Source organism: Melanerpes formicivorus, unplaced genomic scaffold (assembly GCF_026170545.1).
Source record: "Melanerpes formicivorus ecotype bairdi unplaced genomic scaffold, bMelFor1.0.p_v2 SCAF_24, whole genome shotgun sequence".
NCBI lineage: Eukaryota > Metazoa > Chordata > Aves > Piciformes > Picidae > Melanerpes > Melanerpes formicivorus.
The window spans coordinates 11,976,498-12,209,290 of record NW_027142376.1 but is presented as its reverse complement, the minus strand read 5'-3'; the positions used below and the strand labels follow the sequence as shown (position 1 = coordinate 12,209,290).

Sequence of the window (232,793 nt, the reverse complement as noted above, 5' to 3'; positions counted from 1 at the left end):
TGCCTGGGAGAAGAGACCAACCTCTGCCTGTTAACAACCCCCCTTCAGGTAGTTGTAGAGAGCAATAAGGTCACCCCTGAGTCTCCTCCTCTCCAGGCTAAGCAGCCCCAGCTCCCTCAGTCTCTCCTCACAGGGCTGTGTTCCAAACCCCTCACCAACTTCGCTGCCCTTCTCTGGACACGCTCCAGCAAGTCAACCTCCTTCCTAAACTGAGGGGCCCAGAACTGGACACAGTACTCGAGGTGTGGCCTAACCAGTGCAGTGTACAGGGGCAGAATGACCTCCCTGCTCCTGCTGGGCACACTGTTCTTAATGCAGGCCAGGATGCCATTGGCCCTCCTGGCCACCTGGGCACACTGCAGGCTCATGTTCAGCCTACCATCAACCAGCACCCCCAGGTCCCTCTCTGCCTGACCGCTCTCCAGCCACTCTGACCCCAGCCTGTAGCACTGCATGGGGTTGTTGTGGCCAATGTGCAGAACCTGGCACTTAGATGTGTTCAATCTCATGCCGGTGGACTCTGCCCATCTGTCCAGCCTGTCCAGGTCACTCTGCAGAGCCTCTCTACCCTCTAGCAGATCAACTCCTGTCCCCAGCTTGGTGTCATCAGCAAATTTACTGATGATAGACTCAATGCCCTCATCCAGATCATCAATAAAGATGTTAAAGACCTTATTCCTGAACATCTCAGTATCTAATTAACAGGTTCTTCCATTTAAAATGGTTTGGTCCTCAAATCCTGAGGTGTCAACATTTTTGAGATTACTGATCAGGCTCTAGAACCACCTTCTAAGCAACAGTCTGGCCAACTGGAAGTGCTAAATTAAAGCAGACTCACAAGCTCAGGGAGTGGAGCTGACTGAAATTTCCTGAAGCCTTTTTTTGTTGATTTGAAATACAGCTTCCTTTCCCCCCTTCCCAAATCCTAGAATTTTCAAATGTCAAAGTTACACAGGCTTTGTTTTGTTTTGTTTTGTTTTAGGTAAGCAAGACAAATAAATAAAAAAGGAAAGGTGATTGAAATTTTAGTTAGGTGATTAGCAGATTTTAGTCAACAACAAAAATTTCCTGTTTTTAAACTACCTAGGACTGATCTAAGAAAGCTAAGGGAACCTGTTTTGAAGAAGGCAGGAAAGGAATTGTTCTTTCCTCAGAACCCAGGTCATGCATAAACAACACAGATTTCTGTTGGATGTCTCAGGCAAATACTCTCACCCTTGACATCCCACTCTGCTAATCTGAGGATGAGGTATTTTTAGTCCGCATTAAATCAAGAAATGTTTGGAATATTTCCTCATGGCTTTTCAGAGTCAGCACAGTATTTAAGTCAATCATAACATGTATTTTTCTTTGGTCGCTAATGACTGTATGGAAAAGCTGATTTATACTAACCCAAACCAGAAAGACTTGATTTCTGCTTTGGTAGTGACATGTGCTATAGGCACATCACTCAAGGCAAATGCCTATGTATGAACTGGTATTTCGCAAAGTGAAGATGGTTTTCGTGATTGAGATACCTGGATCTTGTCATGTTGCTGCAACAGAGAGAGCATAGATGAGATGCCTGCATTTTCAAAATGGCTGTTGTTCTGCAAGTCTGTAGAGGATCTGTGTTTGTGCTTGGAGTTGCTGAACATGAGATTTGCTCGGTTGTGCAGCTCGGTCACCCCAAAATGAATGAACATAAAATCAAACTACATTCTGAGTACTGACAGTGTATAGGATTTAACCATCAGATATCTGAGTTAGTACCCTAATGCTGGAAAATGCAGAATCTATCTATGTTCTGCTCCTTTTCTCACATTTATTTCTTTATATGAAATTTACTTTAATTCTAAGGACAAAGGCCTGACTGTAGACACACAGACATTTTACCTACCAAAAAGCTGGTTTAGACCAGAGAATTAACTCCATGCTGTGAAGAGTAATATAATGACTTTAATTATTTAGTTAATTCTTTCAGTTTCAAAACTCATTAGTATGACATTAGGTAGACTGATTGGTGCTAGGGACTGTGCTAAGAAAAGAAATCACAAGGTACATAAGTCATGTATTTTCTGTGCATTAGCCTTTCACCATCTGTTTTATCTGCTCTGGGAATCTGAAATCCTAGCCCTGAAACACAACCACATCTTAGATACTGTGCTGAAGAAAAATTGCCTATTTCCTTCAGAGATGATTTGTACTTAGAACATTGTGTCTACGTGTTGTACTCATATGCTTAACTTCAGGGCAGAGAGCACATCTGCTCAAATTAAGAGAGAGTTTGCAGAGCAATGTCTAGGTACAAATCTTCTCTGAATCGGAGTGGTCATTTTCATACTCTGGGGTTGGGGATTCCAAATCTGTACTGCATCTGCAGGACCATGTCCTTATTGTATTTCACAGGCTACTCCTCATCTATCTTTACAGTAAGCCTGTGAGGACAGCTCCCAGCACAGCTGGTGGCCATGCCTTCTTGCAAATCAAGAGTCACCCAAATACTCAAGAGTGTCCACTGTCATGTTATGTAAGGAAGACGCTTATCCTGCCCCTGAACATTGCCCAGCTAGGCTGTCTCTGAGGCACACTCATAAATACTTTCATTGGGGTCACCAGTCTTCCATAGACCTTTAAATGTTACTATGGTTAGAGCTACATTAGTGATTACACTACTTGAAAATGTAAACATTTCCACTGAAGACACTGAATAATTTATTAAGTAAAGCAGTAGACTCTCCATCATTTTAAATCTATCATTCAAAGCTAGGAATTTATTGAAGATATACTCTTTACCAAGCTTACACTGACAAATTTTGTGGTCTGTATCATACAGAACATGGCAAGATGTGACCTGGGTTATTCAAGAAAGCACAAAATTTATTTCCAATTCATTTAATAAAGCTACAATCTTGTCAACACTCTAGTCATCCACCTGTACAATAGACATGCAGTATCACATCACCTCTTTGTTCTGAAATGCTAGCAGAATAAAGGATCTCACAAATCTTGCTGTCTGTGATGTGCCTGTCCAATAGCTGGGTAATAAAAATGCTGCACTGGGAGAGAATAAGTTTTATATAGGTGGGCTGCAATGCTTAAAGGTGGAAAATTCTCATTCAGATGAGGAAAAAGGTCACACACCCTCCCCCACTCCAAACAAAACCAAACCAAAACAAAACCAAATACTGGCCCATGTGATGACAGCAGGACCTGCTGAGAAAGGCAGCAGCTGGCTGGGCAAAGGTACCAGAGCATACATGTTCTGCAGAGGGGAGCAGAAGAGCACAAGAGAAGTGGGAGCCTGTCAGGAGACTTGGCAGAGCACAGCAGTGGAAAGAGAAGGCACAGATAAGAAGCCAGATGTTCTACTGCTCTTTGTACTGGTTTGCACAGTCATTGTGTTAGCATGAGGTAAAGATGTTTGACATCTATCCATCAACAGAAGAAGAGCAAATGTGAACAGAAGAATGCAATAGCCAACCTGATGGTCTGAAATCTCCAAGTGGTGTGGTATCCAATCATCAATTTATCTTTGCAAGTAGACCAGTGCCAAAAGACCTCTTATGAACACAAAGACCGAAACAACCCCTTTATTTGTATTAAAAAACAATCTTAGCCCTGAAACAAAACAGAAACAAAGAAACAAATCTCCCTAGCACAAAACACAGTGAAGTCCAACTCAAACTAGGCACCAGTGTTGGAGAATATACAACACTGCTCATACCTGTAAGCAATTAATGGATGCTTTCATAGTTTCATTCAGGGTTGGAAGGGACCACAAGGATCATCTAGTTCCAACCCCCCTGCCATGGGCAGGGACACCCCACACTAGATTAGGCTGGCCAGAGCCTCATCCAGCCTGCTCTTAAACACCCCCAGGGACGGGGCCTCAACCACCTCCCTGGACAACACATTCCAGGGTTTCACCACTCTCATGGTGAAGAACCTTCTCCTCACATCTAGCCTGAATCTCCCCACCTTCAGCTTCATTCCATTCCCCCTAGTCCTATCACTACCTGAGATCCTGAGAAGTCCTTCCCCAGCCTTCCTGTAGGCCCCCTTCAGATACTGGAAGGCCACAATTAGGTCACCTGGGAGCCTTCTCTTCTGCAGACTGAACAGCCCCAACTCCTTCAGTCTGTCCTCATAGTGTTATAGATGCACCATACCAGCATGCAAAGCTGCTATCTGCCAAGTCTTGTGTCAGTGCATGAAAAAATAGCTGCACTGATGGAAGACACTTTAGTGCATTCTCCTAGGTTCCTGAAAACAACTATTGCAAGAGAAACAGGAGGCTGGAGAAACAGGAGATAAATAGGAGAATGATTTTTCTACTGTGGCTGCAGTTACTTAGGGGCAGGGAGTCTGTTATCTGTTGCCTGTCGAGCAAAACCTGCTGGGATTTTTAAATTAACCAGAAGGCCAAATTTTTTAAAATACCTCAATTCACTTAGTCTGCTTTGAAAACAGGAGGGTTTGGGCTGTGGAGGATGTCTGATGGGCTGGATTTGGGAGAGACTGGGATTTCCTCAGAACAAAAGCTTATCTCATTTATGGTATGTCTTGAGAAAGCTTCTCCTGTCAAGTCATTTATCACCCTACTAACTAGCTACTGAGCAGGGATAATGCTGCTTTGCTGGTGAAGGAAAAGAGAATTTCAGAATAAAGGAAAGTTTTCATTTGGGGATTTTAGGAGGCTGGGAGAAGAGATGATAGAGTTAGGCTATCTAAATTCTTTGAACCATGAGAAAAAAACATACAAAGAAGGATTTTACTAAATGCTCATAGTGCAGCTATAATACAGCCTTTCTACTGAGGGTAATGCCACTACTTAGGTATTTAAATGATGTGAATTAGTACAGCCCTATGGTTTGCAGTATTAGATTTGGATAAGTAGAGGATGCTCTGCAATGGATGTGCCTCTAATTACTAATATTGAGGTGAATGAAGGCCATCGTATGTTTGTGAACGTCTGGCTTAATACTAACTATGGCACAATTGTGACATGAGATTTGTTGTAACAAAGATGCCCCAATAAGCCCCACAATTAAAAAGTTTCATTTCCTATGAACATTGCGATTCAAGGAAGTTCAGACTCCACCAGAAGGACTTGTTGCAGTGATGGTATTTGTAAGGTCAATTTACTCCGTGTAGGGTTTTTGTTTGACTAAGAGGGTATCCCCAGTTAGCACATTTTCTTGGCATTTACAAGAATGCAACATCTTTGGGTACTCACATTTTGTCACCTTCAACTGGAATTGACCAATAGGTTAAAAGACTATGACAGAAGGTAAGTACAGGTAGGGTGACAGCTTAACCTTATCTCCTCAGCGCATCTGGAGAATGGAATGGAATGGAATGGAATGGAATGGAATAGAATAGAATAGACCAGACCAGGTTGGAAGAGACCTTTAAGATCATCAAGTCCAACCCATCATCCAACACCATCTAATCAACTAAACCATGGCACCAAGCACCCCATCCAGTCTCCTCCTAAACACCTCCAGCGATGATGACTCCACCACCTCCCCAGGCAGCCCATTCCAATGGGCAATCACTCTCTCTATGAAGAATTTCTTCCTAACATCCAGTCTAAACTTCCTCTGGCACAGCTTGAGACTGTGTCCTCTTGTTCTGGTGCTGGTTGCCTGGGAGAGGAAAATAAGCAACCTTGCAAGTCAAGGTTTGGATCAGGATGAATGACTGCCATAAACCACTGGTAAATAACCACTGTCCCTGCACTTTTATATGTATATTTAAATACACACACACACACATGCACAAACAAACCTATACAAAGAATGCCTCTAAGACCCAGACAATTATTCAAAAACCAGTAGTCAGTAAATGTATCAAATATATGATCTTACAAGAGCAATGTGCTTCTACACCAGTCCAATAATTTCTTACTTGCCTTCCTCACAATGATTCAACCAGAAGCTCATGAAACAAGCTGTATCAGTGTGTGCCAATGAAATTTCTCACATCAAGCTGCTGTGCTTCCTTTTTAAGTGATGTTATGATTAGTGTTTCAGGGAAGTATTAATCAGGGAGGTCACATTTTCATGATTCATTGTTCAAGCAGGCAATGCAAGGAAAAATATCAAAGTTAGGATGTATTTGAAGCAGGTGCAACTTTGATGAAATCTGAGATTATTTCTTGCATGCAAGCATCTCTCATGCTAGAAGTACACTTTTATGGACTTTCTGAATTCACTAGCAAAGGATTTCTTGATATAATCCACAAGTAAGACAAATACAAGTTGGAGGATTACTTACATTAATCAGTGCTAAAATGCAGGATTTAATAAATTATCTTGATAAATAGCAAGGAACAACAGGGGTGTATTTTAAAGGAGTATCTCAAGGTATCTCTCTAAATGGAAGGTAAATCAAGAGGTGAAATTGTCCAGCCTGCAAAATTACTCCTGTCTGCAGAGCAACTGTGTGTAAGGCAACCAGCAGGAAGAAAAAAACCCACATAGATAAAAAAGGAGGGGGAAAAAAATATGCTGGTAAAGGCTCCTGTACTGCAAAGACAAATATCTAGTCCTGTCGTCTTACAAGAGCACAGCATGAGAGCTGCCTCTGTAGGAAAGGGGAAGTCTGTCTCATCTGAATGAGTGTGATACAGTTCAAGTTCACTTCCAAATCAGGAGAAGTGAAAAAGAAGCAGACTTGAAGGACTGTATCCCACATATCCTCGCTCTTTATGTATCCCTGCCCTGAAAAAGAAAACTTTATTTCACAGTATTTCATTAATGTGATTGAAAACAACTTTTACCAAGCATCAGCTTCAAGAGAAGTGGCAGCAAGAGGCACAGTGCGTCTCCATTATCACCAGACAGAAAAGCTGCCTTTACACTGTGTGTGTGGGGTAGTGAATGAATCCCCTGACATAAACAAACTGTGCTACAAGAAGCCAACTATGCATTTTAAGTAGCCAAGAGTATTGGACTAAAGCAGATGCAGCAAGCTGTGTTTGCTCAAAGGCAGGACAGAAAATAAAACATGTGCCAATCCAAATCATCAGCAACCCCCAGACCTCTAAATCCATATTAAAATGCATATGAAGATCAGCCAGTTCTTCAGATCTGCCTACTGGATTTCAGTATATTTTACTAATCATCTCGAGCCAGATAATGCTTTTTGAAAGCAGAACAATCTTTCCAAAACTCCAGCTACACAAAGAGTTGTTACTAGGCAGCCTAAGAAAACTGCACTGAATAAATTGTATGTTAACACGAAGAGTTCAGAACTTGAAAGAAGACTTGAAAATCAAGTATTTCCCTGGTCAAATGTTGTCTATGCACGTACATGCATCTTCCTTTTCAAAACCTGGATTTAAGACACAAAAGCAGACAGAAAGCAGCCACAGGGAATGAAGTTGGATTCCTCAGGACATACTCAGCAGTCAGCCATCCCAGGAACATCCTCGTAACAGCCCAGCTGAAATGCATTCATGCAGTCTGCCTTGAATAGTTTAGTTTTACCCCCATAGCTTCTGTGACAATAAACCACATTATCATTTTTAGTGCTGCATTTAAGAGGGACTCATCTGAGGCCTGACTACCTGGTGCAGACTTCCCAGTCATTTTAACAATGTTTAGTCCAACTCAGTAATTAAAAGAAGGTACCTGGAGCTGTGCCTTTCCATTCTATTTCCTAAAAAATAACTGTCCATTCAGACTGGACCTAATGACTGTCGCAAGGGTATAAGAGCAGAGATGTTTGAACCTCCCAGTACCTGCTGTTCACTCCTTGGATGCTCGCCTGGCTCAGCCCACATGCAGACATGACAGATTTTGTCTAAATGCGATCATTCGCAAAAGTGTTTCTAGTGTCCTCATCACCATCATGTTCGATAAGTCACAAATGATGTAACCAAACCCCCTACTCTTCACTTTATGATTGGTTATAGCACCAGTGAGAACACCAGTGATGCTGGCTTTGTGCAGTAAGAAGCTTGTACACACACACACCACAAGTTCTCAGGTGGACAGAAACAAGATTTCCAGCCCTGTAAGGACCTGTTTTAGATGTATACAGATGCATCAGGAGTCATGAGCATCCTTGAAGTGCTCTTGCTCAGTTTCTATGATTTAACCTCAACTTCTGGTAACATGAGACCACAGTTGGGGGTGGCATTATAATTATTTGGTTTTATGAGCACACACAACCCCTCAATAGCAGGGTTTTGCTGTTAAAGGCACCTTGCTATTACAAGGGCTCCCGCTTTGAACATGAAGGAAGAAAATTCCCCTCAGAATTTCAGGAAGAACATTTTGAGAAGCTTTACTTTGAGGGCCTAGATCTGACTACTTAGTCCAACATCATCCTGCTTGGTTTATCTCTGAGAAATATCACAACATAGCAACACTTCTCATTATTTCTCATTTGCTAAATGAGGGTAGATTTACATTACATGTCAGGAAGAAGGTCTTCACCATGCGGGTGGTGAGACACTGGAAGAGGTTGCCCAGGGAGGTGGTGGAAGCCTCATCTCTGGATGTTTTTAAGGCCAGGCTGGATGCAGCTCTGGGCAACCTGATCTAGTGGAGGGTGTCCCTGCCCATGGCAGGGGGGTTGGAACTAGATGATCCTCGGGGTCCCTTCCAACCCTGACAATTCTGTGATTCAGTGAAATGCAGTGGGTGCAAGAAAAAATCTGAGGCTTTACCTCAAGGAGGTTGCAGCTATTACTCTGACCACTCCTTGCCAGCCTTTCTCATGACTATTAGTGCATTTTTATGAACTCTCACAATCCCACAGCAAAGTGAGCTTTTGACAGGAAGAACCCTTCTTAAAGTTCACTACAAAACAGCAGGTATAGGTGCAGCTATATTAACACAAGAGGGAAGCTGGAATGGATACGAAGAAAAACGATAGGGTGGAAGGCGCTAAATGACTTGCATCCAGCTAAGAAAACAAAACATGCAGTGTAGCAACCACATCACTTGAGTGCAATATGGGTTATACTGAGCAGACTTTGGCAGTTGTACCCCACCTAAACAATCATGACTGCTCGTGCCATAGCTTTATTATTCACCTATTCCTTCAGCATGAGTTACAAGAAGCAGATACATTTAGCAGCAGTAATTCATGCTATTTCCAGTAACTTACTGATAGAACCAACACATGGTTCCCAATGCTCCCTTGCATTACCCTTCACAACATCTCTCCAAAGTAGATACTGTAGGTAATTAGTAAATACAACAAATAGGTAAATTCAATCTAGACATGGGGAACTCTGACAGAGATACCATTCTGCTGGTTGCCACCCTGCTGTTCTCCTCTTAAAATTCAATTCAGCAATTGCTTTCAATCAGAGCAGAACTAGACTGATAGATTGACAGTATCTGAAAGTCTCTCTCCAAAGCATATTGACAGGAATCTGGCATCAAGTTAGAGCAGACTGATAAGAGAACTAGGGTTCATTCAATCTGAATGCCAAGCACCTCTCCTTTGCACATGCTGGGATTGAAGAGAGATACTTTTCTCATCCATTATTCAAAGTAGAAGCATTACTTTTTAGTGCTCAGATTTCTATCAGCTCATGGGAAATCACAGGAGAAAACTCCAGGAGAGAGGCAGAAGAGCAAGAGTTTTACACTTTCTGTGAAGTGCTACGTGTTCCAGGACATTTTATTTCAGCATTAACCAGCCTCTGTGATAGCTATGTACTTAAATCATATGACTGCAGCCTTAAACTGAAGGCCAGGGTGGGTGTGTTATGAAGAAGGATCAGGACAGGCTATTGGAAAACTCGACTTCTTGTCTGCCATGTGTCCTGTACTGCAGGGCCAGCCTGGGTGTTATTTACAGTCAGATGATCAAAGGCATCCAACCTGTGAGCGCTGATTTAGCGAGAAAGCACCACCCCTTCAGAAGATGACTGCCATATGAGAGAAACATAGCCATTTAATTCTCTTGTGATGGTTTTTACTTTCCTATTGACTCAGCAGAATTAAAGGCCCTTTGGATGTTATGTTTCAGATACCTAGCTGACTTCATGCATCCTTAAATAAAATTTTGAGCTAAAAGTACAACGAGGAATGACCAAATGGCTGAAACTCTGGCTTAAAATTAGGAGTAAAATGCACAGAGTCACAAGTTTGCTGGGCAGCCACCTTCACCTGTCTTAGTATCTCTATTTGTAAATGAGGAATTAGGAAATTGCTTTTATTTTATGAAATGCTTTAAGACTTTCTGATAGACAGTGCATTATTTTATTTACCAATAAAATGGTACTTCTTTTACAGTATGGTGCTCTGCAACCAAGTAGTTGACCTTCTTTTCCCTGGGTAAGACTTCTGACACCCCTCACATCTTTAGCTGGTGTAAAAACTGACAAAACCAATTACAGGGTGCTCTCATAATTTCCCAGGCTCTTGCAACTGCAACGAGAAAGCTCCTTCTCTTACTCCTAGTGGATCGACAGCATATGCATCTAGTGCTGACCTCTAACCATCTCTAAACAGAAGGAACACTGTGTAAGACAGTGCAGTCATACAGGCACTGAGGAACTTGAGCAATAAAAAGGCAGGCGGCTGCGGAGAAGGGGCTCGTGGTCACTTACCCACTGGCGCCCTCCTGTGGCTCACTCAGCAACGCAAGGCACCGGCAGCAAGAAAACGTTTCCGAGGCCAAAGACAGCGTAGTAGTTTTACTAATGGACAGAAACGAAGATGCTGGCATCTGGATGTCAGACAGCTCTTTATAAAATACAGGATCTTGCATTCAACCTCATCTTTGCTATCATTACACGCCATGTCCATAAAAAGCCACGTTCCATCAAGTGAATAAAATATTAATTGCAAGCCACGTAAAATGAGACAACAGAAACCAGATTCCCAAGACAAAAATCTTTACTTGTAATAACTTCTCAAATAAGTATACATTCACAATCTTTAAACAGAATCAGTACACATGTCTAGGGCAAGTCAAGTATGTATCATTAGCAGATAATGCCTTCTTTAGCAATTAATGTTCACAAATCACGAATTACTTCCAAATTTAAGACCCCTCACACAGGGCTTAAATGTCTTCAGAAGACTGTCCCAGTACCTGGCAAAATGGAGTGTTTGTAGAACAGAATTCTAATCATTCAGATCAAGTATATCACATCAGAGTCTTTTAACAAGCAGTAAATATTAGTGGGGGAAAAGTATTTATTGCCAAGCTAAGTGTTTTCAAGCACTGAAAAGCAAACACAAATGGTGAAGTAGCTAGAGAAATTGAAATTAGTTAATGAAACCTTGCATTTGTCTCAAAAGACAAGATTTTCACTACACACTGAAGGAAAGAATTGAAAATAAAAATTGGATTTGCCTTAGAATAGGCTTCTGTACAAAACAAGATTTTTGGGGTTTCAGTGGTGGGAGTAGTATTGCAATAATAAAGAAATCATCTTAAAATATATATTAATTTACCACATTTAACTCATATAGCCCTTTATCTTACAAAATGCTACTGTTCTACATACTGCATGTAAAAAACTTTTTCCTATATGTATAGACATGTACATGTAAAGGCAGAGCAAATCAGCTTGGTATGAAAGAAAACACCACAAAGCATAAGCAGACAGACTAAGAGTTAGGCAGTAATGAGGAGTGTATGCTCCATGTGTGCGTTAGTGTAACAGTGCTTCCAATCCTGACTCCAAGCACAGTGCTTACTCCAAGTCAGCTCCACCAGTGATTTCCTTAACTGCAGCACCTGATGTTACTTAAGTTCTAAGTCATTGGTTCTATTTAGCACTAGCTCAGAAATAAGGCAAAGTAACTTTTCTTATCAGTGAAAACCTAGTAACATTCATAAGAGCTTCTCAAAATCAATTAAAAACATTATAGGAGCACAAGAATGTTACCCCTGAGCTGAAGCATTTTCCTGTCTATACAAAGCTGACCCAGTACCCCCTTGTTTCAGAGTAATCCAGGCTACTTAAGTAAGTATGACATCATTCTCAGGCATTGCCTTTTCTCAGCAAGCTTTGAATAACAACTTAAAGCTCCGAGATGCATTTGTGCTCATAATTTCTGGTCTAAAAACATGACTGAGAACAGTAAATAACAGTTCTGACACTGCTCAGAGTTTTGGAGTGGGTATTCAGAGTGGATGGGCTTTTGTACTGAACTCTGTCTAAATCTCAGTGCTAACCCCTGCCTCCCAGCTGGAAGACTGAGTCCACTCTTCATGTAATTAGTATATATTTTACCAAAAAAAAAGTTTAATATACAAGACAAGCAAATCAGATTTCATTTATCTACCTTCTCTTGCATCAACTTTCTTAATAAAAAAATATCAAAATCAAGCCAACCTCACCTTCAAACTCCACAAAATCACAGATTCTCCAATAATAAATAACATTAATCTCTCTCATGAAGCAAAGGTGCCTGAAGAAAAAATAGTTAAGATACCTAGGGAATAAAATGGACAGGTGCCTTTGAGAAACTTTTGGGAGATTGTAAAGGTCTTTGTCCAGCACCCATTAAAGTTTTGTCCAGTGAAAGATTAACTTCAGAATTCACCTTTTCACTGGGGAGGCTGGTTCAGGACTCCAGTCCAGTTGACAAGTCAGTCACTAGCAGGCACTGAAATGAATGCAGTTGGGATACTGGCACATCACTCTCTGGACAACACAAGCATGGTCTACCAGGGAATTCCCCAAATATTCCTTCAAGTGCTGTGTGGAGTGCAACACTTTGTAGCTAGAAACACAGCATGACAATTTAGAGCAATGGATATCCAAGAGTATCCTTCCCCACCTACCACACAATACCAGTGAAGAACAACCACAGGTGTAACACTAAATTGAGCCACAGGTTCTAGCGTTCAGAATCCCCTGGTCAACACCTCCTACTTGTTTTGGGGAATGGGATTCCAGAAGAGCCTAAAACCTGAGAATGGCAAGGGAGAAACAGAAAAATATAAAAATGCAAGGATTAAAAAACAGAGGGGGAAGTAATGATCCCCCTCTAGTATATTCCCTTCAAAACAGTGTAATTAAAAAGTTTAAATTCACTTAGAAATCGCTTTCACAAGAGTCTGGTAGTTTTAAAAACTTTCAAAAAATCAAAGTATTCTTCACCAGAGTTAATGAAAATATCCCTATAGTCCCCTGAATAACTGCCACCACTTACTTTGCATTAATATGGCTTAAATTAATAGAATCATAGGCAGGCAAAATGTTGAAGTTTAACTGTATATAGAGAATAAAACCAAGTTCTAATAGAAAGGCTCCTAATATTTCAAAGTTACAGACTTCATTCAGACTTCATCAAAACCAGTGGGACACCCACTGTGTCCAATGTATCTTTGACTAGGCCTTCATAAGAGACAACAAAACATTGTGGTTTATGCTGTAGGAACATACACAAAGTACACTTGTGTATATACACAAGATATGTAGTGCAATTTCTGCATTGTGATTTAAATGAGTTGTATTTGAGCCAGTAAAATGACAATCACCAAGCCAACACTGCATGCTGAATCAAACAAGGCTGTGTAACAAAAAAAAAGACCCAGTCAGAAACATTCACGTTGTTATTGTTGCCTAGTGAGTAGCTTTGAAGAAAGCTTAATGATACATCCACTTGAACCCACACAGAAGTATGAGAGGCAGAAAGCTGCATTACTATGATGGCCTGACTGGCTTTATACGTGCTCTGGATGACTTTGAAGGCAGGATATCATCTCTGTGACAGGCTTCCCTTCATAGCAGATTTGATACACAGCAGTAAATAGAGGAAACCTGAGGAAACAGGGTGGGGAAAAGCAAACGCAGTGTAAGTTTATTTTGTAGCATTTTTTAAACAAAAAAAATAAAATGAGGAGAGCAGGGGGAGGGAAAAGACAGCCTGAAACCCCAGTTTCTTCTAGGATTTGTCATGTGCTAAAGTTGGGCTGAAAAGCACTGGGTAAATAGAGAACCTACATCCATCTCTAAAATGAGTCATTCTCAGAAGCTTAGCTAGCTCTAATGGAGCCTATTGAGGCTCATTACACACCACAAACCATTAAGTAATCTAAAAAACTTATAAACAAAAACATTTGCATCTTTCCTTAACATTCTTATGGCAGTATTCATCTATGGTTAAAAAGGAAGGCTGGCACAGCAGTTCTGCATTGTGTCCCTGCAATAATTTGATAATGTAATTGCAGAACATGACACAAAGAGACCCAAGAAGAAATGAAGGTCAAGTTTTCACTGAGTCCAAAACTAAACATGGATTTTTAAACCTTAATTTAGAAAGAGCTAGAGTTTAATTGGCCACATTTCCAACAACCCCCATACTCAGTCTTCTCTGACAATCTGAAGGCTTGTTACAGCCATGGCACTTTCCAGAAGTTTGTATTTGCTTCCTGTCCATTATGAATAGTGACAACCAGAGAAGTCTCATTTTCATAGAGCCTGGTGTATTTAAGGATTAATTATTTGTTCACTAAATGCCATTTCAGTGTGGCCTTTTATAGTTATAAATTTTGACCAAACACACTATGTTATGTTGACTGAAATAAAGGGCACTGGAGAGACTTAATTTCTGAGTGATTGACAATGCATCTATCTGGACTAGGACTTTCTCCTCAGAAGAGTGGTCACTCTAAAACTTTATCTGTAATAAGCAAATGTAGCACTGACAGAACCTTCAGCTATTACTGAACATCATATATACTTGCCCATATACTCTGTTATCATGTTTTTTGCTAAAGCAGCTCTAAATAAACCAGAGATGACTAGAGAAGTCATGAGCCATTCAGGACTACCATCATAGTACAGTGACTACTGCATTCTGAGGGGCAAATAAAGCAGTGTACTTGGCTGAGTGCAATAATTTGCATTATAGTGGGGAAAAAAATGGGGGAATGAGTTGTATATCTTTCATTAAAAACACAACCCAAAGACTTTTATAATGCACCCTATTTGTTATAAGATAGGCTAGGGGAAAAAAAAATAACTAAAAAAAATCCCCTGAACACAGCATCCTGTTTCAGGAATCATAAGCAAAAGACTGAATCCAGTATTTTACTTTGTTGGGTTGTTTGTTTTGGTTTGTTTGGTTTGTTGTGGGTTTTTCATTTGTTTGGTTTTGTGGTTTGGTTTGGTTTTTTGCCTTCAGTTAGCTCAATTACTGTACACTGCACAGAGAGCCTTAGTTGCCTTACACCCAGAAATAATGTTTAAAAAAAAAAAGTAATTTAATGCAGTCAATCCATTAAAACTAGACCTGAAAAAGTGCTTTGGAAAAGAAAAAAAGTAGCAAAGCGTGGACTGACTGGCAGTCATTTGTTTTCTGATTTTGTCTCCTCTATGAAAGGAACAGATAAGAGACATCTTTAAATCTTATATGGAGACAACAGTGTGTGTAGCTTTAGAAATCACACATGTTCTGACTGGAATACAAATTCACAGGCCAGGACAACATGCTTAATTTCATACCACAGATAAACCCTGACCTACACAAGCAGATGGCAGGTTTTATCCTAGACCAAACTTGCAGTGGTATTAGGAAAGAGAACTGCAGTATCTAAGCTAGAATCCATGGCAGCCACTCTATTCAGATGATCACCTATATGGATCCTTAATAACAAAGCTCTTCTCCAGGGAGATATGCAATTGATTTACTACTATGAAATAAGTTGTAGAGCCTTTCCAAAAGTCTCTTTAGGAAGCTCAGCTTCCATTTTCATGTATTGTTATTCTTTCCACATGTTACCAACACACTCACTGTGCTATCCTGACATAGCAGAAGGCAGTAATACATTCTGCAAAAAGAAAAGCCTTCACAAATTCAACATCACACTATTAGCTCTATGTATAGCAATATTATTCTGAGCTCTATATACAGCAATATTATTCTGAGGTTCTATCCAAATCTCTCTGCAATTTGAACTGAGGATTAAGGTACTCCTATTGCAGTGATTTTCTTTTCACTATTAGCTTTATGAAGCTATGAACAACAAATAAACATAAGGAACTATGGATATAAAAAAAGGGATATATGGAACTTGCTTTATTTGTTCTTACTTTTCCAGCATTCCTTTCTGCTTGAGGATGCGATACACCTCTGCAGAAGTTTGTGGTCCTTGCAGTTTCTGACCATTCAACATTTCTTGCTCCAATTCTTCAATAGACTAAACAATGGAAGGGAAAAAAAAAAAAAAGATAAAAGGAAAGCTATGATAAAGTTTTCATAATCCTGACACCACCATCTGGATAGAAAAAAATCCAGTGTTACTAAGGGTTTTTCCCTTCTCAGAGGTGACACTGAGTCTCCCATATTCTTCTCTGGAAATAGTCTCCTTCTTAAGTCTGCATTTTAGAATAGAATAGAATAGAATAAACCAGGTTGGAAGAGACCTTCAAGATCATCACGTCCAACCTATCACCCAACACCACCTAATCAACTAACCCATGTAACCAAGCACCCTGTCAAGTCTCCTCCTGAACACCTCCAGTGACGGTGACTCCACCACCTCCCCAGGCAGTCCATTCCAATGGGCAATCACTCTCTCTGTGTAAAACTTCCTCCTGACCTCCAGCCTGAACTTCCCCTGGCGCAGCCTGAGACTGTGTCCTCTTGTTCTGGTGCTGGCTGCCTGGGAGAAGAGACCAACCTCTGCCTGTTTACAACCTCCCTTCAGGTAGTTGTAGAGAGCAATAAGGTCACCCCTGAGTCTCCTCCTCTCCAGGCTAAGCAGCCCCAGCTCCCTCAGTCTCTCCTCATAGGGCTTGTGTTCCAAGCCCCTCACTAACTTCGTTGCCCTTCTCTGGACTCGTTCCAGCAAGTCAACCTCCTTCCTAAACTGAGGGGCCCAGAACTGGACACAGTACTCGAGGTGTGGCATAACCAGTGCAGTGTACAGGGGCACAATGACCTCCCTGCTCCTGCTGGCCACACTGTTCCAGCAGCTTATCTCTCCAGTTTTGCTTTGGTTCTCTTTTTGTTAGTCACCCCTTCTTTGTAACACCTTTACACTCATTTTAGCCTTGAAACACACTCAGAAATTAGTGGATACTCATGCAGTACTTCTGCTGTCTCTTGGATAACTCCTATCACTCCAACAAACCAGGACCGATAGTATTTGTAACAATAGATTTCACCCAGTGAGTAAGGTACCTTTCCGGTTTTAACAAATGCTTCTGCTACACGTCGATTTCGGCCACCATAGCAGGTTGTGATGAGATCAGCCACTCCACAGCTCTCCAGGAAAGTGGCAGTAGACACCTGTCCTTTGCAAAAAATTCTGGCAAAGGCAATCATCTCCATTAGGCCAAGGCGAATAACAGCAGCTTTGGTATTATCGCCGCAGTGAAGGCCATCACAGAACCCAGCTCCTACTGCTACTATGTTCTAACGAGAAGAAAAAAACAGTATGGGAAACGAGTCAATTACTGCTTAAAGAATCCTAGGAAATGCCAAATGACAGAGTGTAGATGTTCTCAATAACTGCCAACATTTCACTAGTCTAAGACTAGGTTGGTCTTTTCAGGTTTTTGTTGTAGGATTTTGAGGTTTATGGGCTAACAAGACAAGTCTTACAGTGCTAACTAATTCCAAGGATAAAAATATAATTAAAGCTCTGGATCAAGTTGTCCCAGAGGCCTTGCAGCTGTAATTATTGGCTATCTCCAAGAACAAACAGGTTACACTACACCCAAACAGGGTATTTTCTAGATTGAGTTGTTCCTTCCCTGAGGCAGGGGTGAAGTTACACTGACAGCCCACAGCCCTTTTATTTGTATTCTCTTTATGCATAAAGTAATGCTGAATCTAAGAAATACTTATCATCTTCCATGCTGACATGCTAAAAGTTCCAATTCAGCCAAGCTCATAGTATTCAGCCTTTTTAAGTAGAGTTCATATAACAGTAATAGTCAATCAAGTATTCCAAGATGGTTCATAACACAGGAAGACCTTTCCTAAACAAAAAAAATGTTGTCTGGTTTTTGGGTCGTCATCCCCCCCTCTCCCCCCCCATCTCTGGGGGCAGTCTTCTGCAAAGAATGTGCTGTTTCTTCCTGACAATCAACTATACAGTCCCTTCTTTGCTTTATGAACATAGAGATTAGAATAAACTTTATTAGAATAAACCAAAATAGGTTGGAAGAGACCTTCAAGATCATCGTGTCCAACCCATCAACCAATCCAACCCACCCAAACAGCTAACCCATGGCACCAAGCACCCCATCAAGTCTCCTCCTAAACACCTCCAATGATGGTGACTCCACCACCTCCCCAGGCAGCCCATTCCAATGGGCAATCACTCTCTCTGTATAGAACTTCTTCCTAACATCCAACCTGAACTTCCCCTGGCACAGCCTGAGACTGTGTCCTCTTGTTCTGGTACTGGGTGCCTTGGGAGAAGAGACCATCATCCGCCTGTCTACAACCTCCCTTCAGGTAGTTGTAGAGAGCAATAAGGTCACCCCTGAGTCTCCTCTTCTCCAGGCTGAGCAACCCCAGCTCCCTCAGTCTTTCCTCATAGGGCTGTGTTCCAAACCCCTCACCAACTTTGTTGCTCTTCTCTGGACTCGTTCCAGCAAGTCAACCTCCTTCCTAAACTGAGGGGCCCAGAACTGGACACAGTACTTGAGGTGTGGCCTAACCAGTGCAGTGTACAGGGGCAGAATGACCTCCCTGCTCCTGCTGGCCACACTGTTCCTGATGCAGGCCAGGAGGCCATTGGCCCTCTTGGCTGCCTGGGCACACTACAGGCTCATGTTCAGCCTACCATCGACCAGTACCCCCAGGTCCCTCTCTGCCTGGCTGCTCTCCAGCCACTCTGACCCCAGCCTGTAGCACTGCATGGGGTTGTTGTGGCCAATGTGCAGAACCCGGCAAATTAGTTGACAGACATTTGAGTGATGTGGCTATAAAAGCTATTTTCTGGTCTAGGAATTAGAAGCACAGTTCATTTGCCCCTACCAAAAAAACCCCACCAATATCATACTCTACCCAAACCCAAAACACTTCCAAAAAAGATGACATTCTGACAGACTGGTAAAGCAAACAAGGATGCAATAGATGTAGTAACATCTTTCTGCAATGACCTCAACAGAAACCACAAGAAAACAAATATTATGGCACCTAATGTAGCACTGATGCAGGGGTTAAAAATCAACCAACCCACCCACCCAACTTTAACTGTTGCTGAAGAAACAGCAGCAAGCAGAAGTTGCTAATGAGAGCAACACATTGATTAGCAGCCACTCTTGTTTTGGTTTTTGGACTGTAAGAATCAATGACTGCAGGCAGCTGCAATGCTGTGTGGCAAATCACATTTAGTGACTCTGAATCAAATGAGGTCAGAGGACGAATCATTGCTTTCTGAGTAGTTAGTTGAGGACTAAGGAGGACCTTAAAATTTGCTGAGAGATATCTCAACATCAGACCTGAAGCAGCAAAAGATGATCAGCTTTTAAGTTGATACTTGAGATCATCTTGCCTTAAATCCTGGCTGTGGTAATTGAATCAAGGTATGTTTTCAACAGATGCCTCTCCCAGAGCAACCTCTAGTTCATTTGGTGGCAAAGCAAGAGGAAATCACACAGGTATTTAAGAATTTATCAGATGAGAGAACCCATTTAAATGGGATTTACACATACATGAGGAGAAAATGAGGGAGTTGGGGTTGCTTAGCCTGGAGGAAGCTCAGAGGAGACCTTATTGCTACCTACAGCTACCTGAAGGGAGGTTGTAGACAGTCTCAAGCTGTGCCAGGTTTAGGCTGGATGTTAGGGAGAAGTCCTTCACAGAAAGAGTGATTTGCCCTTGGAAAGGGCTGCCCAGGGAGGTGGTGGAGTCACCATCACTGGAAGTGTTTAGGAAGAGACTGGATGAGGCACTTGGTGCCATGGTTTAGTTGATTAGATGGTTCTGGATGATAATTTGGACTCGATGATCTCGAAGGTCTTTTCCAACCTGGTTAATTCTATTTTCTATGGAATTTTCCAGGAAGTATGCAAGTGTTTAGTGCTCAGCTGAAAAACAAAATTTTTTTTTCAGCTACCTCTGGGCTTTTTCCATATAGTTCTTGAACACTTCAATACTTCTTTTCTACTTTGAAACAGGCTATCTACTTCTACCTTTTGTAACGTTCTTCCTTGGGAGCAACAGAAATATTGTTCTAAGCCAGTCATTCCAAGACTAGGTACTTCTGAGGAGATCACAGAATGTTAGGGGTTGGAAGGGACCTCAAAAGATCATCAAGTCCAACCCCAAAATGTGGTAGGGAAGAGGGCAAATATTGAGTCTAACACTGAAACACCAAGCTCCTTGTTTACATGATATCCCTATTGTATTTTCTTACACATGGTTTGCGAGCAACAAGGAAACAGGACAACTGAGTATGCTCTGAAACACAAACCCATGCCTAGGGGACTGTTACATCCTGGTCTACACAAACCTCAGGCCACAACTAGGAACTTACAAGATCTAACATCTGGTTTCATTTAAATCCTTGAAAAATCCATGATGATTCTCTCATATACTATATAATATAGAGAAGAGGATTATACCACACTGAAAGTTACACCTCAGAGAAAAACAAACACTTCTTTTAAAAACAAAATTACCAGAATAAAAAATAATCTCACAAAATTTGAGCCTGAGGCATCTTTCAGTTCAAAACAAGACCAAAACAGGCAGCTTGGTATTTGAAATGTCTTGGTGCAGGCACTAAGCTAAGTCTGTCTCAGGAAGATCCAAAACCAAAACACAAACTGACATACAAAAGCCTAAAAATGTTAGCACTACAGTGATTCTCTGAGAAGCAGACTGCATGGGGTCAACAGATGACCAAGAAAGCATGGCTAACAAGTCTGCAGACTTGGCTGACACTCAGTCAGTGCTCAGAAATATCCAACATACTCTGTTTACAGTTAAGTTTGTGGAGTATTCATGAAGACAGCTTCAGGGACCATTTCGGAGGCAACCGTTGCCTCTCCATAATCAAATGGATCATTACAGAACTAACCAGAAATATTAAAGGTGGTATCACAACTCAGCAGAGCCTGCCCTCCCTCGTGCTTCACATGAACTTGGACAAGCTCCTTGCTTCATGTCATGGCTGAGATAGGTCAAATTAAGACTCAATAAATGAAAGAGTATCAACAGAACCATCAGAGTGGTTAAGCATAAACTGCTTAAGTGGTCCTGGCAAACTGGAATGTAAATAATGGATTTAGTTTCCACTTAATCTCAGGAAAGAGATTACCACAATCACTTCCACAGTACCTTGACTGCCTATCCTGCAGTGACTGCCACAAACATACTTTGCCAGACCACCTTTGTAAGTTAGAATACTGGGTTTCATAACCTGGTAAACCATAAATCATCATTATGCCTCTTACTACTTTGCTTACGACTAAGATAGAACCATAAGATTTCAGGTTGCTTCAGGCTCATCTTGAAAGGCAATACAGCTGCTGCTTGTTCTTCTTCTGTCACATTTGTCTTGTTCCCTGGCTGCTGCCACTTGAGGGTTTTTAACTCTCCAGATCCTTGAATATATACATCAGGCAGCTAGAGCTGCCCTTTTGCCATAACCAGAGATTCTATTCTCACTTCCCTCACACTCACTCTCTGCACTGGATATGTGATTCCAGTATGGTTTACACTCAAGAATACAGCTATCAACTTCCTAGGAAGGACCCTTCATCATCTGGCAAATGGCAGCTGGAACTTGTAGGGTGGTCGTGGGTCAGTCTGCCTGAAAAGCCAACTGGACACCTTAAAACTCAACTAGCCAAATGTAAAGTTTGTTGATTTCTGACCTCAAATCTTAGAAAAGGTCACCAAATAAATGTGAAATGTGCTTCAGTTCTCAAAAGAAAAAAATCCTGATAGAGAAGAACATCCCAAGCACTTTTTTCCTACAGTCAAGAAGTTACATGTAGACAGCTGCTCTTCCTCAGCATCAGATTTTGTGGACTGCCATTACCTATTCAGGCAGTCCAGAAGCTGACACAAGGCTGCAGTTTCACTGCATAGATTTCATAGATGTGCTTAGCCCATTGTTACAAAAAAAACCCCATTATATGAAGCAGGTATCTATATATATACATATATAAATGTATATAAACAGCAATTAAACACATATTCTTTCATGATCACCCAGCTGAAATACTTATTATTACAATCTGAATTCATATATGCTTCAAAAAACAAATTTCAAATTATCATAAGGGAAAGCTGTGCTCAGAGCACTCTCTGTTACCCCTCTGTACTTTTCACCACACTTTAGGCAACCATCCGTATTGAAAATCTTCTCTGCTTAATACAGGCTTGCAGAAATAAAGAGCAAGGTAAGTGCAGACTTTTAACAAGACCTAGTCCTATTATTGCAGCAATAGCTAGGAAATCTCTTGCCTAAGATAGCATTTATAGAAAAATGCAGGAGCTGAGAGAATGCATTATTTCTCATAGTGTACAGCTTCTGACCCTTTAAAACAAGAGTTGCTTTTACCACTTCTGCATCCAAAAAGACAGTCTGGACTGGCATGTGTGCCTGTCCTCCAAACTGTAGTTTGCAGTTACACTGCTGATATTTGGAACTGGCACTGCTACAGAAAGTGAGCAGAACCTGTATTTTTATACCTGTCTCTTCATACAAGACACGTGACACTGCCATCTTCTGAAATAGGAATTTCTTCCTTCCTCCTCCTTGAATAGATTCATAGAATATCAGCTTAGAAGGAACCTAAAGGATCATCTAGACCAACCTTTCAGGGTAAGAACATAGTTTAAATGAGATGCCTCAGCACCCTGTCAAGCTGGGCCTTCAAACTGTGTAAAGTAGGAGAATATATCACCTCCCTTGGGAGTTTATATAATGCTATTTTTTCATGAAGAAACTTTCCAAGTTTAAAACAATAACTGTCAGCTGACAGAAGCTACAGATTTTTCTCTAAAAACAATTCTCACATAAGAAGATCCTTATTTTTCACATTTTTATTACAAACACTATCAGATTTATCAGAAACCAGCAAAGTGCCTATTGTTACCCTTAGCAAACTATAAGGGCATACACCTTCTACAGACAAAAAGCTCAGGTTTACATTTCACTATTTGCAGATGAACTTTGCATTTTCTTTGCACAGACAATAAAAACATACCCATCTGTTTAATTAATTGTTTCTTCATTTTCTTTCACAAGCATATATGTTCCCAGTGCATTAATAAAATTTTGCAAAGTTCAAGTTAAATACAACTCAGGAAATTACTTACATGATGTCAATATAAAATCTAGGATTAAATTAAAAGGGGTTTTAAATGGAAAAAAACCCCACCAACTTCTAAAATATTAATTTCATAGTATCATTCAGGGTTGGAAGGGACCACAAGGATCATCTAGTTCCAACCCCCCTGCCATGGGCAGGGACACCCCACACTAGAACAGCCTGGCCAGAGCCTCATCCAGCCTGGGCTTAAACACCTCCAGGGACGGGGCCTCAACCACCTCCCTGGACAACCCATTCCAGGGTTTCACCACTCTCATGGTGAAGAACCTCCTCCTCACATCTAGCCTGAATCTCCCCACCTCCAGCTTCATTCCATTCCCCCTAGTCCTATCACTACCTGAGATCCTGAGAAGTCCTTCCCCAGCCTTCCTGTAGGCCCCCTTCAGATACTGGAAGGCCACAATTAGGTCACCTCGGAGAAATTTAGTAACATTTTCTTTGAAATTAAGGAAGATTTGTATGTTAAAAAAAATTACCTATACTACCACAACAGATCTATGCCACTTTTATCAGTTCATGATTTGTAATGAGGCAAAAAATCCATAGGTAGTTTTAAACAAATTAATCTATCCTTAATTTGCTTTTTGTTTAGAGATTATAGCATGTATTTCTTTGGAAGCCTCAACTCAGTTAACAAAATGCACTGCAATCAAAACCCAATGACCAGAGTCTTTTAGAAAAGCAACTAGAGAGTTCTGTTTGCAGGATGCATAATGAATTATGAAGCAGGAAAAATGAACAAAACAAGGCTACAAAGAAAATACACAAGTTTCACCTCAGTATCTTTCCAGGTCACTGCACTTCCAAAGAGATGCTGATATCTTGTCTGACTTGGACCTTTACAGTGGAGTTTGAGTGTCTGCTGACTAGCTGCTCAATTTGATGAGCATACTCATCTCTAGTGCCCTTTCACAAGATTAGTCTGGAATAAAAATGACCTGGGACATAACTCCTCTATCTAGCAAGAATTTATAGTAGCTAATCTACTTCCACCTGAGCAGCAATGAGAACTCAGCTTAAAGACATCATTCACTGCTTTGGTAGCTTTGCATGATGCAGTTTACACAATTTTAACAGAGAAAACAAAGAAATACAGAATAATTACTGCCAAATGATCTACTAAACCACTACATCTATCAGAAATACTTCCATAATAGACATCAAATAACATGAACTACAGTGCTATTGGCCAGGGTGCCAAACAGCTAATACCATCCCTCCACAAATGTTCTGTCAATTAACCTGAAAAGAATGTTTAAGCTACCCTTTGCTTCCTGTTAGCATCAATCTTGCTACCAAAATCTTCCAGATGAGCAACTGTCCAAAATGATATTTTTCCTATTCAGGTAATTTCTGTGTGTAGCAATCCACATGAATTTTATTCAGTGTATGTCCACAAAATACAAAAGGTAAGAATGCTCACATTGTGTAAGTCAATGAAGAGGGGAATAGTTTTGTCAACAGACACAAAGGATTAATGCCAACTTCCTTCCCCCTTTCTTCTTATGGATGCACTGTTGCAAAAAAGAAAAAAGGAACTAAAATGGATGTTAGTGAGATGAAATCAATACTTATTTCATGACTGTGTGTAGAAAAAGATGTGAAAAGACGTAGAAAGAGAACTTGGGAGATGGTGAGACAAAGGTCTAAAAGGCAACTCTCAGAACATGCTGCTCTCCCAGTTTCCCATCCCATCTTCACAGAAATGTTATCTAGCAGTTTTATATATTATATAAAGCACAATAAACTTAACTCTTTCAATGAAATTACCCTCTTTTTTTCTACTAGTATCATTCCAACTGTGTACCTACTACAGCCTCTTAATCTTACCTTCAAAGCACCACAGAGCTCGACAGTATCTGCATCATCTACTACAGTTATCCTGAAGTTTGGAGTTTGCAGGAGCTCTTTGAAGAGAAGGCCATTTTCCAAGATTTTGCTGCCTGTTCAGAGAGAAAGGAAGATTAAAAAATGAATAATTTATTTGTGTGTTATTTAGCCTTTTCTGTGCAAGCCAAAATACTTAAATGCAGAGATAATGTTCTACCTTCATCCTAAGGAGACTCCTGTTTTAAGTGACTAAGGACGTGTCCTCTGTGTTGCACTTAAAAGCTCTGCACTTCTTCATAATTCATTGCCTGCTCAGCAACAAATTCTAAACAATTCCAATACTTATCTGTACTCTCTTTTTTCATCATTCTCTTTAAAAGGAAGTTAGCAATAAAACAAAGGTCAATTAAAAATATACTAGGCACAATTCTACCAGTATTCCTGTATTCCAGAAAAATACTGACAACAGAACATCAAGGATGTTTATTAATTGGGCATGCTATCACTGACAAATGCTTCTAAACACTAAGAGGTAAATCAATTGTTCAAAAATAAGTTCAATACAAAAGTTATTAATGAGAGGTTACAAAGCAAAAAGGCACAAAACTGTAAAAACTAACACTGAAAAAATAATATGAACTGTGCTACTATGTATGACTACCTATATGTGTATACACATGCACATATGTCTGTCTGGACACTACAAAATCCAAGACTAAGCACACATCTTTGTGCTGCAGAGGTGTGCAAACCTCAACACAGAATTAAAGGCATGTCTAGCTTTTGGGGCAATTAATTATTTTGAGAAATTAACATAAGAGTTCAATACCATAAAAAAAAACAACCACCAAAAGGTGTGTAAAGGTATCATCTGTGACCAGAGAAAGGAGCTGGAGTACAGAATGATTTATCCATATCAGTCCATGCAGACACAAGAAAAATCTCAAGCACAGCAATAAATAAAAGTATTTCTCATGTGGATGGTGACGAAAAGCATGCTTAGTATTTCACATAATTATAATATGTGAGCCTTTTGGTGTGTCACTGTGAGGACAGGAGCATGTTTTAAACATTCTTATTACTTGGAACAGTACCTATTGTGGTTTCACAGAATTTTTCTGCTGCCACCTCATTGGCAATGTTAGCTCCCATCAGCACACTGATGTCTATTCCCATCTTCTCTCGAATAATGTCAGAGATCAGTTTGAGTCCCTCTGGGCCTTCATCTATTCCCTGCAGCCAACATTAAATGGAATTACTAAAAAGTCATTAATTAGACACAGTAGGGATAAAAGTACACCACAATTAGTCTTACCCATGGTTGAGAATGCAACAAGGTCTATTCAGATAGACACTAAAGATGACAGACTTGCTTCCACTATTGTTGTGGCCTCTTTGAGCTGTCTTTCCACAGAAGGTAGTACCTTAAGAATTAAGACTAGCTCTAGATGATGGTATCAGCTTTTATTCCATGCTCTACCAAAGTACAGGCTTTTTGTTTTGTTGAGGTTTTTCTGTTTGTTTGGGATTTAGATTTTTTTTTAGGATACATATCCACTCTTCCTCTTTATTTAAACATATTCATTAATCAATATTTCATTATAGCACCAGTAATCACTACCCAGAGCAGTAATCCCACAGGACCATAGGACCAGACAGACTTCAGATATCATAGTATCATAGTATCAGTCAGGGTTGGAAGGGACCAGAAGGATCATCTAGTTCCAACCCCCCTGCCATGGGCAGGGACACCCCACACTAGATCAGGCTGGACAGAGCCTCATCCAGCCTGCTCTTAAACATCCCCAGGGACCGGGCCTTGACCACCTCCCTGGACAACCCATTCCAGGGTTTCACCACTCTCATGGTGAAGAACCTCCTCCTCACATCCAGCCTGAATCTCCCCACCTCCAGCTTCATTCCATTCCCCCTAGTCCTATCACTACCTGAGATCCTGAGAAGTCCCTCCCCAGCCCTCCTGTAGGCCCCCTTCAGATACTGGAAGGCCACAATTAGGTCACCTCGGAGCCTTCTCTTCTCCAGACTGAACAGCCCCAACTCCTTCAGTCTGTTCTCATAGGAGAGGTGCTCCAGCCCTCTGATCACCCTTGTGGCCCTTCTCTGGACACCTTCCAGCACATCCATATCCCTCCTGTAATAGGGGCTCCAGAACTGGATGCAGTACTCCAGGTGGGGTCTCACCAGAGCTGAGTAGAGGGGGAGAATCACCTCCCTCGACCTGCTGGCCACACTTCTCCTGATGCAGCCCAGGATCTGATTGTCTTTGCAGGCTGCAAGTGCACATTGAGAGCTCATGTTGAGCTTTTTGTCCACCAGCACCCCCAATGAAAGTAAACAAGGGAACATGTGCTGAGAAAATAGCCTATTCTCAAATACGTTCAAAGCAACACAAAGCAGAATCTTCCAGACCTTGTGAGAATAGCTGATTCTTTGGAGCTAAATACACAGAGGGAGTTAAAAAAAAAAGGCAGCTCATGCACATTTTAAAATTCTGCCACCAGAACTACAAACACTCCAGTGGAATGTTTCCTGCACCTCTGCCCCATCCTGTTTCCTATGCTCGAACTATCTTTTTGGGCCATGCTGAACACTCTCCTGTTCCAACATATTTAACATGAACAAGAGAACTATCCTCCCAGCCACGTGAAATTCTCTCAGCAGTTCTTAAAACTATCAACTCAGCATGTGGGATGTGTGTTAACAATCAAAGCTTTATGCCTGTATTCTATGCTTCGTCTAACGATACATTTGGGAACAACAACTAAAAGATTGGAAAGCTCGGTACAAAACATATTCACTACTCCTTTCTTTCTAAAAAGTCTTCTGAACAGCCTCATTGTCCTTTTCCTGCAAGCTCTAGTCTAAAATAAAACACAGCAAAACAATCCATTACTGACCAAGAGAAATTCCAATCTTGCATCTAGAAAGGTTTAATGGAACAATCAAGTGAATAATACAAAGAGTCTTTTCATACCAAAACACTACGCCATGACACATTCTCAGTTATTAATGCATAGCATTTATCATACCTTTATGAGAGTTATACCAAGCGCTTTCTTAGGGACTCGTCCTGTGATTTGATCGCAGACTTTATGAATGAACTGATGAGGAATGACAAAAACCAGCAAGTCTGCATCTTGTACAGCTTCATTAAGGTTTGGGACAGCAACCTGTGCAGTTATAGGAGAGAAGGGCGACATAACTTCTTAAAATTAACACTAATTAAACTATCCACAAGTGTAAGTGATAAGTAAATGCACATTTTGGTTCTATACTGAATGCTACAAACTGTTGTGCTTCATCATTGAAAATACACAGTAACATAAACTTATTAGAAAAGCAAAATAATTTAAACTTTCAAACAAGTTCTTTTATGCTTTGAAAGAGGCATCTTCACAGCCACTAGCATAGTTAGTGCCACAAAGATTCAAAATGCTCCATGACATTCAAACAAGAAGCTTGAGTAAGAAAATACAGAATGAGAATCTGCCTTTTCTGACAAAAATCATCTCAATTTTTGATAAATTATTACATGCAGAAATGTAGTTTCTTTACTTAATGACTTACTCATTTTCTTTGACAGACCTCTTACACTTACCAGTTCACATTCTCTTTCTCTGTACTCACAGATTTTGTTTACCCTTTAAGAAGGTGACCTACCAGACTCCACCTTTCCTAACACTTAAACACCATCTTAAAGTAAGACTCAGGTTTAAAATGTGGCAATGAGCTTGACCTATTTATTGATAGAGAAAAAGCATGAGTGAGCAGGTAGTAGGAGGCATGAACAGCACACTTGCTGAAGGCCAGGGAAATGGGATTTCAGCATTATTGTTGAAAACTGCAAAGTATGGCAAATCATATTTTCCCTGCCCAAAATCTCTACTGAACTGTCAGCTGCCACAGCCTTTTCCTATAATGTTTTGTGGGCAAGAGTCACCACCTGCCCATCCATTAGCATGTTACACTAACACAGAACAGATGGGGAGTCCTACTGTTCTGCCCTAGCAGCGCTACAACTAACATACTAATCTGATTGCACACAGTTGAAAGACAACTGAGACACATACTACCTGCGAACGGCTTCCAGTTTGCTTGGGAAATAATCTAGTTCTTATCCTCTAATACTTACTAAGTGTTTCAGAGTACTTCAAATCCCTTCAATTCTCACCAATCATCTCCCTTCCAATGTTGAGGTGTTTGGCTTCTTTTAACTGGTGTGGTCAGATCTGTTACTCTTGCCCTCATTTTCACATTTGCTTCTCTATACAAAGTAACATGAAGACAAAACTGAGATTGGGGAGTGCGGGGAGGGGGAGAAGGAGAGTACAATGCTTTGGATTTACCTGTCTGCATAACTCCATAAGTTTACCTGTTCAAATTTCTGATCTCATCTGTAAAACAGCATACAGTCTGAAATATCATAAACCCTAAAGGTGTTAACAAAACAAATGTCTACTCCATTCATGGCATGAGCAATATTCTCTCTGCTCCATAACTAGAATTTAGCTTCTAAGCCTTACCACGTTCTCTGGAAGCTTGTATCCAGGGAGATACTTTACGTTTTCATGTTCATTGTTTATGATATCTGTCAGTTTTCTCCCGTTAATATTCTCCTCAAAGACCCACATCTTCACTGTAGAAGCAAATTTTTGCAATTGTTTTACGTTATTGCCTATTATTTTGGCAACTGCAGAACCCCTGCAGGAAATAAAAAAAAAAAATAGTCTAAGAAAAATTATGACTTTACTCTAGAAGAAAGAGACTGTCTTTAAAATACACAAATTCACAGGTTATTGACTAATTACTCTGGAGCATTTTTCATCTAGTAAAACAAGTGGAAAAATACAGCAGTCATTCACATCTGTTGCTTTCTCTCAAATACATCTAAAGTAGGTTGGGCTGAAGCCTTTACCAAAAACCTGCTTACTTGTGTTGCCTGCTCATTGGCTCTCCAGTCAGAGTTTGGGTTAATGTATTTCCACAGATCAAATGGGTTATATCTTCAAAGCAGTGGTAAAAGTGACAAGCTCCATTTTTAAAAAAGGATCTTTTTCACCTCTTAGAAACAGGAAGCTTTCTTTGATGACTGACCCATCAATTGCTGCACAATCCAGATGTGTGTTTAAAGCCAAGAAGCATTCATATCTAGCAAAAATTACAAGCTTTATGGTTATGATGCCAACCTCATAGAATTTAACTGTTGCAATGGCATCCTCTGAATTTGCAGACTGACAATTCCATTACTGTTAGGCTCGTTTTCTCCACAAGAACAGACAGTGAAACCTGTAGGACAGTGGCCAGTTTTACTACTCAAATCTCAAAGCAACAATAAAATCAGTCAGAACTACTGAAACTGGGAGAACCTTCCACTCTTGAATGCTGTATGAGACAAGAAGATGCACATTTGTAAAACCTGTTAACCTAACTTCCTTTCCTGGGACAAAAGGGCACAATTACTGATAAAATCCACTAAGCAGACAAGATTTTAGAAAGATGCTATAAAAATACAGAGTCATCAGTCTGAGGCTCATGTGTCTCTGTATGTAGAAACTGCACATTTTAATAGAATGGAAGAACACCTCAGCTTTTTGAATACTCACACACTCCCCTATATTGATTATGGGCGTTGCTTGTGTCAAAGCTGACAACTAAATCAAGTATATTCACTCTGCTCCAAGAGCTTTTACTTTGGCACAACTCAATGTTCTGTATCACAGATGTGTGCTATCACAAGCCTCAGGTCAATTTCTAAGTAGTGGAAAAAGAAATTACAGTATCCTATGTAGACTTCTTTCAGTTAAACCATAAAACTGTCTGACTTAAAAGACTGGAATTTATTTCACTGATAGCACTTCACACATTACAAATTCCTCTGGGTTCAGGAGGCAATACAGGAGCCGCAATTGTCAGCCATCTCTCATCAAGCTCATATTCCAGATCTGTAGGCACAGGATGGTTTTCACCACAATGGCAGACAATTCACCAGCTCAATACCCAAATTTCAGAACCACACAATCAGTATGAATCACATTCAACATAACACAGGTATGTGCTCCTTGGAATGTGCTCTTAGTTCCTTGAGCACATTTACTACTGCAGATTTATATACAAAGTCTGGAATCTGGCAAATTAGTGTCTTCTGGTTTGAACTTCACTACACATTCTTGTGTGCTTAGTGTTGATAAAGACAGACATAATTGATTCAGAAAACTGACTGGGACTTTCAAAGAGTTTGCCAGCATGAAGTCTGGCAATGTGTACTACCTGAGTGAGACACTAATTCCATTACTATGTAACACTGAAATAACTTACTTGTCTGGGGTTTTTAGCCTTTGAATGTAGTATTTTAAAAGTGAAGATTTGCCTAGTCTCAGTTCCTGAATTCAGGAAGATTCTGCTGACAGGCTTCTCTGGTTCCTCATTTCCTGTTATGCTGCAATGACTGTTGCACCAAGGTCAAATAACTGAGTCTAAGACTGCTCTGTGCAAGATAAAATACCAGCTCCCCACACCTCTTAATCAAACAGGCAAACTTCTATTCTCTTTTGTATCCTAATACTCCTCAGTGTGTACACTGAAATAATATGCTGGTATATCTGGCTCTTCTTGTATACTCCTGACACACTTCAAGGCAAAGAAAAGGGAATTTTTGCCAATTTATTCCTAGCAATAACAGTTCTAGTGTGAGCTAATTTGCAAGACTTGGTGTCTTCAGCAGCAGTTCAACTGTTCACACACTTACAGTTTAGAAACATCAGTCACACATTCCACTAATCTAGGCTTCAAAAATATATAACCCAAACAATACAATGCACATAAGCATTTCAATTTCTTTCTATTTACCTGCTTTTGAGCATTAAATGCTTCCAACTTTAGGATCACAGGCCCCAGTTCAAAAAGCCACTTACATATATAGGTACACAATTCTAATTAAGTCCTATTTAGTTCAATGGTTACGTCTATCATTGAATTACAGTGCTCTTTGCAGTCAGGATTTGGTGTCTGTCATCCCTTGGCCTCTGAGGAAGAAATTACCTACCTCTCCAAGAATTACTGTTTTCAGAAAGTTTGTGGAGCAGAGGGGAAGGTCATGGGAGAGCTATTATAATTTAAAACATTTGATTACTTTGGTTTCTGCTTTACTGCTAGAAAAAGGGAAAAAACCAAACACCACATTGCTATCATACATGAAATAAATTATCAGGTATTTGAATACTTTTATCTCCCAAAGATGACACATAATGCTAGTAATAGCATAATGTCTTTCTCTCAGCACCACAAGTATAGACCTATTGCCACCCAAATACCCACCCTGTTAGGAAGGAACTTATCACTAGACTGACCCAATGAGGTGAAAACAAAACATAGTTATTGCTAGTAGATAACATCTACCAATCTTTTTGCTTCTGCAACTGTGTTTCACAGTGAATCAGATATAAAATCTTCCTGTAAAACATTTTGATAGATTTCAGGTATGGAAGAATGGCAACAATACTCCTAAAAGATTGATGTCTAACTGGAATTTTCTTCTGACATATGCTGCAATGCACAGTATCTCCATGATCACTTACAAGCCAGTGCAAGGAAAAGAAGAGATATTGCACTGAAACTGCCATTCCCTCCACAAGCCATCCCAGTGACAAATATAACTCGGCAGTTCTTGGTATTTTTCATTATGCAAAGCAGCACCGATAGCAAATTGCTCAGAGGGAGCTGTGGGTGAGCAACAAGTCTAAGATCATCTTGACAAAAGCCTGTCAAGTTTGGTTTAAAAAATGGCAGTACCTTGCTCTACACCAAACTCCTGTGAATTTACATTTAGTCTTAAAAAAGATAATGTTATCACAAATAATGCAGGCATAGCATTAGTGATAAACTGTGAACACAGACTTACAGAACACTGCACTTAACTCACTGTAAATAGGGATCCAGGGTACAAACAGTGATCAGGAATGCCAGAGAAATTGAAGCAGCAAGGCAAAGGATCTAATAAAATGATCCTTCTCATAGAGAATTGATTAGTAAATCTATGGGTTTCTGTAGACACAACAGTAAATGTAAGTCTAGTGACAGATGCAGCAATAAAACCTTGTTTCAAGCCTTCAGTGTGCCTCAGCATAATCAATGTGAAAAAGAGAAGGTATTTCAAATGACCTAGTGTCTCCTCAGCTCTTTTTTAAACTACCTTGGGAAACAGCTAACATAGGAAACCCCGGACGGCACTTTTGGGGAGCAGTGCACTTGTTAACAGGAGCCCTGCAGGCAACTCCCAGCAGACAATGACCTGCTGTAAAAAAAGAAAGTTCAGTATCTTTATGCCCACGTCACCTGACAGCAGAAAAACCACACAACGGATGCCGGCTTAAAACAACCTCTCCCCAGAACAGATGGGTGCCTGCAAGCCCGCCAGAACGGGGTGCTCGATTCTGCCACCTCTCCCTCAGGTTACTTGGGGACAGCACCTTTACCCCCGAGGGAGACTCCGGGCTGACGAACCCCACTCCTACGGCACAAGCGCGCCGAGAAACCCGCCACAGTAGCACCAAGAGCAGCGGGGCGGTTGCCTCCAGGACGCGGCTGCCCTCACCACCGCCACCATAGAGAGGAGCGCCGCCACGGCGCGAAACCCTCCGGCTGCGGGCCGGGGGCACGACAGCGCTGCGCGGGAAGCGACAGCAAGGCCCGGCCCGGCACGACGGGAGGGAAGGGAAGGCCGGGGCCGCCGCTAGGGTCCTCTCAGGAGCTGCCGTCTCACTCACCAGTTTCCCGAGCCCACAATGCAGACCTTGAGGGGCCCCGCGGAGAGCGCCATGGCAGCGCCACCAGCGCCACACTACTGGCCGCAGCGCTGAGCTCGGTGAGACGACTGCTACACGCTCCCCCACCCCCGCCGTCACCGTCAGGGACTCGCCCTTGTCTCCCTCCGCCCCTACGGCTTGTCGGGAAGTGTAGTTCGGTTCGCGCCCTCTCGCGTGCCGGCTCGCGGAGGGGGTCAACGGCTGCTGCCACGGCGGGCTGGGCCGAGGGTAAGGGCTCCCAGCACTGGCACTCCTGCAGGCGCTGTGCCAGATCCGTATTGCCACCGTTTTCTACTCAGCTAATACCATACATGTAAGTCACACATGTCAGAAAGACATTCTTTCAGTGCCCAAACTGCATTGAATAGCTTTGGAGAAAGGCTGTGAAGCCTCCCGATGTGGAGGAATCAACACGTAATCAGGTTGGGCCTGGGGAGAAATAATGAGAGAAAGAAAAGTGTTCTCAGATACTCATTTCCCCTCAGCCTTCAGCCAAAATCATGTGATTCCCTCATGCTTTTCTAGGGGAAAAAAAATGCAGAGGAGGTGTTGGTTTGTTGGTAAGATGGTTATAAGTTACCTGTGATAAACTCTTTTTGTCAAAGGTGTATTTCTGCTGACACCTTTAGCTCTCAAATACAATGCTCTTATCTGTACAAAGATGGTGCCCCCTCCTCTTTATTTGTATAAACTATTTATCAGGATAATACCCTTTTGGCTTTGTGGCACTGTGAGCTGTGGCAGACTTTGCTTGTGCTTTTTTTCAGGTGGCTTGCTAGGAGTCTGATAGTGTAAGCTGTAAGCTGCTCCTGTAGTGCGAGGCTACATGAAAGGAAAATTTGGCCCAGCTTGGTTGCCTTTTGGGTCATTGAAACAAGCAGTGTTCCTCTTTCTGTTTCAAGTGGAGTTTTCATTTACTCTCTTGCAGATTTGCTATCTAAAGCAGAAGAGGGGATGACACACACCACAACAAAAACATGCTTAAATCAGATCTGCTTGTGCTAGTATCTTCCATTTCCACTGGTGGCATTTCATAATGTCTAGAAAATCCTCATCTTCTCACTGTTTGAGTCCTGTGAGGGATTCTTTTGCTTGTGATTGACTTAGAGAATGACACACAAGAGACTCAGTAAGTTTCTTGTATTATGCTTCTATTCTGGCGCGCCTGACACAGGTAGAATCATTTCAAAAGACCTGTGTGTGTTCAGAGAGTTTTGGGCAAACTTTTATACAAAAAGTTATCTGTCTATAATGACAGAGGTCCAGATGCTTCCTATCTATACAAAGCTTATCTATCTAAAAACAGCAGAAGTATACATATCATGCAGGTGTCCTTTATCTTATACAAAAGATCATCTTGTCCAAGACTAACAGAATTGAATCACTGAAACATACTGCTATTCCTTATCTATCCAAAGGTTGTCTGCCAACCCCTCTCCCCCTCCCTGCATTCCAGCATTTCAGCTAACAAGCAGAAAATTCTTATCAATTCTGTTATTCTGTTAATGAGACTTTTCTGTTCATCATGATTGCCTTAAGCATCCACAGATACTGAAGATACTACCTGCCCATCCTAGCAGGCTGGCCCAACCTCAGCTGGAGATGTTAGTATTTTTCTCAAGACTGGAAGAAGAAATTACTGTTTGCATGTTACTGGCTTGAGTTGAGAGTTTGATGGCTTACCTTAAACTGCTGAGATGTGTTAGGAAGAAAGACAATCTGAAAAGTAAACTCAGAGAAAATAGCAGCCTCTTTCATAAAAGAACACATCCTCACAGTGTAGCCATGATAGTTCAGGTATAATCAAAGAACTGAAGTCACAAATACTCAGGTGCATATTCCGTCCTCCTGAACTGTATTCATACAGCAGTGAGGTGAAGGGAAGTGATGGACAGCCATGGGTTCTAATAGGTCAAGCCAAACAACTGTTTGCCTGAATTTTAAGTGTCGTTCTGGGCATTGTATGGAAGCAGCTGAAGCAGGAGCATAAGTTCCCTTATGCCAGTTTTGCTATGGCAGTAGTATGATCTCCTCTGGCAGGTGAAGCAGGCATCTGGATTTATTAAACCACCACTAAAGTTTGACAGATCTGATCTGTCAACACCCCAGTAAATATCAGCACTACTTGGTGTCTGTCTGAAAGCAGATCGTGTGGTACCCATAATTCCATTAAAGAAAAGAAAAGATTAAAAAAGGAAGACTGATAAAGTAAAAAATATATTTTGGATGGGTGAGATCACTGTTCTTGTTTTCCAGTTTTCCTCTTTATGTAAGTGATTTGTTGGTCCAATGTAATTTCTTTCTTCAGTGCTTCATTTGACTTTATACATGCTGGTGAAAATGACAGTATGGTTTAAAGATCCATTAAGAAGAACAAAACCAATTCATATAAGGGTAGAATAAATTCTCGATTTGCACATCTTCTAGGCTGCTTATATGCAGAGTCATTGAACATAGAGCTTAATCTATGAATCTGTTTTAACTATTCTAGATATTGCTAGCATGCCTGTTCCTCTTCTTCTAGGAAGTTTTCTATTTGTCTGGCATCCAAGCATTTATCAAAACCTGACAACCTCATTTCAAAACAATAACTTGTCAGTACTAATCTACAATTGTAAAGAGTCCTAGAGGCCTGTACAAAGCAGAAACATCTGGCAACTGGAAAATACCAGAGAGCTACAATAGTATGAAATATTTAGCTTTAATTGCAAATTCAGAATAGAATAGAATAGAATAGAATAGAATAGAATAGAATAGAATAGAATAGAATAGAATAGAATAGAATAGAATTAACCAGGTTGGAAAAGACCTCAGAGATCATGAAGTCCAACCTATCACCCAGCACCATCTGATCAACTAAACCATGGCACCAAGTGCCTCATCCAGTCCCCTCTTAAACACCTCCAGTGATGGTGACTCCACCACCTCCCTGGGCAGCACATTCCTGTAAACAATTCCAATTACCTATTTGGGAAACTTCCATTTAATGTGCTGATTTTTCTCATTGACTAGATTATCAAAAAAAGTGTTTTCTTAGGGTACATATTAAAGTCTTAAATATCTGCTTCCTTTCACTTTATTTTATTTTTAGTGTTCTGTACAAAAGACAGGAATCTGATTTATATATAATTAGGTAATCATTGCACTGGAACATATCGAGGCCTTGAAGTGCATCTAAATTCTGTTGATTTTGTAGGAATTTCTCTTAACATACATTCTGGTGTGTGTGTGACTGGCAAAACTGACTTCACTGGTATAAGCTCTTTAGCTTAACTGTGGATATGGATTGAGTAGCACAGCTCAGCCTCTAGGTGGATGACCTTAAGGGGAAAAAGACTTAAGAGATAATAATTAATATTTTTATAACACACATCAGTTTCTACAGGATCTTAAACACAGACATAAAGATGAGGTCCTGCTTAAATTAAACAAATACAGATGTAACTGAATAATAGAATTAAGAAAGTGCTTTTCATGTCCCACAGTCTTTGATTCTTTTGAAGGTGTGCAGAATGGGAAGGAGTTAGGTTTGGGTTTTAGTTGTTGATTGTTTTTATTGCCAGTGACTGCTGGATATCTTTAAAGTCAAAAAAGAAATGCACACAGAGGCCATGATATGCCAAGAGGCACAAATGTTTTACCTTCCCTCCCACTTAGATTTCAACTCCCACTCCACTTCCTATTTCCCTTCATCCTTTCTTCACAGAACTTGCTTTCCCATTTCTTACAGGTGCTTATTTTGCTATGACTCCATTGAAATGTTTCTCGTTTATGCTCATTCTCACCTCAGACTTCCTAGTCTTGCTCTACTTTGTCTGACTATTTTGTGATTTCAAGGATAAATAGTTGCCAGTGAAATGAACTGTCTTACCTATCAAGAGAAACTGAACTGAAAACGATGTAAACATTGTGAAACTGAACTGAAAACTATGTAAACATTGTGAAACAATAAAAAATAAAGTCACTGTGAAATAGTAAATTTAAAGTACTAAATCAGAAAGTAACTTATTTCTTTTTAAGCAAAATGCGAGCTCTTGGACATTTGATGTAGCAAAAGGAGTAAGAGAGATGACAAGGTTGTTCCATTTTCAAATGCTAGTAAGTTTGGGGGTTTTAGATAATAAGTTTTTACAAAACATTTTAACTAAGGTGCTGTCACCCTCAGTGAGCCCACAGGCTCTAGCTGCCTTGACCATTGTGTACTCATCTTCTTCTGTAAGCCTTCTCTGGAACCATTTTCCTATCTCCCAGCCTTTGGTTGCCTCTGTTCACAAGTAACTACAAGCAACTAGGGTGTGGCACTACTGTTTAGTCTTCAATTAGACCACTCTGTAAATTGTGAAGTCATGAGAAAAAGCTGGGAGAAACCTGAGATGAGACCCTTAGGACCTTCTTTGCCTCAGTTTGTAGCAGTAGGACCATATGTTTGCTGGGTATCCAGCCCTCAGTGGTGGAAGATAAGGATGGGGAGCAGAATGAAGTCCCCATGATCCAAGAGGAGATGATTAGTGACCTGCTTCACCACTTAGACATACATGAGTCTATAGGGCCAGATGGTATCTAATGAAAGGTAGTGAGAGAGCTGATGGGAGTGCTCGCTTTCCATCACTTATCAGTGTTTCTGGATAACTGAGGAGGTCCCAGTTGACTGGAGACTGGCAAATGTGATACTCATCAACAAGAAGGGCTGGAATGAGGATCCAGGGAACTACAGACCTGTCAGTTTGAGCTCGGTGCCAGGGGAGGTCATGGAGCAGATCATCTTGAGTGACATTACGCAGCACATGCAGGGCAACCTGGTGATCAGGCCCAATCAGCATGGGTTAATGAGGGGCAGGTTCTGCTTGACAAACCTGATCTTCTATGACAAGGTGACCCAATTGGTGTATGAGGGAAAGGCTGTGAATGTTGTCCGCCTTGGCTTTAGTAAAGCCTTTGACGCTGTTCCCACAGCATTCTCCTACAGAAACTGGCTGCTGATTGCTTTTGTGGGTCAACCCTTTGCTGGGCAAAAAAATGGCTGGATGGCTGGGCCCAAAGAGTGGTGGTGAATGTAGTTAAATCCAGAAACAATGGGGAAACAAAAGCTCTGTGTGGAGCTGGGAGCTGTGAAAAGGGGAGGTTCACCTTTGGGTGGGTATGAGAGACTGGGACATAAGCACACAAGAGGCACTGAAGTTTCAGGTCTTCGTCTTTGCCTTGTTCAAGGCTCGTGGATTCTTCATGGTGGCCTTCCCTGTGAGATTGTACAGCTGTACTGAACAAGAACTTCAGTAAAAGCAGAGGGGAAGCCATGGAAAGGGGGCTGGTGGAGGTTTAGGCTGGATGTTAGGAAGAAGTTCTTCCCAGAAAGAGAGATTGGCCATTGGGTTGTGCTGCCCAGGGAGGTGGTGGAGTCACCATCACTGGAGGTGTTTAGGAAGAGACTGGATGGGGTGCTTGGTGCCAGGGTTTAGTTGATCAGATGGTGTTGGGTGATAGGTTGGACTTGATGATCTCAAAGGTATTTTCCAACCTGGCTCATTCCATTCCATTCCATTCCAGTTGGTATAGCTCCTTTTAAATTAACTACAGATGCTTAGAGGGTGATGGTCTTATATGGGTAGGGAGCTTGTCTAGCTAGGAAGTGTGGTTTTTCATATGATAATAATCAGCTTAAGGCAGCTAAAGGATACATTTAGTTTTATTATCAATATATCCATGATCACTCTTGCATTCTATTACAGTTTCTACCCAAACCTTATAAGAACAATGCCCACAGTTCATGCCAGCAAGTTCACTTAAAGACTAGTTACAGCCTTCTGTTCTCAGGGATGCTGCATCCTCATTGCCATAGTTTCAAAATAGAACCTTCATGGTTTCCTGCCTTTGTAATTCTGTGGGTACCTGACTTTGATAATTTGACCTTTTTCTCGACAACAGATCTTCAGGACAGTTGAAGCCTAGTCATCTCTGTGATGAAGGTTGGACAGCTTTCCCGCTGCCTCTGGCCACCTTTAGTAAGATGCAATCTGAATTCTCACCAGCAGTGGGCTGTGTTTTTGCCTGTTATTACATCCGTGCTGTTCCACTGCTGCACATCCAAAAATAAAGCTGTGCAATCCTAATGTGTGCAAAGCCTTCCTGGCATCGAATGTGACAATCTCAGTAACCTTTCAGTTTGTGCAGTTTTACAGTACCAGCAGCATACAAACCCTGTTATCAACATAACTGAGCCAGCATGAAATGTCCTCCCTGGAATGATCTGCTGCAGCTAGTTTGTAACTCAAGGGTGCAGGGCTTTATTTACCTTATCTGCTAAGGATACAAACTCCCATGAGGGTGTTCCAGCTTTCTGGTTTGTTATTCTGTGGAAGAGTCAGTGCATATTAACCTCCTGAGTATTGACACCTAGGCCAAATTTAGCATCCATAATAACGGTCGCCCATTTCAATGTTTGTGTTTACTTGAAAACTATACACTTGCCATAAACTGTGAAATGCCAGGGGATTCTGAAACAACTTTCAAAGACGGCAGAGTCTGAGTATGTAAACCAAAGCTTTTCAGTGTGCTTAATATCACTTTTTTCAAAGAAAAATGCATTGGTGCCCAACAGTGTCCTGACATGAGAGTACAGGATAGCTTTTTCCATTAACTTTTAGTGCCTGTTAACACTGGTTTTGGCAGATACAACAAAAAGAAGTAAAAGAACAACAGACTCTTGAATACAACTTCATAAGAAGAATACAATATTAATCAGCCAAGAATGATGTTCACTGGAGATTAATTTAGTGTGCTGTGAGGAAGCTCCTTTAGCACTAGTGGGAGTTGCCCTTTCCCTACAATAAATTCTGTCATGTGCAGCTTAAGTTCAAGCATATGGGGATTTTACAGGTTTACAGACTTTATCTGCAAACTGACTAAACAAAAGACCAAGCTGGAGACAAAGGAGACATTAGACTGAAGGTTTCTAAACAAGATATGGCCCAAACCAAAGTTTATAGCCAATTCATGTGTCCATTTTTATTGCAATTCTTAAAACTGGTAATTAAAAAAATAAATAAATTAATCTCCCACTTTTGACCAGAGTCTGTACCTTTTATATTTAAGAAATACTGGGATGTTCTCCATAGCAAAGCTAAAAATCTGTAGTTTGTGGATAGCTTAATTGGTTTCAACAGCTAGTTTAGGTCCCTTCTCAACAGAGGCGTTTACAAAAGAGCTCTGAGTTCCAAATTCCTGAGTGATGCCTCAGCTGGTTACTTGGATGTGGGAGAAACAACAGCAAAATAAGCAGTAATAATACAAAAATTCCCTGATGATCTATGGTGATGCTTACAATTTCATCTCAATTTCATTCAGATAATGAAGCCTCTTCTCATTTGTATGTTTTTTTCTCAACTGCTATAAAACATGCTGCATCTTTTAGAAGAAATATTATCAATTCTTTTGGAGATTCAGATCTTCATATTCACTGCTAGTAGAGATGACGCAATGTCTTTCTTTGTCTGTGCACCCATACAGCTCTCTTGCATGCCTGTAATAACAGTGAACTTAGTAACGTAGCTTATGGCTTAGCTTTCAAGATTGAAAGAGTATTTGAAAGTTCAAAATTTTTTAGTGTCTCGGCCTTGAAGGCATTAAAGTGTGCATGATACATGCATGCTTTGACCATCCAGAATTCATCATCAGTAATGCAATTAGAAATCTTCTGAAGTCTGTGAGTTGTCCAATTAGCAATAAAACAGAAAACTGACTTTCCAGTCATTAATTACCTCATTAAGTGGACACTTTCTTGTGCCTTTAAACCGTGGAGATTTTATTGGAACATTGGATTAAATATGATTTAGTCTTTTCTCAAAGGGAAAAGTGAAATACCTAAGCTTCTCAGGATGGGCTATTAGAGATGCATCTGGAGGATTTTGAGAGCGAACTCAGCAAAGAAAAATCTTTGACATCAGCCATGTTCCCTGGGTGTTCTTTCCCTTTGAGAAAATGGCACACGTTCCCTTTTTAAATATTTACAGAATTATTTGGAATCCATGCCAAAGCTGAATAGTTTTTTCCATGATATTTAAATGCTTTTGCTCTTTTGGTTCTTCTGCTTGCTCCCTAAATAAGGTGTTCAGATTTTCATGGTATATTTAACCAGGGGGAACCTCCCTGGAGACATGAAATGTGAAGTGCTTGAACTTCTCCAGCTCTTTTCTATACTTTGTGAGGACTTCTGTTTTCTGTGGGAAGATGTCTTCTAACAATCTGAATTATTTTCCTCTCTCTTTGTTTCTGAATGTGGCCTCCTTAGTAAGACCAAGGACATTAGTTACTTTTAATCCAGAAGTTGGGGCTTTTTTTCTTTGACAATGTTATAATTTATAGAAATATAGCCTAATTAATATATGCTGTCAGTGGGAAAAGCTGACCACTGAGATCTAGGTCCCATTGCTTCTCTTCTATTATTAGTGGTGGTTTAGTAGAAACTGCAATTGTGGCAATACCTTAGTTTTAAGATGGACACTGCTGCACAAAGCAATAAATTTCCTGTTTGCTTTCTAGCTGACAGTCCATTCATCAGCTGATACAACTCCTATGAGAAATTAGTTAGAATTAATGAGGCCCTCATCATCTCATTTTTGTTGTGCACTCTGCTACTTCACCCTTGCAAAATGACGTAATGTGTAAGATTTTTACTTCTCTTTCTACATGTTTTGTGACACGTTTTCCTAGATTGTGTTGGCTACCACACTCATGTTAGTTTGCTTGACTTTGATTTTGAGCCTCCTATGCATATTTCTTATTACCTTGTAAATGTGAGCTTCATACTTGAGTTGTCCTTTTACTGGCATTTTGAATTGTCACTTCTGTCTGCTGAATTAGAATGCCTTGTTCTGAAATTTGTATATCTTGAGCTAACTGTAAGGTGTCCAGATACAATTCTAAACCTGCCAGTCTTTTAAGTATTTTCTGAAGTTTGTAGTTGTGTCCTAGATGTTAATATGCTTTTCCTTCATGAGAAAAAAATAATAGATTCTTCAGTTTTCCTTGGACATAGATACTTCTAATGTAATCTTACACATGAAATGAAACCACATGTTTTGCATTTTATTCTATGACATAACTACTGTATTTCTTACATCTATATGCTGCAGTTTCACTGACTCCTTTGACCTATAGTAAAAGAAGATGCCTAAATGTACCATGTATTTCATAGCCAGCCACCACAATAGGGAGACTTTCTCAATGTCAGTTTTTCTTGTAATGATACCTATTGATTTTGTTTACACCATATAACAGTGAACTTCCATTGGCTGCTGTATTTCTAAAGAGTTAGAGCTTTGAGCCTTTAGAATATGCATTTTATTTCTGATGTTACGCAACATTAAGTAGAGCCTGGTAGATATGATGCATAACAGAGATCAACTCATTAAGTGTTTTGATTCCAGTTGGTCTTGAACTGCTTAATTTTCTCTTTTATATAGGAAACATTTCTCAGAGGTGCAGCTCTTCACAAAGGGTGCCACTACCAGTACAGAGAATGTAGGGAGAGTTCAGAAGCCAGTGAAAGAGGAAGGTACATCTTCCTAGTTAGTCTTTCCATGTGTGCATTCCTGGATAGATAAGAGCAGCATTAATCAGAAAAAAAACCAAACACATTATTCTTTAAGGAATAAAAATCAATGGCATTGTGTTATGGATTGTAAATGAAAAATGTACTGCCTTAGTTCTGTATTATAATTAGATGTTCATCTCTTTTCTTGTAAACCGCTCCTGTACTGTACTATACTGTTTATTTGCACCAAGTTGGAGCAAACTGCACTCGGCCAAAGAAAATGAAATTGTTAACCTTAGCTCTCTTGACTTACACTAAAGTGGATAATTTTCCTGAGAAAGAGGCTGATGCAAGAGCATTTTTCTACCTTTCACTCATTTTAGTTTTTTCCTTTTAGCAAGTCTCAAGCCTGAGGACCTGTACTGCATTTAAACAACATAGAATTTCCACTTTTGAGACCTCTGCTAATTTTGCAATAGGGAAATGTTAGGAAGAAACAAAGTGGAAAGAAATTGCTTTGTGTATTTCTTCCCGTAATTATTAATTAATAAGGCCATTAGTGCCTCTGAATACAAAAACACAGTTCCTGTAATTTGTGAAAATAGGGTTTAAGGAGTGTGTCAGAAGTGTTTCACATAAAATTTGTGTAGGTAGGAGAGGTATTTTCCTTCAAGACTACTAAAGAAATATAATCTTAGAATCTTAGAATATTGGGACATCAGGGCATCATTTTATTTTCATGCAGTCAATTTTTTTTCCTTAAATCCTTCTCTTGACTTGTGCAATGTCTTGGGTTTCCCTTTGTAATATTTTCCTAGGATTCAAATTACCCTGGAACACTTGATTGTCTCAGTAGTTGATGACCTCTGTTTTATTTCTGATGTACTGCATCACCAAATAACATCAATTTTCCTTCTGAAGGTCTACAAGACTGAGAAAATGTTGTGGTTATGTCAGGAGACTTATTTTCTATATCTCCTTTGGTTTTAAACTTCCTGGCAGTTAACTGCTAGGATTTTGACATGTGTGGTTGATGTGCAGCCTTTGAAGACTGCATCTAACCTAGTCTTTTTTGGCAAACTCCCCATTACACTCTTAGACTGACACTAGAGCAGCTCCACCTCCACTGGGAATTCTAAAGTAGACCAGCTACTTGTATTGCTATCAAAGTGTTGTCTAAACTTGGTTAGAACAGATCTCTCTGGCAAAAATAAGGCAATAGCAACTGCCAAAGACCTTGCTGGTGCTCTGACTGTGGTGTCATTGTTAGCAAAGAAAAATTATGAAACTCTTTCAAACTGACAGCTTCTTGTCTTTGCTTCTGCCTATATGCCCCATTTTTCTGTCAGAACATGAAGGAATCTGGGATTATAGTAAATTAGTATATGGGCTGTGTTTTCCCATAAGAAGACCCAATTCCAGTGTATGAAGTGCATGCTTTGTACAAGTTTACAGCTTTTAGATGATTTTGTTTAAGCAGTCTTTAAAAAAAAAAACCACCACACAAGGGGTGTATAATCCTTTGTAGGCCCTTCCTGTTCCATTTGATATTTATACTAAAACCTCAGATCTCTTGTATTTGATTTTCATGAATTGTTTTGAAAATTATATGGAGAACTTACAGAATTTTAAAATTATTTTGATATCATATTAAGTGAAGTCTAATTTGGATAGGGGAAAGTTGTTATTTAAATCCTTCAAAGCTTTGTTATATTGTTTGTCATGACAGCTTCAAAGATTTGTGAGATTTTTTTCTGTAGAGATTCAGTGCCTGTCTTGTCAGTTAGAGGTTGACCTCTCCTCATCAGGATTTCAAGGTCCCCTAGAAGTGGTTCCTATTTTTCCTCAGTGGGATAGTAAGATTAGATGTTTTGTCTTCACGTCACACAAACAGAATGTCAGAAAAATGAAAAATTTCCCTGGTCTCCTGTGTGTCTTATCCAGGAAGAAAATTGTCTGTGCATGCAGACCCCTGGATTCTTCCTCCTATTGTCATTTCAGGTTTATAGCATCTGTAATCTCTTTTATCAACTTCCATAACTTTAATGCTATCTCCTTTTGTGAAAGCATAGCCCTGTTTTTAGGCTGTAATGTAGTATCACAATTGTAGGGGGAAGTTTATGATTGATTGAAGCTGACAGAGCTCAGTTTCAAATGTCTGGATTTGTGAATCTGCATCTAAGAGTGCCTGTTCCAGGCATCCCCTATGGAAAAGACCAAGGTCAGGAAAAGTGAAGTTGAAAAATGGCAGCTTCCTGAACTTGCAGTCTGTTTATTATAAACCCCCTAAAATTTATTTCTTTGAAATTGTGGCAACTTTTCTCATATTAAGCACTGTAGCATCTGAAGCACATTCAGTTTTGTGGAATAGGCTCTCAAAAGTCAAAGATCAAAGCTGAGTTTTAGAAAACAGGGAAACAGAATCATAACTCAGCTTTTTGCATGTTTGAGGTTATGTCCACTGGATACTCCTGTCGAGGCTGAGCATGATATGAGAAAGCAAGCACTACAAGCAAATTTACTACAGAAAAGGGAGAAAAAAAGATTTCTTTTTTCTGTCCAGCATCCAGAAGAGGATTAGATAAATGACCTTGTCAGCCTTTTATAAACGTCAGTTTCTACTGTTCTTCAGAATCAGTGAAGATAACAATCCATTCTGTGCTGTGGGGTCATGCAGAACATAATGTTGCCTATCTGTTATATCAGTGTTAAACCTGCAGACCACAAAAGAATTAGCTCAGCAATTAGGCAATATGTGCCACACTCCTTTCATGCTATTTAAAAAGCCACAACAAACTGATTTTATTTATTGTAACATGTAAGAAAGTTTTGGTTCATGCGTTTTTCACAAGCTGTTATAATTCATCTGTTATCAGCAAAATTAAAACGCCTCAGCAGTGAACCTTGGCAAACAAAGTATCATCGCTAACGTGGTATAACTGCATACATCACACATTCCAGAGTTATTCAGTGTGTAATGCCCATGAAAATAAACCCCCACATAGTAAAAAAAGGTCAAGTTTGACTGCCTTTTACATACTTACTGACTGGTTTTATTGGAGAGAGTAAAAATGTAGAACTGAATGGCAAAATACATTTCAGTCATTTACTGAATTTACTAGAGATTTATTTTGATAGCAAAAAGCACTTCAAATATAGGTATCCTGATTGGCTCTAGGGTTCTTGCATTTTGTATTAATGTTACTCATAAAGCCTAACTTCGAAAACATTGTCATGAAAAAGGGAGTGAACATTATCCTTGTTTTAATACAACAGTTGGCAGTTTCAGAAAGTGTTTCAAACACGCCTTTTGTCATGTCTATATATCTCAGTTACACGTATTGAAGTATCTACTGGTGTTTCTAATGTGCAAATGTAGATCTGTAGGTATAAAAGGAGTCAGTCATGTTGCATTAGGAACTTGGATTTGGTACATATCTTTTTTTGGTAGATGACACTGCTTGCAGAGTGGAGTTAGTAATCCAAAGTACTTTCTGTGCAAGTAGTTAGGAAGTTTTAACTGGTTTTTTCCTCCTTTTGTCAGTGCCAGGGAAACTTAAATGTTTGTGTTTTGGTGTAAATTTCTAGTGCACGGTACTTGCCTATTTTTTATTTTAAATTGTCATCTTATTGTGTGGTGAATTCCAACAGAACCTAAATAGTAGTTTTAAAGATGATGTGAGTAGAATACAGCTCTGCTGTGCATGAATACAGGCATAGAGATTAGGTCCTATTTGAATGAGACTGGTTTTTAAGCTATAAGATACTGTATACTATTATCAAACAACTATACAATTTGCTGTTGGTGGAGTATGAATTCAGAGCCCAAGTGGCCTAAACTAGCATTATATTATCAATAAATACACCCTCTGCAGTGTGAATGCTCTATGGAAATACTTTTAGGATATAAACATGGTTTGGCAAATTAGGATAAGCTTACAAGTGCACAGATATTTCATTTAGAAAGTATAAGGACACTAAACTGTATGGTTTTGCAGTGATATTCAGCTTCATGCCTTATGAATAATAAAAGGGGATGAAAGAGAGCTTGAACACTGGTCTGAGATACAGTACAAGAGAGTGACACTGAGTAAACTCAGCCTGATCTTGAATTTGACCCTTAGTGGGCAGAGACATGCTTAGCATACGTTGCAGGTTTACAGGCACCAAGGAGGGAGGGTAAGCTGCATACTGATTCAGCAAAACTAATGCTAAAGTTGTCAGATTGCAAAGTTAATGGTAGCTTCTCTATGTTCATGAAATTCTTAGCTAAGAAGTGTTCCGCTCATGGATGACATGCTGATTAAGTCTAAGTGAAACCATTATGTAAGGCAGAACATAGCATCAACGTTTTTTTACTGTGTTCTGAAAAAGGCCATGCTAGAGGAGCTCAACTGCAGGAATCTATGGAACTGGATCTGAGGAAGGACCAGAAGACATCCTGCTGATGTGCACTGTTCCACGTGCTGCATTCACTCTGTGTTAGTTGCTGTAGAATTGGGGAGGCACTAGTGAGAGCAGGCTTGGTGCAGATGTGACTTTAAACCTTGTTTAAAGGTTCTTCAAAAACAATTGCTTTTTTTAATCTTTGTAGACATTTGGCATGCAAAACCATTTTGTAACAAAGATTTTTGGAAGTACAGATCACATGAAAAAGTATTTTTCTGGTACTTGGTTTAAACCACCTGGCCCTTTGTTTCATGAGAAACAGTGACGAATCATACCTATTAGCCACAATACCATTTCTTATGCTGGTTGTCTCTTTTCTAAGTGAAAACCCTACTCAGTTATTTCTCTCCTTACAGAAGAACTGGGGGTTATATATTTTCTTGGTTTACTCTGTCCTTTTTGAAGGAATATTACAAATGCAGAGTATACAGATACTGGTTGTACTATAGATTTATATAGCAGTGTGCTGTTATTTCTGTTTTCCAAATGAGCTCCTTACAGCTGTTTGCTTGATTACCCTTGAACACTAGATGGGGTTTTCAGAGGCTTATTTAAAATTACTCCAGGATCTCATTTTTTGAGAGGCTGTAGCTAATTTATAGATCATAATCACAGTAAAAGCTGTTTTCCTCCTATGTGCTTGACTTTGTTTTTTTAGCAGCATGAAATTTCTGCTGCAATTTTATCAGTGATTTAGTCACTACTGGTAGATCCTTCTGTTTTTTTGCACTTTATTCTAGTTTTAACTGGCTGGATGATGGGATTCTGATTTAAGAAGATACTGATTAATACAGACCACAGAATCACAGATCCCAACTCTGCTTAGTGGATTCCTTCTATTTGAAAGTGACCATTTATTCAGTGTTTTGTTTCCCCTCTATTAACTAGTTTATACCCTGTAAGAGGACTTGCTATGTTATCACAGGAATCCCTCTAGTAGCAGTGAAGAATGTTTGGGGATATTGATAAATTCTCCTGGGGACATGATATATTTACTTTCATTCCAGAAACACCCTGAAACCATTGTTACTGGAGCTTTATTGTACAGAAAGGTATGGAGAAGCTTCTGTATACCTGTGTATGGTGGCTTCTTTTTCTGACACAGTTCTCTTCCAATAAATTATGTGCAAGGCAAAACAACACCCCACATTCATTACCTATAATGTAGAACATATGTAGGTAGTGTGTTGCAGTGGTTGATATTATGACACTGTTACTACCTTAAAGCTTTTTGTTCTGCTGTTCTGGGCTGTCATTATAACTGAAAAATAAAGAGGTCTCATCCTTATCTCCAGCGAGCAGAATCTCAAGCTTCCTCAAGGAGCATACCTAGCTCATTCCAATGTCTTCTGTGGTCATCAGAAGAATGAGCCTAAGTGTGAGGATTTTCAGATCATAGTCATGGAGTTTCTTTCCACAGTAAACAATGATTGGGAAATTGTGCATGAACTTATTAAGTAATAGCTCTCACCTGGAAAAGCAGTTGCTCTAAATTATTTTGTTTTAAAGAATAACTGAGATCATAATCTTTGTACTGCAAGAGATATGCACTAAATGTTTCAGCAAGCAAACACTACATTAAAATTCAATTTTCCAGACTGCATCGCCTCAGTATTTAACTACAACATGAGACATTTAACCACCCAAAATTCAGGATCAGGTTGCCCAACACTTCAGCTACCCAACCACAACACATATGGCAGAATTTTCCAGAGTGAAAACTGGGAGAATCTAAGTTAGGAGCCCTTCTTTTCTATTCTGATTTATATGGGAAATATAGGCCTCTAACTGTGTGTGGAATTCAGATGGTTTGAGTATCTTATGAGGTGCAGAATACAGGAGGCACATGACACTCTCTGCACTCAAAAAGATCTCTAGTACAGGACTGTAAACTTTTCACAGGGTTAGAGCACAGGAGCTAAGTCCAGTTAAGTTTTTGTCATAGACTCTCTGGGCTCCTCTGTATTTCAGGTCTCCAGCTATAAAATGATAACAAGAATAACTACATCTCTGGTACGCTGTGAAAATACATATTGTAACAACAGTGAGGCACTTGACTATTGCAGCAAAAATGGCCATGGAAGTGATCTTCAGAGTGCATAGCCATGTGGATTTATTCTGAGCTGACTGCACAAGGATGTGCTTAGTTTTTTACAGTGATCCTCTTTTTTCAGATATGATACAACCCACAATAATATTTCTTGCAGTCTGGATGAATTATATGACTGATAGGGTATGTGTGGCAGTTACCTCCTTGGTGTCACGCTCTGGGGTAATGGGCAGTGATGTGTATCGATGTGTACCAAGAAAGTCAGTGCTATGCTTTGTGCTCTGGTGGGCACAGCTTTTGCAAGTGCCAGTCATATGCTTTATGACCTGGAATCCTCCTCTCTGGTGGTGTTTCATGTGTATACCCTCCGGAGAGCCACAGCTTCCTTTGCTCCTCACATGTGTGTGTCTTGTGGTGTGCATGTGAGGCCTGTCAGGGATGCAGGCAGCGTTTGCTGGGCCTAGCTGGGCTCTCCCCTCCCTGCCACATGCACGGGGCCCTGACACTGTGCACACAGGGCCCCCTCTCCCAGTGCCATCAGCCTGTGGCTGTGGGTCAGCACGCTTGCTCCACACCCTGTGTGCTGAGTACTTTCCCTCGGGGTCATCTCTGTGCCACGCAGTGTTATTGCTGGGGGTGCGTAAGCACTCCCGTGTGCCGCCGGGCTGCAGCGGGCAGGCTGGGGGTGTTAAACCGTGTCTCCACGCCTGTGCGCGCAGCTCCCGCGGCCCGTAGCTGCCGACCGGCCCCCGCCGCCGGGCAGCACCCTGTCCCTGGTTCGGGAGGCCAGGCACTCTCGGAGACGCGGGGCACCAACCACCGCCCAACTGCCCTCAGCAACTCGCCAGGAGGCGGTGTGGCGGTTCCCTCGCCCGGCGCGGCCCGGCCCCTTCTCCCTCGGGCACCGCCCCTCTCCTCGCCGCTTCTGAGTCAGGGCTTTGCCGGGCACGGGCGGCAGCCGCGGCCGAAGCGGGCTCGCAGCTTACGCCGCGGGGCCCCATGGAGAAAGCGGCAGCGGTCAGCGAGGGCGGCGGCAGCAACAGCAGTAGCCGCAGTAGTAGCCGCCCTACCTCGGCGGGCTCTTCTCCCTCGTCATCCTCCGCGAGCCGCGGGCTGCCGAGCCGGGCGGCGGCCACAGGGAGACTGGATGGAGGTGGAGGGGCCGGCGGCGGCAGCAGCAGCCCCAGCTCCGCGGCGGCCAGCCCAGGGGGCGCGCAGGCGCCCGGTAGCTGCGGTGGCAGGCGGCGGGAGCCAGTGCTGGAAGGGACGCTCAGCAAATACACCAACCTCCTGCAGGGCTGGCAGAGCAGGTAAACGGCCGGGCTGGCCCCAGTGGGCGCCTCTCCTCGCCCCTAGCCGCTCCAAGATGGTGTCCGGGCAGCTGGCGCCGCACCCCGCCTCGACCCCTCCCTGGCCACTGTGGGCAGGTAGGCCAGGCTGTATCGTCGGTCTTGCCCGAGGCCAGGTTCCGTTCCCCTGCGCGGCCGCTTTGCTTCATTTTGTTTTACTTGTTTGTTTTCCCGATCGGAGGAGCCGTTGGGTGTGAGGACAGGGAAGGGAGGAAGGCGGTACTGGGCCGCTCGCGCGCAGGGCAGCGCAGAGGGAGCTGTGGCCACAGCGCTGCCGCCCCAGGTGCGGACGGGGGCATGGAATGCCTAATGCTTCACTTACTGCTCTCCCGGTAGCGTTCCGTCTTTAAGCTCCTTTTCTATCACATCAGTCTCCTGTGAAGTCTCGGATAACTAAAGAATGAAAACTGGAGAGAGGCTCCCAGACTAAATGGGAAAAATGCCATGCTTGTGTTTATTATTTTTGCTGCGAGGTAGGACACTGGGGACAGTTAGCTGTGTGTTCAGGAAGATCCCTTCTGTTGCTATGCCCTTCCAGTCTGACAAGTCCTTATTTATATGTTAATGCAGTGACAGGCCCTGGTCCTGCAATTTGTTGGGTGTGGACAGGCTGATGTGCATCTGTGGAAGACCTGAGGTTTTGAATCTGTGTGTTGAAGCAAATTTTTTTACATAGTTGAGGCCACACTGTGGAATTAATAATGCTATATTTGTATCTGTTGAAATCAAGAGAGGATATTTCTTATTAGTGATGTATTTTTTGTTGCTAAACTTTGCCATTGTAGTGGGGATAGATGATGAATATCAAAACTAACTTTTTAAGTAAAGCATTACAATGATGGTTTTGAAGAGAAGCAAATGCTATAGAAGGAACATTTACAGGACTAGTTACAAACCTTTATGAAGCAATATAACCCCCCCCAAACCTACCAAAACCTGGTGTTGCTTATATTAAGTGATACCAAGCAGTAAGAACATGAGAGGGGTTAGAACTTTGGTGTTCTGACAGTTTTAAAGCATTTATAGGCAACAGAGTTAAACCAGCGATGCTACGATGCTGACTGATGCTGGGCATCGGTAGTAAGAGTACTGTAGCAGTACTTCCTGAAAGGTTTCAGGAGCTAGTTTAATTCCATACACTGGAGGGCATGCATAGGTGTGCCAACAGTAAGTGATAATGGTTATGTCTGGTACTGATGTCAGAAGGATTGAGTTAAAAATTTTTAGGCTGGATAAGCATATAATGAACTGAAACCTGGATAACAAGCGTGGATGGCCTTTAAGACTAAAAGATGGAAAGTCCTGGAAGGTTAAAATAGTCAGAAATAAGAGCAGTATTTAAAGGCAGTAAACTTGTGTCAAACTTTGCAGATAGTGTCTCTTTCTGGCCTTTTTACATAAACCAGAGACAGATTTGGACTAAGAGGAAAACTTCGAGGTGTCCTCTATATAACTTGTGATTTTAATATTAAAAACCCTCACATGTAAGAGAAGAATTTAAATGTGGGACCACCTTAGTATAATGAATTAGGTAATCGATGTAGCTTACATACAAATATATATGTAACTAATCACATACAATTTCTTTGCTATTTGTACTGTATATTAAAAGCTGCTGCTTGAGCTAATGGGGGGCTGGATTTGCAATTTATGGCCTGGCACCCATTTCTGTAGAACCAAAATAAAGCAAATATCTTGATTCTGTGTGTCAAGTTGGCTTTGCAGACCAGGTAAAGGACCCTTTGCTATGACTAGATGCATATTCATCGAAATAAAACTAGATTGGTTCAGTGTAGACATAGAGAAGACCCTTTATGGTGGTTTTAGGCTATGCTTGGTTACTGCAGTTCTGTGGTAGGTTCACATTAGTCTTGCATCTGTTGATTTATGCTGTCCTCCTGTATTTTTGTTTAAAAACCAGATAAACACATGTTGATACCTAAAATGCATGATTTAAGAGTTTGAAGTCAATCTGCTCCCCTTTTTGTCCCCCTGACACCTCAGCTTTTTACTGTGATTTTTATGTTGTCTGATGAAATTGCCAAATAGAGGTCGTTGCTTATAAATCTTTGAGTCTAGAACTGCCTGTTTCATTTGGGAACTGATTAAATCTTTGATAAGGGTGACAGCTTGTAACAGCATATATAATTTGTGAGAGGGTAAATGTCACTTTAATAATTCTACTGTAGCACTTGGAAATTAAAGTCTGTTCTTTTTTAGCAGTCTTTTCCAATGCTACCTTACCATGCTTTGTCAATTGCCAGTTTGAGATTTTGTAAATCTGGCTGTTTGGGCAAGTGGTTTATGAAGACAGAGATTTTAGGCTAAGTAAATTTTTTAGTTTGTTCTTTGGTCTGTTCCATCAGTGTGTGTATCTCTTGTTTGGGATGGGGAATCTGATAAAAGGTCTAAGCAGAAGAGCTGAAACTTGAGGTATGTGAAAATGATCTTACTGTGTAATGACCAATAAATGAGTAGTGATCCTTGATTTCCAGTGTGGTTATCTGGCCTTCAGCATTCGATTATTGAGTGTGTTCTCTGCAGATTGGATCAGTATGTAAGAGTTGGAAAGTGACTTTCTAGCTGGCATCTGCAAATCAGTCAAGATTGTTTGTGTTACTGTTTGGTCATACAAATTAGTTTTGCATTTTCTTAATCTGAAAAAAGGCACAAGGTTGTTTAACTGCATGATGAGTACAACCAGATGGTGTGAATATAAATAAAATGGAAAACCAAAGCAAAACCTGACAGAGTTCAGTGATCATGGATTTGGAATGTGCTTCTTTAAAGCTCCATATCTATTTGGCCAAGTAATTTAAGTGTATTAATGTTAGTTTATACCTTGTAGTATTGAACTTGAAAGGCATTCCTAGATTATCTAAACCTCCACAAGTCTAAAGAAAGAGCTGTAATTTGAATTACAGTAACTTTTAAATTGTCCTTTAAGAGGTATACGCAAGAGAATCCGTTGACTCACACAAAATAAGACTATGAATACTGAAGCATAACACTGCATTTATAAATATTAACTGATTAATTAAAGGCCTCAAATATAGTCAATCTGTAGGGCTGCATTACTTCCTATTTTAAGAATTTCTGAGGGTTTGTTGTTTATTACTTAAAGAAATCTTTGTTTTGCTCCAGCAGGTAAGGAGCAACCTGATCTGGAAATGAGTGAGGTTCTTCTTCACCTTTATAACAAACAGATGGAAACATTTCTTTTTGTTCCATTGTTTGGATGCAGTTTGTTGTGTGGTAAATATGTCAGGGGGATCTGGACATCCAGAGTATCTTGACTGAAGTTTGCACCTTTCTCTGGGTTTACACAGGTGGGAATGCAGAAAGCAGAACTTAACATAAAACACAGGTGTGCTGACATAGGAATGCTTCTGTCTGGTCTGAGACATCTGGACATCTGATGGTCTTTACTATGATATTACAAATAATCATGTTCTCAGAATGGAAGTACTGTTACAAAGCATTTCTACCGGGATTGCTTTGTTCTATGTGTATGGTAGGGTAGTAGCTCGTATTTCAAGTGGGAGTCGTGTGAGAGGTGGTAGCTTGTATTTCAAATGGGAGTTGAGGAGCTGAGAGACCTGGGGCTTTTTAGTCTGGAGAAGAGAAGACTGGAAGGGGATTTAATGAATGTTTATAAATATCTGAGGGCTGGGTATCAAGAGGGAGGGGACAGGCTCTTCTCAGTTGCATCCTGTGGTAGGACAAGGGACAATGAATAGAAACTACAGCACAGGAGGTTCCACCTCAATATGAGGAGGAGCTTCTTCACTGTGAGGGTCACAGAGCACTGGAACAGGCTCCTCAGAGAGGTTGTGGAGTCTCCTTCTCTGGAGACTTTCAAAACCCAGCTGGATGCATTCCTGTGTGACCTGTGCTAGATTCTGTGGGCCTGCTCTGGCAGGGGTTGGACTCTATGATCTCCATAGGTCCCTTCCAACCCCTAACATCCTGTGAGGGTTTGGTGGATAAGTATGCGTCTCTAGAATCCTCTCATGTCCTGCAAAACCTCCTTATAGGGTTTTGTCCTACAAGTGTGTGTAAGCCCCTGGATCATCTGCATTTGGGCCTGGGCTTAAAATTGGATTTGTAACAACAAACGGAGTCCCTGCTGGTGGGTGTTGTTGCTTTCTGACCTGATCTGATATGTGTAGGTTATTGTGTAGCCCAGGAGTTACCTAGTGCAGTACTCTGACCTTGTTTCCTCAGTCAAGAAACACATTGTGTTAGTTAGTCTGCATGAATTGTGCCTGATGTACTTTGCGTGCTTGGGCACCACCAGACTTGTTTTGGGGGTTAGCTACACTCCTTGTCAACAAAAGAATGTATTTTTGGAGTAATTTAGGGATTTTTTTTTTTTTGGTGTGCACATGCAATGCCTTTACTGGGCTTCACAGGGCTGTGGTCTCTTTACTTGTGTAGTTGTGGAGAACAGTTGCAATCTTACTGCTGCCATCTCAGGAAGACCTTTCCTTTTCTCCAGTGCCCCAAACAACAGCTAGACTGTTCTTTAACTAAAGGACCAGCAGACCTTAGTGGTACTTGGGGGCCTGACTACCTGGCTCCCAGAGCTTATTCAGCTCTGACTCTAGCTGTTCCAGGAGGGTTGTTTTTTCAGTATGTTGATAAAATACATCAACGCTGGTTTGTGCTAGAGCACCTACAAATCTGTGTAATGGGTTTTACTTTTTGAAAGTTTATATTTATTTTGGAGAAAGAGATTATGACCTCTTAGGAGGAGAATTGATGAAAATACTTCAAACAGTAATAATCTCCTCTCCCTCCTTCTGAAACAGCTAGTCCATTTTTTTGCAGAATTTTGGGATTAATGCATCTGATTGCCATGCTGCTTTGGGGTAGTTAACACCTCTAGTATTTGCTGGTTCTTCAGTGGTCACAGTCCAATTCCATCAAGGAAATGTGGCCCTTTTTTTCAGTGTAAAAAAAATTGGTAGATGGTTACTGAACAAAATACATAACTATTTATACAGGTATACCAATAGAGCTGCTGGGAGGGAAATGTTTCTTAGAGAAATACACTGGTTTTTAATGTAGAATGAGCTATACCATCAGGATTCTAATAGTAGACAAGTATCTGAGAAGGAGAAAATAGCCATGTGCTTGTTTAATGTTTGTGAATTTTGCTGAAATGGGATTTTTGGTGTTCTTACTAAAACTGGATTAACACCAACCCTTCCATCTTTTTGTCTTAGTGTGCTTCTGGCATAGCTATATAGGGCTTTGTGTAGTGGCATAAAACTTTCCAGAATGTATTTGCTGAGTTTGGAAAGAAGGAGACAGTTCTAAAGAGCTGGAGGTGGAATTTTATCTCTTTCTTTTGTTGTTGGAAATCTGCTTACATAGCTTGTATTATAGAAATTAATATGTATGTCATTAGTTCAAATAAACTTGGAATTTAAAACGTCAGAGTCAGGTATTAGTAAATTCTCTTTTGGATTGAGGCACTAATCATTTTTTCTGAATCCTGAAATCTCTGTAGCAAAAACAATCACATTAAAATGTAAGCTTTCTTTTTTACCTCCTCTCCTTTCTTCAGAGAGTGGTGGTGAATGGTGCCACATCCAGCTGGCAGCCAGTCAGTAGTGGTGTGCCCCAGGGATCAGTGCTGGGCCCTGTGCTCTTTAACATCTTTATTGATGATCTGGATGAGGGCATTGAGTCCATCATCAGTAAATTTGCGGACGACACCAAGCTGGGGGCAGGAGTTGATCTGCTAGAGGGTAGAGAGGCTCTGCAGAGGGACCTCAACAGGCTGGACAGATGGGCAGAGTCCAAGGGCATGAGATTGAACACATCCGAGTGCCGGGTTCTGCACATTGGCCACAGCAACCCCATGCAGAGCTACAGGCTGGGGTCAGAGTGGCTGGAGAGCAGCCAGGCAGAGAGGGACCTGGGGGTGCTGGTCGATGGTAGGCTGAACATGAGCCTGCAGTGTGCCCAGGCAGCCAGGATGGCCAGTGGCATCCTGGCCTGCATCAGGAACAGTGTGGCCAGCAGGAGCAGGGAGGTCATTCTGCCCCTGTACACTGCACTGGTTAGGCCACACCTCAAGTCCTGTGTCCAGTTCTGGGCCTCTCAGTTTAGGAAGGATGTTGACTTGCTGGAACGAGTCCAGAGAAGAGCAACAAAGTTGGTGAGGGGTTTGGAAAACAAGCCCTATGAGGAGAGGCTGAGGGAGCTGGGGTTGCTTAGCCTGGAGAAGAGGAGACTCAGAGGTGACCTTATTGCTCTCTACAACTACCTGAAGGGAGATTGTAGACAGGCAGAGGTTGGTCTCTTCTTCCAGGCAACCAGTACCAGAACAAGAGGACACAGTCTCAGGCTGTGTTTAGGCTGGAGGTCAGGAGGAAGTTTTACACAGAGAGAGTGATTGCCCATTGGAATGGGCTGCCTGGGGAGGTGGTGGAGTCGCCGTTATTGGAGGTGTTCAGGAGGAGACTTGACAGGGTGCTTGGTTGTATGGTTTAGTTGATTAGGTGGTGTTGGACGATAGGTTGGACACGATGATCTTGAAGATCTCTTCGAACCTGGTCTGGTCTATTCTATTCTACTTTTTACTGGTGAAACTTTTCCTCTCTAAGTATCATTAATGCTCACTTAAGGGTTTTTTAAATTTGTTTGTTTGTTTTAGTAATTTCTTTAAATTTATATCCCTAGTTTCTTTGTAGGAAAAATAGAATGTTCAGTTAAGGTGAACTTGGTCTTTGCGTAGTGGTTGATTAAACCTAACAGGTTTAATCGTGAACTGGTAGATTTGGTTTGAAAAACTTTTACTGTTGCCTCTGAACCAGCCCTGTACAGAGGTTGGAGAAGGATTCAAGCAGTGAAATTAGAGAAAGAAGTTCATATTTCTCTGTCCTTCAGCGATGCTTACAAGAAACATTTGGTAGAAGACAACTTTGAACCTCAGGGTGAAATTGGAAAAGGTGGTCTTGTGGTTAAGGAGTTGGTTTGCACTGCAGAGATGTGGGTTCTGTCTGGAGAATTGCCATGGATATTTCTCTTGTCCTCAGGCAGGTGACCTGAGTTCTTTGCTCTCAACTGCTTGTGTCATATGGTGTCAGGGCTGCTTATGCCTGTGCATAGGATAGATTCATATAATGCGTAATCATCTAATGCATAAGATGCTTGATGGTAATGTAGGAAAAATGTGCTTAAAACAAATGAGACTTGGGCATTTTTGCTCAGGCAGTATATTAGGGATATTCAAGTGCACTTCAGAGTTGAGCTGCAGTCTTGCACCAGAGGGAATCACAGTATCACAGTATCACAGTATCACTTAGGTTGGAAAGGACCCCGAGGATCATCGAGTCCAACCTGACACCGCAGACCCCATGACTAGACCATGGCACCAAGTGCCACGTCCAATCTCCCCTTGAACGCCTCCAGGGTCGATGACTCAACCACCTCCCTGGGCAACCCATTCCAATGCCGAATGACTCGCTCGGTGAAGAACTTCCTCCTCACCTCGAGTCTGAACCTCCCCTGGCGCAGCTTGAGACTGTGTCCCCTTGTTCTGGTGCTGGTTGCCTGGGAGAAGAGGCCAACTCCCTCCTGGCTACAACCACCCTTCAGGTAGTTGTAGAGGGCAATAAGGTCACCCCTGAGCCTCCTCTTCTCCAGGCTAAACAATCCCAGCTCCCTCAGCCTCTCCTCATAGGGCTTGTGTTCAAGGCCTCTCACCAGCCTTGTTGCCCTTCTCTGGACACGCTCAAGTGTCTCAATGTCCTTCTTAAACTGAAGTGACAGGCAAAATAGTGTGGTCTTCCCTTCACCCAGATGTCACACTTAGCTTTCAGACACTGAAAAGAAAGTGGCAGCTGGCACCAGCACTGAAGCATTTACTTGCCCTTATCTGAGTTTTGTTATTACTGGCTCACTTTTCTGCTCGTTTTTTGAATGGTGATTTCTGTGCTTAGCCATGCAGTGATAAATGTGGTTAGAGGGAGCACACATGCACTTGCTGGCTCATTTAAGAAAACCCACCAGTTTATGAATATGGATTTTGTTCATGTAGGAGAAGTGTTGTTAAACTGAGTAATGTGCCTGGAGTCTTTTTATGCGGCTACAAGAAAAGTATTCAGAAGATTTCCCTAGTTATTTCAAATTTAGAAACAATTGTTTAGTAAGAGGAATGCATTTGAGCTTTTGCTTCTCCTAATATTCTTACGTTGTTTTTTTATGATATATTTAACAGCCTGAGCCTTCTAAGTGAAAAGGAAGCCAAAATTGTTGTAAATACTGGGTTTTAATGTAAATCTTCTTTTGTTAAATGTGTATGAACGATGAAACCAAGTGTTGATCAGGTTCTATTAAAAATGCTGAGGTTGTTTCTTTGGTCTCAATACACTCTCACAACTTTATTTTCAAGTGTCTTGGCATTGTGCTTTAGATCTTAGAGGCTTTTGAGGATATCAGATAATCAGAGTGCTATGAGGACAGACTGAAAGAGTTGGGGCTGTTCAGTCTGCAGAAGAGAAGGCTCCCAGGTGACCTAATTGTGGCCTTCCAGTATCTGAATGGGGCCTCCAAGAAGGCTGGGGAGCGACTTCTCAGGATCTCAGGTAGTGATAGGACTAGGGGGAATGGAATGAAGCTGGAGGTGGGGAGATTCAGGCTGGATGTGAGGAGGAGGTTCTTCACCATGAGAGTGGTGAAACCCTGGAATGGGTTGTCCAGGGAGGTGGTCAAGGCCCGGTCCCTGGGGATGTTTAAGACCAGGCTGGATGAGGCTCTGGCCAGGCTGCTCTAGTGTGGGGTGTCCCTGCCCATGGCAGGGGGGTTGGAACTAGATGATCCTTGTGGTCCCTTCCAACCCTGAGTGATACTATGATACTATATTTCTTTTTGGAACCTAATCCAGGGAGCCGAAAGTTTGCTTAGTATTTAACTCATAAAAAGGCTTGGTAAATGCTCTCTAAATGCTACTGCACTTCTCTTTCCAAGACAGTATTAATTAGTATGTAATTTAATTTGCCTATTTATCTGAGAATTTTTCTTGCAGTCACAGAAGATTCTTCATAGCTATGGGAACAATTTGCCTAGCTTTAATCACAACTTAAAAAATTGCCTGTTGTACTTAATACACATTGGCCTTTGATTTTTGTACTGAATCTCATTATGCTGATTGTGTGTGAGATGGAAGATAACTTTTTATCAAATTTAATTTCTATGTGCAGGTTGGGCAGGTTTTTGGGCAGGTTAGGTTGTCTTTTGTCTGTATTTGGTGTATCTAAACCTATGGAGTTTCCTTGCTGCAAATTAGATCTCCCAGTAATTTTAACAATTTATGTTAGTTTTGATTATTATTTGATGTTTTTCTTCACATGGGAGCTCGAGAAATGGGCACACCTTCAGCTGTGGTTGCACTGGGCATCAGCTCCAGGGTAATGTATCCCATTTACTCCAACTCATTATTCTCTGCTTAAAAATGTCAAGGACCATTAGTGTTTTAGTTCTCCATTAGTAACTAGGTTATTAATTTTGCCTCATAAGTTTTGACTTGGTCTAATCACACGTGGCACTGAGACCTCATGTTCCCTGGTGCTGCCTTGGTTCTCCAGACTGGTATCCTCATACCCATGCTCTTATTATTTACTGCTTGCTTAGCTTAAGCTGTCAGTGATGCAGCACTTTGGTGCTTGTCATGCTATTTTCTCCTGATGCCTGCTGTACTTCTTGATCCAGTAACGTAGGCATAATACTATGAAGATGACTGCTGGAAGTGTCAAAATGAAGAATATAAGCTAACTGTCATTTTTTGGATGGGAAGGTGATGAAAAGGAGTGCTGTGGGAGCTGTCTATGTGCAATACACTCCATGGTTTGCACGGTGTATGCATGCCTGGTTTTTGAGAGGGTGAAAATGGCACTTAATTATTTGTTTACAGAAGACAATAATTTTTATATATAGCTGAGGAAACTGATTATTAGTTGGAAGAATTATTTGGGCAGAGTAATCTGTAGATTTTCCTTGCTTTGAATTTTTCTGAGTCAGTGCTTTTTTTGGGGTAAATCTTTTATCTTGTCATTGTGACTTTTTTTGTCACTGCATTGATGATTTTATTCAACAGCATTTGAATGCATGTTGTTTGCTGATCATAGCTTATTTTCATGTCACCACCATTCTTTAGGGAATGTTCATTTCCCATTGAGGTCATTGTTAAAGGCTCCAAAGCCAAGAGCTGACTGCCAAATAATCCTATTAGAAATACATGTACTCACATTCTCATTTAGTTGCATTTTGAGCCTGGCTCCATCTTTTAACTGCTTTTCAATGCATTCAATGTATCTTGTTCATTTTTTTAATCAGAACTCAGTGCTGCCTGCATTTCTTCAGTTTCTTCACTTGTAGTGTTATAAAGCAAACTTACATCAGAAACCTTACAGATTTTCTGGAGGAAATGAATTTTGAGTAAGCATATAGTGATTTATGGTAATTATTTTGTTTTAAATACATTTTGTTTGTTTTAGAATGTACTGTTATCAGCTGTTACATTATTTTCTTGAGCATTGGATTGCCTGAGAGACCTAGGAAATTAACTAGGCTGTTGCATTTGTACTTTAAAAAATATTTTCATAGTGTAATTTCCTTCAGTTAGGGAACCTTCCCATTGGTTTTGGTGGAAAGGAGTTGGCTGCACCAAGTATTGATTAATCTTAGCAATTTGAATCTTTCACTGTGTGCTTGGTGAAATCTAACTATTTTGTTAGTAGTATCTTTCTGATAAAATTTTCAGTTTAGAATATGGAGTACAATTCTTCAAAGTAAAACCCAAGGCTGCCCTGGTGTGTGTACACACAGTAGCTGTGTGCTTGGTGCTTGTTTCAGAACACTTTTACAGGATAAATGCAGTTGCTGTCATGTCCACTGCACCCCCTAGAATGTTGTACAGAATTTGAAGGTGCTGTAAGAGATTTGACTGAAAAGAACTTAAGCTATAAAGTGGATGATTATAAATTGAAATCCCTCAATTAATCCTTCTCTGTGGTTTTGCATGTTACAAATTCATGTATCGTATTTCTCAGTGACCTAAGAAATGGCTTTTCTTCAGCTACACAGCCTTCTAGAGATCATATGTTGGAGTATTAGGGGTTGTCTTTATTAGGTTCCCAAGAGTTTTTATAAAATAAGTCAATGCTCATTACTTGGTTTGCTTGAGAATTGTGACTTGTCTAGGTCATTCAACAGTATATGTAAAAGTTAGAGGAAATGCATAAATACAAGCTGAGGCTCTGTATTGATAAAGCTTCTGTGTTTACCTTATGTAGAAATTTGTGAACCACACTGCTACTTACAGCTGTCTTAGTTGTTGCGTGTTTTACTGATACAGGATGATGCTTTTATGTAAGGGGGACACACACTGGGAAAATCTACTCACTGGAGTCAGAATATTGTGTCTAACCTCACCAGGAATGGGGTGTGTGTGTTCTCTAGCTTTGGAATATGGAGAAAACCTTCCTGGTAAACTGAACAGTTTAAGGTAGTGCAGACAAGACCAGGCATTCCACCATTAGTCTCCTTGAATTTATAAATACATAAATAGATGGGGGAAGAGGGGCAGGGGCCAACTTCTTGTCCATTGCCACTCTTTGGAGCTGGGAGGGAACTGAAGAGTCATGTATTTTTATTATAAAAGTGCAAGGAAAGGGTAGTTTGGCAGTAGGACAATGGAGGAAAGAAAAGGTGTGGGATGATGGGAGAGGTTTAGGGAAGGAGTTAAAGCTTCTAGAGTGGGACTGATGGAGTGATAGGGCAGGAACAGAGGAGAGAAGGAAGTAGATACTGAAGGCAGCCCAAGGATAGACCTTTACTGCTTTTTAGAAAATGAAAGTCTGAAAATCATATAGTATGAATTTAGAAAAGTCTTGGAAACCCAAGTGAAAGAACTTTGTTCTTATTTATTAATTTTAATGCTGCCATTAAGAGCGGCACACAAGAAGTGGAGAGGAAATTACTGTGCTCTAAATTGAAGAATGTGTAGTGCAGCATGGATCTTTATGGTTTTGCTTTATTTTCTCTGACACCTCCTGTAGCAGAGCTCATTTTAGGTTGGTGTGAATAGCAGCCGGAGGAAGCTGCTGACGGTGTCCACCTGGATATATATTAACGTGCCAAACTTACTTTTGCTCTTTTAAACACGATATTGTTAATGTGGGCATTCATATGGAATGATGAAACTTTTTTCCTGTTAAGATTATAAGTATTACAGGTTATAAGTATTTTTTCTTCATTTTCAATTAAAACAATGAGTATTTGGATTTTGGTAGTACAGCGGGTTTAGAAATAGATGTGTAAAGTGGCAACCTAATGCATAAAGGTCTTTGGAAGTAATTGTATGCAGATCTAAATATACTTGAATCAGGAGGATAATGTCTACTGATAGACTGCATATCTCACAATGTATTGATGAAACCACTCTCTCTGGGACTTTGTAAACTTTCTGTGTTTTTAAGAAACATTGTTGACAGGATGCCTTGTTGTGATGATGGCTGCATATCAACTATCAGGATAAAGAACACACATAGAAACTTCAACCTCAGTGAATGAATGAATTGTTAGTAAAGGCAAGACGGACTCTATTGGACTGCAAACTACTGGCATGTAAAGCTGAAAACTTTCAACTATCCTAAGATGATACAGCATATAAGAAAGGCCTGCTTTCTGCAAAGCTTTGTTTGAACTAGCTGGTGTGGAGAAGAGATGGGAATAAGCCAGAATGCTGATCTTGCAAGCAAGATCCTTACTTTGTGTATCATGTTTTCTTTATTTAGAATAAACCAAACCAGGTTGGAAGAGACCTTCAAGATCATCGTGTCCAACCCATCAACCAATCCAACCCACCCAAACAGCTAACCCATGGCACCAAGCACCCCATCAAGTCTCCTCCTGAACACCTCCAATGACGGCGACTCCACCACCTCCCCGGGCAGCCCATTCCAATGGGCAATCACTCTCTCTGTATAGAACTTCTTCCTAATATCCAACCTGAACCTCCCCTGGCACAGCCTGAGACTGTGTCCTCTTGTTCTGGTACTGGGTGCCTGGGAGAAGAGACCATCATCCACCTGTCTACAACCTCCCTTCAGGTAGTTGTAGAGAGTGATAAGGTCACCCCTGAGTCTCCTCTTCTCCAGGCTGAGCAACCCCAGCTCCCTCAGCCTCTCCTCATAGGGCTTGTTTTCCAAACCCCTCACCAACTTTGTTGCTCTTCTCTGGACTTGTTCCAGCAAGTCAACCTCCTTCCTAAACTTCCATATGATGTGCAAAGAAACTATTGCATGGTCTTGGATCTGTTCATTCTTTCCAACCGGGAACAAAAGTTGGATTGAAAAGAAAACTTAAAAAAACCCCAAAAGCTAGGAAGGACAAACAGAAAGGGCAATGTAAGCTGAGAATTTCAGAAATTCCCTAAGTTAGACCTTAGCTCTGGTTTGCATTTTTTCCCTTCTGTGTAAATGTATGTTTAAAATGTATGCAGATCAGAAAAAAACTACATTACTGTGACATAGCTAAGTTCTTAGCCCCTAGTATATGAAAGTGGAATGAATATTACATGTTAAACAGGTTCTTTCACTGAAATAATGTGTTAAATGAAACTTGCAGTTGACAGAAATGCCAGCATTCATGTGATTCAGTTTTGAGAACCTGGATGATAAATTATCTGCATTTTGAAAGTGAAAAATAACAGCCGCTATATATAGCCCAGTAAAAGCACAGTTCCAATTTAAACCCAGATGTTTTATTCCACCAACTTGCACCAAAAATTACTGTCGAAACAGGTCTGTTCAGAAAGCATTTGTCTGCTAGAAAGTATCTGGTAGTTGCTATGTTCACTTAGAATATATTGTAAAAAATTGTGTCTAGAACAGCTATAGAGAGCTATAGAGAATAAGTAGAGTGTGGAATGAGGGAGGAACGAAGAGTCAGATTAGAGGCGTGCTGTCTTCCAGCACTGTGGTGGAGTAGCCATCCCCGGGGGTGTTCAAATATTCTGTGGATTTGGTGTTTAGGGACGTGGTTTAGTGTTGACCTTTCAGTACTAGGTTGAGGGTTGGACTGGATGATCTTTATGATCTCTTCCAACCAGATATTCTTTGATCCTGTGATTTCTGACATCATGTATATGCCTTTTTCACAGTATCAGGAGGATACAGGAGGAGACTCAGGGGTGACCTTATTGCTCTCTACAACTACCTGAAGGGGGGTTGTAAACAGGCAGAGGTTGGTCTCTTCTCCCAGGCAGCCAGCACCAGAACAAGAGGACACAGTCTCAGGCTGCACCAGGGGAAGTTCAGGCTGGAGGTGAGGAGGTTTTACACAGAGAGAGTGATTGCCCATTGGAATGGACTGCCCGGGGAGGTGGTGGAGTCGCTGTCACTGGAGGTGTTCAGGAGGAGACTTGACAGGGTGCTTGGTTACATGGGTTAGTTGATTAGGTGGTGTTGGGTAATAGGTTGGATGCGGTGATCTTGAAGGTCTCTTCCAACCTATTCTATTCTATTCTATTCTATTCTATTCTATTCTATTCTATTCTATTCTATTCTATTCTATTCTATTCTATTCTATTCTATTCTATTCTATTCTATTCTATTCTATTCTATTCTATTCTATTCTATTCTATTCTATTCTATTCTATTCTATTCTTAGTTTCATTCAGGGTTGGAAGGGACCACAAGGATCATCTAGTTCCAACCCCCCTGCCATGGGCAGGGACACCCCACACTAGATCAGCCTGGACAGAGCCTCATCCAGCCTGCTCTTAAACACCCCCAGGGACGGGGCCTCGACCACCTCCCTGGACAACCCATTCCAGGGTTTCACCACTCTCATGGTGAAGAACCTCCTCCTCACATCTAGCCTGAATCTCCCCACCTCCAGCTTCATTCCATTCCCCCTAGTCCTATCACTACCTATTCTATTCTATTCTATTCTATTCTATTCTATTCTATTCTATTCTATTCTATTCTATTCTATTCTATTCTATTCTATTCTATTCTATTCTATTCTATTCTATTCTATTCTATTCTATTACCAAGGTTGAAAGAGACCTCAAAGATCATCGAGTCCAACCTGTCACCACAGACAACCTTCAAATTTTTGTGTGTTGCTTTTGCAGGTGGTAATCAACTCTTGTTATTATGTGTTTCATCCACAGTAAATTGTATGAATAACGTACATGTGTCCAGAAACAAAAAATTGCTGGGTGAAAGAGCTCAATGGAAGTGTGGCAGTTACCAGAAATAATTAGGAAGCCAAACTGTTGAATACAGCAGCTTTGTATTGACATTATAACTCTGATGACCTAGATTGATGAAGACAAGCACATTTACGATGAAAAGGTGTCTCAAACTGTTGTCTGTTTTGTCAGAAGTGTTATCAAACACACCATAGTCATGAAAGAAAGCTGTCCCTGACCTTGAATCCTTCTTAGTGTTCCTGTAGATTACTCAGTAAACCCAAAATACTTATTAAAACTAAGTTGCAACACAACTGTTGGTTTTGTTTGTTGTTTGGGTTTTAACTCTTAATGCTATATTTTGCAGTGATAGTATTTTCTTAAAATAAAACACCACCATATTTTTAAAAATCTGAGAATACCATAGGTACTTCACAATATTTGGACAAGCTTCAGATGTGAAGCTTACTCTACAGAAGTTAAGAGGAAGAGGTGCTTGGTCTCTATAAACATGTCTTTCATCAGTAAGTCATTGCTAGGTGTAATATATGTTCTTTTGTTTTTTTGGTGGAAAAAATGAAATCTTCAAGTGTCTTTCACTGACTACAAGGTGATTTTTAAATCTAAGCATTAATCTTTCAGTTTACAGGAAGGTTATTCTATCTCGAGGTCTCTTATTCCTTGGTGATTTTAGCTGTGGACTAGAAAATAGCACTGAAGAGTTGATGGCTCCTGGCAGTGATTCCTGCTGAGGACAGGGTATTGCAAAAACAAGGATGGGTTATGAATGTCTGGCAAAGAAGTCAGTGAACTGATACAACCTCTGTGGAACTTTGCTGACTCAAGGCAGCTAATTGAAAATGTATGCAATGATATCCGTTGATGGGATGTGGTTATGCTTTGAACCTCCTTGGATTGCATTATTGTGATACAGTAGAGTCGGTATCTTTCTGTTGATAGGTTGTGAATATTGAATAGTTGTCAAATTGAAATCTTGTTGATCTAAAAATAAATTAGGAGTGGTTTTGGATATACTTGAAACTTCCTACCCTTTTTTAAACATGTAATGATAATATGAACTACTTAACACTTGCCAGTCCTTAGCATAATGTATACTTGGGGAAAAAAAACCCTTAGGTAGTATGGTAATCTCTATGAATATCATTACCTTGTATTGTAGAAGAGATCTCTGATAAAATTCCATGGATTTATTTTAAATTGACTGTGCAGTAATAGTGTACTTCACTTCTATCTTTACCTCACTGTTGCCAGTGCTTCTCTTCTCTTTGATCAAGTTTTTTGGGCATCCTAAGGCATCTCCAATTCCCTATCCTGTTTGGAAAACCAACAGCTATAAATGGTGCAAGCACTATCCAGTGCAGTCTGTGTACATTTTATTTAATACTTAACAGGCCTCATACAGTATGTCCACAATTGTTCCACACCCACTAAGGAATGTAGTTTATTGTGCTAAGTAAATTCTTTATCAGGGAGATAGTGAAACACAAGGGATCTGGAGGTTGCTGATAAAATGTGGGATCCACATTTTTCTTTTCCATTTTCTCACCCCCACCCCCCCCCCCACCCCCCCCCTTCTCTGAGAGGGCACTTGAATATAAATGTGCTTTTGAGGTTTATTTAGGAATATAATATTCTCCTCTCAATTTCCAAATTACATTGGTTAGGGAGAGGTTGGTGGTTCTTCCCAGAAGTGAAAGCTAGGACACTTGATCTGTGAGTGGTTCTGTCTAGCTTTGTCTCTCTGCTCATGGCTGAGAAAACACAACCAGAGACTGGAATATGAGAAACTTTGAATTCCTTGGTTTTCTTGTTATTAAATGATGCTGGGAAATTAATGATTTCACAGGTACTCTTATCCTCCTTTTTTTGAGATAATAATTTAGACTTCTTGTCATGAGGAGTGATGAGAACAGCCAGTATCTTGAAGTAGGGCTCTCAGCTGTGAGTATAAACAAGAATCATCTCCAGATAGTAACTAACTGATAAACTGTCAGTTATGACAGCCATATGTAGCTGCTCTGTCCTTCCCAGGGTGTCAGAGGCTCAAACTGCTAGTTTCGTTGTGCAGCTTTCAGGTAATCCAGTGCTCTTCCAGCCCTTCTGTCCTTGCATGCCCTGTTGTGCTTATGGGGGAGTAGGTGAGTGATACCCATGTTTTGGTACACTCTGGAGTATTTTGTGGTGGTTATTTCTGATGGCTGACATCAAGAGCTCAGTCCTATGTGACCTGGAATTCACTGTGACTGTGAATTTAGACTGGTCTTAGCTGTGGAGCTACACTGATTTCATACAGAACCCCTGGTTCCAACAGCAAAGGATAGGTCGCTGTGGGTGTGGCGTAGCTCACTCCATTCAGTTTGGTGATTTAAACGTTGCTGGCCAAAAGAAACCCTGTAATATGTACCATATTTTTGCTGTGCTGTGGACTAAAGACTAGCAGATTGTTTGAATCTAGGCAGAACCCAGGGCTCCCTGTGGCACAGTGTGCTCCTCTCTTTGTGGGAAAAGGATTGGAAGTGTCTTTACCTTTTGTAGAAGAGTCAGATGATTGTGGAAGCTGATAGCAATCTCAATTGGATGTTTCTTGGGCACGGTGGTTCTGGTGGGAATCCCTGAGTTGTGGGATGAGCTGCAGGAAATAGCTGGGCCTTTCAAGAAGGCTGTAGCAGCTTAAAACTGTTTGCCTCATAATGTAAGTTCTTTCATTTTCTCTATGCTAGTTTTTGAGTTGAAGAATTCAAACCTGGAGGAAAATAGCTGAACATATGTACAGATGTAGTCTTACTCCTTCTTGCACAGAACAAAGAGGTTGGCAGCTGAGCATAAAGTTTTTCTACAGGGTCAGATAAATAGCATTAATTCAGTTGTCCTCCTTCTTATGTTCAAGGATCTCTCTCATTTCCCATTGATTCTTTTATCCTGTGACAGCAAGTGTCGGGATAGTGCTGTAGAAGATGGACTGAAGTGAAGAAAACATTTGAAAGTGAGGAGATAAGATGGAAAATGTTACATGTGCTGAAAATTAGGGATGGAGAAGCAGTGACCTCAGGTTCCAGAGAGGAGGCTAACAATGTGAAGCTTTTTCGCATTTTATTCCCCACAAGCTTAAAACCTGATTTTTCAGAAGTGACATTTGACCAGATGGAGCAGAAGAGGTGTGGAATTGGTGTCTCAGCTGAGGGAACTGGAAAGCTTAAGGGAACTGTCAGTAGTAGTAGAGAAAGCAGCTGGTATAGCAAAAAATATACTGGAGTTTCTCATAGGTAGCTGATTTGAGATGGTGTCAGACATCAGGAACAAGTGTCTGAGAGACTGAACTCATGCAGAGTTTTAACTTTCATTAAATAATTCCCTCAACTAGGTTCAATTACTGTAATGCTGAAAGGAAAATACAAGTATGCAGATGTAACTTTCTTCAGTATAACCTCCTCAATGAAACACACCTCTTCTTGCTTTGATGTCTTGTATGTGAAGATCATCCTTAATCCGAAAGAAACATGAATAAAAGAATAGCTCACGTGTGCCCTTGAAAAACTAAGCCTCTAAGAAGCAAAGCAACAGTACCCTATAAAACTGAGAAGTTATAAAACTGACCTTATCTTTGGTTTTGTGTTTATGATTTTGGTTTAAGATGAATCTATACTCTGAGTAAATGCATGACAAACTTCAGCAGAAGGACTCTATCATTGCAATTTCTTTGAACAGGTACTTTGTGCTGGACTTTGAGACGGGGATTCTACAGTATTTTGTGAATGAACAAAGTAAAAACCAGAAGCCACGAGGAGCCTTGTCTTTAGCTGGAGCTATAATTTCGCCCAGTGATGAAGTGCCACACATGTTGGTGGTCTACTCTGCGAATGGAGAGATGTATAAGTTGAGAGGTACAGTGCTGCTTGAAGTGCCAGCTGAATCATTCTTCCCTGCCATTCCTGGTTCTGCATATTTCATTTCTCTTGTAATTAATTTATCTTTTAATTCCCTGTACTGTCAGAAAGTCATGGTTATACAGCTATGTGGTTACATGCTACTTTATATAACACAGTGAAGAGTAATCTGGAGTTAAATAGATGTGAATGTATAATATATAGACTTTAGGGCTGAAAGATATATCAGGATGCTTTCTCTAAGTTGTTACTGTGGCATTTTGATCATATGGTGTATTTTGTTTGCTTCTGAAGGAAGGCAAAAGCTGCTTTTCTTGTGGTTCACAGAACAGCATTTAATTTCTCATTAAATTACCATCCTGCAGTGCAGTAATATATCTGTTAGTGGGTTGGAGAGGGCAAAAAATGGCAATGCAAGACTGTTCTTGTCTCTCTTCAGTCTTGGAATAATTATATACACCTTTAATATAAAATTTTGCTTTCCCTTACTCCCAAATGCAAGAAGGACAGTGCAGGGTATATAAGAATTACTTTGGAATATTTTGTTTGCCTTTTTTCTTTTGCTTTTTGTTTCTTTCTCTTCCTTTTAAAAAGAGTATTTTGCTTCTAAGGTGTTTTCAGTATGGTTGCTCGATGAGAATACTTTCATATCAAAGTAGTTCATAACAAAGCCCTACAAAAGGTATTTTAAGAAGTGACATGTAGTACAGTGTAACAAAAGTTTAAAATTCTATTAGTTTGATTAAAAAAAAACTGTGGTCAGAATAATTTGTCTAGCAGGACAGAGTATGCAGGACTCCCTTGTGGTGCAGTGTGTTCCTGTTTTATACCTAGAACTGAAACAGAAGAACGACCTGGGGGAGTTTCTGTGAAAATGTTTTCAAGGTTGCAGTTAGAAATCATGAGCACTTGTGGTTTCATTATCATACTTTTACAGTCACTTCTGATCATCAAATCCTTACAGTAATGCTGCTTTGTAATGTAATGAGATCTATGAATTTGATTCAAATCAGTACATTTTTATGCTGAGTCAAAACCCATTGTAGTACATAATAGTTGAGGAAGTAAGAGAAAATATTTACTGAGATTATCCATTGTGTAGGTATTCATAATTAGGACTACTGTAGTAGCTGGTGTGAAATAAAACCAGAAGCAAACATCTTTCCTAAATTATTACACAGGAGTCACTGTGTATATAGACTGTGGACAATCTTTTCAATAATTTTTAAAGATGTGTGTAGGAAAGTGTGGTTTTCCTTCTTGTATCTTTGAGTTGCATGTGAATGACACACTGTTTAAAGAGAGATTTGGTTGAGCTGCATTAAAATAAAAGTACTTAAATGACTGTAGAACTGGTATGTTCTCTGGTAGCTGATTGACAGCTTGAGTGTAGGGGTTTTACTCATTTCAGTGTTACCATATGGCCCTTGTTCTTTACAGAGAGACAAGTAAAACATTTGAGGATTAAAACATGTAAACAAAGTCATCTTGAGGTAATTCTGCTTTTAATAACACTTGGAGAAGATAACTGTGAAGAAGACTCACAAATTTGCCCCTTCCAACTGGCCACAGCATCTTAAGTTGAGGTTCAGATGTATTGTACTTAAGAATTTAGCCATACTTAATTTCACTGGCATAAATAGGGGTTTGTAGTGCATCCTAACCAGTAAATAATCTTTCCCTCTAAGTCACCTTCTCTTATGCAGAAAAGGAGTATGGATTTATGTGTGACTCCCTGCATTTTCTTGTTTCTGTTCTAGCTGCTGATGCAAAAGAGAAACAGTACTGGATAACTCAGCTTCGTTCCTGTGCCAAACACCACAAGGAAGGTAATTCTAAGGTAAATAATTAAGAGGGAGAAGTAACTATTATGTTTTAAGAAGTGTAGGTGAAGGACAGCATGATCTGGATGGTAGATTGGATGCTGTAGTTAGTAGGGTGATGTTCAGAGGTTTATGAATAAAAGCAGCAAGTTGTTACTTGTCACTAACTGGAGCAAGCCTAAGTTAATTGGGCAGTCTTAGTAAATAAACATTGTCCTATTATGAGAAACTAATGAAGTACATGGTTAATTGAGTGGCTGGATGAACTGCTTATTAATAAACACCTGTGTGATGTCCTGATTAGTATTTAAGATTGTTAACTGATAGTTTTATTTCATCTTGCAAGATTTAATGGCTCTTTCTATAGAAGCTTCAGGTAGATGTTAGCAGTCTTTAGCTGTTTACCAAGTCTGAAAGAGGTCACCATATAAAGATTGGTATTATTTATTTCTCCTTGGAAATGATGTCAGAATTTATATCCTCGGAGAGATAAATATCTTGGACAGGTTAAAAACATGTTTTGGCTTTAAAAATAGCAGAATAATGGCTTGACTCACAGTAGAAATAACATGAATATGTTTAAATCAGAACACACTTTGAAAGTTGGACATATTAAATCCAAAAAAACTCCCCTATTATTAATAAATGATAATTGCATTTATTGTATATGTGCTTTTGTTGTTGATACTAAGTCCCTAAAACACCCAAACTACTCCTGCTCTTCTCTTCAGTCTAAGTACTCCTGTTGATATCTTTACAAGACTGAAAAAAGGTTGCTTTCTTCATGGCTAATTGTTTGCCCTGTTAAAAGAATTGCATAAAACTGCATACAAAAAGAATTCCTTCCTGCCCCAGGATTGTGACAGTATCAGTCTGACATTAACCAAGTCATGATCCTGGGTATCTTTGAAAGTTGCACTTCTAGAAGGTAAGTGATATTTGTGTCATAGTATCATTCAGGGTTGGAGGGGACCACAAGGATCATCTAGTTCCAGCCCCCCTGCCATGGGCAGGGACACCCCACACTACATCAGGCTGGCCAGAGCCTCATCCAGCCTGGTCTTAAACACCTCCAGGGACAGGGCCTCGACCACCTGGACAACCCATTCCTCCTCACATCCAGCCTGAATCTCCCCACCTCCAGCTTCATTCCATTCCCCCTAGTCCTATCACTACCTGAGATCCTGAGAAGTCCTTCCCCAGCCTTCCTGTAGGCCCCCTTCAGATACTGGAAGGCCACAATTAGGTCACCTGGGAGCCTTCTCTTCTGCAGACTGAACAGCCCCAACTCCTTCAGTCTGTCCTCATAAGAGAGGTGCTCCAGCCCTCTGATCATCCTTGTGGCCCTTCTCTGGACACGTTCCAGCACCTCCACATCCCTCTTGTAATAGGGGCTCCAGAACTGGACACAGTACTCCAGGTGGGGTCTCGTCTCACCAGGGCTGAGTAGAGGGGGAGGATCACCTCCCTCGACCTGCTAGCCACACTTCTCCTGATACAGCCCAGGAGAAGTGTGGCTAGCAGGTCGAGGTTGGAGGAAACTAGTGTTCATTTAACTGTGTGAAGTAAAATAAACCCAACTTTTTCTTATTTTTGAGTTATGTAGACTCATTAGGAAGCAATTATGGTATAGCTAAAACCCTCTCTAAAGGAGAATAAGTAACTTCACTTTTGGTACTTTTTCATTTCCTATGCATGGTAGTTAAATATGGGTTCTACATAGCTGTGGCCCAGAACTATTCAGAAAGGTGCAGCTCTACTTGATGAGGATATTCTGACAGTTGCTAGTGATTTGCAGCTCAAGGAATTCCTTGCTAAATGGAGATGGTAACTTTTTGTACTGAATTGCCATGAGTGAATTATTCCATAGGTAAAAACTGTTGCACTCAAATCTATGTTTAGAATTTTTCATTCTGCCTCTCCCTTTTGAGCTTCTGCAGTAGTAGTAGCTACATATTCTATTAAGCTCTGAATTAATTGGTAGACCAAGAGAAAAATCTTGGTGTTGCAACAGTGAAAATATTGGGAAAAAAAAGCAAATAAAATATTAGGAATTATCAGGAAAGGAGCAGGGAACAAAATACTTGGACTGCTCTGTCAGATCCTTGTCTTGAATACTTTTATCAGTCCTCTTTCATTTCTGAAACAAATGTTGGAGTGGTTGCAAGTACTTTTCATCAATTATTACTGTGTACAGAATGAGCTCTGTGTAATGAAACTTGACTGCACTCAAGTCTCTCTTTCTGATGATGGGGAAGGAAAGGACTTATCAGGGAAAGTGTAGTGTGCTCTGGAGTCCCTACATAGTAAGTATTTGCTAGCTGTTAATATTGGTATGGAGGAGCCTTAAAGAAAATGAGCTGTAAACAGGTTCAAAATAAAAGGAGATTAATGAAAACTGGAAATTGTTATGGGGTACTTTGGATGCTTAAAGTGTATATCAAGTTGATAAGTGTTTGAAAGGCAAATTGTTAGCAGAAAGTCTTGACTAAGTGATTGGGAGGGTATTAAATACCATGTCAGTCACAGAACATCTACCATGCAACTCTGAGAAACAGGAAGGGTTTAGAGCGAGAAGCAGCTCTCTAAACTTGTTCTTGCACTCTTGCATAGTGACCTGCCACTGCAGTGGCTTTCTTCTGGTTCCTAGGCTTGTGGTGCAACAAAATAAAAGGATTTCCTTGACTGAGAGGTGATGAACCTAAGTATCTGAGGAACTAAATGAAAGATGATTTTCATGCAGCAGGACAATGGTTCTAGAAGTTTTCTTAGACTGACGAGTTACAGAAGCTTGGTGCTGGATGCTGTCATATAGATGCATTTTGGTTGGTACAGTCAGTCATACATTTTAATTAACTTGGATCCAGTTAGTATAAAATGCTGAAGAAAACAAAAATATTTTTCTTAGTTCTGTGTTACAGGTCTGCTTCTGAAATCAGACCAGGTCACTTTTCAGTTGACATCCTGGTCTCCAAACTGGTGACGCATGGGTTTGATGGGTGGACCACTAGATGGATAAGGAACTGGCTTGATGGCCGCACCCAGAGAGTGGCTGTCAATGGCTCCATGTCCCAGTGGAGGCCAGGGACAAGCGGAGTCCCTCAGGGATCAGTCCTGGGACCTGTCTTGTTCAACATCTTTATGGGTGCCATCGACAGTGGAATTGAGTGCACCCTCAGCAAGTTTGCTGATGACACCAAGCTGTGTGGTGCAGCAGACACGCTGGAGGGAAGGGAGGCCATCCAGAGGGACCTTGACAGGCTGGAGAGGTGGGCACAAGCCAACCTCATGAAGTTCAATAAGAGCAAGTGCAGGGTCCTGCATCTGGGTCGAGGCAATCCCAGGCACAAATCCAGGCTGGGCAGTGACTGGCTGGAAAGTAGCCTTGAGGAGAGAGACTTGGGGGTGCTGGTGGACAAATAGCTCAACATGAGCTCTCAATGTGCACTTGCAGCCCGCAAAGCCAATCAGATCCTGGGCTGCATCAGGAGAAGTGTGGCTAGCAGGTCGAGGGAGGTGATCCTCCCCCTCTACTCAGCCCTGGTGAGACCCCACCTGGAGTACTGTGTCCAGTTCTGGAGCCCCTATTACAAGAGGGATGTGGAGGTGCTGGAAGGTGTCCAGAGAAGGGCCACAAGGATGATCAGAGGGCTGGAGCACCTCTCCTGTGAGGACAGACTGAAGGAGCTGAGGCTGTTCAGTCTGCAGAAGAGAAGGCTCCGAGGTGACCTAATTGTCGCCTTCCAGTATCTGAAGGGGGCCTACAGGAAGGCTGGGGAAGGACTTCTCAGGATCTCAGGTAGTGATAGGACTAGGGGGAATGGAATGAAGCTGGAGGTGGGGAGATTCAGGCTGGATGTGAGGAGGAGGTTCTTCCCCATGAGAGTGGTGAAGCACTGGAATGGGTTGTCCAGGGAGGTGGTCGAGGCCCTGTCCCTGGGGATGTTTAAGAGCAGGCTGGATGAGGCTCTGTCCAGCCTGATCTAGTGTGGGGTGCCCCTGCCCATGGCAGGGGGATTGGAACTAGATGATCCTTGTGGTCCCTTCCAACCCTGAATGGAACTATGAAACTATGACATGTTTGTTAGTGAAGCATTCTTAATTTCCACTTTTATAAGCCACAGAGCTAGTAAAGAATTTACATTGTTTGTGTTTTTAAGCATAACAGTACAGAAAATGTTGGGAATTCATGTGCTTCATATGAGAGCACCGATGACTGCTTCTCCAGAAGTGCACTGTACCTGAAGCAATGTGATGCTTACCTTTTCCCAGGAACCTTTTTTTTCTGAAAAGGTTTATCTCTTGTTATTCAACGCATTTCCCCCCCCCAGATTTTCCCAGGCTTTAGCATTGCATGTAGTGCTAGCTTGGATTTTATCTACAAGTGAGTTTTAAAAGCTTCTTTCTGCTTTCCTCCATAAAAGGCAGTGATCAAATCTTTAATGGTTCAATGACTAGACTTTGGAGATCTTGTACTGGTTATAATGGAGTGATGCTTCACAAAGGTTCCAGAAACTAGAAAAAGAAAAGGCATTTCTAGAACTTTTTTTCTTTCCCTGAAAGTTTCTTTCTTCAAAACCACTGCCTAGTAGGAGGTAAGGAAAGCAAGAGCTGCTGCATTTCTTTGTGGCTGCTATTTTACCCACCTGTTTCTTTTGTGGTTGGGTTAAGGACTGGAATTACACAGGAGGGACTACAGTTTGATCGTGTAAGCATTCCTTTTGTATAACCGAGGACCTGCCAAACATCGGTGTTTTCGGATTTTGTTGAAGTAGCTGTACCATTCATAGGGCTGTCATGATGTGATTTGTTGTGCTATGGGCAGCAGGGCTGGATCTCTCTCTTTCCTCTTCTCCTCATGCATTGAGAACTCTAGAAAGTGATAACTGCAAATTGTCTCTCACACTGCTGTGGCAAACAGGCAGGTAGATACTTGTGTTTCAAACTGCAGTAGTTTGAACAGATCCAAGCTCTGTCTCTGCTGGGAACAGCCATATTTCTGCCATCTGGTAAGTTGGAGCCTGAGTGTTTGCTTCCAGATTATTCTACAGCTTAAACTCACCTTGTCCATGGGAAGAATGAGAGGCAGACATTTCTAGCTATTTTTTAGGAGTCATACCCTTGAGAAGGAGATGGAATGGGAAGTGTGAAATGCACGGTGAGTTGGATGTTTTATCTTAAGCAGGTGGAATATACATTACTGGGGGAAAATCATGAGCTAACTAGTGGGAAGTTATTTGAGAATACCAGTGAAGCAACTCTTAGCTACGGGTCATACACATTGGAGAGAGAGCATGTGTTTGAAATCTTGAATAAATATTACTGTAAGGAGATTCATAGGAAAACATGAGCATTTGGAGAGTGTTTTTCAAAGCTCTAGCTGTGTCACTGTTTCTGTGATATACTCACAGGAGAGCATTCCTTATTCCTGCACTGGATGCAGATGAGCAATGATTTCCTTTCTGTTTCAGAGCTACTACCTGTTTCAGAATGCTATTGTATGACTTGCTGTCCTTGCTGTCTTTAAAGCTTCAGCTGGGCACAAGAGTGGTGGAAGAAATGAAGCAGAGCAATGATTTTCTTAGTTAATGGAAAAAAAAAGTTAAAAAATGTCTCTAGTAATGGCTAAATTTTGTACTATCCTAATGAATGGTCTAAAGGTAAGCTACAGAGCTAACAAGTGGATCTAACACAACCTAAGTGTGTCACTTTAATTAAATTTTACATCTTAATCATAAAAAAAGCAGTAAAAGGATAATGTTCTCTGAAAAATAATTCCCATGCTGGAAGATAGTGTTAATGTTCTTGGTATTCCCTTGCATGTCTCATTTTGCTTAATTACAGATTGCTCAGCCTCCACTGAGTGCCAAAGCACGCTGCATTGGAGGAAGACTTCTATCTCTGGATAGGATTCCTGTTTTCTTAGACTATTGCAAGTGAACATTATGGTACAAGTTTTAATTAAAGCATTAGTCAAGTTGAAATTCAGTGATAATGCTTCCAAGAAGAAGTAGGCTTATGCATAATTTTTATGCTAACTTCTAAAAATAATTTTATATCCATAAATTATCACAAGCTTGTTCTTCCATTTCATACCCCTTTTTTCTTGACTGTTTAATGATGATGGCTATAAAAGCCCTATGAAAAACAAACACATGGGGGGTTTATACCAACTCTTAATTCCAATGTGTGGGTTGGTTACTGGGTTGGCATATAGCTCTTGTATTTTTCAGCATATACTGGGAACATGACAAGGAACAGAAAGCTTATATGATGAAGCAGCTTCCGTCTTACATTGTGCTCAGATGGTAACTTTCAGTTTAGGTCTGTGTTAGAATATGGAGCCAGACTCCCACTTGTTCCAGCTTCTAGCTTCATGTTCCACAGGGAGCTGCTAAAAATTGGATGTGTGGATTCATGTTTCAGCTGAACTCAGTTGATGATTCCCTGCAGCTGCAGATAGCATTCCAGTTCCTTTCTTTCTGCTGCCACCCTTTACATGGACTCTGTTGTGTTTCTGGGTCTGTTAGCATCCCACTAAAAAGAGTTTAACTCTTTGACCCAACACAGTGACGATTTGGATGAGCACTCATGTAAGGGAAACTGGACTCTTCTTCCAGCAGCTCCTGGTGGTCTAAAGTCCTGCTCTCTTCTGCCTGGATGGAGGATGGTTGAAATGGGTCTGGGCAAATCCAAACTGTTCTATGGCTCAGTCCGATGCTTTATATGTAAATCTGAGCCAACCTGATGGCTTCATTTGTCTTTGAGGGACTGTCCTGCTTGCTTTCTATTCAAGCTGTGCTCCTGGTGTCTGTTATTACCATCATTGAGCTCAGGGAAAGGCAGAGTGGGGAGCTAAATCTGCAAAAAAATCTGTATGTGTGTTTACATATCTGTTTCTCTTTTGGTTTAACTTCCTGGAGTATCTATCCTAGAGGTCAAATAGGCTTCAGAACCAGCATGAGAGATGGTGCAGGAAAAAGTCCAAACCTGCCCCTTTCAGTGTCAAACTGCAGTAGCAGGTGAAATGTGGAATAGTACCTGTAGAATGCATTAAAGTTGAGGTCAACACTTGTATCAGATTGTTAGGAGGAGGGTGTGTGATTTTTCTCCACAGCTGGAAGAATGGCTGTCATAGGTCTTTGGATTAATCAGATTTCTTTTTTACTTATTAATGAATGGCCACAAAATGCCTTTACATTTCTGAATGGATTATTTACTGGTTGTTGTTAAAATCTGTCTGATTCTAACAGAAACCTAGGTTAGTGACATTTTCAAGTCTTTGTGAGTGGTGTTTGGATTCTTTTATGCATATCAAACCTCTTCTTGATCAAGTTCACTTTTCCCTTCTCTGGTGTCCTCTTGGCCCTGAATCAGCTATAGAATGGTGCTTCTAAATGAAGCATGCTTTGGAAATCTTCACAGTGGTGAAGCTATGACGGGAGCATTGCTTGGTATGTATTTGACACCTCTTTTCCTCCCTTTGGAAGTGGCAGAAAGGTTAAAAAAAAGAAGGGGCAAACGTTTAGGGCTGAGCCTGAGCTTGCTACAATGATTCTTGACAAGGAAAGGTTTTACGATGGAATGATTACCATAGTGTCCTGCTTAAAAGCAGACACATGCATTGCCTTACTGAAGGTGTTGAAGCACTATAATGTTGTCAGGAAAGTTAGTACTGTAGATGGTTCTCTGCACAAATGTGCAAAGCATATCATAAGCTGGTCCATTTGCAGTGCTGAAGTTTAGATATTATGTAGATTCAGTCATTTGAATTTTAATTTTTGTGAGTGATTAGAATGTAAATTAAATGTCTCTCTGTCCATGCTTTTAATCAGTGTTTGTTTACTTTGGAAAAGAAGTAGATGGGAAATAAAATACTGAATGGTGCTGTCTCAAAGTCGTAATTACTTTGATACAGCGTGTGACTTCTCATGGCTCTGGAGCATGCATGGATTGGTTCTGTGTTATACCTAGGCAGAAGAGTACAGGGATGTCAGTATTTATTCTGTAGAAAACATTTGTGGCACAGTGCCTGTGGAAATGATGATTATTAGCCATCAACAGGTATGAGAGTTCACTGCAGAAATTAGTTTATTGCATTTACTTTCCAAAATAAACAAACCCGTTTGATTCTGCTAAATGGTGAAAAGCACTTCAGCCTCTGTGAGCACGAGGGACAGACTTTAGGGGGAATTACTTATGAAAACATTAGTAGAGCAGGAACTTAATTTTTCTACAATTGCATTATTTTAATTGTTAGGATTTTTGATATCCAAATGGAAGCCTTTGTTATACTGCTCTTTTCTCTTGGAGATGGACAGTCTACTGCATTAATAATCTTAACCCAAATCTGTGTTAGCTAAGCATACTTTAGCTATCTTTGAGTCACAAACCCAACATGAACATAAGTTACAAATCTTTAATTAGCTTTATTATTCTTTGTTTCATTTTATTAGCAGGCAAACTATTGGGGCAATGATGAAGTGTAGCCTCAGGAAAGAATATTTTTAATCCTTTTAGAATGCTTTAACATGTGGATTTCCTGACTCATTGTTAACCCCATGCATTGCTAATTGTTGAAGAGTTTGTCTTTCATTAGGCTTTTTGCTATATTTATGTACATATTTGCAATCCAGAAAGCACTAGGACCAAAGAAAATGAGATATAATAGTCAGAGAGTCAGATCAGTCTTACTAGCAGTACTAGGGGGAAGAGTGGGGGATTAGGATTAAAGCTCCATCAGTTACTGTCATTGCTTTGATTTCCTGAGAGAGTGACTTCAATGATGTGCAATTAGAGAGTTTTTGGCTTTGGAAAACATCATGTGGCTTTTAACCTGTTAACAACAATGTAAAATTCTGATTCTTAAACAGCTGTGGATCGGTGCAGAAGAGATTCTTGTCATTCCCAATGTTTGATCTGAGGAAGTTCAGCAAAAGAGGTGTCAAGTATTTGTCTGGGACATAGGTGATGACAATGTGTCTTAAAATTAAAATTGCCTGAGGTGCTTAGTGTGTAGTTTCTGGAGAAGCCTCTTCTGGCAGTGACAGGAAGAAGCTGTCATAAGGAATTAGCTGGCACCCCTGTCTGATCTGAGCAGGTGCAGTGTTCTGCTGTTTTGTGACATTGAGGAGCATGGTTGTAGAAACTGCCTCCTTCAGAGGTTCACCTGGCTTTGTGTGTGACTGCTTTGGCAAGTCTTAAGTTTCATGTTTTTATCACAGAGCTTTGCCTACAGAATTCTTCGTGGGTAGCCAGACATCCTGGTGCTGAGCTTATTATAACCACATTTGCACGTTACAGATGTCCTCTAAAGAATAATACCAGATTATATAGTAGAGGATTTGGGTCATGGGCTGGTGGAATTTTCAGGAACATTGATTGAAACTGTTAGGTTGAAGGGTATAAAGGAAGAGGAAATGAAGGGGTAAGTAAAACTTGCTTGTAGGAGCTGTTTAGACCAGCTCAGATGGACTGTTCTTCCTGATTGTTTTCCTCCTGTTCCACAAGTTTCCAAACTCCATGGCCTAAATCACTGTCTGCCAGTAGTTGCTGGGAGCTGCCACGTGGCTTTGAAAAACTTAATGAAAAGCCATCTTAGCTCCCCACTGCCCTTGCAGAAACCCCTGAACTTGGTAAAACTTCTCACAGAATGTGGTTTTCTTTAAGTGAAACTAGTGGCTAAACTCACTGTCTCACATTACTGCTGCTTATCTGAGTTTGAAGATCACTTTAGCTATAGGGAGGTATTTTTAATATAGTGATCACATGATACTAGAATGTCAGGGATTCTAAAAAGATTTCATACTAAAACCAAAATAACTTTTATTGCACTGGAGAATAAGCTGATCTTATGCTGGAAAAAAAAGAAATGATCTTGTTCTTCCTCTGCACCCTAAATGTAGTTCAGAAGGATTTTGATGCTAGCCAGTTTTAAAAAGAAACATCAGCAAGTACATTCTGTTGTTACATACAAGGATAACCTTTTTCTGTGAAACTTCTCTTTAGAAAGGAAATTCAATTGCACCTAGTTTTCCACATCTTCTTCTTTCTCCCACATACTTTTCCCCCGGCTCTTACTCTAATGGTAGTAATATCTAAGCAGTTCCCTTTCAACTGAAAGATGAATTTAAAAACTTGGAGACCTTCTGTGCCCTTCTGACAAATTCCAACTGCTGGTCTTTTCTTTTTTTGCCTTAAAGTCAAATCTAGTTCTAATGAAATTGTGAACTATCATTGAGGATGGATGGTGATTGAATGTCTGGTTCTACAGATAGTTACTATCATAATCTTATTAGTCACACCAGTAAAGAATATATTGCAAAACCAGAGTCATTCTTGGAAGTGTTTGTAAGTCTAAGCTGAGACCAATGGAATAATGTTTATGAATACAGCAGCTTTCTGAATACAGCTGGGAATGTGATAACCCATTTTTTTTTAACTTTCAAATGCCTCAGAAAGTCTGAAGTCTAGTTTCGGGGCTGGGGGGGAGTGGCAAGAGGGATCACATAACTTATTTCCCTCCTCTTCTTGGCAGTGCTAGGAAATTTGCTTTGACATTTACAGTCAGTGCAGTGGTGACATGATGCTTGATTTTTAGTCTTAGTAGTAGGTGGAACCTGTCCACCGTGGATTTGAAGTCTTTTAATGCAATTATCACAGAATTGTGAAGTTGGACCTGGAAGTGATAAAAAAAGACAATGTGCCCAAGTAATACTTTTGTGCACTTGCCAGCTGACTCAAATAGTATCCCACACTGATGGTAACAGTCTTGGCAGTATTGGATGCTATCATTACTTGTGTGGGGTTTGTAGGAGAGCTTTCTTAAAGAGCCACTGTATGTCACCCTCTGAAGTGGTTTGTGTTTCATGAGGTAAGAGTTACTCTGTTTCAGTTTTAATCCTGCAGATGCAATGAGCAATTCAAAGAGAAGGGAACAGCTCTTTTTATATTGCACTTTCGTATTTGATGTCTCATGGTACTCTGTTACACACCTGGGTTTGACTGAGAATTGATGTCCTAAAAACTCCAGAAAAACTCAGGTTTGAGGGCTGCAGAAAATGAACCAAGGTGGCAGTGCTGACAAACAAGAACAAAGAAAGTTCTTGAACATTCAAACTGATAGTATGGGTAGTATGGCAGATACTGGTGGGAATTTATTTCTGGCCTTCTTTGTATTTAGGATTTATCCCAAGCATATTTCCAAATGTGTTGACTACTTAAGCCATGCTTTATTTTGAATGTTAATGTTTAGTTGGTGTGTGGATTGGCCTTGTCCAAACTGCAGCTCCTCTAATGTTGAAAACAGCACTGCGTTGTTTCAGAAGCTTATCAGGTGAAAGCATTAAGCCTTCTTTTCTTCTTAATTATACACACCAGTTTGATGAATTTATAGGCCAATGGCTTCATTAAAAAAAAACACTTTTTTTGCATTGTTGTCTTTCTGTCTGCAAAATCCTTTCTAATCTTTCCTAAAATGTTATGATTTTAAGAATTTTTTTAGCACGTTAGTGTGCAAGAGTTTGTGGAGATTTGTCCTGAAGGCCCATTTCAGACAATCCACAGAACAAAGGGGATAGCAACAGGATTTCCAGGAAGATCCCTGCAGAGCAATGCAGATGGCTCAGAAGGAATAAATCAGTTCTGAGCACAGTTACATCTCCAGGCTTAGGTTTGTGAGGAAAGCAGAACAGCACAAATCTACAGCCTGAATTGTAAATGATTTACTTGTGTAAAGGTTGCTCATTTCAGCATCCCGTTGCTTGTTCTAGGGCATTTCATCCTCACGAAGTAGAAGCTCATCCCTGCTGCCACCTGGGACAGTTAATTCTGCATCTCCCAGTGCCCAGAAACACATGAATCAAAGTGGGCCAACTGTTGTAACCATCACACACCACAAGTCACCTGCAGCTGCTCGAAGAGCAAAGAGCCAGCGTTCTGGTCAACTCCATGAAGTCCGAGAGGTAAGAGATAAAAATCTATTTTTCTCTAACTTATAAATGCTTCTTTTGCTTGAGAATAAACAATGAAGTCTCACAGTTTAACATTCTCTTGATTTTCCTACTTTGTGTGTGACTGTTGTCACAGTGGTGGTCTTAAATTCTGGTTCAGCTTGAAGTCTGGTGTATACAGGCTGTTTTATGCTGGTGTGAAAATTAATGTGCACATGCTTAAAGCAGGGAGTAGGTTGGCCACAGCTCCCAGACTTTGCAGTGGTGCTGCAGTGCTGGAGAAATGTCTCTTTTAAGCTTCATGCCTTTCAGATTGGAAAGAGAGCCCTGAAGCATTTCATTATAACTAGAAAAGACCCAATGTTAGCAAGCCTGATGAATGAATATAAAAGAAGGCACAGCTCCCCAAACTCAGCAGTTTTTCTACATGGCTGTAGTCTGAACTTTGTTATCAAGTTTTTGCTGCTGGCCTTGTGATAGAAGAATGTCTTGTCTTCACTAAACACAGGAAAAACACACAAGAGAGCATGTTTCTTTCAAAGTGTATATACCAGGATTTAAGAACTGTAACTTGTATGCTAGTTTTAAGTCTGCCTTCCATTTGTCAAATGAAGCTGGGTAGGGCTGGAGGGAATTTGAGAGAGAGACTTAGTGTCTGTGCTGATTGTTGTAATAAACTGTGAAGGGAAAAAGTCAACAGATGCAATAAACTACACATGGGAAGGAAGAAATAAACACTAGCCTGTAGCAAAACAGAGAGTAAGTGGCTAGGTATGATCCCTGCAGAAAAGGCTTGGGCATTGCTGACTCATTTGTTTGCAGTGTATTGCGATGCAAAGGTACACTGCAAAGGTAAAAAAGGACTTTAATCTATAATCATGGAAGATAATTATTTTACTGTGTTTGATGTGAGTGATAACCACCACTGCTGCACTAAATCCTGAGTAGAGCAACAAAAAAAAGATATTGAAGATATGATTGAAGGTTAAAAAGGAAATGCTTGTTTCTCAGGCAGGGAAAATGGTACTAAGATAAACGATACATAAGAATATTCTTTACCTTTATAATGGATTTTGTGTGTGTGCTGCTTCCTGGAGTAGAGCATATTGGAGGAAAAATCAGCCTTTCTGCTCTTTCCCAGTCTCATGTAAAAAGTGGCAGCTTGACTGATCTTGTTTCCATCTTGTGAAAGGATAAGTCTGTTTTTCCAGATTAAGGAAAGAGACACATTTCATTTCAATGGCATACTCTCTGCATTTCATTCTCCCTGCTTTTCCAGAGTCAGTGCAATAGACCTGGGTGTGATCTGCTTGCTTTATTTTCAGGGAATATTCTTGTTCCTTAGGAGTCATCACGTTCACCTAACTAAAGGGCATGGATGTAGGATGGACTGCTAAACTATACTATCCAGTCTTTGTGGCCTAGTAGTGCAGGTGATTTATCAGGCAGAGGCCTGATAACCATGGACTTTGGCTGCCATAGCACTGCTGAACTCTGTGCTGCTGTGACTTTGCTAGACAGATTCAGCTAGTTTCCTAAAATTACACCTGGTTTTGCTTCTAGATGTGCTTTAGTATAAAAGGTAGCCTTGTGGTGTTTCATTTATGGCACTTTGTGGTTGATTCTTGTAACTAGAGTATTTCTGCACTTCAAAATAGTATGGAATTGTGGAATTGTTTTGATTGGAGGAGACCTTTAAGGTCACTGAGTCCAGCCATTAACCCAGCGCTGCTGGGTCACCATGAAACAGGTCTTTAAAATACTACCAGTGGTGTAACTCCCAGTTCCTTGGGCAGCCTGTTCCAGGGCTTTAAAACCCTTTCAGTGAAGAAATTTTGCCTGATGTCCAACCTAAACCTCCCTTGGCACAACTTAAGACTGTTTTCCTGTCCTTCTGCTTGTTCCTTGGGAGAGAAACCAACCTGCAGAATTTCACTGTCTTTAACTACTGCCCTTAATTACTGTGTCTTGTTTCTGATTATTTTAACCTTTGAGGTAATTCTGTCCTAAGGGTCTTGCATTCTTCTTTTCCTGGTTTCAGACCAGTTCATTATATGCTTATTCAGCCTAAAAGTTAAGTCTGTTTTTCTGACATCACCCCCCCACTAAGCATCATAAATTAAAGGTAAAAGGTAATCTTTTTGATCATGTTTAATCAAACGCATCATATCACATACAAAATAGGTTATCTGTTAACTGTTGATGGATGCCGGTCAGAAAATGAGATGTTGCTTATAGGTAACAATGCCACTGCATCTGCACTTTGCATGTTTTACCTATTACACTTCCATTTGTGTGAAAACATGTTGTTACTAATTTTCCATTTTAATTAGCAGGGTGTGGAATACAGAAGCTAATGTTTCCACTCTAAAACAGATAATGAAATTAAAACCAGAGCTGTTGCTTAGAGAGCAACAGTTTCTTCCTGGCTGGTGGTAGTGAGGACATCAGGAGGCCGTTGGGTTACTTGTGTGTCCACTGGAATCAAAAGAAAGGGAATGAGGCTTTAAGTGTTAATTCAGCTGTTGGTATTTACTTGGCATAGAATATGCTTGTGCAAGTTGTACTACGACTAATACTGCTTAAGCATGCTTGGAAACACTTTTTGAATGGAGAGGTATGGTAATAAATTTGTATTACTGGTACATTTAACAGCTTAGTTGCAGCTGAGCTGGCTGATGCTGAAAGGGTTGCTCCCAGCTGTGTTTTAATAGGAGCCATTATAATTTGTTTAGAGGCGCTAAACTTGTAGCAGTTTAAACCAGTGACAAACTTCACATGAGAATTAAAAGGCACAGCTGCAGGTGTTATGGTTACACTTTCTTCTGAAATAATATTTGCCCCAGTTCTAGAAATGTGTGTGTTTCCTACATTATGAAAATACCAGTGCAAGCATGCAGAGGTGTTCTGGCTTTCACTACTGTGATTGGCTGCAGTCCATATCCTTATAGACAAAAGGTGAATTTAGACTTTATAGAACAGATGACATTGTTTGTTCTGTGGAAGTTTCTTTGGAGGCTATTTGACTTGTAGAAGTCTCATCTCCTACATCTGTTTATTCTACCTGGAGTTATTACTGCAAAGATCAATAAAAGCTTGTGTCCTCAGGGGATAAATGGGATCCCTAAATCTCTGGGAGTGTCAGGCTGGTACCTTCCTAAGTAGTAAATGTGCACATACTTCAATAAGTGGCATTAACTGTCTCACTTTGGGGATGAGGAAATGTGAATTATTCTAATACTATAATGTATTCATTATTAAAACACAGAAACAGGGATGAATATGCTTGTGTTCTCTGGACCTTTACCTTGCCTTGGCAGTATGTTCCTAAGACTGCATATAAGTTACACCTTGCTAAAAGTAAACCCTGTTCTGTGCATTTGGTTTTGTATTCATGCAAAGCTTGAGTCATTCCAAATTCCAGGTACCCAGGCAGGGAGGAATTAAGGTTGCTATGGGAATCAGAGAGCAAATGTTCTAAGCAAATTACACTGAGTGTCCATGTGGGTTATGTCTAGAGTGAATATGGCTTGTTATTTCAGATTTTTTTTCCCACCCTCCTGCACATCTGAAAAATATGAATGATGTAAATATGGCTTCTTTTAATTACATTTTTTTTCCAGCCTGTAGTTTACTAATAATTGAGCATGTGCAAAGATAGTAATTTTCAATCATTTAATAAAAGGAAATAAGAGACATGAGATAGCTACATTCAGAGACTGCTGCTGCATCTACTTTCTTAAGCAATTGTAGAGGAGCTAAGGTTAATATTTCCTGAAATTTTAAGTAGAGAGTAGGTTCCCAGAGGAACTTGAGAGGAGTCAGATGTAACAGGAATTTGTTTGCCTTCAGAACTGCCACTTAGTTCTGTACATAGACCAGAATTCAACTGTTCTGTTTTATATCCATGCATAAAACAGCATAGCATTTACCTGTGTTTTTTTGAAAGCTGTAGGGCTGCTTTCTTTCACAAAGCACAAATACTGCAGTTGTTGCAATACAGAGTCCACAGTTTGAAAAGGAAGCTTTAAAGGAAATGTATTTAAGTAATTTTTTTTCTCAGATTAGGGTATTACATCTTCTAGCTGATTTTCAGGGTGGCCTGTGAGTGCACGTTTCTGGGTGGCTGGCTGGTGCAACACTGATCCACATAGCAAACCCTGACTGTGGCAAGGTACACTTGCCTTCTACAGCTCTCTATAAGGATTCCACAATACATAGGCTGTTTTGTTAACCTACACTTAAATGCTAATTTTATTACATTACGTAGGAGATATTTTTGAATGGTCTCAGTGATAATAGATGACAATGTGATATTAGCTGGCTAGCCAAGTTTCAAATGCTAAGTACAGAAAGTACTTCTGTAAATGTCCCCTGATGAAAGTAACCATAGAAATGGCTCATATATCTCAAATGTACCATTCAGTTTACATTAATGTACATGTTTCTCACAGAGCTTATTATAATCTTCAGCTCCTTGTGTATCACCCAAAGTGCTGCATGCTACAGTCACAAATTGAGGAAGCATTTTGATCTTACCAGAAATAGGAATACTAACCACTATAGCTCTCATTGGTTATCTAACAAAGACCTGATCCCTGGCACCTTTCGTTACGTGTTTTTCTGTTATCTCCATCTCTCGTGCTTGGCTTGCAGGTTTTGAATGCTTTAGAAGCTCTCTGTGTGTTGCACAGATGCTTAATATAAGCAGCTGCTTATCTGCTTCTTGATTGCAATTCTGTTTTCTGACAACAGGCTTGTAAAATAACATGGTGTTTAGCAACTTTTCATCCAACAAGTTAAACTGAAATATACCTGTCTGAATAGAATAGACTAGACCAGACCAGGTTGGAAGAGACCTTCAAGATCATTGTGTCCAACCTATCATCCAACACCACCCAATCAACTAAACCATGCAACCAAGCACCCTATCAAGTCTCCTCCTGAACACCTCCAGTGATGGTGACTCCACCACCTCCCCAGGCAGCCCATTCCAATGGGCAACCACTCTCTCTGTGTAAAACTTCCTCCTAACCTCCAGCCTAAACCTCCCCTGGCACAGCCTGAGACTGTGTCCTCTTGTTCTGGTGCTGGCTGCCTGGGAGAAGAGACCAGCCTCTGCCTGTCTACAACCTCCCTTCAGGGAGTTGTAGAGAGCAATAAGGTCACCCCTGAGTCTCCTCTTCTCGAGGCTAAGCAACCCCAGCTCCCTTAGTCTTTCCTCATAGGGCTTGTGTTCCAAGCCCCTCACCAACTTTGTTGCCCTTCTGTGGACACCATCTGATCATAGAAGGAGATCAGGTTGGTCAGGCAGGACCTGTCCTTCCTAAATCCATGTTGGCTGGGCCTGATCCCTTGGCCATCCTGTAAGTGCTGTGTGATTGCACTCAAGATGACCTGTTCCATAATCTTGCCTGGCACTGAGGTCAGGCTGACAGGCCTATAATTCCCTGGCTCATCCAACCGGCCCTTCTTGTGGATGAATTTGACATTGTCTTGAAAAAGGCTTTGTATTATGGGTACTAGATGTGTACCTGTAATTGATTATCATCAGGAGGAGACTTGATGGGGTGCTTGGTGCCATGGGTTAGTTGTTTAGGTGGGTTGGATTGGTTGATGGCTTGGACACGATGATCTTGAAGGTCTCTTCCAACCTGGTCTGGTCTGGTCTATTCTGTTCTGTTCTGTTCTATTACTATGGTTCACGTGTTTGCCTCGGTCTCAGGAAACATAGTGATAAATATCATAGTGGTAAATCTGGGGTGTTGGACAAAATGCATGAGTCTGTGGAAAAGTTGCTGTATAAATGCAATTCAGCCATATGAGGGTAGGTCATGAATTGGCTGCTTACAATTACGGTAGTGTATGTGGAATCATCTCAGTGCTGTGAAATTAATAGCATCTTAAACTAGATGTGGCAGCCAACATGAGGAGAATTCAAAGGCGTGGATTTGGAATGCTTTGTCAAAGATGCACACTTTATTCAAGGCTCAAGAATGGCAACATTAGCCTTGATAGTGACAGTTCATTTTGCTTTCAGAAAGCCTGAGGTGAATTGACTGTGTGATAGGGAAGTAATATCTGCTTGAATTAAAATTGAAGGTTATTCCAATGTATACTGAGAATTGTTTAAATGACAAGTAAAATTTTATTCTACATGTGGATACTACAAGCTAGGTGGCTAATTGGGATGTGTGTGTGAAGGAAAGTATCAGCAGTGTTGGGAAAGGGAGGAAGCAGGGGAAGTGTCTGTCAGAAATTTGGATAGCATTGTATGGGGTATTGGACTGCTTTGAATGGCTGTGTATGTGCTTATGTATTCCCAGGGGAAGTGGAATAATTAGGTGGTTTTTTTTTTAAAGGAAATTAAAAAATCTTCAGGCTTATATTTTCTAGCACCATGTGTCCTGAAAGAAACCTCCTCATGCTAGAAGCTATTGAAATGTAATTTATATTCTGGTGCAACATGGCTTGCTTTTTTTTTTTTCCTTCAAAAGATTGATTTCACTCAAAGTACAAACCTCCAGGATTTATCAATAGCATGCTGGTAAACTAAAAGAATATTCCTGTATTTGTGGATGTTGACTTAATGTCTAGCAGCAACCTTTTAGGTGCCCTTTTGAAGTCACAAATGTGTCTTATTTGCTGATAATCCAATTCTGTGCTATAGCTGTTAACTTCACCAAAATGATCCTTCTGAAATGTGTACGAAAGCCTGCTGCTTGGAAGAGACCATAGAAAAACATCTGCTTTTGAGGAACATTTAATCACTAAAACTAATGACTTTCCTTGCAGATTTTGAGGTAATTTTTAATAATAAAATTGCACAAGAATAATTACTGTAGGATGGGTTTTGTGAGCTGTTCTCAATGCTGCATTCTGTGGTTTGAAGTACAAAACTTTATCCCTGCTTGGCTAGATGGCAGCCAGTGGCTGTCCAAGATACACTTGAACTTGCAAACTCCTTCTTTTTTCTTCTTTAATTTTTGGTTCTGGATCACTGGAAGTAACTCAGGATTGAGGAAACAACCTTGGCAGCCAGTGTTTACTTTTTCTCTTCTGTGTGGTTTTACCTTAAGATCCCAACACACTGCCCACCTTGAATCATCATTGATAGTAAATGGTAAGTCTCAGTATTGACTCTTAGTAGGCTATGATTAATATGGCAGGTGGATTAGCAATTGATAAGGAATTGAGTTCTCAGTGGAGGCAACTTAGCACTCACCAGTTGTGTTATTATACAGATCTTACACTGGTAACAAATGTCATGCATTATCCACACATGCAGAGAGTTTCCACAGGGAACTCTTAACTCAGCAGGCAGAAGGAAAATCTGTCATGTCTCTCTCCTACAGTAGATCCTGATCCCCAGACATCTCCCTCCAGTGGCAAAATGATCAGTGCTCGATCAATACCAATCATTTTGCAGAAAATGTATAGCCCACTCACTCTAATCTATGGGGAACAAGTAGTGCACATTGGCACATTTGTCTTTCACTGGAGTATTTATTGTGGCAGTCAACTCTTACATAAAAGCTTTACCTTCTCACCTTATGACTTGTGGAATAGCACCATGAAACACTCTTAAGATAGCTGACAGTGTCAGAGGAATTTTATTTTCCTCCAGTGTTGTAGTACTTTGGTTTGTTTGTAAATCTCCCCCTTTTAGAGGGAAAAGAACCTGAATTTTATGTTTGTTTGTTTGGAAGGGAGAGGTGTTCTACTCTTCAGATCTTGAGTAGCAAGAAGGAATTGTAAGGATAACAAAATTTGGGAGGATGACAGGAAAAGCTTGGGTTTTTTCCCCACCCGGCTTTTCAAGGGAAGTTGAGTATCTCAGGATATTGATTAAGATTAAAAGCATTCTGTAGTTCAGAAAACCCAAGATTCTGTCTACTAAAACATTCTCTGGTGAGATTTGAGGTTTTTATCCATCTCTGTGGACACAAGGATGTTCTGTAATTTCTCTTTCTCTTCCTGTTTTCTTTTTATCATTCACTGACTTGTTTCTCAGGTGAGGAACAGGGCACACTGAATATAGAAAGCATGCATTTAACCTCAACTCTGGAACTGGGATCATAAAGTGTAACAAGGAGACTGCCTGAGGTAGCAAAGGGCAGCACATGATTTGTTTTGACATGAAGTAGAAGAGCTGTTCTGTTGAGATGTTTGTATGTGTTCTTGAGAGTTTTGACAAAACTGCTAGATCTTTCTATTAGTGAGCCTTTGTGTTGCAAGGCCTATGAACCTCTCTCTCATGTCTTGCTCTTTGACCAGTGTAAGAGTGGAGTTCTGTTGAAACTCACAGTTGTCAGGTTGTTCTTGGGAGTATTTTGCATGCAAAGAAAGTACTGGCATAAAGTCCCAGAGAATGCTGACAGTTACAGATGTCATATGCTCTTTGGTACTTGAAGATAGATCTTTAATACATTATTTCCTGTTTTCTCTACTTCAGATGCTTTTGTAAGGCAGATATTTAAGTCAGCTTCTTTGCTTGCTGAGCTTCTGCCTGTTTCAAAGCATTGAAGGAAAGGAGAGGCTTCCTCCCATATACCTGAGTTGTGAGAGACAATTTCTTGGGAAGGTAGATTGCTTTCCCTCCTCTGGTCCTGGAAAGAATGTTTAAGGCTTCCAGACCAATCAACGGAAAAGACTGTTCTCCCCTTTTCCACTTTTCCTTATATCCAACAGCTTTATGGGATAAAGCAATAGTGTAGAGACCTACAAAATTAACTAGCCAGTTTAAAATGGCATGATGGGAATTGGTAAGTAACAGCTGCCCCCTGAGGTGTAAGTGCTGTTCCTTGGAGAGCTCATAGTCCCTGGAGGTGCTGATGGAGACCAGTGGAACAGCAGTGTCACCGATGTAAGCAGTGGATTGGTAAGAGTAGCTAAGAGCAGGAAACAAGTGAGTCAGATTGTCTCCTCCCTTGTTTTCCTCTCCGCCTTGTTTTCTCCTTATTGTCATAGATGCGGCTTTTAGAATCAGTCCTAATCACATTTACTCTCTGTTGTCTATGTGTTTCCTCACAAGAAACCACCCTGTGGAGTGGTTCCTTAGCAGTGGCAACAGAGAGATGTAGCAACTGGCATTTCAGTTGTTCCCCTAACAGAGATTATCTGGGTTCCTGAATAGGGAAAAGACCCAAAGTGAATGGGAGTGGGAGGGGGGACAGTTTCATTCTCATTTGAGGGCTGAAAATAAAAAGAAATGTGTCCTGGTGACTTGCTGCCATCCTGACTGTAAGAAGTATAGTTTGTTTTGTCACTTCTGGTGTCTGTCTGCAAATTACGTGCCAAGTGAAAATTAACTTGCTACTTTGAAGCTTCAGTGGTAGGATGTATGTGTCTAAGCCTTAATAACTATTATATAACAAGTCACTGCAATTTTACTGTTCATTGTTTGCTTCTTTAAAATGAGGTGCAGCTAGCTGCTACCCTGAGGTGACAATAATGAAGAATTACATGCTTGCTCTTTGCAATGGGAGGGAAACAATTGATGTGGATATTATGTGGTTCCATCTTTCCAAGATGCTTTCAGAATGTCTCGCATGGTGTCCTAGGATCCTTCTTAAAGTGTGTTTCTCTCATTAGCATAGTAATGTTCACAGAGGCTACTGTGAGTCTTCATCCAAATTGAAGAATTCCCTTCTCTTCACAGCTCAAGGTTGGTTGTTTTTTGGTCAAGACCTCAGGTTAAATTGTAAGCAAAGTGTACAGATGGGTTACTGGTGAAACTTAGTGTGTGCTGTCATCTGGCCTTGCACATGTCTCTGTGCTGGGCACTTTTAAAATTAAAGTGCAAAATTCTCTTTGTAAGAGATTTGTCTTAACCTATTGCAGTATTTCTAGCATTAATCTCTTTGTATAGCCCTTTCACATTAGGTATATATTAAGCTATCATTTTGCCTTCCTAGCTTGCATGCTGTTGGTGTAATCCTATTAAGAGATCTATGAATGTGACTTTACTGAAAGAGAATTCTGTAAGTTGTGGTGAATGGAGTTAAATCCAGTTGAAAGCCAGTCACATATGGCGTTCCCCAGGCCTTGGTATTAGGGCCAGTTCTCAGTATTTGGGCCAGTTCTCTTTAATCTCTTTATCAGTGATCTGGATGAGGGGATCAAGTGCACCCTCAGCAAGTTTGCAGATGACATCAAGTTAGGTGTGTGTGTTGATCTACTTGAAGGTGGAAAGTCGTTACAGATGAATCTGAACAGGCTAAATCAGTGGGCCAAGGCCGAGTGCTGGGCCCTGCGGTTGAGTCGCAACAAAGCCATGCAACGTTCCAGGCTAGGGGAGGAGTGACTGGAAAGCTACCTGACAGAAAAGGAGTTTCAAGGAGACCTTACAGCTGAAAGTTGGTTGTAGTGAGATGGAGGTTGGTCTTTTCCCCCTGGTAATAAGTGAAAGAGCAAGAGGAAATGGCCTCAAATTGTGCCAGGTGATGTATACGTTGGGTATTAGGAAAAATCTCTTGTTGTGGGTTTCAGACTGGATGTCTCAACCAGAGAGTACAGTCCTCCAGAGGGACTTGATAGTCCAGGGGCGGACAATGGGAAGTGTAATCTTTTGTTATTCCATCCCATCACGCCTGCATCTCTGCTGCATAAATGGACAGCACAGGCTGTTCTGCCCCTTTTCCCTCTGTCCTGCTCCCAGCACAGACTGCTGTCTCTTGTCTCAGCAGGGGAGTTGAGGCTTTCGGCCTTGAGCGGCCTGGCCAATTCTGACTGCGTCATTTGGGCCTGGGTAGGGAGGTGTGGGGGGTGGGAAGGGAGGCACTGAAGCCTGGTGTTTTGGCCTGTTTGGGGGGGAAGTTTTGGACAATATTGACTTAATGAGGTTTTGGTAAGCCCAGGATAGAAAACTGGGCTGAGGCTGAATATGGATTTGTGTATTTTATGTGGTTTTGTACTGTTGTTGATAGTTACAAATAGTACTTCCATTTAAATTTCCAACATTTTTCTTTTACTCCTTTGTGGAGAGGTAAAAGAGCTTCTGTCTGCTCTAAAGCCACAACATCGCTTCACCAAAAGAGTTGTCAAGCCCTGAAACAGGCTGCCCAAGGAAGTGGTAGAGTCACCATGCCTGGAGTCATGTAAAAGGTGTGGAGATGAGGTGCTTAGAGATATGGTTTCATGGTGGCCTAGCAGTATTGAGTTAGTGGTTGGACTTGATCTTAATGTCTCTTCCAACCAGAATGATTCTATGTAAAATATGAAAGTTACAGCTCTATGTACATTGCTTGCCTGTTGTAAGTTTTACAATATGACAGTTACCATTATTGTTGATGAAATACAGATCAAGTCTGCAAGAGGAGTCCTTGCTCAAGGTCAGAAATGACAACATAGGAACCCGATACTTGGTTTATGATGTCTTAGAAGATTTTTGGGTTTTTTTTGTGTGGACTTTTTTTCTATCACTCATCTGCTTTTGCTTTTAAGGAAAGCAGTGTTTTGTATTAAAAAATCCCTGTGGTTGGCTTAACAATGACAACCAAGGATCTGACTCATATCACTTCTTATTCTAGGATGGTTTGAAAAACTAGTCTTGTGTCCTTTTACGATGTCATCAGGAATGTTTTGGTAGTATTGTCTAAAAAAAGACACTAATACTTCTGGAAAATGTATATATCTGTGTGATAGAGACAGGCACTGTGCTTTCATGTAACACTTGATTTATTTATAAAAAGCCCAGACCAACCAAAAAGCAACCCCCAACATGAAGGAGCAAACTATTTCCCAGCCTTTGAAGGCAGTGAACTTCTCACAAGGGCAACTCAACTTAGTGTTGGTAAGCAACTGATATGTGTTGCATTTCTGTTTAAGCTTTAAATGTCCAAAGCTTTTCACACAGCTATTGATTTTTATAGATGCTCTGGTTTTCATATAGTTGCTGCTGTTTGTTTTCCTGTGTTTTTAATAATTGTTTTAAGCTTGAATGCAGTCAGTGATGGAAAGAATTTAAAAGTCACTGCATTAAATCTTTGAGTGGAGTTGCCTAGAGGTAAGTAGGCAGACGGTGCCTACAGAGAGAAAAGGAGTTATTAGCTGGTGGAGCAGAACGTGTCCTTGCTGAATGATTTCTAGCACATTACAGGGGAGCTGGGTGGTACAGAGTTCTGTGGGTTCTCAACACTGAAAGAATATACATGTCCTTTTTTTGGTTTTTTAGGGTGTTTTGGAGTCTTTCATATACAGGGGCACACCCACTATAAAAGGATCCAATATGTGTGAAGATCAATACGAAAAAAGGGCTATGCCATATGTTAAAATTTAAATGGCTGTTGTGTGTATCAAGTTGTGGGTGGGGAGCTCTGAAGAATTTTACTCAGGTTTTATATTCCAGAAGAATGATTGAGAGATCTGAATTATTTAACTTGTTACACTGAAAATCAGAATTGGTGACACTACTTATTTTCTTGGCCAGGCCCATTTGGCCTGTGTGACAAAGGGAGAATGCCTGCTTACCCTTTGAGGCAGTATGGCTGATGTAATTTCTTCCTTTGCTTTGGGGAGCTTGAAATCACTGTGTCTTGGGAGCTGGCCCAGAGGCAGCAGTGGATCAGGTGGTTTTGCAGATAGCTTAAAGCTATTCTTTGCTTTAGGTTGTTGTGAAGCTTTGTGTTAGGATCAGTGTGTAGGATCAGTGATTCTAGAGGGGAAGATGTTCTGATTATCATAATACCTGCCTGGGCTGGACAAGCAAAGCAGAGTTGAACAAGCAGAGCTGGACAAGCAAAGCAGAGTTATGCCTGTTAGTCTTGGAGTCTGAATAAAAATAATATTTCCATGTTAAAAACAGTTGTATGCTCTCCTGTTTATGTTGGCTATTCAGATTTCTTCCACAGAGTTTCTATTTACCTTAGTTTTAGGATGGGAAGAAAAATCTTTAATATAGAGTTTAGACTTAATAATTGGGAATCTCCCTCTTTGTTCCAGAAACAAATTGAAGCCTTGAATTAGAAAGGCCATTTAGGTTTTGTAAGATTATTTCTGTGCATGAGAAAAATTAGTACATTATTGAATATTAAAAAAACAACACCCAAACATACAGTAGCACTTTCATTTTTAATTATTATTTCTTAAATTAGAATAGAATAGAATTAACTAGGTTGGAAAAGACCTTTGAGATCATCAAGTCCAGCCTATCTAATCAACTAAACCATGGCACTAAGTGCCTCCTCCAGTCTCTTCTTCAACACTTCCAGTGCTGGTGACTCCACCACCTCCCTGGGCAGCCATTCCAATGGCCAGTCACTCTTTCTGTGAAGAATTTCTTCCTAACATCCAGCTTAAACCTTCCCTGGCACAGCTTGAGACTGTGTCCTCTTGACAGCTAATTATAGCTTATATACCGTATGAAAAAATGTTCTTGCTATGTCTGAAATACATTTCTTTTCAATCCTAGGGTATGTCATAAATTTTTCTGACTGTCTTTCTCATACTGTGAGGGTGATGCTGAGAATACTTGCTTTTACTCAACTGTTATTTTGCATCTTGCTCTTAATTGTTTGGTTCCATACATCATGGTTGGTGGTGTGTTCACAATAGGAAGATCCAGGAGTTGCATATCCAGCTGTGAAGGAGTAGCTAGCAGTTCTGGCAAGTAGGGAAAGCAATCACACAGGATTCTAAGATCAGCCAGAAGGAGTAGGAAGCAGGCAGCAGCAGTAGCCTGTGAGTTGGCTGCTTTGGAGCAAGCAATGGAGAGCAGATGACTTACTGAGGAAAACATCAGAGATGATTCCTATTGCATTCAGTCCTCTGTGAGAATGTGACTATGTGGCAGGTTTCTTTGAGATCAGTGTTATTCAAAAACCTATACTGAATCTGCGTGGTAAGATTTTGGTAGCAGTGAGGCAACAAGAGGTGACTTCTGTGAGAAGCTGCTAGAAGCTTCCACTGTGTCCGACAGAGCCAATGCCAGCTGACTCCTAGATGGATGCACTGCTGCCAAGGCCAAGCCCATCAGCAGTGTTGGTAGTGCTTCTGCATGTGTAGTCCTGATAGTTCTTTCAGATTTTCTTTTTAATATCTAGCACAGAGTTACATTTCTGAAGTTTGAGTACATTTGTGGGAATATGTGGTTTCTTTGGCATATTATGAGAAGCTATTTATAGGAGAAGAGGAGGTGTCAAAAGCTGAAACAAGAATGGGAAGAGAGGTGGATTAAGACTTGGTGAGGAGGCAGGGGCAAATAGTCTTTACTGTTGTAAAAAGTAGAGGATTACTACTTGGAGCTGTCTGTATTTGCAAATAAGGAGGATAGAGAGCTGCAGGCTACTAAAATAGACCTGTGTAAGATCAAAGTCATTCCAAATTAAGCAAGTTATTTCACTTCAGAGAGCGAAGTTACAGCTGACTTTCTCAAAATCAAAGCTTTTCAGTCTAGTTTTGAAAGCTGCTGATAAATCTAGCATTCTGCTTCCCCCTCTCCTAAGATTACAAACAGCAAACCCACGAGTAAGATAGAGGATAGTGCTATAGCTGCATGGCCTAGTGTCTGTCCTTTAACAGTTTAATGAGTTTTGTCTAACGTGGTTTGATGGTTTTGTATTTGCATCTCTTTGTTTTATTCTTTTTAGAACAACCACACTTCAGCTCTTTTAAAAGAAAGTAAATATTGGCTAGCATGTAAAAAAAGTTCAGTTATGCCAATAATAAACATTATTTCAGCCTCCTTTTACCTGACTTGTTCTGTGACTCTGGAATAGGAGAGCTTCTTTCTTTTTGTTCTGTTCATTCAACACCTTAAACCGTGGTTTTGATTAGTGTTCAGGCAGTAGATGTTCAGGAAGTTCTACAACTTTGAATCCTGCACAAACGTTTCCATTCCTGATGTCTTTCACTGTGTCAAATCTGTAGAACAGTGGCTGGTATCACAACTATGATGTGAAGCTAAGTAGCACAGAAAGTTTTCAAGAAGCCTTTTGGATTCATCCTATCAGCTATAGATAGGTCAGCTATAGAGCTCTGAGACTCAGAGCAATCCTTTATTGTGAATACAACAAGAATAAATCATTGATCTTATTTAAATTTATCCTAATGTAGGAATAATATAGTTGATAAAAGCCTGTAAAGCTTTGTGCAAGGTGATAACTGTAAGCATTCAGTTAATTTTCCAAATATTTCCTAAACTCTCTGGTCAGTTTACTCTTGTCTTAGCTGCAGAAGAATATAATTGTTATTGAAGAGGAGGGGGAAATTGAAGTGATTGAAATTTCCAAGGTTTTGTTTTGGATTTTGTTTCCTTTAGAAGCAAATGTTTGGAAATGTAAACTGCTTTTCAAAATAAAATGTAAAGGAAGGTAGGAAAACTAGTTGCTTAGGAATGAAAGTAGAAATATTTGTGTTGCTGTGAGCATGAAAATGTCATGTTTTCAACTTCATGCTGTTCCTTAGGATGGGAAAAGGAAGGAAGCAGCTTGGTATACAATTATATTGTGCAGTTGTCCAGGGAAAAGATGATCTTTTTTGCTCATAGTCCTTTCTTCAGTTTGTCTCCCTGAGCTGTCTTCCTGAGGAAACTGAGGTGCTCTTGTTTTTCTGTTAGCTTTGAAACAATGCTCTATCTGTGCTGTGGAGCTCAGTTACATTGAGGCACTTGGTGCCATGGTTTAGTAGTCATGAGGTCTTGGGTGACAGGTTGGACTTGATGATCTCTGAGGTCTCTTCCAACCTTATTGATTCTGTGATTGTGTGAGATTTCTCAGAGCAGAGCACTGCCTGAGGTTCTAGTGGTCCCCTAAAGCTGCATATTGTGGAGGTCTGTGTCATGTTCTGACTGATCTTGGTTTCTGTCAAATGGACTGAAAATTCACTGTGGTTTGTAATGAAGCTTTTAATGACTATTTAAAATGTTGTTATTGTAACCTTCAGCAAGGCATTTAGCTAAATTTCCTTATGAACTTTGCTACAACAGCATTTCACTTAATTCTACTCCAACTTGTTTGCAAGGATGGGTATTTGCATCTTGGAGCTCGGTTTCCTTTCTTGCTTCTCAGTGCACTCAACATACACTTGATTTCAATAAATCTATTTACCACAGAGTAGGGAGGCTACAGGAAGTACACTGTACTTTGAAACAGTAATGAAGTCATTATGTTCATAACATATTTTTACTGTGTAGTAGCAGGGACAAATGGAACTTGAGTCTTTATTGTTTACAAAATCTTCTGAAAGCTTTGGATGCCACAAGTCCAAGCTTACGAGTATTTGCAAAGGTTTTTGGCAAGGTAAGTGTAAGAAAAGAGGCTTGTCATGTGCTTATACAATTTCCTACAGGCTGTGAAATCAGAGTTTTAAACACCTTTTTCTTTTGGCTTTAGGAAGGATTTTGGCAGCTTGACAATTTGCTTAAAGAATGTTCTTCTCAAATAGCATTGGGGTTTTTGTTGCTATGCAAGCACACATTTCATCTTCATCTGGATGGCCCAAATCTGGAAACAGATTAACCTTCTCCCTGGTATTTCAGCTGGTATTTGTGTCTGATAGTGGCATCCTATGATAATGGCTGGTAATTATTACAAGATACCTTATTTTGGTAAAAACTGTTCCTTGAGAAATTACAAATGTCTGTTCTTAAACTGTGCTTAGATATTTTATGTATGAAAATATTAGAGTAACTGTCCCTCAGAGGGACAGCATAGCATCCTTGGATGTTTCAGATCACATACAAAGGAAAGACAATTTAAGCTGAAAGTAAAATGGGGAAGGAAGTAGAATTTTCTTACTTTTCCTTAAGAAGAATTTCAAGAAGTATGAGTCCCATTATTAAACATATTATGAACCTCCTATTTGAAGAAACTATTTTTCTCTAACATAGTCTTGACATTTTTACAGGCCTTTGGTAGTCTCAAGCCCTTCGTTTTTGTAGGTAAGTATATGGTATGTTTGGATCAGAACCTTAACATCCATTTGTGGTAGTTCTTCACATTTAGTCACTATATCAACCCATAAGAATGTAACAGCTACTTAGTGATTATTCCTATGACAGCAGATGCTTTTGGACCTTTACAGATCATGAGCCAAGTTGAGGGACAGCAAAAGAATCTTGTACAAGCCATTGAAGCTCTCCCAAGTTCTGGCCCCCTTTCTGCCTTGGATCAGGACTTGCTGCTTTTAAAAGCTACCTCTGCTGCCACCCTGAGCTGCCTTGGAGAATGCCTGACTCTGTTACAGCAAAGCATGCATCAAGTGGGCCAGCACCATAACAGGACACTGTCATCAGGTGAACACAAACTCTCTTGGGTATTATTTTATGTGCCTTTGGGTATTTCATTATTAGACTGAAGAAGGCAAAATGAACCATTCCTCAGAAAGGCAAGTTGTAGTGAGCGGACTGTGAGCTTCTGTGGCCTTAAGTACATATTTTTCTTTCCCCTTTGCCTAAAAATTGTTGCAAAATCTCTCCTCTGTGGAGAGGAGGAAAAGATACTGATCTAGTCTGCAGAAGAGAAGGCTCCCAGGTGACCTCATTGTGGCCTTCCAGTATCTGAAGGGGGCCTACAGGAAGGCTGGGGAAGGATTTCTCAGGATCTCAGGTAGTGATAGGACTAGGGGGAATGGAATGAAGCTGGAGGTGGGGAGATTCAGGCTAGATGTGAGGAGGAGGTTCTTCACCATGAGAGTGGTGAAACCCTGGAATGGGTTGTCCAGGGAGGTGGTCGAGGCCCTGTCTCTGGAGGTGTTTAAGCCCAGGCTGGATGAGGCTCTGTCCAGCCTGATGTAGTGTAGGGTGTCCCTGCCCATGGCAGGGGGGTTGGAACTAGATGATCCTTGTGGTCCCTTCCAACCCTGAATGAAACTATGAAACTAAGTCTTCTCAGGGAAATAAGTTCTGAAGACAGCAAGATGGGGGGAAAAAAAAAGAAAAGAAAACAAAGAGGCCTAAACAGGTAGATAAGCCTGTATTCCTAAGGAGAGGGGAGGACCTGCTTGCTTTGCTTTGCTTTGCTTTAAAGATTGAAATCACAATACAGATTTGTTTGGTAAAAATACTTGTAAGACTATACAGTGGTACAGTGAAAATAACATTCCTAGTTTTCTGTGTTGAAGGATGCTGCTAAAGCAAATTTATTCCAGTTTGTCATTTTCTTTATATCTGGGAAGAGTTTTCCGTGCTGCTAAAAACCCACTAAAAGCAGTGGCAAATTTTTATCAGCCTAGAGTGTTAACCAGGGTGATTTTGCATTGAGGTCTGCAGGCGTGAACCTTTCAGTCCTCGTGTAACTCAATTTTTTTCAGTCCACCCCATTCTACATCCATCTCTTTAATGTCTGAAGCTGGACCTTCAGCTGTCTGAAGGGGTGCTCAGTTTTTATCCATACACAAAGTGCACTGCTTAGACTAAGAGCAGGAGCAGGATACCAGTGCCATCATACATAAAATGAAGGATACATAATGCAACTGCACACCACCTGGAACCTGCAGCTGCCTGGCTGCTCTGCCTTCCTGAATGACATGTTTCTGCCAGGCAGCTTCTCCTCCCTCCCAGTGTATATATCCTGGGTGTGACATCAGTATGGTATCTAATACCCCATTGACTTCTTCCCTTTGACAGAGGACCAGCAGCAGAGCTCTGAATACAGGATGGCTTCTTAAGTTTTACTCAGGTGCTTCAACGACATTCCCCACCCCAGCCTGTTCTTACAGTAGGTTTGCTAAAGGGCAGCATATGCCCTCAGGGCTGCTGTGACAGCTGGGTCAGAAGTGCTCTGAAGAATTCTGATTATGGGGAGAAGAGAAATATGAGAGGGTCAGCTGAGAAGTAGGTAAATGATGTGAAAAAATGTTCCTGGAAAGAAAATACCCAAAACTTTGATACCTGTGCTATGGTGTGTAATGACTTTCCTGCATCCACTGCCTAATACATTTCATAAAGGAACATAAATTAAAAAATTCTTACTTTCTGTTATCTAGATTTCTTGTAGAAAAGGCAAAGCAATCTTGCACACAGCCAAACAACAGTGCATTTAGTTGAATTCTTTGATATAATCTCATTTCAGAAGAGAATGGTCTGGAACCAAGGTGAAAAGCATCCTTCAAAGAAAAGCCACATTCTAGTTTTTAAAGTGCCTGAAGGTTGTTTTTTATGTCTGTGTGATCTAAGTGAACTGTCAGATGACTTGAATTGTACAAATCCTTGAGTCTGTGTCCAAATAATCTTCTGTTATATCAGAAGATTTGGACTTGATAATGATTTTTCAGAATCCGAAGAGGAGCTGCGAGCGTTAGTAACGTTAGTAGTTGCTGAAGGGGAATCCCATCTTTTTGAATGAAGTAGTAGAAAGGCACAACTATAAAGTACTTAATAGAATTTAATAAGTGTTTTTTTTGTTCCTTCTAAGGGTTCAAACTTGTACAAGAATCCTTTCAGGAATCAAAATTCTGTAGCTCTAGTTCACACCGACATCTTTGGTTTAACTGAGAAACGGAATGCAGTGAATTCTTCACTGTGTACGTGTACTTACTCTTTGGTATGTAATGTAGAGGGGGGGAAGAGGAAAAAAAGAAAGGAAATAAAGGCCTCTGAAATACTAAGTCTCTCCTGCTTAACTGAAAGAAAGAGTCTGTGAAATGATTATTTTGTTTTCCTTTCCCCAGGCCTTGTTATGCAACATGGTTGCCTGAAAGAACCTGGCGTACAAGTCTTGATTACTGGTTTTCCTACCCACTTAATCTTGTCCAGGAGTACTTTGATAGTCTTAAGATTTCTGCTGAGTCAATAGTGTTTCAGAGTCATTAGAGCTGCATAAATTCGTACCTAATAAGACTAATGCCTTTAAGTAATCCTCTAGCAAGCTCTAATTCTGAGTGATGATGTAGTTATTTTTGATTCTGTGTCCTTCAGGAGAGTGTTTCTAATTTCATGCCTGGAAGGTGCAGCCCAAAGATGACCTTCACTCTCACCTGTGGATACTCTCAGATGAAAATGCGTTCAGTTTTGGTTTTTCTTTTTAATTTAAAACCACATTTACTCCTCTAGTGGGAAGTCTCAAATGCCTTTCCCTTGAGATATGGTGGCTATGTGCAAATGATTGCCATGTTTTTTTGTCGCAATACTGTCTCGTTATCTGATGTTCAGTGTCCAAGATGCCGGTGGGCATTGTGGGGCAGGATCCACAGAACATTGTAGAGAGAAAAGTTGGAATTTGGTACCTTATTTCTTTGCTTCTGGCTTGTAGTTCATGAAAGCAGCACAGTCCTGCACATGTGGAATTCAATCAATAGCATAGCTTTGGACATTTTAACTTACCCTTGAGTTTGCTTTCCTTCAGCATCAAAAACTCTCACTATTATGCTATAGAAAGAAAAGTATTGTAGTATCATAGTATCAGTCAGGGTTGGAAGGGACCACAAGGATCATCTAGTTCCAACCCCCCTGCCCTGGGCAGGGACACCCCACACTAGATCAGGCTGGCCAAGTGTGTGTGTGTATGTGTCTAGGTACACATACACACACACACTTTCTTTGCTTTCTCTATACCTTTTCTCAGTTTGTGTCCTTTAAGTCTTTATGGCCAATTACCAAGGAGTGCTGACTTTTGTGCCATAAGCCTTGCAGTTTTGCTCATTCTGAAGCAAGGACTTAAAGTAGCTGAGTTTTTGACTTAGTACTTACAATCTTCACAAGTGCATTTTGTGATTAAACTGTGGCTATTTTAAACAGGCTTAGAGACCTTTATTGATTTAAACAAACAAATCTCCTTTCTTTGATGTAAATATTTTTATTCCTTTGTTGTTCTGTAATGTGAGCAGAGAGAGAGCAGCTTGGCATTCAGTTTAGTGGAATCTTATCCAGAATCTAGGATTGTGCAGGTCTTGACTTCAAATATTTTTGTGATGTCCTTTGCCATGGAATACTTTCTGGATGGTGTGATCTTTCTTTCCTCTTCATTTTGATGTTTTTCATGAGTAGTCAGTCTTAGACCTCAAGCCTACAAGCAGATGTGAAGATTAAACTGAAAGCTTCATTCTTGTCTTGATGGGTAGTCAATACATACTTTAAATCATCAAGGAAGGGCTTTGGGATGCACTTCTGGAAGTGCATCAATAAGAACAACCATTGAAGCAAAAGGCCTTGGGTGACAGGTTGGACTTGATGATCTTTGAGGTCTTTTCCAGCCTTGTTGATTCTGTGATTCTACTGTCTCTATTTCTGCTTTTTTTAGGCAAAATAATGCCAAATAATGTCAAATTTATTTCTAGCTATCAATTAAAGGTAGGTGCATTGATCACTGGCTGAATTCTTTGTAACTTTTTTTTTCTTTCATTGAAAAATATGTTGGAGAAAGATATTATTACCTGAAAGTGCTGATTACATGCACTGTGAGTTGAGGGTGAGGGGCTGCATCTATACAAACTTCTTGGGGAGAAAAATGTAGAAAGATTTTCTTATTGTCTGAGAGTGTTGCCAGCTGACTGCATATAATGTACTTGCTAATCTGCATTAAGTGTGTTGTGGCAAGCCTGAGTTTATTTAGCATGCAGACAGGAAACAAGTGCCTTTTTGAAGTGAAAACAGGGAGAAGAAATTCTGTCTTCATTTCAGGCTTCAAAACTTCTGGTGTTATTCTTGCCACCTGTATAAAGTATAGAGCCTATCGACTACTGTGATTAACATTGTTGCCTCCCAAACTGTGAACAGAACAAACTTCTGTGTTTCCTTTAAAATAGCTTCACCAGCTTGTGTTGTGTTTTAAGTTTGACTTTTCATTTTTTTGATAGACAGGGTGCTGTCTTGTAGAATAGAATAGAATAAACCAGGTTGGAAGAGATGATAGATTGGACACGATGATCTTGAAGGTCCCTTCCAACCTGTTCTGTTCTGTTCTGTTCTGTTCTGTTCTGTTCTGTTCTGTTCTGTTCTGTTCTGTTCTATTCTATTCTATTCTATTCTATTCTATTCTATTCTTCAAGATCATCGCATCCAACCCATCAACCAATCCAACCCACCTAAAAAACTAAACTATGGCACCAAGCACCCCATCAAGTCTCCTCCTGAACACCTCCAGTGATGGTGACTCCACCACCTCCCCAGGCAGCCCATTCCAATGGGCAATCACTCTCTCTGTACAGAACTTCTTCCTAACATCCAGCCTAAACCTCCCCTGGTGCAGCCTGAGACTGTGTCCTCTTGTTCTGGTACTGGCTGCCTGGGAGAAGAGACCAACCTCTGCCTGTCTACAACCTCCCTTCAGGTAGTTGTAGAGAGCAATAAGGTCATCCCTGAGTCTCCTCCAGGCTAAGCAGCCCCAGCTCCCTCAGCCTCTCCTCATAGGGCTTGTGCTCCAAACCCCTCACCAACTTTGTTGCCCTTCTCTGGACTCGTTCCAGCAAGTCAACCTCCTTCCTAAACTGAGGGGCCCAGAACTGGACACAGTACTCGAGGTGTGGCCTAACCAGTGCAGTGCACAGGGGCAGAATGACCTCCCTGCTCCTGCTGGCCACACTGTTCCTGATGCAGGCCAGGATGCCATTGGCCCTCTTGGCTGCCTGGGCACACTGCAGGCTCATGTTCAGCCTACCAGCAGCCTGCCCAGGTAAATCCCTCCTATTAGTCTGCTTTTCATGGTACCATTCATTTACTAAAGACAGCATCTCCCTAATCAGAATTATGTACTATATTTTCAGAATTATGTACTATATTTTTCTGTTTCTCACTTGCCTACTTTTTCAAACTGTAAAATGAATGTTTTTTCCCTAAGTATTAAAAAACAACAAAAACCAAAAACAAGAAACAAAACCCCACCAATGCCAAAAACACACACACACCAAAAATGGCAAACACAAAACAAACCACAAAAAACCCCACCCAGCACCCCAAATCAAACAAAACTCGAAACTGTCCTTTCCGTGGATTGCCTGGAGTTAAACTGAATGTGCAAATGCTGCTTATTTTGGCTCCATTGGCAGCAAATGGATTTAAGATGATTCTGGAGTTGAGGAAAGAGGGATACACTTGAACTTTGTTTTAGCAGATTCTCTGTTTCCCCTGTTTTGGAGAAAGTAAATCGACAGGAAAGACAAAATCTAGGTGCTTTCAATTGGATGATGAATGATAGTTAGGGATTCTCCTACAGCTGCAATGGCAGGAGGAGAAAAACATCAGCAGAGGAGTTATCATTTTTGCTTAACACACATAGCCACCCCACTTCTTAATGCTTTTATGGGCAGGGAATGGTGAGGAAAGGAGACAGAGGAGAGCATACTCTGCTAGTGGTGTAATTTGGGCATGAGTAGTCAGGTCTCCCTTAAATTGAATTATTGCTAGACTTGGCTTCTGTCTAGAATAAAGCCAAGACAATTTGTTGTTCTGTCTAAATGCATAATACATTATTCCTTGTATGTTCTTTCTGTGGAAGATAATTCTGTTTTCTACTCCCTGCACAGCATTAGCAAATGCAACATTGTTTTTCTAATCTGAAAAAGCAGATGTGCAGCTGCCACTTCTACTGCCTGGTTCAGTCTCTTCTGGGATTCAGAGGAGACACCAAACTGTTGCATCCATCCCTGGCATGGGAAGGAATTCAGATCTAATCCTGGTCTCTCCTTGAGGTTTACTGTTGCTTTGTTGAAGGGATATTTGTTAGAGTTACAGTATCTTGTGAGGGATTGATCAATAGATGCTAGCTTCCACTTGTGCCAAGAAGAGCTGTGGGCTTTTTTTGTCTATAAGCAAAGAAAAATAGAAAGGATTTTATTACAGAATTGGGGTAGATGTTAAGCATATTTCATGCATCAATTATCATGTAAAAACATTGTTTGAAAGTCAGAAGCAAGAAAAGTTATCAGCCTTGCTTAACTGAAAGATCTCCTGTAAACCTCTGTCTGGGGACAATTTCCCTTTCTTCTGCTGTGTACACCTGTGAAAGGTGCACATTTCTCCTGAGGGCATTTGTGTTGGATCCAGCCTGTTGTGCCATCTGAATTAGATGTGATTTGGGGAACTGTAGCATTGCTATAGGGAAAGGAGAGTATACTGTGTCTGGATGCTTTATTTTCCTTGGGTAGAAGCATTCTCCTATGCCTTCATAAACTTGTTTGCTCTGTGTTCATCACAGTGGAAATTGCTGTTGAGGGAAAGGAGGAAAGAAGCTCATTTTTGGGATACTTTTTTGTTAGAACGCTCATTTTGTGTGTATGTATGCACTGAACTCGCAGAGGAATCAAGCTTGGGGTTTCAATCCTGCAGCCACAGAATCAACCCCATGCAGGTGGAAGAGGTGTGGATGATTTTGCTAGTCGTGTATTTGGTGCCTCCTTTCTAATTTACCGCAGAAACAGCTGTTTTGTCTTAATTGGTGTAGGGTTTTGCATGGTCTTAAAGCAAATAGTAAAGTAACTGTGTAGCTGTGGATGTTTTTATATCAATTATGGCTACTTTTCTGGAGAATTTATTTAGAATTATGTGTCAAAGCAAGAACTGAATTTACCTTTCTGTCAGCTGGCTGTCTATGGCTGAAAACAGCAGAAATCTTGCTTCAAAATAAAAGTGACAGCAATTTTCTCTTGCTCTCCAGCTCTGAAGATAATCTTGCTTTCTCACATGTTAGTTTTTATATATTTTTTTCTTCTTGAAGGCTTTAAAAGAACTGAAATAGAAAGTTCTCAGTGCCATAAAGTGGCAAAGATGGCAATTCCTGTAGAGTGGATCAGGTGGCAGCTTTGTCTGTGGAGAGTATCAGGCCTGTCACGTGCTGTGGTAAGAGTAATTTCTGCCAGTAGAGAGGAATACATTTTGGATGTACAACTGATAATATGAATGAAATAGGATCCATGTTGTTGTGTCCTTTTGCTTTCTATATTGAGATTGCATTCTGAGCTTAGTTGATTTTGAGATTGTCTGTTGAGTTCTCTCTTCACACTTTGCTTTTGCTTGAAGTGTGTAGACTTCTATATTAGGTATATGGCAGCTCCCTTGGGATAATACAAGGATGGTGACATCTCAGATTAAGATTTGTAGATTGAAGATCATCAAAAGTTCCCTGATGGCACTCTGAAACTAGGCATGGGATTTTTTAGCCAGTTCAGAGAACTGACTTCATTTGGGTTTCTGTGACAGAGGAGGAATATCTTTTACTGCATATGTCTCTTCTGCAAGGTGGCCAAGATCCAGGCAGACAGAATGTAACAATCTTTTTTTCATGTGCAGAGGTGTTGATGTTGAGGAAGCAGATGTGCTTTATTCTTTGGACCTTAACTCTTGGAATCCTATTGGTTTTGGCTAAGTCATAAAGAGCTGCTTTAAAATTGATTAAGCTGACAAGATTTGTTGTTTGTGATACTGTGGTAGTACTGGCCTGGGGACAGTTGGAAACATACATTCACACGGTTTTAACAGTTTTTATTTCCAAAGGAGAGTCTCTGAAGTATGTGGAGAAAGATGAATAGTAAGGACACATAAATGATGGAGAAATAAATGTCTATACTTTAAAGTTTCTCCTGATTCAAGGTATTTATTCAAGTGGGAGCTTTTTCTTGTGCTTATTTACAGACAGGAGCTTTAAAAAACCCCAAACACATTAATTGAAACATGAATACATTCCTAGCCATGTATCCCTACACTGTATGATGATTTAACTCCATCTTTGGAATAGGGACAGATGTTAGCTTCCTGATGCAAAAGATCAGTGTGTAGAGCCAATCCAAGAAAATGAGCCTCTGTTTGATACTTGCACTTTGTGACATGGCTGAAAGGGTTTGACTAGGATGTGTAACATCGGCTGGCATAGTCCTCAAAGTCATTGAAACAGAGTAAGACTTTGCAGTATGTGGCCTGGCAGCAGAGCTACAGAGATGTTCTTCCTTTGGCAGTAGGAAATTTGAATCACTGTGTGAAATACAATTTTTTAGAGAGAGAAAAAAAGCACAAACAGGAGGAAAGCAAGCTGGGTTGTTTTCTGTGTTGGTTACTCATATATTTGAAAGTAATTTTGTACTCAGCTGTTTGCTTCAGCAAAAGGGGGTGCCACAGAACCACACTAAGGAAGTACCCTTGAACTTTTGCCATATCATCATAGCATTTTAGAGGAGAGGAATGTTCTGTAATTACTCTATCTGTACAGTTTCCTAAGAGGTCAGCTATAGGATTCTTGGCCCATTTTTTAATAATTTGTGTTGTTATAACAGCACAGAGCATTATGGTACCAGATCAAACCATTTCCTTTAACTAGGAGGCAATCTCTGCTAACACCTCATGATACAGAGAGGATAAATTGCATGTACTTGAACATACTTTTTGTTGATTTGAGTCATCCTAAGAAGTTGTCAGCAAAAAGAGATCTTCCCTGTGGCACATAAACAAATTACAATAACTGCAGAGCTGCACAATTTTCATATCTGTATCTCTGCATTTTGTAGCAGTGTGTGATTCCTGATTTGAGTGTTGATGTATTTTAGAGCAGTAGGGGAGGAACAGTTGTGCAGTCACCTTAGCTGATTGTTCTTTCTGTTCTAGCACCGTTAAACTCTGGCCCATCCTGGAAATCAGGTGCCCCCAGAAGTAAGGGTGGTTCTAATGTCTAGTTCTGTTTGATTCAAATTGAATGTATATCTTTATAATGGGACCTTTTCCAAATTGTGATCTTGGGACCAGTGAAGCATTTTAGCATTTAATACAGAAAGAGCTTTTAACAGTACAGATAGAAATAAAATACAGCTGCTAAGCTCCAAACTGATTTCAGGCAGAAGAAATGGAAGATTTCCTTGAATAACTTTGTGACAATAGTGGATAGAAAATATTTGCTTAATTGCTGTATAAAAATCTTTATGTAAAAATCTGGTGGTAGGAATAATGTTTTAAAGTCTTCCTCTATTGACTTAAAAAGAAATAAAAAATTATCATAGATAAATCTGCATAGAAGATGCTAGAATGATTTTGTTACTGAAGGAAAACTGTGCATGAAAGCAGAGAAGAGATAGCAGTATATTTGTATTAGCAGAATGATGAGATGAATGGAAGAAACCTGTAATTTGTCTCTTGTAAGCTGACACCCATTTTCTGCTTCAGAAGGTATCCTGGGATGGCCTGGGCCCAAGTCCCACTCCACAGATCAACTGAAAAACAGTGCCCTCAGCTCCCTCTCATCTGCTAGTGCCAACATTACATGGGCAATAGTACCATCTGTAGCCCAGGATGTACAGGCACTGCAACCAAATACAGAGGTAAGCATACTAGGGCTCCATAAGCCATGTTGGTTGTATATGAGACTTGGTATTGGTTAGATGCAAACCATGTACAGTGGTGGATGCTTTTATCGTTGCTTACTGTATTTGTTCTTCCATGTTACTGTCTGCTCTTGAGTGTGTCTGGAGTATAACAGACGGTTCTTTGAGTTGGAAAACTGTATTGTTTTCTGACCCTTTTTCCTGTTAAGTGATTATGGGCAGAACTTGTCCACATCATCCTGCACCACCCTGTTGATTTGTGCTTTTGTGGCATTTACTTGGTAAAGGGCAGTTCTGAAGCATCGACTCTTTGAGGAGACTCACGGCTGCTTGTCAGGCATCTCATGCACTGAAAGCCTCTCATCATGCCAAACTTCTCCAGCTTCTACTGTCTGCTTTGATTACTGCTGCCCACCAGGAAATGGCTTCCTTCTGAGACCCCACAGATTGTAGGGCAGCTGGATCGTATGAGACCTGGAGAACTGCGAAGAAGTTTTTGAGACAGCTGAAGAAACTTTTCCAACTAGTGAATGCTCTTTGGCAGTTGGAATGGCTAAAACTACATTATATCTCCTTTAACAGAATGTGTAATGACTGGGAACATCAATAAAACTGATCTGGTTTTTCCAGTACTTTCACAGTATCTTGAATTGGATGCAGCTTAAAAAATGTGAGGATTTTAGTGTTACATATTACTTTGGTCCTGTTCCAGATCTGTTCTTAGAAAGCAATTTCAAATTCCTAACCACCAGGTGAGGCCAAATGGGATATGGAAACAAGAACATGATGAACAGCAGCTGATTTAACTCATCCCAGGGTATCATTTTGCAGCTGAGCTGAGCCATTTGTAAGTTGTTTTAAACAAGAGGCTTTTAAAAAGTCCAGTCTCCTCCCCTTCACTTTCACTCACTGATGAGAAACAAAAAGTTGTGCCTTTGGACTGAAGTATTATTGCTTTGCTTATGGAATTTATGATTTTTTTAGGTTTTCATATTAATCTTCAGATATAAAGCAGGTGTCCCTGTTAAAAAGGCTCTTGGCTACTGTGGTCAGATCCTTTTCTGGGAGAGGAAGTAAAGGTGTTTTCATAGAGTGCTGCAGGTTCTGCCCAGCTGTCCGAGGTGAGTGAAGTGTTGAATAGGAGTCTGGAGCCTCTTGTTGTTGTGATTAGAGAAAGGAGAGTGGGAGAACAGGCTCTGAAGAAGAGAAAAATCTTTTGATGCTATCTGAGCTGGGTGGTCACCCAGGAAAAGATGTCTTGACACCCTGCAAAGTCCCTCTCCAGACTTGCCAGGTCACTCCTTACTCAGCCTATGTTTGTGCTTGGGATTGCCCTGATTCAGGTATAGGACCTTGCTCTTCGCCTTTTTGAACTTGATGAGGTTGGCTTGGGCCCACCTCTCAATCTTGGCCAAGTCCCTCTGGATGTCATCCCTTCCCTCCAGCATGTCAAGTGCACTACACAGCTTGGTATCACCTGAAAACTTGCTGAGGGTCCACTCAATCCCACTGCCCATATCATTGACAAAGATATAAACAGTGTGGGTCCCAGTACCAACCTGTCCTGGGGGATGCCACTTATCACTGGTCTCCATATGGATACTGAACAGTCAACTACAACTCTCTTGAGTGCAGCCTCCAGCCAAGTCCATACTCCATGTGTGGTTTACCCCTCAAGTCACCAATTTGGTGACCATGATGCCATGTGGGACAGTGTCAAACACTTTGCACAAGTCCAGTTGGATGACATCAGTTGCTCTTCCCTCGTGCACTGATGCTGTAATTTCATCCCAGGACACCAAGTTTGTCAGGTATATGCAACTGCATATCATCACATTCTACTTACTTCATAGTCCAGATTCATTGTTGTTAATATGAGAAAATACATCTAGATGTCAGTCTGACAACTTTTTGACATTGAAGACCCTGGTTTCTTCATTTAACTGGTAACTTCTTTTGGCTGTAGAAGAAAAGAGGAATCCACAAGTATCATTCAAATGATGCTGATTTCTCTTACTGATTTTATTAGAGGAAAAATCCCAAGCTAGGCACTGGATGATGCTAATTTCTGGAGAGGTTAGTAGTCTAATATTAGGGCTCAGCTTTCAAAATAAACCTACCAAAAGCAGTGACCCTTGCTTCTACAGAAACTACAAGAAGATAAATGCTGGTTCCTCTATCAGTGCTATCAAAACCAATTCCCATTTCTTCTTTGACTAGGCCTAGATTTTTGGGTTAAAAGAATCTCTACCTCTACCTCTTAGTCAGGAGCTATACCCCAAAGGAGTGGGAGAGCTTATTTGGCTAACATTCAGCATAATGTAGGAGATGTACCAACAAAACAAATTGTGAATTAACCTGCAGTCTGAAATAGAAAAGCCATTAAATTACTACCCTTGAGGATCAACCAGCTCAGCTGCTTGTATCACAGAATCTTATTTATAAGGCAAATACAATTTTAGGCACGTGGATCAGCTGTGGTTTTAAAAAGAAGACACTTTTTTTTTGTTACCTTGGGTGGGGGGATGAGTGCTGTGGAATCTTTCCCATGTAGCAGGCTGGCAGTGGCAGCAATTTCCTGGCAACATGACCAAGTGGCTGAATGTGTTTAGTGATAGCTGTGTTAATTGTCAGCATATCACATGGACACTGCAGCAGTGCATTGAGCAACATCTCTAACAAATCAATGACTTGTTCTCTACCTCTTTTTTTATGTTTGTGAAGAAGTATGGATCTTGATAATTCTTCTTTGGAATAACAAAGTTTATTTGATGCAATTTTCTTTGACTGCTGCAGCATTCTTGAGGGATGTAGTAGTGAGTTCTGGATTTGGGTGTTGATGCTATAGAAAAATAAATAAAGTAAATCTTTTTGATCTGTTGCACTGTCATGGTTTCTGGCATGCAGAGTTTTTCCCCTGGTGAAACAATCTAGCAGCTAAAAATCCTTCTAAGTAACCCGTTGGTATTTCCTTGCTTTTGTTATTTAGGGTGTTTCTTACTTCTAAATGCAAGGATGTCATTTGAGAGATTGCTGGAAGTAGTTCAGAAAATAGAAGATTTTGTGGCTGATAATATTTTCCTGTGTATTCCTTGCCTACTTTATCGTGTGTATTCTTGATGTTACTGTTTTATGAGATCTTCCAAGGTTGTGATCTAGGACAGCATGAAGTTAAAACTTCATATTTTCACTGAAAGACATGATCTCTGAGGGTGAAATGCTGGCTCAAGAATATAAACCTCCAAGTTTTAGTTGGTATCCTTTTTTTGGGATTGTTTTGGTCTGTCCACCTGAAAGATCAGATGGAAGGCTGAGCTGAATAGAGCTGTTCTCTGTCTGAAAAATACTTTTGTGTATCCACCAGTGAACTACTTTGACTTCTCTGTGTAACCTTTGTTGTAATTTCAAGGTATTATTTAGGGCTTTTCCCTTAAGGTAGAACAGGACAAGTCTGGTATGGAATATGCCAGTGTATGCTCTTCAGAGCTGTGATGTGATCTTAGTCTGAGCCCAGGAAACTGCTTTCTTTTTTGAAGGGTTTGTAATTTTGAAATTCCTTCCCAGAACTGCTGAAAGAGATTAGTTTTAAAACATTGAGTCTTTTAGAAAATTCAGTTGGTGCCCAAGTAGAATAAAGGTGTGAATCGCTTCCCTGTGCAAGCTGCTGTTCCAGTTCAACTAATAGTCATTTTGGGTGTCAGAATTCCCCTTAACTGCAGGCCAAATGCTTCCCCTGCCAGTGAAACACAAACGGGAAGCAGGCTGTTCTTACATGGAACATGAGAGCAAGGGAGTAATTTTCTTTTGATCTAACATTCTAGTTAAGTATTACTGCAAAAATCATGCTGTAGCTGCATCTGTGATTTAGCTCTCTTCATGTGATTTTTATGCCTTAAAATGCCAAGCCAGCTGATTACTTTCCATCCTGTGGCTCTGGTATCTGCAATCTCTCTACTTTCCTGTCCCTTGCTTTCCCTTGCCTGCATAAAAAATTGTACACATGCTCCATATTGAAGTGTCTTTTTAATAGGATTGGGGCTTTAGCTCTGTGGGATTGAGGCTTTATCTCTGATTATCTAACTGCTAAACCAGGTTTTAATTGTGATAGTGATTGCAAGGGCAGTCAAGTCCAAGTTATTAAGGATGTTTAGGTCCCCTAGATAATCTGAACCTTGTTGTTTTCAGTTTAAAATGGGTCTGTGCTGTTTACAGAAGGTACTGAATTGCTTAGTTCTTAATTTTAAAAGATGATGTGGTTTTGTCCGACCTCTTCAGGTGATAGTCACTTTCCAGCTGAAGTTTTCTATCTGTAGATTAGTATATATCCTAATATGATATTTCATCCTTTACAGATGTCACAGGTTAAAGCTGGGCTGGCCACTAAATGAATGACAAATGCTCTGTATTAATCTATTCCCCCTCTCTGAAAGAGGAAGGGAAATTAACACTATTAACCCTCCCACCAAAGGAGAAGGGAAAGGGAGTAACAGAGATTTATGAGTTGAAAAACCTCTGAAACAGCTTTAATGGAACAGTAACAATAAAAAGAAAAGATAGTAATTTTAATAACAAAATAGTGAAATAGGTACAAATACATGCAAAGCTAATGTCACGCCATCCCCCCCCCTAGACTGGACTCGGTGCCAGATGGGAACTGGATCTGGGAACTCCTGAACTGGAATTGAAGGCAGAATGGGTGGCATTTTCCTCACATGCCAATCATAAAAGAAGGGGACTTCACCCTTGTCATCCCTCAGCTTTGTACTAGGGTGACATACATGGAATGGAATACCTTGTGGGTCAGATTTGAGTCATCTGTCCTGACCACTCCTCCTTGTAAATGCTGCCTATATGCTTTTGAACCATTCACTTATGGCACTCCAGTGTGCCACACAAGATTTAGCAGTGACATTGGTTTCTATATGAGCAACTGCAAGCGAGAGCTTTTCTGCTTACCACCCCTTGGTAGTAACTATGAACATCAGGTGCTATCACTTCTGTAGGCAGGGACTGTCTGAGAACATACACTGTTGCCATCAGAAAGTTCAGTCATTTAGAAGAGACTTAGATGAGGAGTAAAATCCATTTTCTAGAACCAGTTCTAGGAACCAGGAGCACAGGGGAAGTAATGGCCTTTGCAGCTATTACAGACTGTGTTAGAAGTGCTAAGAAGAGCACTATCTACCTCAGTTTCTCAAACTAATCTAAAACTAAATGCATGAAGAAAAGGCAACATTGAGTTAGAAATAATATCTCATACCTAGCTTGGTTTTAGAACTATTACTATTTCTAACTCAATGTTGCCTTTTCTTCATGTATGTCTGCATTGCAGCAGACACTTGCTCAGGACTGTGGATTGTTTCCTAGTGTCAGTTGTTCCTTGTGTTTCCTAGTTCCCATTTGTACTTGACATAAATCTGTGTAATTGATGTTGGGAGATCAACTTAGCCATAATCATACAATGCTAGTCACAAGTGTAGTAAGGGAAGGAGTACAGATCAGGGTGGGAAAGGAACATTTGCAGTATTACAGAATCCTTTTTCAGTTCAGTACTGATGTTACAAGATTTCTGAATGTCCTCAGCTTTTTGCCTTCTGCATGATTAAGTACTTCTGGGGTCAAAGAGTGCAGTAAATGGCCTGTAATGACTTGGATAGATGAATTAATCTCTAGGCAAAGATGGTACCAGTTAATCCATTCACTGGCAGACCATCTGAAAATTAAATCTTAGATAATCAATTGAAGGTATGTTTAAGGTTAATCAAGGGAAGATAATATTCAAGGATTAAATGTACAATTATGCTGAAAGTAGAATTAAATTGACCCTAAGCCTTCTGCACCAGCACTGCCAATGACTAAGATAATCCAGCTAATTTTTTTTTCCTTTTTTTGGCTAGCTTTCTGTAATAGTTGGAACAATTATTGTAAATCTCTTTGTTTAGCTGCAACCAAAGCCACTGCATTTCGATGAGTCACTCCTACCTACACAATGCATGCTGCTATTTATATATATATTGGAGAGCAATATTCTGCTTAAAAAAATATTAATGAAACTTCAATACAAAATTGCATCTGATTTGGGTAAACATGAGGCTCAAATTCATGTGACATTCCATATTTACTGGTGCAATTCAGTGAAAACTCTTGGAGTATAAAGAACTCAGGTTCACTTGCAGTGAGAGGGAAAGAGTTAAAATTGATCAGTTGCTTACTCTGTTCATTATAAAACCTGTGCCTGCTGCATGATGAACTCTGAAGCTAATGTTCCAGGGTTGTGCACTGTTGTGCAAACTGATTTGCTTTGTGCTGTCAGTTTTATTTCTTGGTGTGTTTGTTTGTGTGTGTGTGTATATATATATATATATGTTTATTATTTCTTCTTATATTGATCTGTATGGGTTTGGCCTTACTGCCCATGGGAAGGTCATGAGTTCAAGCCTGCAGTGGGCAGTAGTGTCCTCCCTACTCTAGTCATGAGGTCTGTGGTAACAGGTTGGACTCGATGATCTTTGAGGTCTCTTCCAACCTTAGTGATGCTGATTACAGCTAACCCAAATAAACTTACCCATCTCAATCAGACCAACAGGAACTTAGACTTTGTAAGTTGGGCTGCACTCTTTGGTCATGAGTATTTGCTTTATCTTGCTTTATCATCCAAACTGCCTTCTGCTGTTCCATCTGTTCTGCATAGGAAAAAAAAAAATCCCCATTTTTTTCTGCTTGTGGTGATGAATTCCAGTGATTCTTTATTTGAAAATCACTGAATGTGGAAATAGATGGGATGAAAATATTAGTTATAAAACTTTGTCTCAGAGGAAGAGTTGGAAGGAGATGCGAGGCAGGACTTTTCTGTATTGTATCATAGAAAGACCACATAATTGTCTTCATGTTCTGAAATGCACTAAGTGATTCATTAGGCTGAAAAAAAATCTTAGAAGCTTTTCAAGGAGAGAGAGATCCACTGACCTCAAGAAGTTAGCTGTGTAACAGATAATAATCTTTCAGGCTTGATTTGTTTCATGTATACATTGAATTTCCTCCTGGTATGATTTATAATGATTTATTTTTCTTTTGAAAGACTTGAGCTTGCAATTTATTTTAGTTATTTGCTTTGTGTGTGTGTCAGCAATGAGACTGTGGATGGGGCAAGAAATAGCAGAGGGAGTCAGGTAGTTCAATAAGCATGTTGCCTTGAGGAAAGATTACTGATACTGTTTGTACTAATGTGTCTTTACCATTTCTCACTTCTTATAAATATGCTGGTGTGTGATACTGCATACAAGAAGTAGCACTGCAATAAGTGGATTTACATCTAAATTAGTATTGCAGGACCAAAGGATTGTGAAGGTTAAATTTGTAGTCATCCATATTCTTGTGCCCTCTTTGTGTATGTGAATGGTGTGTTACTGACTAATGTGGTAGCATCTTTCTGCCATGGATTTGCTTACCCAGCACGCAAAGTGACATGAAAGAGAAGAGAATTACCAATGGCTGAACAACTTCAGATCTGTCACTTCCTAACTTTTCAGTTACATGGGCTTTGCGAGCAGAATGATGGGATCACAGATTACTCCGGGCTGGAGGGGACCTCCGAAGCTCATCCATCTCAACACTCTACCCAAAGCAGAGCTAATTGTGTCAGTGTGCTCAGGGTCATGTCCAGTCGGGTCTTCAACTGACAGTGAAGGTCCCACAAGCTGTGTTCACAAACTGCTGCAGCTCCTCTGGGGATTTTGTCAGTGGGAGCAAATGTTCAAGTATGATGTCTTTCCTTGTCAGTGTTCTGTACCCTCTGGTGGACACCTAAAACTGTTTGCTGCATCCCTTCCCAAAAAGTGTTTGTCTTTACTTTCTTTGTGGAAGTCTGAGGCAAGTTGCTGATAGTTGTACAGGTTTCTCCCTATGGCTCCAAGCCTGGAGAGGATTCCTTTTTAATGCAGGAACATAGTTTCATAGTTTCATTCAGGGTTGGAAGGGACCACAAGGATCGTCTAGTTCCAACCCCCCTGCCATGGGCAGGGACATCCTGCACTAGATCAGGCTGGCCAGAGCCTCATCCAGCCTGCTCTTAAACACCCCCAGGGACGGGGCCTCAACCACCTCCCTGGACAGCCCATTCCAGGGTCTCACCACTCTCATGATGAAGAACCTCCTCCTCACATCTAGCCTGAATCTCCCCACCTCCAGCTTCATTCCATTCCCCCTAGTCCTATCACTACCTGAGATCCTGAGAAATCCTTCCCCAGCCTTCCTGTAGGCCCCCTTCAGACACTGGAAGGCCACAATTAGGTCACCTCGGATCTCTAGAGAGTATAGCCTTCTGCCTTAATTTCCTCCACCTCAGTCTCTCTCACCAGTCTGCAGCTTAGTGCAGTCTTTTGCCTTTATCTCTGCAAGAGTTGTAATCATGTGACTTTCAGACCCCACACAATCTCTGAAGTCCTGCCTGGCCAGTGACGGGAATCTATTCTGCCACACTATATGGTTTGTATGCTTGTAAATTCTGAGTAACTTATTTTGGGTAGTGGCAGATGCAGCATTTATAGCCAGCTTGCTTCTAAAAATCTGATTATCAAAATAAATATTGAGTGCCTTTCAGGAAGTTGTTCTTCACTGCTATCTTTGTTGTGCTAGGAATGGCTTTTGTTAAAATTGTTTGTGGTGGACACTGTATTTCTTGTGGTTTTAAGTTAGCATGGAATTTACTATTGTAATTTATGCTGGCCTTCAAGGTTTTTTTGCTTCAATTTAGGACAAGTCTGTGGGGCTTTTCTCTTTGTGCATTATTGTAGTCTCATGTTGCTGTTCCTGTCTGAGTCTAGTAATGGCAAAATTTTTTTCCTCCAGTTCTCACTGAATTTATGCAATAGTGCAAAGCCCTGTGTTGTAGGATTTAGGTTAAACAGTGCTGTACTTCAGTCATCTTCATTTCATGAAAGATGCTCACAAGATGTGTGGACTGCTGCAGGTTCTTAATACTTTCCAGTGGAGCCTGTGCTTGGAATTTAGCTGCTTTCCAGACCTGTTTGACTTAGGTTTATGAAAATCACAATTTGCAAGAGAAATTGCCTCATGAAGAAGACATGAACGTGTAGGGGAAAAGTTGTCCCACAAACATGATTTGGTGCATAACAGGATTTCAGTGCTGCAGGTAACTCAGATGAGGATCTCTGAAAGGATGTTAAGACCCTGATTGGTGATTTTTAAAATTAGTTTGTAGTTAATTTTAAGAATTACAAAAATTCTTCAACATACTCACTTTCACACTTAGTTTCTGCTATCTTTTTGTGAAGGCTTACACAGACTGTGCTGTGACATAAACATGAATGCCCCTTGTTTCATGTTAAATGCATTTTCCTCTATTCTTTAAAAAGCAAACCCACCCTCCTTCTTAAATCTCTTTTGCTGTCTGGTCCTCATCACTGCCCTTTTGTCACCTTTACCCCTAAGTATGGGTCACAGGTCAGAGTGGAACATAGCTGCAGTGTAGGAAAAGGAAGCTTTCTGGATTTGTTCTTTAAGGGTGAAAAGACTTCTGTTACCACAAATACTGCTAAAAACATTAACACAAATGCATTAGAAGGGTTTCAGAATAGTAACTATGCAGATACTGTGCTTGCCTCCAGATGCCTGGCAGATTGGTTTTGTTGAGAAAGAAAAAAATTGCAGATCTATTTGTCACATGTGACACTGGTTTTGTGATTGTTTTCTTTACTTGCAGCATCTATATGTCAGCCTGTCTGTATTTACGAAGCATTAGTATAGAGATGCATTTCTACTTTGCTTGCCTCCTTTGCACTGCAAGAAGGATCTCCTGAAGAGAGTTAAGTATTGGTTCAGTAGATGGCTCTGTAATTGCGTGTTGTATCCAATTAGTGTGGTGGCTTGCTCACATTGCCACAGTTTGATCCTTCGCACTTGTCCATAGCATAGCATAGAAGAATTTTTCTGAACATCCAGTGTGTTTAGCATTCTCAATTAAAAAAAAAAAGCCCAGACAGCAAACCACAAAACATGCATGAATTATCCATCTACAGACACAAAAAAAGAGATGTTTTAATTATTGATAGTCTTAGTTGGAAGGCTTTAATTTTCTCTGGAGACCTGAACTACCAAACATAAATAATACATTTGATAACAACATTTATTTCTTCACATTACTGCCTGCTACCAGCTTTTTCCACCAGATATTCTATGTTTTGACCTGTTACTGATGAATGCTGTAACCGTGATTACATAAGAGCTTTGACCTCACTTTCTAACACCCTAAACCCAGATGCAGCAGTTTCTGATCTATCCAGATAGACAAGCCTGGATTATTTTTCTTGCTATACATAGTTTAAAGTAAGGAGAAAATGTGCCTATTACACCATTTTTTTTTTTTCTTCAGTTGCTTCAGTTTCCAGTTGTCTTTTTGATTGGCTCTGTATGTAGATGAGAGCAGTAAAACAAAAAGTGGTGTTTTGCCGTGGTGGTGGTGTGCGTAAGTGATAGTGTGCTCGATTCTGCATTGCAAAATCCTTCTCATTAAATTATCCTGTTAGTTGCTTTGATTCTTTACAAGTTAGCTTAATCTTGGTTTGTCATTGTTTACAAGTTAGCTTAACCTTATCTCGTCATTGTTTACAAGTTAGCTTAATCTTGGTTTGTCATTGTTTACAAGTTAGCTTAATCTTGGCTCGTCATTGTTTACAAGTTAGCTTGATCTTGGTTCATCATTGTTACATCTAAGCTCTAATGGTTGAATGCTAAGAAAAGTGTGGCTGTATTTTGGGGTTTTGGAGGGACAGGTTCCCCTTAAGGTGGTAGACTTTTTGCATGTTAATATGTTGGCAGTTTTTTCCCCCTAGAAATAAAAGCAAAAGCTTTTAAAGTTGGGAGAACTTCTTTTGAGATAATGAGAGTAAACCAGCTGAAGCCACCTATTTTGCTACCTTTCAGAGACCTTTTTCAGGATGAAACCGAGAATGTAAGGAATTTTGCTTTTTAAATTCCCCATTTAAGTTTGGCTTTGTTTCTGAGTTTAAGTCTTTCTTTAAAAAAAAAATCAAAGCTTGAACACTGGGGAGCCTTCAGTCTCTTTGAAAGTCACTGGAACTTTGATATCCAGGTGTCTGCATTATAGTTTGCATGGGATGTTGGTGTGTTTGAGCTTTTATCTTTGATCTGCTCTTTGCAGTGATGAGTCACAGAGCTATCAGGAGCAGAGCATGAATGTGTCTATAGTGGGATAAAGACCAGGGCTCAGGCAATGACCCAAGTTCTCTCTACCACTCTTTCTCTAACCCTCTTTTTCCCTTCCTCTGCTTACACTGTGTAATGATGTGGTGGAAAATGTCAAGAAGGATATTCTCTATTTTGTTTTATTTGAATTGTTCTTGAGCAGAAAAGCTTGTCTAAAGAAATACAGGAACTTGTTGGATATATATATATACAAAAAGTGTTGCTAGCTTAAAGTTGCTAACCTGTAAATGATAACGCATTTGGCAGTTAGAGGAGAAGTGCATGTTGATGGTTTCATTCAGTGGGGTGAGAGTAAGTACATGTGAATTTACATTTAGTTTCCAGATTTAGGCTGAAGTAAACTGATATTTTTCATTTAATTGCTGTTATATTAATTTCCATTTTCTATATTGAAACTGCTCCTTCTTGTGTGGCAGGGTTTTGGTAGTTGGGAAGGGGGGCTACAGGGGTGGCTTCTGTGAGAAGCTACTAGAAGCTTCCCCTGTGTCCCATAGAGCCAATGCCAGTCGGCTTCAAGACAGACCTGCTGCTGGCCAAAACTGAACCAACGTTGGCAGTGCCCTGTGGTAACGTATTTAAGAAGTGGAAAAACCTGCTGTGCAGCAGCAGCTGTGTGAGAGAGGGCTGAGAGAAACAACTCTACCGATACAAAGGTCAGTGAAGAAGGAGGCAGAGGAGGCGCTTCAGGAAACAGCAGGGATTCCTTCCTAACTGGTGGCAAGGGCCATGTGAAGCATGATGTTCCCATGCAGCCCATGGAGTTTAACCATGGACCAGATTTCCATCTGTGGCCTGTGGAGGACCCCACATTGGAGCAGGTGAATGTGCCTGAAAGAGACTGACCCCATGGGAAGCCCATGCTGGCTCCTGGCAGGACCGGTGGATTCACATAGAGACGTGTCCGTGCTGGTATAGGTTTACTGGCTGGACTTGTGACCCTGTGTGCCACACACACTGGAGCAGAACTGCATTCCATGGGAAGGACTTGTGTTGAAGTCTGTGGAGGACTGTCTCCTGTGGGAAGGACCACATACTGGAGCAGGGCAAGAGTGTGACAACTCCTCCTCCTGAGGAGAAAGAAGCGGCAGAGACAGCATTACGAACTGACTGCAAACCCCGTTCCCTGCTCTATTTGGGAAGAAGACACGGAGAAAACCAGGAGTGAAGCTAAGCATGGGAAGAAGGGGGGCAGGGGGAAGGTGTTTTAAGACTGGGTTTTATTTCTCATTATCCCACTCTGATTTGATTGGTAATAAATTTAACTAATTTCCTCATATCGAGTCTGGTTTGCCTCTGACGGTACTAGGTCAGGGATCTCTCCCTGTCCTTATCTGAACCCAGAAACCTCTTGTTATATTTTCTGTACCCTGTCCAGCTGAAGAGGGAGAGTGATAGAGCAGCTTTGGTGGACACCTGGCATCCAGCCAGAGTCAGCCCATCACAAAAACATATGAATATAGTAGTCCAGTACAATTTACCAGAAAAGCTGCGTTTGAGATTCAAATTACTGCTTGCCTGTCATCTGCTTCGACTTGTGCATAGCATTTGACAATGTTTGGCACAGCATTCTTGTCTCTACATTGGAGAGGCATAGATTTGATGGATGGACCACTCAGTGGATAAGGAATTGGATAAGGATGGTCACACTCGAGTGTTTGTGTTCAATGGCTCGATGTCCAAGCAGAGACCAGTGATGAGTGATGTTTCTCATGAGTCAGTATTAGAACTAGCACTATGCATCATCTTTGTTGGTGACTTGGACAGCAAGTGAACCCTCAGCAAGTTTCTTGACAACACCAGAATGTGTGGTGTGGTGGATAGGCTGGAGGGACCCTGACAGGCTTAGAGATGGTCTCATGTAAACCCTGTGAAGTTCAACAAGGCCAAGTCAAGGTCCTGCACATAGATTGGGGCAATCCTAAGCACAAGTACAGCTGGGTGATGAGTGGGTTGGTAGCAGCTCTGCAGAGAAGGACTTAAGAATGGTAGTGGATGAAAAACTGAATATGAGCCAGCAACATGCACTCACAGCCCAGAAAGTCAATTGCATCCTGGGCTGAATCATAAGAAGCATGACCTGCAGATTGAGGGAAGTGTTTTTTCCCCTCTACTCCATTCTCATGAGACCTCACTTGGAGTACTGTGTTCAGCTTTGGGGTTCTCAGCATAAGAAGAACATGGACTGCCTTGAACAGGTCCAGAGGAGGGCCACAAGGGTGATTGTGGGGTTGGAGTACCTCCCCTATGAGGACAGGCTGACAGTTGGGTTGTTTAGCCTGGAGAAGACTCCACTATACCACCAGAAGGTCTCTCTGGGCTTCCAGTACTTAAAAGGGCCCTACAGGAAACGTGGGGACGGAGGCTCTTCACCAGAAAATGTGATATGATGAAGGGTGACTGTTTTAAAACTGAAAGAAAGTAGATTTAGATTAGATACAAGGAAGAAGTTTTTCACTGTGAGGGTGATGAGGCACTGGAACAGGTTGCCCAGAAAAGTTGTGGATGCCCATCCCTGCAAGTATTCAGGGCTAGGTTGGAATGGGGCTTTGAGCAACCCGATCTAGTGGAAAGCGTCCCTGCCCATGGCAGGGGGATTGGAACTAGATGGCATTTATGATGGCTTACAGTCCAAACCATTCTTTGATTCTGTTTTTCTATCAAATGTGTGCCATAGCTGCTAGTGAATGCAGTTAAATGTTTTGAAGGTGTACTCGCTTGAAGAGGACCGAGTGTTGTACACAAGTTAGTTCAGTTTTGTCAGTTCGGGTAAGTCCTGCAAGAAGCTAACAGGTCATTTTGTGTTACTACTTCTGGGGTGTTCTGAGGTATTCTTACTGTATCTGCTTCACAGGGTATTCTAACTTTGGAATTGAGACTGGTGAAAACCTTGTGGGGCCAATTTGTCACATTTACACTGAAGTGCTAAAGCTCTCTGACCTTACAGTGTTATATTTAATCTTACACCCACAGAAAACCTGTTCCCAAGCTCTCGAGTTACATGAGTGCAAGCATAACTGAGCCTTGCAAGCCTCTATCATTAACCAAGAGAAGCCAAAAATCAAGATGAGGCCTTCCACTTCTATGTGCACCAGTAGGACGAATTGTAATTACATCACAGAAGATGCAGCAATCCTCAGCTTGTCTGAAAATGCTAATTCAGTTTAGTGTTGCTCCTGAACAAGACCTGCAAGTAGTTTATTCAGTCTTTTTCTCAATGCAGAAATGTTTCACACAGTGGGTTGGTGTTGTGGGTTTTTTTAGTTTTGTTTTGTTGTTTTAGTATATATTGTAGGTTTTTTGAATGTAGGAAGACCTAAGGACTGCTTCCCTTGGAATGTCATTAAATGATGAGGTTTTATCTGGATGTTTGAAGTTCCTGAGATTCATCCTTCTGCTTCTGACTACAGTCCTTTTCTTACTACATCACCTTTTTATGCCTTAATGAAAATTCTTGGAATATTTTTGGTGTAATAGCATGAAGAATTGCTGCCTTAGTCCTAGATGAGTCCTCATGTCCCTCTGTCAGGATACACACGGGCTCTGCTTATTCCTGTGCTAGGAAAGGGCTGTCACGCAGTATCTTCTGTGCCTCACTTTTTACTGGTGACTTCAGTCTGCAGGAGTCATAGGTCTCACAGATGAAGGGGAAAATGTGGAGGAAGATGTGTTCTGGATGGAGAAGGAACAGGTTAGGCAGCACCTGAGCTGCACATATGTAACTCTTTAAGGCATGATGAGCTACAGCTATGAGCATAGAGGGAATTGGCTGATGTCATTGCAAGGCCATCATCTATTGTCTTTAAAGGGTCATGGTGTTTGGGAAAGGTTCATGAAGAACACAGCAAATGTCACTCCTATCTTCAGGAAGAGCAGGATTGAACATCTAGGGATGTTCTAGTAACATTGGTCAGCCTCTCCTTGATACCTGGAGCAACTAATGCTGGAAAGCACTTCCAAACACACACATGAAGGAGAAGGTGATCAGGAGCAGTCAGCATGCATTTACAAAGGAGAAATAGTAATTTATGAACGTGATAGTCTTCTACAATGATGTGACTGCCTTGATGTGTGTGGATATTGTTTGTTTTGACCTTGGTAAGGTGTTTGACCCAGTCTTCTGTAACAGCTTCACAGAAAAGCAGAGAGAGTATGGGTTGCATAAGTAGGCAGTGAGGTGGATTAAAAATTGTCTGGATGATCAGGCCCACAGGGTTGTGTGAAGTCCATTTGAAGGCCAGTCGCTAGTAGTGTACCCCAGGGGTCAGTATTGGGGCTAGTACTGTTCAACATCTTCAGTAATGACCTGGGTGATGGGGCAGAGTGCAGGTTTGTAGATGGTAAAAACCCTGGGCTGATGGGCCAGAAGCGAATATCTGAAGGTGGGTGTCTGCACCGCTGCAGGCTGGGGGCCAAGTGGCTGGAAAGTAGGTCTGCAGAGAAGACTTTGGGATCTTGGTGGACAACAAGCTGACTGTGAACTGGCAATGCACTCTTGTGGCAAAGAAGGCCAACAGCATCCTGGACTGCATTGGGAATAGTATTGGCCGCAGGTGGAGGGAGGTGAACCTTCCCCTTTGCTCGGTGCTGGAGGTGAAGCCACATCTGGGGTGGTGTGTGCGCTTCTGGGCTGCCCAGCACAAGAGAGACATGAACTTACTGGACTAAGTCTAGCCCAGATAGAACAGGCAGTGTGCCTATTGACAGCAATGTAGATTTTAGTTCTGTGATTCTGTCCCAGGTATGTAAAAGTGTCTTTTTTTTTCTTGAAGATGTTCAAACAAACAACAAAAAAATGAAACAAAACCCACCCCAAAACCCCACAAACAAACCAACCCACCACAAAACAACCCCCAGAGTGTTTCCTTCAGGAACAATTCTTTTCTCTACAGGTTTCATTTGTTAAAAAAAAACCAACCATGTTTTCTGATAGAGCCTGCTGAATACAACATCTGTTTCGTATCCCAGCAGATGACCTCTCCAAATTCATAGATCCCAGTTCTAATGAAGCGATCTGTTTAAAATAGATCCCTGTCAGCATGTGTGTTCACGTCATTGGCCTTTCAGCATTGAAGGGAATCCCTTAATGAGATTTCTGGAAAGGATCTGTTTTGTTTTCCATTCAGATTTTTTTTATTTTTGGTGAAAAATCCTGGTGCAGTGTTGGGAACTCACTTTGATGAAAATGTTTTCAAATCTAAACCCCTTTTTGGTGCTTGTTTGTAACTGGTTCAATATTTGGTGTCCAGGGTTAGCACCCAAGCCTCGCTGTGCTCCTCGTTCCCAGGCTGGCCTGCACGCAGCTCAATAGCTTTTTACATTATCTCTGACCATGCAGGGATGGAGCAAATCACTGCTTTCCAAGCACAGTTTTGCAACTATATTTTATGGGGATGAGAGGAATGTACATTTCTGTCTGATAATTCAGAGAAGCTGCCATTAAAGGATAATCACTCAACATAATCTCTTACATTCTACTGAATGCTTCCGTGTCAGTTACTACTAAACCACATACTGTTTCTGTGGAAAGAGAGTTAAAGACCTGATTGGACTTTAATGACACCAGAGATGTGGTAGATGAGTATTTTGTGTCCACACACCCTTTGTAGTGCTTGCATGGTTGGGTTTTTAAAGCATAAGATGCATTCTTTAAAAGGAAATGTCTTTTCTGTGTTCTTGAAAATCAGTTCAGTAACTACCTAGAATAGAACTGCTGGAGGGCATCCAGAGCAGGGCCATGAAGATAATCAGAAGGCTGGAGTACCTCTCCTATGGGGACAGGCTCAGACTGCTGGGGCTGTTTAGCCTGGTGGTTGGGGGAGACCTTATGGCAGCCTTCTAGTGCCTGAAAGGGGGTCTGCAAGAAAGCCAGGAAGAGACTTTTTTGCAAGGGTTTGTAGTGATATGATGAGAAGGAATGGATTTAAGCTTGAGGAAGGTGGATATTAAGAAGAAATTCTGGAACAGGTTGCCCAAGGGAGATCATGGATGCCCCCTCCCTGGAGGTGTTCAGGGCCAGGTTAGATGAGGCTTTGAGCAGTCTGGTCCAGTGGAAAATGTTCCTCCCCATGGCATGGGGGTTGGAACTACATCTTGTTTGAGGTCTCTTCCAACCTAAACCATTCTATGAATCTGTGAACCTACAGCTAATGAGAAGAAAGGGAAATACAAAAAGGATGTAGCTTACTGAGGCTGACTGCTCTGCTCATTAATTCTTGTGACATAAATTGTAACGTCCTACTTATATTCTTAATTTCTTGGCAAGTGAGAGGAAATGTAGACATCTGATGCCATTCTGTGTTCACTGAAGGTTGCTAGTATGTTGATAACTCTAATAGTAGAGCTGTGGGATTTTTGGTGCTCTAGCACATGCTTTTAAAATAGAAGATAGTTAAGCTAATTAAAACTCTAGTCCTGACTGCAGGATGGTCATTAGACATGCTTGGTCCTAATGTTACAATGTACTTAGCCTTCCTGCTGAGTGAAACATCTTCCCTTTAAAACAATGCAAACACTACTTTCCTGAGCACCTAGCCTATCTCTAGGGCTGCTTGCCCTCTCCATGCAAATTTTGTAGAGTAGCAATGAGAGGCAGTTGCTGTTTTGTTTGTAATTGAAAGGCATGGAAAGCCTAATACTTATATTAGCAGGGAAGAAAGAAGGATTTCTGTCTCTGGCTGAATGTCCAGGATGAAAAGGAGAGTCTGCAAATTTCTCAATGAGTAATTTGTTTATTTTCTTACACCCACAACAACTAAATGTCATGCAGGTGTTAGGCGTTTTCACTTGGCAGTGTTCTCTCTCTCAGACCTGGGCACACTCACGTGCTTCCCCCCCACTGGAGTAGCCTTTGGGAAGCAGCAGCAGCAGCATTTCCCAGTTGGAGCTGCGTGCATTTAAGCTGGCTGATCTCAGGGCCATGTGACTCAGAACGCAAGGAGCAGATTGACATCCGGTGCACACTCTCCAACTCGTGGATAACTGAAAAAAAAACCCAGGGGGATGGGAGTGAGGAGAGGAGGTTCCCTGCCTTTTTTTTCCAGCACTATTAATTCTTGCGGGAGCTTGCTTGCCGCGAGCTCTGTTCATGGCAGTAACAGAAGCAGCAGCGCTTACGCGCTAGCTCAGTGCTCTCAATGAGGTCAAGCTGGATCAAAGGGAAACCTCCTGTGGAAGCATCCCCTGTAAGTTCTGACACTGCTTTTTCCACGCTCCAAATGAATCATAAGCTGTGTAACGGAACCAGGCTTGGGTGCTTTGACCTACTGTTAATTTTGTGCATGGTTGTCGGGTTTTATGTTAATTGAAGTTGTTAGGAATGTGTCAGTTGGATAACAGTGCTGTGCATTTGGGGAGGAAAGAGCTTATCTTTCTATCCTTTTATTTTCTGGGTGAGTGGGGAGGAGAAAGCATGGTTTTGTCCTTTTGAAAAGCTCTAAACTGCTGAGATTACAGCTCACCAGATTCTGTTTTATGTAATCTACATATTCTGCTTTCTAAATAAAGTACTTGTAAAATGTCTTCCAAATGTCCTTGGATTTTACCAAAGAGCTATTTTTTTGGGGGGAATACCTACCTAAACACTTTGCTTAATTTAAAGAGAGAGAAAGAGGGAACTCTATTCAAATCTTGGAAACATCTGTAGCAACTAAATTGCAGAGACACTCTCCTTACAGGAGCTGTTGTTCTTGTGAGGGGGGGTGTCTCTGAGGTGATCATTGAGAAATTGTTCTTTGAAACCTATTTCTGAATATCAGCTGGTTTCAGTGAAACTTCTCAGTAGCAGACTCGCACAGTGGCATGAAAAATGTATCATTTTGTGTAATGAACTAGGTGTTTCTGCAGAAATGCTATTTAGCATGAAGGAATGCTAACTTTTGCAGGTAGCATTGTCTTATTTACAGCATGGAGTCACTGGGCAATAATGAAGTGCTGGGCTGTACACTTTTCAGCTACATAACCCTATGTTTTTAAGGTAGAAAACCCTACCTGCATCGGTATCTGGAAGGCTAGTCGAGTGATTTCAATGGATTGGACAAAATAACTACCACCCATCTGGATTATTGTTATCAATATCTCGTAAATCCTGAGGAGAAACAAAATATCACAGATTGCTAATCCTTCTCTGCTGTAAAGTTCCTTTTGAGGAGGCATGGTGTAATGCCTCTGTTCTTGATCTTCAACCTGTGTATCTGGAAGCTGAACAATACTGGCATGAAGCTGTGCTGTGCAGCAGGGTAGTTTTGCAAATGCCATAAAGACTCATCTCATTGCCGTACCCCCCAAAATCTTTGGGGCTTATTTTGGGTTGTTTGGGGTGTTTTGTTTTGGTTTTTTGTTTCCCCCCAAAGATGTGTACTTCAATCACAGTAGGGTTGTTTTTTATCCCCTCCTTCAGGTAGTAGTCTTGACTTTCTTAGGTATCTAACTTGGGAGAGGGATAGAGGAAAAGAAAACAAAACAATGTGAAATGAGGTCATGTAACAACTAGATATGTATTATGAATAGTTGCTGGGGAGATTTATGAAACAGACTCTTGAAAGTCTCATTTTCAACTCTGTACTTCTGTTTAAAAGATAGAAGACCCATTACTTTAACAGGCTATGATTTTTGTTTGCCATTACTACTATATCAGTGTGAAAAGACAATGTGTGATTTATCATTTGATCCTCATTTTGAAGATAAGACCCAAATACTCTCTGGACCCATCACTGTATTTTTTCATTGTTTTGAATGTGTATCATTTCTTGGCTTTATCAAAGGCTGCCTTTGTTTCCATTGAAACAGCCCCATTTTTAAACATATGGAGTGGAGAAAACCCTTTTGTCCAGATGATGATGTTTCTTTTCATTTCAGCATTCAGCTTCTGAGTTGATCCTAGTCGAAGATGAAGTGACAGATACTGAAGATAATGAAGAGGAGGATTTAGGAGTCATGGATGATCAACGTAGTATAATTCTCCATCTCATCTCTCAGCTCAAACTTGGCATGGACCTTACCAGGGTACAGACACTGTATTTCTTTTAGAATTTTTTCTTCTTCTCATCTTTCTGTGTGTATGTGTGTGTGCATGGGACTCCTGTGAGCATGTTTTGATCCTGCTAACAAGTTTGGCTCTTTTTATGAGAGTGTGGTTAAGGAAAGCTAGGGAGTACTGTCTCTTGCTAGGCAGGCTTTGGAGCTGAGGTTGCTTAGCCTGGAGAGAGGAGGAGACTCAGGGATGACCTTATTGCTCTCTGCAACTACTTTAAGGGAGGTTGTAGACAGGCGGATGATGGTCTCTTCTCCCAGGCAGCCAGCACCAGAACAAGAGGACACAGTCTCAGGCTGCGCCAGGGGATGTTTAGGCTGGATGTTAGGAGGAAGTTCTATACAGAAGGAGTGATTGCCCATTGGAATGGGCTGCCCAGGGAGGTGGTGGAGTCACCATCATTGGAGGTGTTCAGGAGGAGACTTGATGGGGTGCTTGATGCCATGGGTTAGTTGTTTAGGTGGGTTGGATTGGTTGATGGGTTGGACGCGATGATCTTGTAGGTCTCTTCCAACCTATCCTATCCTATCCTATCCTATCCTATCCTATCCTATCCTATTCACATTGGATACTTAAAGGACTGGGGAGGATGGCTTGAGGGGAAAGGAGAGAAAAAGATAAACTCACCTAAAACTCTTCCCTACCTTTTTTCTTCTTCCTTTTTGGTAACTCTCAAGGAAACTGTATGTCATACATGTATCCCATGTGTATGTTAAGTCAGGGTGCACTGAGTGAGGAGCAATGGCAATTGTATAGAAGAAGGAGATATATGTGCTCAAGTTACTGCTTTGTGGATTGGATTCAATTTAATTACTTGGAAGCTTCAAAAATCACACAGTGATCAAGAAATTAGTGTCTTCAATGGATCACTGTCCTTGTCTGTGCTAAGTATCTCACCAGTTTAGCCTTTTGTGCATCCTCCTAGTTTTGGAACCAGTATTGTGGTGAGCTTACCCATGTTGCTATGATCAGAGAAGTTATGATGTCTAAGAAATTTCCTGTGAGTTCTGAGAGTTTTTGGCAATGAAGTGGATGTTCTGGAAGCAGGGAATGACTGCTTTTTAATAACCCTGTGTTCTGGTGTAGCCTTCTCATGGGGCTTAACAAATAATCAAATGGATTTTTGTAAAGATACAGCATAGCATTTCCTTCCACAAAGGTTTTCTGCTTAGATCTAAATAAAACTGCTACAGCTCACCTCTCACAAATAAGAAAAATCTCATTCTCACACACTCTCCACAAATAAGAAAAGGTTTTGAATAACCAGAGACATTCCCTTGTGCCTGAAGTACTTTGCAGAAGATTCTTCTTATGGGCATTTCAGTGTTTTGAGGAGTTGATCTGCTTTCCTTTTGATCCTCCTATTAATCAAAACCTATTTTTACCATCACTGTCTTACAAAGCAAGGCTTTCTCAATATAGTCTTTCCTGCTTCCTTTGGAACAATTGACAATATTTTAAAAGGCTGAGCAATCCCATAATCTGTTGCTAAGTATAACTATTGAATAGCTGCACAGAGATTGTTTTGTTCTAAACAGAACAAAAGTTTCATAACTTCATTTGTGAATAATTTATACCCCTCACTTCTCAGTGTGCCTGGGGTTATGTGCAGTTCATTTTTTGCTTCTGTTTCTCTTAGGTTGCTTAATTTTTCATAGGTCTTTCTCTTTTCTGTTTTGGTTTGCTAAGGCTGTCTGAGTCCATAATACTTAAACTAGACTAAGATTCCTTATCTGTTGTTCCTGTGCCTTCAAAATGCTTGGTCTTGGGTAATGAGCAAGATTTTAGAATAGAATAGAATAGAATAGAATAAACCAGGTTGGAAGAGACCTTCAAGATCATCGCGTCCAACCTATCATCCAACACCACCTAATCAACTAACCCATGTAACCAAGCACCCTGTCAAGTCTCCTCCTGAACACCTCCAGTGACGGCGACTCCACCACCTCCCCGGGCAGTCCATTCCAATGGGCAATCACTCTCTCTGTGTAAAACTTCCTCCTGACCTCCAGCCTGAACTTCCCCTGGCGCAGCCTGAGACTGTGTCCTCTTGTTCTGGTGCTGGCTGCCTGGGAGAAGAGACCAACCTCTGCCTGTCTACAACCCCCCTTCAGGTAGTTGTAGAGAGCAATAAGGTCACCCCTGAGTCTCCTCCTCTCCATGCTGAGCAGCCCCAGCCCCCTCAGTCTCTCCTCACAGGGCTGTGTTCCAAGCCCCTCACTAACTTTGTTGCCCTTCTCTGGACTCGTTCCAGCAAGTCAACCTCCTTCCTAAACTGAGGGGCCCAGAACTGGACACAGGACTCGAGGTGTGGCCTAACCAGTGCAGTGTACAGGGGCAGAATGACCTCCCTGCTCCTGCTGGCCACACTGTTCTTAATGCAGGCCAGGATGCCATTGGCCCTCCTGGCCACCTGGGCACACTGCAGGCTCATGTTCATCCTACCATCAACCAGCACCCCCAGGTCCCTCTCTGCCTGGCTGCTCTCCAGCCACTCTGACCCCAGCCTGTAGCACTGCATGGGGTTGTTGTGGCCAATGTGCAGAACCCGGCACTTGGATGTGTTAAATCTCATGCCTTGATTGCCGTTGTCATCTTTTTGTCACAGCAGAGGTGGCAAAACCCTAGAGACACAGAGTTAATGAAAGCAAGAAAAGTGTAGACACTTCCAACCCTGAATGAAACTATGAAACTTATCAGGAAAGTAGTAAGGCAATTATGTATGATAACCTATTTCTTACACTGTGTTCTTAGAACACAGTTCTTTTGAGGATAGTGATGAATATTATTGGATCTACAGTTGATAAAGTACAAGCATATATAATGCAGTCTGAAAAGAAGAGCAGGCATATGGTGAAGGTAGATTTGTCTCTGGTCTGTGATGCACGAATACCCACATGATGAGTATTAATGAGACGTGCCACATGTGCACATCACTCTTCTGCTCATTTTGTGGATTAAAAAAAATAAACTGAAAGACAGCTGGCTGCTTTTTTTATTAACTTTGCTTACTGACATGAGACCCTTAGGGCTACAAATACGTGATAATAAAGCTTGGTTTATTGGCTGCACCTCGTCTAATGTTTTATTATTCCTCTGAAAGTCAGATTTGAGATAGCCTCGATGATAGCCAGCTTCTGCTGGAAGTGGTTGTGGCACAGTATTATCTGAGGATGTTTTATGTTGCCCTTTTCCTGTGCCTTCTTCCCTAGATTATATAATCAAGTCACCAGGATGAAACCACAGCAGTCTTAATGTTGTACCATAAAACTTGCATCATGTGAAGTGTGGTCTGTACTTTTCTTCCTCCGTTTGTGCTAATGAAGGTCACTCTTTTTAGAGAGGGACGCTTGGACATAATGAGGTGCAGTGCTGTTTGTTCAAATGAGTTCCTCTGCCCTCTCAAGTTTGTGCAGTGAACTCAAGAGTCACTACCACTACTTCTAGAAAAAAAAGTGATGTGTTGAGTTTTTTTTTCTTTCTTCATATATTTTGCTATTAGTTTCCCCTTTGATAACCTGATCTTAGAGTGTACAGTCTATATTAAAATGAGATTTCTATTGAGGGTCAGTAATGCTGAATGGCCTTTTTTTTTTTTTCTATCAATTATGTTAAATAATATTTGGTCAGAATGAGAATGCTGCAAATAAGACAGAAATGTTTAGAGTGCTAAAAATACTCTTAAGAAATAAACTGCCCTCTCACTTTGCCTTCCAAAGTTTTATATTAGAGAAGGGCCACAAGGATGATCAGAGGGCTGGAGCACCTCTCCAGTGAGGACAGACTGAAGGAGTTGGGGCTGTTCAGTCTGCAGAAGAGAAGGCTCCCAGGTGACCTAATTGTGGCCTTCCAGTATCTGAAGGGGGCCTACAGGAAGGCTGGGGAAGGACTTCTCAGGATCTCAGGTAGTGACAGGACTAGGGGGAATGGAATGAAGCTGGAGGTGGGGAGATTCAGGCTGGATGTGAGGAGGAGGTTCTTCACCATGAGAGTGGTGAAACCCTGGAATGTGTTGTACAGGGAGGTGGTTGAGGCCCCGTCCCTGGAGGTGTTTAAGCCCAGGCTGGATGAGGCTCTGGCCAGCCTGATCTAGTGTGGGGTGTCCCTGCCATGGCAGGGGGGTTGGAACTAGATGATCCTTGTGGTCCCTTCCAACCCTGAATGAAACTATGAAACTATATTGCATTCTAAAAACCCAGTCTCCTCAGTCCCTCATTGTCCCACCAACAATGGGACTGTAGGCTCAGTGGTTTAGTACTCAGTGGTTTGCACACATGGTGTGATATTAAGGTCCTGCATATTTTGAGGCCTTGTTAGATTGGTGACAGAGACCCTGCAGAGTCCTTACTTACAGAGTAGAGTCGGAGGAATATTACAGATGTAAGTTCCCTTGATTTAGATCTAAACTCCTAAAAATTATTAGCCTATCAAAAGCTCTGTGTGTGTAACTAGTACACAGACAGAGAGGTGAATGAGCCAGACTTTTGGGGGGTCCCACTGGAACCTCTCTGTTTGCAGGACATTAACAGTTTGTGCAGTTTTTGCTTGTTTCAACTTCTCTGAAATAAGCTGAAAGTGTGTAGGGGCCTACCACATTAGTATGATAGGATCTCATCCTGAGGGGATGTACCTTGTATCTAGGAGGAGATCATAGAGGCAGCAAGGGATTTATATGCCTTGGGAGATGGGAGGGGATGTGACACATACAGTGGCAGTGTAGGGCGGAGGGAGTCAAATGGAGCCTCTTGCGAAGGGTCCTTTGCATGGTCGTGTTCTTGGAAACACACTTGAATTTGGGTTTGGTTAGATCCAGTTGTTTGGCTTGTTAAGGGCTGGAAGGGATGCAGTATGTCTGCGGTGGGTGGCCAAAAGTTTCAGGGACGAAACTGGGAGTTCAGATGTTTGACAGAATGGGTAGGGGCATCCCTTAGACTCTCCACCGCTTATGGGTTGGTGATGTTTATGTTTATATAAAATACTCATCTTCTGGATGGGTGTGCCCCTCCCTTTTTGGAGAGTTAAAATTAGTTGGGTGTGCTGATGTTTGATGCAAATCAATTTTCATGGAAGTCAACAAGTAGAACAATGGATGATTTGTTAACCGAGTGGAGAGGAAAGAGCAGATTTCCGTGTGAGCGGAACAGCCCATCCCTGTTGTGTGAGCTGCTGTTCAGAATCGTAATGACTTCGGAAGCAGCCTGCATGACTGGGAAGGCCGCTGCTTTTTCCTTTGCTCGTTATGTACACTGCAAAGAAAATGAAATTGCTGGGGCAGGAGAGGAAAACACCCTGTCCTGAAACTTGGCAGGGCCAGAATTGCAGCTGTCCTAACTGTTCTCCCCCCCCTTCCCCCGCGGTAGTGTGATCATGGGGAAATCATATCTACCTTTGTCTGCTTTGCATACAGGTAGTGCTTCCAACATTTATTTTGGAGAAAAGATCCCTGCTGGAGATGTATGCAAATTTCATGGCCCATCCAGACCTGTTTTTGTCAATTGCAGCTGGAGCCACTCCTGAGGAAAGAATTATCTGCTTTGTGGAGTATTATCTAACAGCTTTTCACGAAGGCCGCAAGGGAGCGGTTGCCAAGAAGCCCTATAACCCCATAATCGGCGAAACCTTCCATTGCTCGTGGGATGTCCCAAAAGACAAAGTGAAAGCGGTCAGAACTAGCGGTGCCTCCGTGGTTTCTAAGGACCCAACCAAGGAGTCTGGCCAGGACCAGTCCACGTGCTACAAGCTGAGGTTTGTAGCTGAGCAAGTATCCCATCACCCACCGGTATCTTGCTTTTACTGTGAATGCAAAGAGAAGAAGATGTGTGTGAACGCTCACGTATGGACTAAAAGCAAGTTTATGGGCATGTCAATAGGTGTTTCCATGGTAGGTGAAGGTAAGAAATGTGCTTTTATTTGATTTAGGGTTTGTGGGGGTTTGGTTTTTTTTAAAGCTAATATTGTGGGTGGCAACACAGTAGGAATCCAGATATTTTCCTGGAAATTCCAGGTATTTCCTCTGACCTTCCATTTGGATCTTGTGGCTGTTTGCTCTTGTGAAGTTGGGAATAAAATGGTAGAGTCCACGTAGCTTTTTCTGTCCATACAGAACGTGAGAGACACTTTACATATAAATATGTGGTCATGTTTATGTGAGTCTGTTAACATACAACTGTGCTTCAGATATAATGAGGTAATAGTAGCCAATGGCTATTGAGGGCACATTCTATCAGAACATTTTTATTTGTCTCTCACACTTCAAAGCAATCTGTGATTCAGTATGGGATGGTTTTAAAATGAATAAACCTTTATTAGAATAGAATAAACCAAACCAGGTTGGAAGAGACCTTCAAGATCATCGTGTCCAACCCATCAACCAATCCAACCCACCCAAACAGCTAACCCATGGCACCAAGCACCCCATCAAGTCTCCTTCTGAACACCTCCAATGACGGCGACTCCACCACCTCCCCGGGCAACCCATTCCATAGCGCAATCACTCTTTCTGTATAGAACTTCTTCCTAATATCCAACCTGAACCTCCCCTGGCGCAGCCTGAGACTGTGTCCTCTTGTTCTGGTACTGGCTGCCTGGGAGAAGAGACCATCATCCGCCTGTCTACAGCCTCCCTTCAGGTAGTTGTAGAGAGTGATAAGGTCACCCCTGAGTCTCCTCTTGTCCAGGCTGAGCAACCCCAGCTCCCTCAGCCTCTCCTCATAGGGCTTGTGTTCCAAACCCCTCACCAACTTTGTTGCTCTTCTCTGTACTCGTTCCAGCAAGTCAACCTCCTTCCTAAACTGAGGGGCCAGAACTGGACACAGTACTCGAGGTGCAGCCTAACCAGTGCAGTATACAGGGACAGAATGACCTCCCTGCTCCTGCTGGCCACACTGTTCCTGATGCAGGCCAGGATGCCATTGGCCCTCTTGGCTGCCTGGGCACACTGCAGGCTCATGTTCAGCCTGCCATCGACCAGTACCCCCAGGTCCCTCTCTGCCTGGCTGCTCTCCAGCCACTCTGACCCCAGCCTGTAGCACTGCATGGGGTTGTTGTGGCCAATGTGCAGAACCAATGGAACAAAGCAGTAGGAAAACTCAGTTTTACTTAAGTCTAACCTTCCTTCTTTTCTATATTCTGCAAAGAAGCTTGATTTCTGTGGTGCTTACAAAGTTGGTGTATTAGCTCAAGCTTTATAGAGAGTCATGTAGTTGAGGTATGAATCATGGTTTGCTGTATTGTTGCTACAGAGCCTGCTTCATAGTAAGTCATAGCTCAGCATGAATTCAGAAGTGCAGGGGATCATAGCTAATTCTTAATGGATGATCTGAACTGAGAAGCACACCTGCACCAGTGTTGTTACTCACTGCTATTGTGCTGATTTAATGTTTCTAAGCAATTGAGTCAGTCAGTTTTGGCATTTGAAGGTAACTTCCTGTGTAAGTTTTTAGTGTTTTGTCTTAGACTGTAGCTCTTAGGCTGTCTCAGGAGTACTGGCAAAACTTACAGTGAAGGCTTCTTTCTTTCATTGTTCTGTTGAATGATATGAAAGGTAGTGAAAAAGCAGTGGGGGAAATGTACAGTTTGGTTTTGCTTGCTTGTAATAGGAAAGCAATCCTGGTGAAAACATACAGGTATGTTCTACTAGCTAGAACTAAAGCAGCCTCTTTCCTGAGGCAATATATTCCCTTTTTTGGTAGAAGAGCCATGAAACTTCCTTTCTACTGGATTTCATGTTGTGATAGTTAGTCGGTCATGGCACGGCTGTTTCCTTCTTCCTATTATTTGGGTACTTAGCTTTTAACACGCAGTTAAGAAAGGAAGGGAGTGTCAGAAGGGAAATTAGTCTGTCTGCCTGTCCCCTGTGTGTACTTCTACCAGTCTGAGTCACTGGTGTAAGTTGCTGCATTTTCCTGGTACACACTCATTTCTAGTACTCCTTTTTGTCAGCAAAGGGAACTATTTAATGGCAATAAAATTAAGCAGAAAGTCACTTATGATTAAGTAGGAATAGGAACATTTGGTTTTTTCTTGCTGCTGGTGCACACAGATCTCTGGGATATAGAGTGCCTACTGTGGGAATTACTTAAAGACTTCAAAGTCTGATGTGTCCCAGTTTTGAGAGAGAAAGGGTCTAGGAAAGAAGCACTTCCCTACTCCAAGGATTGTTTAGTGTGTTCGTGAGTGTATCTTCTCCCCTATCCCTCCCACCCTACTCCCTTTTTTTGTTGTTTTAATGATCATGGAGATATCCCAGGAGTGGGGGCAGGCTTTGGGGAACATCTTCAATGGTGAACTCTTCTGTTGTAAGGTTTATGATGGGCACGTTGATAGGAAATTTGGGGTTACAGATTTCTAGATACTCATTTTTGGTTCATGTGAGCAGTGCAGAAACATGCAGCTTCACACTGGGAAATGATAGAGAAACCCCAGTGCAGCCCAAGCATTTCTGTTGCATGTCGAGGAGTGGCCCTTGGCAGCAAGATACTGCACCACTGAAGCTCTTCTCTCATCTGAAAACAGCTAGCTCAGACCCAGCAACCTTAGATTAAAATGTTTGCTTCACAGTGAGATCTCTTCACTCAAAACTACATTTTCTTAAACAACAGCAGCAACAAAAACATTAGTCCAGAGAAGTCTTCCTAATGAAATTGGTGTGTATATTTGTCAAGCTCTGCAAACCCAAGAATTTACTGTAGATGGTTATTTCTCATGTGCTGCATTAAGTATAAATTCTGTGTTCGATTGAGGTCAGTGTGAGTACTGCTGAATAGATTCCTGAGCCAAAAAAGGAGCTGCTGGAGTTACAAAGTGGAAAAACCATGTCTGCATTTACATGTCTGGTGATGCAGAGCCTAGCAATTTTTTAGTGTGAAATACAGTTTGGAGAATTTTTTTAAACACCTCCCCCCCTCCAATTATGACCATTCAAGCCCTTTCTTGAGTGTTGCTGGAGTTTACTTACATACTTATGGGGGCCTGTGACCTTTTGTTAGATCAGTAAGGGTTTTAGGGTCTTCATGATGCTATTTGAAAGGCAGTTTCCTTGATGCCTCTAATATACCTGCATCCATTCTGAGACTTCATTTAATTCATTCTTACTATGAGTATAGTATTTTCATTACACCATGTGTTCATTCAGTGCTATTTATTATATCTAGGGAAAAATGTCCTATAGAACATAGAATAAAGCAGGGTGGAAGAGACCTTGAAGATCATTGTGTCCAACCCATCAACCAATCCAACCCACCTAAACAACTAACCCATAGCCCCAAGCACCCCATCAAGTCTCCTCCTGAACACCTCCAATGATGGTGACTCCACCACCTCCCCAGGCAGCCCATTCCAATGGGCAATCACTCTCTCTGTGTAAAACTTCTTCCTAATACCCAACCTGAACCTCCCCTGGTGCAGCCTGAGACTGTGTCCTCTTGTTCTGGTACTGGCTGCCTGGGAGAAGAGACCAACATCTGCCTGTCTACAACCTCCCTTCAGGTAGTTGCAGAGAGCAATAAGGTCACCCCTGAGTCTCCTCCTCTCCAGGCTAAGCAACCCCAGCTCCCTCAGCCTCTCCTCATAGGGCTTGTGCTCCAAACCCCTCACCAACTTTCAAACAGTATTAGTGAGCAATAATTACTGTTTGAATAATTCAGTGGTAAGGAGTGACCATCTTGTTCTAGCTCAGATGTTTCTTTTGTCCCATAAGTTTGTTGTGACCTTAGAGTTGAACTTCACTCACAACTTGTTTAATGTCCTTCAATCAATTCAGTGCAGGTTTATCTGCTACAGCTGACTCTTTACAGAAATAAAAGAGTACAGAATTTTTTAGACCTATATTGTGTAAGGAGTATGCTGGTAATGTTTCTGTGCTGATGTCTTTGGATGTATAGATAGTGTTGCTTTTTATGCTTTGTTGTTAGAAGCAGCAATGGATATGCTGGAATAGGATGTCATGGAAGTATAAAGGCTTCTATAAGAATGGAAAGCATTAGGGGATTTGAGGACAGTGTGGCCCTGTCATACAAAGGGTGCAGCACAGTATCTTAACTGTATGATTTTCAGTGTATGTTACACCTCACAGTAACTATGATGACCTTTTCCTGTTTGTGATTCTTGCTTGTTGATTCAAAGTGTGTATCCATTGCAGAGATGCAGAATGAGTAGGAGAGCACTGCTGAAAGTCCATCTGAGAAGCTATTTTATATGCTAGCCCTTCATTTGTGGTGATGAGGGGTCTAAATCCGGCTTGCTAATGAAGTAGCTCAGCTTTTTCTTCACTGTATAACAAAATTCCCATTCTTCAGAGTAGTCTGTATTGAACTTCCTCATGAGAAAGCTTCCCTGAATAGAGGGGAGAGTATTTTGAGTAAAAGAATTCCTGTCTCATGCACAGCTCATGATTCTTGTTAATTATGTACTAATGAGAGAGTGAGGGAGGAGAAGAGGACATATTGAATAAAATCACATTGAGATTTGAATTAGTAAGGGATGGGAGAGTCAGTGTAAATATTTAATCGTTTTTACATGGTCCAAAGAATCTTCAGTCAGATAATGGCTGTAGGAGAAGGATGCTTGAGTGGATGAGGCTGTGGTGACTACACCTTGGTTCAACCTCCTGGGTTCCAAAGCAGGCAAATCCAACAAAAAAATGTCACCTTTGATTCTCAGGTTCATTTTGCAGAGAGTATGTTGAAGTGGATTGGTCTGTGTTATCAAGGGGCTAGTCATGTCTTGGGTATTCACTTCTGCTATTCCACTTGTATCTAGAAGTACAGGCTTCCAAAAAAAAACCTACATTCTGTGGTCCTGCTCTGGCAGGGGGGTTGGCCTCAACGATCTCCAGAGGTCCCTTCCAACCCCTAACATCCTGTGATCCTGTGTTCAAATTGAAATCAACCTTGAAAAGATTTGATAGGTAGAGAAAAGGTTCAGTGCCCTTTCCAGGGGGAATCGAAACGAAAGCAATGAATGTTTCTTTCTCCTGTGATTTTTGGGTTGGTGGGCTTTGTTTTGTTTGTTTTTGCAGGTTTGGGTTTTTGGTTTTGTTTTGTCGTCTTATTGTTCTTTGGGGTTTTTTTGTTGGTTGGTTGGTTTGTTTTGGGGGGGGAGCAGGTTGTGGTGTTTACAGTATCACAGTATAGCCAAGGTTGGAAGAGACCTCGAGGCTCATCAAGTCCAACCTATCAACACAGACCCATGACTAGACCATGGCACCAAGTGCCACGTCCAATCTCCCCTTGAACTCCTCCAGGGATGGTGACTCCACCACCTCCCCAGGCAGCACATTCCAATGACGAATGACTCTCTCGGGGAAGAACTTTCTCCTCACCTCCAGCCTAAACTTCCCCTGGCACAGCTTGAGACTGTGTCCTCTTGTTCTGGTGCTGGTTGCCTGGGAGAAGAGACCAACCCCTTCCCGGTTACAACCACCTTTCAGGTAGTTGTAGAGGGCAATGAGGTCACCCCTGAGCCTCCTCTTCTCCAGGCTAAACAATCCCAGCTCCCTCAGCCTCTCCTCACAGGGCTTATGCTCAAGGCCTCTCCCCAGCCTTGTTGCCCTTCTCTGGACACGTTCAAGTGTCTTAATGTCCTTCTTAAACTGAGGGGCCCAGAACTGGACACAGGACTCAAGGTGAATTGAGTAAACTCAAGGTTTATTTGGTTTTCTTTGTTTCTTTTTGTTTGGTTGGTTTGTGTGGGCTTTCCTGTGTGCTTATAATTTTTTCTCTGAGACATGATTGACTTTGTAATTTATGAGTCCCAAAGACTGACTGCTCCATGTAACTAAATGTTTCCCTAGTCCAAATTTGTGTATTGTTTTTCAGCCCAGTGGCTTCAGAACAGTTCCATATGGTATGACACTCATTACTTAATTTAGGAAATGGCTCCAGTCTTTGGAAAATGAGCAGTGGAGAGCAGCTTGCTGGAACATTTGTGATGATTCTGGCATCTCCTGTTGTCCCATGCTAATCTGCAGGGCTGGTGGTGCTCTGCACTCACGTGGGGTCCATCCTGTGTGTAACTTGCTCCTGTTTTGTGCCTTGTTACAGCTAATGCAGGCAGAGCGGAGAGCCCGTTAAATTCAGAAACCGCCCTGGGCAGGCTGTGTCCCACATACCATTTGCTGTTCAGATTGATCTCCATACCATCAGTGGGAAGCATTAAGTTTCATATGCCTTTTCTGCACTTATTGATCCAGAGCCTCCTCTGGGTATTTTATCAATACATGTTACTGGAAAATCGATTTGCAAAGCTGTAGCATCAGTGAGGGGCATGTGAGGTTCAAACAGGGAACATTTTATGCTGGGAGCATCACTTCTTTAATGCAGGCTGAGGAGTCCTGGAAAGGAGCATGACTGTGAATACAATGCCTTAGTCAAAAGCAGCAGTAAATGGTGCTGAGGACATTTCAAGGGGGAGTTTCAAAATTCCACACTTGTTTAGAGAAACTTCACCCTTCTCTGTGGGATGTTTTTTCTAATACACTAGGTTACTAAATCTGCTGTTCCTTACCTTGTGCATTCTTCCATGCATAATAGCTGCCTATCAGTACTGCAGACTTCTTTTCTAAAAGGAATTTGTGGTTTCCAAAGTAATTCTTTGTTGTGAGATGAGCAAACACTACTGCAAATGGGAGACTCCCTTGCAGCTTTTCATGTATGTTTACTTACAGCCCTTTTTGAACTGGAAGTGGATGATCCCTTACTGTGGGGGAGCAAGGGAAGAAAAATAGCCTCAATGTTTTCCAGCAGATACTTCTAAAGATCAGTCACAATGTAATGATACTCAGATGTTAAAAGTACACAACACTTTGAAAAACAGCTGTTAGATTTTAGTTTTTCTGCCTTTCATTTCTCCAGTATTTAAACTTGGCAGGGTAGGACATGAATTCAAATTGTGGTAGCAGTTACAGGTGTTGACTCTCGGTGTCCTTTTGGCATCCACTTCCCCAGGAGTCCTAGGAGGTGTTCAAGGAGGTGTTGGACGTGGCACTTGGTGCCATGGTTTAGTAGTCATGAGGTCTTGGGTGACAGTATCTGAAGGGGGCCTACAGGAAGGCTGGGGAAGGACTTCTCAGGATCTCAGGTAGTGATAGGACTAGGGGGAATGGAATGAGGCTGGAGGTGGGGAGATTCAGGCTGGAGGTGAGGAGGAGGTTCTTCCCCATGAGAGTGGTGAAGCCCTGGAATGTGTTGTCCAGGGAGGTGGTTGAGGCCCTGTCCCTGTAGGTGTTTAAGCCCAGGCTGGATGAGGCTCTGTCCAGCCTGATCTAGTGTGGGGTGTCCCTGCCCATGGCAGGGGGGTTGGAACTAGATGATCCTTGTGGTCCCTTCCAACCCTGACTGATACTATGACAGGTTGGACTTGATGACCTTTGAGGTCTCTTCCAACCTTATTGATTCTATGATTCTATGAGAGCACAGATCTCAGTACAGACACGGTGGTGCAGCTACAGTGTTCATGGTGGCTCACTTAAATGAGGTTTTGAATGTGGACTCTGCAAGTGATGGAATGTGAAACTAACACCTGCATTCATAGTAAAAGTAGTATTAAGTTGTGAATATTTCAGATCTTCCCTTTTTTTCTTTCTCAGATTATAGCTATTGAGCTGGAGTCACATTTCAAGTGGCATGATGCCTCATTAAAAATGTATTTATTCATATATTTAAGGAATTTTGAAAGTATGCTATCAGGTGCTAAAAGTACTGCCAAGAGCTGGATTCAGTTTTTAATATTTAACTTGCTGTGATGGCTAAATATTTATATTGAAGGTCATTGCTGTTGACTTTTCAGTGTGCTGGGGAGAGTAGACTGGAGCTTCGAATTAGAATAGAATAGACCAGACCAGGTTGGAAGAGACCTTTGAGATATCAAGTCCAGCCTATCATCCAACACTATCTAATGAACTAAACCATGGCACCAAGCACCCCATCCAGTCTCTTCCTAAATACCTCCAGTGATGGTGACCCCACCACCTCCCTGGGCAGCCCATTCCAATGGGCAATCACTCTTTCTCTGAAGAACTTCTTCCTAACATCCAGCCTAAACCTCCCCTGGTGCTGTTTGAGACTGTGTCTTCTTGTTCTGGTGCTGGCTGCCTGGGAGAAGAGACCATCATCCGCCTGTCTACAACCTCCCTTCAGGTAGTTGTAGAGAGCAATAAGGTCTCCCCTGAGTCTCCTCCTCTCCAGGCTAAGCAACCCCAGCTCCCTCAGTCTCTCCTCATAGGGCTGTATTCCAAGCCCCTCACCAACTTTGTTGCCCTTCTCTGGTCTCGTTCCAGCAAGTCAACCTCCTTCCTAAACTGAGGAGCCCAGAACTGGACACAGTTCTGGGCCCTTCCTACTGTGTCCTTCCTACTAGAGTATAGAGGAAACAAAGCTATTGAGCCCATCACAGAGATAAAAGCACACCTATACTAACCCAGAAAGGGATTGTCTTTATCCTTTCGTGTGGGGCTATGCAGTGGCTGTACACCAGTCAGCCTCACCTCCATCCCTGGAAAGGTGATGAAACAACTTATCCTTTACACTGTCTCTAGGCATACCAAGGATAAGAAGGTTATTGGGAGCAGTCATCATGGTTTTGCCTAGGGAAAGCCATGTTTAACCAACCTGGTAGCCTTTTACAAGGACATAACCAGGTGGATAGATGATGGGAGAGCTGTGGATGTGGTTTATCTTGATTTCAGTAAAGCATTCAGCCTGGAGAAGAGGAGGCTCAGGGGAGACCTTACTGCTTTCTACAACTACCTGAAAGGTGGTTGTGTCCAGGAGGGGGTTGGTCTCTTCTCCCAGGCAACCAGTACCAGAACAAGAGGACACAGTCTTAAGCTGCACCAGGGGAAGTTTAGGCTCCAGGTGAGGAGAAAGTTCTTCACAGAGTGAGTCATTGCCCATTGGAATATGCTGCCCAGGGAGGTGGTGGAGTCGCCATCCTTGGAGGTGTTCAAGAGGGGACTGGACATGGCACTTGGTGCCATGGTTTAGTCATGAGGTCTGTGGTGACAATTTGGACTTGATGATCTTTGAGGTCTCTTCCAGCCTTGGTGATTCTGTGATTTGACACCATGTTCCCACAGCATCCTCGCAGTCAAACTGAGGAAGTGTGGTCTGGATGATCGGGTAGTGAGGTGGATTGTGAACTGGTTGATGGAAAGAAGTCAGAAAGTTGTGGTCAGTAGGACAGAGTCTAGTTGGAGGTCTGTGTCTAGTGAGGTCCTTCAGGGATCAGGACTGGGACCAGTGCTGTTCACCAATGACCTGGATGAGGGCACAGAGTTTGCTGCAAGTTTGCTGATGACACAAACCTTGGAGGAGTGTCTGACACACCTAAAAGCTGTGCTGCCTTCAGCAGGATCTGGACAGGTTGGAGAGCTGGGCAGTGAGAAATTGAGTGAAATACAACAAGGGCAAGTGTAGAGTCTTGCACCTGGGAAAGAACAAATCTGTTTATCAATATAGGCTGGGGAGTGACCTGTTGGAGAGCAGTGTAGGGGAAAGGGACCTGGGAGCCCTGGTGGACGGAAGGATGACCATGAGCCAGCAATGTGCCCTTGTGGCCAAGAAAGCCAATGGCTTGAAGGGGAGTGGTTAGTAGGTTGAGTGAGGTTCTCCTTCCCTTCTGCTCTACTCTGTGTCTGTGCTAGACTGTTAAAATGGGGGAAATGTGACTTCAAGGATAGCATCACAGGCTGTTTCCTGCCACCCACTGCTGCTACATGTTTGTTGCACATGACTGTAGTGAAGAAAGAGAATAAATAGGAATAGGATGAGAAAGAAAAGCTAATAGACTTGGGTCTAAAACCTGTTATGGTTCCCTGTGTGGAAAAGACCCAACTGCAGACTGTCAGGTTTCCTTTCTGTATTTGATCAGTACTCATTAGCTTCCTTTGATCCGTTTTTGAATATCATGATCTAGTTAAAAGACTTCTTTATTAGTTTAATGCTGTTATAGCAGCCATTTAATGATTTTGAGAAGCACAGTCATCTTTTCAAGCAAAAGTTCCTCCTGGCTGTGTGTCCAGGTGAGTTGGGTAGCTCAGCCTTCCTGCAGTGTGTTCAGCTTTATTTTACAGGTATGGAGCCAAGGAAGCTTGAGGCAAAATGGATGTGTGTTCCAGCTGTGTCCTGGATGTTCCCTGCTGGTGAGGGGTCAGCACATGACACAAGGAACCTTATAACTTACCAAGGCAAAATGGTCTAAGGTCCTTTTAAGACACTGTTTTTCTGTGTTTGTGCTTTTGCACTGTCATGGTTTAACCCTATCTGGGAACTAAGCACCACACAGCTGCTAACTCACTTCCTGTGGGATGGGAGAGAAAATCCGAAGGGTGAAAGTGAAAAAACTTGTGGATTAAGATAAGAACAGCTTAATAATTGAAATAATAATAGCAATGGAAAGGAAAATAATGGGAGAAGTAAAACCTAAGAAAAGTGAGTGCTGCAGATGAGGAACAATTGCTCCCCAACTGACCAGTGCCCAGCCTGTTTCTGAGCAGCAGCTCCCCAGCCAGTTTTCACCCCAGTTTATATACTGAGCCTGATGTCATATGGTATCACAGTATCGCTTAGGTTGGAAAGGACCTCGAGGATCATCGAGTCCAACCTATCAACACAGACCCCATGACTAGACCATGGCACCAAGTGCCAAGTCCAATATCCCCTTGAACGCCTCCAGGGTCGATGACTCAACCACCTCCCTGGGCAACCCATTCCAATGACGAATGACTCGCTCGGTGAAGAACTTCCTCCTCACCTCGAGTCTAAACCTCCCCTGGCGCAGCCTGAGACTGTGTCCTCTTGTTCTGGTGCTGCTTGCCTGGGAGAAGAGGCCAACCCCTTCCTGGCTACAACCACCCTTCAGGTAGTTGTAGAGGGCAATGAGGTCACCCCTGAGCCTCCTCTTCTCCAGGCTAAACAATCCCAGCTCCCTCAGCCTCTCCTCACAGGGCTGTGCTCAAGGCCTCTCCCCAGCCTTGTTGCCCTTCTCTGGACACGTTCAAGTGTTTCGATGTCTTTCTTAAACTGAGGGGCCCAGAACTGGACACAGGACTCAAGGTGTGGCCTAACCAGAGCAGAGTACAGGGGCACAATGACCTCCCTGCTCCTGCTGGCCACACTATTCCTAATGCAGGCCAGGATGCCATTGGCCCTCCTGGCCACCTGGGCACACTGCTGGCTCATATTCAGGTGGCTGTCGATCAGCACCCCCAGGTCCCTCTCTGTTTGGGAGCTCTCCAGCCACTCTGACCCCAGCCTGTAGCTCTGCATGGGATTGCCGTAGCCAAAGTGCAGCACTCGGCACTTGGACTTGTTGAATGCCATCCCATTGGACTCTGCCCATCTGTCCAGTCGGTTGAGGTCCCTCTGCAGAGCCTTTCTACCCTCTAACTGACTAACATCTGCCCCCAACTTTGTGTCATCTGCAAACTTGCTGATGACTGACTCTACCCCTTCATCCAGATCATCGATGAATGTGTTGAAGAGGACAGGGCCCAGCACTGATCCCTGGGGGACACCACTGGTGACTGGTATGGAATATCCTGCAGTCCAGTTTGGCTCAGCTGTGTCCCCTCACAAACTGAGAAGTCCTTGGTTTGGTGCAAACACTGCTCAGCAACACCTGAAACATCAGTGTGTTATTAACATTATTCTCGTCCTAAATACAAGACTGCACTGAACCAGCTACCAGGAAGAAAATTAACACTATCCCAGCTGAAACCAGGGTGCACTAGCCTGGAGAAGAGGAGGCTCAGGGGAGACCTTCTTGCTGTCTACAACTACCTGAAGAGAGGTTGCAGCCAGGTGGGGGTTGGTCTCTTCTCCCAGGCAACCAGCACCAGAACAAGAGGACACAGTCTCAAGCTGCAGCAGGGGAGGTTTAGGCTGGATGTTAGGAAGAAGTTCTTCCCAGAAAGAGTGATTGGCCATTGGAATGTGCTGCCCAGGGAGGTGGTGGAGTCACCATCCCTGGAGGTATTTAGGAAGAGACTGGATGAGGCAATTGGTGCCATGGTATAGTTGATTAGATGCTGTTGGATGATAGGTTTGACTCAATGATCTCAAAGGTCTTTTCCAACCTGGTTAATTCTATTCTATTCTAAATATATCCTTTGTGTCAGAGTTGCTGGGGTGGAAGAGCTGGCTGTGTTACTGCTGACAGGCTGAGGTGCAGAGATCCTGAGAACAACTGCATGAAACTGTTCTGGTTTGCAAAAGCTGCTCTCCTGTGGAACATTTCAGAAGGCAGAAGTGACAAATTGCAGAACTTCTGTGCCTGTGTTTAGTTCTAGTCATTGGAGCCAGTATTTAAGGTGATTCTGTTAGAGCTTTGTGCTTTTACATTCCAGTGAATTTTTTGCTTGTCTTCAGTGTTAAGGGTGTAGTTTTATGTTGGTAGTAGTAGTGCTTTGTTCTTTTTTCATGCTTGTTTGTCTTTGGATATTAGATCACTTTGCAAAATTAGTGTTGCTATTCCTTTAACAGATGGACAAGCTAATCAATACCACTGCCACTGTGGTTGTCTTCTGTCTGCCCCAGGGTGAAGGCAAATTGGCTCAAGCTCATTTTATTTCTAAACAGATAACATTACTATGCCAGGATATATTTTTTTTAATTACTAGTTTCTTTTTTGGTCAAATAATTTTAGGTTCTCAGTGCTTTCTGTGATGGGCTACTGGAATGTGCTGGAGCGTGGCCAGAGAGGGGCAACAAAGCTGGGGAGGGGTTTGGAGAACAAGCTCTGTGAAGAGAAGCTGAGGGAGCTGGGGTTGCTTAGCCTGGAGAAGAGGAACCTCAGGGGACACCTTGTTGCTGTCTACAACTACCTGAAGGGAGGTTGTAGCCAGGTGGGGGTTGGTCTCTTCTCCCAGGCACCCAGCACCAGAACAAGAGGACACAGTCTCAAACTGCACCAGGGGAAGTTTAGGCTGGATGATAGGAAGAAGTTCTTCAGAGAAAGAGAGATTGGCCATTGGAATGTGCTGCCCAGGGAGGTGGTGGAGTCACCATCACTGGAGGTGTTTAGGAAGAGACTGGATGGGGCAATTGGGTGCTTGGTTGCATGGTTTAGTTGATTAGATAGTGTTGGATGATAGGTTGGACTCGATCTCAAAGGTCTTTTCCAACCTGGTTAATTCTATCCTATTCTATTCTATATGGGGTGCATCAGGAAATGTGTGTCCAGCAGGTCTAGGGAGGTGGTTCTTCCCTTCTGTTCTGTTCTATTCTGTTCTGTTCTATTCTAAATCCATGTGAAAAATCATTTTCAAAGCTGTAATTTTTGCCTTTGGGTAGTTATTAAATAGAATAGAATACAGAATATAGAATAGACCAGGTTGGAAGAGACCTTCAAGATCATCGTGTCCAACCTATCATCCAACACCACCTAATCAACTAACCCATGTAACCAAGCACCCTGTCAAGTCTCCTCCTGAACACCTCCAGCGATGGTGACTCCACCACCTGCCCAGGCAGTCCATTCCAATGGGCAATCACTCTCTCTGTGTAAAACTTCCTCCTGACCTCCAGCCTAAACCTCCCCTGTGCAGCCTGAGACTGTGAAAAATAGGACACAAGAGAGTGTGAATCTAATTCAAGATATACTGCAGATATTTGGCATGATCTAATTCTGTGTGCAAGGTTTAAGGTACATTTTACCTGGTCTTATCTCCTGTTTGTTGTCATCCTGAAGACCAAACTGCAGCCTTAGTATAGGGATATAGGGTATAGAGCTGGGTCATTAACCCCAGGGGAAGCTGGGATCTCATCAAATGTGTAACATTTTTTGTAGTTAAAAACCTTGAAAAACTGCTGCTGCTGCTGCTGCACAGTGTTGGTTTTAGTTAAAACCTCATCCTGCTGAGGATGGAGAAACCTTTGCAGAATTATAATGAATTGCCAGTAATTTCCTCTGCATGCTAGAGGTGTGGGTGGTAACAGAGCAGTGGCCCTGCTGGTGACTGGTTGACCATGCAAGACTTTTGCAAGAGCTGTGAAATTAAGGAGCAAACCTACTGGAAATGTCTGGATAGTTTTCTTAAGACCTAGAGAGAACTTCTCACTCCCACTGACAAATACATCAGTAAAAAACTACTGGGCAGGATCTGGTTTTTGCTGATTGAATAGAAAAACAAAGAATCCTTTGGCCAAGCCCATAGTTTCTAGGGAGAGAGGTTATGATAGGACAGTCAGTGAGCACTAGTGAATGGTCCCTTGTGACTTTTGCCAGCAAATGTTACTTTTTACTTCCCCCCCCAGAGTTGGCAGTTTGTTGCTTCTCAAGAATACAAAATGAGTAATCCAGTCAGATTTTCATAGAATCAATAAGCTTGGAAAAGACCTCAAAGATCATCAAGTCCAACCTGTCACCCAACACCTCATGACCACTAAACCATGGCTTCAAGTGCCACGTCCAATCCCCTCTTGAGCACCTCCAGGGATGGTGACTCCACCACCTCCCTGGGCAGCACATTCCAATGGCTAACAACTCACTCTGTGACGAACTTTCTCCTCACCTGGAGCCTAAACTTCCCCTGGCACAGCTTGCTAAGCTGTTTGGTACCATGAAGAACCCCTGGGTATGCACTCAAATTATGTGCTTCTAAGAATGTTTCTTGGAAGAAAGCTGTTGCATAGTGCAGACTTTCTGTCCTAGCAGACAGTGATCCCCTTCAAGGCAAGTCACACCTTGTGCTCCCTGTGGAAGCACATTTTTATGGCAGTCAGTGGTCAGTGACTCTCAGGTCTTATCTTAGAACTTTCAGCATTTCACCTTCAACCTTCTTCCTATGTAGGTGTTCTTTACTTGATGGAACATGAGGAAGAGTATGTTTTCACCCTGCCTAGTGCCTATGCTCGCTCCATACTTACTATCCCATGGGTGGAGCTCGGAGGGAAAGTCAACATCAGCTGTGCCAGAACAGGCTATTCTGCTACAGTCACCTTCCACACCAAGCCCTTCTATGGAGGGAAGGTCCACAGGTATGGCAGTTTCCTCATCTCATTCTTGTTTACCTGCTAATAGATTTCAATGGACTGACTTCTGGGCCTTCTGTTGGAGTATTTTACAGACAGATATCTGACTTTCTTTTCCTGTTAGTGTCTGAGCTGGTTTATAGCTTTAGAGCACAGTTCGTTGTAGCTATGCATTTGATATCACTTAGCTGATTTCAATATATTTCTGTCCTTAAACTAAAGTGAATGGATTCTTCCAGGCTTTGTTGCTTGAAAAAATTGCTCAAAGTGCAGGATCAGAAAACTGTCAGTAGAAAAGGCACCCCTCCTGCTACTGCAGCTGCTGCTCCTGTGTCAGTCTGGTAGATGAACTAGTGTTCCAGGTGCAGCTCCTGTATGGAGGAGGGAAGTGTGTCACTGCCTATAGTCCCTGCTGGGGACCCCTCCCCTTTCTGCACTGAAATTCCAGATGCTGAAAATGCTATTTATATGTCTTTGGCTGCCCTTTATTAAGCCAGCAGACAGTAGCATTGTCTCTGAGAATGTTGTGCTTTTGCATGGTTACCTCTGCTTGGGTTCAGTTGGTCTCATTCTTCTGTATGTGTGTCAGCCACTTCAGTGTTGTCTTCAGGCAAATACCAACTGGGCTGTTGGGACAGGGCTCTTCTAAAAGGTGCAGGTTATTAATTGGTGCCCATCACGGGGAGTGAAAATTGGGGAAGTTGGTGCTCTCTGGGTTTGCAGATTACTTGACATGGAAGTGTGTGTGTGTGTGCCTGTTCAGAGACACACACACGTGAAACTGCATTTTGGTTTTCCAGCCCTACATGCTTTGCTCCCTCTCAGACCAGTTCTTGAAATACTGAGGTTAACTTTAATCATTGCTTCTCAGCAGCTGAGAAATAAACTTGCAGAGCTAAAGAGGAAAATAAGGGTACCTGAAGTGTTTGACATAGGTATCTGGCAGCATTATCTTCAGGTGTGAAAATCACTTGTACTGAATATCTCACATGAATATCAGGATTTGTTTTTCAGGCTGATGAGGTGAACAGCCCTGGTTTAGAGCTGAGCCTCAGAGTTTGTGTTGAATTACTGCTGTGCTTTGGGAGGACATCATCCCAAAGCTGTTGCTGTGTTAGGAGAACTTTCTTGGGTTGATTCTTTCTTTGGAGAGAGTGTTGCTACTTTGCTTGAAAAATGGCTTTGTAGATGTAGAAAGTTGCTTGTAGCCTTAGCTGTGGCAGTACTTTCATGTGCTGATGTTTCTATGGCCTTTATTTAATTCCCTCTTGAATTAGGGTTACAGCTGAAGTGAAACACAACCCCACTAACACCATTGTATGCAAGGCACAGGGAGAATGGAACGGGACGTTGGAATTTACTTACAGCAATGGAGAAACCAAAGTGATTGACACAAACAAACTGCCTGTTATCAGGAAAAAGATCAGGCCCATAGCAAAGCAAGGACCCCTGGAATCCAGGTAAGGGCAGGGCTGGGACAGTGCTTTGCTTGTGAACCTTGGATGGGAAGAGAACAGGGAAGCAAGCTGCAGTTATAAATGGTGAGGCTCAAAAATGCCTTGCTTCCTGCAGCACAAATCTAGGCACAAAAGGCTTGAAGCTCGATGATCTTAAAGGGCTTTTCTGACCTTAATGATTCTAAGCTGTGTGTTGGTTCTTTGGAACACAGATTACTGTACAGTGACATGTGCAGCAGTTTTGTGGAGGGAGGAAATGCTTGTGTGGGTTTTAATGAGTGTTTGAGAACTGGTCATGCAGTGTTTCCACCTGCTCTTTGGGTGTAACACGGGGGTCAGATGAGTGAGTTTGCTACAAGTAATGTTGCATCTTGTAATTTACACTAGAATTTGATGTTGTTTGTCACAGAATTATTGAGGCTGGAAAAGACCTCTGAGATCAAGTCCAGCCTATGACCCAGCACCATGACATCAGCTAAACCATGCCACCAAGTGCCACATCCAATCTTTTCTGGCAGTCCATTCCAGTGCCTAATCAGCCTTTCTATGAGGAAGTGCTTCCTAGCATCCAACCTAAACCTCCCCTGGCACAGCTTCACAACATGCCCTCTTGTCCTGTCACAAGTTGCCTGGGAGAAGAGCCTGACCCCCACCTGACTACAACTTCCTTTTAAGTAGTTGTAGAGAGTGATAAGGTCCCCTCTCAATTTCCTCTTCTCCAGACTGAACACCCCCAGCTCCCTCAGCCTCTTCTCATACAACTTTCCCTCTAGCCCCCTCACCACTCTGATTGCTCTTCTCTGGACCTGCTCCAGCACCTCAATATCTTTCTTGAAGTGAGAGGCCCAGAGCTGCACACAGTGCTTGAGGTGAGGCCTCCATACTGCTGAGCACAGGGTCAGAATTACATCCCTAGTCCTGCTGGCCACGCTATTCCTTATACAAGCCAAGATGCCATTGGCCTTCTGTGCCTCCTGGGCACAGTGCTGGCTCATGCTCAGCTGCTGTCACCCAGCACTCCCACTCTGCCAGGCTGCTCTCCAGCTACTCACCCCCCAGTCTGTAGCGCTGTGTGGGGTTGTTGTGGCCAGAGTGCAGGACCCTGCACTTGGCCTTGTTGAACCTCATACCACTGGCCTCAGTCCATTGACCCATCCTGTCCAGCTCCCTCTGCAGCATCCTTCTACCCTGCAGGAGATCCACACTCCCTCCCAACTGTTTCAGAATATGTATTTGCATTAAAAGTGTAAAATGCCTTGCAATGTGAGCTAGAAACACCCCCCCACATCCACATATCCAAACACACGTGGTGCTAAGGCTCTCAGCACCCACCTGGCATGCCTAACTCGTACTGGGTGCATTGGAAAAGCACTTGTTCTGTTACTTGCTGCCAATAACTGTTGATGCTTATCTTCAGAGTAGAATCACTTGAATTTAGGAATGTTTTATTTGAAGGTTTAAAAACAGGAGTTGAGCTTTATTTTACTGTCTGTAAATATGTTGTGTTTATTGTGCAGGGGCATGGCTTGAGCCATTGTGCAGGGTCAGATACAATTCTCCTACTTCATAGACCTGCCTGCTTATCCCTAACTCATTTTTCCCCTGTAGTTTTGGAACAAAGTTTGGAGTAAATAATGAAATCAGTAGCTCTACAGTGTATTTATTTGTTTGTTTGCTTGTTTATGGATACTTGCAAACAGCTCTTCAATGAATCTGCAGGGTATATCCAGTTAATCACATTGTGAACAGAAAATCAGTTAAACCCTCCTGGAAATCTGCAAGCCACAATCAGTTTCTTCCCAGTTTTCAGGCAAAGTTCTTGCTAGGCTAATCCAGTGTCAGGAGCCATTGCAGATGAATGCAGTCAGGCATGTGAAAAACAAGTTTGGTTTAAAAATGATAACTATTGTTGCCTGGGAATACAGAGCACAGACCTGGAAGGGCTCCCTGAAATCAATGCATTGATTCTTCTGTTAGCAGCCTGGTGGGAACCATCAGTGTCCCAGTGCAACGTGCTTTGGGCCAGCATTCCCTTCTAGTTCAAACTGCAAATAAATAGATCTGCTCTGAGAAAAAGTGCTCAGGAAGTCAGGGAGATGAACAAAAACCACTGAGAATGTTACTTGCATGGCAGAATGCTAGGAGGTGAGCAAATCCAAAGGTCTCATCCACAGCCACAATGAGTACCCCAGGAGCGCGGTGGTTCACAGGCTGCGTGTCATGCAAAACCGTCCCGGAGAGCATAGCGTCAGCCTGCCTGGCCCTGTGCTGCTGTGCAGCCAGGCACTCAGCTGTGGCAGAAACGTGCTGCCTGTCACTTGTGCTGCTCCTCCCTCACACAGGCACCTTTGGCAGCACGTCACCAATTCTCTGAAAGAAGGTGACATCGATGCAGCAACAGAGCACAAGCACTGCCTGGAAGAGAGACAGCGAGCAGAGGAGAGGCAGCGTGCCGCACTCACAACGCCCTGGAAACCCAAATATTTTGCCAAAGAGGTACTTGTGCTGTCTTCTTTTAAAGACCCTGGAGCATGTTCTCTGCATGCAGGAGGAGGCTGGGTGTTTTACCCTGGGCTGGTGTGGTTACACACCACTGCTTGTTGAATGTTTGCCAGCCAGGCTTTGCTAGAAGAGCAATGGGGTTTCCCACGTCCATGTTGTAGTCTTGTTCATTTCCTTGAGTTAGAGTCATTTTAACCTTAATTTCTGCTAGTTAGGCACTTAAAGCAATGTGTTTTACCTCAAAATCCACACCTTAATTTGCACATGCTGCCTGCTTGCATTTCCTGCTAAGCTCAGCTGTACTAAAGCAAATACTTTCTAGGGATATTTGTTCAAAGTAAGCAAACACAGAATCACAGAGTGGTTAGGGTTGGAAGGGACCTCTAGAGGTCATCTAGTCCAACTCCCCTGCAGTGATCAGGCACATCCTCCATTAGATCAGGTTGTCCAGAGCCCTGTCCAACCTGACCTTGAATAGCTCCAAGGATGGGGCCTTAACTACCTCCCTGGGCCACCTGTTGCAGTGTTCTACCAGCCTCATGGTAAAAAAACTTCCTCCTGACACCCAACCTAAATCTACTCTTGTCTAATTTAAAACCACTGCCCCTCATCCTGTCATTGCAGGAGTTCATAAACAGTCCCTTTGCCAGTGTTCTTGTAGGCCCCCTTCAGCTACTGGAGGGCTGTTACTAGGGTCTCGCTGTAGTCTCCTCCAGGTTGAATAAACCCAGCTCCTTCAGCCTCATAGGAGAGGTGTTCCAGCCCCCTGATCATTTTCATGGCATGGGCATTGTAAACAAAGTTTTGGGTTTCATCTGCTTGGTATGAAACAGATCTTACCAATTCATCTTTGCCCTTTCTTAGAGGAAAGGAGGGAGGGAAGACTGAAGGAATTACTCTGTGACCATGTTGTACCAGTTGCTAGTATGTGCAGCTATTAAAACCAGCACTTCATCTGTTGCATCTCTTACCCCTTGTATTTTTTTGCCTTCTTGCCTAGATTCTAATTCCTTAAGCACAGAATTGTCAGATGACAGGCACAGATTCTTGTGTTGATTATGTTCGCTTCATGTGGGTGTAGACAGATCCAGCCTGTGTAAGTCTTGTTTGTAAACTCTCCTTAATTTCCTTACAGGGCGATGGTTGGCTATATTTGAATCCTCTCTGGAAGACCCACTGATGGGACAGAGCACTTGCTTCCTATCTTTACCTTAAAGCATTGAAATGATAACAGTGTGTAACTTCAAGATGTCACCGAGTAGGTCGCGTTACCAGGAAACACAAACAAGAGGCTCTCTGCTGTGAATCTCAAAGTAACCACGAGCTGAAGTTTATCCAAGAGCCATTCTGTGTGTATGGATACACAAACAGGCACACACCCCCCCCCCCCAGGTACACACAGTGTGGAGGTGGCTGTGTGTGCGTTATTTACACTACACGTAAACGAGTACCAACACTAACAGCGATTTAAAGACCTTTAAGTGTTAGGGCATAGAGCTCCAGCTGGACTCAGCTGGGGTTCCCCAAGTTGTGTGCTTGCAGGACCAGGCCCTGTGCTAGTATTTAAGGAAATACTTTTTTATTAGTACTGGTTGAAGTTTTTCTATTTTTCACTTTTGCCAAAACCGTTTTGCACTTCCAACGTGACGTCGCTTAGCGGCAGTGCTTGTGTCCCAGCAGTCCGTGAGTAGCTCGCCCTGGCGCTGCGGACGGCACAGGGACAGCGCGCGCGCTCCTCGGGAGGCTGGTGTAAGAGCATGTGTCCTGTCACGAGTGTGGATGTTCTGCCACCTTGTAAGTAGTAGCAATACCTTCTCAAGAACGTTGTTTGCACCGACCTGTTGTGTCCTCACTTTTTTGTTTCTTCATGCTTGCAGCTGCTTAATAGATCTCTGGTCAGCAGTGAACCAGACGCTCTGGTCATTTTTGATCTTGCTGTGTAATGTTGTCTGCTCTTGTGCCAATGCTTTTGGGTTACATGTTCCACTAAATCCCTTCTAGCAGATGTAGCTGTGGTGCTCCAGCTCACTCTTGCCTCAGCTTCCCACCCCCAGGTAAGAGGCATAGCAGGCCATCAGGCTGTGCCTGAGGCACCCCATGCTGCAGCCCTGCCTTCCACAGCGCTGCTGTTGTGCTCAGGCTGAAAGGAGCTGTGTGCTGATGCGGTGAGGTTGGGCAGGGAGTCCTGTTGTGAGGGGCCTGAGCCTTCCCCACCAGCCACGAGGGCACGTTCTGTGCGCTGCTCTGGGGGTGAGAGAGCTCAGCAAGTCAGAGGCCTTAAGTCTCTATTAAGGCTCCAAGCAGACCTGTACTTTGATGTCTTTTGCTTCTGACCCAGTTGATTGCTTCAAGATTAAATTAGCTGGACGAGTAGAGGTGATAGAACTAGCCTGCTAGAAAAGGAACTTTGGGAAATGATTGCAATAAAATGTTAAGAATGAAAAACTTTATTGACCAACCAAACAAAATGGGATATCATCTGGTTTTGTAAAGTTAAAAAAAAGAAAGAAGTAAAGAATCCTGTACCTTCATCAGGTAACCACTGTGACACTAAGGTGGATTCTAAAAGGGTGTTAAGGATTTGCTGCTTTTTAGTTGGTATTTGTTGAAAGGTGTTTCTGAGGACAGTGGCAACAAAAGGCAGATGTAAAATGTGCTGACTTCTGCTCAGTGCTTCTCTCTACAGTGCCCCAGAAGGAAACCACTACGTTTCTAGCAGACAGTAGCGTGGATTGCCTACTTTTCTGTAGTACTGATTCATTTTGTGCCTTTTGTCTGCTTCCTTAACACAACACCTGATGCTTCATCGCTACCACACAGGTCTATTTAGGTCAAAGCACGGCTCGCCTGGCCTTGTGCGTCCTGCATTTTATATTGGCAGATGTTAAAACCTCTGGAGTGACTCAGAAGGCTCAGCAGCAGTGTGTGCAGGAGGACACATGGCCATTGGTCATCTGGCCAGAGTAAATGGTAGATCTTTACATTTGACCTTCACATCACTATTTAATGAAGGTGTGGCTCCTTTTTCCTCCTAAATGCTGTTGTGTCCACTTGTGTGTCCTTTCTTTGCACATGGACTCATGTTAGAAATCATTTAAGTCCTATTTACAAAAAGGCTGCATGAGCTTGGGTTTATAACTGACACTTCTTAAGAGGAAAAAAAAGATCCTCTTTTTAGGAATAGTTGATGTTCTTCCTGCAAGAAACCCAAACTGATGCTGTCACAGTGATCATGGAAGTGCTAGCAAGTATCATCAGGAGAACCTTTTGTCATCGGTAAGGGTGAAGTTTGTAATGGATCCGCTCTCGTTCTAGGGGTCAGTCTGGTAGTAGTGAGAAGTACTCATACAGTTTGTAATGTCATCATGAGCAGCAATTGAGAATGCAGAATGAAACACGTGGAACATCTTCCCAGAACTTTGACTTCCACACACCAAAGAACAAGCCACATACTCACTAAAAGCAGCCATTGAAAACCTCTCTGTCAGGCATGCAGGCCTGCGCCCCTGGAAGAGTAGACCTCTTTCAGCTCTGATGGTGTGACTGTCGAGGCTACGAAGATGCTGTAGCCAGTCTTTTAAGGAGAAATTTGAGTAATTTTATGCTTGTAATTTATTGAAGAGTTTTTCCTGTTTGCATGGTTGGTTGTTTCTGCATGCCAAGAACATTCCAGTTGTGCTCTGATAAACGTTTTGTTCTGATGCCATGAGGAATCCCGACGCCATTACCACTGTTTCTTTTCCAATGTAACCTGGGAGAGGCAAAGATAAAAACAGCCCTTTCTGCAAAGATCCAATCAGCAAGAGATTCCAGAACAAGAGTCACAAGTCTCATTTTCTGTTCCTGATAGCAGTGTGTTCAGTGTATTTTACAGGACTGACAAGCAAACATTCATAAGCCTTACTCTGTAGGTTGTTTCACTGTCTTGAACTTGCAAGTATAGTTTCCTTTTCAAGTAGCCAATGTACACTCTAAATTGCAATGTAAAAACCTCCATGTACTTCAGTTCTGGGTTTTTTGTGTGTGTGCACAGCTGTAGAAAGCCTATGCAACTTTTTTCTTTCTTAAATTAGGAATGTCCAGAAAGAAAGTTTATACCTTTATCATTTAAAAGATGCTCTGGCAGTCTCTGCTGATTTTGCCTTCCTTTCATAATTTGTGAATTTAAAACGACAGTGCTCATGAATAAAAGACTTGTTTCATTTAGTAGTGGGATGGCCTTTCTCTTTCCACTGAAGCACTGATATCTGGTAACGGTCACTGGGATGCCCAGGAGTTGTGTGCAGTACTTGGGGCACCTGTGAGCTGTTTGAATGGTTCTGACAGAAGTGGCTTGACAGCTGAATCCTGGTGTGCTGCGGGCTTTTTCCACCACGTTCATACTGCTGGACACTATCTGGGTAAGTCTGCTTCAACTAGACAGCACTACACAGGGAAAACAGGGCCAGGCAGAATTAGCTTTAGGAAAGGCTGTGGAACATAGGCCTTATTTTGACACACGAAAAGCAAATAGGTTGAAGTGTTCCCCTCTTTCTGAAAATCGTGTTTCATTTAATCTTTGTTATTAACAAGACTCTTGGTTAGATTAGATTGCAGTGTTGGACAGTTGCAGGGGGAGGAAATGTACTTAGAAGCCTCATGGTGCCTGCTCAGCATTTTACAAGTGTTTGATAACGCAGTTCTGGTTTAATTTGAACAGTTACCCAGCGTGTTGGGAACTCATACCGGAACACTTTTGTTTTAATGCAGACCAGAAAGCAACATTGGCTGTAAACAGGATGGGAACCATGGCCCAGCCCTGCTCCATGCCTGTTGCTGCACTGCTTCACGGCTGTGTCTTGGAGCAGTTGACACACTTGATTTAGTCATAGCCAAATAGAAATGATTTTCAGTTTTATTCATAGTGGGGGTGAGTCAAAGTCCTTTTCCAAGAGCAAAGCTATGAAGAGACTTAATTAATGATTTTCTTCCTCCCTGTTATGGAATTACTTTCACAAGTCAAAATATTTCTTCGGGGATTGCCAGCAGTGCTGCCTGCCCTCCCTGCTTTCACCAGTGGTGATTAAGTGATAGAGAATTTATGCAATACTGGCTTCTAGACTCGCAGTTTTAGTTCCTCAGCAGCTGAAGGCCAGACCAGACCTGACTTAGAACATTTTTTAACTTCAGATTTTACTGTTTTGTGGCAGTAATGCTTCACCATGGCTGTAGCTAAGGAAAGAAGCTAGTGTGAAAGGTATGTTTGATAATGAATGATGCAAGATGCTGGTGGTCTTTGCTGGAACAGAAGGGCTGAGAGAGCTGGGGTTGCTTAGCCTGGAGTAGAGGAGGCTCAGGGGAGACCTTACTGCTCTCTGCAACTACCTGGAGATTGCAGCCAGGAGGGGGGGTTGGTCTCTTCTCCCAGGCAACCAGCACCAGAACAAGAGGACAAAGTCTCAAGCTTTGCCAGGAGAAGTTTAGGCTGGATGTTAGGAAGAAGTTCTTCACAGAAAGAGGGATTGGCCATTGGGATGGGCTGCCCAGGGAGGTGGTGGAGTCACCATCCCTGGAGGTGTTTGAAAAAGGATTGGATGGGGATCTTGAAGCCATGGTTTAGTTGTCATGAGGTGTTAGGTATTGAGTAATAGGCTGGACTTGATGATCTCTGAGGTCTTTTCCAACCTGGTTGATTCATTCTGTTTCTTAGGGTGAGGGGGCAGGATGCAGATTCTCTTGGAAGCAGCAAGGTAATACAAGTCCTGCATCACAGAATCACCCCTTCCACCTGTCAGTAAAGCAAGGGCGACAGCTCCAGCCCCTGCGCCTGCCAGAAGAATTCACTGCAGTGTGTGTGGGGAAGATGGCTGCAACTCCCTCAAAACATTGTAGCTACCTTCATTTCCTCACAGCAGAGGCCCTGCAGTTGGCTTAATAGATTTAGGTTGGAAGGAGGGTAAGTAGCTGCTGCGGCTTCACTACAGCAGCTGCGCTGCGGAAATTTGAACGACTAGGGTCTCTCACTAGGATTATGAGCGACACGTTACCAAGTTAATGACAACAAAACTGACACAACACCCTTAACACAAAACTTGAATTAACTTTATTTTCCCCTACAGTCAACAACTGGTCTGCATTGAGCTTTAAAGCAACAAAATAAAATGAAATCTCCCAACGACAGGGGCCCAGAAATCCAGATTCAATTACCTTGGTGAAAATGTTGCAGCTGTAGTATTGGTCTTTATAAACCATCAGAGTCAAAAATGAGTTCAATAAATCAAAAAGAAAAAAAAAAAAGGAAAGGAAAAGAATATTCTACATCCTGGGAAAGAAATCAGCAGTAACATTCTCACAGAACACTGTAAATTTACATTTTCTTCATGAAAGGTACATACTATTCTGCATTGTACATCAAATTACTGATGCAAGGTTTGTGCCTATAAAAAGTTACAACCTGTGGCAGAAAAACAAACTGCAAAACCCTCTCCTTTTTTTTTTAGTTAAAGTTTTCAAGTCTGTAGGAAGTTTTCTTCCAGCTGGAAAGTGACCGTGTTCAGTCTCCATTGACATTTTAGTGCATTTAATCTGACAGGTGTCACCATTCTTTGGGAAAGAAAGGAAAAGGTATAAAAGACAAAGCCAATAGCACTAGAGCAGGAATTTCTTCAACTGATTTAAGCACTCTAAATAAAAATGCAGAGAAACAGATTTCCAGAGGAACTTTCACCCTCAAGAAGAAAGGCAGTGAGGGGGGGAAGAAGAGGTTTGCAAATCCTCTGCCTCCACTAGTCACGTAAAAGGGGTTTGTAGACCTGTCAACCTTGCCCCCCCGCCCCGCCCCCGTCAAACAGGGTATTGTTTTGTTGTAAACATTTACCTCAGAGAGTTAAATTTCTGTTCTGAAGCACAGGTTGCTACCTGGCCCTCAGCTGTAGGTTACTGTATCATTCATCACTGTCCTTTCAGATTTTTCAGGAACATAGAAATTTAGCCCTTGTGTCTAGGGTGTGCAACATTTGCCTTGTCTACCTTGGGAGAGGATGGCGTAAGGCAGTGACACTGCAACCCCATCTTAAACAAAAGCAGCTTATCCAATCTACGCTATGGCCCAATTCATCTGTCCCTCATCTCCTGTGGAAACTGCAGCTTTCCTTCTTAGGCTCCAGATCAAAACCACCCTGCAGGAAGGGTAAGAGGACACAAAGAAAATGTTGAAGAAGATTCATGGGAGTAACTTTCAAAACAAGTTTAATTTCAGGGAGCTCTGCTTCCTCTCAATTGTGGAAAACAAGTCAGTTTTAGGCGTCACCATTCCAGTTTACACACTGCTGCTAGTCAGCTGCAGAGTGTTCTCCAAAAAGAGATTGACAAGTATGCATGTGCCAAGGACCAAATTACAGGGTTCTTTGGTGCAGTCAGTCCAAATTCTCAACAGATTTGAAGGATAATATGTACCAATAGAAAAAACCGCTGCTAGGCTTGGGTAGCAGCTCTGTCTTGCTTCACATTACAAATCTAAAACAGCTGTTCTCAATAAGCCAATATTCTTAATCAGACATTGCCTGAAAAAAATTGTACAATAATCTGGACCAATGATGGTTCTGTACCCTCATGTTGCTGTGAAACATGACTTGAGCTAAAGGCAAAGACTGGTTATCTCAAGGACAACTGCTTCATATTAGCAATCAGAACAGTGTATTTAAACTGTCTTCCTGTTGGGTCTCTTGCCTTTCTTTAAAATTAGTTTATTCTTAATGTAGCCACGCTTCCTTTTGGAGGTCTAAAAAGAAAAACAGAATAAAATGTATTAGTTCAGGATTTGAGTCTTGACCGCGGTTTAACGATGTGCATTTCACTGCCTGACCTTTAGATGGATTTTTTTTGTTTTAGAGAGCTTTAAATGCTAACCCCTCAGCTAGGTATTATCCAGTTGTGGTTTGAAAAGCTGGCGTCATTAGTTTGTGCCCAACGGTGGGTTCTGCGAGGCCTCCCCGCCAGAGCTGCGCCGAGGCAGAAGGCGTAACAAACCAAGGTGCTAAAGCTCCAGTCTGCCCCCAGAGCAGAAGTGGTGGAAAGTGTTAGTTTGGGTTGGAAAAGAGCTGTTGCAGTGTTACATCCTCTTAGAAGTCAGCAGGAAGAGGGAGCAGTAGGAGTATTTTTTGTGTCAAGAGTAAGAGAAAGGCAGAATAATCACGTTTTAGTCTTTAGTCCGCTGCTCCTGGTCTGTGGGCTAGTTAGTGCTTTCTGCTCCTATGTCTCTAGTAGCACATTTTAGGTTATTATTTTAAGGTAGTAATGGGGGAAGCATTAATGTTAGTCTTAGGTATTATGAACTTCAGAGTTGTGTAAAGGCAGTTAGTTAGATAGCAGAGGTAGAACTGCATGTTCAACATGCCTGCCACAACAAATGAGACAGCAGGCAGCTCCCATACCTGCTGCACTTTGCTGTGCTTACCAACAGGCTCTACTATGTCAATTAAACACAACTTATATTTGTAACAACAATGGCAATAGTATTGCTATGAAGTGAGATACAAATGAATACATAGTACCCAGATACAGTATCTCTGAGCTTCAGCAATGTCATTCCTAGCCTGTGAGTCATAGCAGATGGAGATGAATTACCAATAAGGAAGTAACTGCTGAAAACTTGTGGCTACTAAGGAGCCCTCAGAACCCATTAAAGCAATCCTAGTTTAGACATTTGCCCTGTGTTCTGTGCTGCTTCTGTGGTTCTTAATGGGAGGTAAAGCCTGTTTGTCCTGCAAGACTGGTAATGCATCAGGGAAATGACACAGCCAGAGCTTACATAGGGTCAATGCACCTGTCACTAACAAGTCCAGCCTTGCCTGTCACCTAAGAGCAGAAGCTGTGCTACTGTAAGCGTACGACAGGCACAGGAGACCTATTTCCAAGAGCAGCCTAGCTTCACTGGCAACTCCCAAGTAGCTTATTTTATGAACTTCCATCAAATCACAAAAATAAGCATCTTTACCCTCTGTCTTGTTTCCATCACACTGTTTAAGTTCACTGCCTCTACATTTGTATCTGATGAGAGGATTCTGTAATTCCTTTTGCAACATATATTTGAATATATAGGAAAAAAGATGTGGTGAAGGAGAGGGCTGCTAAGGAGCCTTCCCAAATCCCATGGAAACACATCTCTCTTAACAGGCTGAAGCAGCACACCACAGCTAGCACTTAAAACCAGGAAGATGACTTCAAACAGTAAGCAGCCAGACACTAAAGTTCCATCAACAAAAGTTTCATATTTAATTTATTTCATACAAAATTGCCATTTTTAAACTCCTAGGCATCACTACCTTCAAACAAAAAAAGTCAGAAAGCAACTTCCACATTATTTACTTAGTGAGCTGTAGTTACTGAACATGGATTGATGTACTTCAGAGATTATACTTCCAGGTACATGAAAGACTTAAGAGTTCTAACAGCCAGTGACACACTCTATTTCCAGTTAGCATTCTGCCTAAAAATGAAAGTAAAAATCTAGCCTTGTGTCTTCACATGCTTTTAAGTTAAGCAGACAGTAAATTAACAATTATTACCAGCAGACAGGTCTGATATTGGACACTAACATGAAGAGTATCCATAACATTCTGGCTAGTGGAAATACGTAATTCACCAGCTCTGTGGTTCACTGTTAAAAGTCAACTGCCATCTCCTGCCCCCCTTCGGTTACCTCACTGGGAACCCACCTTCTTTGACAAATACTTCTGTTTCGGTACAATGTTGGTTACTCTAGGTTTGTGATCCAATGTCTCTCTGTTGTCTAGTTGTTTCACCTTGTATATTCTAACAAGCCAGTGCTCTGAGGTAAAGGCTTCCTCCAGGTGTTTGAATTTAATGTCCTTGTTGCCTATCTCAGCATTGCGTGTACGATCGAACCCCGGGGGTGTCCGAAAATCCAGCTGCAAAAGTTAACAGTTCCAGATTAGTTCAAGACAAAACCCAGACTGACTCTCACTGCAAACTGTGGTACCTCACAGCACAAGCCCATGCTTTTGGCTGGTCCAGTCAGAGGACAGCACCTCTCTTGCCTTGGTTATTACTACACAGAAAAAAAACCCTCTCGGTTTCTTTTACAATCGAGAGAGAAATTCATTCTTCCTCTTACAGCTACCGCAGGAGAGAGCACAAATGACCCAACAGAAACCCCATGTCTGCATGCAGAGATGACACTATTCAAGTGACAGTCTGGCATGTGGCAGGCTGTGGTGGCTTTTTAGCACAGCTGCTCCCTTGTGTACTTTGTATAGGACAGTAATGTGCATTTCCATGCCAGTGATAGGTCATGCTTATCAGTTCAAACTGATCCCACCATGTTAAAATAAGATCAGTTTTAGCTGAAAAAAGGATTCTTGTGCTAACACATCACAATGAAAGGCCCTTGGTGTGGTGGCAGATCAGGAGAGGAAAGCAGGGAAAATACCAAACACAAAAAAATACCCCAACCCCCAAACTAACTCAAGCCGGGTAGACTTAGCCATACACATACACTGAAAGAGCCCAAAGGCAAGAAACTCCTCTGAGATCTCCACTCTCGCACAACTACCACTCAGGTAGTTTCTGATGGATATGAAACACTCAGTGAACAGTTCCACTTCTGTGTTGCAATTATAAAAAAATCTAAAGCTCCCCACAAGGCAGCAGAAAAGGTTTTTTCTAAAGGGTCTGTACAGCAGACCATGCCTGGATGTGTTGTACTTTGCAAAGCTGACTCATGCCTCTGATGCTGTACGCAACACTCACAGACAGAAAATACATCAAAGCAACATTTGGGTTTTTTCACATTTCAATTAAGATTCAGTAGAAGTTGTAGCACTAACCTGCATCTCTCCAAATCTGTAATAAGACATTTTATACATGAGGCAGTTCAGCAAAGTTGGAGAACCTGCCTTGTCTACCCGGAATTCTCCCTGAGGGGTAAAGTAATCACTTTCCTTGAAAAAGAAAACAAGATACAAAGAGTCAGTATAAACTAAACCACTACTTCAGGTCATTTCTTATTCCCTTCACAAAAAAACCTTCCTGAAGGATATAAACTGACTTTTGCAGTTTAAAAGCTGATTGAAGCTAGTCTTAGAAAACAATGGTGCTCATTATGGGTAAAGAGAGTCTGTAAGCCAGACCTCAGTGGACCAATCTTCCTAAATCCATGTTACACTGGTAGAAGTTCTATCAGTTCCAAAGCCATACTCTGCTAGTAGAGGTCCTGCCACTTCACAGGAAGCAGTTACCAGAAAAACTGATAACAAAATGTAAAAATGAGTTGGGCATTTATCAAAATTGCTCTTCAGAAAGGTAACCAGAACTGTATTGTAACTGCTCGAGGTCTGCAATGTTGCCGTACGCTTCATGCGTGTGCACCGTGTTTAAACAACAAAAGTTCTGCCATTTTCATCTCCAGCACAAGGTCAAACTCTGCACTGGGGCTACACCCTTAAGCCTGTGCTCCATACCTAGAGGATTTCGTTAGGCTTAGGAAAATATTACTAGAAACTTCAGCAATCTCTTGAGCTGTTTGAATAACTTAAACTCCACATAAGTCAATATTAGCACTTTTAACTTGTCTCCTACTATTACAAAGTCTGAACACATCTGTGATGCCAACTGTTTAAACAGTCTGAACGCTCCTGTTTCAGGAGTGTGGTGTGCGCCTCACTGGGCACCAAGAATTACAGAGGATATTCTGTACTTTTAGTATCATGCAGGAGGAGTGAAAAGCTTTTAAGGTTACAGACCTTCCAAAACCATAAACAGTGAAAGGAAGTGGGCTGCAGGCTCTGTTCTTGGACAGCCCATAGGACATTTTTCAGGTACCACTGCAGTAAGCAGCAGAGCAATGAGCACAACCAGAGAAGACACAAGTGTTTTTTTCAAAGAGGAAGAGATGAGCATAGAGAAATGCAGTACTCAGCTGCTTCAGTTTTCCTGTGTATGTTTCCACTTACCCTAATATCTTTGGGATGTTCCCCCTCTGCTATTCTCACCATCCATAAGAACTTATTGATATCGTCCCCAGAGTAGCCAATCACACCACCAAAAATAATCAAGACGTAATCCACATCCAGGCTTCTCATGATCTCATATGCTGCTGACTCATTGGATGACATTGCCTTTCCCACCTGCAGCATGGCAAAAAAAATACCTTAGATATCTGCATGAATAGTGTGGCCAGCAGGAGCAGGGAAGTCATTGTGCCCCTGTACTCAGCACTGGTTAGGCCGCACCTTGAGTACTGTGTCCAGTTCTGGGCCCTTCAGTTTAAGAAGGACATTGAAACACTTGAACGTGTCCAGAGAAGGGCAACAAGGCTGGGGAGAGGCCTTGAGCACAGCCCTGTGAGGAGAGGCTAAGGGAGCTGGGATTGTTTAGCCTGGAGAAGAGGAGGCTCAGGGGAGACCTCATTGCCCTCTACAACTACCTGAAAGGTGGTTGTAGCCAGGTGGGGGTTGGTCTCTTCTCCCAGGCAACCAGCACCAGAACAAGGGGACACAGTCTCAAGCTGCACCAGGGGAGGTTTAGACTCGAGGTGAGGAGAAAGTTCTTCACTGAGCGAGTCATTCGTCATTGGAATGGGCTGCCCAGGGAGGTGGTGGAGTCACCATCCCTGGAGGTGTTCAAGAGGAGATTGGACGTGGCACTTGGTGCCATGGTCTAGTTGACCATGGGGTCTGTGCCATGGGGTCTGTGTTGAGACCTTGAGGATCATCAAGTCCAACCTGTCTTCCAACCTTAGTTATACTGTGATACTATGGCTGCCTGTCAAACAGATCCACAGATCAATACTTGATGGCCCAAAGCTCCCATTTTCATTCTAGATGAAGAAAACCCATTGCGGATTTTTAGAAGTCCAACCCCAACTGAAATACTGTGCTCTGCAAAAAGGAAATGTACAGATGTTTTGTCTACCTGCAAATGTGAGAAGAGAGAATTGCATCAAATCTGCAACACCCATTGCTATTCATAACTGTTCTCTAATTGCCAAGATGCCTGAAAATTTGGGGTTTCACATGGCCAGTTTTCACATGTCATTCAAAAATCCAATCAGCAGAGAAACACTGCTGAACTGAACTGATCCCTCCTTGGCTAGTGCCAGTAAGTATTTGTACCAGGTACACTGCCATAGAACTAATCACAAGGGGAACTGTTAGATTAGATTTTATCTATCCTCCCACAAAGTAAAGAGAAACTGATGTGGAAATGAAGTTTTGGAAACGCTAAGTAAACAGAATGGAAACTGGGAATGCAAAATTGATCCCTTCCAGCCCCCAAGCTCTTTATACTGAAGTTCTAATAAGGGCAAAAATATATGTTCCTTCCACCTCTATGTTTTCTACTCAGTGGACTTTTCCCTCAATATTCTACTATCTCTCAGAGATGTAGAATGTCCCATTGATTGCAGTGTCTTCCAGTATCTGAAGGGGGCCTACAGGAAGGCTGGGAAAGGACTTCTCAGGATCTCAGGTAGTGATAGGACTAGGGGGAATGGAATGAAGCTGGAGGTGGGGAGATTCAGGCTAGATGTGAGGAGGAGGTTCTTCACCATGAGAGTGGTGAGACCCTGGAATGGGTTGTCCAGGGAGGTGGTCGAGGCCCCGTCCCTGGGGGTGTTTAAGAGCAGGCTGGATGAGGCTCTGGGCAGCCTGATCTAGTGTGGGGTGTCCCTGCCCATGGCAGGGGGGTTGGAACTAGATGATCCTTGTGGTCCCTTCCAACCCTGAATGAAACTATGAAACGATAAACATGTTCATGTTTCTACTCCACAGAAAACTGCCACCCCTACCAGTGCTATATGGCTGTTGTTCCAGGTGTTGTTGTCAACCAGGGTTGTCCGGTTAGCCATTCCTGCTATCTGGTAACCATAGTCCCACCACGACATCACTCTGGCGTGCTCATCTGTGTTTTGCCTCAGCCAGTAGTATGCTTCTCTGAAGTCATCTAGGATATTCCTAGTGCTGGAAACAGAGTTCATTTTGTTCACATTGGTACAGACACCAGCAACACATTCACTGCACCATGATAAATACGGGGTCACAAGTAAGGGATTTCTTACGTGTTCAGCTCCCTTTGAGGGAGTCGGTCCCCAGCATCATTAGGTCAAAACCAATGACAGCTGAATGGCCAGAAGCTGGGCTGCTTTTAAAGATGTGGGTTTGGATAGGATCAGTTTTAAGTATTTACATTAAGTATTTCAGAAAAGTCTTCTCTCTTTTTGAAAAGTAGATTATTAGGAGGTTTTTATTCAGGTGACAATGTAATCAGGAGTGATTAAAAGAAGGAAAAGCAAATTGCTAATGCAAAGGCTTTTGCCCTTTAAATATTTTCAGGCCTGTAGACCTTACTTACCCATCATGGTTATAGGAAGCAAGAACAACGCTGGGGCTGGAGTATGCATTGCTAGTTACCCAGGTACAGTGAACAGCAAACATCATCAACAACATCAGCATCAGCATAGTAACAATGTTTTTGATATTGGGACCCAGCCCTTCCTCTGTTTTTTCCTGTTCAGATACATGTTTTCTCACTTTGCCTGCCTAAACAAACACAAATATATCTGTTATGGCAACTTTTATCACCTTTGACAACAGTTTATGCTTCACCACACGTGCCCCATAAACATGCATGGATGCCCATTTGGATATTATAAAGCTAGACCAAGCTGCAGCATAAATTAACCAAGCATGCACAAGAACATTTTGACAATCCAGCAACTTGTAAAAGTAAGATGGTTCCTTGAAAGCCTCTTTCAGAAGGGAAAAAAAACCCAAAAAGGTATATCATGAGGGTCAAAGCATGACTTCCTTGGTTTAGCTCACTATGACACCCTTTATAAGGCAGGGTGGAAATGAGAAAGGCACAGATATGTACTGTGAGGAGCAGGGAGGAAACTCAAGGCTCGTACCCTGTCAGGGTCAGTACAACAAAGCCTAAGAGGTAACAGCATTTTCTCCATGATGCAGAAAGTATGCAAGTTTATGAATAGAATACTTTTTCATGAAATCTATTATTCTTTCATTTCACTGTGTCTTAGAGGTAATACAAGAGGGAAACATTCAGTGACACTGGTCTGCTATAACTTGTTAAGAAGAAGCAACTGTCTGCCATTGCTTCTACAGAAAGCTGGGTGAACACTGCACAGCTGCCTTTAGGTTCAAGGCCCATCAGCAGTCAAGCTAGAAGGAACCACTTCTACGCTGATGCCAACCTTTTCCAGGACATCAGTTATACCTTACAGAACATCATCAATCCTTCTTCTAGATGTAAATGCTAGTGATTCAGACCTCTAAAAGCATCCAAGATAGTAAAAATAATCTGGTTTCTGACTCCGAATTTTTGTTCCCTCACCTTATCATATAGGTTGCCAGGGTTCCTTTTGTCATCCTCATCACTGCTGTCCTCTACTGGTGGATTTTCCCTCTTCATATCATCACCCAAGTAACGCTCAAAGACATTGGAGAAAGCAATTGCAGAGAGCATACAGACCACTGGAGTCAAAGTGAGCATCAGCCGAACCATCACACCAGCAAAGTAGACGGCGCTGATGGCATACAGAGCAACTGCAAAGGAACAAATCTACTGATGACATTCAGAATGACAGCACTCGCTCTGCACATGTACATGCTCTCCACAAAATTACTTCTGGAAGTGGGTGGAGCTTCTGTGTACATACAGACTTGAGTATGCATCTTGCATTGCACTGCTTTTTAAATTTAGAGAGATAGAATTCAATTCATGTTCATCCCTTTCAAGCCTCAAACCCTTTCTGAAGTTCATCTCGACAACTGTGGACAACAACAAAACCTCCACTTTCATATTCATGAATACTGTGCCAGAAGATGCATTATTAGTGAAATTTAGCATCACCCTCCCAAAATACTACTGGGAATAACAGCGATCTGAAATTTGAAGAGCTCAATTAGCCCAAGACCAACCAAGTTACTGAAACTGAAAAAGCAAAAGGAAGTGTTAGATTTGGATGTAAATATCAGATTTTAATTTGTTAGAGATATCTGTGGACAAATTGGGGGCTTGTCTACATTATCATTCCACACAGACAAACAATACACTAGTGCAAGTCCTATTCTGAAGCAAGTTATGCCTCAGAACAAATGAACAGCATTACCTCCACTCTTGCCCCTCAAAACCCCATGATTTTCACAAGAAATATTCAGAACCCTTTTCTTCAAAGAAAAGCAAACAAGCCTGTAGGAATACCTATTGTTCAAGTGACTGTGGTCATTACTTGTGTGCTACAGTTTAACAACACACTTTTGAGAAGTATTTGCCACAGAACTCGTGGAGGGACACTGATTTATCAGATTACATTACATTAATACTTTGTACTTGGTATGAAGTAGCTCAGCTCTTCATTCTCACTCACAAGTCTCTTTGTGCTAACTTAAATGGTTGATGCAGCAGTGGGAGGTCTTGACACGGACTGATTGTAAGCCACAGAGCACAGAACATCCCAGAGTCACTGGATTTAATACAGTAAATTTCCACTGCCCACAATACGCCTTAGGTAATCCTAAGAGGCAGCTATATTAGTCTGGAGCTTCCTGTTGCTGTAAAAGCCCAAGACCCAAGTGATCTTCACTGCTCATTATGGGCTATAGCTTCAAATTATGTATTTACAAGCCTCAGAGTCTTTGAAGTCTACTTTAAAGTCTGCTTTCACAGCACAGCTTCATACAAATATACTATTTGTTGTCACTGACATAGGGAGAGATCCTACATCCTCACTCAGGCTTGTGCCTTACCCAGCACTCGCTCCAAAGCAAGTGACCTGGTTCACTAAAATGGCAGAAAGAAAAGGTATTTTGAGTCATCATCTGTTATGGGATGAGTGCCAGACACCCAGGGAAGAACTGATTGCCTTGCTACCCATGCATGGTAGGGAACTTCCCTCTGCACTGAGCTGTCATCTACTGTGAAGTGCACCCCAACACAGTTTGCAAGGTCAGCATGAGGGAGAGTATCCAGCTCCAGCTGCAGAATGGAACCATACCAACAAATATTTCTGTCTTGCGTCTTAGGACGACACTCCATCACCAACCCCTGCATTTTTAGAAATGGTTTTACACACCACTGCCAGCAGGCAACTTGTAAATAACCACCTTTAAACACATCACTTCCAAAGCTTTTCTCCACCAAGCCATTTTAGAACAGGCTACGAGCAAACACCACCGAAGCAGAACCACGCTGAAGGCAAGACTGTTTTCAAAACAATTCGAAAGTGTTTTCTCTTACCAAAGACTCTTTCATCATTGATGTTTTTGATACAGAACCACAGCCCTGCTGGGAAAGTACACACGAGAATATGCAGATCAAAAAAGAAGGAAACCCATGTTGTAGGCTGATGCTCAGACACAGAGGCAATGATCGGGATGTGAATTTTCGCATACCTTTTTCAAAAAAAATTCAGTTCAAATTATTTTGAACAAGAGAAAAGTTTATTAATACTTTTAAACATTAGGAATTCTGAAAATTCAGTTAAAAGGAAGCATTTCAATGCAAAATGGCAGTGTCCTATTCAAGCACAAGTCTCCTAAGTCTTCTACGTCAAGAAAAGTCCCCAGGTCTCGCTGCACTTAGGAAGTATTTGGTGTGGAGTCATTTAAGACACCAACATAAAGGGTTAGGTCTATGCTAATTAAAAGTATTATGGACTTCTTGTCTCATTAATGATAAAGATGAAGCCAAACACACTAAGGTGGACACACACAGCTATGAAAGCTCCATCATTAAGTTTTGAAGAGGTAATCATCGTCCATGCCAGCAAGTCCCTAGATTTTCAACACTGTGTTTTGAAACCTGTCCTCTACACAGACAAATTCCTTCATTTGCTCAGTACAGAAAGTTAAGAGTATTGAATACCAGAGCAGTTATTGATGCCCTCACATTCTTTCAGATGCTGAAAAAGAATCAGGCCTTGTCTACACTTGGAAATACATGTCAGCTAAACAACATGCCAAGCGCTCAGTGCAGACAAGGACAAAACTGTTCTGTGTTGAAGACAGCTACACACAGGGACCTAACCTGGTGAGGTGTCAAGCAGATGCCCTTTTCTTCACTGAGATCCATTGTGTGTTCTAACATTATGATTTTCTAATGTAGACAAGCCCTCAAAAATTTAATGCTTGTGTACCTACAGATCACTTCACAGCATCTATTTATTCTTCAAATAAAACTGAGGCTTCTTTACTGACATCTGTTCTACTACATTTATTACAGAGTTGCTACAGAATACTGTGTAAGCCTGAAAAAATACTGAATGGCTTTTATCTTTCTTTATCCCTGCTTTTATTCTTAATCTACCCACTGAATTTCACCCACTTCACATTTCACTTTAAAGGTTGACTAAAACAAAAGATTAACTAGTACGAGCTTTCTACCCATGAAGACACACATGAATAAGTCAAAACTGTTCAGAGTAGACATCTGTATACACAAAACAGATGCATGAATGTCATAAACAAGCAACATGCAAGGTCCTGTGTGCAACATCTTTGTTATTTCATGCAGTGCTACACATTGAAAATAGAATTCTAAGTGTCAGGCTTTTTGTTTAAAATGTAATTTTAAACACCTCAAGTGTTAGTACAGCTTTTAGTCTGTTTTTGTGTGTGTTTGTTGGTTTTTTCCCCCCCTTTTCTGAGAAGCACTAAAATTTCATATAGAAAACCAGACCATAACATATGCAGAGACTTCTAAAGAAGCAAGAAATTTAATAGGCAAATTAGTGAAATGGTTGCCAAGATCATGAAACAGTTACTACAAATGCTCTTGTCAGATAATTAAGATTAAAGCCCAGTGTATTCTCCTTCTCTAAAGTACTAAATGGATTTGTGAATGAGGAGAGCAGAAGATTATTAGTTTTCAGTAGAATGCACTTGATATCTAAATACTTGTATCCTTTATCCTTACTTACCCAGTGTCCCACAATGAATAAAATCTGCCACTCCAAGGAGCAATATAACCTGAAACAGAGACAAGAATTAAAAACCAAACCATTTTGCTGCCTAGGTATTTAAATGCAGTAATTTTTCTGTTCTCTCAAATTATAGCACAAAACCAAAGAAACTTCACTGAACTTGTAATATATGTGAACCATGCCTTCTGCAGCAGGCAGGTTATGAAGTCTACCAACCATGAAGTTAGTTTCAGAAAAACACCCTCTTACAGGATCACATTCTACACCTTGTAGAGCAGCAGGACGTGCACACTGCCAAAAGCCCAAGTGGTGCAGTAGTAAATACAAAATACAAAGAAAACTCAATGAATATGATAGATAGTCCTGTCCTTCAGGGTATAGAATAGAATAAACCAGGTTGGAAGAGACCTTCAAGATCATCACGTCCAACCTATCACCCAACACCACCTAATCAACTAACCCATGTAACCAAGCACCCTGTCAAGTCTCCTCCTGAACACCTCCAGTGACGGCGACTCCACCACCTCCCCGGGCAGTCCATTCCAATGGGCAATCACTCTCTCTGTGTAAAACTTCCTCCTCACCTCCAGCCTGAACCTCCCCTGGCGCAGCCTGAGACTGTGTCCTCTTGTTCTGGTGCTGGCTGCCTGGGAGAAGAGACCAACCTCTGCCTGTTTACAACCCCCCTTCAGGTAGTTGTAGAGAGCAATAAGGTCACCCCTGAGTCTCCTCCTCTCCAGGCTAAGCAACCCCAGCTCCCTCAGTCTCTCCTCACAGGGCTGTGTTCCAAGCCCCTCACCAACTTTGTTGCCCTTCTCTGGACTCGTTCCAGCAAGTCAACCTCCTTCCTAAACTGAGGGGCCCAGAACTGGACACAGTACTCGAGGTGTGGCCTAACCAGTGCAGTGTACAGGGGCAGAATGACCTCCCTGCTCCTGCTGGCCACACTGTTCTTAATGCAGGCCAGGATGCCATTGACCCCCTTGGCTGCCTGGGCACACTGCAGGCTCATGTTCATCCTACCATCAACCAGCACCCAAGGTCCCTCTCTGCCTGGCTGCTCTCCAGCCACTCTGACCCCAGCCTGTAGCACTGCCTGGGGTTGTTGTGGCCAATGTGCAGAACCCGGCACTTGGATGTGTTAAATCTCATGCCGTTGGATTCTGCCCATCTGTCCAGCCTGTTGAGGTCTCTCTGCAGAGCCTCTCTACCCTCTAGCAGATCAACTCCTGTTCCCAGCTTGGTTCCTCAATATATGAGAAAGAAAACATGTTACTTGTATTTCATTTTCAAGAATACCTGAGCAGGACACTGGGAACAATCTATAGCCAAAACACTAATACTCAAAACCATTTTCCTATTGTTTCTGCTGGACCTACATGTGGCATGGAATACAAAATCTTTACATATTTTATGTATATTGATCTTCACATATTTATTTTTTTCAAAAGGAAGACTTCAGATATTTAGAATAGAACTAACCAGGTTGGAAAAGACCTTCGAGATCATCAAGTCCAACCTCTCACCCAACACCATCTAATCAACTAAACCATGGCACCAAGTGCCTTATTCTGTCTCTTCTTAAACACTTCCAGTGATGGTGACTCCACCACCTCCCTATTTATATTTTAAGATGAAGATAAACAGTGCCATTACCAGAATAAAAAAACCCAACATTATAAGCTATTAATGATTCTTCTTAAATTTTATTTCCCCTTTCCTTGCCAGTTTCAGTTCCCTTTGCACATAAATACAGACACAAGAAATAAGTCATTGTGCACGACACCAGAAATCTTCTATCTAACACTTAATTACTATAATCTGGTTGAAGGTATTAGTTTAATAGTTAGTTGTTCACATTTAAGTTCTGTGGTTAATGTCCTACAAGAAGACACGGTTTCCCTTCAGTCTTTGAATACAAAGCTTGTTCCCAAACCACTGCATGCAGAAGCAGCAGCTGCCAGCAGATGGGGAACTGTCAGTCATGGTCTTCTCTGCATGTACTCTATACATGAAATTAGATGCCATTCACCTGAAGGTGATGAAAGAGTTGGCCAATATTACAACTAACCACCATCTTCATCAGGATGGTAAGGGAGGTCCTGGTGCCTAGACAACAGCTAATACTACACTCCTATGAAAGGCAAGAAAGAATATGCAGTAAACTACAGACCAGTAACTCGAGTACCCAAAAGGATCATGGAGCACATCCTCCTGAAATACACTACTAAGAAGAATGGGCTGGACAAATAGCCCCTTTGACAGGTTGAAAATTGTCTGTCCTGACAAGCTCAAAGTAGCACTCAGTGGACTGGTGTCCAGCTGGTGGCTAGTAAACGTATCTCTGAGGCCAAAACAGAGAACAACGTTAAATTGAAAAGAGTGGCTGACACGCCTTACGGAAGGCAGGACTTCAATCCAGGACCTCAAACCCCTTCTTCCAGGTGCTGCACCTGGGATACAGGGTCCAGACGTGGACACCCTTCTGGAAGAACATTATTAAGAAAACAGAGGGATCAGAGTGCTGTGGGATGTCAGGAGCCCAGATCACACAGCACGCCATGAGCCAAGGCAATGAGGTTTGTTCCAGCTATTGACTGATAGTGAATTTCAGAAGTTGAAATCAACACTTCCTAAGAACAGCAAGAGCAGGTATTTTGCTGCATATTGAGAGCAGAAGCCAAAATGAGTATTGCTATGCCAGTCTGAACATTTTTCTTAAGTATTAATAAATAACAAACCATGAACCAACAAGTTTCAGGAGACTTTTCCAATAGAGATGCTAAGTATTCTTTTAGAATAATGGCATCATAATTAAGAAAAATTAAGCAACTATCAAACTATCCAAAGTGTTAAACAACTGTACCAAAAAATATTATGCCAGAAACACAGCTAAGAAAAAGAACCAGAAAGAAGTCAGATAAAGAAGTAAAAATAAGTTATACCTTAGGAAAGTGGTTTGCTTTGGGTTTTTTCCCCCAAAATAAAACTGAGACTAAACAGAAGTGTTTGAGGTACAATAATAACAACAACATGCAATCTAAACCAAGCAGAAGTAAATTTTTGCATGGATAAGGTACATTTATCTAGGACAATGTATATTTATCTAAGATTGCTTTTTCTTCATCAAGGAAAAAAGTATGGTATTACATCACCAAGATGTGTATCATGGAATGAAAGATGGCAGTGAGTCACCTGAGGACAGCAAGTAAGCTAAGGCAAGCTTGTTCTTGTGAGATGGAGTAAAACTACCTTGATGACTGAAGGATGAACCACAGAAGTAAAGAGCAACTTACAGATTAATTCCAGTCATACAGCAATCAGATGCAAGTACAGTTACTGGGCAGTAACTGGCTGGAAAGTAGCCCTGAGGAGAGAGACTTGGGGGTGCTGGTGGACAAAAAGCTCAACATGAGCTCTCAATGTGCACTTGCAGCCCGCAAAGCCAATCAGATCCTGGGCTGCATCAGGAGAAGTGTGCCTAGCAGGTCGAGGGAGGTGATCCTCCCCCTCTACTCAGCTCTGGTGAGAACCCACCTGGGGTACTGTGTCCAGTTCTGGAGCCCCTATTACAAGAGGGATGTGGAGGTGCTGGAACGTGTCCAGAGAAGGGCCACAAGGATGATCAGAGGGCTGGAGCACCTCTCCTATGAGGACAGACTGAAGGAGTTGGGGCTGTTCGGTCTGCAGAAGAGAAGGCTCCGAGGTGACCTAATTGTGGCCTTCCAGTATCTGAAGGGGGTCTACAGGAAGGCTGGGGAAGGACTTCTCAGGATCTCAGGTAGTGATAGGACTAGGGGGAATGGAATGAAGCTGGAGGTGGGGAGATTCAGGCTGGATGTGAGGAGGAGGTTCTTCACCATGAGAGTGGTGAAACCCTGGAATGGGTTGTTCAGGGAGGTGGTTGAGGCCCCGTCCCTGGAGGTGTTTAAGAGCAGGCTGGATGAGGCTCTGGCCAGGCTGCTCTAGTGTGGGGTGTCCCTGCCCATGGCAGGGGGGTTGGAACTAGATGATCCTTGTGGTCCCTTCCAACCCTGAATAATACTATGATACTATGATACTTTAGAGAGTAAGCAATCCAACCTTGACCTGTGAGTGCTATTCAGAACAGACCAGCTATACTATTTGCCCAGTATTGCTTTGGCTATAGTTATGTTCTGCATCCAGTCTGACTTCTTACATCATCATGTGGATAAACCTGAAATATGGGAATGAGGCTACAAAGTTTTTTTTCTGCATCCCAGAAAGCACAGTGAATTCCCCCCCACAAAAACATAGACTCCATGGACACTGATTTGCTGTGGTATCACCAACAACTAATTTAGACTAAACCACATATTGATCACCTGGTTTACCTGCTATAAAAAAAAATAATAATAATTAGTAAATTAGTGCATGTTAACTTACCTGTGTATGTTAAATAGATGACACTCAGGAATACAATACCAGCAGCTAATGAGACACCCAAGAAGAACAATGTCTGAAATTCTTGCTTTGTTAATCTGTCCCTTAGATACTGCAAAAATGCATATGCCTGCAACAGTGCAAAGACACCTAAAGAGAGAAGAAGATATTTTTGTTTCAATACTCACAAGCTGGAACATCTGTTAAAGCAACTGCCACAATTTGGCTACATTTGAATTGGGAAAAGAAACGAAGGCACACCCTTACATCTAATAAACAAGTACTAAAGGCCATTAGTGATTTTAAACTAAACAGGGATGAGATTTTCTTGCAATGACAGAAAATACTTTCCAAAACGATCTTTATTACAGCAGGAGCTCCCATACCCATCACCTCTTTGCTCCCCAACTAAATTGGGTTAAGGGTTAAGGGAGAGAATCACCTGATTGCACTGACTATGACAAAACCCACAGGTATTTCAGTGATGGTTGTGGAAAAATTAAGACAGACTTCAGGCAACAAACAAGGCTAATATAGAAATACATGGAAATTAAGCTAATGAACAAACCAAGAGCATTTAATGAAAGAAAACAAACAAAACCCAATCAAGCATTAGGTGATGTGGACAACTGAACTACATAACAGCTAGTGCTGAAACACCAGAATTCACTTCTCAGTAAAAACTGTGTTTACCACTATGGGATATCCCCATTACACAATGCTTGAAGGCATTACATTGCAAAACAGGAGAAATTATCAATGTTTAAAGCAAGTGCTTGTCAGAACATTTAAATGATTGTGTTAGAGTGACATTTTACCTCCACTAGCTCACAGAAAAAAAGATGTGTCAGTCAGAAAGAAAAGCCCCCTACCCACATTAAATTGTGCCTCTTTCTTTAACAATCTGGTTTGGTTGTTAGTATGTGCTCCTGCTAGTACAAGGATACAAAAAAATCAAGAGTCTGAGGTTTTCTTTTGCTCATCAGCCCATTTGGAAGCCTGTTTTGAAAATCTGGTTTCCTTACCTGCAGCTGCCATGTGTTCACTTGTTCTGATTGGCTGAAATCCCACAAAAGGTATCTGCATCGATAATATTAAACCCACAATGTAGAAAGTGCTATATGCTAGGAAAAAAAGGAGAGGAGAGGAAGAGAAAGGTGGGAAGGAAATGAATACATGCATTTCAAAAGACATTAGTTCCATAGTGAAGTCCATCCTCCCCCCAACTTCAATGACACTGAGACAGAACCATATCATTCTAAATATTTCAGCCATTCCAATTACTTTTTTCTCCTTTGACCAGCGTAAACCTGCCTACTGTATCCAACTTTAGATGAAGTAGCAAAGTATTGTTGTTCCTAATTGCACTGTTTATTCCTTGAGAGAAACCATCTACCTAAGATTTTCTAGCTTGGAAGCAGTTTTCTCATCTTGTTTTTGCAGGTCACAGGTTGGGGGACAGCTCTCACATAATAAGTGACAAAGGAAGTTTTCTACGTGAGGTCAAATCAAAGAGGCCAGACCTCAAGGAAGCAAAACATTCAAGAGCTCACTACATGTTAGAAAACACAAAGAGGTATGCTTGTTCTTTTCTAAACATGGGAGCAGAGGCACATCATGAAGTTGAAAAAGCAATGGAACACAAAATTAATATTAATCATTTGTATTAATGTATCTGAATCACCCATGGGGACTCATAACTCCCAAGAATGGAGCATCAAAGAACATAATTAATATGAGGAATTATGATAATGTATGCACTAAGAGTCAGATACTTTATTTTGTCAGGGTTTTGGTCCTCAGGGTTACAGGGTGAAGAAGAAAGGGGAGGGTAAGAGAAAAATACCAGCCCTGAACAACCATGAGCCTGATTACATTTGATGTAACCAGCCAACTTGGAAGGCCACATTAAGCTTTGTTCCTTCAGTGGTAAACAGCAATAATGCACCTTCTAGATTCTTCAACACTCCTACAAATCTTAAACCACTGTCTGTCTTACAGCTTCAATCTTACAAAGATATTCCTGTCCTCACACAGGACTCCTTTGCTATCCTCTGTAAGAACAGGTTTGGGGAACACACCATTTACCAGTTGTGTGGTCACACTGCAGGACTGTTCTCCCACAGTACAGTCACAGAAGTGATTGTGATGCTGCTTCCAGACACTTGCCACTTTATCTGGTGTGTTCTTTCAAGCATCTGTATTGCAGTGCTGAGCCTAACTGCTATCTACTGCCCTCTTACATCACTGAAATATATTTTTGCTGTAGGAAGATCAACTTTTGAAGAATTCACAACATAAATCATTTACTGTACCGTGAAAACGTTACAACACTGCCATCCTGTGGCAGTTCAACGATTCGCCTAAATCACTGTATTTCACATCTGTGAGGCCATTGTAAATCATTTTTAGGCCTAATCCTGCAGCTGTGGTGCTTTCTTGGTCCACTTACTCCCTAGCCCTAAATCCCTTACAACCAGTTCCTTCAAACAGCTATCACATGTCTGCTTGTACTACAAAAAAGCCTGGCAATTTACACAGCAACAAAATTATCTGAGGAACTTAAGACACATCAAGGTGTTAGGTCATCACAAACATTCCACTGCTCCTTTACATGCCACTGTTTGCACAGACCTTTCAAAAAGCAACAGTTTGTTTTGATTCCTGCAAGCTACTCTCATGGCTTTCACTTTGAGAACAAAAACTTTGAGTTACTGTAGATAAACTCATTTTACAAACAATTTTAGTTGCTTTATGCTGCACAAACACAGCACAGCTTAAGCTTTCAAATGTAGGCTGCATGATCACCATTGATGTCAAGTAGGTCAGAAGCTATTCACTTGCCTGCAAGTCATAGGTTATTATCAAATAGGCAGGATTTTATGTTCTGGGAAATTTCACTCATTAAATGATTCTGAATTACACTGTCAAGTGTATCAGATCATGTCCCATTAACCTTTTCTTTGGTGCATGAACATGAAAATCCAGGAAAATGGCCACAATTGAAGAAAACTTGGTGCTGCCAAACAGCTTTCTCTACTTTTACATTATTAAACATTTATCCATTAGAACAGTTGGGTTCATGCTAGTTTAAAATGAAATTAAGCAACTGATCTAGAGATCAAAACCCACCAGCGTTCTTGGTAGTATCTTGGATGCAGATATTCCTATTTACTGTTAGCCAACAACAGTTTACAGAAGTTTTAGCTGCACATAGGTAGTTTTTTGAGAGTAACATCCTGCTGCAGGCATGCTAGCAGTTGTGTACCACAGCAACTCCAAAACCCTCTTCATTCTCCCTATTTGAATGAGCTTTTGTAAACTCTTCACCCTATCTGAATAGTTTGGAAGTGAAGAACAGTTGAATTTCCTCTCAGTAGCTCTCAAACATTCTCACTGCTCTACACACCCCTCCTGTTAAGCAAACCTGGAACTCACACACTAACGCGAGACGTATGGATTTCTCTCTAAGGCTTCCCATGAAAGCTTAAATAAAGCCAACAGTTGTAATGAAATAGCAAAGCAGCCATCACATTTACAACTCTGCTGAAGTACATCTCCCTCACAGCTGAAGGGCAGTAACATCTCAAAAAACTGTTGCTCTTTGTATAGCAAATATCTGCCAAACCCTTTAATCCATAGGAACCTGCAGTACTATCTTCCCCACGTGAGTTCTGTGAATCCAGAACACTTATTCTTTGTTTCTGCTTACTAGATCACTGTAGGATTTTATAAATACTAGATTTAATTTTCTCTTGCCTAAATCATAGACATTTGAGAAGCAAAATATTTAATAAAACAAGAAAACCAGGAAAAGAAGATAAATTACTTTCCCATGAAGTTATGAAGAAGTAGTTAATGAAGAAGTTAAGCAATATTAACACAAGAAATTGAATTGGGTTGGGTTTTTTTTGTCTTCAATTTTTTTTCCCTCCCATTTCTGCGTTACATGAATGACTGTTTAATGACTAAAACTTACCAATGTAGACCCTCCTGCTGTATCTCTGCATCAGCAACAGAACAAACACATGCAGTGGAATAAGGTTGATGATGAAAACATAACCACCCCATGCAGAGACCTATGAGAAATGGAACAGGAAATTAGGTCTGAGAACACCTAGGAACTCTTGAAGTAGCCAGTGCTGCATTTATACAATCCTGATCTTCTAACAAGAAAACATGAACCCCATCTAGACAGGCAGTCAGAACTACAAGTAATACCAGAATCTTTCTCGATATTTATTACCAAAAGAGGGGAAAAAACCCAAACCCCAGATTTAGGCTGGCAGATCTACAAGACTATCCTTCCTATATCTACTGTTCCTCACAAAACTTTTCTGGTGATGCTGGCCAACAAGGAGGTGATGCTGGGGACTTCTCCTCATGGTGAGCAGTGCAGCACAAGGCAGTGGCATGACTGCCAAGTAGGATGTAAAATTTTCTTTGATATACAAATTGAGTACCATACTCTACACTTTTTTATGGAGACAAGGCACAGCATCTCCAGCCAGAGAGAAGAAAGATGGCAAGGTACTCCTCCAGAAGCAGAACTCCTGGAGCAGAGCAGCCAATGCAGGTTGCAGCATAACAAAAGGAAGAAACAAAAGGAAAGGGGTGGATGCATAGGGAAGCAGGACTGAGCACTGTGGAATGGTGTAAAATAATGTAAGTATACTGAGAGGCTGTAGTAACAGCAGCACCCTAGAAGCACTGGCATGATGCACTTAGAATTGAAACACTACAATGCTACCAATACATCACTGATTGGTGGTTCAGATAAAGATTTAATGAGCTATCATTATAATGCAATCTAAATTTCTATTGTATTCAGAAGGGCTAATGTTGACTAGACAATGTGTATTTTAACACATCCTCTTGCCAAATTAGTCTAGACTTCTCCCATACATACCATGCCTACCCTAGGATCTTAATTTTCAGAATGCAGTAGCTAATGTGGGTTTTATTTTAATTGTACTTTAGGTCTTAGACTCATGAAGATATTTTTAAAGCTGTAAAATAAAACTCTAAAAAATCCCAAACGACTATGTTTTATATAACAGATTCTAAAATAAGGGCAAGGCCAAGGATTTCTGTCTTTTGATGCTAATACTATGAAATCCAGCATTTAAAAATTTGGGGTAACTGATTCAGACAGCATGAAACGAGCAGAATAGAAACCCTCTAGGTTTTCTAGGAACTCATCTCCTACTATCATGACCCTATTGTCAAATTGCTAGTATGAAGTATCATAGTTTACACAGGCAAATTTACTTAATGGGAGAAAATATTACATGAAGACAGGTAATGAAATAGAAAAAAAAGAACATGTCTGGTTAGGACACTGTCATATTTAGGGAAAGGTTTGTAAGAAGCAGGTAGCAGACAGTTTGCACAGACCAGAGACCTGCAACTCTAATGACCAAAATAGCAAGTAAAATCTAAACGGTGAAGATTGTACTGAACTGAAGATGAACTTGGGAACTTGTTAAACAAAACTGAAGCATCTGCAGAGTGAGTGGAAACATGCCATTACTCCTAGAAGGATTGTTTCAAATGTAAAGTTTGATTTATTTTACCTCCTTGTCAGAAAAAAAATAAATCCCAAACCACCTGAAGCAGAAGTTGCTAGAATCAAGTAAATGCTAAAAATACAAATGTGAGGAAAACCCCCTTCTGCTTATGGAATGCAACACAATGCTTTGAGTCACATTACCACAGTTAGTTATCAAGAAGGATTTGTCAGTCCATGCAACAATCTTTCAAGGAGCTGTTCCCTAAATTCCTCGGGCAAGGGGGGGAAACTGATTTAATTTTCAACTTACACTGGAAATATAACTAATCCCATCAGAAAACCACAGATGAACACTATATAACCAATAGCACAATTATGCTTTGTCCTAAAAATTGACCTAAGCAAAATGTCTAGAAGGTTATCTTAACAAAACTGTTTCCCAAAGGAAAATATAAAATATAGAAAACCATGGCTAGAGATGAAGTAGGTACACTCTGCAAGCAATAAAATTATATCCCTATGGCTAAGCTATGGGCAAATCTTAACCCTTCATTAGCTAAATTCATATGAACAGAAAGGAAAATAAGTATTAATTTACATGTCATGCTGATGACATGGATTCCTGAAGTTCTGTCACTATACACACTCTAGATCACATCCCTTCCCTCTTGTACAATCTCACAAATTCTAGTCAGACTAAAATGTGAGGAGCTTGTTATTGTGTGAGTTTTTTTCAGCAGTAAAATTACAGTAGCATTGTTATCTGCACACTTATGGAGAGCACTTTTAGAAGATCTTGTCAATAAAATGGCACAGTATACAAGAGACAATGATATGTAACAATTCAAAACTTACTTGCCTGATTTTATACTGTCTGGACCACACCTACAAGACTTCTCCACTATAATGCTATATAAACAGCAATGCTATGTGTAAAGAAGTAGTTTATTTAATAACTTGGCAGATGGGAGAAGTAGGGGATGAAATAAATGTACTCTTAACAGGAGATAGCTGTCCTCTTTGGAGACAAACACAGGGCTATTACATGCCATATTAACTGCAAATATCTGCCAGAAAACCCAGGGGAAACCAGAGGAACACAGAGGAAATCTAGGCAGGATCTAGGTAAGCTCTGAATTAACCTTACTCTTCAATTTAAGGCATGCAAAACAGTTCATAAATTCTTTTTCCTCGCAAGCCTATTTACCTGACTGCTGAAAAGCAGTAGAGACCTCAGTCTTATCCAGCACCAAGCCATTAGCCTCACTGTCCCACCACTGGCTATTTGAGGCTGGTTTGTTTTTTTCACACAGCCACCAAAAAACCCCACGAGAAATAAACAACATAAAGTAGTAAAAGTTTATCAGTTAGGAGGAAAAAAAGGACCTTTGACTGATCTACACAGAAAAATTGTTCAAGTCTAAAGTTTCAGAAGATGAAGGAGGTTAAAAACAATCCCCTCCACTTTGATACTATTTTTCTCTCCTCATTTTTATTGCTGTTTTTCCCTTCTGTTAGCTCTTAGGAACATCTCTGCAATAGCCTTCATTTTCATAGACCAAGAATGAAAAGGGACTTTATGATCATTTAATATGACATTGAATTAATTCAGTAGTTCTAGTGTTAAGCTCTACTTTGTGGGTAAATATACCCAAAGAAAGAGCTTTCAGAGTTACATATGTGTAACTTTGTCCATAAATTTTAAATATAATTAATATTGCCTTTTAGTAATAATGACACAGCCAAAGGAGTATCAAAATTACACCTTAATTCACCTGCACCAAGACAAAAGTCCTGCTCAGAGTACCTACTCACAGGATAAATTTCTAAGTGAAGTCATTATACTGAAGAGTTCTTTCATTTTTTTTTCCACTTGGTTTCTTCAAATACTTTAAACTTCAAAACATTAATTATGTCTTTTTGCTTTAATATTTCCAGTTAGTAATATCAAGCAACAATTTCATATTATGGCTCCAAAGATTAAAATCTTTTTCTGTTCTTTGTCAACATAGGGATTATGTAAGCCCTACTCAAACACTTTAGCTATTATATATATATATATATATACACACAAGGCTTACCATGTAAAAGTAGGATAGACAGCAGCAGATTGTCCAAAAAACTGACCCAGTTTTCACAGACTTCACCTTTAAAAACAACAAAGTATTTAAGAATGACAAATACTGAACAATATTCCAAAATTTAATTCCAAAACAACTGTCAAGAGAATGTCTTTAGCAGGCATCAAGTTATATTTGTACTCTCCTGAATTGACATCCATAAAATCATACCACAAGAACCATTTATTCACCACATGAAACAGCTTATACCCATCTCTCCAGTTAAATCAGAGGCAGGATGTAATGCAGCTCTCTGCTTCATGATGCCATGTAGAAAAGTACTTGCAAGACCTCTGGGCTACTTTCTCTGGGACATTACACCACTCCACAATTTTAGGTGTAAACTATCCATGGCTTACTTTGGCTGGCACCTGCAATTACTAGCCAAGAGATATCCTGTAACTCTGAAAAACTCACTTAGGATTTGCTCTCTGGATGAGAGCATTGAGATACTACTAAAGGTTTAGCTGAATCCGTAACTGGTTCAGGAGTATACTTTTGTCCAAAACTGATGGTAGTGACTGTGTGAAAATAGGGATGAAAAAACAAAAACCCACAACATTAAATAAAGCTAGAAAGTTATCTATAAAATATATTTGATTCACACACAATTGGAGAAGAGGCCATGTAAGCATTACTGCACTATGCAGTTCAGTCAAGTATGAGTTCCGTAACAACAGGTAACTGCTACCGTGTTTCAGAAGCTATAAAGTAACAACATAGGTTGGTTCTTTTATGGTTAGCAAACACAGTACACCTTTATAGATTTGTTTCCTGCAAGTTCAGATTAAGACTTGCATTTCAGTAACAACAGTCAGCCATGAAAAAGTTGAATTCCCTTTCATTATACTCCTACCAACTACATCTCAAGTTTGAGATACGTATCTGCTCGTAAAAAGCAGAGCTCTTGACAAAATTAAGGGAAAATCCTTAATGAACTTGTACACTAAAACAGAAAGCATAATTATTCAAGGAAGGCACCAAAGGCCAGTACCACACCATATCTGCTGAATTTACAATACAGATATGCATATATCCAACATAGAATCAACAGTGCAGATAAACTCCAACTTCCTTAAACTCCTTCACACAGATGCAATTCTACATAGAGATTAAGAAGTGCCAGATGTGCTGCACTAACAAGTAAGATAATTACAAGAATTCAGGTTTGGGGTTTTCTTGCTTGGTTTTTGTTGATTGGGGATGTTTTGGTTGGTTGTTTTGTTTTGTTTTTTTAAAGCATGCAAGCACTGTTAGCATCTTAATCTGGACTGCTCTGGGTATTTAATTTGGACGCGTAAATCAAAGTCCAAACCCTCCATACAGTCAAGAGCTTCTCCAGAAGACAATTCACAGCACCTGAATCTACTGCTTTTCTCCAGCTAAACAAGGAGGCTGAAGTTTGATGTTCACATAATACCAATACCTCCAAACCACAAAACAGAAACAACCCTTCTGTTTGCTTTGAAAGTATAGATTTATTATTACTACTACTACTACTACTACTACTATAGGACACACATACTTCAGTTGAACAGTACTTTCATGCAGCAAAATAAAGAGCATGATCATGGAGTAGTTCAGATGGTATGACTTCGCAGAACTTGCCTTATCAAGAGCCAAGGGCAAGAGGGATAAGACAGAGGGAAAATAAGAATTCAATGGATTCTAAGAAAAATCATTCGTTTGGTTGGAGGAAGAACCAAAAAAACCATCCCACAGCAAGAGACTCAGCAATTACTTACCCATAAATAGTATGTGAACTGCAGTGCAAAAATAGCTATGCCTTCATTGTCAAATGATCCTGCTACTGATCGGGATATGTAACCTGGAACTATGGCGATAAAACAGGCAGCTAAAAGCCCTGCTCCCTGGTTCCACAGTTCTCTGGTGAGCAGGAAAGTAGAAATAGCTGTAAGGCCGCTAAAAACTGGTGCTAAGAACACACATACATCTCTTATATGGACTGTCACATTCAGCATATTTAAAATCCAATGTATAAGGCCTGCTGTCACCATCAGTCCTGGATATACCTAAAGGAGAGGGGGAAAAAAAAATAAAAGCCCACTGTTATTGCAGCAAGTGGTCATGGTAGATATATTTGCATATAATTTCCAATGAAACAGTCATTTCTTAAGTTGATATAAGCAGTGAGCAGGTAAAGCTAATGGGATTATTTTAATACTACTGCCATCACATTTTGACAACTCTGCTGAATACCAGAGGCTCTTCAAATTTCATCTAAATGCTAACAATTACATCTAATCCATTTTGTAAACAAATAAACAGCATGCAGATAGTATCCTATCTTGCCTGACATTCATCATACAATAAGCAGAATTTGTCACTAAGGTGCAGAAGCAGAAGCTAAAGCTTTCAAAAGAATTTTAAGCCAGGTAACAGCTTTTGGAAATGAACAATTCCCAAGCCCCTGAAGGCACAGGATGAAACTACGTATTTCCCAGTCCCATCCATTTTCCCAAAAAATATACCATGAAATGCTTTCACTTCTTGTGCCCCACAACAGAAAGAAAAATTGCATCAATAAGTTGGTTTTGGGGTTGTTTTTTTTTAAGCTGAAAAGCTGATGGACAGTCAGTAGAACATTACATATTTGAAAGACATGGACAGACATCTTCAGATATGAAGGATTAAAATGAAGTCCTATAGAACTGAATAAAGATGTCCTCCAGGAAAGGTAGCATTGACTTATATAAATCTAGCAAATCCATCTCAGAATATGGGAGAACTTTAAAATATTCTTAATAGGAATTCTATCCACCCACATTTATCAACATTAGAAAAATCAATATGCACTAGAAAAGTTAATATGTACTTCGTCTGCTCTAGTTTCCTTCAAAACCTGAGAAGGGTATTCAAAAATAAATTAATAGGCAACAGAATGTTCCCCTGAGTATACAGCCTTGGTTTTCAAGACAAACTATTAAAACATAATATAGCATCTGATCTGCAAAACAATGCATGCAATTGACATTTTTATTCTATTTCCTAAGGCTTTTAACTTGAGATAAGGTAGGTATAAAATCAATCCCTCCCCCCCCACCCATGCTACATAGACAAGTCTCAAGTATCTCTAAGAGTGGGTAACAACTGGTAACCAAATTGCTAGGAAAAAAACTTTGTAAGTGCATTTAAATGGTATGGACTATAATAAAGAAGTTTTAATGCACTTTCAGACACTAAGTAACACCTGGCTGTATTACTTAAGTGTTCCTAAAGCTATTCTACCAACAAACAACATTTATATCCTAATTTGATACTATTGTTTGGCACACCTTTCCTGTCTGGTATCTTGCATTGATACCAGTTTCACCTATTCTCGATGCTTTGTACAGGTGCCCCTCTGATTTAATTTCTAAAGGTCTTTTTTGAGTGAAATCCTAGTATTTTCCATACACACATGAAGTCCACTCCATATACACCATTGTATTAAAACTTGTGCCCTAAGAGAGTTAGCTAACTGTGGTTTGGTTTTTTAAACTAAACCACAACCAAACACATCCTTTGGGTTTTTTAATCTTATGTACCACCACTACAGGAGTAATAACACTCTTACTTATGACTATTACAAGTTCATATGTAAAGAAATAAAACTGAATTTTGTATTTCTTGTTTACAATATGCTGTTGGATAAAGACTAAAGCATGTTGACTTACTGTCTTAGCTCCTGCAACTAAAAATTAAAACCATCTTGCTCTTCCCTCTGTAGTGATTTGACAATTAAAAGCATACTTTATTAAGAGTCTCCTTTTATCAATGTCAAATTTGCATTGAAAGTTCAAAAAACTTACTGCAAAGTCATCTTTAAATTATTAGGACAATACTTACTGTTCCACCTACTATTCTTCCCAATGGATACCATGCTCTTTCATCAAACCAATTTAAAAATTCATAAAACCCATGTGATGCAAGATGGTGTGTTGATCTATAGTTAAACCTAGAAAGACACAGAAGAAAAGAAGGGGAGAGGGCAAAAATAAAAGTCAAGATCCTAAGTTTTAGGCATACTTAAGTCATATGTTTTCCAAGACCCAGAAAGCAAATAAAACTTTTGCTTCTCATTTAGTAGAATTTTAAAGCTAATTACTAAGCTCTCAGGTACTAACCACTATATTTTCCTCACTTCTATAGCCAGTGCATAAACACAGATGAAATGTTACACTTTTGGGGAATCTTTGGTAAACAAACAGTCACTCTGACAAACAATCCTGCAGTTCCTTGCATTCCTTTTTAAACCTGGTATTCAAATATAATCCATGAACCAATTATTTACCACACCCAAAATACCACTGAATAAGAATTAAGATTATGAAAGAATCGATCCAAGACTCCCACTCTGAGGCAGGACTGCTACCCAGTACATCTGCTACTGCTCTATTTCATGTAACATTGAGAGGTGAAGTAATGGAATGCTAATCAACAAAGAGAATCAGTCTATTTCTTCACACTATCAGAACATTCCCTTCGTTCAACTGGTAAGAGTCTACCCAATGTAAAATCTAAAGTTTCATCTTCCAAGTTTATACATTCTCTGCTGCAGAAAGTTCCCTATTGAGCACAAGCCCTCCCATGCATACCTTCATCTCAGTCTACCACATTGTCCATACACTACTTAAAGACCATGGATGGACTGCCTTCAAGGCATGAATTTTCTACTTTTCTGGAACATAATTTTCCCAACTTCAGATAGCAAAATCTTTCAACTATTACAAAGTACATTAATTCTCAAATTATGTACCAGACTGCTGAGAGAAGACCTGCAGTGCACGTTACCCCAAGCTGCACCTCCTTCACGATCATTCAATAGCCAAATGAACAAGGCTGCAGGCATTGAGATGTAAGGTTTTGTAAAGAAAGTTTAGGCTCAGAAAGGGCTGGGTGAACACCACTCTGAAACATGCAACATCCACAAACTCAACCTTCCTAATAGATACTTCCAACTGGAATCCAGATAAGGATGTGAAATTCATTAGTCCAAGAAGTATTAAAGATTATATTTGTTAATTAAGTAGAAGTTCAGATGACTAAATGGAACACTGTAACAGACAAGTTAGATGAGCAAACCACCATGGAAGACTTCCAAAAATGTAATTCAGGACTGGGAAAGGTTATGTTTATTTGGTTTGGTTTGTGTGGTGGGGTTTTTTTGTTTGTTTGTGCTTTGTGTTTGTGTTTTTGTTTTATTGTTGTTGGTTTGGGGTTTTTTTTTGGGTCTATACTATGGAAATATCCATTTATATTGGTAAGATGCAACATTTCTAACACAAATTTTGAATCTGTGTTAAATTCTATTTCCCAGAATACCACAGCATGCTTTATTTTGAACAAATTCATTTCAACAGAACAAAGTTAATGTCATTCAAGATTGTAAGACCCATAAAGTTCCCATTTGTTTAACCAGTACAAGTCTGATACCAAGTACAACCGCATAGAGGTCACAAGCAGATTTCATCTACACCGTGAAAGAACATAAAGAATTGAAATTCAAGTCTGGATGTCATCAAACTTGCATGTTTCCACTGACTGAACTACCACAGAATCAGTCAAATGACCTTAAATACTAAATGAATAAAAGTGTAAAGTGCAGTATTTTCAGGAACACACTCTGACATGTTAAATAAGCAGTTACAGTAACTGTTAAAACTGTGGCTCTCAGAAGTAGTCAGTCATGTTTATATATGAAAATTTCACACAAACATCAGTCATTCTGACCTAGAAATCTTTGCATCAAACAGCAATGTGACATTTGTTTCTAACAAGCCTGCAACTATTCCTGTTTGACTAGATTTCTCAATACTAATTAATTCTCCAGGTCTGACCTGTCAACTGTAATGTGATTTATGAAACACTGTACCTGTAAAATTAGCTTCTTATCTTAGCACAGCAAGGTCTATTGCTAGTTTGTTTAGTGCAAAGTGCCTGCAGTGTGGTAGGAGACAAAGGAGGAGTTCTCTGTTGCACAGGACACATATTATCCAGCCAGCTATGGACTGGACTTAAAATGCATTAAATCCCCAGCCAATGGTGTTATCCTAGAACTTTAAAAAGGAAACAAAAAAGATATTTACTCACATGTATTACTTTGATTTTTATATCATGACTCAAACTCACCAAGGCCACAGAAGTATGACTAATTTTTACTTTAGAGCATTAAAAGATTAGTTAAACAAATGAAATAGGTAAGAAGAATACATATTGACATTCTCTCCGTGTTTTGAACTAGCAAAGCTTTGTAACTGACTTCAGAAGGATGTGAACAATTGTCTTGTGCTTTGGCAGCATGCCAGTAAGTCTTCAAGAAGAGTGAATTGCCACCCGGACTTGAAATGCAATGTTAACAGCATTCTACTTCTACTACCTAAGAGGTAAGAATTTAATCTTCCCTCCTAATATACTTTTGGATAGATTCAGATACACCTATCCCTTCTTTCAAAAACATTTGATTCTTTTGCCAAAAATGAGAGCATGCAAAAACAGCTGAGCATGTCTTTACAGAAGACATTATTAGCAATATTACATTACAGGTACATTAATTTTTCCACTGTGAGAACAAAAAACCAATGAGAACAAAAAAATAATCTGACCACAGAAACCTAAAAAGGTATTTAGAAGCTTAACTACAGCACCTCACTTTGACTTTCAAGAGAAGTGCTCACTTCAGCTCCACTAGGTAATGTGCAAACAAAAATAAGTTAAAATGTCAATATAAACACAGAATCATAGAATGGTATCGGGTTGGAAGGGACTTTTTAAAGGTTATCTGGTCTAACTCCCCGGCATTAAGCAAGGACATCCCCAACTAGATCAGGTTGCTCAGAGCCCCAACCACCTTGAATGTCTCTAAGGACGGGGCTTCTACCACCTCCCTGAGCAACCTGTTCCAGTGTTCCATCATCTCGTCTTATGTGTCCCTAAGCAGAAGCTTGGTGAGTTATGCTGCATACAAAAGGCAACTTCAGGCACTGACAAAGTGGCAGCAATGGGCAGTGTGCCAGACAACAGTATGGTCTAGCACATACCAGTATTATGATCTGATACTGCCTGCTCACCCTGTAGCGTGCTACACCTTCAGGGACAAAGCTGAACCTTGTAAAACTGTTTCCTTTTGGTCAGAGCAGAGAAAGTCACAGTCCCTTCAAACGGAGTTCACACTGAAGTTCCAGCCTGCCTGGTACAGCAGCACAGAAACAGCCATCTGCCAGCCCAGGCACATCACCATTGCAGTTATCAAAATCTTCCCAGGCATGGTAGAGTAAGCTGGTAAGCAGTGCAGCAGCACAGCAAGCAGTGAAAGCAAAAAGCATCCCCTAATGAGCTCTAAACTCTAATACACAGTAAGGCAAGCAAGCCCCATGGCAAGCATAGAAGTCTGCCCATTAACAGCTAAACAGCAGTAACAGCTAGACATTTGATCTAGTGCTTTGCAATCAAATCTGTCATTATCTCAAACCCTTCAAGCCCTGCACTGGGCACCCAAAGGATTGTTGTGGTTTAACCCCAGCTGTCAACTAAGCACCACATAGCTGCTTGATCACTCCCCTCCTCAGTGGGATGGAGGAGATAATCAGAAAGGTAAAAACAAGGAAACTTGGGGGTTGAGACAAAGACAGTTGAATAGATAAAGCAAAAGCTGCATGTATAAAGCAAAGAAACCCAAGGAATTAATTCCCTGCTTCCTGTTGGCAGGCAGGTGTTCAGCCACCTCCAGTATAGCAGAGCTCCAAACAACACACTGGCTACTTGGGAAGACAAATGCCATAAATCCAAACCTCTGCCCTCCTTGTCCTTCTTCTCTAAGCTTCATATGCTGAGCATGATGTCATATGGTATGGAACATCCCTTTGGTCAGCTGGGGCTAGCTGTCCCTGCTGTGCTCCTTCCCAACTTCTGCACCCTCAGCCTACTCATTGGTGAGGTAGCATACAAAACAGAAAAGGCCTTGACTCTGTATACACACTGCTCAGCAATAACTAAAAAAGTCCCTCATTCATCAATGCTTTTTTCAGCACAAATCCAAAACATAGCCCCATAGCAGCTACTGTGAGGAAAATAACTCTATCCCAGGCAAACCCAGCACAGCTGTAATGGAGAAACTGCTAAGAAACAGTGAACACCACAAACCATAGAAACACAGCCTTCTTACTGTCATGGTACTTTTTGAACTGTATTTCAAACACAGCTCCACGTTACTGCGTTTCTATACCAGTACTGTCATGGTATCTACAAATATCTATAGGTTTCATAGGGGTGTAAAACAGCCCTGGGAAATACCAGAAAATGTGCCAAGTTTGCATGTCCCTACATCCCAGAGAAAGATGGGCTGCAGAGAAGGGATGAATCAGAATGGAGACAAGAACAGTCAGCACTGGGAAGGGGTCACATTTCAGGCTTCAGGGTTACCACCTTCCCCACTTCCTCCATCTCCAGCAGCAGTAGGTGAAATTTAGGGGGTTAATCCAAACCCTCATTCTGATTGACTACACATTAGCCAAGGAGACACAGAAATTGGAGTATGCTGCTGGTTACAGTGACTAAATAGGATGCAGTATTATGTCACAGGACCAGACTGAAGGAAAGGATCTCTCTTCTCCCACCCTTAACGCTCACACCCATCTGATCTTGATGTATGGGGCCTGTTCACCCATCTCTCAAGATTCCCTGTCATCTTCCCTCAACCCTGTGAGGCATGTCAAGATAGATCTGAGAATAATAAAAAATGAAATTAGGTGAAGCACATGCCCAACTAAAAACTTAGCTTGAAAGACTGAGATGAATACTCAAGTTCTCAGCTACATTTGCTAACATTCAGCAATGATGTTGAGGACCTGACTGACTAACACCAGTAAGTGCTGACTTTTCTTATTTTAGCTGACATTTTAGGAGGAATTGTGATGCTCTGCTGTTCTACTTTCCTTTCTCTGTCAGATCTGTAGTTGAACTGTCTCCTCCTCCAAGCTAGCTTTAAAGAAACAATCAAACAATGCCAAGTTTTTGTATACTTCAAAATGTGAAGTCCCAACCCCCAAATAAGGCTGGTATTCTAGTTTAAATGTTTAGGGTAATGCTTTAACGATCACAAAAGTGCTCTACAAGAGATACCATTAATTTTGTGACACTATTTGAGATACCTACATTACAGCTGATTCAGTAGATAACTGAAGATGAGTTAATAAAGATATGATTCTCATTTTCAAAGTATATTGCCATTTCAGCATAGAACAGAACACAAGCAGCAACAGCAAAACAACTGAGCAGAGGTGTAACTCTTTTTTAGTAGCAACATCAGTTTGGAAAGCTTAACTAGGCAACTTGCAAAATAAAGTGTTATACACTGTTAATAAATAATCCTAACTATATGTTCATACTTAGGTTTGATTTTTATTGCACTCTATGACTTGCTTTTTTTTGATGCCACAAGGTAATGCTGCAAGATGATTAGTTAATGCTAGTCACAGCAATCACTCTGTCCAGGAGCTATAGAATTCTCTAGCACTTCATAGCAACAATTAATGCTATATTTATAAGGAGACATCTTTGGCTTTGACATTCCTAAGTTTAGTATTTCCTTGACAAAAGTACTATTTAAGAAGAACATTTGAATAAAATGCAGCCTACTGAAAAAGTAAGAACATAAAGGAAAAGAGCACATGTACAGCAATGCAGTCACTTCATCCAAACCTAAACATTGTTTAAGGCAAATCATACTGACAGTGATGGAATTCATTTGTTCCTCCCATTACAAGAGAGTGCAAGATCAGGGTGTTGCTTCCTGTGCGAATGTTGACTATCTAAAACCTTATCAGATTTCATACTCCTATTGCCCCATCACTCAGGGGGTTTTATGTGGCATTTTATAGTCATCTGACAATATGCAATCTCCTTACTAGCAGAATGTGTTGACAATTTTCTAGGCCTGCAATTATAAAGTCTTCTGTGCTCTGAAACTCTTCAGCTGCAGATGCACAAAAATTTTCACATCTGCAAGCTCAGAAAAATGGCGTGATACAAACTATGAGCATTACAAGCTATCTGTGCAATTCCAGGAGTTAGTTTCTAATGCAAATGTAGATTACAGAATCAATTCTGCCATACAGCATCTAATTAGAGATGACAAGTCTAGATTGTTTGAAAGGATAGTTGCAGATTTACTCCATATCCGACATATTCTTTGCATCCAAAGGAAAAATTTATTCAGTGCAACATCTAATGAGAAAGTTCAGTAACATCCACTAAATGAAGAAACTTACACAGAGTGTTCTGTATTAAATTTTAAACCACCTGCTTGCCTGCCTATTATACTACAAGCACAACATCCTGAAAAATCTTAATCTGAATTCCCTTTCTATAAACAAGCAATTACCACAATGTGTTTTTCATATAGCTTTTTAAATGGAAGTACAATAACCCAAATCAATCACATAGTTAATTGAATGCACTATGGCAGTATTTCTCATCCTGAAAACGCTCACTTGTATTGGGTTTAAAACCTTGGAAAGTGTGCATGGAGATTTAAGCCAGTTTCAATTAATCAAGATCAGAATTTTACCTACAGGAATCACAGTGCAAAAGTATTTATGCCAGGCAAAGAACCCTTCCTACTCCTCACAACCCAAAATCAAGTTGTTACAGACCTCACAGTAAGAATGGAGCAAACAGACACTGAGCTCTACACGTGGAAGAACCAGAAAGATGGAGGGTGATCCTGAGACAAAACAGACCAACTCCACAAAACTGAGGAGCAACAAGGCAATTTTGTTTTGGAAAAATCTCATGTTCCTTTCTTTTTAACTTCAGCTGACACCAGCAGAATGGCTTAACTGTGTTTCAAATCTAATAAAAACAAAGATACACTGCATGTATTGTCCCCAGTCAGAACATATATATATAATCAAGTACATATGGCATCCACAACTGGGTTTTTTTGGTGTTTTGTTTTCCCTGGAATTTCTCTAGATGCACCCCTATCATAGTTCTATGTGAAAGAAGTTATCAACTTTGCACATGAAACTGGAGTTTATGCACCTCACTGGGCAACAAACACCCAGGAGTAATGAACACACTAACTCTACAAAGTCTTTCACAAGGGACACAATACATGTTTGCACAATCCAAGTTGACTGAAAGATAATTATTAGGTCATGTCCACCAGAAAGAAAAAATAAAAGCTTTGGCTTTTGGTAGACTTTAATATTGTCCTAATTCTGACATTTTTGGTGGTTTAGTCTTTATCATTTTATCTCAAAATATATGCATATGTAATTGCTCTTTGTATGCAGAGATAAGCCTCAACTAACATCAAGTACTTAGTGAAAGCTTCCAAGAGTGCTCTACATTTAGAAATAACCAACTGATCTTTAGGGGTTTTGTTTCAAGTAGGATCCATCCAAAAAGAGAAATGCACATCTTGCTAGTGAACTGTCAACCAGAAGTTTAATGTCTGAAAAGCATCAATCCGAGTTTCTTCAGGTTCAGAAATTGGTCATGATTCCTGCTATTGATTTCAGTTTTTGTAATTATGAACAAACATACTCACTCAGAAAAATGCTATATGAAGGATAGTTAGTATGTTGAAGTAATAAAACGGAGGGATGTTCTGTAGTGATGTGGCCACCCAACTTCAAAAAAAAAGATGGAAATTCCAACTCAAAGGAGGAGGATGTTTCTGTTCCTGGAATCCAGCTGGGCAATAAAACTCACTCTGTTCATAATACTTTTAGAATAATCCCTGATGGGGAAGAATAGTGGAAATCCTAGGCTGAAAAAGGAGATGGATGGCACAATCGGAACCTATTATTCAGGTTCAACATTCAGTTATGCTCAACAAAAATCCTGAAGGATACCAGAATTGTTATAGAATAACCATTAAGCACAACCATCAAGAATATCAGGATGTCCACAATGTATTTAAGAAAGATTACAGCATTCCTACTGCCGCTGCTTGGCATGGTATTTTCACTGCCTTCAATAAGATGTCACGCTTAGCAAATGCTAAAATCACAAACTGCATGCTGCCAGTAGCTTAATGATATGAAATTCTGCAGGGAAAGTACAGTCACTCCAACTTCTTCAGAGATCCCAGGGCATCTTAAAGATATTTTGCTGAAGAGCTGCAAGCTTTTTAAATCACTCCGTGACCACAGTTTATACTTTCCACAAAATATGCCACATCTGAAGCCACAATAACCTTCCCATCATCATTGTAGTGGGCGTATATCTGCCTACTGTTTCAGACACTTCCTCTAATGCTTATCAGGTTTTTTGATGACCTTTTTTCTGTCTTGCTGTTGAGCAATTTGTGTCAAGGCAAATTATTAAGAAAAGTGCTAGCTTAATCAAAGTTAAAAGACCTACTTTGTCAGTACACTCTGCCATTCGTAACTTTTAACAGCATTTTAGACCCAAGAAGAAAAAGTGATGTTGACATGTTTTCTTGAGATAGTCAAAATTCCAAAGAGGTTCAATAACAAGATACAAACAGAAGCATTTGAAATTTCTACATGGGAAAACAGAATGTTTGTTATCTTCTCTACTGGACATACACTTCACTACAGATACTACACTGACTGACATCAATGCTGATGGCAATATTGGTTCTGTATCTTTCAACAGTATCAGCTTCTTTAGAGGCATCACTTCCCTGCTCAACGCAACAGTAACTACAAGAATCTCAAAAGGTCCTGTAGGGTTATGTCTGCATCTTTCTGAGTGCTAGTGGGCTACTTTGTGATGCATTCTAGATCTGTTTCTTCCAGATGAAAGAGATTCATGCTGTACTTGTTTTTTTCTTAATATGATGGAGGCAGCTTAACTTCAGAACCTTCTAAGTCAAAGGCAGGTACATGAGGATTCGCTTGGCAGAAATTCAAAAGGCAATTAGCTGAATAGTATATTTTAAGAAGAAAAGCACTCTGTGAGAAATGTGATACTAGGAATCAGGAGGCTGAATACAGTTGCTTCACAAGAAGTGACTGGGAATAAAGGAGGGTTAGCTAGCTCACAGACAACTTTCTTCATAGTCTTCTGCTATAGAACAAAGCAATCTGTAACACCTAAACAACCTAAGAGTGAACTCCTAGTAAACTGATTTCAAACATAGCTGTTATCTGTACCAAGAAAAGAGTACTTTTAATTATATTTTAACTCTTTGGGAGTGTGTAGCACAGTCATCATCTCTGCTACCCAATAAAATCACTTACATATTAAAATGCAATGGCAACTATGGAAGTACTAACTACACAAAAACAGTAAAACCAACTTCACAATCACTTCACATCATGTGAAATTTAAGGAATCTGTCTGGACACAATGTGGCCTGAGAGACCATTTCTACCCTGTAAAACTGTAAAAAGTACACAGGACCCTTAGAAAGACTCTAGATCCCAAACATCCCACGTAGTATTTAAGCAATGACAATCTTACTTCTGGCAGAACAGTTAAAACAGCACCACAGAAGAACTTTAACAGTAACTAGCGTTCATCCCTCAATAACCAACAGCCTAGTCTGCTGCTTGAGCTTCTGCATATGTGAGAAAGAGCAGACCTAGGCAGAATTGGATATCAAACTACTCTGCATAGATTATGTCAACATCTTTCTTGTTAGTTCACAGAAATTAAAAGCATGTATTGTGGTGGTTGCACGTCAGCAGTGTAAGTCAGTTTAGCAAGTTAAAATAGGGTTTTATCCAATATTCCTTAAACATTTGATCTTTAGTACGTCTTAATACACTTGCCATTCTTCTTATCAAAACCAGCTGTCAGTTACCTGACTATGCTTTCCTCCAACTGTCCTTTCTGTGTGTTTGTTTAATTTAAGAAGACAGACCTCACACAGTGCACCTGTTCAGTTCCATCTATTGCAGTATTGACTTGACTTTTTACTATGACTATTGAAAATAAAAGAAAGTTTGAGTGGATAACACAAAGCATCATCAGAACAGAACCAGTCCATCTAACATGAACAATTTCTGTCCAGTGATTGAGGCCAGCTTAAAGATCTAATTTTATCTAACTTAAATACATCTGCTCCAGTTCTGCTTAACCATTCAGTAACCTGGCATAAATATTGTATTCATCAGGCACTTAGCATGGATTAGGAAATTTTCTGCTGTGGATATGTACGTATATCTATACAGCTATCTGCAGAACAAACTAACAATTCACCTATGGTTTGCAGAAACCTGGAGATAGATGTAATTATGCTCTAACCCAATAAAACTTAAAAGAAAACAGTATGAATACAGCCCAAAGGGCAAAAGGAGGGAAAAAAAAAAAAATACACAAATTTAACTGTGGCAGTTGTCCTTCAACTGACCTTTGAAGCATGGAAGCACTCCTAATCTACTTTTCTGCCCAAATTAGACAAATTAGCTTGAATCACAGTGAAAAAGCAAGCCCTTTTAAAGATGATCTGAAGTATTTCACCTGATTTTTCTCTCAAGCCGATTTGGAGTACTCACATGACCTATTAATACAGTCAAACAGAAGGGATGGTGGCTTCCAGCTGTTAGCACAGAAACCGCATAGTCTCACGCTGGAGGAAGTTGATGTGGCAATAGAATGTCATCAATAAAATAAAGACCTGGAATTTAAATGACAAGAGAAAGCGGTCTTTGTCCTCCCCTAAAATACACAGACTGGAGGTCCAGCTTTCTAAGTGTATTGGAGTGTATTCTAAGTGTATTGGAGGTGTTCAGGAGGAGACTTGATGGGGTACTTGGTGCCATGGGTTAGCTGTTTGGGTGGGTTGGATTGGTTGATGGGTTGGACATGATGATCTTGAAGGTCTCTTCCAACCTGGTTTGGTTTATTCTAATAATAATAATAAAGTTTATTCTAAGATAAAATATTTGCATTCCTGATCTGCTTTCAGTGTCTGATTTATTCTGAAATAACTATGGCAAGTAGAATTGAAAAATCAGTTATCTACTCCATTAGTTGTATACCTTTTAAAATTTAGTCTTATTTGAAACAGTATGAAAAGAAAAAAAAAGGCAAGTTTTCACTGATTTTAATTGAACCTGTTTATTGTAGTTAATGGTTACCAATGGTTTTTTTAAAGACTATGCACAAGAAACACAATTGAAATAACAAAACATATTTGCTTTTTATTAGGTATCCTCATAGAAACACTACAGATTAAGTGCTTAGTATTTAAGGCAGTAGTTAGAATTAATCCCTGGCATGTACAACATGAAATTAAAGTTACATGTTTAATGGAATTTCTAATATTACCTAATCTTGCTATATCATAGTTATCAAACTATTTCACTGTACTTCTCTGACACTTTAATAAAATCCAATTCATGTTTAGAAGTAATCTTAAAGTGGGTTAAAAAAAAAACAAACTAAACAAAAATACTACAAAAAGCAGAGGTGGAACACTGCTAAGGTGAGCTTTCGACCGGTGATGTCTTTCTGCCACAAATGGAAGTATTCATAGACTACCTACCCTTGCTTTGTTTATCATATGTTCAGGAGCAGGTCCTTTCCAAAAGGCATCACCTCCCTGACCAGCTGGCTACATTAGTATAGTTTGGTAGCTACAGCCATCCTATTTTATATTAATGATCAGCAAAAAAAATAAAACTGCATTAAAAATTAAACTTAAGTTACAAGTACTGACTTAAAGTACTGTGCTTTCCCCTTCTCCCTCACTGTCACATGAAACAGGGTAAAATGAACATCTGATTGTCCACAAAAAGGAATGTGGAAAGGAGGATACTAAACCAAGCGGATCAGTTGTGGTTGATGGAGAGCTGTTGGGAAGGACCTCGCAGAAGTTCTCAAGGGATAGTCCTTAGGTCACATAATCCAAAATATCTCTCCTTGCTTTCCAGACAAACTAAATTGGCCTCTTCCAGGACCTTAGATTCTTCAATCCTCACCAGACTGTATGCCCCCTCAACTCTCTCCCCCACAAAATGTGAATTTAAATCAGAAAACTAGAGTTAGCCTTGCTGATTTAAAAAAAGCAATTAAGATCTAGATTCCCGACATTCCATAACCACTTAAGCAATGGCAGTCTTATTTCTGGCAGACTTTTAAAGTTACAATGCAATAGAAGACCCCAGCAGAAACTACTGATAATAGTTTTCTTTGATGATATACCCTCAAATACCTGTGGGTCACAGAACTCATGTATACTTGAGATCAGCTCAGGCTACAAAACAGTAGCTCAGTGCCACCGGAAAAGGGGAATTTCCCCTTCCTTGAATCAAGCTCCAGATCCTGACACCTGTGCTTATCAGAGTTCAGTGAATTGCCTTAACTTGTCAACACAGCAGAAAACTATCCCAGGAAATGTCCAACAGATGACAGGAAATTCAGGGGAAGAACCAATCTACTTCATTAGATGCAAATAAGGTAAACTTTATACTGATGAAGACAACCTTAGCAGCAACTTGTCTTGTTTATATTCATTCAGGATTACTTAAAACACTGAGCTGCCCTCTTATCAGTGACAGAAGCTTCCTAGAGTTTCCTGAAGGAACCTTTGGAATCACCTTCTCTGTGTTTTCCAACATGCAAATGATATCCATGGGTACTGCAGTACAGCATATTAGATACTGAGATAGAAGACAACACTGTTCGACTTTCAAGATAAAAGTAACATTCAGTTAACAAACTAACATTTAAAGCTGTTCTGTGGCCTTTTCTTCTTGAAGCAAAAGCAAGAATGTTGTGGTGAGGCTAGAGTACGATGAAAGAATAAAGGACCCTGAAGCTGACTTACTAAAGAAAACACTAGAAAATAAAACTCAGTGATGAAAGAATTACAAGTATGACAGATTTGACACAAAGCACACCATCCAGTCTTCTCCAAGCAAAAGCTGAGCTTTATTTTGACAGGGTGGGGCAAGCATTGGTGAAGTAGTGGTGGATTACAAAATTAAAGTACTAAAAAATCCTTGCTTCCTGAACAAGCTTAGCTCTGGGAGAAAAATTACATTTGTCATCACAGCTGACCTGAGACATCACAAATTAAGATACTGTTGCAAATGTTTAAGGTAAGTCTCCCCAGTGTCAAAATCCATTTTCTATTTGGCAAATGAAAGACTAGAACTGTAACAGAGTAAAATGAATTGTGAGACACATGCACAGTTTTTCAAATATTACTTCAGACATTTGACATTAAATAAATCATTCTAGTCACCTGCATAAAACAGTCAAAACAGGCATTACACAATGACATTCTTGGAAAGCTCAAACACTGCATTAGCTTTCATGACTTGTTCTACAGTAAAGTAAGCCAGAGACACCTGTTTACTTCTGTTGTTAACATTAATTATAGCAATGCCAAAGCTCCAATTTTGTTTTGCTGGCTTCCTAAATTAGAAGAATTGCACCTCCAAGGCATTTTATCTATTGCCAGAGAAAGAATTAAAGCCTTTTTTTCAAGATACACACTCCAAGCACTATTTATGAAATTCTGAGTTATCTGACTGAACTTCCAAATGTTGCTAAGGATCCATTTAGAACAGGAAGGACGCACATACAACGTATGAAATAGACTATAGAGGGATAAAAAAAAATATAAAAAGGGGAAAAAAGTGCTGGATAAATGAAAAAAAAAAATATTCAGGATAATTAGGCTTGATTTAAAAATGTTTTGCTTCTGCATTAGGAACATGCATTGCTATATTTTTAAATCCTCTGGCCCAAGTCCTCTGTTCAATATGAGGTCTTCCTAGTCTGCTACACCCCCAAACAGGTACTTTCTATACTTGTATTTCCTTATAACTATCCATCTGTGGGGAAGATTGCTATAAAAATAAATAAAATTCCACCTCTGGTATTTAAAGAAGCTGGCTACCATTTGTAGCATAGCAGTCACAACTAATGCAGAGACTGAAAAAAACAAAGCCAAGAACTCAAAATGTAGGCTGCCCAGCCCCCTGTGCTAGAGCATTTTAAAATTATATAATGAAATGCTATTTTTCCATTCTGCAGAACTCAACTAATACTCACAAACAGGATGGTGCCCATGCATAGAGTGAGCCACTCAAAAGAAATGTAAATAATGTGTAAAACAGTCTAGGAGTTAATAGCATTCTCATTAAGAACACCACCAAAAATCAATAATCAGGCCAAACTCGCATCCTCAGTTGCAATGTAGTGTCCCCATGGATTTTAGTGAGGGAAGTTTTGTAAAGATGCTGGATTGTCAGCTGAACAGAATTCCAATGTGCCCTTTTAGCTAACAAAGTAACATAACCCATATAAATCAACTGCTGTAGAAAATTATATGACACGCATTGCCAACACCCAGAAGTAATTATCATTGTAGTTTGCATACCCCAGTCTTTTGTATTAGATGGGCTCTTTAAAAAGTAGCCTGTGATACTGGACTTGAATCTGCCATAGCAGAGAGACAATGTAAATACTGTTTCCTGCTCTTAGAAGCATTCATGTACAAATATACAACTATTCCTTATTTAAAACAAGGGACATTATATTGCCTCACTTAATAGCAAGAACTTCTGAAGTATGGGAAGCATTTAGATCTCTGTATGCCAAAGGAGCTTTCACCCTGGGAAAGCATTAGCAAGTTGAGAAATACAGAGGCTGATGTGTTTTGTTTGCATCTATGTCCTTAAATTCATTTCCCCAGTTGCTTCAACTTACATAAGGTGTAATGTAAGGTATTAGGGTCAATTTCATGGTACCTCTCAAGCTCAGACTATCAGCTACCCACTTTAAAAATACCTCAGACCGATTCCCAGCAAGAGCTCAGCTATAGAGCTAGAGGGCTGGAAATTAAGTCTGTCCATTGGACATACTACAAAGTTTACCACATACACAGAGCACAAACCACTGTAGCAATACTTGTCCTAATACTTGTCCCAAGTTCACTTTGTTCTCCAAGGAAGTGGTAAGACTGACGGTTAATAATAAAAAAAACATCTGCACGTGGCCTGCTACAGGGTGCAGGCTCCACAGGCTTCAAAAGCAGAAGCTTTAATGGCTCTGCTAAGTAAAAAGAAGCCCTTAGGATTAGCCCTGAATGTCAGTACAAATGTACCTCAGAGGGCTTGTGAGAATGAAATTTTCAAAAATTAAGGAGGAAACACTGCAGCATGTGCACAGACAGACATTAAATGAGAAACTACCTCATTCAATCAGAAGACATCCTCATGAAATAGCAAAGACACCTCCCTAACCCACCTCCAAATCATTTAAAAACTATTAGCATCTATAGAACTTTGAATTTTCTTTTACTTCACTGTCCAAAATTTCACTTCTCCCCTTCCCCCAGCAATTCAGCTTGAGACAAGTTTAAGAACATTAGTGTTAGGATTACAGGCTGCCAAAACCAGAAACTATTATAGAGAGAATTATGATACAAAGCAAATGGCAACCTTTATAAGCCACCTTAACCCTATGTAATCAAATCAAATTTCTGTTTAAAAACCAGAAGCCATTAAGCTGCTCAAATAACAGGCTATCTGCCAAGACAAGTCCATTCAATGATTTTCATCATAGCACCTGCTCTAGCTAGTCAAGTGTTTGTGAGTGTTTGTTCAAGAGTGTTTAAAAAAAATAAATTAATTAAAAATCATGGCACTAAAAGCTAAACTTGCTGCTTCAGTGTGACCCAGACTACATTAAAAATTCCAATACATTTTCCTTTTCAAGTTTCGTTCTGCTATCCTCAAATCAATGAGAGGGTCAAGCTGTTGCAAGCACTCTGTCTCACCTATACTTTCCAAAAGACTACTATAGGGATAGTTTGTGTACTCAACTGCACTTTGTGTTTTACAAACACTGCCTCTCCTACCCACTCATGCATGACCCCATTACTGCACCCATATGAAGTTTCATGAGGTTTCCCCTCCAATTAGAAGTTGTGCAAGCAAGGCCATAAAGATGGTTATTTTATGAGGCCACATGGTTAACCGCTTTTCAGCTACATCAAACTGACCAAATCCAGTCTGAGGTCTCCCTAGTCACAAACTATCATCTCTGCTATGCCCTTCAACTCTGTCCATCTTTTCCTAGATTGTTCTTGTATTACATTTCTAATATTTACCTATTTCTGCAATTTCTTAAGCAGTAGTTCAGCAGTTAGACACAGATCTTCTTGACCACTAACACTATCAACCTTCTGGAAAAGGCTGCTTAGCCTCAAAACAGCCCTCCAAGCATCCAGACAGCAAATGGCTGTTCAAGTGTCTGGACATATGGGACTCACTATCTTACTATCTAGAAAGCCCTAAAAGCCAGAGACTGACTTATGTTAACACTTTCTCAACTTCTGTCATATTACAATAGAAGTGATGAAAAAAAACTTATCTGATCTAGACTTCCTTATCTAAAAAGGGTGAAGGGGGAACATATATGGCAGGCTATTTGCCAAGACCACACAAATCTTTAAACTTGTCTGTCATGAACACACAGGCCCCACTAAGGAGACTATGCTGGAATATTTTTCCCGCTCTAACAAAGGAGTGGAAATGAGTTTGAGCCACCTAGCTACCCGAAATCCTGCTGAAATTATTAGGATTACTAAACAACTTTCATTATTCAAATGTAATATGTCTGTATTTTACATTTAGAAAAAAGTTTCAGAACACTTAATCTAACTGCTCATTAAGTACACAATCTTTTAAAATGAATTCCTATAAAAGAGTACTACTCATTTCACAGACTCAAAAAGCTTGTAAAGGAAGACAGCACTGAAGTTTTTAATATGAATTTCGTGACATTTGCAGTGTCTCAAAATGAATCCAAAGTGATTATATTCAAACTGTAATGGAATCAAATACTTTCCCAAGGTCTGGAAGTTGTCAAAGATTATAAACAGATCCATATTCATGTATTTACCTTTAACAAGACGAAAGTGACAGTGGCTGTCACTCCTCAGGAAGAACTATGCAATCTGCAGTCCATTTGCACACCACTAGTAGGTAAGCAAAGGGCCACATGGGTGAGCCACATCTGACTGTAGCCTACAGATCGAGCATTGTTAATGGAGATTATTAACACTACCAGTGCCATCCTCTTTACATGAAATTTTTCTCCCTATAAACATTACCTTAAGGTACTCTAATTCACCGCTACATACCCCTTCTTCTGTCATTGCTGTTGCTACAATTGCTTTAACAAGCTCTGGGTTCACGTGTATGTATGTCTGCACCCTACCACTCAGTCCCAGTTCACGCTCTAAAATTGGTTGCTAGTTACATTCCCTCTCAGCATTTATATTCTTCCTCAAATATAAGTAACTAAACTGCAGTATAAAAACAGATAGCGGGCTGGCTCAGGGAACTAAAGTGTCAACAGTATTTTGACAGTTTACCTCACTGAATCAGTTCACCGTGACTGCTTTAGAGAAAGCACAAAGGAAAAAAACAGGACTGTACACTCAGTGACAGAGAACTCCTACTCCAAAAGGCAAGCATGGGATCAACTAACTACACTACAAACCCACAACCTTATTCTCTATCAATGAAATAAATACATTTCCACAACACCCAATATTCAATCAGTTCCATACACTACTTCTAATGTTAACTTCATTCACACTTTGTATTTTAATGAAGCTTTCATATCATACTTACAGCTACTAATTTGTGTTTTTATTAATGAAAAAAAAAAGTCTGTAACAGATCAAGAATTCATCTAGCAAACATGATTTGATCCTAAGGAAAACTTGTCTTTTCGGCTGTGTCCAAGATAAAATCCTAACTTCCTTTAACCTCTCTGCCTCTGAAATGCAAGCAGCACCACCAACCTTCTGTTTATTTTCACCAGTTCATCCCCATCCACCAAAGTCAACTAATGGTAGATGATAGAATCTGTGACAAGAAAGTGGATTGCTATCAAGATACATAAACCATACTTCCCATTGGCACAATTACGCTACTTCAGTGAAGTATGATGAACGATGGTCACCCTGATGACACTTAAAAAGCTGGTGGTTTTTAACAATCAATGATGTCGATTTAGAAGAGGCAAAGATGTATAGGAGGCTGTGGTAGCAGTGCTCAGTACCAGGAACTGGCAGTACAGTAAGAGACAACATTCTTGGCAAATGTAACCAACAAAGATCCTGCTGCTGCTCCATCTCGCGTATGCAAATGGGTACAGAGAGGGTCTAATGCTCAGACACACAAGCTTCTGCATACCATCTTAAATCAGCTTTCACTCCTTTCACTCTAACTGGTATCAATCTGGTGTTTAACAAAATGTCAAAATTCTCAGAGAAAGACAAAAGCTAGATCTAATGTCATGAGAGACGATTAATGAATTGGATACAGCTCTCACATGTGTTACTTAATGGCAAGAACTGTGCAAACAGAATGAATAGTACTATTTTAATAGCACTCCCTGAACTACTGATGTATCAAAACTTGCTACCATTTTAGTTAGTAGCAGTAACAAGACGCAACAGTCTTCCTAGATGCATCTGCCTCATACATATACATATAGATTGTTATGCATATATATACACACACATATATATATACACATATACATACACAATATGAGCAGCTAAATGAAACAGCTTATGGGCATGCTGGAGTTGTGCTTTAGGTAAACCAGTTCATATAAAGTAGTCCCTGTCCAAGTACTCCACAGTTCTGGTTGTCTTGGGGAAGCAGCCATGCTAAAATGCGAGGCATCATCTGACAAAGAATGATCTCTTGACAACTGAGTTAAACACACTGTTGCACTTTCACAAAAAGCCTTCACCCTGCACTTATGTGTCCATACCACAAAAAACAAATGCTCTGGGTCCACCCAGCTGCCAAACCAGCCAAGAGATGAACCAGATTTCAGACATGACACCTACTCATCTCAATGTACCATCACTGCCCACGTTTCAAGCTCTTGGTCTGATAATGAAATCCTGAAGTTAAATGCACAGCTTCACATTAACGCTGACTGACTTAATGTATCAGTTCATCTGATCTAGGAACTGCCAAAAAGCACACACATTTTCCAGTTTCTGGACCAGCTCAAGTATGGCAAGTTTCATAGTTTCATTCAGGGTTGGAAGGGACCACAAGGATCATCTAGTTCCAACCCCCCTGCCATGGGCAGGGACACCCCACACTAGATCAGGCTGGACAGAGCCTCATCCAGCCTGGGCTTAAACACCCCCAGGGACGGGGCCTCGACCACCTCCCTGGACAACCCATTCCAGGGTTTCACCACTCTCATGGTGAAGAACCTCCTCCTCACATCTAGCCTGAATCTCCCCACCTCCAGCTTCATTCCATTCCCCCTAGTCCTATCACTACCTGAGATCCTGAGAAGTCCTTCCCCAGCCTTCCTGTAGGCCCCTTTCAGATACTGGAAGGCCACAATTAGGTCACCTGGGAGCCTTCTCTTCTGCAGACTGAACAGCCCCAACTCCTTCAGTCTGTCCTCATAGGAGAGGTGCTCCAGCCCTCTGATCATCCTTGTGGCCCTTCTCTGGACATGTTCCAGCACCTCCATATCCCTCTTGTAATAGGGGCTCCAGAACTGGACACAGTACTCCAGGTGGGGTCTCACCAGGGCTGAGTAGAAGGGGAGGATCACCTCCCTCGACCTGCTAGCCACACTTCTCCTGATGCAGCCCAGGATCTGATTGGCTTTGCGGGCTGCAAGTGCACACTGAGAGCTCATGTTGAGCTTTTTGTCCACCAGCACCCCCAAGTCTCTCTCTTCAGGGCTACTTTCCAGCCAGTCACTGCCCATTTTTTTTTCTTTTTTTTTTTTTCAATGTAGAATCTAATATGACTTTGGACAGAAGAGAGGTTTGGGATCTTTTTTTTTTCCTTTCTTTTTTTTTTGGTGTCTCTTATTAATCTCTTATCTATACAAAAGAGGTATTCATCGTGGAGGAAAAAAAAACCCCATTAACCCTAGAAATTATGAACAGGTTACAAGTTTGTACATGACAGTATGACAACCTCAAAATACTACTTTGTCTTTTCCTCATGAAGGCATTGTATTTCAACAAAGATCAAAAGCTCTCTCTCTTTTTTCTACTGCCTTGGCCTATTTGTACTATGTTTGGGTCAATTTTGAAGAAAGCAACCTGAATAAGTTTCATCCTGAATCAAAACCTAACTACTGTCAAAAATGCAGCTTGAAAGGGCTGATTAAATGAGTATTTAGATAACCCAAAGCAAATCCCCTTTTCCTCCCACCCCAGATCTCCTATATTTCTTATATCCATATCAGAAAACTGGATTCCTAAGCAAAAGAGAAAGCTTTCTGCACTTTTGCAACATTATTTTTCCATTCAAAAGAATAACTGATTTGCATCATGCTCCTCATTTAATCAAATATACACCAGCATCCTCTCTTGATCACAAAATAAATACTAGGGAATAGGTGACTTAACACATTGCAAGATATCCTATGCAAACTGGTCAGAAAAAAAGACAAAGGAATGGAGAAAACTATGGACCTGTTCCACCAGCAAAAACTGTGGTCACTCTCCTGAAAAAAAAAGATAAATTAAAAAATCCAGTTTACTTGGCCAAGATGCCAAAGAAGTAGTTAAATAAGCCCCACAGACAAACAAAACACCACTCCCCCCAAAAAAGAACCCCAAAACCCACTGCATCTCATCTCTTTTCATAAGCTCTTTTCTCACATTAGATTCAGACTTGTAAGACAGTGAAAAAATATTCCTACCTAGCTACTCCTAAACACTCCTACTGTTTAGGAGCCATATAATTTTTGACTCTTTCCATCAATATTGCCACTGCAGTAGAAAAAGGCCATTGTTTTTCTTAGTTTCTACCATTTTTGGTTCTCTTTTCTACTAATTAACCTAAGTGCATTTGCCTCTACCATTCTGGCATGCAGCAACATGACACTGGCATGATTCTTGACACTTCACCTGCTTCTCACAGACCTGCATTAAAATCAATGAGTTTTGTCAACCTCCTCTGTTCTCTAACTAGCAAAGGTACACACAGCAGCATAAACAGCAATGCCTTCTGTTTGTATGCTCAGGAAGATGACTCTGGATCACACATTGCTTAAAACAGAAGTTTGTCTTTACTGCCATATCATGACTATGAACTCAACTCCCATACAACCTTTTTTAATGTCCTTCAAAGCTTAATAACAAGTTATGCAATGCCACACTGTAAAATTACTATTTATGCAATAAAGATGAGTCTTGACTATAAAAACCAAATAAAGTTGTACAAAAATGTAGTATGCATGCTTAAAACAGTTTCCTACATGATGGAAAGTCTTTTTGCTTTAATTTAGATTACAAGAGCCTGAGAACTGCTTCATAAGACATAATCCCAGGTTCATAGTCTCATTGCAGATGTGTTTAACTATGCTCCCCCACTGTTAACTTTATTAATTGAAAGTCTGCATCCTGTCCATTCATTTGTGTTTACAGAAGACTTCAATAATAGGCAATTACTTGATATTTTGAGATACTGGGCTTTCACATCACTAAGTGTGTATTCCTTCAGACAGCATTTATAAACAAAGCAATTCCTTGTTCTCCACTATTCTGAGCCGTGATTTGTGAATGGATACACTGAGGAGGGGGCAAACGAGGGAGACAAGAGGAAAACAACCGGAAAAGAGGAAGTTGTGCTTTTGCAACTATCAAAGTGGAGTGCATGCTCTGCAGCTAAGCACAATTTTAGTAACGACTTTAGATTAAGAGTATCTACCGTGCATTTCAAAACGAAGCACCTCCTTCCTTCATGTCATTAACAATAAGACCTGAGACATAAAATATTAAATTAAAAATCAGGCAATCCATTATTCTAAACTCATTTGCTGCTTACCCTACTTTAAGTTCTAAAAACACAGATTCCCAGGATGAAGTGGCCACTAATATAAAAATTCACTGCCACGTTTTTTTGCATTAAAAAACCGCCCTGTGAGTCCCGTCATCCTTCCCTTTGCTTTGCTTCAAGGAACGCGTGCAGCATTCCTTGATCTTACACATAAAATGGTTTCGGTACCCTCCAAGAGAGAAAAGAACAGGCAGCTTCCACAGGAAGAAAAGTGATCTTTAGAAAAATCCAAATATGTAGCAAACAGCACAAATCCTTCGACTCAGAAGCGGTGCTTCGAAACACCTGGCAGTAAATCAATGTCACTTATTCCACCGTAATCCCTCAAGTCACTTTATGAAGATTACTTCCTGCATTGCATTCCTCACCCTCCTCGACCGACCACGGCTCGAAAAAAGTCCACTCCGAGAAGCCGCACCGCACATCTGGAGACCAAAGCCGAGATAGGAGGACCAGGACACTGGTCATGTTTGGAGCGACTGTTTCGCCGAATCCCCCGAGTCCTGCCTGGCACCCTGCTTCCCCGCCAGCACCACAACTTTCCCCCTGCCCCTCGTCGGCGAAGCGAAGGGTCCTGCCGCAACTCCACCGCGTCCAGCCCGCAGACTCCGCCAGCTCCGCGAGAACAGCCGCCTCCCAGTTCCCGAGGTCGCTGCCACCGCCGCCGCCTCCACTCCCGTGTTTCCTCCCGCTCCGCGGGGACACCTTAGTGCCCTGCCCCGCGAAGGTCCTTCAAGCTCGTCCTCGCGCACTGCGACCCCTCGGGCTCCCCCCGACCTGCCACAATGTGTCCCGTCTGCACCTCCCCCCTCCTCGCTCTTTCAGGGCGTTCGTGGCTCTCGGCTCCCTCCGCCCGGTGGCCAGGAGTACAAGCAGGACGCAAGTTCGCGAAGTGGGGGAGCGGAGAGCTGGCGGCGGGGGCCTTCCGCCGTCCCCACGGCGGGGAAAACCTGCGGGGCGCTTTCCCCTTCCGCCCCCACCGCTGGGTCTCACGGCGCGGCACCCGCTTGGGGCGCACCCCGTGAGGGGGCGGCTTTTCCCGCCTCTCTGTCCCGTTCAGCAGCGGCGAGGACTTACCAGGGGTCGAACTCATGGATGATGCTTTCGAAGCGGATGACGGCGAAGAGCCGGGAGCTGAAGCCGGCCAGCCAGGCCAGGAAAAGGATGGTGAAGGAGAGGAGCGACTGCCAGCCCGCTGGCTGCGACAGGCCCCCCGACAGGCCGCCTCCGCCCGCCGGGGGGCCGCCGGCAGCCGCCGGCGCCGCGCTACCGCCACCTGCCCCGGTGCGGCTGTTGAGCAGCGCCACAGAGTTGGCGGCGGGTTTGTGCTTGTTGTCGGGGGCCGAATGCTCCGCCATGTTGTACCCGGGGCTCCCTCACAGCCTCTCCGCCTGGCGCGTGCGGGAAGGAGGCGGAGGAGGGGTGGGGGAGGGAGCGGGAGGAAAGGCAGGGGGAGGGAGGCTCGGCAGGGGAGGGGCGGAGCCCGCCCGCTCCCTGAGCGGTCCTCGCTGACTCCCCACAGCCAGTGCCGCCGCCGCCTCCTCGCTCAGCTGGGCTCAGCCTCCCGCCGCCGCCGTCACCATCCCAATGCGAAACGGAGCGGAGGGGGCGGGGCACGAGTCCGGGGCGGGGCGAGTGATGGAAGGGGGTGGAGCCGAGAAGCCGAGTGCCGCGCGCGCGCGCAGGCTAAGAGCAGAGCTAGGGAGTCAGAGGCGCGCAGCTGTCGCCATGGGGCTGAGACTACCTGCCGCCCGCGCTCAGGGTCCCAGGCGGGAAGGGGCAGGCGAGTGCAGAGTGGTGGGTCGTGTCCGCTAAAGCGAGCGGTTTGACATTGCCGCCCTCCAGTGCGGGAGGAGTTACCGGGGAATGGGCGGGGCTCTGAGGTGAAGGCGAGGATGGCGGGGCACAAGTGACCAATCCCCACAGTAGCCCTTGTAACCGGAACTCTGTGGCGGCCTGTCACAGAGCGACAGGTATTTAAAAAGGGTGGGGCGAACTCAGGCAGCCAATCGGAGCGATCGGGGTGAAGGCGTGGCAGCGCGTCGGAAAGGTTGTGGTCGCTGCAGGCAATTGCGGGGCAGCGAGTTACAAAAAGGGGACGGCAGTGACTGGTGGCCTTTTGCTCTAATTGGAGCGAGGCTTGCGAGTCACGTGGATGCCCTCAGGCGCGGAGATCACCCCGGCAGTCCTCGGCGCCATACAAGCGCGCTGTAGTGCGTGTGGGCTCATGGAGCTCCCGGCGTGCTCTGCGCGAGGTTGCCCGAGCCTCGCGGCGTGGGTGGGGCGGGTGGGGCTTGCCGGGAGTCGTAGTCTGCGAAGTGGGGGCGCGTGGGAGATTCTGCGTGAGGGGGAGTCTGTGCTCGAGTTCTTTAGCGGCTCTACTGCCGTTGTGGAGCTGGTGGTGCTGCTTGTGGCTGGATGTGTGTGTGCAGCAGTAGCCGCGCGTTGCTGTCCCTGGGGAGCCCTGCGGGCTCACTGCTCCCCTGAAGGGGTACTCGGCTGGCGTTAAGCACTGGTCGCCTGATTCTCAGCTCTGGACCCTGCTTTTGCTTGTCTTTCATGGTATGAGCTGACTCTTCGGTGCTGAGCCATCCTTAACCCGTATATTTCAAGTGTTTAATGATGCCGACGGAAGTCGTGCTGGCTGCAGTAAAGCCTGAATAATGTAGGAGTGGCTGGAAGCAAGGCTTGGCCGAGGTGAGGCAGAGCTTGCTGCCCTCGCCCCGCTGGAGTCGCTTGCAGGCTGTCTGGGCACACCTGCAAATGGAAACCTGGGCACTTTTGAGAAAGTGCTTTCTCTTTTAGGAGCTTCCTTATTGAAATACTGGAAATACCTCAAGTGTGAAACTTTTCAGTTACAAGATGTTTTGTTGTCACGCTTTTTCAGTGGTTGCGCTTTACCTCTGTTTTACTTGGAGATGGTAGGAGATAACCTGCTTTGGGAAGAACTATGATACTAAGCACTGGCAAAAAACCCCACGACAGAACAACCAAACCAACAAACAAAAGCACAATCAACAAACAGAAAAATAAACACAAAACCATCATGGTTGTTTGCCCTGATTTTATACCCACAGCTCATTTTGTAACCTTTATGCGGGGCTGTGTTTTTAAATAGCTTGGGTTCGGTTGTCTGAGCACTAGGCACTCCCTTTCATACACAAGTAGGACTCTTCAGAGGTCATGAAGGTTTGAAGTTCAATTTCATTAATTGATTAGGACGTCAGGGTTTCTTAGCTGACTAGTGTTGTTTTAATTAGTCCATGCAATTGTGTCTGTATGTTGCTTAACAGAGGAAGAAAACAGTGTGCTGTTTTGTAAACGAACTCTTCCTGTTAAAGTTGTGTTTTTACAGGAAAGCTTAGTTCAACACTTTGTAGATAATGTGATTATTTTTCTCAATCCCTGCATTAGAGAACAGTTAGCTAGGGCAAAGTTAGTGTATTGTAAGCTTTATTGTGTATTTTCAAATGAGTACTTTGATAGTCTGGTGCCCCTAAAGGACTCTTTCTTGCATTCTCTTAGAACAAGGCTCAGGAAAACTTCAGGAAAATGTTGAGATTAGTTTTTGCTGAATCTGGCTTTTAAAAAGTTCTGGGGTTTGTTGGAAAGGATTTGCTGACTTTAATACTGTGCTCTTTCGTATTGTTTAAATAGTTTATCTTGGACACATTATTTGTCTAAATTAGATGTTTGCCCTTTTCTAGTGTTGCCATTGAGGCTTTTTTAACGAGCTGACTAACTGGCACTTTAAGTGAACCACTTTCAAATTCTTTTTTTTTCCCCCCCCAATTGTTTCATGAACAAAGAGCAAATCTGACTAGAAATTTGCAGCTGTTAAGTGTTTCCTAAAAGTCACGGATTGAATTTTTTTTGCAACCATCTCAGTCCTGGTCTGCACTCCCTGAAATGCCAGTGTGGTATTTCCATTCTCGCCGTTGAGATCCTGTCTTTTGGTAACAATAGTTCAAGCTGTTCAGTGCAGTAAAGGAGCACCTGTAAATGGTAGTGGTGTAAGTGGAATACTTTTGTCTTTTCTTCCCCCTGTGACCATTTTTTTTTGATGTTAGGGTGGGAGAAGGACTGATCATGCATATGAGCTGAAAAAAGGGAAAACAAAAAAGAAAAGGTGTGTATCAGAATTTCTTTTTATGTGAACTTTAGTATTAGTGTTAATTGGTTGTAGTGGTTTGGAGTTTTTGTTTGTTTAGTTGTTGTTTTAATTATTGCAGATCATGCTGTGGATAAATTTCAGTGCTATAAATTTTACATCCATTGGGGAGGGTATATTAAATCTGTACTGGCAGGTTTAAATTGGACAATTTTTTTTTGAGCATAAGCAAGCCCAGACAGTGTAATTTATTTGAATGCTGACTAATGACATTGTTGCCCATTCATTTTCAAGCCATTGAAAAGTCTGTAGTGTTGAACACCTCGGAGTTGGGGCAATGAAATTTAGTGGCAGCAAAAGCACGGTTCTGGTACAAGCTTGTATTAATGTTTCTGTCAATTTGCTGTTTGAAACGTTGTATAAAATAAAGTTTAATATTCTTACAATAAGGTTGATCAAAGAAATTGCACATAGATGGAAGTGCACAAACTGCTGCAGTTAGATGGAAGGATTCAGCGATTGTGATGTCGTACTGCCATGACGGTTTAATTGAACTGTGTGTTTAGACCAGGCCTTCATTTAGCATTTTATTCAATAACAGTAGAAATTTGTCTTACTCCTTACAGTGCTCTGCTGGTGATCTCTTCCTTTCAATAATTTAAACATGATGTTCCTTCTCTGCTTCTCCTGTCGTATCTATCCTGCTTAATTTGCCTTTCCCATGAGTTGCGCAGTGGTAAAAATCACTTTGATTTGTAGGCACAGACCTGCCAGGAATTGAAATTCTTATTGCTCTTCCCATCCAGCCTCTGACATATTCTTCTGCCATCATCATCTTTTGTATCAACTTTGTCTTTGCTTCTTATAAAGCAATAGGACTTCTTCCTCTGGTTGGCTGGCGCTCTGCAAAGTCCCTATCCCTTGTAAGAAAAATGGAGGGAGGCACAATCTGGGCCTTTCTTTAAATAAAAAAATCCACCACACTAACATTTTACATATGTATTTCCTTACTCGCATGCATAAGTGATGTAAAATATTTAAAACCTGTGGACCTTTGAAGGACCTTTCCTGGAGTGTTGTGTTTTGTTATCTCCACTGTTTGCACGCACCATAACCAGAATTTGGTTTTCTTGGCAAGTGCTGTGGGGTCTCCATGAAATTGTCTTCAGCAAGTAGGTGCAATAGTGCCTTCCTTACAAATGTTGATTTAATAACTCTGCTGCCCTGGCCCATGCATATAGCCTGCCTGCCTCCTCCCTTCCCCCATTTTGTACATATTGTGCCTCATTTTTGCATGGAGCCGTTGTTGCTTGAGACCATCTGAGGTTGCTGAGACCTGCATGATAATTCTAATCTCAGTATTACTCTTTTCTGAGCTAGAACACCTGAACAGTGATTTTGCCTGAAGGACGGTGTTCAGCATTGCTTTAGCTTCTTTTTGCCTTGAACATCAGTGGAAGGGATCGAGAAACTTCAAAATTGTAGTGGTGAGGTGAACAAATCTTCTAACTGTTCCCTACTGACATACTGATGCCTAAAGTGTGGACCATTATGTACAGTATTCAAGATTAATCCTGAGAGCCTTTTCCAGTCCTGTAACCTACTGTGTTAGGCATGCATTATTAATGAGAGGAGTGTATGACAGCTTCCATGCCTGCTTTTGTCCTCTGACACTCAGTCTGCCCCTGTAGTCTCCCCACTATCAAAATCTTGCTGCAAACACCGAGTAAAAGTTTCCAAGTCCACACAGGGAATTTGGATAGGGAATTTGACCAAGCTATCTGCATCATGGTATCTCTTTGCTGCTTACCAGGAATTTTTACTTAACTCAATATACTAGTTTTGTTTGTATAACATAGCACATTCAAAAATTACATTTGAAGGCTGTCGGTATTTATGGAGTCACACAACTTTTGCCAGGATCTTATTTACTAATATAGAGGAAAAAAAATCAAGAATTTTGAAAGTAAGGGATCTCTTTTCTAGTGAAAATGCTCCTGTGTTCTTGGCATGCACGCTTCTTTAATTTGCTGAATCTATTCTACTTGTCTCCTTCGTGTGACTTCCACTTGAAGCAGAGATACACTTCATGGTTTTTATTGCAGGCAGATGGTAAGATTTGTGTGAAAATCCTATGCAGTTTTTATTGGGCTGTTAATTATGGGCATTTGAATTATTAGGCATGCTAATCTTTTCTTTTTTATTTCTGCAACAATTATCCTTCTTCTGGAGAGAAACATGACATCTATTAGTCTGTGATTTTTCAGGTTTTCTTCATTAACTCATTGTGTTCGGCAATAATGAGGAGAGCACAGGGTTCAATTGTCATTTCATTGTAGCCCCTCTACCCTACTGTGGCCTGGTGCTTTCTGTGTGTTGTCCTAAGCTGAACTATAGTGAAAGTTTTATGTGGTTCCTTGTAATGTGATAGAAGAAAAAAATTGTTAATCCAGTCACCACTGGTTCTCACAGCTGGACTCTATGAAAGCTGTGAATATTAAGTACAAAGACTGGCTATCTTTTACTTAATTCTCTATTTTAGTTGAGATAAAGATATGCTTCTGAAGATCAGCCAGATCCTCCAGAGTATTACAAGCACTGTCTGTCAGCATAATATAATTATGTTTTGAAGTACTTTAGAGACCCCTAAAAATTTGGAAATGCAAGGTCAAACCTGGAGTACTTTTAGGTGTGCAGTCCTAAATCATAATTTATGATGAGAAAGAATTTTCTCTGACACATTTTAGAACAATCTGAAGAATGACAGATCTCCAGTAGGATTAAAACATGAAATACCAATGTTTTAATTCTTTTTGCTTCATGTGGTATTATTATTCCCTTTACTCATACAGCCAACATCATGGCACCTAGTTTCTTCATAAGGAAATGGAACCATACAGCTTCATAGGCACTAGTGCAAGGTGGGTCAGGAAGAAACACATATGCTATGGTTTCCTTTCTTCCATGGTGGGAGACAGAACTCATTCCACCCATCTTAGCTTGAGAAATTAGTACCTCTCAATACAGGTTTTTAATTGGTAGTTAGACATCCTTGTGCTTTATCTTAAGTTCCTTTTGGAAGCAGTACTCTCATAATTCCTAACCATTGCTTTTTATTAACTGTTGGGAAGCCACTCTTTTGTGTATTGGGAGATTAATTAGATTCCATCTCACTTCACCTCTTGCTGAAGTGAGAAACTGCATGTGGAGAGGCTTTAAGTTAACAAGGAAAGAATGAATATTTGGATCTGTCAGAGTAGTATAATGGCTCTTCTGGGCCTTAGTTACTGGCCTTGCCTCCCTTTGTATGCCTATGCAGTCCTTATTTTCAGGCATTTGCGAGGCTTGAGAAATGCTTTGGTGTTATAAATAATGCACTGGTGGTTGAGTTGAGATGTTAAGTGCCCAAAACAAGCTTGTATATGTCATGAGCAAACAAACATTGTGTGTTCCTAGTCAACACTGAATCTTTTGAAAAACAGTTTCTTAGGCCTAACTTAGGTGTAGCAGTGCTCTTCCTACGGGAGGAATAGAGTCACAGGGGCCAGTTCTTCAGGTAACAACACTGATTACAGATTTCCAAGTGTAGTTGGTGAGTCCCCATCGTGACTGCCTATAAGGACCTTGCAAAAGGTAGCCCAAAACCGAAGAACCTATGTTCATTATGGAGAAATAAATCTTCATTGGAAAACATTAGGAAACTGTTGCTATATTGGCTGTCTTGATCTAGTACAGGGTCTCCTACTGTAAGCTACCCTAGTCCTATGTGCCAATGAACAGAGTTTACATATAGAGTGAAAGATCTGAAGGATGTGATAGTGTAGTTCACTTTTTAGACTCTGTTTTGAATGTCTGTCTCTTAAATGAATAAAATCTAAGTTTCTTAGGCTGCTGAAGATGACAACTGCAGATTGACAAATGTCTTGGCTTGTTGGGAGATGAACTTCTGTCCATAAAACATTAATACTAACCAGTCCAAAATTTCCTGCATTTCAGCTGCAGGGGTACTGATTGTGATACCTGAAGCGAATGGGAAGAAAACTATGATGATAGTTGTGGAAGGCTTTACTTCAGTGGTGGAGGAATGTAAGCAGTACAGGTGAGAACCTCAGGAGGCTTTTACTGCATTTTCTTGCAAAAGATTCTGGGTAAAATAAACAAGTGGGAAACCTAATTACCCAGGCAGCTAAACCCAGAAATTTTCAAAGTGTGTGGCATTTCTGAGAAGATTCTCTTGGGCTGGGATCAGTTTCTTGTGAGAAATCTTAGCACCAAAGCTGCAGATGACTGAGGAAATGTCTTTCACTGGTTAGGATTTTAGGGCATAACCTGCACTAGTGGGAGCCAAAAGCACCCTGAGTAAGTGTAATTATATGCTAAAAAGATTACTAAATTTTCATTAATCAGACTTTGTGTCCAAATGGCAATTTCCAGAAAGTAAAATCTTATTTCCTTTCAAAATTTGTCTTTGTCTCTTTCCTGCTCTTATCCTGGGCATGTTTTAATTTTTAAAGCTGATGGATATCTACAGTCATCTCTCATATCATACATCTACACTGCAATCTAGTAATGCAGCATCATCATACACCTGAGTTGGGTTTAAAACAGTTATTACAGCGTATCCAGACAGGAGCTTGGAGTTCCATTTAGGCTGTTTGATATATTTGAGCTTTAGCAGTCTTTACTGAGACTCATCCTGCTTTGGGACAGGCTTTTGTCAGCCACTGAACAGGTTTGTTATGTTAGCTTGGATATGTACGTCTTAGCTAGGCTGCCTAGTGGCAAACCATCATATTCTTTATTATTCTCAAAGCTTCATGGGGTAAAGCAAGGTCAGCGTGTCCAGACTACTGTGGAGGGAATAAAGAGGTTCCTGTCATCTAAATAGTCTGCAGTGGCTTGAAACTGAAAAAAAACCCTGTGATGCTGGAGTTGCCTTGAGAGTTTATAATATTTAATTTCTCTCCCCAACAGATGCATAAATGGGCAAATTCTGACAGAGCAATGAATTTGGACAAATCAGCCTTGAAAGAGAATTTTACAACAGTCTAGAGCATTCAGTCCAGTCCCCAAGTCACTTAGCATAAAAGCAATGAAACAAACCAATGCCAATTTCTTATATCACCCACACTCTCCTTAGATTATTTATGCAAGATTTATTCTTGCAAGTTTTCATGTTTTATAGTATATTTTTATTACCACTGACAGAAAAAGGTATTTTTTTTCAAGCAGGATGTAACAATGTTACACTGTACTGCCCTTTGTCCAGTACTATATTTTATTGTTTGGGTTTTTTTTGCATAGTAGTTGTAACACTCAGAGTATTTAACAGTTTTATAGTACCCCATGTATTGAAATGTGCTTTGCTGCCAACAACTCACTACCTTCTGTAGGCTAGCTATTGATATTGTGCTTCCATTTTAGAGGAATGTTGAGACAGAACATCTTTAACATTTAGCCTTTGGGAAGTTTCCATAGTTGTTGCTCTTTGAGTTGTTTGTTGTCCAGCTCTGATTTCCATAGGTTCCTGGCACACTTACCCCTTATGTTACCTTGAATAGAGGATTTAAGTATTACTCTGAAAATAGGAACTGAGGGCAATTGACAATGTCTGCATTTGAGTAAAATGGTATTTCCTCATATGTGCATTCTCTTCTTCAGTCTCCAGCTATTTCATACTGTACCCAGTCTGCTCCACCTGTCTTGCAGCCCCAGTCTCACTACTGCAGAGGTCAGCCTGCAAACTTCGGTCTTCAGATACCCTGGAGAGTCTCTGGACAATCAGCTTTTCCTTCTCGCTTTAATCCATCCATCAATCACCTCTATATTGCAACTGGTTTTTTTTGCTGATTAACCCACACGTTCTCTCTAGTTGTAGTCTCTTCCAACTATTTTTCTATTCTTACATTCCTATGCTTGCTTGCAAAACAGAATCACAGAATTGCAGGAGTTGGAAGGGACCTTTGGAGATCATTTAGTCCATCCTTCATGCTAGGGTAGGTTGCACAGGATCACATCCAGATGGGTTTCTAAAGTTTCCAGAGAAGGAGATTCCACAATCTCTCTGGGCAGCCTGTTCCAGTGCTCCATCACCCTCAAAATGAAGGTTTTTTTTTTTGAGTTCAGATGGAACTTCCTGTGTTTGTGCTTGTTGGCTCTTGTCCCGTTGCTGGGCACCACTGAGAAAAGAACCTGTCATGAGAGTATTTCTGGTCCAGGGAAAGGAGCAGAGAGCAGTACGAAAGACTGTTATGTGGGAACTTGTGGTATCTGTATTTGTATGATTTCACAGGGAAAGGCTGAGTTTGGTGTGTGGTATTTAATGTGCATTGAAAGATGCTTATATTTTCAGGATTTCTGCAGCTGCTGACTATGTATAAATTCATTACATAGGGTAGGATAGGAGGGGTTTTTATCACTACATTTTAATCAAAACTGGGTTGAAAATAAAATTGGGTAATCCTCTTTTTCATTTGGAAGGATTTTTTACAAATGTTTCATCTCTTCCATTGTTGATTTAAGCAAAAAAAAGAAATCTGATCTGAAATGGGCTTTTGAACAAGAGTATAATTTAAATACAAATAGAAAAGGGCAAGAATTTCTTCTTTATTGTGTTTTAATGCATTTCAGCAAAGTCTGCCAGTGCATGTTGATAATTATTTACAGAACAGGCAGACAAATTTCTGTACCTCTTCCCCAAAATATTTTGCATTGCCTCTTGAGTGTAGTTTTCCAGTAGCAGCTTCACAATTAAAATAGTAAACCACTTCTTATTCAAAGCTTTTAATGTTGACTTTCATAGAAGAAAACTTCAATTTTTGGAGTGTGATGTGCAGTTGAAAAAAGCTATTTGTAAAGGACTGGGATTTAACTACATAGGCTGTTGTTTGAGGGTATGGAAACTGGCAATAAATTGATTTCATTTTTAGAGTGAAAGACCTTGCTTTTTGAAAAGCCATGTAAAAATGTCTTGTCTGAAGATTTGTAACCCTTGACTAGCATGAGAAAGCATCAGGGTTATTAAGAGGGTAGGACTTTCCCTATAAGACTGTGTTCAATTGTTGTGAGTTTAAGACTGGGATGTCTTAATCATGTAGTCCTCCCATGAGCTAGACACTCCAGAAGGTGTACAGAGTATTGTAACTTTGTTGTCCCAATCCTGGAATTCTGCAGCCTCTATATAACAGTCTGTTCCTGCCCTTTCCAGCCCTTTTTCTCTGGGCATTGCAGCAGCTCCTAAGTTGAGCTGGCAAGCTAAGTTCTTGCTACAGAATGCAGCCTGGGTGGGGGGAGAGAGGCCTTGAGGCATTTGTGCCCTGCTGCATTGAGTTGGGGGGGCAGCAGTTGTTGGCCTGCTCGGGGGCAGTGAGGCTTGGTTTTTGGGTCTGGTTGCAGGGAAGGTTTTTTTGGAAGATGTTGACCTAGTGAGGTTTTGGTAAACCCAGGATGGAGAACTTGGCCAAGACTGAACATGAATGTGTGTATGTTGTATTGTTGTATATAGTTGTGAATAGTATTGCCATTTAACTTTCCAATTCTGTGTGTGGAACATTTTTATTTTACTCCTTTGGGAAGGGGTAAAATAATTTTCTGTCCACTCCACCTTCGTCATCAATACAATGGAGCTACTAGAAATACTCGAAGAATAATCTAAAAAACCCATGGTCTTTGCTAAATCTTTCAAGATTTAACAGCTCTTTTTACATATTTAGCATAACTGTGCTCCTGGGAAGCAAAGAAAGAGAAGGCAGCAGAGAGGCTTGCCTATTTTCAGACATCATACTTGGGTCTGTAAACTTGCAAAGAGATGAGGTCTCTGAGCCTGTTTAATAATTTGCTACTGATGAAAGGAGGATTTCAGGTTCTATTCTCCCCTTCTTTCTCTTCTGCCCTCCCTTACTTCTGTCCCACGGTGCTCTTTTTACAGGTGCTGTTATATGTTCAACAACTTATGAGCTGATTCAGCTCATTAAGTCAGCAGAAAGCAGGGTGGGTTTTTTGCTGAACCAGGCAGGCTTTCACAATTTTAATTGTTATATTTGTCATGGAAGAGTCTGTAGAAACCCATAATAAAAGTACAATCACAGTCCTAAAAAAACAATGCATTTCAGAAATCAGAAGAGTTTAGATCTGTGCTTAAGCCATTACTAGTTCAGGGCCCAAAAAGGAAACTATTCATTTATCTTTTCAGGTGGAAAATAGAATCAGTGTATTCTGATAGGCAACAGCGTACCAGAATTGGTTAGGTTTTTGTGGGTTTGTTTGTTTCATTTAAAGGTCTGCTTGGATGCTAGGATTTCACAAACACTGAGGAAGTCAAGGTTAAATCATCTTCATCTTCAGTTTTGAAGCTGGCAACTGTCCTCTCCTTAACCTCTGTTTTCAGTCCCTTGTTATTTTCCAGAAAGTTCAGAGACAAATTGCCTTCTCTACCATGTTCATAAATGCAACCCTTTCCTCACTTTTGTGGGTTTGTCTGGTGCTCTGAAATAAGTAATCTATGTTTCTTTTCCACTGAAAAATGGTGTGGTGGGCAAAAGATCAAGAATTGCCAGTCAAAATGCTGTACTCTTCATTCCATAATGGGGAAAAAAACCCCATAAAGGTGCTAAGATAAGCTCAACTTAGACAACGTTTTAGCATTGATATTCTTTGATAGTGTGAATGTTGTTTCAGACCATAGTTAATTACAATAATGAAATGGCTTTGGATTTTGGTACAAAGTATAATTTTCTTTTATTCTTTTAAGTGAGGAAAAAGAACTGCATCAATTTTGATTTTGGGTTGTTTTTTTTGAAGCATGCTTGCTACTGATTGCAACTATACTAAGACATCAGTAAAATACAATCTGAAAGCAGTAAGCCTTCCAAAAGGCCTGAATTAGACATTACATCCTTGTAGGTATGTGTGTTCAAGAGTAGGCTATTTTAATACCTTTGTTTTAGTCTAAACATGTATTTTCTATTAGCAGCCAAGGTCAGGCCTTCTCAGATCATTCTGTGCACAAGGAAAACGTTTGAGTTTGCTTTTTTTAAAGAAACCAAACATAATATGGATGCTTTTAACCTTAGCTACTGACAGTAGTGAAGACAAAAGGAACTGAACCAATGGGTTCAGCATTATTTAGCCTCCTTCCTGCCTTTGTTTTGCCTTTATGTATAGAAATACTCTCTAAACAGCAATAAGTACAACCCATCTCCAGTGATATGATGCTCATGACTGCATATGTCATGGGTAAGACTTGAGAAGCTCTCTTCTAAGGAAAACCTGTGATGCCTGGTATTACAGTTTAAAAACATACTCTTCTGTTACACTACTTAATGAAGAGGAAACCTTGTATGAGAAAATGAAGTCCTGCACACATCTCAAAGATAAGCATCTGTAATAGCATTTGTTCTATAGACAGTAAAATATAGAATAATTATAAATGTTTATTATAAGTATTATTAGTGATAATTATTTATTATTATTATAAATATTGTGTCCAGTTCTGGGCCCCTCAGTTTAAGAGGGACAGGGAGCTCCCAGTGAGAGTCCAGCACAAAGCCCCAAAGATGATTGAAGGAATAAACCTTTAGAATAAACCAAACCAGGTTGGAAGAGACCTTCAAGATCATCGTGTCCAACCCATCAACCAATCCAACCCACCCAAACAGCTAACCCATGGCACCAAGCACCCCATCAAGTCTCCTTCTGAACACCTTCAGTGACGGCGACTCCACCACCTCCCCGGGCAGCCCATTCCATAGCGCAATCACTCTTTCTGTATAGAACTTCTTCCTAAAAGGAAGGAACTTCCTAAAAGGAGTGGAACATCTTCCTTATGAGGAGAGACTGAGGGAGCTGGGGCTATTTAGCTTGGAGAGGAGCAGACTGAGAGGTGACCTCATTCATGTTTATAAATATATAAAGGGTGAGTGCTCAGAGGATGGAGTCAGGATCTTCTTGGTGATGTCCAATGACAGGACAAGGGGCAATAGGTGGAAGTTGAGGCATAGGAAGTTCCGTGTGAACATGAGGAAGAATTTTTTTCACTGTGAGGGTGACAGAACCTTGGGACAGGCTGCCCAGGGAGGTTGTGGTGTCTCCCTCTCTGGAGATACTCAAGATTCATCTGGATGTGTTCCAGTGTGATCTGGTATAGGTGATCCTGCTCTGGCAGGGAGGTTGGACTGAACGATCTTTTCAGGTCCCTTCCACCCCCTAACATTCTGTAATTCTGTGAATCAATTATAGATGCACAACAGAAGGACCACAATGGTAAATTAGCTGAATTTACTACAAATTTCTGCATAATTTGACCCAAATATCGATAATATTTTAGAGCCATGTAGCTCCTTCCCCTCTGGAAACAGGATATTGAACTTCCATAAAGCTGAAAGGTTAGTAATGGTGTTTGACCTTTGTAATACCATACAAGAAATGGATTGGGTAGAAGTTGTCAGCCGTGGATTACATAGATTACAAAAGGAAAACCATGAAAGAGAGTTCTGAGTTTTGTTTTGCTGTTGCCTCCAGCAGTTGAACTTGGAATGAAAGAAGAAAGCTGCTTTCCTGACATGTTTGCAGCTCTTCAATTACAAATCTTAACCTGTCCCTAAATGCCTTCCAAAATGGTCAGAGCTTCCTAAAGTTAGCTACAGAATTACAGATAAAGCAGTTTCCAATTTGAGAGGTACAGAAGGAGCCTCACTTGAGCATTGCCTCAAGAAGACTTATTTGAGAGCCTATTACTAAATCTTGTCGCTCAGGACACAGATCTAAAGTCATTATGATTGCTTGCTGTTGCCTTTGCAGATTAACGAGATGCTGTGCAACTGTTTTTACAAATGTTTTGTTGCCATTAATTGAGAAGTTACTTTTCTCTTTTGTGGGGTTTTCTTATTTCACAGCTTGAGATTTATCTGCATGGAGCAATTCATGAAAATTAATGAGAGTCAACTAAAGATGTGACTTAGAAATAGATCAGTTAAACATCATTAAAACCCCAAAGGACCTTCTTAGGGAGATTTCAAGTGGTCCTAATGTAATTTAATTTGCTTCTATAGTGAAGTTAGATCATTCAAATGTAATTCTAAAGGAGAACATTCACATTAGGATTTAATGCAGTTTTACAGCTTCTCTTTAAAGTAACATTTTTAGTTAATTCACTTTCCTGATTGTCCCCATATAAATGATTCCCTAATCCCACAAGTGTTTTTAGTTCTGGCTAATCCTTGACGCTTCTTAATAAGGAACTGCATAATCTGGATAGTGTGTATACCATTTTCTGAGCTGGAAAATATCCCATTTCCAGTCTCTGCTGCATCTAGTAAGATTTGGTCTCTGAGTATTCAGCTTTACCAGGAAACTATAGGGCAGTTGTAAGACAGGCTAAACCTAAGGCAATAGTTTTTTGTTCCCCAAATCAATTAGCTGATACTAATGCAATCAGACTCTCCTGTATTATCCAAGCTAAAAAGCCTTTAAGATGCTCTCTAGGGGATATTTTTAGCATCTTCATCCAAACTTTCCCTGAGGGGTGACCCATTTTCAGTTAAATGTCAAGCCTGAGAAGGTGCTTGAACCTTGCTGTAATGCCAAAGTGTAATTGTTGAGTGGAGAGCTTGAGAAGTCTATATGTGAGGAGATTTAAACTCCATACTGGATTTCTTAGGTGTCAGCAAAGTCTGCCTAGAGGATGTATTTGACCTGTATAAATTTAATCAGGCAGCTCAATGCCTCGGGCATTTGGGTGATTTTAGCTGTGTCATGGATTGAATCAAACCTGGTGCTGTTACTCATACTGTGCTGCAGTCATGCCAGCTTCAAAATGTGAAAGTGCTGACTGGAGCAAAGTATTATGGGGCTTGAAGTTCAGATTGCAACATGGGAGGCTTCCTGTTCCAGTTGCTGGCTTCCAGTTTTCTTGGGTGTTGTCTTTTTTTTCTGCACGCACGGTGGCAGAAGGCGTGGGAGTCAGGTAGCTGCTGGGTTTGGTTTTCTGTTTTATGCTGTGGGTTGTTTTTTTAACTCTCCCTGTATTTCACTGCACTGCTGCTGCAAAAAGGCTAAGCTAAGGTAATCATGTATTGTATTTGATTTATTAGAGGCCAGGCAGAGAGGGACCTGGGGGTACTGGTCAATGGTAGGCTGAACGTGAGCCTGCAGTGTGCCCAGGCATCCAAAAGGGCCAATGGCACCCCGGCCTGTATCAGGAACAGTGTGGCCAGCAGAAGCAGGGAGGTCATTCTGCCCCTGTACACTGCACTGGTTAGGCCACACCTCGAGTCCTGTGTCCTGTTCTGGGCCCCTCAGTTTAGGAAGGAGGTTGACTTGCTGGAATGTGTCCAGAGAAGGGCAACAAAGTTGGTGAGGGGCTTGGAAAACAAGCCCTATGAGGAAAGGCTGAGGGAGGTGGGGTTGCTCAGGCTGGAGAGGATGAGACTCAGGGGTGACCTTATTGCTCTCTACGACTACCTGAAGGGAGGTTGTAGCCAGGTAGGGGTTGGTCTCTTGTTCCAGGCAAACAGCACAAGAACAAGAGCACACAGTCTCAGTCTGTGCCAGGGGAGGTTCAGACTGGATGTTAGGAGGAAATTCTACACAGAGAGAGTGATTGCCCATTGGAACGGGCTGCCCAGGGAGGGGGTGAAGTCACCATCATTGGAGGTGTTTGGGAGGAGACTGGATGGGTTGCTTGGTCACATGGTTTAGTTGATTAGGTGGGTTGGATGATAGGTTGGATGTGATGATCTTGAAGGTTGTACTTGTGCTAAACTGTTACAAGGTGCTTTACATATATTATACCATTATATATTTCTCCAGGAGGATGTATTGCTGATAAGAAATTAGACTATTTGGTCTATGCTGTTAAACCAAATCTGAACTGTTGTGCTTCTATTTTGTAGGTGGAGCTTTAAAGTAAAGACACAGAAGTAAAGTACAAATAGTGATCCTTATGGTATCTACAGATGTGAATTTCAGTCTTGTGACAAAACTGTGATTGATCCTGCTATGCATAGGTCCTTGGTCATTTAACTTCAGGAGCTGAAAGTAATGAAGTGGATTGACAGATATGTCATTCATTTGTGTAAAATTTACCACAGAAACAGTGCTCTTAACCATATTTGCCTTAGGAGCTGCCAACTTCAGAACAGAGATAAGTACAGTTTAATAGAATAGCACAAAGCTACAAGAAAAATAGCCCCATTAATAACAATAATACTAATGAAATAAAATGAGTGGTATACAACACAACTGATCACCTCCCACCAGCTGCTCTGCTCACATTCCTCCCAAACATCTCCCCCTCTTACATATACTGGGCATGATGTAAATATATCATTGGCTGGTTTGAAAGTATTCATAACCCATTGGCTAATTCAGTTTGGCTTACCAGACTGTGGCTCCTCACAGATTATTGTGAAAATTAACCTTATCCTAGCTGAACCCAGGGCAGAAGTCACTTTCAATGGTGCTAGGGAACACAAGCCTATGAGGAGAGGCTGAGGGAGCTGGGGTTACTTAGCCTGGAGAGGAGGAGACTCAGGGGTGACCTTATTGCTCTCTACAACTACCTGAAAGGAGGTTGTAGGCAGGTGGATGTTGGTCTCTTCTTCCAGGCAGCCAATACCAGAACAAGAGGACACAGTCTCAGGCTGCAGCAGGGGAGGTTTAGGTTGGATGTTAGGAAGAAGTTCTACACAGAGAGAGTGATTGCCCATTGGAATGGGCTGCCTGGGGAGGTGGTGGAGTCACCATCATTGGAGGTGTTCAGGAGGAGATTTGATGGTGTGCTTGGTGCCATGGTTTAGTTGTTTAGGTGGGTTGGATTGGTTGATGGGTTGGATGCGATGATCTTGAAGGTCTCTTCCGACCTGGTCTATTCTATTCTCTTACCCTTGTTTGAAGTTTACAGTAGTGCAATAGTACCTTTATCACTTCTTCCTTCAAGGCCAAATTTTGCAAAAGGTTCTCCTACTCACCTGTTTAAAAAGACTCTCAAACTTTAGCTTCTGAGCTCTGATAAATTATGGCCTAAGGTGGGCTGGTTGGAAAATGAGAAGCCACAGAATAAAGAAAATGCTGAAATTTCACTCTCGATAGGGATTACCAGTTTCATTAGCCTCAGTGAAACCCACATTTCACTAAATTTAGAGCTGCATCAGAGCTCAATAAAGATAATGCCTTTAACGTATGCTCTGGGCAGTGAAGTTGAAACTATTTTCAGGTAATTTTCTTCAGTGTTGTGTGAAGCTGTCCTGTAACCTTCTTATGACTTAGCATTTTTCTTTCTCAGAAAAACAAGTGGTTTTCTTCCAAAGCATTCCAAATTGTCCATGACAAAGGTGTATCACCACTTCGTGTAGTGTCATGTTTTATCACCATCTGGTAAAATAACATGACAGCATGTGTGTTTCAATGATGGGTTTTTTTCCCCTGGTTCTGAACCAATGTCATAGTATCATAGTATCCGTCAGGGTTGGAAGGGACCACAAGGATCAACTAGTTCCAACCCCCCTGCCATGGGCAGGGACGCCACACACTAGATCAGGCTGCCCAGAGCCTCATCCAGCCTGCTCTTAAGCACCTCCAGGGATGGGGCCTCGACCACCTCCCTGGACAACCCATTCCAGGGTTTCACCACTCTCATGGTAAAGAACTTCCTCCTCACATCCAGCCTGAACCTCCCCGCCTCCTGCTTCGTTCCATTCCCCCTAGTCCTATCACTACCTGAGATCCTGAGAACTCCCTCCCCAGCCTTCCTGTAGGCCCCCTTCAGATACTGGAAGGCCACAATTAGGTCACCTCGGAGCCTTCTCTTCTGCAGACTAAACAGCCCCAAATCCTTCAGTCTGTCCTCAAAGGAGAGGTGTTTCAGCCCTCTGCTCATCCTCAACAGTCAAACACTGTTGAATTATGCAGAGGCTTGTACTTTTTTTTTTTTTTTTTTAATTATTTTTTTCCCCCCACATGCATCTTAGTTCTACCAAACTAAACAGAGTTCAAACTTGAAGGCAGAAAACCCTGATATATTCTCCTTAGAAGAATGAATGTGGATATATTGTGTAATTATACAATGCAACAGAAGTGTGAAAACAAGACAAGAAATGAAGATATGGGCTACAAAGCAAAATTCTGTGGCATGTATGGTTTGGGTTTTTTTCATAGTGTTGTTAACTTCAGGCTATGGCAGTGAATTTCACTGTGTTGTGGGCAGACACCAGATATCTCACTTTTGATGAAATCAAAGAGCAACAAAGCTGGTGAGGGGTTTGGAGCACAAGCCCTGTGAGGACAGAATGAGGGAGCTGGGGTTGCTTAGCCTGGAGAAGAGGAGACTCAGGGGTGACCTTATTGCTCTCTACAACTACCTGGAGGGAGGCTGTGGCCAGGAAGGGGTTG

The 232,793-nt window shown here is 41.3% G+C and overlaps 3 protein-coding genes across 4 annotated transcripts; 1 reads left to right on the top strand and 2 right to left on the bottom strand.

Moving 5' to 3' along the window:
- Nucleotides 1-10,832: 10,832 nt before the first annotated feature.
- Nucleotides 10,833-33,957, bottom strand: GPD1L (glycerol-3-phosphate dehydrogenase 1 like). The gene is made up of 8 exons (XM_068152912.1): nucleotides 33,841-33,957; nucleotides 29,602-29,779; nucleotides 28,108-28,248; nucleotides 26,152-26,290; nucleotides 25,058-25,170; nucleotides 17,103-17,336; nucleotides 16,010-16,116; nucleotides 10,833-13,735 (listed from the first exon to the last, which is right to left on the bottom strand). The coding sequence occupies exons 1-8, from the start codon at nucleotides 33,891-33,893 to the stop codon at nucleotides 13,639-13,641; spliced, it is 1,062 nt and encodes a 353-aa protein (XP_068009013.1). The 5' UTR covers nucleotides 33,894-33,957; the 3' UTR covers nucleotides 10,833-13,638.
- A 16,892-nt stretch (nucleotides 33,958-50,849) lies between these two features.
- On the top strand, nucleotides 50,850-160,732 carry OSBPL10 (oxysterol binding protein like 10). Of its 2 annotated transcripts, XM_068152921.1 has the most exons (12): nucleotides 50,850-51,217; nucleotides 70,200-70,375; nucleotides 72,139-72,218; nucleotides 83,973-84,164; nucleotides 101,175-101,385; nucleotides 111,169-111,323; nucleotides 131,424-131,570; nucleotides 137,006-137,489; nucleotides 152,387-152,573; nucleotides 153,845-154,027; nucleotides 156,367-156,520; nucleotides 157,662-160,732. In XM_068152921.1, the coding sequence occupies exons 1-12, from the start codon at nucleotides 50,907-50,909 to the stop codon at nucleotides 157,704-157,706; spliced, it is 2,325 nt and encodes a 774-aa protein (XP_068009022.1). In that variant the 5' UTR covers nucleotides 50,850-50,906; the 3' UTR covers nucleotides 157,707-160,732. The 2 variants fall into 2 exon arrangements, with proteins under 2 accessions (XP_068009022.1, XP_068009023.1); XM_068152922.1 differs by lacking the exons at nucleotides 101,175-101,385; nucleotides 111,169-111,323.
- A 1,853-nt stretch (nucleotides 160,733-162,585) lies between these two features.
- Nucleotides 162,586-214,854, bottom strand: STT3B (STT3 oligosaccharyltransferase complex catalytic subunit B). Its single transcript, XM_068152911.1, has 16 exons — nucleotides 214,373-214,854; nucleotides 191,349-191,457; nucleotides 189,245-189,532; nucleotides 187,461-187,526; nucleotides 183,847-183,946; nucleotides 180,893-180,991; nucleotides 179,871-180,017; nucleotides 175,461-175,509; nucleotides 173,780-173,934; nucleotides 171,875-172,086; nucleotides 170,876-171,063; nucleotides 170,313-170,484; nucleotides 168,478-168,651; nucleotides 167,353-167,466; nucleotides 166,222-166,434; nucleotides 162,586-164,285 (listed from the first exon to the last, which is right to left on the bottom strand). Exons 1-16 carry the CDS (start codon nucleotides 214,651-214,653, stop codon nucleotides 164,205-164,207), a joined length of 2,448 nt encoding a protein of 815 aa, XP_068009012.1. The 5' UTR covers nucleotides 214,654-214,854; the 3' UTR covers nucleotides 162,586-164,204.
- Between the last annotated feature and the right edge of the window lie 17,939 nt (nucleotides 214,855-232,793).

Excerpts from the sequence above, each read along its gene's own strand:
- GPD1L (XM_068152912.1), bottom strand. The coding sequence starts at position 33,893 with ATGGCGCTCTCCGCGGGGCCCCTCAAGGTCTGCATTGTGGGCTCGGGA. Across the intron at positions 29,780-33,840 it reads ATTGTGGGCTCGGGAAACTG|GGGTTCTGCAGTTGCCAAAA; the intron begins GTGAGTGAGACG and ends TATTTCCTGCAG. Across the intron at positions 17,337-25,057 it reads AGCTCTGTGGTGCTTTGAAG|AACATAGTAGCAGTAGGAGC; the intron begins GTAAGATTAAGA and ends TCTTCTCGTTAG.
- OSBPL10 (XM_068152921.1), top strand. The coding sequence starts at position 50,907 with ATGGAGAAAGCGGCAGCGGTCAGCGAGGGCGGCGGCAGCAACAGCAGT. Across the intron at positions 84,165-101,174 it reads AACTCCATGAAGTCCGAGAG|ATCATGAGCCAAGTTGAGGG; the intron begins GTAAGAGATAAA and ends GGACCTTTACAG. Across the intron at positions 131,571-137,005 it reads TTGGCATGGACCTTACCAGG|GTAGTGCTTCCAACATTTAT; the intron begins GTACAGACACTG and ends CTTTGCATACAG.
- STT3B (XM_068152911.1), bottom strand. The coding sequence starts at position 214,653 with ATGGCGGAGCATTCGGCCCCCGACAACAAGCACAAACCCGCCGCCAAC. Across the intron at positions 172,087-173,779 it reads CAATGATGAAAGAGTCTTTG|TTGCTCTGTATGCCATCAGC; the intron begins GTAAGAGAAAAC and ends GTTCCTTTGCAG. Across the intron at positions 166,435-167,352 it reads ACAGATTTGGAGAGATGCAG|CTGGATTTTCGGACACCCCC; the intron begins GTTAGTGCTACA and ends TAACTTTTGCAG.